Source organism: Aythya fuligula, chromosome 1, assembly GCF_009819795.1.
Source record: "Aythya fuligula isolate bAytFul2 chromosome 1, bAytFul2.pri, whole genome shotgun sequence".
Taxonomy (NCBI): Eukaryota; Metazoa; Chordata; class Aves; order Anseriformes; family Anatidae; genus Aythya; species Aythya fuligula.
In genome coordinates this window covers 137204603-137458577 of record NC_045559.1, presented here as the reverse complement: position 1 = coordinate 137458577, position 253975 = coordinate 137204603, and the positions used below count along the sequence as shown (strand labels likewise).

The window sequence follows — 253975 nt, the reverse complement described above, 5'->3', positions numbered from 1 at the left end:
AAGTATCTGTGAGTGAAACAGTGGACTGAAATATCTCTTTTGCTCTTTACCTACAACAATGGCATGCCAATTGTTCTTGGCAATTTATTCTTCATTATCATATAAGTAAGTACCTGTTGTCACATAAATAGGGAGATTACTGAGAGACATAGTCTGATAAGCACTCAACTTTAGCCATGTACAAAAAACTAAAAATCAGTATATTCTTTTTGCATTTCTGAAACTGAGACTGAGGCTCCACCACCTATTATGATACCTAAAGTCATTTGACATGCCTGTGAATATCCCATTTGGCTCCAACTGTAAAGCAGCCTGGGACCTAACCTCCAACTAACTCCATGTTCACCTATCCTAAGATAGATAGAATGGCATTAGACACATTTAGGCATCTGCATCCCATCAGCATTATTGTGTGTGTTGGTTTTTTTTTGTTTAGTTTTGTTTTTTAAGGGCCAGGCATGTGATCATACTCCCTTATAAAAGTAAGGGAAAAGAGGTGTCATTGCTTTCTCCTCCCTCCCTCCACAACAGCCCTGGAACCAACCTTGGCAACTCCAAGCCAGAAGCCATCATTCAAGTCCCCATTCTGTCTGACTAACAGCAAGCATTTCAGCACTCACAAAAGATATTTAGTTTATCAGTAAGTACAGTGTCTCCTGTTACACTTTCTGTAAATTGAATATTCATACAAACAGGGATTTAAAACTACATTTTTCAGTAAGGCCCTTAATTAACTTACCACTGAGATACTCTTCCTCTCTCTAGCTTGAAGAATATTTAGCAATGTGAAGTGAAACAGCCATAAGTGAAGAGCCTTATTTCACATCAACTTATAAATGTTTGTAAATGCTTCATTGTATTGGCTGAAAAAGAAATTCAATCAGTTGTACAGCTCAGATGTTACTGTTCTCTCAGTTTTGTTGTGGTCTTCTAAGGAAAAGGCAGTAACAGTTGCTGATTATGGAAAAGCCCTGCATATAACATTTCCAAAGCACTCAGTGTGCAGCTTTTCTATGAGGTGGTGCACCCAGTATCCCTATAAAATCATGAGAGGTGTATTAGGGAGGAAAACTTATGCACCTAAACATTTATTCAGGTTTTAGTATTCTGTAGCAAAAGAAAGGTCAACAAACCCTTCTGTTCTTTTTTTATATCCTTTCCTGAATGAGACTTTTTTAATCACAGTTTTTGGCACAGATGTTCTGACTACCCAGTGCCAGTTGAAGATGTCAACTCAAGGAAATATTTCACTATGTTCAACAGGATTATCACATTCTGTGTACATCTTTCAAAATACACAAAACAGAGGGCCTGGACTAGCAAAAGAAGGCACGTTCAAGGGGTATATTTAACACCCTGGGTACAGGTTCTCCAGTCTAAAATATTTTGTGTTTCTTTGAGTGAGTCTGCATTGGTGTCTCACTGAAAGCACAATTTTAAAGCAAATTTTATTCTCATGCATCGTATGGTGTGACCTTGGTTCACATCACTGGAGTGACATTAGAGTGCTCAAAGTTACTCTTGGATTAAAGCAAACTAGAAGATTCATGCCAGGAGCACACCTAAAGCTCTCCAGCTCCTATTGGGCATGCAGTGAGCAAGAGCAAACCAGCTCTAATCCAAAATAAATTTCCCTGAAATGCGGCTTTCAGGTCTTCACAACCTCCTTCTTTGGTCTCCAGACCTGCTCTTATTCACTTATTCTATTAACTGCACAGACATAGCCTCCTGTGCCTTACATATGAAAAGGTTCATCCTTACTCTGGAAGGAGCAGTCCCAGTGGTGAGGATAGACAAGCTGCATATTTGGGCAAAGGGTAATCAGTGTCACAGGGTGGGAAGAGTTGACAACTGTCTTCTGTCTTTAGGAGGAATGTCAGAATGCCTTGCACACAAGTCAAGTGCTTCCACAACTGCGAACGCTCACCACACATTCAAGGGACCACCAGGTATGTCTTAGTCAGGAACTGGCCACTCTTCACAGGCTTCAGGGTAGGCTGAGATGGTAGGAATGCACTGCCCACCTCACTGGTAGGTATTCAGATGATTTAGGGACCAGCAAGAAAGGCTGATCTGGGGTCTGCCACAGTAGAAGTATTTGGTCAAAGGTTCTGCAAACGTCCCTCAGAGTAATATCAGCCCTGAAAGGTCTGGAGGACATGGCTGGAAGGCTTGCAAAGGCTTCCTTGAAAAGGCCAATGTCCTGTCTTGTTGTCACTGGTCTCCTTCCCATCCCTCACACCAGCCTCCCATCCCACCCAGCTAAATGGTTCTGTGCCCACATCAGATACTTCTCTTTTCAGCCCTCATCCAGAACAGCCCCACCATGAAGTCTAAACACAACATTGTTCATGAAGTCTGAAGTTTAAGACATATGGATTTATGGATGATGTAGTTGATGCAGGTATTCTATTCTTGATGTTTCCGTATCTTCTGTTTCAAGGTACATGAAAGATAAAAAGGTCATCCAAGACAGCCAGCATGGCTTCACCAAGAACAAATCATGACTGACCAGTCTGGTGGCTTTCTACAACAGAGTGACTGCATCACTGGACAAGGGAAGACCGAATGATGTCATCTACCTGGAATCCTGTAAGGCCTTTGACACAGAAGAAGATGTTCAGCCTACAGAAAAGAAGGCTCCAGGGTGACCTCATTGTGGCCTTTAAGGACTTAAAGGGGATTTATAAAAAAGATGGAGAGTGACTCTTTGCTCAATCAAATAATGACAGGACAAAGGGGAATAGTTTTATATTAAAAAAGTATAAATTTAAATTTATATTAAAATAAATGTTAGAAGGAAATTCTTCACTTAGAGGGTGGTGAGACACTGGAACAGGTTTCCCAGAGAAGCTGTAGATGACCCATCCCTGGAGGTGTTCAAGACCAGGTTACATGAGGCCCTGGGCAACCTGATCTGGTGGATGGCAACCCTGCCTATGGCAGGGGGGTTAGAGCCAGGTGATGTTTAAGGTCCCTTCCAACCCAAGACAATGATTCATTCCATGATTCATTCAGATAGCATTTCAGCTTTGCAGAGCATCACTTTCTCATGTTCCCACAGCTTAGGCAAGCCAAGGGCAAGCTGAATACCTGCTCTTAGAAACTCAGTTAATCATCTCCTGTATTTCTGCTTTCTAAATATCTGTTAATTCTTTAATTTGAACCTAAACTGAAAGGACCAAAAGACTGGCTCTGCTTTCTTTTCCCTATATGAAGCTACAGCGGCAGGTTCTTGCCAGACACATCAGCCAAGAGCAATCCTCTTTTTAAAAGCAACTTTTTCTGCACACAGTCACTTGCCTGAGTTTAATGCTGAAGATGGAGACAAACACTTTTTAAAACACTTCCCATACTTACTGCCTTCTGTTTGGACCAAGGAGGGGAAGCAGAAAAGCATTAGCATGCTGTAGGATGCTAATCTTAAACTACATTGCAGGTTTTCCTCTTTCTTCCTTCATAAATGAGGTTGGTTTCCCAGAGATGCCTGCAGCTTCTCTGATAAAGAAAGTCATGTATTTAATTTATTGTGTAGTATACATTAACTTTGAACAAATGCCTCATCTTTACTGGCAATAGATAAAATCGGATATCTTTATTGCTTCTGTTTATAAGGGTTCCTCTTCTCAGCTGAAAGAAGCGTACTGCTCCAATGAGCATTTTTTTTTCTCATTATGTTAATTGTCTGCCAAATAGCAACTGCTTGTTGATGGGCAATTTAGGTGTAGGAAAAATCTTTATTTAGATGTAGGAAAGTCTCAAAGTAGGAGGACAGTACATAACTATCCAAATACTTTAGCTAAATAGAAGACTTCTGAAATAGCTGGCATCAATATTTTTAGCTGTTAACAGGAATTCAGTAGGTTGAAAAATCTGTCCAGCAATAAATTTCTTCTATAAACCAAAAAGCAATCTTTCAAAGAGCTGTTGTGGAATTGAAAAAAGTTATGTCTGATCACATTTTTCTGATGTTCTGGGAAATTAAAGCATACACCTACAGAAAACCATACAAAATATATGCATCCTCATTACACACGACTTCAACAAAACTGGGTAAGTTAAGCACTAGTTTTTTTGTTTTGTTTTGTTTTGTTTGTTTTTCTTTTAATTTAATGTATACATTAATTAATTAACAAACAAAAGAATAGGACTAAGCAGCAAAATCTCTCGGCTCTTTCTAATCAGTCTCCGGTTGCATGGTGCCAATTGCATGGTGTTAGTTGCAATCTGCCACTGACAGATGCAAGCAGGTTTGGAAGCTTTTACTTAACCTAGAGGCAGTGACAGTGTCTGGATAATTCTGATGTTATCCTGAGAGGATTAGGATACAAACACAAATTTAAACTCTTCTCCAATGCATATTTGAAGATGATGTACATTTGCAGGGATCTGGCTGACACAGAACTAATTTGGCCTATGTTTTTTATTTGAACATATGTGGTTTCTAAAAGGAAATGTATTGTAGGCAGAGATGAAAGCAATTCAGTGCCTCTGATCTCTGGGATGTCATTTCCAAATGAGATCACCTTAACTGCACATTTTCCTTTTCTAGCAGCCATCTGGGGATATGTAGAGAACTACAAACATGCTCTTTTATTTTCAGAGTTTTAAAAAATTAGACCAGATACTCATTCATTTCTTTTTCTTCTACATATAATGAATGTCATAGAAGCAATCTGGGGCTTTGTTGTTCTGAGGCTAATATAATTTCCTGAGAAGTTAAATTAATGGTACTTTCTGAAGACAGAAAAAAAGATACCACCAAAAAGCTTCTCTGTTTCCTCCTCAAATTCTCAAAAAATATAAAATACATTTGGAAGACTTTTGAATTTCCTTTACTGTCACCAGAGAAAAGTAGCAATGCAAGGAAACTATTCTTCAAGCAGTAAGAGCATACTGCTTTTCAGAGGTCAAATGTAAAAGATTTGTATTTGTATACACAGTACATCATGAAATCCTTACACAGTGAAAGCAGTGAATCCGAGATCAAGTTTTTCTACATCAGAAAAGTCAAAAAACCTACTGCTGCTCTTATTAGAGAAGACAAAATTGTAGTTTTCTATTTCAATTTACATTTGTAGGTGCATTTTAATGAGAACTATCACATTAAGATCCACCTTTAAAAAGGCAAACTGAGAATGTAAATATCATCTCTGATGCTATATTAGAATTTCAGTAAGTATCTTATTTGTTAAGTGTTTGACTTCCTACAACAAGTAAATGTAATGTGATAGATTTTCATACATCTGATCTTCCCAGATTATCAAGGGGGAAGGGAGAAATGTACTTTTAAAAAGAAGATAAAAAATAAATAAATAAAATAAAGATATGGTATTAAGCATCTTTGGTGGAGCATTGTTACTTCCCTCTCAGTTATAGAAATTAATATTTACTACTTATAGACATATTGCACAATAAAATTCTTAATTAATAACTAAGCATTTCCAGCATTCCAGATCATGGATAAAAGTTTTAGAAAACAGGGAGTTTACTAGAATGACAGTTTTTCTCAATGATGAACTTACAGACCCACATGGTTTTCAATTTTATTTTTAATAATTTACTCATTTTCCAGATAAAAGAAAGAGAGAGCATTTATTAGAAGCATTTGCTATAGAATACAGATTTTCTAAAAAGAAATGTATGAGCACACAGTATCTAACCTACATACTGTGCCTCCAAGTTGAATCATTATCTACCACTAGCCATTGGGCTAAAATAAAAAATAAAAAATTCCTAAATATTTGTAGAAACACGAATAATAGCTTGAGTGTAAGGAGCTGTTTACTGAGCTTTGAAAATGCTCTGGTTTTACCAGTGTGTATTCTGCCTTCAAATGTTATTTCTGTATGTTGGGCGCAGACACTGCTTTTATAGTTCCTCAGAGGACTGTGAGTACAGAATGGCAAACTGAAAATGAGAGAGGATTTGGGTCCTAGGCCCAAATGGTCTTAAATGAATTATGAAAGCAACTACTTTATTTCCTTCCTCAGCACTCATGCTTTATTTCCAGATGACATAAACTGTTATTTTTACATCTCAGTGTAAGGTTCTTTTCATAACTTTTGAATTGCTTGTCCTTGGAGTCTACTGCAATTTTTAATAATAATTTACACTAAAAATGTGTTATATTGCCTCTCTACAACACTCTTGTGGCTATCCAGATTTCATACATTATGCCATGGAAACACACTGAATGAGATGTGTAAAAATAACAACATTTAAAAAAAAAAAACTTTTTTTTTTTTTTCCTTTTATTCTTCTTCAAGTTGCCACAGGTCTGGCATTTTTGAGTTTCTTTCTGCAATGCTGAAAATTGAAAAAATGAAAACCAAGATTCAGGGGCTTTGAGACCAACACCAAGTATCAGGAAAGTTAGCAACATCTCTTCCAAGGACACAGGAAGAGATTCACACGGAGGACCTTTTGATTTGTGCAGGTTACCTTTGAATTTACAAGGACATTATTACACCTGCTAAGAGTCTGCTGAGGTTGATAGGCTCCTGTTCAGATAGAAGACTTCATGCTTATACATCATTTGCAGAATTACATTAGTACTGTCATTCTGAGCCTGTAGGACAGTGTGTGAGGAATATTTCTGCTGGTATACTGAGATTAAAACATGACTAGAAAACACTTACTAAATTTCACTATTGTAATGCTGATTTTTAGAGAGTTTGCCTTTAAACCAGTTAGCTATTCTAATGAAAATTTTGCCTCCTAGCATTGCCCAAAGACAAAATCTACCCTTTCAAAGAAGTAAAATTTGCAGAGGAGTGAAGGAGTTTTATGTAAAGGGTGGTGCAGTAGTAGGAACATATTCATCATAGGTTATGTGATAAAAGTTTGTCAGCACACCTCAAAGGAGCACCAGAGGAAAGCCAACATCACACCCTGCCCCAGCTGTTCCTAGGCTCATCAAAGGCACTGTTAGCCCATCAAATACCTACCTTCACAAGCCCAGAGAAGCACAGGGACACAAAAGCAAACCCAAATTAAAGACTTACTTGGAGGAAGGGACAACTTGTCTGGGTTCTTCTCAGGGCTGTCCCAGAACAGCTTCAGCCCCATGACCCAGACATGAAACCCATCAAGATGAATCAAGTCTGAAGAATGTTTTGGGCCAAGAAGTTGTCTAGGTGCATGGGACACCTTACAGAGGAAGAGCATCTGGGGATTGCACAAAGCTGACTATGGGATGTTAAGGAAGGATGCTTTATGGGATGTGTTAGGGAAGGAACCAACTGGAAGGGATCCGTGGCCTCAGGGACTCATATGTTCAGGGGCCAACAACTGGGGAGACTGGGATCCAGGGATAGATACTGGGCAGAGTGAGTGTTTGAGCCCAGCTGCTGGAGGGATCCACACTGTAATTGTCTACATATGTATATTATGTATGTTCACACCAGTGGATCTCCATCCTGCTCAGCTGGGGTAGAGACAGAACAAGACCATCTGTGCTGTTTGTGTGTATGTGAGTGCTCTCTCTGTCTGTGATCTGTGTGGCCAGACATGTATACAGGCATATATGCACATACATATGCAAATAAGTATGTATGTGGTATATATATGTGCTCTATGAACCTACTGAAAATTCATTTTCAGCTCCACTACTGATTGGACCTGGGGCATAGAGCTACTACAGCTTCACCTCTCTCAGGCTGTCAGATTCGGTGTGTTATAGTTGTTTGTGTGTGTGTGTGTGTTTTCTTTTTCCTATTATTTATGTACCATTGAATACAGGCATAAAAATCAAGCCCATTCTCCCTTAATTACTAGCCAGACAAAAATTAGACTAATTAAAAAATGGAAATTAAAACTTAATTTTCAATTGTGTTTTTTCAAAACACAAAAAATTGGAAAAATCCAATGATTTTTCTTTCTGTGGATAGCATCAGATGAAACTTTTACAGTTCATATGTGAAAATTAAATGTTATACTAGTAAAAGGAAATTTGCTGAAGGACACAATCAGTCTTTATAAAAAAAAAACATACCCAGAACCTCTGTAATACATGCCAGGGCTGCTTGCAGCCTCAGTGCATCTCTCCCCTCCCTGGGTTTGTCTGCTACCAGGTGACTGGTGGCATCACAAAAGTCAGCTCACCACCTTCAAAACTTCCTGTGTAACCAGCGTGATTTCTCAAATCTTTTTCAGCTCAAGTCCTCGTGTAGTGTGTGCCAACAAGTGTCCAAAGGAAAGATTTTCCCTGTTTCATCCCAGCAGCATTTAATGGTTGCATTCCAGGTGCCCATAAAGTCTTTGCCAAAGGTAAAAGAGAATAGAAGCAAGTGGGAGACACCAACTTCTGTTGGTGGTAGTTGAGGGGAGTCTGTATTAGCAAAGCATTATCCCAACATTCTAAATTATCACTTGAGAAACTAAAAAAAATATTCAAAATTCTCTATTCAAGAGTTAGCAAAAGAAAAAGAAAACTTGCATGGGGCTTCTTCTCCATCACAGGAGCAATGTGGACATACTGAAAAGAGCCCAACATAGGGCCACAAAGATTTTTTAGGGACTGGAACCCTTCTCCTATGAGCAGGCTGAGAGAGCTGAGTTTGTTCAGCCTGGAGAAGAGGAGGTTCAGGGGGATCTCACCAATGCCTATAAACAACTGAAGGGAAGGTGCAACGAAGAAATACCCAGGCTCTTTTCAGTGGTTCCTAGTGCCTGGACAAGAGGCACTGGGCACAAACAATCATCCAGGAGGCTCCCTCTGAGCACCAGGCAGCACTTCTGTGCTCTGCGGGTGAGGAGCCCTGCACAGGCTGCCCAGAGGGGCTGTGGGGTCTCCTCCTTGGAGGCCTTCCAAAGCTGCCTGGAGATGGGCCCAGGCAGCCTGAGGTGGGTGGTCCTGCTGGAGCAGGGCTTGAAACAGGTGGGCTCCAGAATTCCCTTCCAATCTCAACCATTCTGGAATTCTGGGATTCTCATTCACCCATATAAGAGCACTGTAGGAATTAGTAGTATAACTCCAATTTTACAGGTGCAGAAAGTGAGGTAAACAGTCATTAGGTAGTTTCCTTGTAACTACAAGAAGACAAAAGCAAGAGGAACAAAAGGAAATCCCACCCATATTATTAATCACAGATAATTGTACAAAGACCTAAGATTCATTTCTAATGCAAAATATATTTTTAATTATTTTGATTCAGGCCAAAACCAGATACTACCTGATTAAATGAATTATTTCAGTGCTTTGCATTCTTAACCACTGTTTGTGTCTTTTGACATTTTGGATGGAAATGAAGGTTTTTAACAATGAAGGAGTTTTATGAAAATTCCTTTTAAAATGTTTTAATTAATGTGGGGTCATTTTGCAATGAGATACCATACAATATGATGTAGCATGGTAGGTGACGCACCAATATATGGGAAAAAAATTAAGGGAAAACAGTATTTAATTATATTAATCTCCTAAATATAATCATTGCATTGCTGAGAATTTAAAATATGTGCTATTCCAATGAAGACAATAAAATTACATTTATGCACAGCTGACAGTATGCACAAATGGCTATGTGAAGATTAAAGATGCCTGAGTCAGGAGAAGCATGCAAAAGGCAATTCCCTCATACTTTTTTTTTTTTCCTTTTGAAAGCAGTCGGTTCAAATTTTCCATAAATCCAGGCACAGTTCTTGCTTAGATTCTGCCTGATACTCCATTTTGTTGAGTCTTTGAGTCATTAAAAATAAATAAAACAAAACTCACTGCCTTTTCAGAATGCCTTTCCTTGAAATGCAGGATATGAGGAGTCTTGTTTGTCCATGGAGCTGAACAGCATGTTATAGCTGTATGCCTAAAATTTTGAAATTGATGTTTTGATACTGCTATAACATGCAGGTGGATAGCGGGATGATAGCCCATTGGAGTATCAGAATACATTTCAGATCTTAATGTACTCCTTGTCATTTGGACAATTCTTTAACTAATTCAGTGATCTTGCAACATTTTCAAAATCTTTACTGAGTCTGGCTCTGCTTTTAACTGTCTGCTAGTGTGACAGGATCTGTTGTTTCATCAGCAATAGTGCATGTCATTTTCCAGAAGTCTGAGAAATATCACTTGTCATTTCAAAAGCTGTGATTTGCAGCATGAGCTTGTCTCCACAATTTTTCAGCAACTTTGAAATATCAACATCATAATCTGCTCAGATTTAAAGGCAGCTGAATAAATGGGCAAATAATATTTCTAGTTATTTTCATTATATCTATTATGATGGCCTTGTACTAAAACCCTGTTCAGCAAGATCACAGAACCATAAAATCATAGAATCATATAGTGGTTTGGGTTGGAGGGAACCTTAAATATCATCTAATTGATGATCTGGCCATGGGCAGGAACACCTCTCACCAAACCGGGTTGTCCAAAGCCCCATCCATCCTGGCCTTAAACACTTCCAAGTGTGGGGCATCCACAGCTTCTCTGAGAAACCTGTTCTAGGGCCTCATCAACCTCTGCATAAACAATTTATTCCTATTATCTAATATAAATCTACCCTTTTTTAGTTTAAAACCAGTAATCCTTGTCCTGGGGAGTCCCTTCCCAACATTTCTGTAGGCCCCCTTTAGGTACTGGAAGGCCACTGTAAGGTCTCCCTGAAGCCTTCTCTTCTCCAGGCTAAACCCCAACTCCCTCAGCCTGTCTTTACATGAGAGGTGCTTCAGCCCCTTGAGCATCTATGTGGCCCTCCTCTGGACTTGTTCTAATACATCCATGTTCTTCTTGTGCTGGGTTCCCCAGAGCTGAACGCAGTGCTCCAAGTGGGGTCTCACAAGGGCAGAGCAGAGGGGGGAGAATCACCTCTCTCAACCTACTGGCCACGCTGCTTTTGATGCAGCCCAGGATATGGTTGGCTTACAAGTTCTCAATCCATTCTCTACCCAACCTGTAATTGTGTTCAGGATTGCCCCAGCCCAGGTGCACTTGGCCTTTTTGAATGTCACGAGTTTCACACAAGCCCACTTCTCAAGCCTTTCTGGGTCCCTCTGGATGGCATCTCTCCAGTGTGTCAACCACACCACACAGCTTGGTGTCACTGGCAAACTTGCTGAAGGTGCGCTCAATCCCATTGTCCACATCACTAACAAAGTTGTTAAACAGCACCAGTCCCAATACTGACCCCTGCAGAACACCGCTTATTACTGATCTCCACTTGTAAATTGAGTTGACCACAACTCCTTGAGTGCAACCTTCAAGGAATAAATTATTTTCTTACTTAGCATTTTTAACAGGTTCAGGCTTCTTTCGTCATGAGGTTACTGGAAATTTGAAGATCAGTTTGTTTAGATTTTGAGTGTTAGTTCCTGTCTCAAGAATTTTTTATTTTTTATTTTTCATATATGCCCAGCTAGACACAGCTTGTCCCTAAATGTGGTATGGTACTAAAACAGCTCATTGTCACTGATACCAGAATGATGGAACCACTGAAACTGCTGAACCTGGATGAACAGAAGGGACATATTCACTTCCCAAAGTGATTTACATGGAAAGGAATGGCATGCTTGGTGAAACAGTGGGAGGCAGAAAAGTTAACTTACTTGCTGGGAAACAACAACAACAAAATCTGTTTATTATTATTGTTGTTTTTGTTGTTATTTTCCTTCAACCTCTCTTCCCCCCACCCCCCCCCACCCCCCCCCCCCCCACCCTTCCTTTTCTTTTTTCTTTCCCAGATCTTTTTAGAACATACAAATAAGGAATAGTCTAGACTGAATCACTGGGAAGAGATGAAGCAGCATAAGCATAATGCAGTGATTATTCAGGATAACCTTTGTTTTCACTATTCTTCTAGGTGAATCCTCTGTCAAAAGATGCTCTAACAAAGAAATGGTTGAAGTTTGACTAACAGGCATGACAGGCAAGTCAGAGACATCCCAGGCTTCAGGTATGCAACAGTGCCTTGTTTCTCTTCTCTTCATGAAAGAACAAACCACAGTCAGATGGGGGTGGAAGGAAGGAATAACTTAGAAAAGTCAGTGGGGAGACCTAGAGTCAGTCTCAGAGAAATGGCAAGGCAATCTCAGATGGTCTCAGATAGGAGAGCACTGCCACACAGAGTGATGAAAACAAGTAGCAAGATTTATGGAAGAAGGGAAGAAACAGTTAGCTATGCTTCAGAAAGACCTGTGAAAAATAGAGAGAGAATACAGAACAGAGACAAATGAGACTCTTGGGGAGTAAATTTGCAGCAAGGGAGGGAAGTAAGCAGGTTCCCTGGCAGACCAGTCTTCAGCTCTGTCAGTGGCAGCCCGGAGCCGATCGTTCCTGTGGGTGCCCCACAGGGCATCATCTCTTCCACCAGAGTTAGAAAGCTTAAAAAGTGGGTCCTTTTCATATCTCCCCTCCTGTTTCACAGAGTTAGTAAAAAGAGGGAGGGAGGCTGTGGTTCTGCTACACAGAGTCCTTCCCTTGCATCAATTTTCCTGTTACTGCAGAGGTGATGGTGCTGTATTATCTACAAAACACTGCTCATGCATGTGCTAAAAGGCCACTTTTATTGTGCTCATATGTGTCTTGTGCTTATAACTGCCTCTTTTTCCTTGATTTCTTAAACTGTTTCAGTTTCTTCTACAGTTTTGGTAAGGCCTTTAAAAGACCTAAATGTTGATGTCACAAGATTACCCAGCTATTTGACCAAAGGAAATCAGACGATGTAAACTTTCTGGATTTCAATAAAGTTTCTGATACTGTCTCTCACGGTATCCTTCTGGACAAAATGACCAGAATACAGTTAGATAAAAGCATAATAAGGTGAAGATTGTCTGAGGTGTCAGGAGTAAGTTAGATAAAAGCATAATAAGGTGAAGATTGTCTGAGGTGTCAGGGCAAGATATATGAGGAGCAGCTGAGATCCCTTGTTTTGTTCAGCTCAAGGAAGAGGAGACTGAGGAGAAGTGTCATCATGGTCTACAGCTTCCTGACGAGGGAGAGCGGAGGGGCAAGTGCTGATCTCTGCTTTCTGGTGACCAGTGATAGGACCCGAGGGAACAGCTTGAAGCTGTGACATGGGACAGTTAGAATGGATACCAGGAAATAGTTCTTCACCAAGAGGGTGGTTGAGCACTAGGACAGGCTCCCCAGGGAAGTGGTCATGGCACCAAGCCTTCAGGAATTCAAAAAGTGTTTGGACAATGCTCTCAAATACATGGTCTGAATTTTTGGGTGGTTCTGTGTGGACCCAGGAATTGGACTCGATGATCCTTGTGGGTTCCTTTCAACTAGGATATTCTATGATTCTATGATCACCCATGTGAATAATAGATTTCTCCGGCTAAAGGGAGTTGAATAAGGGGACATAGCTGCTAATTATACTAACAAGTAAAGAGAAGAAATCCATTAGTCCTTGAAAAATTGTACACATGATGGAAAAAGGCAAAAAGTCAGATTTTTTCTTTGCAGTCCACCATTAAAATATTTCAGCTACAGATTGTGCTTGATCTCCAGCTGCTCTCTTGACATGTCATGGAACAGTTACTTGTAATTCATCTGTCCTTAGAGGCAATCATGATTTTTTCCTAAAAAACATAGGCCTCCCTTGTGGGAATGTCTCTATGGCATTATCCACTGTATGACAGGTCTGCAATTATCATTTTTGCAAATTATTATTTAAAAAGCTCCAGCTTGCTCCTGAAGCTCTTCAAGGGTATGAATTATAGGACCTGCAGCAAGAGTGAGCCAAAGAACATTTCTGTCAATATGCAGACAATTGTGAATCATGTTTCAGCTCACTGAAAATGCTCAGACATTGCACCGCAGTCCAAAGATGTGTTTCTTTCTTGATTTACAAATTCCTACTAGGAAATTTCCTACCAGGAAATGATTTGTCTTCTCCAACCAGTTTTGCCTTTAAAATTATAACCTGACAATAACCTAGAAGAAATCAGGACAACAGAATACAAAGAAATACTTATGACTTTCATTTTTTCTTGTGAGGGATACAGAAAGACAAAGGATAATGGCTACAATCCATGAAAACTTAGTTCAAGGGAGATGTTGTAAAAGAAGAAGAGATTCTCTTTGAGAAGAGAAAGTGAAAACTAACTTTCAGGTACGGAGTATATTTATAATATTATATTCACTCTGTATTATATATTTATAATATAATATCCAATCTAGGACACAGCTCTGCTGCTAATATTTAGAATTCTCCCAGGACGGCTTATGTTGTGCAGAAAACTGCCAAGGTAAAAAAGCAATTACTTGGCATGAAGAGATACAGAAAACAAGGAGAATATTGAAGAATAGTAATATCAACAAAGGCTTGTTGCAATAAAAATTGAGCACAAATTCTTGACGACTTTGAGAAGAGGTAGAAGAGTCATCAAAGAGCAAACAGCACTTGAAGCTGCCTGGATTCAGAAGACTGGGTTGCCCATCACTTTTCTGTTCTTTTCCTTCCATATACTAGGCTTATCAATCACACTGTTGACACAAAGACCAAAGAGTGTCCCCTTAGTAAATTCAGATTTGCTGTTGCTGAAAGAAAGGTAGCTGCACCCATCAGAAGCTCAAGAACTCAGATGTCCAAAGGCCTTGGTCCTCGAGAACACATCTAGGATTACTCCAAAGAGGCAGTTGAAAGCTTTATAGGTGGGTTTACAGAAGACCCCATAAACCTTTTTGCTTTTATCCCAAAATGATTCCCTAAAACTTAGCTTAAAATAAGGATGGAACTGTGTGTAACTAAAACATGCAGAAGGAAAAATGACTTCCTTCTGTAATGCCCAGTTACACAAAGAAGATGAATAACCAAGCAGCGCTCAGGCAGATACACGGCTGTAAAGCAGGAGCTGAAAAGATCTATTGACCCCATCTGACACGCTTTGCAAAGCACGACTCCAGCTGAGCAGAGTGGTGCCATTCAAAGGCAGCTGATAAGAGGTAGCACAGTGTCCTGAGGGGACCACACTTTGTGAACACAGACAGTGATTATGCTGAAATAATTAACACCTCTAATCAAGCAGAGAAGATGCAAGGTTCAAAACACTGATTTTGTTCCTTTTATTTAAGAGTAAGAAGCTGTTCTTTTATCCTAAACACTGTATCAGCCCTATGTTCACACTGCTACAAGTTGCAAAGCTCTTAGTTTTTACAATCCTCTCTGAACACACCAAACTGTGCACAGCGTGAGCTGATAAAGCTTGACTTGAACATTTTTTTCTGAATGCAAATTGCTGTAGGCTTTAAAGGATTCCAGATCTCCCTGGGGTAGGTACAAACTATTTTTAAAATGGATTTGATATGAAGTCTGTTTTAAAAGTCAATTTGAAACAGAATATGTCTGTGTGCTAATGGGAGTAAATGGGATTGTGAAACATATGCTGCAGGCCTTTTTTCTTCTTCTTTATGTGAAGAATGCCAGAGAGTAAGCACACAAATAATAAAAGTAAAAACAAAAAATACCTACTGCATGTTCTAGTCAATCTCCATTCAGATACAAGTGTATTGACATCCGGACAGAGACATGACAGGAAGCTGTCTGTTACAGAAATGGTTGCTGAACTGCACACTAGCAACAGCCAGTGCAGGTCATTGGGAAACATGGAGACAGAGAGGGTTCCTGCATGCCAAGGTTACAAAAACTACTTTGTATACAGATATACACATATATATATATATACATACATACGAGTATGCACACACTTATTTTTGTCAAGATTTCCTGATATATTCACATCCTGATATGCCTCTTCTCTCCTTCACCTGAGGTCCCAGAGGGCACGTAGCATGCCCTAAGGCACACAGGTGCCTCTGGCAGTAAGGTATGACAGTGCAATAAGGATTTTTCTCATCCCAAAGGGAGGCAGCAACTGTCTGAAGGAACCCACTATATACAGAGGAGAAGAGCGCTAGGCCACCAGAGTGTCAATGCTAGGAGATGTTGTAGCAGTATCAATTTGCAAGATAAATATTTGGAAAAACATGCAAACAAAAAGAAAACATATCCATACATTTTTTCAATCTAGTGGCAGAACTTCCATTATTTTTAATGGAAACATAGAATTACTACTTTTTAAAAAAGCAACGTCTAAAGTTTTCTCCCACTTACTCTCTCAGCACAGTGGTAGAGGCAAGAGCAGCACCTTACCTGTATGAACCCTCTGCCCTTCTACAGGAACTAGGATGCATGGAGGTTGTAGTTATAGTAGATGGCTGCTTCCGCCTCTGATACTGTGCATGCATCCTTTCTCTGCCATCATCTGCAATAGTTGCAGTCTGCCAAACTCAATTGTCTCAAAAAAAAAAAAAAAAAAAAAAAATAGAAAAAATAATCAGACAGGAAAAGGGCACTCAAATATCTTTGAGAATTTAATTGTCCCATTTGCTCTGAGTCACTTATCTCTACCTGTACTCAACAGTTTGTTCTTTATCCTTTACACCACTTCTGCTACAGAACAATAGACTAAAATGAGTATTTCAGTCATGTTTTACAAAACTATGCAAAGAATTCAGTCCACTTTGGTAATCCCTGTGACAACACATATATATACATACATGTATACATATATATACATACACAGACAAACATTTTATATATATAAAATTAAATGTTTTAAATATCTACAATACTCATAGACCGAAAACTTATCTCTGTCCTCAGTGCTAGATTCTCATGACTGGAAGCCCTGCAACTCCTTAAACACTTCCCAGCTTTGGCTGGAAAATTCCTGGAGAACCTATTTTGTCTTGCTTATACATGTATCTCCTTTAGAAGTTCCTGTTGTATAGAAACTGGCATCTATTCCCCAGTCTAAACAATTATTGCAGCATAGGCTTTGATGATTATGGACCTGCATGTCATCCAGGTCTTTCACTAAAACATCAGAAGTGATCAGAGCTATAACTCTTGTGGTAGCAGAGACAGAATTTAAATGATATCAGGAGCATTTAAGTAAACATCCAGAGTCAACTTCCCTAATAATTTAAACCAAAACTTCAGTGCTAAAACTTTAATGTCACAGTGCCTGAACAAGTCTGAGGTCCACCACAAAGCATCACTGGAAAGGCAGTATAAAAGGCAATCAAAATTTCTCCACTCTGCAGCATAAGAGTCACTCGAGACTGGCAGCACCCCAAAATGTAGTCTAGTACCATGAGTTACCTATCCCTGTCAATAAAGGAGAATTATTAAAGAATCTAATCCCATCGGAACAGCCAGGTGGTTAGGAAATTGTGTGGTAAAACAGAAAAACATCCCTGTAGGCAAAGCTGTCAAGGTTACAAAAATCTGAAAGTAAAATGGGTATAAATAATTATCTGGAACCAATGAGGCAAAAAAGAAAGACAAATACTGTCAAGAGAGAATAAGACACAAATTTAAAATCCAAGCTACAGCAAGCGAGACATGAAAGCAACCATTGCTATAAAGTAAAAGATAAGAGGAACTGTGATGAGGTGATTCTGTTCCAGTAGAAGAATGGCAACTTAAAGACTATTAATCAAACTCAGAATATTCATAAATTGCTAGTTAAACTAACTTTATTTCTCAAGTGTTCCCGTTTTCCATTTTGAACACAACTAAAGATGAATATGTAGATTAATCTAATCCTGGAATTATTTTTCGTTGTAACTGCTGAATATTTGTACACAAATACCAAATTGCTGACATGCACCCTACAATTTTAATTTAATAATGAGAATCCATTTATGTCTCTTTGGACTTTATTAGCCAGTGTTTATCTCAGGAAATGTTAGAGAAAATTAAGCTTCATGATTTATGTGTCTAAGAAAAAGTGTTTTACTGGAAGAAAAGTGGAAACATTTGAAAGGGTTGCACTCTGACACCAAGAGCTGCACATAAATATTTCCAAAGGGAATGCAAGAACCACCAAGGTGAGGTTACTAGTGCTCCACATGCGTATTTTTCCTGGCTTACAAAACCCTTGCTGCAGCACAAGCCTTTGGGACTGTGGTTAACCACTACCTGACACATCTCCCAGGCTGACCTTTTCTTCCTCTGTCCTTCCTGCCCCATTAGGCTAAAGAAATATTCTCTCCCTCCCTTGCCAGAAAAAATACTACTCAATCAAGATAAATTTCCACGCTCACCTTTTTTTTCCTCTTCTCCTCTACCTGCTGTGAAGCCTTTTTGCCTAACTCCTGGATCCTTCTGCAGGTCCCAGCCAGTTGGTTCCGACAATCCTCTTGGCCAGCATCAGGCTCCTTCCAGCCCCACTTCAAGGATGTCCATTGGGCCTGAACCACTGAACAAGTAACATCCTGCCCACCAGAAGACTCCAAGTGCTCCCTTGCTGACCATCACATCCCCATGGCTGCTGATGTCCACAGGGGCTACCTTCTCCCTGTCCCATCTCAACAGTTGCTGTCCACGTGCTGGAAAGATTAAAAGCCCCCGGCCAGCTGGGCATCAAACAGTACACTTATCTTCATTGCTATACTCAAAACTGCCTGCACTGATAACTCTGAAAAAGAGATACTTATGGGGATCTGGGGACCATCCATTCAGATGAAATTCAGGAGTAACAGCAAATGAAGCAGAAAAAAGCTCTTCTTCCTTGCTGAGACCTCCCACATGTCACAGGCAAACAATGAGCATTTTCTCCTTCCTGTACATCTGCAAGACGTTGCTAAAGGGTTTTGACTTCTGAGAAGAACCAAGTTTGGAGGTGTAAGAAGATAATGGAGGTTACAGAGGTATTTCTCATCTCCCCAGGAACACCAGCCCTACCAAGAGAGAGCAAGTCCTGCTCTCAGCTGGTTTGGTCAGTGCAACAACGTACCTCAGTGGTGCTTGTGTTGCCTTCAACTCTGAGGCACAGAACCCATTCAGATCAACCTCTCTTACAGTGTGATGCACTACATTGCAACTGTGCATGTAGGTATATGCATACAGATCCATTAGGTTGTTATGATGGGAATGTTTAAGAGATGGACAAATTAGGCCAGGGTTAAACTTTAAAACAAACCGTTACCAAGTTTGCTTACAACATGTTCCTGCTAATGCTATTTTGCCTAAAACTTGGCAATCTATGTTCCTGTTTACATGTTTTCCCAAGTCTCCTACCTGTGGCTACACAAATCTTTTGTTGTTTCTTTGGTCACACTTGCAAACCTTTGTAAAATGCTTAAGCATTGCGTTACAATGTTAAATGCCTCCACAGTGTTACAAAATGCTTATTTGCTTATTTCAGAGGTTGGACTCGATGATCTTGAGGTCTCTTCCAACCTAGAAAATTCTGTGATTCTGTGATTCTGTGCTGTTGCAGGTGGCACTGTTTTAGTGCACTTATAATTGGGCTCAAAGGAAGCTAGTACTAATTATATTCGAAGTGGTGCATTTATAATTTACGGATGTCTCAGATCTCTTTTTGGGGCTGCAGTTGTATTGTTTGAATATTCTCAAAACCTTTTTTTTCCTGACAGGTCTTTGATTTTGTGCTATTGTGATGCACAAAAGCTCTTTTATTTAAAGCATCATTAGGATCATTTCTGGCTTAAAAGTACTGCAACATGTGTTGTTTACACCATATATACCCTGCCACAGACAGATTTTATGGGTTTTTTTAAGCCCCTCTTTGGAGGAAGGTGGCAGTCATATGAAAATAGTAGTGTGAGGAACACTTTCATAGAGAGGATTCTGATCTATGCTGCTATAAACACACCTGCCACCACTCAACAGACCAAATGTGGCATCCTGGCTAGTAAGCTGTAACAGACTCATTTTCCTATCTGGGATTTCTTATACAGAAATATGTGCCATGCCTGTACCACACATACAATGTAGAATTTAAAGGATCATCTTATACAAGTAGCCAAAATCTTTTACCACAATTTTAGGAGAAAAATAGAAAAACTGACAGGGTGATAGATGACTTGGAAAAGCAGTAGCATCTTTTTTCTTCCCTCCCTCAAAAGAACATAGAGACATCAAATATGAATATCTTTTTACAAAATTAACCTTTGGTAGATACCTGAAATGTCAGAAAGTTGAGGAGTGAGCAAATAACAAAATGGTCCAATTTCTGCTCTCAAGAAGCCTGTAAATATTTGGAAGAAGAGAAGAACTGCCAGAAAGAGAATACAAGGCAATAGATGGGAAAAAAAAAAAAAAAAAAAAAAAAAAAAGGAAAAAAAAAAAAAGTGGAACCAGTTGAAGTTAAGTAAAAAAAAAAAAAAAGAAAAGAAAGAAAAAAAGTAAAAAAAAAAAAAAAAAGAAAGAGATTAAACGAGGAGAAAAAATAGAAAAATTAAAGACAGAAACATTTAATGTACACATCTGAAAAGGGAAAATAAAACAGAGATGTAATAGGAGAAAAAGTAGGAAAATTCTAGTGAGACTGAATGAAAGTGTATCTGAGACAAAACAGCCACAGGGAAAGAATAAGGACACAAAATGTCATATAAAACTCTAATCATGTTATGTAGTTACACTAGTAAAACCTCCTGAGCATAGACTCAGCAGTATAGATCTAAATGTGTTTGTATCAGTGGAGCATATTCATAAAAGAGATGGAAAATCTGCGAGGCAGGAATATAGCTAATAGCAGTGAAGACAAAGCAACAGTCAAGTTGGAAAGAGAGATAAGAAATTGCACATTCTGCTCAGCAGTAGCAACAGAGCAGCATTTTAATGGTGCCTTTTAAATTTGATAGCAGAAAGGTTTCACTTCTACAATCAAACAATAAACTCAGCTTCCAAAGTGTTCAAAATATGCTTCCCTCCCTCACCAAGTTACTTCAGACACAGACCTGGCCTGCATACTTTCTGATATATTTTCTTCAGCTTAGGCAATTGTATTTGCCCCTTGCATGCACACTTAAGGTTCTGGGGGCAGACTTGGAACTCTGGGCTTCTAGCTTCAGTCCTCTTCTGCACATATGTTCAAGGCCAAATGTAGGTGGCAGGAATACCCATACACTGTGCTGGGATTTGCTGCAATCAGTGCTGGACTCCAGGGAGGTAGCCTGGTGTTTAAATATTTTGAACACATTTTCCAATGCAGTTAAGAATCACATCAAAGAGAGCAAGATTGCTGTACAAACTAATCCCCTTTTCTCTTGAGTTTCAGAGCAATTACACTGCATTTGAGGCACTGTGGATTTCAGCTGAATGAACCAGTGCCTGGGCAACAAGGGCGTCTTGGTAGATGTGATAAGCCAGATAACTCAAGCACAGCTGATCAGCACTTACAGCTATGCTTGTCCCTTTTTACCATTAACATTTTTTTCAGTTGGTTTGCTTTCTTAGATAGAAGATAATAAAGATTCACATGATACAGGCCAGGGTCTCTATTATCAGTATGCAAAAGCAACCTTTGTTAATGTCTACTGACAGCATGACTACTTAAGTGATTCAGGCTGGTGTCCTTTAGTCACATCCTCTTGAGGGCTAAAGCTTTCTATATAGCAGCAGGGACCACTTCCTCACTAAACACTGATGCTCGTTTAATCCAAGCTCTAATTAATTGGTTTTCTTTTACTGTGTATTCATGTCTAAAAGGGTTTTCTCTATCAATTTATCACTTTTAACAAACCAGGTCGAAGCAGAGTTGGAGCTGCTGTAATTTTTATATTCAGTTTCACACCAAGTGAATACAGAGCACCTATTTTAATTCTAGTGTGAGCAGGTACATCACCACAGAAGCTCATCTTGATGCAAGGATCCAAAGTGAGGTCCTGGGTAGGTCAGCCTTAAAGGTGACATGGCCCCATCTCACTACTCTGCATTTTAATAAACCCAGTCCTACAACAATAGAGACATCCCTATATTACAGACATTTCCATAATGAAGTATAATCAGTGAAGTTAAGCTCATTAATAACATAGCTAAGTGTATGTTAACACACTAACACATAACCTAATAATTATTAGAGAAAAAGATATTGATAGAGAGGCGGATTTATGTCTCTATCAGACCACTGAACAACAGTTGTTTCAGATGTATGGGAAGGTTAGATCTCATTCTCCTTTCATCAGAAAGACAGGTGCTTTATAACAGAGGTGCAATGAATTTGCCAGATCGGGTTTCTTTGGGTAAAAAACATAGGCTTATCTGACTGCATTTTGAGTCACAAAAAAGTTACCATCAGGTGTGACAAAGGTAACAGCCAGGTAGACCTTTGTGTGTCAGTTTTCTCTGACCTCTTGTGTAAGTTGCCTATAGATAGATGTATGTGTAGTCAGTCATTTTATGCTAGTATTCTGACTTGTGTATCTCATCAGAAGAGCTACTATTTTTCCACATATAAGTGAAATTTCAGTTCCTGTTGATGGCTTAGGCTTCCGAGTATAGTTTCCTTTGACAATGACACAAATCCACAATATTTCCAAAGCTAGTTGGTCATTTATTTAGGAGTCATTAAAGTACCCTTTTGTACTGTAGAGGTGAACAAGCTGCAGGAAGACTTGGGAGAACTCCTCAGAAATAAACAAGAGGAATCAAAAAGCATGGGGAAGAAATGAGCATTTAGCATAAATTTGCAACAAGATCACTTCAGGGCTTCAGGTACTTAGCTGAGGCAGGTTTAAAAGGTCAGGACATCTATTTTGATCAGAAGAAGCAGTATTAGAATTAATGGGGACTAAAACATCTCCTAAACAGAGAATTCCACTGAGGTATGAATTGAACTAAGCTCTGCACGTGTTAATTTATTGCCTCAAAACTATTTATCCAACTCATAGTGTTTGTATCATACTTGCTAAGCTTATTTCCAGGCTGGAGACAGGCACAGGTATGAGCCACCCTTGCACCAGAAGAATCATTTTTTTTCCTTCACAGTTCCTTGGCCCATCCCTAGATGCATCCACAAAAAAAAAAAAATAAAAAAATAAAAAAATAAAAAAGTCAACCTGCATAGGATACAAGATTTTATGGGTGCCAAGTGATTTAAATGGCTTCTCCTCCATTGCACAATCATTTGCTCCTGCACAAAATCAGAAATAAAACACACCTAACACCTGCCCTGGAAACATTTGAAAAACATTTGAAATTACATAAATGACTAGATAACTGCTAGGATACCTTGCAGGCTTTTTGGTCATGGTTTGGTTACCCTCTCACTCCCATATTAGTTGTGGCATGAGATATTGCTGTAGGAGACACTATTGGTTGGCAGTTGCTTACAGCCATGAAGCCTCATCCCATGTTCTACAGCCTTTGTGACTACACCAGAAAAGGAGAGCAGGCACTTCCAGTAGGCTGTGGGGTTCAAATCATTTCTTTCTTAGAAGAAGAGCCATGCAGCCATGATTTTGTTTGTGTTTGTTGGGGGGGGGGGGGGGGGTTTCTTGTTTGTTTTTTGTTTTCATTGGTCTTCTCTGGGGAGTTTGTTTAACGTTTGCTGCCTTTTGCTTTTGGTTCTGTGATGGTCCCTTGGCTGTACTAAGCAGCTGTTTTGAGTTGTCATTGGATGTAATGACAAACAATATAGCTTCCACAAAACAGAGCAACTCAGCATGAAATGAAGCTGCTGTCAGGAGCTGTTGGGAGCTGTGACCAGCTGGATAGTTTGGGGTGGAGGTAGTAAGGGGTTATTTTCATGCTACCAGTCAGAACTGGTTCCTGAGCACACCAGAAGCAAAATCTTACTTCTTGCTCCATTGCAGCCTGGGAGAATCCACTACAGAGTCCTAAATTAGATCTGTGAGGGGGAGCTGCAAAGCCCACCAAGATGCAAACATGTCTGATGTCAGAATCGATGGCTCCATCCCAAGGGTTAGTCTGGCTCATAAGCAGGGCTAAGGTTATCCTCTTTCCTTTCATTGTCACCCCTGAGCTCTGTAATCCTTCAGTTACCAAAGCAAATGTCACTGCTGTGCAGTTTGAAGTAGCTTTGATTAATTCATCTCCCCAATGTAATGATGATAAAGCGAATAGAAGTGAAAAGCTTACAACAAGATGCTAGGCACTGGATAACTAAAACTGCAGAAAATAGAACAGGTCTGACTCCAACTGTATTGTTAAATGGCATGGAGAATTCAAATTGAACATACATTTTCCATTTGCTGCATCAGACCTCTTGCCATCATTTTCCTCTATCATTCCCTGAATTGTAATGAGACACAGTGCCTTCACTGTTGCTTACCTCCTGCAATTATGAGACATTTTCCTCTTAAACACATCGAGAAACTAAATGCGTATTTATGGTATGCAAGATATTTTGCTCAGCTTTATAGAGAATAAATCTGTATGAATCCCTTTATCTTCTATCCCTAGGATGTGTTTATCATTTCACAATCAAATGTAATGCAAGTTGGCATCAATTTTACTAAGAATAATAAGACAAAATGTAATATGAATACATAAAAAGTGTTGTTGACAGCTTGTTTACAAAATCCAGGACTTTAATGCAGATTTTGTTTTAGCACAAAACCTATTAACATAATAAGAATGCTGTCTGCTTCAAACAACCTGTTCTCCTCGGCTGCTCTTTTTTGGAGAAGCCATACTTTCTCAGACACCCTGAATTTGTGCTCACACACAGTGCTCACTGTCTTTTGTCCCATGGATTTCTGGAGGATTATGAAGTGTTCTCTATGCATTGATATGGCTAGTCTTCCAAATTCTTAGGCCAGATAGGTTTATTCTATTAAAGGCTTGCAATATGGGGACATATTATTTAGTAACCCTCCAAATTCAGTGTTGCATGTACAAATGGGGTAACTAGATACAGCACATTTTCAGTGACAAATTCAGTCCCTTTCTCCTAGTGCAGAGGGTCAAAACAGTACCAAGATAAATAATCTTAAATATTCAATCTAAGCCCCAGTGCAGGAAAGCAATTAAGCAAGTTTCACCATTAAAGAAGAGCACAGATGCTTTCTTTTCAAAACAAAACAAAACAAAACAAAAAGTACACTTTAATATTTAATCAAAGGTCTAACTTAAATGTCTCTGTGCTAATATACATAGCATGGGGAATAAACAAGAGGAGTTAGAGATGTATGCACACCCACAGGTATGACCTCACTGGCATTAGAGATAATAGTGGGATGGCTCCCATGGCAAGCATGTAGGAATGGAGGGATAGAGGGACTTGAGGAAGGACAGACAGGGGAGACAAGGGGGTTGTGCTACAAGCCACCCAACCATGAAGACTGAGCAGATGAGGCCCTCTACAGACAGACAGGAGCACCCTGAGATTCACAAGCCCTGGTCCTCATGGGGGACTTCAACCCTGATGTTTGTTGGAGGGACAACACAGAAGCGCATATGCAATCCACAAGACTCCTGGAATGTATTGATGATACCTGCATTCTCCAAGTGGTAGAGGAGCCAACTAGGAAAGGTGCTATGATGGACCTCATTCTCACCAACAAGGATGGGCTGGTGGGGAATGGGAAACTCGAGAGCAGCCTTGGCTGCTGTGACCAGGAAATGTGGAGTTTAGGCTCCTGAAGGCAAAGAGAAAGGAGCACTGCAGGCTCACTATACTGGATTTTGGAAGAGCAGACTTTGGCCTCTTCAAGGATCTGCTTGGTAGAGTATGATGGGACAAAGTCCTGGGGGGAACAGGGGCCCAATAAAGCTGGCTCAAGGATCACCTTGATCATCAGATTAAGGCTGATTCAAGGATCACCTCCTTCAAACTCTGGGGTGATGCATCCCAACAAATAAGAAGTCAGACAAAAACGCCAGAAGGCCTGCATGGATGAACAAGGAGTTTCTGGTCAAACTCAAGCAGAAAAAAAGGAGGCCTCCAGAGGGTGGAAACAAGGATAGGTAGCCTAGGAGGAATACAGAGAAATTGTTCAAGCAGCCATGTTAAGAAAGCTAAAGCAGGATGTTTCATCGCAATATGAGGAAGAACTTTACAGTTCAGGTGACAGAGCACTAGAACAGGCTGCCCAGAGAGGTTGTAGAGTCTTCTTCTTTATAGATAATACCACCTGGATGCTATCCTGTGTAACATATGCTAGGTGATCCTGCTTGAGCAGGGGGGTTGGACTAGATCTCTGGAGGTCCCTTCCAACCTCAACCATTCTGTGAGTCTGTAATTAAGGCCTTTCTCTGAAGAACATCTGCTTTACAAATGGTCTTGAGCTTTGTGTGAGATCCACATTTTTCTAGTACCTTTACTATTCATTTTAACAGAAAATATAACCCACATATCTGAAATATGAGTGCTGCAGGCAACACTACACAAAAAGAATAAATGCAGTCATCTATTACAAAGGTGGTATACAGGGCACTGCTTCAACTGTTAAGCACAGAGAAACAAATGTAAGCTTGTGTGCATAGCTTTTATTTAGGTGTACTCCAACTCCAAAGTGCTTGTCTGCAAATTCCTTCATTGTTTGTGGATGTAACAAGTATACTCATATCAACAGGAAAATGTTTTGAGTGGTTGATTCTTAAATTCGTTCCATTCATGAAGAGGTGCCAAGTCAAATTTGAGAAATCTTTTACAAGAGTAAATATAGCCCATAGAAAAGTCATGTAAAATCTGATTGCTTTAAGAGGTATTTAATTTAAAAGAGTGTAAGAAAACATAGCAAATGCTATTCTTTTATCTGCCTATATGCATAATATATAACATATTTTCAGTATTTTTTAATTATCTAAAATATAGAGCAAGTGATGCACAAAAATATTTCCAAACTGTGTTTAACTTGTAGAAAATTTGTATTAATTTTAAGTCCTTAGTTTTAAACAAATTTCCAGATCTAACCTCTACTGTATCAAATCTGAAAATCTATCCACCTACAATTTTTTCCAGTCTTACAGTGGAAATAAGATTATAGCAAATATTTCATTACATACAGTAACTAACATGAAAGAATTTACAATGACTGTGGAGTGAAGAAATATCAAATCAAATGTTTTACATTCAAGCTTAAGGCAGCTCCTTTATTCATTTACTTTAGCACACAGTTTTCACTTCCTTGATTACATAATTTTTTTCAAAAAAAAAAAAATACAGCCACTTTTATTTGACAAGTGTTAGGAATCTCTCTTTGGCATGTTACTTCACATCAGTTCACAATGCAGCCACACATTATTCACATTCACTGAATACCATTCAAGATCTTTTTTTTTTTTTTCAAAACAGAATTACAGATTTCCTTACAGACATCGTTGGAGTGTTCCATAAGCCTCACTCAATTTATTGTCACAAGAACTCTTCAGCAGGATATCTGGTGAGACCAAGTTTAAGAGCAAAAACTTTTTGCTAATTTGGAGTTTGTGACTGTGACTAATCAACACTTCAGAAAAATCAGGTAGTGAATTTTCAGGTGAAAATCTTGATCAGTCTCCAGAAGCTCCCAACTCCAGAGTACTTACTGCTCATACCCTTTCAGGGCTTTTAACTGCAGGGTAAGAAGCATGTAAGATTTTTCAAAGGCATATGCCACAGTCTGCTTGGAGAATTTTTCTTATAGGACACTTCAAACTATGTCCATGGCAATGTATGAGTCTCTGACAAATTTCAACCCCTGAAATTTGTCTCTGATACATGAGAGCATAAAAGCTTTTCAACAGAAAAGATGGTATGATTGTTTTTAATATTCCTGTAACCATAATCATGTTCTTAATAAATACCTTGAAGTGTTAAGTGTTACTGGAAGCATTGAAAACTATGCCTATAAAGCCAATGTTTATTATTTGCAGTGTCAGAATTTTGCTGACTATCACTGTACACACCTATACCTGTATGCAGTACACATAAAAGTATTGTATGTGGTAGTTTAACAGCAGTCTTTGAGTTCAAGCAAGTTATATTTAGACAATTTACTGACTTCAGCTGGTAAAGTCAAAAAAATATGTTATTCATATTTGCATTCAGTCTCATAATAATACTTTTTTCCCATTTTCACACAGTGAAGATTTAGAAAAACGTATTCCTGACATAAATTTTACCCAGTCAAGTAGCACTGATTGAGTCCAGAGCTGGTGGAACTACAAGAAAAGGGGAAAACTGAACCCTTTTTACTGCTCAGATTATATGCCCAGATTAACCCCCAAAACTGATTTTCCAGACAGCTCTTAAAAATAGTCTGAACTGTATCCTGAGACCACAGATCGATCTTTGCCTGTGGCACAGGCAAAATGTATATACTTTTAAGACATAGACCACCAGAAATCTAGATCAGAATCAAATAAACTACATGTTATAATCCAACTAATAGCAGAAAGCTTGGTACATTTTCAAGTAGCAGTATATATTTTGTATACATAAAACAAAACAAAAATAGATATTGTACTTTGAAGATTTCATTTTCTCAGACATTCTGGGAGCTTAATAACTGAATTCAGTGGTGATAATTTGTAGGAGTCTGAGCTCAAAAGTGAAAGGAAAAACAATGAAAAAAAAAAAAAAAAAAAAAAAAAAAAAAAAAAAAAGAAAAAAAATCCTGAAACATTAACACTTCTGAGTCAATTTGAGGGATTTTTCAATTTATCTTCATGAGCACTGTCAGACTGGTTGGGATTTTTAGTTCAAATCAGTGTCTCTAGCTCTTTTAATGGTCAATATATAAAATGTACATGAGAAATTATAGTTTAGAAAATGCAAAAGATTAATATATTAAATAGAAGGATGAAATTAAACAAAGGATACTGCACTGCCAACCATGCACACCACTGATTAGGAAATTAAAAACAAAACAAAACAAAACAAAAAACAACAACAACAACAAAACCATAACCTTCTCCCAGGCTCTCCTTAACATTGTTAAGTAACAGTTATTTTCCCCTATTTTCATTGACATTGTTGAGTGAGTGTAGACACAGATCATCTGGAGAAAAGGGCTGGAGACAAAGCAAATGAGTTAGCATTTTGTTTGGCAACTGATGGATGGGAGGAACAGAGTGTGAATCAAGAAGAAGTGAAGACTGCAGGTTCAAAACAGCAGATATCTATACAGGGAAAATATCTGGTGGACAAAGAATTGGAGAGGAAAGGGGCAAGGAGCATAGAAGGAAACAGGAAAAAAAAAAAAAAAGTCTTTATGTCCCCACTACTGTGCTTCACTCTTTTATAGCACTCTGCAGCAACCTTACTCTTGTTAACTTGTACAGTTAGGGCTGCTCATACATCACAGACAAGCCAAAACATGTTGAATTTCTTAAAAGTAGCAGTGGGTCTCTTACTCCAGCCAGGATAATAGTAATGATGGCCAAGACTACATCTTGAGAGGGTTTTTTTTTCCATTACTGATTCATTAGGCAAAGCACTAATTGAAACTACTGCTAATAAATCACTGCTGTCTATCAAAGTTGCAATAGAACCCTGAAAAAAAAAAAAAGAAAAAAAAAAAAAGAAAAAAAAAAAAAAAATAAAAACATTATGTGATCAACTTTAAATGTACTGTAAAAATCCTTTTGCTGCTTATTATTTTGAGTAGAACTAGGATACTGCCAATCTTATAATATTTTCCACTAATAAGTGTGCAAAAAAGTTCTCTCATCCTTTCCCTCTAGAGTGTCTATGGAAGAAGATTTTAATCCTCCCTTCAATAAATCTCCATCACTTGTTGATTTCCTTTTGCCCTTAATAAATCATTCAGATTTTCATATGCTGACTTCATCTGCACTGGTTAGCACTTATTCTGAATTGCTAGAATTTTCTATTGTAAATTCACTTCAGAAGTATTAATTTAATGCTTCAGCTATTTCATTATATTTTCTGGCTTTGTTCCCAACTATTTTCTTAGCATCCCATTACAGCAAACATGGAAGCTCATGCTTAGCATTTTTATTTTGGGTCTATTTCAGGTGCCACTGATTTTCTGCCATTTGGAACCTATGAATTTTTTTTTATGGGGGTTAATGTAGGGAGTAACCATCTGATAGCTGTTAAGCTGAAATGTTTCCATACTTTTTATTAGTGTCTTTAAAATAATAGATGATGTTTGCAGATAACTCTAATTCTCTGCTATTTGATCAACAGTATTTTTTGTATTTTTCTCCTTCAAAGCCCAAAGCATCTGTACAAAAAAAATGTAAATTTTTAAAGCACTTCAGAAAGTTGGGTAAAATCAAGAAACAGATACATAAACAAATCAAACAAATCAGTTGACTATGAAAAGTTACACAGAAAGCTAAAGCACAGCAGGAAAGAGAAGCCTTGTATTTCTGTGCCTATTCCCATATATTACATATAAAATTATTCTGATTCACTGAATGAAGTCTGCAGTGCAATTTGCACAAATATTTGCAAATAGCATCTGATTTCTCAAATAAGACCTTCTTTTTTCTGGGTGGTCACACAATTTGCATTTCCAACTCTACATTTAAAAATTGTTTTCTTAGAAATGACACCCTTTATTTTAACTTTTGTTAAGAAAACTAGAATTTCTGTCATGAACTAGACTTGGTGGTAACCAAGATATGGTACAAGAAGTTTTAGAATGGTCTAAAATAAGCTTTTCTGAACAGCTATTGAACAACCCATTCAACAAGGCAAGCCTCCTTTTACATATATGTACTAGAGTTCCCTGAGGAATAAGTCATCATATATTTCCCAGGACAAATCCTTTTTTTTTTTTTTTTTCCCCTAAATCCAACAGTTTAATTCAAATACCATCATATAAATGAGAGGTATTTTTTCAGTCATATCTCAGCAATATCCAGTAGCAAGATAGTCCCAAAGCTCACTCTGTCGAATGGGAAAATATTTCAATTTTTAAAAAAAATTTTGATTTGATCTTATCTACAATCAAGACAAAGGGTAGATACATCCAGTCCAACAGCTCTTAAGAAAATTAAGCTAACAAGAATAAGGGGTATGATCCATGAATGCCACTCTAGAGGGAGTTGGTCTGGCTGGTGATAGTTCCACATACTTGTAAATGGCCCAGCTTCTGAGGTAAAAAGTTAAATGTGAATGTTTGTGTGTTATTAAGGGTAGCAAACATGGTGCTTACCAGTAGAGAATTAAATAAAAACTTTACAAGAGCAAGTAGCTAGGAAAAAAAAAAAAAAAAAAAAAAAAAAAAAAAAAGGCTAACCTTTACCCTGGACAGCTGAAAAGTAATGTAAGAGCAGGAACAAAATAATCCTAACTTTACACATTAAACAATGTAAGGTAGTAATTATCACTCAGGAAATGTACCTTGTAATTTCAAGAGGCTCTTCTATAAAAATGTATAGCAAAACCTCTCAGTTTATTTGCCAGCAAGAATTCAAGAATTGAATCAGATCTCAACAATTATTAGGAAAAGAATAAAAAGGCAGAAAAAAATGGGGGGCATTTGTGTCTTGGCTTTGTTTATGTCTGATACTTTTGACTCAGATAGGCTATGGTGAAATTTCAGAAGGTGCAAAAAGTGATGAATAAAGGTAGGAGAGCATTTCCACATCAGAAATGAGCAAACAGACTGTGATCTCCAGACTGGAAATTGGCCTATAAAATCATGATTTAGAAAAAGGAAGCAGGGGATGACTATTCATTATCCCTTCCTAAACAAAAGGCTTAGGAAAAGTACTGGGCAAGAAGTGCCACAGAAATGAAATTAGCACAGGGTAAATTCAAACCAAACAACTGGATTATTTTTTTTTTCCCACAGTGTACAGCTTATCTGTGAAACTCCTTGAGACAGATGTTGAGTTTATATAGGTTCAGCTAGGGGCTGACTAAGTTTGTGGAAGGACAATTCAGCAGGTAAAATTCAGTACAGAGATGCTACTCCTCATGCAAGAAGTCTGAATCACATAAATCTCTGAAATCTGGGACAATATTTGGGGGAAAAAGCATTTTATGTTTGCCCCACTCCTGGGTTCTTCACAGGCATCCACTGTGTGCCACCATCAGAGACAGGTGCTGGGCTGGGAAGACCTTGGGCTATTGCTATGCTATGGTTCTTTAGATAAGGTCACCGTTTCATGAAGGTCTAATATATCCCTGTTTCTTTCCTTGCTTCCAGTGACTGCCCTACTTAAGATGAGATGGTTTCTTTAAGTAGTCTTTGTTTACCTTGCACTGCAGTGATATAATTCCTATATTTCTATCTTACTGCATTTTACACCATTCAGAACACATAAATGCATCTTAGAATAGGCATACATTTATATTTACTCTACTGTTTACAACAAACACCTGTGAATAGCCTAAAAGGATGTCAATGACAATGACAGTCTTCTGAGATAAACACCAAAGCTGCTAAAGATGATACACTTTGACTTAATTTATCACTTAATATTTTTTTCAACATTTTAGAGAGAATTCCACGTCAAAAATTAATTCCGCCCACTCTACAAATTCACTCCATTTCTATGGGATTCTATGCACTAGTTTCTTCACAAATATAGTCACTGTAACTTGTGCCCTTCTGATGTGCAGATTGCATTGATAACTATAATGGAAGTCAATGAAAAATATACTTCATTACCCTGAAATGATCTGAAGTACCTGGGTAATTTTCATTTTAGCAGATTGTCTACTAATGTGAGAAACAAAAGCAAGAGGCCACAAAAACATGTTTATCACTGTTATTTCTCTGGTTATTGACGATTAGATTACACTTACATAAAGGCTTGTGCAAACAAACCATTTTATCTTCTTTTTACCATTTGCATTGTCATATAAGCTCTCAGTGAGCTCTTTCCTGTGCAAACGAAGCAGAAAGGATGTTTCAGGAAGGAAAGCCAGTTTATCTTGAGGAAATCCTCATGAAAACATTAAACCATAACAAAAAATTCCTAGAAGCAGAATGAATTTAACGTAAAAGCATGAGCATTATGATTTTGTACTCCATGTACCCTGCTTCCCTTCTCTTCACAGGACAAGTAATGTAAGAGAAATAAAATCTTATTCAAGTCTTGTTGATGTTTCACTTCTGAAGTGAGCAAGATCTCCCCTGCACTGAAGTGTTCCAGAACATTTGCTAAGATGAGTGAATGGAAATGAATTGCCGCAATTCCATCTTCCTCCTTCCAGCAAACTGTAAATGCAGACATACATTTTCATGTCAGCTAGTGTGATTGCATTATTAGCATGAGTTGGAGCAGGATTAGGGTTTTCATTTGGTTGGTTTTGTTTTGGTTTTGTTTTGTTTTTTTTACTCCTTAAAAAATAAATAAAGAAAGAAAGAAAGAAAGAATTTGTAAGTTGTGTTGTGGGGCCGGCCACAGTCTCATTTTGATACTCCTATGTACTGACAGTGTTTTAATGGAATAGAAAAACAAATAAATCCTTAAATCTGGTGAGTGGGGAAAAAAAATAGTAATAATAACAGACAAGAACAAATTGTTTCAACTGAGTCCCGATCTTGCATTCTCTGAGGCTTAATACAGCAGATCGTGCATAGCCAGTGACTGCACCAAGATTGTTCCAATGTGAGAAATGGTGATAGCTATAAATTTTTTTTGATTATTTTTAACCAGGGACCAACGTTAAGCTGATTAGCATAAATGTTTATTTAATTGCAGCAGAATTCCAGTAACTGCGGAGTAAACTGCTCTTACAAAAATAATAATAACAACAACAACATCCATACTGAGAAGGAGACAGGCCAAATTCAATTTCAAGTTGTCTGAAGGAGTGAGTTTTAGGGTCTTTTATTTGTTTTTATTTCACTTTGATTCAGACACTTCACAATTTTGTTTCTTTTTCTCTGGTTAAGGGTGTTTGTTTTTCAAGGGATTGGGAGAGTTATTGTTGGTGTTTTTTGTTGTTGTTGTTGTTGTTGTTTCTTTAACATATAAAACAAAACAGAGGTTATGCTGATCTTTTTACAGATCTTGTGATCTACAGCTATTCACTATTAGAGCAGCCTCAAGGTTTCTCAACAGCCCAGCCAGAGCAGACTTCACCCCAGAGTGCTCAAGTGTGGATGGGGCTGGAAGTCTCAGTGAAAGGTTTGGGAGCAATGGAAAAAGCTTTTCTCCTTCTGCTCCACATGGTCCCTCTACCACTGCTGAATCTACCAGGAGGGGTGGGAGCCAGCATTTCTTTGAATGAGTGCTGTGACTTATTCCAGTCACTCACTTAATATGATATTGCAGGCTTAAAACATGTAGGTAAGGGATACAACCTAGGTATGAGTAAAATGAGATATCTGATTAACTTCATACCCTCTGTGGGAGAGAGATTGTTTCTCTCTCACTTACCAGGCTATGTCAAAGACTAAGTGCAGGTAAAAGCTGTATTTGCTCATTTCTACTGGCTTCTTGTAGTTCAGCTCTGTTCACTTGGGTTGCACCCAGAAGGTCGCCAATTTCTCCTACTCAAGATAAATCAGAACTGCCTCTAATTTAGGCCAAACCCACAAAGGTATAGGAAGCTGCAGACTGAAATCTTGAATCCCTCACAGGACTTAATATTCATAATGAGAAATTTGACCTGTTCTGGCATTCAATTATACAAAACAATATATATAGTTTAACACATTATTATCAGAGAGAAGGAAACCAAAGCCAAAGTATGATCTCATTCTTCCATATACTGTATTAACCTATTTAAAGACTTAGAATACTCCACCACAGAAGTGACTTAATAATTAAATGGAAAATGTCTGGTGCTTTATCACACTTTATGTCTCTGCTTTGGTAAAGTGAGGGGCATTTGCTTATTTTAAGAAAAAAAATAAAACAGTTTAACACTGATGAGGAGCTTTAGAATGAAAAACAAAGCCTCCATAGAATGTAATTTCATATCCAAAATAATAATTCCTTCCACAGCACATTTTCAGGAGCTGTGTTTATTTTTAAACATAGATAATGATACATCCTCCATAGTGCACAGACTGCTTCACTGTCTATTACAACTTGAATATTAGTTACTTTAATACAAATAGCTAAATACATTGACAAAGACGAATGAAGACCTAAAAAGAAATTAACGAACATCTGCTATTATGAATGAGTTTTTCATCTGTGACTACTCAGATTGTGTCGATACAAATTTTTAGGCACAACATATTCACTGGCGATGGTGCCTTTTCATCCGCACAGTAACTTTTTTCACAATTAAATATAAGTATTCTTTCAGTTTTGAATGTCTAGTCCTGCAAATTGTTCACAGAACAGAAGAAGAATGACCAAACCTGACAAGACAGTCATCTTGATTTATACCACTCGTGGGTTTTATTTTGGTTGGTTGGTACGTTGGTTTTTACCACCTTTTTCCTTTTATGTATCTTCTTTGTATTCTGACATACAAACTAAACGAAACAGAAAGCTTTTTTTGAGTCTTGAAAGTATAAATTATTATGAGTTCCAACCTACTACAACATGAGCAACAAGAAGATAGCACATCCCGATGGTACAGGACACAATCATCATGGGGAAACCTAACCTGAAACAACAAGAAAACAAAAGAAATATCAATAACATTACAATATTTTGTTCTCCAAGTACATAATGAAAAGGAAGTTTAAGTTATCCTGCACATTCCAAGCCTGGAATATGCTTATGCAGTGCCAAAAGCATGGTTATACTGTGAGATCATGACAAGGTCAAGGAATCTAATATTCAATTTCACATTTCTTCTGCTGGCCTGTTTAAAAGATAGGTGGACAAAATCAACATAATTTCATTGATTTCAGTTCATCTCTTCCAATTTACTTTGTCTCAGAATCTGGCATGCCCAGTTGTTTCTTTTTCTTTTTACATTTTTCTCCCCCCCCCCAACAATAAGCAATTATACAGGTAAAATAACAATTCTTAGAAGTTAGGTAATGTTGGAATAGATCGTTCAGTAAGTATCACATCAGTATGGTGCTTTATTACAATCTTTGGCTCAAACTCCTTATATCGTTTCCCTGTTGAGCTGTAGTCACATACAGATGGTATTCCTCTCACCAGGTTTAACGGATTTTAATATTAAATCCCAGACAGCTGTAAAAGTGCTAAAACATTGCTGTTGTATTGAGAACGGCTATTTGCTTTTCATCACAGATTAAGCTTTTCACACCACACCCATCATTTTTATAGCTTTCTTTAGCCTGGCAAACACAAGCAGCAGAAATGGACAACTAGAAAGGGTGTTGTGGGGTTGTCTGAGTCCTGCTCACAGGACTCTTCCACATCTGTGAAAATAAGTGAGTTTTCTGAAACTTAAAAATGTTGTTGTATGGCTCTGAAAGACTATGAAGTACCACTTTTTTGATCACACTTTTTTTTTTTTGTTGTTGTTACTAAAATTATAAGAATTGAGATGAGAAAATGATTTTGTGACAAACAACTCTCCTTATGTAATACCTTTTGTCAAGTTCAGTCATGAATTTCCATAAACCTCATCAGAGCATGGTAATGTTCTCTGAAGTGCAGCATTTCATTTATTCTCTTCCTTGAAGTAAGACCTGCTTATTACATATGGGTATATTACTTGTGCCTTTTTGCCTTGCTTGTTAGGCATCCTTGGTAAGGTTCCAGGAGCATATTTGTTGATGATAGGAGAACATTCTTGAGCTTGAGTGGATGAATAGCTCCTTGCCTTAAGAAGCTACAGCTAAAAGGGACTTCTTGGTGCATTAAATCTGGCCACCACTTCCTCAGTATATGAAACCACTCACATAAAATTAAAATTAAACTTCTCAATGGATCACTGCAGCCTGATCACCTTTCCTCTTTCTACCTGCAGCTCCAATGTTATTCTAAACCTTGTGATTTTCAGAAGTCATGTTTTTTTTCACTGCTTTTTTGCTGAAAAACAGACTGAAAGAAGCATAGCTGTGACCAACAGAATACAGGAGCTCTCACCTTAACAGTCATTCAAGCTACAGACAATAGAATTTGTTCAGGAAACAGGGTCACAGCCAGCATACACACACTGACCTATAAAGCTGACAGAACAATTAGGAAACTAGTAAAATTCAAACACTATAAAGAAAATGTTGGAATTATTTAGTGAAGAACAATCTTGCCCATAATGATGGCTATGTGGCTGTTCTTGACCTCCTATCAAAGTGAAGCCATCCCAAGTAATGGTAGAAATAGAGGCAAACCAAGAAAATAAAAATACCTGCAAGGCTGGAAATGTATAAGGGCTAACAGATCATCTCATTTCTGTCTCCTTGAAAGAAGAAGAACCTGGCATTGCCCCATGTCCATGACCAAATATTGCCTGTACCAAAAGGACAGTTCCAATGCCTGGCTCTAGTGTCTCTGCCTCTCCAGGATTTAGGACCTGGTGTGCCAGCCACTTCTGCCATTCATGTAAGAGTCATTATTATTGGTATTCTAGCTTCAAATGTGTTAACATGAAGTTGGTATTTGGAATTGGAAAAGAAGAATGACAGGGTTTGTTCAAGTGCTGAAAAGTATGAAGAATTGTTAGAAAGGATCATAGGATTTTCACAGCATTCAAATCATTAGAAGTCTGCAATACTTTTGGAAGTGCTCATTTATTTTTCTTTTTTTGTTGTTCAGATGAATATGCGTAACTATACTGCAGGTGTTATTTCAAATTCAAATGGTTAGATCCTTGTTTTTGAACAACTCTTTACTAGAAAGAGCTGAGTCAGTAATCAGCTCTTTATCGTTATATTTTCTTATTCAGTATTCACTAAATGGTCAAGTTGATAATAAATGATCAAGCTGAAAATATTACAAAGCAGGAGAAAAAGCTAAATCCATTGGAAATATTTTAGAAAAAAAAAAAAAAAAAAAAAAAGTAAAATTAATTTGATGTCTAGATAATTGCTCGGAGTCCTTCCTTCCTTCTCTCAGCATATCTGACCTCCAGACCTCCCTAATTTCACTAACATAAAAGTATCGAGATAGGACAAAAAAAGCAAAACCAGCTATGGCTGTGGGAATAAAATAGCATGGCTATAAAATCCTCTTACATCCTTTAGTATATCTCATGAACATTCCCCTGCAGCTGTATCCACATGGCAGGCTGGTGAACCAGAGATTTCTACAACTCTCATAAGAAAACAGGTTGTTATTTGACAGAAAACAGAATTTTATTGACCTCACAGTTAGCAAACAAAGAACCGGTACTGGGAGGAGAGGGGATAGTGCAGATCTTAATCTGTACTAATACAACCTAACAAACCTCCGTGGGGAAAGCACAGCAGCTCAGCAGTGACTGGCAACAAAATGCCTTTGTAAAGACTGGCAAGGGTAGGGGAGAATCCAAACAGATTTAGTGGCTCTTGGACCATGAAAAAGAGAACAGAAAAACTAACCCCAGGTCGGGGGTAGGGGGTGGGTTCATGTGAGAAAATGGATGAATTATATGGGACCACATATAAATATGCAGGCATTTTAATTATGCCCGACTTAGAGTGGGAGTCAAAGCAAGTAGCCAGAGCCACACACAGCCTGGGGAGGTACCTCACTTCATTTAGCCTGGATGTTTGCACAGGGCCCAGGTATAAAGCCATTACTCTCATTGCATGGACAATTAGCCCTCAACTTGAGGCCTGAATCTTAGGCCCACTGGCCTGAGCACAAATGTAATTGTATCAAATTCACCGTGGAATCTGTGCACCAGGGAGAGAGGAGATGAAGCCTGCTCAGTGAGTATTAGGTATTGGAGAGTTAGTTGATTACCCAAATCAGTTTAGTGCCCTATTGTGCTATTGCATGACATCAAAGATACAACTCCTGTCCCAGCCTATGCACAACATAACGTTTAGCCACCTACATTTTCACAGAATCACAGAATCGTCTAGGTTGGAAGAGACCTTCAAGATCACCTAGTCCAACCTCTGTCCTAACACTAACCAGTCCTCCACTAAACCATATCACCGAACTCTACATCTAAACGCCTTTTAAAGACCTCCAGGGATGGTGACTCAACCACTTCCCTGGGCTGCCATATCTTTCCAATGCCTGATAACAATCTCCTTTAGTTACATCAAATAAGAACACGCTTTAAACAATGTGAAAATTCCTTTCCATAAATGCTCATTTGCTGCATACATGTGGGTCAAAAAGCAACATGTCAGTTGTTCCTGCCCAGGAAAAACAAACAGCAGGGCTTAGAAGTTCTAAAAACTTCTGAAGTTTTAGTTCAAGAGATTAGTAAGAAACACTAATTAGCCTCTGTCATAAAAACTCATTTTTCCATGACCCTGTAACAGCAGCACATCTGATATGACATTTCTATGTACCAACTAAGGAAAGAGGACAGATGTACCCTGCGTTGGGCAGCCTTTCATCCCTCATGCCCACTGCACACAGGGAGAAACACAAGTGCTGCACGGCCCTGACTCTCCACAGCTCATGGAGACTGCACTGAGTTTTCACTGCTTCAGAGATGAAGAACAAGGAAGGGACAGATGACAGAATCATTCACCCTAGACTTCCCTCCTCTTCTTCTTAACAGAAGTTTACATATAAAACTGTAATCTAAATGAAATCATGCAGCTTAAATATACACAACATGCAGATGTTAGTTCAGTGTGAGATACCGAGAACAGTTCCAGCAGAAGCCCTAGGGATTTGTCTTAGACAAAGTTTTGCTTATTAATAACTTCAATGATCCACTGGTGAAGAGCTTGCAAATCACCTCAGTGCAGGAGAGATGTCAGACTCTGGAGAACAGAATTCAGCATGTTCTTAACAAATTAAAATGAGAATTTGAAACGTACAAGACAAAACTCTGTAAAGATAGCTGTGAAGTATGCATTAGGAGAAGTCAAACCATGGGCACAAAAAAAAGCAAGGAAAGAGAAGCTTTTTACTTTTAATGACCTAGTTATTTTTGATCCTGCCTCACTGCAAGATGTCTGGCCCTGTGCATACTTAGAGGAAAAGGAAACTGTTGTATAATTATTCTGGGGATAAATCCCATTTTAATGAGTACCTATTGATGTGAATATTACAGTTTTCTTAGCTTATATGTTTATTTAATTGTATTTGCTAAATACTAATAGTGAAGCCTTTAGGGTCTGAATTGCATTTTTCTGAACAAACTGATCTCTTACAGTACCTTGAAGCTCTGGTCTGTCATGCTTCAAGAGCCAGCAGGACCAGGGATGTACAAGACCCAGGTTCAGTGACTTGTTCTGCCTGACTTGGGACATGACATGACTCTTATCTGTAAAACCATACCTACAGGCACCACCTTCCTGACATTTCTGAGCCAGTAAATTATGCAGCCTGTGCATCCTCAGGGGGATCTGTGGAAGAACAACACATCCAAGGAAATGAGGAACCTTCAGCTGCTCCTCATTGGGAAAGCAACAGCATAAAAATCCCAGACAAAACCACTGGCAATGAAAGAAAACTGGTAGTTTTCTTTCCTTTTTTACCAGGGGTAAGAGTTAGTGCTAAAAACTTCTGCTCCTGCTTTCACTCACAATTTAATGCACAGTTCACGTTATACTGGTGGAGTTTGCATCAGGCTTAAAATTTTGCTTTTCTCACTTCATATCTGTTTCACCAAAGGTTCTGTAGAAGGTATAACCTTCCCACCCACCCACTTGTTCCTCCATTATTCAGCACAGGGTACAAAAGCATCATCTGCACATCTAAAGATTGCCATGCCATCTGAAAATATTTAACAAAAGAAAGATAGTGGGTAATTCACCTCATTCTTGGACACTTACTATGCAGTGCCTTGCTCTGGAAGTTGGACAAACACAAGCTCATTTTTAAAAGCATATCTAAATGTCTACAAAAGCAGCCTCAAAAATGAGACTCAGATAAGGTACATTTTTAAGATACATAAAGTTATTTCTGAATGAAAGAAAAGTTACACCTATTGATGTAATTTCACAATTCAATTTGCAAAGTAACTCATCTATATTTCATCTAAACAATAAGGTAAAACTGCAATATTCATGGATCTTAATTAAAAGAAAATCATAACCTTCATGAATCAAACAATACCGGTTGTTCTCTGGATACCCAGTACCCTGAGCTGGTGGAAGGGGATGGGGAGCAGGATGTGGCCCGCACTATCCATGAAGAACTGGTTGGTGACCTGCTACAGCACTTGGAAGTGCACAAGTCAATGGGGCCGGATGGGATCCACTCAAGGGTACTGAGAGAACTGGCAGAGGAGCTGGCCAAGCCACTGTCCATCATTTATCAGATGTCCTGGCGATTGGGGGAGGTCCCAGTTGACTGGCGGCTAGCAAATGTGACGCCCATCTACAAGAAGGGCCGGAGGGCAGACCCGAGAAACTACAGGCCTGTCAGTTTGACCTCAGTGCCAGGGAAGCTCATGGAGCAGATCCTCCTGAGAGTCATCACGCAGCACTTGCAGGGCAAGCAGGCAATCAGGCCCAGTCAGCATGGGTTTATGAAAGGCAGATCCTGCTTGACGAACCTGATCTCCTTCTATGACAAAGTGACGCGCTGGGTGGACGAGGGAAAGGCTGTGGATGTGGTCTACCTTGACTTCAGCAAGGCTTTTGACACCGTCTCCCACAGCATTCTCCTCAAGAAACTGGCTGCTCTTGGCTTGGACTGGCGCACGCTTCGTTGGGTTAGAAACTGGCTGGATAGCTGGGCCCAAAGAGTCGTGGTGAATGGAGTCAAGTCCAGTTGGAGGCCAGTCACTAGGGCATCCCCCAGGGCTCGGAGCTGGGGCCGGTCCTCTTTAATATCTTCATCGATGATCTGGACAAGGGCATCGAGTGCACCCTCAGTAACTTTGCAGATGACACCAAGTTAGATGCGTGTGTTGATCTGCTTGAGGGTAGGAAAGCTCTGCAGGAGGATCTGGATAGGCTGCACCGATGGGCTGAGGTCAACTGCATGAAGTTCAACAAGGCCAATGCCGGGTCCTGCACCTGGGGCGCAATAACCCCAAGCTGAGCTACAGGCTGGGAGATGAGTGGTTGGAGAGCTGCCAGGCAGAGAAGGACCTGGGAGTGATGGTGGATAGTCGGCTGAATATGAGCCAGCAGTGTGCTCAGGTGGCCAAGAAGGCCAACAGCATCCTGGCTTGTATCAGAAACAGTGTGACCAGCAGGGCTAGGGAGGTGATCGTCCCCCTGTACTCAGTTCTGGTGAGGCCGCACCTCAAGTACTGTGTTCAGTTTTGGGCCCCTCACTACAAGAAGGACATGGAGGTGCTTGAGCGGGTGCAGAGAAGGGCGACGAAGCTGGTGAGGGGCCTGGAGAACAAGTCCTACGAGGAGTGGCTGAGGGAGCTGGGCTTGTTCAGCCTGGAGAAAAGGAGGCTCAGGGGTGACCTTATCGCTCTCTATAGGTACCTCAAGGGAGGCTGTAGCGAGGTGGGGGTTGGTCTGTTCTCCCACGTGCCTAGTGACAGGACGAGGGCGAATGGGCTTAAGTTGCGCCAGGGGAGTTTTAGGTTGGATCTTAGGAAGAACTTCTTCACCGAAAGGGTTGTTAGACATTGGAAGAGGCTGCTCAGGGAAGTGGTGGAGTCACCATCCCTGGAAGTCTTTAAAAGACGTTTAGATGTAGAGCTTAGGGATATGGTTTAGTGGGGACTGCTAGCGTTAGGTCAGAGGTTGGACTCGATGATCTTGAGGTCTCTTCCAACCTAGAAATTCTGTGATTCTGTGAAATCAGCTAGTTAACAAAACTTATATAGGTCTATGTAAGTCATAGTTCACACAGTACAGCTCAGTGAGCAAATTCTTTTTCTATACACCAGCTAAGATTAAATAGCATAGGGAAATATTGGGGTGAGGAGGGGAAGAAAATGAGACACAACATTACCATTATAGATTTATTATTATTTTATTTCTATTAACATTCTTAGATATATAGATCATTTTCATTGTGATTACTTTCTGTCGCATTCTGCTACAAAGAGATTTTCTGGAAAGATTATGTTGACTTTTCATACTAATTGTTAAAAAAAAAATGCTCAATTTTTTGAAAAAAAAATCCATTTTTATTAACTCTATTGATTAATTCTTTACTTTTTTTTCCACCTTTGGCTTTGTGAAGGAGTAGAAACTGAAAGGAAAGATTTTAAATTTCTTGTCTGCTTTACTCTCAAAGCCACTGACAATTCCACTCTTCACTAATTTCTCTGTTTTTATCATATTTATGATCACTGTCTTGTCATCCTATTTCTTCACTGCCTTTCTTTCAATGCAGACTGCATGTCCTGTCAGTTTGGTTGTGTCAACCTTGCCATCATTTCAAGTCTTTGACATACCGATCCAGTTTACCTGAAAGGTAAGTACAGGCTTAACTATACTTTCCTATACTTAAAGAAAACCCCTAAAAAATATTTATAACATGCCCATGACCTCTTCAAATCTAACACCTGTTGTACCTCAGAAAACAGGTGGCTAAAACTGCCAGTGAGCATTAATGCAACATTAAATTGCTGTGAATTTCATATAGTCTAGAATTACATAAAAATTACAGTGTAGTCACCTACTAGTTACCATACACAGGTGTTACTGTGTAATTGAAATCACAGAACAAAACCTATAATCCCATTTTCTTCTGATTGCCAATTTTTTTTTTTTTTTTTTTTGTGATATTCTATCTGTTTTGAGTCTATGCCAAGATTTTCCATACAGTCACTAACAGGACTAAAACTGAGATTAGGAAAATCAGTGAGGAAATCTAAAGGTGTTAAGTTTTGCCTCCTACAGTCTGGAATATCTGGAAACATTCACTGTAAACCTCTGATCTTATGTGCAGAACAAGTAATAGGCTTTTCCTTGACCTTCCAAACTTCTGAGTATCTAAATAAAAAAGTTCATTCATTGCAAAAGAGCACTTAGTCTGGCAGCTCCACCTGGCAGACTCAAATGACCATTGATAGAATATTTGTTGCAATATCTGTTTGTGTCTCTGTGGTACAAATGAGATAAAATACAAGACTGTCAGAACAAGAGACTCTGATAACTATGGGAAAAAAAAAAAAAAAAAAGGAAAACATGTCAAATTCTACTTTAAAAAAAATAAAATGTTGTAATTGATTATTTAAAGAAGAAAGACACCACTTGTTAGATGATAAACAACATCTGGCCTTTCTGTTAGAACCAAACATGCACCCATGCACCTCCAATAGGAAATGATGAAATTCAGGAGACACCCAAGAAACTAAAGCTCAAATACAGAAACAATCCTGAAAATACAGAACTAGCAGTGACATTTTACTGGGGAGGAGCAACATATCACCAATAAATATGTGAAAGTTGTTTTATTTTTTCTTGTTCTTCTAATATCCTTTTAAGTTAATAAATCAGTATGACTAATTTACTAACACGCATGAGGTGTCCAGAACCTCATATATATCTGACAACAGGGAAAAAACAGTAACTTTCCACATTTAGCTTTACGGGCCCCATGACCAACATAAATACCCCACATTTAAATGAGAAAAAGAACGACTTTGAACAAGCTCATTGGAGTCACAGCATGTAAAGGAAGCTAGACTAAGACCTCTATGTGTGTCAGAATGTTTTATTAAAGCTATAGAGCATACAAAACCAGATTACCTTGCTCTATAAATTAGGCCATAGTAGGATGATATTATAGAGATATACGCAAGCCAATAGCTGAAAAATCTCTTAAGCTTACATCAGAGGAATAATGCCATAAAGTAGAAAACAAAATGAAGTGTTGTGCTCGATCAGGAGTCAAATAGACAATCAAGTGACCCCCATGTAAATCATCTGCAGAGTTTCTTCTGGAAGATGACCAAAAGCAGGAAAGCCAGCATAACAGTAGGACACTGTGGATTCCCCTGTTTTCCCAGCTTTGCTGTACCTGTGGGAGTTCTAACTTTTCTTCATCTAAATGCCCTATGGCATAAAATACCCCTCAGAGTCTCCAACAGCAGTTGGAGTTTCAGCTTTAGTTGTAGCTTCAAGTAAAGATTTAGTTACTCTTGACATTAATGATACAGTAACCCAAAGCAACTCAGATTTTCCAAAGTTTAACACTGATAGCTTTCTAATTAACAATACCTACAGTGAACCAACCATGTTTGAACACTCCAGTCACATCCTTTCTTCAAGAAAGCTTGCAGCAACCTTCAGCCAAGGTGAGAGCCAGAAACACAGAGAGCAGAGGAAGCTCTTGCATTAAGGATGGCCAGCTGAGACTGCTCCCAGCACTTTCCTTTTCCTGAGACTTGTATAACTATTAATTACATAAGAGAAAGTTGCAGGTGGCCATAACACACTCACTTTACACAGCTGAAACTCTATCACGTGCTATTCTCGTTTTACATGAAGTGGGCTAATCTTTTATTAGTTTCCAGAAGAGCGTGATCTCCTACACAGTTGTGCAACATTTTGACACCCAGAGGGGCTGGACAAACCCACACTTTTATAAAGAGAAAGCAGCCTTTACAAAGTCAAGACTATGACTATAAGACTTAATTCACATAAGAAAATTTTACATTCAGACCTTGTATACCATTACAGCTTTAAACAACTAATTTGAGCACTTGAATTTTTGCTAGATCTCCTGAGTCTTAATAATAACAATAATAATAAATAAAAAATAAATCACGTATCTTTCATCTTGTTTTTTAAAAAATGGGCAAGCACTTTGTGCTAGTAACTTAAACAATATTTGTATATAGCTCAGAGCACCAGTATTGTATCACAACATTGAGAAACAATTGAGAAAATAAATGTTGCCAATACAACAAGGCCAATACTAACACTAACTAATTACAATTAAAAAAAAAAAAAAATCTTAGATTACACTAGATGCTTTCCAAAATCCAGTAAAAAAACTGGGCAGAGTGAAATAATCTGGAAGCATCTTTCCTCTTTTTTGTTCAGATTTTTCCATTCAAATATAATGCAAGTTTAGTTTTCCTGTTTTACCTTATTTTATTTCTAAGCCCCCATGAAAAACAGAAGATACAGCAGAGTAAAACTAACTGTGTGCCATTATAGTCATCATATTTTCTATCATATATAGTCTCTTTAGAGATACAAAGGTCCTTCAAGCAATTTTATTAGACAGCTTTGTATGTAAGCAGCTTTCCTGAAGTTTTAATACTACAAAAATCTACAAGTCCCTTGAAAATCTAAATTGCTTTGTATTTCCTTCTTCTCAGTAATTCAGTCTCTATATACATGTACATTCCATTTAAAAGGATGTATTTTCTCTTTTCCATCAAGAGATACTCCCAAGAAACATGCAATACACATTGTTAAAGCTCCAAAGCAAGCTGTCTAAACTATGAAAGTTTATAGTCAAATAACTCTATTCTCTGCCAAGAAGTGTTATGACTATTAGAAAGCACGTGATATTATACATCATATGTTGGCAAAAGGGAGCATGCCTCACATTGAATTTCAGTTCCATCCTCAGTCAGATTTTTCTTATTTTTACAATGTAACATACTTGTTCTTGTTTCTGACATTTGTGTTTCAAAGAGACCGAAGAATTACAAACACAGTATGTGTCTGTGAGATAATGGTATGGCAAAAATTAATGGTGATTTATTTCAGTTCCAAAATGTTTCAAAATTAAAAGACTCTGCATTGTGTTGCTTTTCCTTGGTGAGGATTCAGGAATAGAAGTTGCCTGAATGTCATTTCCATGAATGTGATTAATCCCAACCCTCACAAACAGTATTGTGGAACACTTTTCTTAGTCTCTCTCTCTCTCTCTCTCTCTCTCTCTCTCTCTCTCTTTATTTCATTGTGCTCTTTTATTTTCATTAAAGCACAAGATAAAAGGAAAACTTCAGTTTTCCAGTAGAGATTAATCATTTAATTCTTTAATAATATCAACAGGGCATTCTGAACTGTTATAAAAGTCATGGAGCTCAATAAAAAGCCAGATGCTACATAAGAAAAAACATGATCTGTTTCATTCCCCTCTTCTCCTTCTACTTGCTTTGAGACTCCTAGTTGTGTGCCACATAATGTGATGACAGAGAATTCATGTAGAGCAGTTTGCCAGGACAAAGGAGCAAAGTAACTGCATGATATAACTGCATGATATAATTATTATTGTTAAATAATAATTAAGAATATATTTTAAAACCATATCTTTAATTTAAAATAGAAGCATGCCTCTAGTTTAGCAAGATTATTTTTCATTAAAAACTCAGAAGATGCCTTCTGATAAAAATTTATTGTTTTTATAAGGCCAGTAAACTTTCTACCACAAACCCTATGCTTTAGGAGTCCTCAGACCCAGTCTAGGGTAGGAGCAGAAAGTGAGATATTTTCTTTCCAGCAGTGTGAACTGGAATACTTCTCTCCAGCCATGAAATGCCAGTCAGAAGGAAATAAGGGACCAGCAGGAACCTGGTCTTACCACAGGTCTGATTTTAAGTACACTAGCAAACTAAGGTGAAGCCTAAAGTGAATCCAGTTCTAAGTCCATCTGTTCCTTCAGAAGTTAAAGCTCTGGTGTACAAAGCACCAGAAAAATGCATTCTGTATAAATATATGTCCACAGACTATCACAAGTATATACCAATATTTCTTATGAAATGGAAAAGACCTAACAGATAGGCAAGATAGGAAAAGCGTAGCATAGAGATGCAGGTAAGTATTGCTAGCAGGTTGATTTAATATGGACTAGCTACATGACCAGTTCACAGACACTGCAAGTCAAAAAGAAGCATCAAAAGGAGTTGGCTGCCAAATTATTATGGATGGCGCATAACCCCTAAGTTGCTCCAAGTTGAAAGGTCAGAGCCTGAGAAACTTCAGTTCTCTACTCCTAGAAAAGCATATGCTAAATTTTCAGAGGTCATCTAAACTGCACCATCAAGAGTGTTATTCAGGCCCACATTAGAAACAAGGATAAGAGAGTGACTGCAATGAAGGAAATACAGGAATGAAATTATTAGGCTTTTAAGTTTTATAAAGATATTTTACTAAGTTCACATTTTCAACAAACACATGAAAATTAACCCAGCTGTTTGACTAATTTCTGCCTCCTTCCTCCTGTCTCCATCTCTGCAGTGGAAAAGATGGATTGCTCTCCGGCAATGCAAGCATCTACCAGCAGTTGAGTTATGCAGATGGTCTGGCCGAGCTATTTATACAAAGGCTGCATGTACCACAGTCTTCCTTCTTTATTATTTTAGATGTTTTATTTTCATTTGAACGGTTTGAACAATCAAGTGGTTGGTTTAAATGTCATCAAGTGATTCTGAACCATTCCTAAGTCCCACCAAAACATCATCTTATTATCTTTCTAAAATATCAGGATCATTGTTTCAGGTATGTTATGACATTTTTCATTTTAGTTTATTTCTCTGAATTTGGTCTTTTTTTTTTTGCCAAGGTCAATAGACTTTTGAATTTCTTGTCTTAGAAACAGATGGTGCAGTGATGTATTTTAATGAAATTCAGCTGTACAATTATGGAACAAAATCTTAAGTAAATGCTTGTCATTAATATCCTTAAAATGCTAGAAACAGAATCTGGATATTTCTTGACTGGCTGGAATAATCTAGTTTCTCTTTTTACTTTGGAAAATCTATTCATTAGATTGTTTTCCTACTACTACAGAAACTATTTACATGTATAGTTGACACTTAGTTTGAACTTCTCTCATTTTTTTATTCAGCCTTCATTATCAGTGGATAGAAAAGGCTTAATGAACAACAACGAATTTGAAAACTAATATTTTAGTAGTATATGTTACATACTATTACAAGAGAAAACAAAAATAAACAACAATGACAACAAAAAAAGAATCAAAACAAAACAACAATAAAACAGAATTCCATTTCAAACTGTCCTAGGATGATTTCTTCCCTTTTCCTTACTAGACTTTTCAAGGCATATAGAATGAAATGAATCCCTAAAAAACAACAACAAAATAAAAAATTTTAAAAATATTCAAAACATTATCTCTCTTTCAGGAAAAGGTCCTATATTATCCCAAAGAGCAGCTCTTAGTCATTATCGGTTTAAAACTGAAATCATTAAATAACCATTACCCTTTTTGCCTATTTAACTGATACATGTGATCTTCAAACTTGAATCTCGTTATTTAAGTAACTCTCACTGAAGCTGAACAACTGCAAATATTGACCTAGGAAGTTATTATTCAAGTGATTTAAAAATGTAATACTGTTTAAAATAATATAATACCCCTGAGTGCAAGTATTATCAGGAAAATAATAATTTTAAGAGGTTATCAAAATTCATTGCTAAGTTCAAGCAGTAAACAGAAATATAGTAATTGCAACCATATTTTTTATGTGAGAAACAATGGCCAGCTTACACAAGAAAATAAAAATCTACTTACTCTTTCATGTAAAAGAGCTAGTTGCTTTGAGTAGTTCTTGTTTCAAATGCATTATAATGAAGATAATGTAACCATTAAATCCTCCTTTCTTCTGATTGTCTTGGTGTATGTGTATGTCTGACACCTTATTTAGTAACAGAGGGGAACACACCTTTCTATTCCTATTAAAATTTTTCTGAGGAAATGAAATACTACATAAAATATGATTCTGATGTAATTTTCAATGTCTATATGTTTTGGCAAGCAAATATGAAGCATGGGATAATGTAAATTCAAGCTGAGGAGAATTAATATATTCTCTCTGAACAAGGCTTATTAGTCAGGGTTCATAGACAAATACAAGTTCAAACATCCAATATTCTCTGGTTCCAAGACTTCGTGTCTCTTCCTGCTATGTAAACTACCTTTGTATTTGGAACTCATGCTGTTTTGCAAAACAATGTTACAAGATACAAAATTTATCTGAGCAAATATTTTCAATACAGCACTTTCTGACTAAATTCTGTTAATTACCAAAGTACCCTATTTACGTAGAAAATCACTTTCTAATTTTGATATTCTTTGAATAAGACTCTTGTTCAGTAACGATACTGTCTAATCAAATTGAGCATATTCTAATTAACTGTACACTTGGCACTTGATGTAACTACATGAAATAACTATATGAAGCTGAAAAAAGTAGTGATGTCTTGGGTAACAAAAACTATTTATACCATCACATACAATATGCAAGGGTTCAAATATGCCTTGTTTGATACCAAAAATATATAAAAAATTTATGTCAACTCCCAGTTGGAATGAAAATAGAAGCTAACTCAAGACCGTTTGATTTTGCATGTCACCAAGTCAAATTAGAAAATGCATGAAAATGAGCAAATATTTCACTAATTCTCTTCTTGCAATCACCCCTACGTGACTCAACTTATACCCTGTCCAAACTCTCCTTTTTCCACTAACTCATCTCCAGCTTAAGACACACAATTTTTCAGAACAGGACTTTTTCCACTCTGCTCTTCATGAGCTCATAACCCCTTCCTGGGCATACAGCTCATACTTTTTGACCATTACTGAGGACAGTGTTGGCCCCACAACTCCCCATAAAATTCTTAGGCTACCAGTAGTCAAAAAGTGACAGTAATAATCAGCCAGGAACACCCAAGAAGATTTGGAGATATGCTTCTCCAGTGAGAGATCAACCAGACTGAAGAAAGGAGATTTTCAGTTCAGTCTCAAAATCATGAGTCACACCTGGAATCACAATACAGCACTCTCATTCCAGGGAGTACAGTGACTGATCAGCTAGTTGTTTCTTTAAAATCCAGACACAAATGATCAATGTATGTTTAACTCCAATGAACTATGAGCAGATGAACAAAACACTGTAGCCAAATCATCTTACCCTCACTATGATTACATCAGTTTCTTTATATAGAAACTCTTGGCCACAGTTCCTCCCTGCATCTCGCTGAAGTTGAGTGCCACCTTTGCCTGCCATTACCCAATATTTTTGTTTTGCTTTATGACTCGATCTTTAAAACAGACCACACCGCAGGCTTTCATATCTGTTTAACGGCAGTTATCCTTAAAAAGGCACCAAATGAACATGTGGAAAAAGATTATTTGTTGTGGTACACATCTGTAAAAGACTAAATCTGAGTGACTGGCCTTTCTAGGACACAATTTGTTTGACTTCTATTAGATGCATACATTGGGACGAAAAGAATCATTATCCAAAACTTATTTCTTTCCGTTGACTATAATGAGAGCCATCAATGACTAGTTGAAATAAAGATATCAACAATGTCTAATGGAAAAGTGAGATGAGATCTATCTTACCTTTACTGACAAGCAGCTCTGTGAACACTGGGAAGTAATGAAGCCTTATTTCCTACCAATTTGTGTCTTAAGTTTGATTGACTTTCTGTCTAAGTAGAAAGCTCCAACTGAACCTTTCTTCTATAACTTATATTGATGTTCTCCTGGATGTTTTTTCAGCATGTGAGGACATATGGGCTCAGACTGTACATTCCCTTGCTGGAATACTAATAAGAGTTTCTATTTCTCTTTCCAGCCACCAAATTTGATGACATTTCAGGGATTTTAATTATATTTGAGAAATTAAGCCCCTTTTCCCCATCCTCTCCTCTGTCAAATGTGTTTGAAGTTGATAAGCACTTCAGAAGTTATTAGGTGGGAGACACACAGACACATTCACAGCAGTATGATTGCACAGGAAACCAGATAAAAAGTTAGGCTTTGATGGAAAGAAAGGAACAAAGAGCTTTTCTAAAGCTTTTTTTTTTTTTTTTTTTTTTTGAAACATACTTGTAACAAATAGCTAACTGATATAGCTAACTGAAACACTTACTATGACATAACTCAAGAATGACTAAAGAAAGAGATCTACCTTTGCATGTGCTTACATTATGTAGTTCTAGTTTCCAACTTATTATCAGAATGCTTGTAGGCGTGGGAAGGTAATGGGGAAGAGAAAGAAATGTGAAGTTAAAAGTCAGCATGAATTAGCATATATTTTGATTTGAAATTTCATACAATCCCTAAGGAATTAAGTTAAACATAAAAACTAAAATTCACTTATTAAGCTATAAGAAATAAAAATTATCACAATTAAATTGTAAATCTCAAGGCAATCTTGACTAGAGTGATTCTGCTGATACTCCTGCAGTATATAGCTCAGAATTTAATATAAAATAGAAAAGTGAAGTGCCATTTACCAAAATATTTTAAAGCAGCTCTGTGATCTGATAAATGATCTCTAACAAAGTCCAAATAAAAGAAGCATTTTAATCAGTCTATTACTTAGATGTATACATGAAAACATTGCTGGACTAAGAAATAATTTATCATTATTACTCCAAGTGATAATACTTCTGCATGCACTTTGCATTCAGAATATATAACTATTCTGAACAATATTCAGAATTCTCACAAAACCAAACATTAATATTCTAGCAGCATACCTCATATCTGAAAAGTCTATGTATTCTTACAATGAAGAATAATATCTGACAAAATACAAAGAACAATTGAACTGCTTGTATTTCTTGGTTAAAATCATTAAAATATGAAATATGTATTTGAAGTTGTTTTTCCAAATGTGACTACATCCTTAGTTTGCACCAATATACCATGCTCTGCTAGTTACAATGGAAATAAACAACTTGTACCAGTGTCACTGGAGTAATTTATTTAATTATAAGCTTCAGCACGTATTTAGTATTTCAAAGTCTTCTATGCATTGACATACTAATTGCTAGCACTTCAGAATATATACTGACTAAATATATTTTGTGTCAGAAGAATACACTCACCAGATTTTCTGTACAATATTCAAAACGTGATAATCTTAGTAACCATTTAAGTGAGGAGATCTTTATTCTGAAGTCTGACTAGTACAATGCCAGAACACCACAGTCCATGTAAATAGGCGAAGTGACTGCAGATTTAACTTTGTCTTTTTGAATGTCAGTATATCAGACATAAAACTTTTCCTTGGTATGCATACGCATGCATTTTTTGGCAGGGAAAGGAAATGAGTTAACCCTGTAAGCCAAAAAGCCTTGCAATGGCAATGTGAAAGATATATATCTCTTGTTGCTTACTTCTCCTTGTGGGGAGCATACATCTTGTGCACTATTCACAGCATCTGGTGTCTAATTCATGTTAATATATGTACATGTTTCAAAAACTATGATTTTCCTCAATTAAGCCATGATGTAAACTACTACAGTCAAATACAGATATAATTTCAGGCCTTAGCTTGATCCCCAGCCTGTTTCTTTTTTTCTCTTCAGTCAGTGACAGAAACTAAAATTACTTTGTTTTACTAAAACATTTTATTTTACTGACAAGAAAATCACTCTCACCAAAGTCCATTCTACTGACCTCTCAAGAGAAACTAGCAGCAATGTTCCTTACTCATCCTCCCAGAGAGTCACTGCTTTTGACATGGCTGCCTATACTATTCTTGGGTTTGGAGGCTGATTCATCTTCCAGCTCTCTGATCTCTCTTCATATGTGCTTCAACTGATCCTTCACTGTATTTTCTCTTGCTGAAGAGATGTTGTTCTTGATCTTCTTCTCCTTCTTTCTCTGTCACTCATCTCTGCGAAATTTCACCACAGATGACGTGTAATTCAACAGCATTCCCTGTGCTAAAAATTCACTTGATTTCATCCCCTCCAATTAAACTAACCTTACTTTTTCCAAATCAAATGTTAGTGCAGTCTTTTGCCAGGCTTTTATTAATCTCTAGCTATGAGTTTACTCTCAACACCATCCCAGCACCGTTCTAATTTTTTTCCCTGCAAATATTCTCCTTCATTTCCTTTCTTCACAGTACTGTAATCGTACTCCTTACCTTCACATATCATTTTAGTCAGTTTGGATTTACGTCTCTCTTCTCACATCCAACCTACATTTAAAATTCTTGAAGATTGCCTCTGCATAAGTCTTCTTTCCTGCTTATTCATGTAATGAAAATGCTAACCTAGGACTCTCTCATCTCAGTTTCTTAACATCCTTTTCTTTGGCCTCAAGAAATACAAAGGGTTAATTTCCAATATCAACAGTACAATCCTTTCAAGACCCTCGTTGCATTCTCCCATTTGTTTCCTTTTGCACAAAGCAGAAGCTTTTTTCAATTTATATACACTATCAAGGCCTACACCACCTCATTAATTATCTGCTTATTCACAGCAAAATGTTTACAGCTGCATCACAGTGCCAGCCCTCATCAACACTTGTCATATTTTCTACCTGTACCTTACCCCCACAATACTTCCCAGCGTTGGTAGGAATCCCCTACAACTGGTTATAAAGCTACCTTACCAGTATGCCTCTATTCCATTTTGCCCTGATACAATGATATTACTTACCTATATATTAGACCCTTCCTCACCTTTGGTAGAGCAAAGCATTACTCTTCTGTTTGTCATTTGCCGAGTTTTGCTAACACAGCTCCATAACCATTTCTAGGGTGCTATCTCTTACTATATAATTGGACTAAATTAATTAGAATTCTAAGGAGTAATGCGGGCTCACAAGAGTTTTTTGCTCCAGCTTTCCCATATGACGAAGTAACTGTCACGTTAGTGCTAAGCCAAAGTGCATGCAAACACAATATGAAATCAATGATAATATTCTGTTTATATTGACCACAAAGAATATACACGGCAAGGTGAATACCTCACTTTAGTAGTCTAAATAAGGTGAGATGAATCCTACTGTTTGTATCCATTACTATTGGACAAGTTTGCATTCAGTTTATAGACTGGCTGCACAGATAGCATGTTTTTGATCATTTTAGAGTGCACTCCTTTTTTATTGTGCTGGGCTTTGACAAGAGCTTGTAGTAACAGGAAATTCAAGAATCAGCACAACCAACCTAAGTGGAATAGACAGCCCTGGGTTGAGGACACACATATGAATGCTATCCTCTTGAAACTGCCTACACAATAAACCCACCTTGCGCTATTGCAGCATAAATCAGAAGTGCAATGTGTTTCTAAGGCAAGACAAAAGAAATGCTTACTAGAAGAAACACAGTGATCTCCTCAAATTGGGTTGATATCAAATGAACCATGAAAATTCTGTGATAACAAAATATTTTGCCTTGACTGTCTCAGTTCACAGTCCTGACACCACACATTGTGGTAACCTTAGGGGATACATAACTCCTATAGACTAGGGAACTGAAATTCTGTTACATTAATTTATATACCTGCATCTTCTTTGGGATTGTACTTTTCCATGAATTACATTTAAATTAACAAACACAGAAAGAAAGAAAAAAAAAAAAAAAAGTGGTATCAGCAACAAGCAGATGCAGGTACTAGATTAACCAAACAATTCGGGTCCCAAGGCAAGGCAAATGGCTCAAGAGTCATTTAGTATTTTATAAGCAGACTTGTAATCATCTATCAGCAAGGTACAGCTCCATCTGGCAGAAGAAAATTTCTTGCATTACATTTCTTGTATCGCCTCCTGGGTTACACCACATTACTGAACTATCTCATAAACCTGTATATAATCCAACAGCGCCTACAATGACAGCACACAGTCTAAATGTTTGGATGAAGACAAAAAAATTCTTTCACAGCAGTAGGTAAAACAAATGTACAAGAGAAAATCTAAATATCATTAAACTGCAAGTAAAAAATATTTTTCTGGTTCAAGGCTATCATTAGCAGGACTAGTATTTGTTCCATCAATGTCTAAAACTTAAGGAGGCATGAGCAACAGTGGAGTTTTTCAATAGGGCATGGTCTGGCCTCATTCTGCCCTCCTCCAAACTCACTGGATAATGTCCATTAGCTTCAATTAAGGCATTATTAGGCCAACAATGTATACATTCAGCAGAGTCCTCGCTGTTTTGTTTTTAAAAAATGATCAGCCTTGGCAAAGAGCAATAAAAGAAAAACAGTTCAGCCTTTTATTTTTCCATCTGTCTCAGAAACAAGGTTAAGAGCAATCGTGTGTGACATGGACCTCAGTACAGTGAATGAAATGGATGTCCCTCATTGAGAGGGGAACTCTCTGCATCTCTAACATGCACATTTAGAGCCAGAGGCATACTGGACAGTGGTAACAGCTGTTGCCTTAAAATATCAAATCCAACCATCCCATGCACAAAGAGCTCCTGAAAAAATAAATAAATAAATAATAAAAAAGAAACAGGTATTGTACCAGTCTAAGGATTCTGTTCCATTTTCTCATAAGTACTTGCAGAATGTGGGCAGACAGATTTTGGTTTTCCCAGTGTTTGGCTGCAGGGTACTTATTCCTGGATGTACACTAGTTGAGACATGTGCCCTTATCTAAAATGAATCAGATCATTTATTTTGCGAGAAAACACAACTTGCTGGTTTTCCACATTCTACTGTCTGCTATTAAGAGAAGATTATTTATTTATTTAATAGTAAGATGGCTTGCTTGGGATGTATGGCATCACAGTTATAGCAAAGATCTCAGTACTTTGGAAACAACATGAAAAGGGCTGAGCTAGCATTTCATTTGCAAGTAAAGGTACCAGCCACAGTCTAATCCCAGCAGTAGGCTGTTCAGAATTTTCTGCTTTTCAAGTGCTCCTGCAGCTGGACTGTGATTACACTGATACAGCTGATTAAGGCCTGAAAGGTGCCTTGTGTTTAGACATTTATGTGAGATGCGGCTGAGTTCTCACCGCAGCCTGTGGAAACCTAGCAAACAGAAACTGCAGAAGTGTTTACCTGATCCTGCTTTGACACCTGGATTTTGTAAATGAGAAACTTTTTACAGATAGACAAAACTCTTGAGGAGAAAGAAATTTTTGTTTTTAACTATTTAAATAGACTGACAAACGTAAACTAAAAAGTATTTATGTCAACCGTTCCTGTTTTTCTATGTTTAAACATGTCTTTTTTCCACTAAGAGTTTACATAAAGATGCACAAAGCACAGATTCTCTCTGTAAAAAGCTGCTTGTGATGGCAATGAAATCAAAAGATAAACCAGACTACCTTATTCTTTCCCACTGTCACCATATCAAAATGCCCCCACTGTCTAAGACTTACTTGCAACACAATTCACTGTTCATCCCAAGAGTGATAAATAAATATTTTAATGGTATAAGATCAGGAATCTTATACAGACCAAAATTATTTGTAAATTCCAAAGTTTTGTAATTTCCTGTTGATTTCCAAAAGGAGAGCCAACAGACACCAGCAGAAATAACATATGTTCTGTAGAAAACTTTATTAGATATTATTAATATTATTAGGGCTTGTAAGATTTAGGACATCCCAGAAGCCTAAGTTCTCCAAGTTTTTATTATAAGAAGTGTTTTTACCATATGTCCTGTTACCTTCTCTCTGATGCCAGTCAGCATTTAACAAAAAGGCAACAATCAAAGTTTCTCTCTAACTTATTGTCATGTCATTCAGACAGCATTTTATTTTCTTTGGCCTGCTTAATCATGTAAAAATACCTATGGTATTGTACAGTTCTTAATTCATGAGTTATATGAAGTCTGACCTTGTTTATATTCTGTCAGTTGTGGTCCTTCAGTAGAACACAAATAGGAAATAAAAATAAGTAAATCATTTGAAACGTCTATTTCCAAAATGAAGTCAACCCTGTTGAGTTTCTGACATTCAAGTAATCCAATTCTCTCCTCCCATAATTTCATGTAACAAAAGTCTAAAGCCAACTCTTTTTTCAGACCTCTCTCTTAACTTGGATGTTTAGGTTTCTTCTAAAGGAGAGATACCTTCATTTTGTAACTTTATAATTCAGGGATTTTCTTGTGTTTACTGTGAACTACATACATCCTGATTTCCTGATATGGAGCACATAAAGTACTACAGGACCAAAGATTTTCCAGCAGATCTTCACTGGGCTGCTAAAGTAACTGTATATTCACATAAAGTAGCAGTTGCTTGACTAATTCAAATAGGCATGTATGTATATGTTGGAACAATTTTTTTTAATGTACTGTTAAATGGAAAGCTCATTACAACCTTAGCCACTTTTGTATTTAACTTTCTGCAAAAGAATGTTGATGAAAAATAAAAACAAACACTTTTATTTAAGGTAAACCCTGACCCATAGTACTAAAGAAAAATTTTAAAATATACATTATTAATTATTTGCTAGTAAAATAGTCTAGCTAATTATTATTTTATTGATTTATTTATTAATTATTATTTATTTATTTATTTCTAGCTAATGAATTGTAAGTATGTCTAATAGACTTGTAAATAATTAGATAAAATGTTTTGAGAAATGAGATGACAAGCTGAAAAATAAAACAAAGTTGATCTATGGATATACTAAGAGTACACCCTGCTTCAAAGCTGATGAGGTAAACATAGGTTATTATTTGAGGTTCTAGAAACAACAGAAGTTTTCATTCCAGATTACCATTTTCAGAACCCGAAAGTGCACAACACCTAGATAGCAAAATATATTTTTTGGATACCAGCATGGAAAACCTTCCCAACTAAATTTAATTTAAAAATAAATAAAATAAAACAGAACTGGATGAATAGACAAACATTATATTACATGCTAAATCACAAATTTAAGATTTAGTTGATTAGGTTGGCACTAGCAACTGCAACAATGATATAGAAGGAAACAACTACATAAGAAAAAGAAAGGCTAACAATAGCATTGTTCCTGTAGAAAAAATTAGGAGGCCATTCAAGAAGGTCACAAAGATAAAATGTTACTGAATGAATAAATAGACAGTTTTTTATGCAAAACCAACCAAGCAAAATATTTCTTTGATGTAGCTAGTGAATCCTGTAGCCAAAAATACTTATAAAATTCCACGTAATTTCCGATTTTTATTTTTGGCCTTTGTCCAGCAAAATACTTAAACCACAAGTATCCTTTTGGTTTAAATAGACTCTTTCCGTGCTTAAAATTAGGTATATTATTGGGCAGCCATGAGAACTGGAACTTTTCTTATTTTTGTTCATCAACATGAATTTGAATTATGAAAAAAAAATCATGAAACTGAATTATGAAAACAAAGATCGTGCAATCTATGTGACTACACCCATGAGGACAGAAGGAAAGGCCTATCCTAGTTATAGATATCACAGATAACTAGTGATACGACTAGAGGGAATGGCCTCAAGTTGCACCAGGGGAGATTTAGGTTGGAGATTAGGAGATATTTCGTCTCAGAAATAGTAGTCAGGCATTGGAATGGGTTGCCCAGAGACGTGGTGGAGTCCCTGTCCCTGGGGGTGTTTAAGGAAAAGTTGGTTGTGGTGCTTGGGGACATGGCTTAGTGGGTGATATAGGTGGTAGAGTGATGGTTGGACCAGATGATCTTGGAGGTCTTTTTGAACCTTAATGATTCTATGATTAGTTTCAGGTTTACCTTTGACTTTCAGCAGAGTTTGTCCTGAGCATACCTGCTCTTAATTTAAAATTATTCTAATTTGTGCTTCAGTCATTGTTTTCGCTGGTTTTGAAAATCATATGGAAATATTTCTAATTATCCTCAGTTTAATAAAGGAATCTACTTTGTGGTCACAACATAGTTCAGGATCACAACAGTCTTTCTATCTGTAACAAGTCTTGGCAATGGGAAATGTACAGAAAAAAAAAATGTAGTTTATGCCATGAAGGCCCTGGGCAATAACCAGATGGTGTTTGATTTACTGTTCTTGCACCAGGAAGGCTTTGATTATTTTGATGTTAAATGGCAATGCAATTAATTAAATCCTTAACAGCTTTGCCATTGGAATGCATATTTGTATGTGTATAAAGACAGAATGTGTTCCCCTCTGAACAAACATCATGCTTCTTTGAATTATGTGATTTATGACAAGTATCAGCACCTACCAATGAGAATACTTTAATTCCAGACTACTGTATCATTTTCAGCAGGAACTTATTTCTGATAGATAGCTGCTTTCAATGAAATAATTTATACACAAATAATCACAGTTAATGTTGAAATTTGCAAAAATTCTATTCATATCACGGGTTTAACTAACTCCTTTTTCAAAATTATCCCTAGATGGTCATCATCTAAGGAAAAATCATAAATCACTTATTTAGAAACATAGCAAAGGATGTAGGAAGCCAGGCAAAAAAAAACGTTAAAAAAGAAACCTGAGTAAAAGTTGTAAGACGATTATGAGTTTGATAGAGAATAATTATTATGGGACCACAGGTGTTTCTATGATCTAAAAACATAAATGGCTAATTTTGTATTTCTTGTGCAGCAAAAATTCCAACTAGCCACTTTAGCATTAAGGTTCCTATCAAATGCATGATCAGACTCAAAAATTATACCTGTGTCTATACACAAAACACAATTCTTACAGAAGTAATTCTCATAAATCTGATAAACTCAAATGAAATTAAAAATATAGCACATGACAACAGAAGCATAAAAAATATTTTCACAGGGATGAGAACTTTAAGATGAAGCAAACATAGCAAAAGTGTTATTTTTAACATATTATATGACTGGCTGGTAAAGAACTTTAGGTTGTTAGCTAAATATACTCTTCTCAGTTGGAAAAACAAAAACAAGTCAGTTTCCTTTCCTTTTTACCTTCTGAATACTCTGGACAAATGATGTCTGCTTGCTGCGTGCGTATTTTTTATGAAAGGTGAAATACAATTATTGTGACTAGTTGCCCAAGCATTCATGCACAATATTCAATAAGACTGAGATGTTCAGGGAAAGCCACTCAGACTTTCCTAGGATACATCTGAATGTATTATCCATATGCTTCATTCTCATGAAAGCATGGCCCCTTAGGCCTAACTTATACTACATGAAAGTAACAATATGGTCATTGCAGTGTTTGGAGATAAAGTCTACGTGAAGAAAAGTAGTAGAATGGGAGGAGAGCTGCCCAGCCATGCTGAAGTCAAAGCCCCAGGCTGTCCTAAGCCTAAGGTTCTAGGGACAACACCTTCCCCAGTGTCCTCAGGGCCTTTTACCTGTCCTCTGCTCACAACCAGGCCCAGGGAAACAGACTTTTAAATATGAAAATCAGAACAAGACCCTCAACAGCCCCAAAACAGCAGGTAGTTAGCTAAAGAAGGTGTTTATCATTTAAAGTCCTTTCCATTTATTTAGCCAGATGAAGAATAGTTTTGAACTCAACTCAGAAAGGTCCCAATGTGAAGACGTGACCACTCACCTAACAGTTGTTCAGAAGCTTTTACTTTTGAAGTATTAGGTCTTTTTCTCTGCCTTTCTCATTAGAATCATAGAATCATTAAGGTTGGAAAAGGCCTTCAAGATCATCTGGCCAACCATCACCCTACTACCAATGTCATCCACTGAACCATGTCCCTAAGCACCACATCCAACCTTTCCTTAACATTCCCAGGGACAGGGACTCTGCCACTTCCTCGGCAACCCATTCCAATGCCTAACCACTCTTTCTGAGATGAAATGTCTCCTAATCTCCAACCTAAACCTCCCCTGGTGCAACTTGAGGCCATTCCCTCTAGTTCTATCACTAGTTATCTGCAAGACCAACCCCCAGCTCCCCACATCTTCCTTTCAGGTAGTTGTAGAGAGCAATAAGGTCTCCCTTGAGCATCCTCTTATTCTTGCATATCTCTATGGGAGGAAAAAAAAATTCTACATGCTACTGGGCAGGAAATAACAAAGAAAGAGATATGAATAGATGGAAAAAGCAGACCAACATTAGGGGACAAAGAGAAGAAAGAGTAGAGAGTTAAAAAGAAAAATGAACATAGATGAACATGTTGCACCCCTTCCTAAAGTTCATTATAATATTGAGATTCAAGATATTTTTGTTATATGAACATAGCAGAATATAAATTGTTATAACAGTACATTTATTCAATTTTTATTCAACACTTCTCTTGGATAAAATTAGCCTGGGAAATTTACTGCTTTCATTGGTCAATAATGTCTGAAGATTGCATTAGAATGGTTAGAAGTCTTAATTATTTTTAAATTGATGTTGTTTTAATTTGCTTGTTTTTAAGTAGAATTGTTAATTATCCACTAAAATTATCCACTAAATTAATTATCCACTAAAAATTGTCAAGAATGAATGGTTTCACCATTTAGCTCTCATGAATCAGGAAGTAGTAAAAATAATGTCATATATCAATATATTTATATATATGCTATACTAAAGTCTTTACCTAAGAGCTGTTAAAAAAATCAACTATACTTATGGTTTACCAAATATATGATTTGTATTATTTAGCTTTAGGACACAGGAGTAGGTGGTTATTTTTAGTCAGATATGAGAATGGGGCTTCCATAAAGTAATTCTTCCCATCTCACATATCCCTTTAAGATGTCAGGACAAGTCTTTCCCTTTTCCTCTCCACTGACTGCAGAAGGAACACAAATGAATAGCTTGAATTAAAGGGATGAACTCAGGTGTGATGAGGTGCATTTCAACACAAGTTGAACAATACTTCAAAACATTTTTATGTGGTCTTGTTCTCTGAAAGGAAAAAGCAGAATATCCTGGAGTAACATGACCATAGGGAAAATGTTTAACTTCTGTGAGGTGAAGGTTGACCCAGAAAGGCCACTAACCACACTAAACTTCTTCTAAAATAATATATAAAACTATAGAAATTCACACTTCTTAATGCACAGGTTTTTGTGCTGTGCCTTATTGCTATATGCACACCAGACAGAATAGCCTGCAGACACTGTTCATGTTGGTCAAGTTACACTTCATCAGATTTTCAGTTGCATTACCATAGCCCCAAGGGTCCTCACTGACCACACTGCCCGTGCGCATACCCCCTCAAAGCTCCACCCCATCCATCTCATGGGCCAGGACCTCATTCAAGGTTCCTCAGGTGCTCCTCCATTCAGATGTTCTTAATGTCAGAAAACCATGCTGTACCTCCAACAGCAGTGCGCTTTAGCACATTCTTCTTTTTTTTTTTTTTTTTTTTTTTAACAGCAATCTGCATTAAAACAAAAATGTTTTCTATGCTATAATTTGCCAGAATAGTTCAGAAATTAGTTGTTAATTAATAATAGTTCTTAAAGTATTTTTTGAATTTCCACAGAATCAGAAATATTAAATATTTCCAAGCCTGATACTACTCTATCTGCAACTGTAATTACAACAAGCCCTGGCTTATTATGTTTTTCTTAATTATTTCAGTAATGGTTGTTGATTTGTTTTATTAATAGAGTCATATTCACTGTCTCAAAGCTTACAGAAAAGCTGACCATTCATTTTGAATATGTTTCTATCAAATAGTCATAGAATTAATATTTTTTATGGCAGTTTATTCTGTGCATACAAAAGTGTCAATTTTTTTTAACCTCTAAACTCAGAGAAGGCACATTGTCACTGAACTTTTGAGTCTGACATCAATCAAAGTTCTCCCATTAAAAAGAAGTTATTAGAGCAACACGAAGTCACACAATCAATCTGTCAAAAGCGATATTCCTGTAAAACCTTAAAAAAAAAAAAAAAAAAAAAAAAAAAAAAAACAACTATCTGTGCCTGAGAGGCAAAATTTATAGATGGCAAATTTAACTTCAAAATTAAAGCCCAGAGATCTCCGGACCCCTACTTTGCTCCCATGCTCATGGCAAATAGGAGCATTTTTTTTAATATTACTACATTTAAGTAATAAAATGTGATAGACTATGTATTGTATATAAATACTGCCATGTTTCTAACAAGATTACTTATTAGGCCAAATAACCCATACAGTGACAGTTCTAAAATGAGACCATTTAGGTTGCCTTTATTCTCACACAGTTTATATATGTAAGCATATATAATATTAAAATATACTACATTCCAGTATATTAATAAAGCAATGGCCACCTGCTATCTGTACGTCAATGAAAATAATGGATAGGAATATCACAGTCAACAATTTAATCCAAAGTCTTTGGAATTTAACAGAGACCATTGATTTTAATGAGTTCCCAATGAAGCAATGAAAGCAAAGGACTCCATAAGTCATAAACCTGTATTTCACTCTTTTCCCAGTCACTGTAAATAGCCTTTACTATAAACAGCCTTCACCAATATATCATATATAAGAAACACGACAGATTTTGATATATTTTTTTTAATTTTGCTGATTTCAGCTTTTGGTCTTTTGGAATGGCCTCAATTTTATTCTCTCTCTCCTTGTTTTCATTATTCATAGCCATATTGCTCAAATTCTTTTTTTTTTTTTTTTTTTTTTTTTTTTAAACATTTCATTTATCAGCATTACTATACGTAGACCTCCTGCTCTGGCTAAGATCACACTTTTAAGATTTTAAAACCTCCTCATTACAGTGGGAGAAGTAAGAATGGAATTCAGCGTGCTTCAGAGTGAATTCTCTTAAAGACATATGAAGTTTCAGTCACAAAGAAACAAATTAGTAAAGAAAGTTCACATTAATAGTGTATATGGCACATGAAGAGAAATCAAATGATTTTTTTCATTCTGGCCAACACCTGGGTAAGGCAAATATTCACAGTTTTTTAACAAATTGAAATAACAGTGTTTCAGTACAGATTCCAAATTTGCTTTTTAAAAGGCAAGAACTTAGCCAAAAGGCAACAATGTAGAACCTTTCCAGAAGACACACTATGAGAATAATTAAAAAAAATAAATACATAAAAAACTTGCAAGATCAAGAGAAACCTATGCAGTAGCTGCTGTCTTTCAGACAGAAAAATAGGAAGAGAGATTAAAGCACATGGCTGTGAAACTGAAATAAAAGACAGAAATGTTTCCAATAAATCCTATACACAAGTTCTATACAAAAGTCTATAAAAATGATCTGGAAATACTTAGCAGGATTATTGTTAGTTCACTTCTTCATATGTGTGCTATTTACGCTGTCCTGAAGGGCCATAACAAATGGCTACGGAAAGGCAGGATTTGTTCTGACCACCTGAAAGGCAGAAAACCCAGCTGAGGGAGATGAGTGAGAGAGTGGCTTGGTGGGTAACTGGCAGCCATCCAAGGTTAACCCACATTTCAAAAATAATCTGTTCGTTTCAGGATAAAAAATAAAATAAAATAAAATAAAATAAAATAAAATAAAATAAAATAAAATAAAATAAAATAAAATAAAATAAAATAAATACAAAATGAGGTAAAGATTAACAATTTGCATTATTATATTTTTCCCTTTGTATAACATACAGCTTTTTCAGCACTATACAGCACACAGGCTAACTAGGAGCCACATCTATCAAAAGTAGGCCCTTGCCTTTTCCTTGTGCTATATGAACTGAGATGGTAACAAGAAGAAATTCAGTCCAGCTTCTACTTTCAAGACATGATGAGGGAAAGTATCAAAGGCTATTTAAATCCTGCTTCTCTTCTTGACAGAAATATTCCTCTAATCTTAGTAAAAAAGCAGGCAATATGAGGCTAGGAATGATTATCAGTGAGTGGTGTAACTAGAAAGAGAATGAAGATGCTCTCCCCTCTCTTCTTACGTGGACCTACTCACAGCATGTAAAGTACTGGCACAGTTTTCATTTAGTTATCTACTAAACAAGCACTAGACCACAATGGCAGTAGAGATGTGGATAGAATAATACTTGACACGTGTCCCACATCTTCATTAACACTACTGACATTGATGAATTTTCTCAGAAAATAATGCACTGACCTCTTAACTACAGAAAATCTCTCTGAATGAACAGTCTCCATGTTTGCTCTTTTATTATTATCTTATTTTTCAACCACAGTCATGAAAAGCCTAACAACATAATGGTACATATGAACTTCACTTTGTGCATTTTAGCTTTTAAAAAAAAGCATATGCACCTCAACAGAAAGTATAAACTACAGCACAAGGCTCCAGATTAGTTCCTGCTTTGATACTGTAGAAGTTTAATCACTTAGAGAGCCTGTTTTCACTCCACATGCTCCTAAAACTGGGTAACACATTTTAATTATAAGACCTTATATCTAAACATGAAATGCTGTACATTCAGATACAGTACCACTCAAAATAGTTTGAGTATCTGGTAGAAATCAAATTCAGTGAAATGAAAAATGTGGTAATTTACTTGCCTTTTAAAAGCCTGCTAGAAAGGTGAATAGTCTCAACTGATCTCAGCCAATGTTAGTAGTGTTAAAATATGAACCCTCATGGTCAGACAAAAGGACTTTTATTTAAACTCCACCACCTACCAGTGAAAAATTGTTCAATGCAGATTTTTCTAGCATTTCATTCTTCAAGTTTTTACATGACTGCTATTTAAAGAGACACTGAAGAAGCACTGAATTGTTCTTTGGAGCAGATATTCTGATTTTCAAATACACTTTTCAGCACAAGTTAGTCTGCAACTAAAAACCTGGGCCAGACAATTCATGTGCAATTGTCATAGGGAAAATATCATTTATAAAAACTTCAGCATTAAACTAGAGTGTAAAGAAATAAGAAAAGATTTTAAGTCTTTCACAAATACTGAGCTAAGGTGATAGTGAACTTCTCTTTCACAGATAGTGGTTAAAACCACCATATTAGAGTGATTCATTTATTTATTTATTTATTTATTATTTTTGGACTGCCCTATTGTAAAGGCAAAAAAATGCAATAGAAGAAATCACAATTTTTGTCTTTGTGTTAGCTACAAGCATCACTCCATTCTGACACATATTTGATTTTACTTGTGCTTCAGTGTTCATCTTTATGTCAAAACACATTAAATTTCACAGTTCAACACCATGGCAGTAGAGAAGAGGGCTAAGACAAATACAGGTGAAGTATAGGAAGCTAGGAGTAAAAGTGAGACATTTTGCTTGCTGTTAATAGCAGCATGAGAAACCTTGCACCAGAACATGAGCAGTCTCTAAGTAAGCTGTATTCTAGCTATGTACCAGCTCCAATCTGAAGTGAGACCTGGGCACACAAAGGCATCTCTTATCCATTTTTTTCCCTCCCCACCTCTTCTCCCATTACCTTCTCCCCTTTGGTTTCTACAGGAAGGAAAGAGAAATAGAAATGCTAGACTGGAGATACAGTACATTTGAACTCATATGTCAAAATGGAAGACTTATGGTCAAGGACAAAGTGAAGGACCATGATACTTCATATCTGCTCCTTGCATTGTTAAGTCCCTTTAACTCATTGGATACTGCTTTGTGAGAATAACCCACGATAGCAAAGTGGCATGTACGTTCCTGGAGAATCAATGCTTCCTATAGAGCCCAATGAAGAAAATGAATGATTGCAATTGTTTTCTAGAAGCTCTTTTTCAGATTTTTGAAAATGGTATGTTTCATTTCATAGTCTTCAAAATATAAAACAATAAAAATAGAATTAAAAAAAATGAATAACAGAATCTTATGCAGCTTAAACTAAGATTAATTAGTTAGATTTCATCTATCTTTTGTGAAAAGTGATTTGCAAATCCAGAAGACTTCACAGCAAAAAGAGAAGGAAAAACAATGCTTGTATGCCCACAGGCCAAATAATTCAAAGATACTGACTTTAGTTAGAAGATATACGTTTGTTAAACTCCACATAAAACTTCACATGGTACAGAAAACTCCTATTTCAAGTTTGAAAATGAAATATCTCCACATTTAAGGGCTCAAAATAGTCTTTTTCCTTTTTTCTTTTTTTTTCTTCCAAAAAATATGACAAAACACAATAGTTCATCTTTCCATTTATGGTAGTTCTTATTCTTAAATAAAAATCAAAAGACACATTCATAAACGCTTATAACTCATGAATTATTCTTAAAATGGTTTGTACTACACTGTTGCAAGAATACTTCAGTTCATGGAGTATACAACTATTTAAAATAAGCAAAGTTCACCTTAATCAATTGAAATGGATGTTAATGTGGCATTTGCTTATTTAAGAGTACTCATTTGGCCAGTGCTGACAATTTAAAATCTTGCAATGGTTATTCTTGGATAGCTGAAAGAAAACTGGCATTCTTCTTAACAAGCCCAGCCTAGAATCTAACACTGAAAAATTTACTACCTTTCTACCTCAGTGAAAGATCAGCTGAAAAATCAACAGATAGTCTAAAGCTTTGCCCTTCCTAATACAATAGTGAATAGGATGTTAAAGTCCAGAGTATATTTTTTAAACTCATTTCCCTAAGTGTATTAATGAATAGAGCATTTTCATGTATAAATGTATTTTAAGTTTATGGTTAAAATAAGGTATTTCTAATAAACCTTCTAATGTTTTCCATACATAAGCAAAGAAGCCAAGATAAAGACAAAAAAGATGATGCAATATACCTAAAAAAAAAAAAAAAAAAAAAAGCAAACATGGATTTTCAAAGACAAGTTTAATGAGGCATTAGTTGTAAAACAAAAACTTGCACAGATTGAACTAATGTCTTTGTTGAAGTGTTGTGTTTATACTTATCTGTGCAGAAGTCTGTTATCGTGTCATATATCAGCATTTAACCCATGACCCATTTAACCCGTTACTCTTCTTTACTCATCATAAAAGTTGTGGGAAATGAGATGAGGCTAACCTGTGTGTCTTTCTCATTAACCATTCCACAGCAGTTCATTGAATCATTGAACTTTAAGCATCCTGAAAACGTATGTTCTGGAGTTTCACAGCTGATAGAAAGCCCAGAGGTGAATTGTATTCAGGCGTTTGAATGCCACATTGCTCAGCTGAAGTCTCCACCACTGAAGTTCACATCCAAGGTAACAGGGCGGGTTTTATTCTGAACAGAATCAGCCTTAAACTACCAACAGTGTTTAGCATAGAGTGGTGTTAATAACAAGGAAAGAAGAAAAAATGACACTAATTGAACTGGAATGAACAGGACTACTAATATCTAACACATAATCAAGCCATTTATATGGCTTTACAGAGCCTAATGTTGGGTTTGTTTGTTTGTTTGTTTTTTAAGTATTTTTTTTTAAATCATGTAAATAGGATACACAGGAGTAGGAAAGGAAACCACATTTGTCCTCCCGTGTGCATGAATGATAATTTCCACCGGAAGCACTGTTTCACAGTCATTATGGATGATCACCAGAGAAGTTGTGGATGCCCCATCCCTGAAGGTGTTCAAAGCCAGGTTGAATGGGGCCTTGGCCAACCTGATCAAGTGCAATCAAACCTGATCAACCTGATCAAGGGTGGCATCCCTGCCTATGGCATGGGGGTTGGAACTAAGTGATCTTTAAGTAATCTTCCAAGCCAAGCCATTCAGTGATTTTATGATTGTTCTCATGCTGGGATAAAGGGATACAAGCAGGGATATCCTACTGTAAATATTTTTGCTGTGAATAACTCCCAAGATAAATCCTATGTTGAGAACATTTTTTAGTAAGCTATTATCAGAAACCAATATTTTTTGACACTTCCAAATAATTGTTACTACCAGTGAAGACAGAATATTAATTCAGATCTTCAGATACCATACGAAGGAAAAGTAACAGAAAAATGCAAAACCTGAAAATATGCACAACACTTGCAGGATCATGCCCAGCTAACTTTAACACTGTTATCTAAATTAGGTCCCTTGGGCTCATACCGTGTTCTTCCAGGCAGATTGAATTCCTCATGTATCAAATCATCTCTCCCATATACTCATCCTAATACATAGTTATACAATCCATTCCTCTTTTGCCTATATATTCCACGTCATGATATATTCACAGTCAGACAAAAATTACATTAAATAAAATTAGAGCATTTCCCATAATCCTTTCTTCCAGGAGAAGACTTTCTTCTCCTGTCATATAGCTCAAGCATTTATCTGTTTTTTGTTATTTTTTCTAAATCACATTATATATCAAAGACACACAGTGGTGATTGGTATTGTACTGAAGAAAGATGATGGAACATTACTTATTTTATGTTTGAAATACCACGTACATTTAAAAGGTTATACATGCATTTCTTAAAGAGAAGATTAAAACTCAAGCCAGCAATTTTATTAGCATGTAGAAACAGATAATTACAGACCCTACAGCAATGAGCACTTCTTATGCTATGAAAGTTGGAAGCAAATTTTTCATTGGTAACAAAAATATTTCTGTGGGTCATTTTCATAATCCATAGGGCAGATTGACCTAGTGTGATGCTATATGAAAAACAAACTCAGAGATAGATTAGCAAAAATTTAAAGCTAACAAAAAATGCAGTACCTCAGTTAGAAGAGACATCTTCAATGCTCTCTGTCTTCTCAAGAAAAACAAAATTTTCTACACCCTTGATAGATATAAAATTTCTATGTTGACCTCTGGAAATCATTCAGGCAAGAAGACTATACTGTCTTTATTTGATCATTTGCTAAAAGAAATAGTATCAGTATTACACAGGCAGCCCTCCTTTATGTCAATTGTCTTGTTTATGATTGCAAGTTTCTTTGATAGCCAGACTAAAAATCATACTATGCATATTATCTTTCCCTGCCTTCTGCTTACTTATATATGCTGTCACTCAGTAATTACCTTCACATCAAAAAAGAAAAGAGAAAGCTAAAGAGAAAGCTCCAGGGTGAACTCATTGAGGCTTTTCAGTACTTAAAGGGGACTTATAAAAAAGATGGAGAGCGACTCCTTGCTCAACCAGATAATGGCATGACAAGGGGGGATGGTTTTAGCTAAAAGAGGGAAGATTTAGATTAGAGGTTAGAAGGAAATTCTTCACTCAGAGGGATGTGAGTCAATGGAACAGGTTGCCCAGAGAGGTTGTGAATGCCCCATCCCTGGAGGTGTTTTGAGACACTGGTAGAAGCTCTACAGAAGACCTTGAATCAGAGGTGTGAAACCTAATGAGGGACCCTGGGAAAACAAGGAAGAAATGCAGAAAAGAATCACTCTGTTCTTTGAGGAAACCTTCATGAATAAAAGTACGCAAGATCAAAATCTTCAAGATACACATAATACCTTTTAACACCAGGGGAAGCCTCTGAGTATATTGAATCAGGGTACATTTGACTAAAATAAATCTTTTCCTAAGGCAAGTTAGGGAAGAACTCATGAACTGCCTGCTCAGGGAATGAGAAGCTAGTAAAAGTGGCCTTTTATGTTCTTTCTGCTAATTAATATCCAACACTACCTTCCTGTGACTGTTCTGGATTCAGTTGTCCCATCTTTCCTCACAATTACCACAGCTTTCCTCAGTAACTATTTCCACTGAAAGCATACATAAAGAAGGTAACTTCAGAACGTCTGAATATCATCTTCAGTTTTTCCAAAGAGTAAATTCCAGTGAATAATGCTGAAAGGACTGGTTACACTTTAAACATCTTTGTATCTGCTTACCCTAAGCCTGTGAAGACTTGATTTAGAGACTCTCGGTGAAGAACCTTTTCCTAATATTCAGCCTGAACTTCCCCCAACAGAACTTCATGTTGTTCCCTTGTTGTTATTAAACAATTATTAATTAATAATTAAACCAGTATTAAACAACAACTTGAGCTGCTACTGACCATTGATTTCATTTTCACTTAGAGCTGCTGAGCAGGTGGCCAAAAAAAATAGTAATTGCCTTTAGATAAATCAGTTTACTTAAGGGGATTGTGAAGTTCTACTCAGTCTGAACTGGGGCATCCCACCTTCTCCCAGGGTTTCAATGTAATCACAACACCTTTATACACTCTATCCACACTACATAAAAATTACATGAGCAGCCTTTTGCTGGCATTTCAGTTCCCAAAAACAAATTAGGAACACAGAGTCACAGCATGGCTAAGGTTAGAAGGGACCTCTGGAGATCATCTGGTCCAAGCCCGCTACCAAGCAGGGTCACCTAACGCATGTTGCACAGAATCACATCCAGGTAGGTTTTGAATATCTCCAAAGAAGGAGACACCATAACCCCAGTGCTCTGTCACCCTTACAGTAAAGAAACAAATCTATTTTATAGACCTATTCAATAGATTTTCTCATTGGAGGATCCACTGTGTGTCTAAGAAAAAAAAAAAAAAAAAGACACATTTAAAGAAAGAAGTTTAAAATTTACCTGAAAAACTCCATGAAAGAGAAGCCGTAACCATGCTGTTCAGCAATTCCTGCACAAACAACATTTGCAGATGCTCCAATCAATGTCCCGTTACCTGCAGTTCAGAAAACAAATACTGGTTTATAGTCATGCTCTGTTTCTCACCTTTCTTGTGTTTATTCTGTCCTAAAGTCCTTAGATGTACCAGTTAGAAAAAATAAATTAAAAAAAAAAAAAAATCAATTTGTGTTGTATAGACTTGAAAAGAAACATACAGACAGTATTTCTACATCCTATAAATAGTTCCTTGCTTTCAGAGATAAGCCTGGTATCATTCTCTAACTCTACATAAGCCAGGAAAATAGGGAAGGAACATAACACCAATCTAACAGTCATCAAAGTGACACCAGAGACTTGCATTCAGATAAACTTGCTGATTTTTTTGTTCCTTATACAATAAGATGCCATCAGATGAGCTGAAAACAAAGGATGAGATAGCACAGGGAAGAAAACAGAATTTTGCAGCAATATCTTCAACTAACATTTGAGGATGTTAAGAAAAATGGATGCTTTTTTTCCCTTCACAGGCTTGACATTGACAAATTAATGTCTTTTATATATATATATGATAACTAATTGCTGGTTGGGTTTTGTGTTGCTTTTTTAATAAATAGAAAAGTCAGACAATGGAAGAGACTAGATCTGTTTCACATGTATTTACTGAAGTCAAAAGGATCGCCATAGTTATAAAGTTTGTTTGCCAAACCATAATGTTTCTTTATTAAATGGAAGAAAATACCTTTATTTACTGAACTTCAACAAATTACATTATACAGGTCCCCTTACGAGAGGAAAATGCAAAGGCAAAAAATGCCTTTGTGTACATGTTTATAAATGTCTATAAATGTGCATGTTTATAAAGCACATCTATCTTCTTGAGAGAACTGCATATCTCTTTTTTCTTTATCTCTTTCTGCTCCCTCAAGAGCTATGCTAGGTGAGCTGCCTCCTACTTGCTGTTTTTAAGGCTTTGACCTTCCAAGGCAACTGAGCTTGTTTCCCTTGTCCTGTCTTTGACTAAAAGTGTATTTTAGTTACTTTAATACTTCAGAGATATTAAATTGAACTTAGAACACCAGAATTCCTGGTAGGCTTTCGCATAACAAAGGCAAAACACAAAGCATGTGACTTAATACAAAAACAGAGCAAGTTAATACAGCTGAAGTTATTAGAGAAGTCAGGCAGGAACACTTAAATAATTTTCAATTCCAAAGCTAATCACTAGTCTTCAGCCTCCAAACATTTCATAAGAGGTTTCTGCTCTACATGTAGTGCAATTAGACATCACCATCAGAATAATATTACTATAGACAAGGAATATATCTCTGGTTTCAAATTAAGGAAACAGGAATGAAACTATACGTGTCCCATGACTGTGACAAGATACAGCCAAGATCTCCAAACAGCACACTCTCTTCAATACTGTACATGTGTTACAGTAATGCCTTCAAATAATGAGGTATTATGGAAAGAGTTTCTGGTTCAGCATTGAATTGATTTCCCTGAGTAGATTTCACTTGAGGAGAAATCATCACCTTAAATGTTATCTGAAAGAAGTGGTATTTCTTTTTCATTCGTTCAGAATGTGTGTACAGTTTAATTAGGTATTGGCTCAGCAGGCTTCAAAGAACCGCACTGAAATTAACAACCAAAGCAAACTTTTGTTTCCCCTCCAAGGAACATCCATCTCAATGGCAGGCATTTAACTGAGCAGTGAAATAATGAAACCATGACCTCTGAATCACAGATAAGTCAAGTCTAGATACATGTACATGGGAACCTATACACATTAAATTTGTTCAAATTGATGCAAATGAAGAATAAGTATTTTCTAGGCTTTCACAGAATCTTCAACTCATCATCACTTCATCTTCAATCTTAAGAATAATTAATCTAAAAAAACATAGCAAAGAATCCTATTTGCTTGTATGCTCAAGCTGTAATAGCACATTGGTCAACTGTATCAAAGTACAACACCGTAATAACCAGTATATCAGTTTTGATGACTACCGTAACTCATCCTTTATCACAGAGCATATAGTTATCAAGAAACTATATTCATTACAATGAATTAAATGCAATATTTCTAATGTCCATAGTAGGTGATATGTTTGAGGTAAACCATAAATATTATCTTTCATACCTATTCTGCCTTTTTTTCTTGGTATACTGCAGTCATTATTGTCAATGCTAATTATGCTTAAGAATTCATAACCATGAAATCAAGAAAATATTTTTTCTTAATGCAAAAAATATATACATATATATTCACTTTGATGTGTGATCATAGAAAGATTCAGACATGTCAGTTAAAGTGCCAATGCTATGCAGGCTATATAGAAGAAAATAATGAAGGAATCCTTATGGATCATTGATCATTTTTCTATGGACATGCCCTAGCTTTTCACAATTATTTCAGAAGCACAGTAGAAGGTCTTTGAACATTTCTGTCTAGAAAAGGTGACATAAAAATATCTTTTCTCACAGCAAATTACTTTGAATATATTTAGGGAATGCAAAATCAAGTATAAGAAAGTATTCAACAGTTGTAGTTTAAAATAAATTCATTTATAAAATATCCAAAACCAAAACCTACTTATTTAAACATGTCTTTCTATATCAATCCAGCTTAGAGAAACAAGTGGGAAGATGTTGAGAGAGTTTGGTAAGTCTGATTTGATACATGCAGTATCTAACAGACCAGCTTCTTCCAGCCTTTTACTTCCATTTGCACTACTTCCTCTCAACACAGTGTTCACAGTTATTACACTCTGATATAGCCCTGTAGAGACTACTAAATTCAAGCCTAGAACTGGTATACCATATCTAATGCACCTCCCTGGCTCAGCAGGCCTCTGCCTTGGTAAACAAAGTTCCTCCACATGGCTACAATCTGCAATGCACTGAAAAATACTTTGGGGAGAACTGATTAATCTTACCAAAGGAAGGAGCTGGGAAACTGGGGAAGAACCATAATAAGCAAAGGGAGAGACAGTTTACATCAGTAATGTTTCCTCTCACTTTAAACCTCATTCTCAGCTGTTGGTTTTACTTGGTAGCAGCACATCTATTACATCCAAGTACCATCAGTTCTTAGGAGTCTTTGGTATTGCCCTTGAAGAAAAACCTAACCCTTGGGTCTGCTGCACTCTTAATATGTTTGCCTGGAGAATCACCCTCAAAGTGTCTGGCAGAATCTGTGTTTCTTATTCAAAGCACCAAGAAATCAAAGGGAAGGGATTATCACCAATAAAGCTATTTCACCTGGCATGAACAGCCTTCATAAAAATGGTTTCTCAGAATATAAAGGAGATAGTACCTTGTGCAACAGCAAGTTTAAAAGAGGATTGCTCTTTTCTGAGAAAAAAAAAAAAAAAAGTCTTGTTTTTTTCTGTGCTTAACACACCACTTCTCCACATGGCCTAACAGCAGATAGCAAGCTACACATGGACTTAACCAACAGACTTTCTGCATTTTCTCTTCCCTATATCTCTGGCTAGCTAATGCAGAAGCAAAAAGACTACACTGCTTTCATAACAACTGCTGAGCTAAGGCTATTATTTAGCCATGTGCCAGTAGAGAAAAGTGTTTATTATTTTTCTGTAATCCAATTATTTCAATGGCAAAGCTAAAAATCACTGTCCTGTAGCCACAGTAAAAGACATATGCAGCACTCAACATAAGCCATGAAAGCAGATTTACCCTTAGCCTTGGACAAACATCTACGCAAGGCACAGTTTTGCACAGGCACAGTTCTGTGTACTGCTTTGTCCCAGGCAAATATTCTTACTTTGAAGCCAGGAGTTCACCACAGAATCATGAATAATTTCAGGATGAGGTTTCTCAGACCTGCTTTTTGCTGTAAACAATCTCATTATAGTGTCTACACAAAACCTACTGAAGGAAGCCAGCTCCTTGTTTTCCATACGTTTTCAAAACTATGCAGTCTTCCATGCACTTAATTCAGTTAAGAATAAGCAGACTGAAGTGTGTGGCTTTCTTTCCATAGCATGTCATTTCTATACTCAAAGCACATCCCGAGCAAATGTGACAAACCTGGTTACAGAACTGAACACTGAACAGTTATAATTTTGATTACCCTTATAGGTGACAACCTTCACAGCTTTCACTAATTTTCTGTTTCACGCTAATCTAATCCAGATTTGCCTCATTAAACAGAGCCACTTATATTCATGTCTTAAGGGTGTACAACTCTTGAATATCTTTTAATATTGTTTATGAGTAAAAATAAACAAGCCCTGGATAATCAAATTTGCAATCAATAAAGAGATAAAGAATTAAAGCCATGTAAACTGTTACCAATCCTTACAATAACCAGAATCCTCAGCTCATAAGCAGTAAGGAGAAAAGGCCTGCGTGAACTCATTGAACATAGTTATATGTCACAGACTTCAATTATACAATATTTATTTATTTACTTATTTTAATTTTACCTGTTTGGAAACATGTTGAATTGGACATTTCTGTCCAATTGCCTAGATGTGAAATTTACAGGGAAAACACTGAAGGTGAATCACAGTTTTGAGTTAATTTTTCCAAAGGCTTCATTGACCTAACCATTCAATTCAACATCTTGAATCATGTGAACTTTGTCCTACTTTACTACTACTACTGTTCTGCCAGCTGTAAAGCTGCTGTAACTATTACTTTATTCAGTGCTCATTGTTTTCTTTTTCTTTCTTCTATGACAGTAAAAGTTAAAATTTTCCTGGGCACACAAATCCCAGGTTACACTTTTTTTTCTCTCTCTAATTTTTAGATACTGACATTTAAATTGTCTGCTCAATTTCACAGCTTCTCCACATATGGCACCACTAGGGACCAAATGTTGAAAAATAGTTCCATAGGAATATCAAAATAAAAGTATATTATTCAACTTTATACTTCAGAGGTGAGCAGAACAATGTAATATTATTCAAAACTAAATGTCCCTCCATTAAGTTATTTTAGAATGTTCAGTGCTTAAAATTCAGATTCCAACTTTACACAAATTGACTTTCAATTGGAGCTTAGCTGTTACGCTTTGCTACGGTTCAAGTGCCTTGCTTAAAAAGAGTTCACAACTCCTGCTCATTGCCCTTATTTGTTTTAGGTGTATTAACTGCAATTGTGCTGCAGATATTAATATATATATAGGTAATAAGGGTACCAGTATAACTTTCTTTAGTGTCACACAGAGTGTCTGATTGATTATCTGATTCATCACTATAAATCAATTATATCAGAGACAGAGATATTATTTTCCTTTTGCACCACTCAACACTGCTGCAAGCAGCACGTTATTTATTTTCCAGAAAAAAAAGAAAAAAAAAAAGAAAAAAACAAAAGGTGTGTTGTCTGGAAAGTGCCTGCAGTGAGAGTGGAAGGAGGAGAGGAGAAAGAGAAGGAGAGGCCAGTATTATCTTCTACGCTTAGAGTTTCAAAGCTTGCTATAGCTTCCTTTTCTTGTTATGTCTGATAGCCCAAATGCTACCTTCTAACTGAATATACCTCTTCTGCTGACAGCTGTGTAGAGTCTGTATTCTCATATTGCAGTGACTCAGTAATACAAAATAATGAGTTTAAATATTCTATATTATTCTAAAAATAGAAATGGTCAAGGCTTCTAAGAACCCTTCATAATTTATGATAGATAAATGCACAAAGCAAGGAAATAAAATTAAACAAAACTCTGCTTTGCAGGAGTCTTCGATGTCATCTCTGCTGTCACCACTGATCGTTAACCTTTCTCTAATTTGCAGAACTCTTTAGCAAGCAATTATTTTACACAGATTGAAAACAATACGATCATTTCAAATTCATCAGCAATGTAAGCATTTTTATGAAGTGAGCTTATGTTTGGTGCAAATTCTTTTGAAAAATTACTTTTGAATACTACTGAATTCTGTATATTACATACATATTCTTCTCCTTTCCATTTTAAAATCTAAGATTTACCATCTGAACTATAAATCCTCATCAGTACAGATGACATGAAATAGCATGTCCTCTACCCCATATACTTCATATTTTACCCTTAATAACATGCATACATAGATATATATATATATGTGTCTGCCAAGATAACTCTTTTCAAGCTTAGAAAAATGGCCTTGCTAAGAAAAACTGACTGGGTTCAATATGTTTTTTGATTCCATATTAACTCAATGTCTTAAAGCCAAGCAGGCCTCTGATATTTCCTTAATACAGACATCGATATGTCCATCAAATGTACACATTGAGGTTTAGCTGTTTTTACATTTTACACTCACAGCTTTATTCTCTATTTCTTCCATGTCACAGAGGATTATCTTCAGTAATCTTAAAGATTAGAGAATCTCCTCTAGCTGCAGGTACATTGGTAATGAGCCTGGCTCTCACATCACAGACTTTAAAGCATTGCTGGCCTTTAAGCAGAACTTCATACCGAAAAAGTGTGAAGATGCCCCAGAGTTTGAATGTCATGAAAAAGCTAAGAAAAACAGCACTTGGATTTTTATAGAAGGTTGAATGTCTTGTCTGTTTCATAAAACAGCATGAGATTAGTTTGGACACTTGAATACTGATGCAGAGAAAAGATTTCTTGTGCTCATATCTGATGATACTGCTCTTAGGGCTACAACAAAAATGAAACATTCAGTTAATACCTGAAGAGAGATCTTCATTAAGAAAAAGCAAACAGTACTACCATTTACTGGAGTCATTGTTTAAAGTCCAAATTACTTCTTTCCATTACAGCAAACACTACAGAAACAATGTAAAGTATATTCAGAAAGGAAATTAGATATTAGGATAAGATATATAAAACACCTGCTGTATTTGCTTCTTGATATGTAAAATTTAAAGGTATAATACTGCTAAACACCACACAGATCTTTAAAACTGAGACACTTCCTGAATTTCCTCATTTGTCTTGCCTGCCTTTTAAAATCAAGAGCAGTAGCAGCCTTTTCCTTTTGAAAGATCCCATATTACTTTCATTGATTCCCTATGGTCCTAGTTTTTATTTGGATTATAAATTGTATAACAAGCGACAAAAAAATTAACCAAGTCAGAGGTGTCTCACCCACAGACATAGAACTGAACCTCAGGATTTCAGATTCTCAAAAGACTCCATTGACCTTTAGAAACAACCGAAACTTGCAATATCAGCATCCTGGCTAAATTCAAGCTTAGGTAAATATATTCTCTCAACAGATTATTTTTTCCTACAGTTTCAATTACATTCCATTGTATACAACAATTAATTTTGTAGTAGTACTCCTACTAGCAGTTGGTGAGTACTCAACTAGTAGTTGCTGAGTAGTACGCCTCAACTGCTATGTTTTCACTTTGGATTTTGGCATACTTTTTGAACATTTCAAATTGAAAAGCCTTAAACAAATGTGATCTGTTGCAACTATAATCGAACTTCAAAAGGATCTACAGAGGTGCTATTTTCATAATATTAATTAAGAATTATATATTTTAATGTTTTATTGAAGGCTTTTACTTTTCCCTCATATTGCAAAGAAGCAGGGTTGATTTAGTAATATAAACAATATTTCTAGATTTATAGCTTCACCGTGCCTGAAGCTTTACAGCTAGTTTAGGATTTTACTGAGCAGAATCAGTGCGAATAATAAATGAGTAAGTCTCCACTGTGCATGGTCCAATCTGCATCAGGCATGTAAAGAGGCTTGCCAAGAGACAGAACAGCTACAGTATTGAACCACCAAGAGAAATCCAACTTTTTTAGTTGCAGTGTGGGTTTCAGTCTTTTAATAGCTGTAATTGTCCTGTGGATAATGGATATTAGTCACACCTGGGTTTTGACCCTGTAAGGTTAGAAGAAAAATGCTCTTTTCGCCTCCTTTCTCAAAGTACAACCAAGCTTGCAAGAACAATACAGCTGTATGCATCCTAGAGCTTGCCTCTGTCAGCAGAATTATGACAAAGATAACTTTCAGGTGTTGTCCTCCAGGAAAATACACTGAGAAGAAAAATAGCACAATACTATAAGCCACAGAAAATGCTCCCTTTAGACTACTGGAGTACTTACTGTAGCAGATATATACTTTTCTTACACTAGCAACAGAGAACTCAAATGCTAGTGACTTTCAAGTATGATTTCAGTTAACTTTTAACTCAAGCTTTTTTTTTCTTCTTTTTGCAAACGTACGTTTTATGAATCAAGAAAAAAAAAAAAAAAAAAGAGAGAGAGAGAGATAAAAAGACAAATAAATGCCAGCTGTACAAATGTCAAATGTACAAAATCCTTTCAAGCAATGTCTTAGCTATAACCTCTTCAGCTCACTAAAGAATCTAGTCCTACACAATTGAACAGTCTTAACAGGTGCATTTCTGACTGTGCACTTACTCAAATTGAGTTGAATCCATATTTCTTGTTATTTTACAACTTATAAATCAATAAAATCTACACGATTAAAGCTCCTCCTGTTCTGAAATTGCTGGAACTAGCAATCTTCATTTATGCTCCAAAATTTCAGAGCAGCATTCTCTACACACTGTTGGAAGGCCTATGTACATCTCAGTCTCAAGAGATACCATAATTTCATCACGTACTAGAATAGGAAGCATTAATGAATAAAGCTTTATTCAATGTCATCTCCTGAAAAAGAAATATGAATATATTTGTCAGAACACCAGAACACCGCAGAAAATGACTGAAGCTATTTCCTTGTTTGTTTCCTTCAGTTTATTTTAAACTTATTGTTGTCTTTCCCTCATAGTCAAAGCACAATTGAAATACTGGCAGATAATACATTAAAAAAAAAAAAAAAAAGTAAGCAATACAATTTTTCAATCTATTGCATAGACATCCTGACCATTAATGACCAGACAGACATGAGCTAATAGGGCTACTCAGCGTTCAGAAAAATTGACAAACCAGGAGGCCCTGAGGCCAGAATTCATTTGACTTATCTTTGGATATCCCTCTGAGCTCCTGAATTTCTGTACGTTAAGGGCTCCTACATACTCTGCAGAGAATGTCTCACATTTTCAGTGGATGAGTAAACACCTGCCTCTTGGAAATGCCAGTCTCCCCAGCACAAAACAAGGAGCCCAGGGCAGCAAGACTCCTAATTTACAACTTCATATAAATTCTTAAAGATAATTGTGTTATCTTTAATATCTTAGAGATAATCTAGCTCTAAATTTCCAGAACTAGATCTCCTGGCAATTTACTATGTTTACTTTTTAACTGCATAAGATTAACCTGACCTGACCAAGAAAATTTCTGCCAGAATGGAGCTGCAAATTCTGTGGAAGACCGAAAGGTTTCAAAATTGTGGTCACCTCACCAGGAACTGCCAATGGCCACCAGTCTTGTTGGCTTTCTTTATTAAGAGACAGGACTTTTTAATTCCTTCTCACTTCCAGATACACATTTTACAGAACAAGGATCATCTGTGCTATTTTCAGTTACTCCTTATCTCTGAACCCAATGCCATGAAAGACAGAAATTTAATAGCAGCAGCTTTCTTTTGGGAGACACTGGTGAAGATGACAACAATATGGTAGTTATACTGGCAAAGGTCTCTCTGTCTTGCTTGAGATTGATTCAATCCTTTCATTTCCAGGACAACAGCTAAAGCAATGAAAGAAAATTACAGTCTTTTCTCATCCCATCATCTTCCAAAACAGTAGGTGGCTGTGCAGTTTGTGACAGTAGAAAAATTGTACCCACTGGAAATTTTCCAGGACAACATATTGCACAGTATTTCCAACATGAGCACAAATGATAATGTTCCCTTCATGGTCACGTAAGCATACGGCAGTGTTTACCCTGAACCCAAGAAACACCATCCAATTACAAGTACAGAAGCTGTGTATTATGTAGTAAACAACAACCTCTGAAATCTATGCCTTTAATGTATTATTTAATCAGGCACTTTTACAAAATGTCTTGTTTGTCAAACTCCTTTGGTTGCATAAGGAACAATAAGATAAAATCTTTTGCCTTAGGCATCAGACAATAATGATATAATTTTCAGTTTCCTATTACAAAATGAGATTAGATCCTGAGGATTCTTTCATATCACTTCGGTGCTGATAAGCCTTTATTTTGGAAATAATTTTAAAGGCCATATGAATTTTTTGTTTTGGTATGTGTTTTTTGTTGTTGTTGTTGTTGTGGTTGGTTGGTTGGCTGGTTGGTTGGGTTTTGTTTGGTTGGTTTGGGTTTTGTTTGCTTTTAAAAAGCTCCTTCTCTTCCACTTTTTGAGGGTTTATGAGATTTTTCAAAGTAAAATATTTTCTTAAGAATAAACTGCCATCCATTAGCTTCTGGTTTTGAAAAGGGAAAGTCAGGACTATATTAACCTTCAGACTAACATTCTCATGAGACCTTTGCCAGTATAAGTCATAATTCACTCAGCTTTATCCTAATAGAGTACTATTTGGAGTATTTAAGCTTTCACAAACAATGATAATGCTCTAACTTTTTATCAGAGTACTTATATGTAGTCTATTTTAATACGTGAGAACTTCCTATGTACATGTATCTCTACTACCTTGAATTCAAACAATGCTTATGGTACTGCTTATATTGTTATTGTTGTTTCATATGGCATAGACACAGAAGTCTGTGTTAAAATCCCAGCAGCCCTTCAAAAATCAAATTAAAGGTATTTGGGTTAATACAATAACTGATACTTTAGGAATATCAACTGATGTTTCTAAAGATGAAAGATAATACAGTAAAGGCTCCAAGGCTGGTGAAGTGCTTCCCACTCAGAATATGTCAGTGTAATCAGGCCAACTTTACATACCTTATGCTTTTTTTTTTTTTTTTTTTTTTAAATATCTGAAAGTTTAATGAAATCAGTATCTTTGATGATTAGCAAATTGAGAAGAAAGATGATATTTTATGGCAAACATCTATATAAAGACATGCTGATTATTCAAATCACTGGTTTTAAAGAGGAACAGATTTGCCGATTAAAGTCACAATATAACGAGTAATGATGAGTACAAAAAGACATTCCTAAAATGAATAACTCTTGTTTGGTATAAATTGTCCTGTCTTTGCAACACGCTCTTAAAATTCAATCTGTAAATTACATCATTATAATCTTTGTTAGGTATTAAGGTCACTTGTACTAGCAATCACTTAGCTAAATAAACAAACCAGAACTTGTATTAAACACAAAACTGGTTTTGGTTTTAATCTCCATAAAGTAAAGGAAACTATTTGGAGGATTTCAGAGGTAGGAAGGGGTGGATTCATTGCAGAATACTATCCATTTTAATGTTATTTAACCTAACTGTCTAAATATTTATGGATCAGAACACAGACCAATACAATGTAATTAGCATTAAATCTCTCACTAGTTAAAAACAATGCTAACTCTACTTCTCATTAAAAGCTTATACATTTCAATTGTACTTAGTACACTTGCTGTTTGCGTCAAAACACTTTCATAAGCTATTAGTAGAACATAGAGTAATCCAGTATAAACATTAATTTAAAAACTACCGGATTGCTATTCTTCTTTGTTGTTATAACAAATAGAGTGGAAATCTTGGACCTACTGTGGAAACATGATAGATTTTTAACTAAAAATAAATAAATAAATGAAGTCATGAAGCCATCTGCTTGTTTTATGGTAGTGTACTGACAAATACAAGAAATCCCAAGTTAACACCAATATGGGTATTAGAAGAATGGCTATTAGCTTTCTTTATTTGAGGTAAATTTCCCAAATATTTCAGTGACATCTTCCACAGAGTAAGGAGTGCTAAATAGGCCAGCAAATGGATAATCAACCCAGTTCTGTAAGCAAGCCAGAAAACCTCCCAGTGACTTCAATAGACCCTGAATCAAGCCTTCAGATCTCAGCTATTATACATTTTATGTACCTTTTCAATGAACAATGATGGGCCTCTGCTCTGGAAGCTAAACGTATCTTTGTATTTTCTCTCTCAAAAGGTCAGAACCCCAGAAGCACCATCTGGACTGCTGCTTTGTGTGTTTGTACTTTATGCAGATACCATCTTCAAACACAGACTGCAAAAATCCTATTGTAGTTTATGCAGCAGACAGTGGCTGGGATCCTTATCCAGGAGTCCTTTGAAGTCAAAAGGAGCTGCACGAGGCCCTCTCTATGTTTTGCATAACAAAATCATTGGACGTATTTGAACTAGTTAATACATATCATAATTTCAAAGTTATTGCCTCATGTTAGCTTTCTTGCATAGGCTCTTACCTCCAAGGCATGCACCCATGGCCAACGAGAAGATTAATGGCTTCATAGGCAAGTTAACATCAGGATCCTTACTCAGGTTGAGAAGCACAGGAATCTATGGTTAAAGAAAAGGAGAGAGTGAAATTCAGGAGACATTACCCAACCATCAGTACGTTATAAATAAAATCAATTTAAGTCAAAAACTGAAAACACAAGCAAGTCTAAAGTATAACTGTTTTTCAATGAGCATCTTTGCCTAATATTCTTGTTTTCTGCTCAGTTTTTCCCACTAATTGTGCTGGTCCTGCAGTTCAAGAGAAGTTACTGGCAATGTCAAGCCAACCCTGGCACTGGTTGACTGCTTACAAAACCAGAGATCCCTTAAGGTTGTGATTGCCTCCCATTGAGCCTTCTATTTCAACTGGGAACTGTCAGTGACTATAAGCAATTCCCCTTCCACTTCCCATAACCTGAAGGACAGATCTATCTCTTCTTCCTGGAAACAGCTGTGAGAGATGTCCAGACCTCGACCTGGTTGTATACCATGCATCAATAACTAAAATATTCCTGAGTTCTTTTTATAATTAAATGTGTCTGATCTGTTAGGGAGACACTGAGAAAGAAGATCAATGCAGCTGGCTTCTGAATTCACAAGTAGAGCTGAATTATTCTGCTTTTTAGTCTAATATTACATTTACCAGAAAATGTATATTTGTTCTCCTGGGAAATATTTGCAAATTTTTATTAATTTCATTTAATATTTTTAGCAAATAAAATAAATTATTTAAAAAAACACACACAACTTGTAAGTCAAATGAGGTTTGTAAGGAAACATAAAAGATTTCATTAGGCAACTGGTGTAGAGCCAAAAAGTACAGCAGGCAAGCTTTCTAGTAACACCAAATCTTAGTCAGTAGCAACCTTCAAAGCTACGCAACTTGAGTTTTGATTGGGGAAAACTGTTTATACTTCCACTTTATTGTATAACTGCTTCTTTTGAAAGAAAGGCATGATTAATACCTGTAGAGAAAGAGTTATTAGCAAGGTGAGAGTTGATAATGCTATTGATCTGCTTTTAACATGTCTGTGGGACCAAAGGACAGAGAAAGAATAAGCAAACATGGAACACTAAGAAACCAAGAGGCAAGGGATGTACGTAAATAACTGTAATTTGCCTAAAGCTGAATGCTTTCTCAGAATTCGGGATCTTCAGTAGTGATTAGAGTTATGACTTTTAATCCTCTGATTTGTCATTTGGACGTATTTCAAAGGTCCCCCTCAAGGGCTGTGATCTCAGAGATGGACCAGCCACTTCCTGAAAAATGTTCTCAATTTGATGACTGAATAATGCTCCCCTTTACTGACTGGATCAATATATCGGCTTTATGAAGAATTACAATCCTTTCTTTCTCCCTCTCTCCTGCCATTGGTGCTAATCATTCCTCTTAAATCCTCTAATTGGTTAACATAGATAAGGTAATGTTTAGGTAATTATTCCTGAACTGTACATTGCCTGAAGATGGGTACTTCTATTTCAGGCCTAAAGAAGAGTCAGCATGCCCAGTATCTTGTCTGTTGTTTTTGCTGGATTTTTTTTTGTTTGTTTTTGTTGTTGATATTCTTTTTTTTTTCACAAGACAGTAATAAAAAAAATCATTTCCCCCCATAAACTTTGTTTCTCTCAAACCACTGCTGCCAGAACATGATACGCAATTCAAACCACAATTATATTTATGTTTCAACATAAAATGAAATAAATTTAAACAAAAATACTGAAATCCCAGAATAAGCCATCTTGCTCAATCTAGATAAAGCATTTCTTCCTGCTGTGTAATTTTGTAAGAACCAAAGCCAATTATTAGCTTCTTTGGAATTATTTGCAAGCATCCTGTTATACTACATTAACTCTCTTGTTGTAGGACACAACCCTGAACCATGCAGGACTTTTTAAAACACTTTTTAAACCAGATGACCTTGTGCCATCCACTGCCCTGCAGACATGGTGGAGGTGCATTAAGATGACAATCCTATTTTCTTGCTTTTGAGGTCAATCCTAAAACTGTTGCTAGCAGGATCCTAAGTGCAGACCGAGTAATGCTATTTTCATACCTCACTGATGAGAACTGTGTGGAAAGCAGAGCCCTGTGGCCCTCCAGGGGCTCTTCCCTATATAAAGCACTGTGAAGGATGTGAGAAGCAAGAAGTGGAATGTAGATACCAGGCAGAAAGTCATTCAGGTAACTCTCCACTTAGTATTTGCAGCTAGACATGCACAAGACTCCCATCAGAAAGTTTGGTTCTCTCTGTTTACTGAAGGAGCTCCGCTCTGTGAGCTCTAAGTGATTCATAAATCCCTACTGGTTGAAGACACTGAAACTATTTAGAAGAAAGTCTCTAATCAAAGGTTTGAAATTCATGGTTTGAAATTCACTCTATCTTCTTTAAAACACAAAGATGCATTGCAATGCATAAAGAGAAGGTGAAATTTTTAAACCCAAGAAAATATTTCAGGAGTGCAAATACAAACTTGACCCCTCTGGTTTTATTGGTATCTCCTTGACATAATATTGCTTCCCTTCCACTTGATTTTAAAAAAAAAAAAATCTTCATAAAAATTAATTATCTATGTTAAAATTATCATCAGTGATGTCATGCTTCTAAGTACATTAACTGGCAGCAGGCTAGATCAATGATCTCTGCTCCCATAAATGTCTGCTTTTTCAGCAAGAGACAAGTACTGAAACATGCCTTAGGAATATATATTTATGTACAGTTAAATTTGGGTGTTTCCCTTATTTAAAGGAATTCATGTCTACCAACGTATAGCAGTTATGGTTATAAAGAGAATGGAAGATCTATAGATCTCCATCATATGCTTGAATTTAGATCTAGCATGCATGTAACCTCTGTAAAGAAGAGATATTTCTAACAAGGAATGCCACCTCATAAGTTTCAGTTTTAAATAATCAGATGAAAAATGAATGCAAAACATTCAGTTAATTTTCTAGTGATTCAGATAAAAATATTTAGTTATCCATAGAGTGCACCAAGTTTTTGCAAACATTATGGAATATTCTGGCAACTACACGTCACAAAGGCTCCAAAAGTCACTAGCATCATTTTTTTGTTATATAAAAGTAAGTATAATACAAATAGTGTTCTAATTTCCATCTTCAGAACATTCATGACCCAAAAGCAATGAAGAATTAGGAAATTTGATCACCAGCAAGAGCTTTTAAATAGATATTGCAAAGCAATTAAAGCCAATAACATCTCTTAGTGCTTGAGCAATTGCCTTTTAAACAGATAAGGGTCATAAACAGGCTGTTACAAAGGGAACCTCTGCTTCCCATAAAATCACCTTAGATATATATTTTTTTCATATTCATTCATGCAATTACATATTGGGCAACACTTTTGCACTACAAATACCTCAAACTTCAGCTTTATTTACTGTTATATTTAACCCAAGTGACAAAAAAAATGCAGACTATGAAAGAGTTAGAAAAAAATACACAACATATACAACAGCATCAAAAGCAAACCATGCTAGGATAGTTTGCAAGCTGGAACATAGCTTGCTGCAATACATATTGTACAAATACATTTGTCGATTAATTTAAATGGAATGCAGCCTTTTTCATAGTTTTTCTAAGTGCTGCCCCTAAAAAGATACAAAAAAAAAATAAAGCTTAAAAAACTCATGTTTCCATTATTATTCCATCTTTAGATTACATAAACAGCATCTTTATCAATATTGGAATGAAAATTGTAATGTCTTTTCAGGAAGATAGCATTAATTTCTTATAGCCTTTATTTCAACAGTCTTAGCAAGAGAAATCTTAGCAAAAAAAGTCTGGAAAATTTGATATTGAACCACATTTCACCCTACATTACTGCTTGATTGGCAGAATTTAAATAAAATGAGTGACATAGCTCAAGACAGCAGAGCCAAATCACCCCCCTTACCCATTCTATATGACTCACTATCTCATCTCACTATCTATATGACTTCAGCCTGAAGAAGAGAAGACTGAGGGGAGACCTCATCGTGGTCTACATCTTCCTCACAAGGTGGGGCAGGTGTTGATCTCCTCTCTCTGGTGATCAGTGATAGGACCTGAGAAAAAGGCTTGAAGCTGAGAAAGAGGTGGTTCAGGCTTTGTCTTAGGAAAAGGTTCTTCACTGAGAGGATGGCTGAGCACTGGAACAAGTTCCCCAGGGCAATGGTCACAGCACTGAGCCTGCTGTGTTCAAGTGTTTGGACAATGCTCTCAGACACATGGTCTGATTTCTTGGGTGGTCCTTTTGGGACCCAGGAGTTGGACTTGTGGATCTCTTCCAACTTGGGATATTCTGTGATTCTATGATTCTGTGTCTCCGAGTACTAAAACATCAAAACATAACTATAAGAAATAATAAGCGTACCTGGAAAAAGGAGGGTGTCCTCAAAGACTTGATATAGAGAGGTACTAGTCATTAATCTCTATTGTATACAGGACATTAAATTTGTTATAGAAAGAGAATAAAAGCTGATGCACAAACAACACAACTATTTAATGATGCTGGCACATTTGTCTATATAGTTATCCTAGTCAAAAACAACCCTTGTGAACAAAATTTTTTTTTACTGTATACATTTTGGAAATACATAGTGTGTGTTACAAACATTAAAAGACCAAAAATGCAAATGTATATATATTCTAATATTTCATGCTCATTTTAATCTTGAATAGTTCTGAAAGCTTTTAAAAAATGAGTTGGGCTTTATTACTCTTATACAATTGCCCACCTTCCCTAGAAAATATACCATGTATTAACAATTAATAATATTAGGAATATATTGAATCCAAATATATAATTCTGCAGGACAGCATATTTCTTCTCATTCCTCTCTGCTCTTCATCATCCTGAAAATTTAAGCAAGATTTAAGCAACCACAAATAGAGGAAGCTTAATTTTTACTTTAAATTAATGCTTTGGAAAATAGAAAACTGGAAGATTTTAGACTAGAATTATATATGTAAATTACTACCAAGCTAAATTTTATAAAATACTGTAATTTTTCTCAATAGAGTCCTTGCATTTATATTGTGGTAAGCAATCCCTTTTTTTGAAAGAGAGTATTGGGGGTCAGAATTGAATGTCTCAATTCTGTTTTTCAGAGGGGATCTATTCAACCCCTCACAAGCCTTTTTCCTTCCAGTTTTCCTGGGATGAAAGTGGAACAGAGGGCCTCCAGCATTTTGCTTTCACATTTATTTTGATACATAAACTTTGGAAGCAAATGTGTGACCAAACAGTTAACATTTTCACACCTTGCTGCTACAGACTCTTTTCCATGACTCCTAATTACCAAAGAGCAAGTTGAATCAAGACCTTTATTCTATCAACCTATTTTTATGACAAAGCTTGCTCATGAGCGTGACATTTAACTAGTCAAGATCAAGAAGTAAGAGCTCTTTTGAACCTTTGAAGACTCTCTTCTGAAATACAAGCAGAGATGATGATTTAGCTTAACTAGCTGAACCCTAGATATGTAGAGAGGAAACTGAAGAGGAGAGACAGTGCTGCTCTGTCAGTGAGAGATGCCTCTTGGGGTGGAAGAAGATTCATAAGCAACAGCAGGGTAAGCCCCCTCTGCTTTCCAAAAATATTTGTAAAAGTAATCACGCATCCCCATCATGCAAGCAGGGTAACTTAGCCGCTCATTCATGTTTTTCCCATATTTATGCAGCACAAGAGAAGTCATCAGGTCATATTGCCCATCTTGTCTATTTGTGCAACATGACAGTAAAGCAGCAATTTACATCTTTATTTTAGGAATTCATTGCTGTTCTACAATATGGGGTTTCACAGCACACACTTTGCTAAGAACCGCATGTGGTAAAGATATTTTCTATGAAAACTGCAGAGAATGTACATTAATAGAATAAAAGCTATTTCTAGTTTCCCAAACTGTTGATGATTGGTCTGTCTCTGCAGACTGTGAGGGTACAGTCTTACACATTAGTTGAACATTGAAATGAAGAACATAGAAAACTCCAGTAGGGCAGAAGAGAAAGAAGATCCAAAAATAAAAGTGGCACTAAGAACATGAGTTACTGATGAAATATTCAGTAGTGCAAATGAAGACTGATAGTTTTAGGGGTAAGAAGTAGTTGGCCAAAATTTATCTGATTTCTAACAAAGACCTGTCAGAGACTAAGTCACCTTGCCAGCCAGGTGGCTAATGGAAATTGCTTGTTACAATGTATTGAGGAAATAGTATTTAGACTCAGCTAAAACAAAGATTTACTATGGCTATATTTTTAGTTCCGATAATAAAAGAAAAACATAAACAGATGGCTCCAGCATATGCAGCTGATAAAACATGTCAATTAAATTAAAGAGCGTGCTGGTAATAAAATCATGTCACCTAACATTCTAAGGGCAGAAATGCATGGCTATTTAAATGACAATACTAGGAAAATACAGGTCTTAAAAATGAGTAAGACTACCTATTAAGGAACGTCATTGTGAGTTTAGTCTGTTCAAAAGGGAAGAAAAATATCAGCGGATTAATAGAATGACACACAGAGCATCACTACGTGATTCACCACATTTGTTCTTCAGACAAAGAAAGCTGGATATCCAACATGAAAAAAATAAAAATAAAAATCCTCTCCATTCTGGAAAATAAAATGCACAAGACTTAATAACTAAGCTCCTGCTTTTTTAAGTCTTTATGGACAGACTTTTGTGGGTTGTTTTTAAGCAATTCACAGATAAGTTTACATCTAGTAGGTTTGAAACTGGCAACATAGACCTTTGCATAGAGTTCATGGATTTTCCCACAAAGTACATATTGAATTCAAAATATTTTGCCAGGGTAGATTTTTTTAAATATTGACAAAAAAAAAATATTGATTTTAATATGTGTGGGCAGCTATCACAGGTGCCAGGCATGTTTATGCAACTAAATACAATAAACAGTCACCCTGATAAACATTTTAATTAGGGAGCTGGGCCTTCACTTTCCAATGCATTAAAAGTAGGGAAAAATCTTCTGGTTACAGTTCAACTCAGTTTCAATCTCTTCATCTTGTTCTGGGGCAGTTCATGACCTTTGCATTCATGGCAAATTATATGAAACAAGCAAATGGAATATGGTCTGAATACTGCTGCTTTATCTTTCTGTGGGTGCAAAGATTTATTTTAGTTTAGCACAGAATTTCACCAAAACATAAACAGTTAAGAGTAATCAAACTATGATGAGCTAAGTCACTTCAGAAACCCAGTCCACTCTTTCAAGTACACAATTAACTTCCTAAAGCGTCCTCTCTAGTATGAAATCTTCCTCACCAACAACAAGGGGCAGTGGGGAAAGTAAAGCTAAATGACAATTAAATGGCAAAGTTTGTAAGCCTGAAGGCAGCAAGGAAGGAGCACAGCAAGCTCACTACTCTGGACTTGAGGAGAGCAGACTTCAGCCTCTTCAGGGATCTGCTTGGTAGAGTACCATGGGACAAAGCCCTGGCGAGAAGAGGGGACCAAGAAAGCTGGTTACTATTCAAGGATCACCTCCTCCAAGCTCAGGAGTGATGCATCCCAACAAGAGGAAGTCAGGCAAAAACTCCAGGAGGCCTGCATGGATGAACAAGAAGCTCCTTAAACTCAAGCAGAAAAAAGGGTGGAAGGGCGGTCAGAGCTCAGAACATAGCAGAGGGTGGAAGAAAGGACAGGTAGCCTGGGAGAAATACAGAGAAATCATCTGAGCAGCCAGGGATCAGGTTAGGAAAGCTAAAGCCCTATTAGAATTACATTTGTACAGGGACATCAAGAGCAACAAGAAAAGTTTCCATATGTTGGTGGTAAAAGGAAGACTAGGGAAATTGTGGGCCCTGTCCAGAAGGAAAGAGGAGACCTGGTTACCTGGGACACAGAGAAGGCCAAGGTACTCAATGACTTATCCGCATCAGTCTTCACCAAGTGTTCTAGACAAATAGCCCATGTCACAGAAGGCAAAGGCAGGGACTGGGAGAATGAAAATCCATCTACTGTAGGAGAAGATCAGGTCTGAGACCATCTAAGGAATCTAAAGGTGCACAAGCCCATTGGACCAGAGAAGATGCATCTGCAGGTCCTAAGGGAATTGGTGGATGAAGTTAAGTCAAAGCCCATCATGTTTGAGAAGTTGTGGCAATCCAGTGAAGTTCCAGATGACTGGAAGAGGGGAAACATAACCCCATTTTTAAAAAGGGAAAAAAGGAAAATGTTGGAAAATAAGGAGGAGACTGGTGACAGCCAACATGGTTTCACTAAGGGCAGATCATGCCTGACAAATATGGTGGCCTTCAACGATGGAGTTACAGCACTGGTGGATAGAGAAAGAGCAACTGATGCAATCTACCTGGACTTATGCAAAGCATTTGACACTGTCCCCCATGATATCCTTTTCTCTAAATTGGAGACATAGGTTCGACATATGGAACACTCACTAGGTAAAGAATTGGCTGAATGGTTGCACTCAAAGAGTTGCAGTCAGCATCTCTTGTGGAGATCAGTGACGAGTGGTGTTCCTTGAGGGTCAGTATTGGGACCAGCACTTTTTAACATCTTTGTCAGTGACATGGACAGTAGGATTTAGCACACCCTCTGAATGTTTGCCAGTTACACCAGGATGTGTAGAGTGGTCAACACACTGGAGAGAAGGGATGCCATCTAGAGGGACCTGCACAGGCTTGAGAGGTGGGCCTGTGCAAACCTGATGGAGTACAACAAGGCCAAGTGCAAGGTCCTGCATCTGGGCTGGGGCAATCCCAAGCACAAATACAGGCTGGGTGAAGAATGGGTTGAGAACCGCCCTGAGGAGAAGGACCTGGGGGTGTTAATTGATGAGAAGCTTGACGTGAGCTGGCAGTGTGCTCTTGCCACCCAGAAAGCCAATTGTATCCTGAGGTGTATCAAAACATGCATGACCAGCAGATCAAGGGAAGTGGTTTTCCCCCCTTGCATTGCAGACCCCACCTGGAGTACTGCATTCAGCTCTGGGGCACCCAATGTAGGAAGGACATGGACCTATTAGAGCATGTCCAGAGGAGGGCCACAAGGATAATCAGAGGTCTGGAGCACCTCTCCTACACAGACTGGCTGAGAGAGCTGGGGTCATTCAGCCTGGGAAGACAAGGCCCTGGGGAGACCTTATAGTGGCCTTCCAGTACCTAAAGAGGGCCTATAGGAAAGGTGGGAAGTATAGTGACAGGACAAGGTGTAATGGCTTTAAAATAAAAGTGAGTAGATTTGAATTACATGTAAAGAAGAAATTCTTTACTATGAGGGTGATGAGGCACTAGAATAGGTTGCTCAGAGAGACTGTAGATGCCCAATCCCTGGAGGTGTTCAAGACCAGGTTGCGTGGGATTTTGAGCAACATGGCCTAGTGGGAGGTGTCCTTGCCCATGGCAGGATGGGGTGGAATTAAATGGTCTTTAAGGTCCCTTCCAATCCAAACCGTTCTGTAATTCTATGATTCTATGATAAAATACTTGCTATGTTCTGAGCTCTGTACAGAATACAGTTTCACTGCCTCTATATCGTTGGGTTAGAAACTGGCTGGATAGCTGGGCCCAAAGAGTCGTGGTAAATGGAGTCAAATCCAGTTGGAGGCCAGTCACTAGTGGCGTCCCCCAGGGCTCGGAGCTGGGGCCGGTCCTCTTTAATATCTTCATCGATGATCTGGATGAGGGCATTGAGTGCACCCTCAGTAAGTTTGCAGATGACACCAAGTTAGGTGCCTGTATCGATCTGCTCGAGGGTAGCAAGGCTGTGCAGGAGGATCTGGATAGGCTGGACTGATGGGCTGAGGTCAACTGCATGAAGTTCAATAAGGCCAAGTGCCGGGTCCTGCACCTGGGGCGCAATAACCCCAAGCAGAGCTACAGGCTGGGAGATGAGTGGTTGGAGAGCTCCCAGGCAGAGAAGGACCTGGGAGTGATGGTGGATAGTCAGCTGAATATGAGCCAGCAGTGTGCTCAGGTGGCCAAGAAGGCCAACAGCATCCTGGCTTGTATAAGAAACAGTGTGGCCAGCAGGGCTAGGGAGGTGATCGTCCCCCTGTACTCGGCTCTGGTGAGGCCGCACCTCAAGTACTATGTTCAGTTTTGGGCCCCTCGCTACAAGAAGGACATCGAGGTGCTTGAGCGAGTCCAGAGAAGGGTGACGAAGCTGGTGAGGGGCCTGGAGAACAAGTCCTACGAGGAGTGGCTGAGGGAGCTGGGCTTGTTCAGCCTGGAGAAAAGGAGGCTCAGGGGCGACCTTATCGCTCTCTACAGGTACCTTAAAGGAGGTTGTAGAGAGGTGGGGGTTGGTCTATTCTCCCACGTGCCTGGTGACAGGACGAGGGGGAATGGGCTTAAGTTGCGCCAGGGGAGTTTTAGGTTGGATGTTAGGAAGAACTTCTTTACCGAAAGGGTTGTTAGACATTGGAACAGGCTGCCCAGGGAAGTGGTGGAGTCACCATCCCTGGAGGTCTTTAAAAGACATTTAGATGTAGAGCTTAGGGATATGGTTTTGTGGGGACTGCTAGTGTTAGGTCAGAGGTTGGACTCGATGATCTTGAGGTCTCTTCCAACCTAGAAATTCCATGATTCTGTGATATATATGAATTCCATGCGGTATGACAATTTTGAAGGGGATGTTGGACCAGATTTACTATTGTCTAGAGCAAAGAAGAATTTGAACAGTTTTGCCCTGTTGCACTGAAAAAATAGGGTAAGATACATCAGGATAAGACACTTCAAATAATAAACTAATTCTGTTTCTATTTTTTGGGGATTTTTTTTATAGAGCAGAATGCTAGAGAGGTGCTGAAAAATATCAACATGTAATAGATGCTTAAATACATTAATATTTTGCACCATACAACATTTCTATCTTAAAACTAAAAAAAATAGATTTTATTCTTAAGATTGCAGATAATTTATTGTGCTTATGTTTTAGGAGAAACAGGAATCCTAACTTCTCTACATAGATAATTAACAAGCCTTGAAAATGCTTACATTTTCTTATAGGAAACAATTTTTGAAATCTGTTTTCATTACTTCAATTCATAAAACAGGTTGTTTCCTTGAATTCTTAGTTGTGCTGTCTCAGATACATTCATGTTTTAATTAGTTATTTTCAGTAATGATCAACAGTTTCCACATTTCACATCCTATTAAGGTAATAAACGGACAGCTATAAAATTTAATACTGTGAAATTTGACACTTAAAATGGACCAGTCAGCTTTATCCAAAATCAGACAAAATGAATTTTTTCATCTATGTTTCCATTCATTAGCCATTCAGAGTTTTTTCATTTTTCTTTACACAAAGCAAGTCATTATAAATCTAATTATCCCACTGTACAAACAAAAAAGCTGAAGTGAAAATCTGGACTGCCACACTTCAAAGTTTTTTATTTGGTTGGTTGGTTGCTTGCTTGTTTTTTACTGAAACAGCATCATATTTACAGACCTCTCTGTATTTTTTTCTCTTTTTGTTTAACACAACTATGCCCCTTAGAAGTCAAGCTGCAGGCCTTCTTACATGCTACATGTAGAGTGGAATTCTTCCATTTCTCAGGCACATCTGTTGCCAAAACACTTTACGTAACAACTTCTATATTAGCAAGTAATGCATGTAATAGGAGAAGGTCAGGAGACTGAAAGAGCTGGAGCTGAGACTACTCTCATCTACATTGCCTCCAGTCTATGGGGGCTTTCTCTGAATTAGATATATAGTCTGAATTTACAGTATGGCACAGGGCTAAATGCATCCTGTGAGTATATGGTTTCAAATTTTCTGCAGGAAAAGTAACACATAAACACATCTGCGTCTATAGGGCCTTCTAAAAATCACCACAGTATCTTTCTGTGTCTTACACAAATGATGTTAAGATGCCACTTCCCCATCACAGTCACCGCACATTGGAGACCCTTACTCCTGTCTGTTTTCACACCATGTCTGAGTTGCTGTACAAGAGTCTGTAGCCCATCTTACCCCTCTGCTCCAAGTCTGGACAGCACATGCTACACCGTGTTGTGGGGGGTGAGTGGAAGACCTCATACAACAGCTGCAGAGGCAGTGTTGGGGACATTTCATGGATGAACTGATGCTTGTCTCCTTGCACCTCCTCACCCATGAAGAAAAGCAGGTTTGTGACTTTTTGGGTGCCCTTGCCATTGCAATGGTTGTGCCCACAGTCAGCTAGAGGTTTGTGGCCAGAAGAGCTGAGACTGTAAGACTGTCATCCATGGAATATAGAAAACAAGCACTGGATACACTCCTTTTGAATACAGAAGAGATAGAGCTGGGGCCCTTAACTGTGAACTGTCACCAAGCCTTTCACTGTCTTTGAATGATATTTCAGGAATCTTTATCCATGTACAAGTCAAACAGCCTGTCACCCCATGAGCCCGGTTTCCCCTTACTCCTACTGGTCAGTTGCTAATCAGTTTGGGATGGGTAAATTCAATACTGGAAGAGACCTCTGATGCCATCCTCCAAATACTCTTTGCTCAGTCAGTCCACACAGCTGATATTTATGAAAACCACACAGATATACAGATTTTGGGCATCTGTAGGTTCAAAAAACTGGAGGAAATTGATGGCCCCTCATTCCTACCCATTATAAGGTCCATTAAGGCTATGACTGCAAAATTCACAAGACTAATTTCCCCATTGTCTTGCAGATACATTGTTCACCACTGAAGGAGATTTATGGACGTCTTGGAGGGCTTCACTGGAGAGAGTCAGTTTTTCTGTGTCTTTTATATTCTCTGTCATCTACCTGGACTTGTCATCTACCTGGAATTCTGTAAGGCCTTTGGCAAGGTCCCACATGATATCCTGGTCTCCAGATTGGAGAGAGAGGGTGGACCATTCAGTAGATAAGGAGTAGGCTTGAAGGTCACACCCAGAGAGTGGTGGTCGATGGCTCTATGTCCAAGTGGAGGCTGGTGACAAGTGGTGTACCTCAGGGGTCTGTCTTGGGACCAGAACTGTTTAATACCTTTATCAGTGACATAGACAATGTATCGAGTGCACCATCAGCAAATTTACGGATGACATGAAGCTAAGTGATGAGGTTGATAAAACAGAAGGAAGGCATGCCATACAAAGGGTCCCACTCAAGCTTGAGAAGTGGGCCCATGTGAAACTAATGAGGTTCAACAAGTCAAAGTGCAAGGTGCTGCACCAGGGCTGGGGCAATCCCAGAAATGAGTAAAGACTGGGTAAAGGACTCATTGAGAGCAGCCCTGCAGAGAAGGACTTGAAGTTTCTGGTGGACAAAAGGCTTGACATGAGCTAGCAGTGTATGCTTGCAGCCCAGAAGGCCAACTGTATCCTGGGCTGCATCACCAGAGGAGTGTCTAGCAGGGCGAGTGAGGGGATTGTGCCCCTCTGCTCTGCCCTTGTGAGGCCCCACTTGGAGTCCTGCATCCAAGTCTGGAGTCCCCAGCACATGAAGGATGTGGGGCTGTTAGAGTAGGTCCAGAGGAGGGCCATTAATATGATCAGAGGTCTAGAGCACCTCTCCTATGAAGAAAGGCTGAGAGAGCTGGGGCTGTTCAGCCTATAGAAAAGAAAGCTCTGAGGTGACCTCTTTACAACATTTCAGGACTTACAGGAGACTAATAAAAAAGATGAAGATTGACTCTGCTCTGTCAGATAATAACAGGATGAGAAGGAATGGTTTTAAACTAAAAGAGGGGAGATTTTGATTTGAGGTTAGAAGGAAATTATTCATTCAGAAAGTAGTGAGGTTGCCCAGAGAAGCTGTGGATGCCCCATCCCTGGAGGTGTTCAAGACCAGGTTGGATGAGGCCCTGGGCAACCTGACCTAGGGGGTTGCATTGCTCAGGAGGCATGGAACTAGATGATCTATGACGTCTCTTCCAACCCAAGCCATTCTATGATTCTGACTATAAAGGTTTGGACTCAGCCATGAAGCTGACAGCTTTTGCCAGAAGAGGGCAGGATCATTCAAGGTTATACCATAGCAGACGTTCCATATTCCTATATTCTACAGTAGGTGAAACCAAACTTATATCCATGCATATGCCAATATGATCCTCTGGTTCTGAGGGTCAACTTGGGGTTGACCTCCAAGCTTTTATTCCCCCTGGGTAACAGTGTGAAAGTGTGAATGAACTATGTGGCTGAATGACTGAATTAGCTGTGTGGAAGACTACCTGCTCTTCATAGTTGCAGGTTGATTCTGTAAATAAACAAGTCAATAAATAAAAGGTCTTCTGAGAAATACTGGTTGCACTGTGTATACTACATGCACACACACACTGTACCCATTTAAATAAAAGATAATCTACAAAGGATATGGGTTCAAAACATGTAATACTCCACATCTGGAGTTTATAACTTTGACATGAGTGCTGTTAAATATCCTTCCAAAAGCAATTATTGTTGTTTCATCAGTAGGAACTAAGTGCCAAAGAGACAAAAAAAAATAATATTAACTGAAAACACGTACAATCTTACATAAAAAAAAAAAAAAAAAAAAAAAAAACTGTGACTTAGTTTTTCAGGAATTTTGTGATGAAGAATAACAAAGACCAAAGTCCTAGTTCATTCTTTGAGCTAGCCAATGCTAGGTCTTGGCTTCAGTCTGCCATATACAGGAATTTCATAACACCTCAGCTGTTGACAGCTTTTGCATAGATGAAAATATACCTGCATTTTTCTTCCTTCCTTCCTTCCCTCTCCACCTATTTTCCAAGAAAATAGGTTGCAACAGCCTTAGGTTTGGCCCAGAATAGAATGGAAAAGATATGTATTTGAAATTTCTAAAATGTTGCCAGGAATCGTTTCTTGTCTGCCTGTATTTACATCCCTCAAAGATTCAAAAGCCATGGTCTACAACCCAAAAGATTCCTGTGTTTCAGTACCATTCCACAAAACACACAGTCTTTAAAAGAGGTTTGCTATCAAAATCTCTAAAAGTCCTTTTGGTCTATGTGCATAGAGATGCTTTTTGTTATTATTCAAAACCAGTTTTTATAGACTAGCTGGATATGAGGTAAAACCTTCTAAGTTAAGATTTTTGCATTATTGCTTAATTGTCCTTAAGTGTTTGCTGGGAGGTGATTCATCCTGAACCAGCCTTTGCCTTCTACATATTGCTTGCAGTCTGTTGTTAAATCAATATTATTCCACAGGAAACACCATGGTGATCAAACCAAAATACCATATTAGCATATAATTATAGAATAGTTGCAAATCCATCCAACCTGTCATATGCCCTGTAGGAAGCGTCTTAACTCTTGACTCAAGCTAAGGGTGCACATGGCCACCCAATGACAATGGCAGAAAAAAAAGCACCAAAAAATTCTGAATTTTTGTTACATGCTGTAACAGTGAATCATTCCTATGGCATAATTAAGGAATTACTGCACTTTAAATACAGGTCTTGATTGAATAAATCTATCTGACCATGCCCTAATTTGTTATAATTTGATACTTTTCTGATATTTAGGATTAGCTGCTGAAAACAATTTTTATATTTAATATTATTTGCTGTTTTTTGAATTAATAACTTATGGAAGTTATAAAAGGTTATAAAAGTATTTTAAAAAATTGCATAACTACATGGCAAATAGAGGGAAAACACCGACAGAAGTAGACGGATAATGACAGTTTTCATCCAAAAAGATTATTTTACTTTTCAGCTATCTATTTTGATATAACAAGGAAAGTGCAAAAATGCAGCTAAAACAGTGCACTAGTTCAATAGACGACTACAAATGCAACTACTAGTTCAACAGACAACTGCAGCAATGGCCAGCCAGACATCTAAAGAACATGAGTAAGTTTGTAATAATGATGGAGTCTCAGGTAATAAAGTAAATTACAACATAGCAGAGGTCAAAAAAAAGCAAATTGTAACCAGCAGGCTCAGCTCCCTTCCCAGCACCAGGAGGAGGAAACGTCAAACCTGTATCGACTCCTACCATCGTAGCTGTGAACGGAATATTGTCAATCACGGATGAGGCCAAAGCAGACACCCAGAGCACTAAAATGATGGCTACCACCAAGCGCTGATCTTCAGGAACAACCTGGAATTGAAAGAGTTACAACTTTGATGAGATCAGTATTGCTCTGTCCCCCTAACGGCACAATCACACAGGGTCTTCATGGTTTTAGTTTATCAACATCTTTTATTTCTTCAGGCTCTCAGATAGAATAATAATATACTCAAATATAAGATATATAATATAAAGATAGAATAATAAATACTCAAATTAACTGTGTAACTGCAATTTTTCCCCTTTTACTCTTTATATTTGTTTGCACCTTGGGATTTTTTGTTTATTAGGCTGTAAAAAAAAAAGGCTTCCTTTTGCAGTTATAGCAACATTTCTTCTGCCCATAGATACACACTGAATATCATCCACCCAAAAGTATGACATACCTTCTCAGTATTACTGATGTAGAAATATAATATTTAACATAAAATTCCAAAATAAAAATATTATTTAGCATTTTATTAGCATACCACTGTTTTCCTTACCTGAAAAACACTGTCAATGTTTTAAACATACCTTTATTAACAAAGCTGTCTGCTCCCCTATGTAGTCTATTAAATGCAAATGAGCCAAAGCCTAAAAAAAGACAAAGATATCAGCTAGTGAAGCCACATTTTTTCAGTAGATGTAAGCATACACAATTCATTTCTATTCACAAGATCTTGAAATTCATCTCTTGCAGCTTTTACAGCAACTTTGCAGTTGGTGGAAAGAACAGACACAGAAATGGTAGCTGTATTTGCAGAAGTGGGCTGGTTGTAGTGGATAGACTAGTGGGATTGCTTCAAGAGCCTGGGGCAAAGGCATCAGAGAATGGCTGAAATGTCAAGATTACATTCTTCAGTGAACAAGTTTTCCTGAATACCTGAGGACAACTGACTTTTATTCAGTGGCCCCAAAACCTTGGACATAACCACAATGTAGACCGAAGTGTATCATATTTAAAAAGGTCAGGCATCTTGTGCTCAGGCCTATGTGAAGGAAAATAGAAAACAAAATATATTTTTCTGTTAAATAGCTGCATCGCACCTGTAAAAACTAACACTACCCATCTGCTAAAACCAGGCCAGAGGCTTTGGGTGAATGAAAATTGGCACAGAGGCAGCAGAACCTATAAGACAGGAAAAGCAGCTCCCCAATGCCCACATCAAGCATCCAGCCTGAGAAGGAGAGCCTTGTAACCACTGGGCCAGGGGACAACCTGCTCCACAGTGCCCTGTCCTCCCTGTGGGAACTATTCCCATTTGTGCGGGATACCTGGGTAGTACCCCAGACAGCCATGGTTACTACCAGGCATGAAAAGACATAGCAAGACTCCAGCCCAGTGGTTCTGGTTCTGTTCTCTCCTTGGGCAGATAGGAGTGAAAGGCAAACTGAGTCCTCACACCAGAAGTATGATCTATTCCTTCAAAACACAAGGTAAGGGGGTAAATTTATCTCAGAAGGGACTTTAATTTACATTGATTTTGTTTTACTTTCTTACAAGCGTTCGTAATGAAGCACTATTTCCAGGCTGAATGAGGTATATCTATTTTTTTGACTTTTCAGTATCTCGGGGCAGAAAATTGCATCATTTTTGGTGCAGCCCAGACCAAGGTGGTTAGTCTACTTTCCATTTTCCTGCCATGACAATGAATCAGTTAGATGCAACACTGTGCAGCCTGAGAGCATCACCACACAGAGATGCAGAAGTCAGCATTCACATGGCATGATGCTGTGCAACCTGCACAGCGGGCAGTCAGACAGAGCTCTTCAGAGACATCACTGCGGGGAAAAAAACAGCATTGAACTCACACACTGTCAAATCCCATGACAGAGACAGACAAAGATCCTAATAGGTACCGAGTAGTATGGCACAGTAGACATAGTAATGACAGAGTGACAGCGGGGCTGTCATTGAGACCAGCAATTCCTCAGCTGGGCAGCAGTGTGTAATTGTTTGGGTACCACCAGCAGCACAGGGCAGCAGCACCCACATGCTGCAGGAGCACCAATACCATGGCTGGGCTGGTAGTTTTCCACTCGCCACATGAGTAAAAGATGCATAGGTAAAGGCAGGTAAGCTGTATCTCATAAAAGACAGGATGTCTCACTCAGAAGTTCTAAGTGAACACCATCCCATTGAGAAGGAAAACAAGGAGGAGAGCAGAGCCATTAGTGCCACATATTAAATATGACCCAGAGACTGTATTTACTTTTAACAACTCGTCTCATGGGAAGGTACATCTACATTTAAAAATGCTGCATTCAGAAAACAGATGATAAAGCTTTAAGATGCATACACATACCCTTTACATTAAAAAATAAGGACATTTTTCATGGCTTTAACAAATAATTTTTTATATTCTTAAGTTACTATTTTGATTCTAAGCTACCTGTGTCACCCCTTAGATCAGATTGTCCAGAGCCTCATCCAGCCTGGTCTTGAACACCTCCAGGGATGGGGCATCCACAGCTTCTCTGAGCAACCCGTTTCAGTGCCTCACTTCCCCCTAACATCTAATCTAAATTTCCCCTCTTTTTATCTTAATACTATTCCCCCTTGTCTTATCATTGCCTGCCTGATCAAAAAGTTACTCTCCATTTTTTTTGTAAGACCCCTTTAAAAATCTAAAGGCTGCAGTTAGGTCACCTTCAGCCTTCTCTTCTCCAGGCTGAACAGCCCCAGCTCTCTCAGCCTTTCTCCATAGGAGAGGTGCTTCAGACCTCTGGTCATATGCGTGGCCTCTTCCGGACCCTTTCTAACAGCCCCACATCCTTCTTGTGCTGGGGGCCCCAGACCTGGATGCAGCACTCCAAGTGGGGCCTCACAAGGGCAGCAGAGGGGCACAATCCCCTCACTCGCCCTGCTAGACACTCCTCTGGTGATGCAGCCCAGGATACAGTTGGCCTTCTGGGCTGCAAGTGTGCACTGCTGGCTCATGTCAAGCTTTTTGTCTAGCAGAACCCTCAAGTCCTTCTCTGCAGGGTTGCTCTCAATGAGTTCTCCACCCATATTAACTCAATATTTATCAAAGTGATTTTTAAAATGTATGTAAAAGCAGTAATATTGTCTTTTTTTTTTCTTTTCTGCAATTGTTTTGTGTTCACACCTTAAAATAAACTTCTCACATAGTTGTCAGCAAGCAGTGCTAAGTGTTACATTTGGTTAGCAGTGCTGCCTTGTTATTTAATTATCCATCAACATTTCTTTTTCCATCAATATTTCTTTTCAGTATCACCCAAAATTTCTTCTGGAATCCAGACATGGTACTACAGAAGACATGTTCAGGAAAGAGGGAAGTGAGTAAAGGATGGGAATGAGGGAAGTGAATAACAGACATGCACATTGCTCCTTCAAGAGAGTCAGTCTGCAGGTAGCTCATCATGTTGGATATGATGACAGTGTTAATCACGCAACCAACTTTAAGATGTCTATAATATCCAGACTTATTGCCTGCAAGCATGTAACTGAAAGGCAGCAATTAGTACCATGCCACTGGCTTCCCCAGGATGTAAACTGCACAGAGGGTCTCCTGGATCTTCCTGTGCCCTGAGAGGAATGAGCATTACTGCACTAATTGGTGCCTTCCAGCATATGATTTCCAGTTTGACAGCTCAAGATTAGAGCTTTACTGCAGAAAAAAAAAAAAAATCATGTAACATTTTAGACTGAACTTTATGCACACAAATTTGCATCAAACCCTTTTATGGGCAGTATGTCATGATGACTGCTGTCAATATACTGTCTCCCACTTTTTCTCTTGACTCCCAGGATAAGTTCCTTTCATGACTATAAATTGCTGTTATACTAAAGAGCCAGGAAATTTTTTCTTTCATTAGCAAACTATTCACTGGTGACCTGAGAAACCATAAAAGTGAAGAACTGAAATTCAGTGAATTATAGCAGTCATATCTGAAGTCTGGCAGTAAATGGCAAATAACTTCCTGTGTGTTTTACTATGTTATTGTACAGTCAGACTGCACTCAAATCAAAACTGTTCAATTCAAGCTAAAACAATAAATACGTCAGGGAATGCAACTAATAGACTGTTACAGCAGCAGCTAACAAAATAAAAATGGCTTCAGTATGGATTCCCTATGAGAGCTAGAAAACACAAGGATATATAGAACCTGATAACACAGAACTAAAAATTGCCTGTGCTAATAAGTGTGCAATACATCAGTATTTCCTTGATGAATTTTAGACCTACTAGGTCTCAAACAAGCTTCCTAATGATAATCAGAGTGCCTATTCATCTTTTCAGAGGTGACCAGATTTTAACTTCCAGTTTGGAATTAATTAGATTTAGTTGAGTTATTCAATGCTTGTATTTGCTTCAAATTTATTCCCTTTTTTTTTTTTTTTCTTAATAAATTGTTTTTTTATAGATCCCAATTTACAAAGTCTGTGTTTTTTCCAATACTGGAGTGTATAGTAGGGGGAAAGCTGTGCAAGATAATTTGTTATTCCAGGCTTTTCCCAGACTGCTCACAAAGACAATTCACTACCCAGTGATTATTCTTGTTTTATCAATCATGTTTCTACAACTTAACAACATCATTTAAATGGAAAAAGTAACAACTAAGAAATACCAAGTATTTTAGGAAATGCACAGACACCTTATTGACATACAAATATGGATATTCATGCAAAGATTTCTCCAAACATTTGGAGTAAAACTAAATCCACTAAATCAAATACATCAAACAGTAAAACAAAGAATCAAAAACATCAACTGGTAAATATAAATATATTGTATTATATTATTGTATTGTATTATTTTATTAATTTAAATTTATATAATGTAATGTAAAAATATAAAAATTAAAAATAATATTAAATATAAATATTAAAAAAGGAGTATAAAACATGGATGGATCAAAAAGACTATTAGAACAGACAAACACACAAAAATGACACAATGAGATATCCAGAAAACTCAAGTAAAAAATCTTTTGCAATTACAACTGGAAACTGAAACTCAGTGATATTATCCCTTCAAACCATCCTCCCATGAAAGCTCTCAGGCCATTTGGTAACCAGCATGTAGCTGACAGTATTAGAAGCAGTTTTCAGCTATGGTCTATTCTTGCTCTTTTATTTTTTTCTATTGCTTGTCTAAAGAATTTCAAAATAAATACATAAATATATATATAAACTACCTGAATGAATGGAGCAGAGACAAACCTGGAAACAAAAATTCCACTTATGGAAAATGATTGTGTTGGATGTGCACAGAAAATGCAGCAGAAGGAGAGTAGGACCAAGCTTACAGTGAAAAATTAGTCAAAAATATCTGGCTTCTACCACTCCACCGTTTCACTCCATACTACTGTGACTGCATTCAATTTTCATTTTGTTAGCAGAATTGAATCTGCAAGACATCTTTGGCTGGCAACATACATGTCCTCAAAATTCACGTTTTAAGTTGGTTCTATCTGCTCAGGCTTTAGAAATCACAAAATCTTACCTCCATGAGAACAAACAATGCTGCAAAGAAAAGAAGGGTTGCCCATTCCACTCGGTTTAATATCATCTCAAAGTCATGGATGTCTGCTAGCACTAGCAGCCAAATGGCTCCCAAAATGGCAATCCAGCCTGCATTAGAAAAAGAGAGAGCACATTGGGAAAAGAGAGAACAACACTTCACACTTCACACATTATGTACTAGTAATGTGAAAGTTATGGTATTACATTTTTCAGTTAAAGGTTTTTGCCACACTTTCACTCTGACTCTTTAAAAGGAGAAATTCAAAAGTACTCCAGGAAGAATGTTTTGTGCTTTCTAATTTATATCTATATCTATATCTAATCTATATCTATACATACACATAGGAAAAAAAAATTCCATATGAGGGCCAGGCTGCTAGCAGCTTTCTACTAGGGCCAGAAAGGAGAAAGAAAGACAAGAGTCTGCAAGCATAATTAAGAAAGGAAAGAAGGTGTGTCTGGGTTACCCAAAAATAAACAAAAAAGCAAACAAACAAACAAAAACACAAACAAAGCAAAACAAAAATAGTGACTTTTAATCACAAAGAAAATTTTATGTGGTTAGGAGATGGTTGGAAGGACTCTGCAGCCCCCTGAAAGGCTGGCTGCAGCCACAGGGCATTGAAGACTCACAGGCTAAATGTGCTAGCAGATAATCTCAGGATGTGTAATGATCTTTGAAACAGGAGAACATCTTTAAACAGCAAAATAGACTCTCTGCAAACAGGATCCCTCTATACACCATGATGTTTTAAGACACATTTTGGTAGATGACTGAGAGAAAATGCAGATGAAATGCACAGTCAGACAGAGAATATAAGCAGTGAATCTCTTGTCCAAGCAAGACTCGCTTTTGCCCTGCACAGCTGAAGGTCTTTCTGAAGCTGTTTAATTCTTCTGGCACATTTATCTTTAACAGTAGAATGGGATTTCAGACCAAAAAAAAAAAAAAAAAACACACAGATTTTGTTGGCATTTTTTTCCTCAGGATGATGTTCTCTTTTCTTTCTTCTTCTCTACTTTTTCTTAAATAGCAGATTTTTTTTTTTTTTTTAATGCATAGAACTGAAATACATAATTTAGGATTTTTTAATGGCACGGAAATAAAGCATCCCACCTCTTCAAGTAATTTCTCTCTTTGTTGTGATTCTTTCAGATACCTAATGCTATCTCATATATTCACTGTAGAAAAATGACAGATTCAAAAAAACTGCAGAACAAGTGAGGAAGAAAGAAGAATAACAATCTTGACTGGGAAAAAAAAAAAAAAAAAAAAAAAAAAAAACCTTTAAATCACAAAGTTATAATCAAAGACCAAATGTGAATAGGCCCCTGCTGCAAAGCAGGTAGATGAATAAAGTGAGCCTTCAAGAACCACAGCTGTAAGAAAATTCAAGAATAGAAGACATTCATAAAAGTTTAGGCCATTTGACTTGCAGCTTATGCACATGGGTTTGTTTTTCTCTTAGGTTAAAGAAAGAAAGGGATCCAAAATCATTCAACAGATTAAAACTAAGATCAACCAATATTCTATTTAAATTCCATGTAAATACAAAAGAATAAAGAGACCAAAGGTTCTGCCTCATCACAAAGCTGTAAACATTATTTTTTAAATTTTTTTCCTCCAAGTGCCACTTTCTCCTCTGTGCAGCTCTACTCTTGATTTCCCTAAAGTGGCTTCTGACCTCAGCATGACCAAAAACATGCTTTCCAGCATTATGAACAATTTTTCCTTTCCCCAGCTTCTCCCCATGATCCTTCTTGACACCACTGATCACTTTGGTTCTGCTGATTCCTTGATAAGCAACTCTCATGAGAACTTTTCTTAGCCTGGTGTGAAGCTAATCTAGAGCAAAATGAAGGGAAATCCTTGTAAGGAAACAGATATAAGGACTACGAAATCTAATGGTTTACCAGCAGAAAGACCTCCATACAAACAAAGCCAAAACTAAATAAGGCTGAAAACTCTGAAGGAAGTTTATATCTGGAATTTTGTAGCTTCAGCTCCTATATTGTTTCCTGATAGAGATTTTGAGTAAAATCTCAACTGAGTGCCTCACTGGTCCCAAAAAACATGTCTCACAACTATCTCTGCTCATCACCAGTGCTACCATGCTGGAAACTGAGCAAATCTAGTCCCTGCATTGCTCACAGTGATCTAAGTCATCCTCAGTCAAAAGTAGCTCATACATGAACATTATACTGCAAGAGAGGAGGAGAGCAAAAACCAGCACAAAAGAGAGCAGGGTGGGGACAGCCCAGATGATCCATCTCAGAAGTCTCTTAGCTGTGAAGTCAACCCACACTCAGGGCATGCAGGCTCTAAAAGCAAACTCTCATTTGGCCATCCTCTACCCTACTGAGTATGAAACATGGCACAGGCAGGGTCAAATCCACCCCACATCATTGACGCAGGCAGATAGATACCAAGTGGTAGAAAAGGTCTGGTTCATCTGTATCAGGAGGAAAGCTGGATGTGGCGTACTGGGGTAAAGGATACATAACATGCCTTTGCATTTGATAAAGTCTTTATCTTCACAAAGGCTGGTGGGGTGTTTGGTTGGGTTTTTTTAGCAATGAAAAAAGTACTGTGTCATAATCATCTCAGCCATCCAAATTTTACAAGGGGCTTATCAGCCACATTCCTGATTTGTGTAAAAGACCCTGTTTCGTAGCTCCAGGTACCCACAATCTTGCTTTTCTTCTTTCTGCAAATTCATTGTGCTCTGCTAAGCAGCTAGCAAATTTTCTCGTGAAGAATGGAATTTTTACCAACTGTTGGGAAGAGGCTCCTGGACTGACCTAGGAGTGGTAATACTCTGTACTGCTCAAGGTAAATGCTGGATTGTGGCATAAGCTGAAAATGGGTACAGCTTTTTTGCTCTCCTGGCCCTGGATATGCACATAGCCTGAATACTGAAATGGTGAAGCTCATACAGAAGATCTTCCAGGAAAATATTTTGAAAATCTTAGATAGTCTTATTCTTACCAAAGGCAAATCAGACTGAAGAAACAGTTATAAATTGCTTTAGGAGTTTCCAAAATAGCAAAAGAAAGTAAGTAGGGAACTGTCAGTTCCTGACATCTACCACATTTTTTGCTATCGTTATTGAATTGCTTTCTGCCTTTCCCTAAAGCAAGGTGAATCTATCCATGCAAATGTAATAGTTATTTTCTCTGAGCACAAAGAAAATGGTATGGACTTGGACTGGCTAATTTCAAATCTTATCTATTCTCCAAATTCCAGCAAAAAACACTGGGCCTTAAATGCAGATTATTGCAATTTGTATTAGAGGGACACTTCAATGGAAGCAGATGGGTACAGATCTGGAGCTTAAAAGCAGAATTTTACTGCTATTTTGTACAGCTGTAAGTGACAACATTAGGTACAATGAAGTGAAGGATTAAAGAACAGAGACTTCTATGCAATTCTGGAATAATCTGTGATAAAAACTGGGATTATTTCTACACCCCTACCAAAAACAAATCAGTTTGAGCATGGTAGATGGAGATAATCACTTGCTAAAACTAATGAAATATGAGTTGCACAAGAGGTGGACCGAGCCAAGCATTTTGTTGCAACATGGGTTTTAGCAGCATGCATTAGCTCTATGCACACAGCTTGGCATGAGAACAGTGCCCTTCCTTATGATAGTGTTCACAGGGAATACAAATGGGTAGGGGATGTGTCCTCCTGCAGTACTCCAGCAAGTACAGATCTCGAGAATTGAAGATGTCACCTACTTATTGCAGTCTACTTGCACAGTCTTTACAGAGTGTATTTGTTGTTGTTTTTTTTTTGTTGTTGTAACTGCAAAGAGAAGAGATAGCTACCCATCTCTCAGAGGATGAACACAGGTTGGGAGCAAAGAAAAGGGGAGAGGAAGGAGGGAGTCTCTCAAGAAGTTTTGGAGGACTTCCTGTAAGATCTTGAGGTTTGACTTCAAGCACCCTGCAACTGGGCAAGAGTAACATCTTCTAGTGCCTGAAGACCACAGTAGTCAGTATGGGCTGTAACTGCTTGATTGATTGTTCTCTGCCACGCTGCTTGTCAAAGTCAACTACATCTGTACAGATATTACGTAGCCACTTGCCTCTCTAAATGGGCAGGTTTCCTGAGTCTTTTCTAAGTAATGTTCTTGCTAATGACATTCATGACAGCGTTCTATATATTTGGGTGTCTTTGCATTTGCTCTGGATTCAATTTGAAACATTCCTTCATTTTCAAAGAACTGAAAGTCCCAGGGTGCATTAAAGACTGTCATCTCTGTTTCTTTATTTTCTAGCTTACTGGGCCACAAAAGATAGCCAGGAAGAAGAAAAATATAAATAATTTCAAAAAATAACTTCTCATTACTACAGTGAAAGCAAAGCCCACTTGTATTTCCCAAAACCACTTCTTTTACTGCCTTTCAGTGCTTCTGTTTCACAACAATTGGTGTTCTGGAAATATAATGTTGAGAGAAACTGAATCTAAATTCCATTTCTGCACTCACACAGCACCTGTTGAAGACAGAGACAGTTTCTATTTATTTTAGGGAAAATAAAATGATTTTTTATTATAAAATGCACTTTGCAAATTTATAATGCATTCTTCACAGAAAAGATTCCTGTGTCTTGTCAGAAACCAGGAAAATGGCACAGGAGAAATAGCTTGAGTGCTTTGCTTTTCTGATTCACTTTACCCAGTAGGGAAAACCACATTTGGAACAATAAATAGCTTATGATGAGCAGAATACAACTGCAATCCATCTTAAAAAAATAAAATAAATAAATAAAAAATACAAAAATAAAAACTTATTTTGAAATAATCAAGCAGAAGAAGTAGAGAACAGAAAACAATCTAATAGAATCCAAAAGAAGACTAGGATATGTGGGAGGAAGATAGGTGAAAGAGAAAGAAATGAAAGGATGAAAATACTGTGTAATCTACAGGCTTTTCAAATGCTCATTAAGCAAAATTTGTATTCCTTAGTAAAGGTAATTTTGTCTGACCTACTAGCAGTTGAAAAGCATAATAAGCTTCCTCATAACAATGTGAACATGTAGATACTGTATGTTTCCTTTACGTGCATAGAATTTGAAATAATTTACTTCTATATGAAGACTGATAATGCATTCTCTCTTCTGGAAACTGAAATGGCGCTTGAGATGTTTACCCAGAAAGCCGAAGCCAGGATAACCCTACACCACCTCAGTACTGGCCTGGACAAAACAGAGGGCTGCTCAAGAAAGACAGGTGCAAGGTACTACAATTAGGCAGGAAGATTTTAAACTACACAAATCCAAGCTGGGAAGCACCTGAGTACCTAACAGTCCTGCAGAAAAGACTCAAGAAATACAGTGGATCACAACAGAACCTAATGGCCTCCTGAAATCCAGGGTCAGGATAAAAAACAGCAAATCCTGTGAAGCAGCCTTTTCTCTCTTCATCACCAGTAAACCCAGAAAATGTGTACTGTCAGATGCCTACCCATTAGAAAACAAGGGCAGAGAAGTATGGTTAACAGTCTGAAAACTTTAATTTTGATGAAAAATTAAAAGATTCTGGGATGTTTAGTTAAAAGATAAGAAGATTTAATTGCAAGTCTTCAGGCAAATACCAGGCTTCTTCAGAGGGGAGAGAGCAATCTGTTTACTGTGGCAGTAATGGATAGGACAAAAGGGAGTGAGGAGGCATAATAGCAGTGAGAAAGACTCAAGCTACACAGTATGCAGAATCACATACATGCTGAGAAGTAAAGAGGGATTTTTAAGAATCAGCCAGACCAGCATCTACTAGATCAAAGTATAATTCTCCTTTCTGGAAACAGTGGAATGGATACATGGATTTTTTTGTAACTGAGCAAAGCAGGATATTCTTTTGCTTTGATGTTACCAATTTTCTACTTGTCAAAATGGCCACAGCAACTTTTTGTGAATTGCATTAAAACACTCCTAGCCCACAACATCCATAACAGGCTAGAACGTATTTGTCTCTTACCTTTGAATCATGGTTTACATAGCATGTAATTGAATATATGAGGAAGTAAAGTTCATCATTGTGTCCCAACAGCTTAATCAGAAGTCCAGATACCTCCATAACCCTTCACAACTTAACCTAAAGATACATGTCAGTCCTTCATACTCTATGCTACAGTTGTAATGTTATGTATAAGCATTCATTCAATTATACTCTTACGTACTTTTATAGAAATATTTCCATGAAACAATTAAACCAAAGACATTTACCATAGTGCTCACTCTACTTATGTAATGCATTTCATCAGTACTACTGGATGTGAATTAAAATGCCCTATATTTAGGTTTTTGTCAATTCCTCTTTTTAATTTTATCAGTCATGAAATTGTACATTCTAAAGTCATACCGAATAAGCAACAGTTGTCAATTCATAAGCACTGTTTTATCTTTAATATAGATATTATTTTAAATATATATATAATGACAATCTTAAAAACAACCTGCTGGTCTTTTGAACAGTCTCTTTTCATTGGCATAGCTTCATAGAAATCATTTGTACCTGTTCTGTGCTATTTTTAGAACCAAGCTTAAGGCTGTTTCTTGGGGACAGAACTATGATAGTGACAGTTCAGAACAGTTTACACTGCAACAGAAAATGCTTTGTAGAATACAAGATAGAAAGGAATGTGAAAGAAGTTGATGGAAACTATAAATCTATGAAAGGCAGACAAAACAGAAACCTACACTGATAGAAGGAAATTTTTAAAGTTAAAAGCAAGAAGTGTATCATAAAACAAAGAAGCAGAGGACTAGCTGTTCTGTAATCACAGATCAGACTCTGTATAGGGGCGGGATGGGCTGGACTTTACTGCAGAGCTGTAGTATTGTCAGGTCAGAATGGAGAAATCACATTCACCGTTGTGTGGCAATGTCAACACCCAACTTTTTTAATTCTCCTGAACAATCTAAAATGGCATCCGAGCTAGAATGCTGTAAGCAAGAAACCTTGGTTGGAGATTGCTATAGCAAGGTGTTACATCTAACAGAGAAGATAAGTTGACACATATAGCTGTGTATATTGTACCAATCTGTCTTTAAAAAATGATAATATTATCTCAGTAAAGGTCACTGAAAAAAAAAAAAAAACCACTATTGCTGTAGCCTCATTGGCTCTTGGAAAATAAAAATTATTTAAGAAGATGCAAATATCAAGATAAAGTGAAGCTCAACTTTTCTAGAAAAAAAAAACTAAAGAACTAAAATGCAAAAGGTTCACTAGCAGATACAACTGCTGCTGATTCCTGTTTTTTCTCACATTGTACACATGTACATGTACATGTGTACATGTACATGAGTTGCCTCACATGTACAGGCAACTGCAAGGACAGATAATAATTTCTATGTTTAATTACATGTTCTTAAAGATGACTGGGCAATTTCAAGGGTGTAATTTTTTTGAAGACTAGCCTCAGAGAAATAAAAACTGCAAGGACCACAGAAAACAGATTTCTCTTATTTTCAGAAAGAATGTGTTATGCTGAGAAAAAAGAATAACTAAGATCTGAACAGGACTATCTGAGTCATAGTCAATGCTGACTGCATCAATTTAGCTCCACTCCAACATTCTGAGTACTACAAAATAATTGTCAAATTTATTTTTAACTCATATTCATACACACTTGACCAGGATTTTTTTCAACATCAGTATGAATCAAACATATATTAACCTTGTAAATACAATTATGTTTATTATCATCTTAAAGCAATGTGCACCTTCATGGCACAATCAAATCTCCATGCTACATACTCAGAGACCAGAAGGTCAGTCATGTACAGTACTCTTCTTGATCTCAAGTAAAAATACAGAGCAATTTAAGCGAATGCTACTACATGCCAGAACAAAAAACAGAACAAATGAATGAAGCAAAAGCAGAGAGGAAAAGAGTACTAAATGAGGCCAAATGATCCAGACTCCATTGACACCTTTGACAGTAGTAGTTGATATCACCTGAAAAAAAAAAGGGCTGAAAGCACAGCTTCAGGAAGCTGGAAGGAACTCCAGAAAGGGTTGGGTGCTTTCAAAGAGGAGAAGAGCGCCTAAAAGCTAAGGTATCTTACTACAGTAGGCTGGATACTCTTGTCGGATGCTATAATTTGTTGTTCTGTTTACCATTACAAGGTCAGGATTTAAAGAATCTAAAGCAAAAAGAAACAATTAGTTATCCAATCAGTCTTGTTCTGCTCTGGTGAGGCTGCACCTTGAGTACAGTGTTCAGTTTTGGGCCCCTCAGTAAAAGAAGGACATCAAGGCCCTGGACAGTTTCCAGAGAAGGTCTACAGAGCTGGTGAAGGGCTGGAACACCAGTCCTATGAGGAGCGTCTGAGGGAAGAGGGAACAGGGGTTGTTTGGTCTGGAGAAGAGGAGGCTCAAACTTTATTGCTCTCTACAACTACCTGAAAGGAAGGTGTGGGGAGCTGGGGATCAGTCTCTTCTTTAAGGTGGTAGGGCTAGAGGGAATGACCACAAGTTGCACCAGGGGAGGTTCAGGTTGGAAATCAGGAGACATTTCTTCTCAGAAAGAGCAGTCAGGCATTGGAACAGGTTGCACCAGGGAAGTGGTGGAGTCACCACCCCTGGGGGTGTTTAAGGAAAGGTTGGACCTGGCACTTAGGGACGTGGTTTATTGGGTGATAGTGGTGGTAGGGGGATAGCTGGACCAGATGATCTTGGAGGTCTTCTGCAACCTTAATGATTCTCTGAAATTCTATATTCTATATTTCTATGAAAGATGATACAAAAATATCCAAAACCTAAAATCAGAAAACATACCGAATTCTGTTTTTGTTTTTTATTTTATTTTTTTATTATATATTTATGCTTTTTATTTTTATTTTATGCTTATTTTATTTTTATGCTTATTTTTATGCTATATATATTTATGCTTTTTTTTATTTTGTATAATTGTGTGGCTTCATGCATATTGGTATCAGTTCCTGTATAGCTAGGAATTACAATTTTTGATGCTGTGTATAATGAGCTACTTATGACCTGAACCTAATAACACAGCATAAAGGAGTATAGGTGTGAAGTGATAGGAAAGGTCTTGAAAGTGAGGGCATAAGATGATAGTAAGTACTTTAGGACTATCAGCAACTCAGCAGCCAGTAGTAAGGGATAATAATGCAAACTTAGACATGAGTCAAAAACTATTTTTGAAGTTAAAAAAAAAAAAAAAGGACAAGGAATAAGTATGTAACATACAACACTGTATCTGACAAAATTGAACTTAATGCAGAATTGAAGACAAGATTTAAAAAAGCAAGGCATGAAGTTTCAAAAAATGGATAAAATTGAGCTCAAGTCGACTCAAGCACAAGAAGGAAGAAACCATCAGCATTATACATCTTCTGGTAAAGAGGAGAAAGAAACCCTTGTAATGCTACCCCAAGCAAAGACCTGAAGGTATCAACTCGTCATGTCTCTACTCAGCCTAAAACTGTAAACTTTTGCACCCCACATTGCATCAAAGGGTAACCATAACATTAGTATAGAAGGGGAAGATACTAGGAATATGTTTTTTTATTATTTTTATTTATTTATTTATTAGCAACAGCTTTAATTGTTAATGAGTTTGCTTTTGTATTCATTAAGTAACTCAATGTGTTAGAGTTATCATAAGTACACAAACAATAACTGTTTGTTTTGTTTTGCTTAAACTGATAACAGTTTTAATTAGACTAACAATAAATTCATAGTTCCAGATATAATGAGGTTCTCTTTTTTGCCCACAATATCATGAGCATGACACCATCACAGATACGTTGAAAGCTGGAGCCTATTGCTCTATGCAAAGAAGGCATCCCTAATCCAAATGTTTTGGGGACCAAAACAATCTACCTCACTGAAATGTGTGAAGGAGTTTCCAGGCAACCACAGATTATTTGGATGATATTTTTAGCTGTTTAGAAAAGGTCCATAAACATTGGTTCCCAAGCTTTGCATCTGGTTCTTTATCTCATCAAACCAGGTTGGAAAGCTTTACAAAAAATACAGGAGAAAAAATATTGTCTCTAACAGATTTAAATATAGTTGATAATTTAGTCTTATATGAGAAGTTACTTAGCAGTCAATGCCAATAAGCTCTCCTCAGTTAAAACCAGATAATATGTCAGCTCCTAGTTAGCCTGGAGATAAATGTTAGATTCAGTAACAAAATGGTGCAAGATGTGCTAACCTTAACAATATAGCCTTTGGCATTAAGCCTATGCTCTCCTAAATATATGTCATTCACCAATTTTTATAGCTTAATGGCTGTTTGTCTCACCAGGATTTTTGTTGTTCTTAAGCACTAAACCACTAAACAATTATACAGTGGTTTCTTAAATTGATCTTGTGTGAAGTGGTTTGGGTTTTTGTTTGTTTGTTTTTCAAACATTTTATGAAATAATAACTCTTCAGTAAGTTGAATAGTTCTATGACAGACCTTTCACAAGATTTGCACAAATTATCCTGAAAGCAAGCATCTCCAAAATATAAACACTTTTCCTTACCCTTCCTATGGGTACAAACACATTTTGAAAACATAATTTGTTTCATTTTGCATATATGATTGTATTGTTTGTAAACAGTGTAGATTTATATAACTCCACCATTATACCGAAGAATAGCATAAGATGGTTTAAGCGATTTACCACCAATGGTAGATGAGAAAAATGTTCCAGAATAACAGTTCAAAGAGCTGTTTAAAATTCTTAGAGTTCTTCTTACACAGCTTTCTGAGTTAAACATTCAGAATAAAACTGCACAGACTACATTTATTTCACCCGTGTGATATTAAACAATTAGAATTAAACAGAATTAAACAATTTAGTCAAAGATCTCAAAGCTTATGGTTTCTGGCATTAGTCAAACATTGCTAAATCTCTTACACATACTGGCAGTCTGTCTCAAAGTTTTTAAGGAAGAATCATTGCTACAGAAAAGTTCTTGTACCACTTATTGAAAATAATGTAGAATAGAAAATTGATTAAGTTAGTTATTAAAACGCACTAATGGAGAACTAGATTTGGTGTTTCTAAGCCAAGTAAATATCAGTACAGAACTTCTGACATTCTGTGATTCAATACCAAATTCAAGTAAATTTGAGAAGTTCTTTAGGGTAATGAAGGACTTTCTTCATCAGGAAAGTATCACTCAGTCTCTAATCTATTCTGAATTATTGGTTCACCTATGTAAACTACAGTGTTAACTGAAAATTGCGCATATCCACTTAAACAAAAGCAGGTTGAAAACCAAGAGAAATTATATGGAAGGAATTTCAGAGCCACTCCACTTCCCTGAAGTTGAGGTGTCACTCCTCTGCAGGTTAAGACAAACTTTTTGCTATAATTTGCATAACATTCTCTGTAGAAATCATTTGTTGTGAGTTGTGTTTTGTTGTTGTTGTTGGTTTGGTTTGGTTTGGTTTGGTTTGTGTTTTTTTTTTTTTTGTTCTGCTGATGTGTTTATCCAATTAAGGTATTTAATTTCTCCTGTGAATTTCAACAAATTTTCTGTAAATTACAGAAATTAGTCAGAAAATATGACAACTGGCATCCAAAGGAGTGACAGGATAACAGGAGACTTTTGTATCTACAGCTACTGAACGCATTTCTCCTTGCATGTACTGGCCATAAAATAAAAAGGAGCTCTGCACAATATGGCCATCCAAACAAAAAGTTATTTTAAATTAAATGAAAAGAACATTTTCCCTCCTTTTCCACTGTTTCAATCACAGATTTTAAAATTTTCAATGCAGCAAGATACAACTATTCAAAGCAAATTGAAAGGAGACAGATTCTCAAAGGTATCTGCAGCAGAATTTGCTGTGCAACCTCACAGTCAGAAGTAAAACCATAGTGGATATAGAAGACAGGGAAGAGTTTTCCAGGAGAAACTAGATTTAACTACATAAATGAGTTCTCAGCAAACAAGATAACCGTTGTATATAAATATTGAGGAACTTTAGCTTTAGAGAAAGGACAACAGGGAAAATTTATGTCTAGGAGGTTTTCTTGAAAGAAGTGATGCAGCATGTTGACTTATAGAACTTGTCCAAGTACCCAGAAAGTTCATGGTAACCGTGATTGTTAAATTAATACAATCATATTTTTTTTTAGAAGTTCATATGTTTAGGTTCTTTACTAACACTGTTTTGTTTAGTAATACTACATCTGTTTTTAGTTAATACTGAAATTCCCCAAAAATGAATAACCAAACCAAAAGTCCATCTACCTGTTATGGTTTTGTTCTTATCTGTAACTGAAACTCAGTATAAATTGAGAAGAGACCCTCTGGCACATGAAGAGTGAAATAACGTAGAGTAAGGTGACTCTTTTCATGAATTACCCCTCTAAAGCAGGTCAGGCAAATCACAGTGGTTAATCACCTCCATTGAGTATTGATCTCCTGCACAGATTATTTTAAGGGCAGCTGAAGATAATTAGCTTCAACATTGGTTGAAGTGTTGTTCTTGTGCATTGGTTGTTCGTTGTGCATTGGCTGAAGTGCTTGTGATCCTTCAGATCACAAGCATCCACAGCACGAAAGGAACCAGAATGAGATCAGGCAATGGTGTGAAGACAAAACCACTCAACAGAAACACAAAAAGACATGATTGCTCCCTCAGAGTTTATGATTTATTGGCATCATGGAGATGTGGTGGGATAGCTCCTATGTCTGGAGTGTTGGAGAAGTAGGATGCAGGCTCTTTGGAAAGAACAGGCTGGGGAGAAGAGCAGAGTGTGCTGCACTCTATGACTGCTGGAGTACATGGAGCTCTACCAGAGGATGGATGAGGACCTGACTGAGATTCCCTAGGTAGAGAATCTAAACTCAGGAGGTGTGAGTGACACACGAGAGGGCTGTGCAGCCATCCAAAGTGTATTTGTCAGGCTGAAGAGGTGGACTTACAGAAATCTCATGAAGGTCAGCACAGAGAAGTGCAAAAAGCTGCACCTGGTGAGAAATAACCCAAGGTACCAGTACATGTCGGGGGCCATCCAGCTGGGAAGCAGCTCTGCAGAAAAGGACTTTGGAGTCCTGGGAGACACCAGATTGAACATGAATCAGCAGTGTACCCTTGCTTCTAAAGCTAATTGTATTTGTGGCTGCATTAGATGAAGCATTGCCAGCAGGACAAGAGGGTCAAGAGAAGTGATCCTCACCTCCTACTCAGCATTGGTGAGACCACAGCTGGAGTGTTGAGTTCAGTTCTGGGCACCCTGTAAAAGAGAGACATGAACATGCTGGAAAGAGTCCAACAGAGGTCCAGCAAGATGATCAAGTGACTGGAGCACCACTCCTATGAGGAGGCTGAGAGAGCTGGGACTGTTTAGTATGGAGGAGTCTCACAGAGGAATCTCATCAATGTTTACAAATACCTGAAGGAAGAATGCAATGAAGATGGAGCCCAGTGGTGCCCAGTGCCAGGACAAGAGGCAATGGGCACAAACTGGAACACAGGAGGCACTTCTTTACTGTGTAGCTGACATAGCACTGGCACAGGTTTCCTGCAGATGAGACCAAAAGAACCATAAAATCATAGAATATCCCGAGTCAGAAGGGACCCATAAGGATCATCGAATCATCTGTTGCAACCCTTTAAAAGGAGGAGAGGACCTTCCACTGTCTCAGAAATGACTGAACCTTGCCCTAAGAAGAGAGGGTTCAGAGGTGGAAGGAAGAATGATTGTAAGGGGTCTGCAAGGAATGAGGTACTTCCACTGCATGCAGAGGTCGCTGAGGGAGGCAGACAACAGCAGAGCAACAGCGGTGATGGATACTCAAAGGAACTGCACAGAGATCACAGTAGCTCAGCAAATCACTGAAATGAGTGAAACCAAACCAAAGAGAAAGGACCTACCCCAAAGGAAGTAGCTTATAAATTGATTTTGTCTATTCTGTCTGAACTGGTCAATCTGAGCATCCCTTAACATAAATAAACAAACATTCTAGATTCTATTCCAATAAAATTTTTTCTTATTTTACTTTAAAAAAAAAAAATCTTTTGTCTCTGTAGGGGAAACTCATTATAGTTCAAAGCTCTAGACATGCCTGCCTAAAACTTGAAGTCAAAATAGGAGCCAAGTAGAAACATCAAAGGGGCTTTATTTTCCTCTCTTGTTATCTTTTCTGAGATGCTTTACCAATGATTTATCAACAAAGTAATATCCCATAGGAACAGAATGAAAGTACTGTAGAAGTCTAAAGTTTGCCATATTTGTTTAAAGTCTCCGTATTAATCTTTCATATTTCATAGAATTATACTAAACAAACTGATGAACAGGTAAAAGAAAGCTGAATAGGAAAGTGTTCTGCATTTTAAAAGAGAGTTAAGTACTCAAACTTTATAATTTAAATTAAAACATCAGTTCCCTCAAATTATATCAATGATTCCAAGTTCATAATGGAAAAATTGTATCAAGGCTGGGGACAGATAAAGAATTATATAATCTTTCTAATTCACTCTTCCAAATGCAATTAAAAGTTATTAGATTTCTAACACATAAGCTTCTATATAAAACATTATTCTGTTAGGAAATTAAACACTGAACTACAATCTCCTTTCATTTTTATGCAAAAAATTTATTGAACAAATTTAACCAAACCACCAGAGTGCAAGTGCTGTATTTTAGGAAATTTATTTGCATGCACTGGAGGACTAAAATTCATAGAAACTCATAGCAGCACTATCTTCAGTAATGATAAATAAGTGGCAGCAAGCATCAAGACAGTGGAATTCAGGAGTCAACAATGAGACCTTGGTATAAGTCTGTAGGTTCCGTTAAATGTTATTAGAAATTATGCATATGATTTAATAATACTTTTCCATTAATCTGACAGGCTTGTTGTGAATACAGAACAGGGGGAAGCTACACAGAACACATACAGTCCATGTTTACTCTCAAGGTTACAGCTGAAGATCAACTAGTGAATAAAAGAAACCTGAGCTGCCAACCATGTCATGTTTTTCATTTATTTTACTGACATGAAGTAGGACAAAAAAACAGTCATCATTTATTAGGTTTCTTCTAGTACTCGAACTACTCTGAAGTTTTGAAAGAATACCTTACCAGGGGCATACGCAACCAGCGCTATATGGCCTTTACTGACTGACTGTGGGTTTTCAAAAACACTTTTAGATGATGGGTTTACTTCAGAAAATCCTACATGGTTCAGTGTCTACTTATCTGAGGCAGAAAAGTAAGGGTGAAAATTGATTTCTTAAATTGCTGATGTGAGCTCCTTCCTTACATTCTTAGCCACACTGACTTCAAATGCCTTCAAGTGTCTTCAATTCCGGCTTCTTCCTACACTTTAGTAAAGTTGCAGTTTTGTGCTTATAATGCATCAGTACAGCTTAGAACTTCTTAGCAGCCAATATTATTTATTGGATTAAATCACCCATCATGATTTGTCCATCACGACAAATACTCTGGAACAAGGAAGTTGACAAAGCAGCCATGCCACTAGTGTCACTGTTTGACACCCTTTCCTCAACCTGATTGCCACTGTACAGCTAAAACTAGCCCTATGATGCATAATAAAAATCCATAGTATAGTTCAATCAATGTTTTATTCATTATGAGTTATTCTTCTTCAAGACTGTTGCATCTTTCAGTCACTGGATGTACACAGTGGGGGATTCAGAAATTGTAAGTGCTCAGCAGCCAAAAATATATTTTTAATTTTCATAGGCCAATGCACAGGCAGGTTTTATGACTGCCCTTTAGTTATATGTGAATTTTAATTTGGTTCTATTGTTAGGACATGTAGAACATGTCCACACATAGATATACACATAACTGTATAAAAATCCACACATATAAGTCTAGGCTTAGAAAGTATACACGTTATTTTTATTTCACACATATACAGTGTCTTCCTTTTTTTAGTTTGGGAAATTATTTATTCTGGTGATAATGCAATGATGACTGGAAGTCACGTAAAGAGGTATATATACTGAAGAAATAATGCCAGACTACTTTGTTCCTTACTTGGGAACAATTTCTGATCTCCGGGATGAATTTTTGTCATTTATTCATATCTACAGTGAGATCATGCTAAGGTCAAATTTGCACATTCTGTAATGTTTACCCACCTAGCTAATACTGGGAAGTCAGAAAAATCAAGTCATGAGCTCTACCTGCTACTCCTCCTGGGGTGACTAAGACGTGACTGCATTTCAAAAACCTGTTCTGAGAAGCTGCTGTTTTGATTAATCTGGTGAAATTGTGAGGCAAGGAACATAAAGAAAAGAGCTTTCCGAACTGACACAGACTCAGAAAAATCTTACAATTTGGCTGGCTTTGTTGTTGTTGTTGTTTTGATTTATTTTATTTATTTATTTATTTCAACTAAATAGAACAAAACTATGAAACTTACCAAGATCTAGGTAGACACCGGGAACAAATGAGTTGAGAAAAAACATAAGAATAACACATCCCAGCACAGTCAGGCATTTGATAAGAAGGATTTTGTCTGTTATTCTGTGCTGTAAAGAGGAAAAAGAATTGAGTAACTGTATTAAAGAAGGAGCTATCTATTATGCATTAAGTTCAAAAGAGCATGTGTGAAGTACAAACTACTGTTCCTGTATTGTATATCCTTCTTCAGCATAAAAGACATAAATATTTAAGTTGAAGCATTTCATGTACACTATATTTTGAATATGTAGGAACAAAGGCCCAATGTGAAGCTAACAAACGCAAGCAGCTAACTGCTGAATACACCTAGATGTGTCCATCTAATCTTACCACAACATCATTACGTAATTATATGGTTGAAACAGTTTCTACTATAGACAGAACTTCAGGTGCTCTGTGGTTTCACAACCCTGGACAAAATCACCCTTTGTTGCAATTATTTTCTGAAAACCTATAATCCAACCTAGAGGCCAGATCCATATACTTCCTGCGGAACATTCAAGGACATGCCAATCCCTAATCCCTATGCAGCTCCTGTTCCCCTGTGCCCAGAGCTCCTCATACTCTCACCCTCAGACCCAGCCACTTTCCACTGTGCCCGATTCTGTACTCTAATCTCACTTTTACCACCAACCCAGGGAATCACCTTCTCCCAGCCTCAGTATCTCTCATTTCCAGTCTCTTCCACACAGTTTAAAGCTCTACAGAAATACAATTAAATCTCTGTTCTTTAAGAAGTTTGTCATTTATGCAATGCTTTGGAAAAAAAAAAAAAAAGTGTAAAAACTAATCAGATAGTCCTGTTGACCTTGTTCTGTTTTGGTATGACATATAGGACAGAGAGGTACCAACCAAGGACATGAGTTCCCAAGCACAGGCCAGTACTCATTAGTGCTAATGAGATGGAGAGGATGTGACATTTAGACATTTACATTTAGTTGAAATTAATCCCACTACAGAGTACATGTCTTGTCAGACTCAGCTTTGGCATATAAGACATAAGCAGTGTTAATGTGTGCACAACAAAGAAAAAAGAATTCCTGAAAGTGGTTTATCTATACTTGAATAATAAAGCAGGCTTGTCACAGACAATGTAGTAAATTAGAATTGGTATTAGGTACATCAGCAGGAGTATACTCTACCATCATGCATCATGGTTATAAACAACCTATTGACACCTCCTGGGTCTCTCTGGCCATAGATTAAAATTTTAAGAAAACACTGCTGAATCATTTATTGATCCTTTAAGCAACCTATTTCTAAGGAACATAAGTATAAAACCTGACAAATACTCGCAACGTGGTTCAGTAACCCTGTTCAACTGAGGCCAGCCAGCCTGCCTGCCAGCTTTTCTGCTATCATGAGAGTTATTAAATTTGCATTGGGTTCAAAAGACTCTCTCCATACAAAGGCATAGGTCCACTTACACTGGAACTGAGAAGAACTGCCATCTACTTACTTTTTTCTGAAGTTCCTGAATATTTGTTTCCCAGTTTTTATCTTCTTGTGAAATTTGCCTGAAAGAAAATGACACCTGCTTTTTTCCAGTGTGAAATTAGAGCTCTGCCAAAATTATTGGACTAAATCCCTCTCATCACAACCAGATCATCCTTTTACCCATAAGGAGCATCTCATACCAGAAAGGAACTGTGTGCAACATGGTCAGTAGCAAAATTCCAGTGACAGGTCACTTAAGACCCCACTTTTGTAACAAGCGCTACTAGTACATACACAGTTAAGTTCATGAAGAGTGCCACAGGCTTGGAAGGAGCAAGCATCCAGAGTATGAACGCTTGTATAGGAGCTGGCTACATGCAATATGTAGTTCCCTTAATAGTTTCAGAAGGTGATGTGTGCCCATCTGCGATAAAACAAGGGTCATGTGCTAACAAGTCAGAACACATATGTGTTACATTTGCATTTTATAATGAAGTTTTTACAATCTGAATAACTTATTAAACTTATAAAATAGTTGTGTTATCAGCATAGTCAGCCTTCCAGCAAAAGGCTGCAGGGGTTGCAGTTTGGGAGCTCTGTTGTTAATACTAATGAATTTTTACATTGCTATAAATGTACTTGTGCTGGAGAAATCCTGATTTTCAAATTAAATGTACAATTTTCATGTATACTTCAGAAAACTCCCCTTTGAGTATTGTAAACTCAACGTTATTTTTTTTTTTTAATTGAAGTAACAGACTTGTTTGTCACTCTGTTCAAAATGCACAATATAAGCAAAAATTATTAAGTAAAAAAATAAGTAAATTATTAAGTAAAAATTATTACTGGAATGGTTTAAGAAATATTATTTACATTCCCTTGTTCATACTGTGTATTTAATTAGCATGTTTATTAATTAAAAAAAAAAAATAAAGCTATTTCATTTTCACTTTAGTCTAGAGTCAATTCAAGTTAAGAAAATTTATCACCACCATTCTCAGACATCAAATTCCATTGCATAACAGCTAGTTTTGCTGGAACCTAAACAAAATAGGGTTAGCATCTTGTTAGTCCCGGTTTATAAAAACTACTTTTCTATACATAAATGGTTAATTATGCCTATGCTCAGGTCAACACTGATGGCTTGATTACAAAACAATTTTAAAATGCAGTAAATCACTAGTGGTATGTTTCTCAAACTCAACAGTTCACTGAAGAACACTTGAATTTTTCAGCAGAAAAGAATTTGCAGCATTTTACTACACTGTAGTCACTACTGCAAAGAAAAGCATAATGAAGTATTTATGATCTTTTTAAAACAAAAGTCATATGAAATTTCTAGGCCTTTATGTTTGGATCCTATTGACATATATTTTCCAAACTCTACACATTAGGGTTTTTTCCAAAAATACTGAGGCTGAGGGTGGCTCTTCGTACTTGCCCCAACACACATCTGATTAAAAGACAACTAAGAGTATAGGTCTCATCCCACTGAAGACATTAGCAAAGCCACAGTATCATTTCCAGCTGTTGTCTGAGATGAGCAGGAGCTCCATGTCAGTCCAACAAACCACCCATGTCTACAGCTCATCCTATCAAGAGTGGGAGCAAGGGAGGTGGCACACGCTGGCACCCACTCACTTGTGGAACGTCCTAAGCTTCTTCCTCAGCAGCATCTCCAGAGTCAGCACCTTCTGCATCAAGAGGCATTTCACAGCAGTCTCTTCCCTGCTGGCAGGGTTAATGCGCTGTGCAGTCAACCTCCAAACATAGATCTCATGTTTCAGCTCTAAAAATAAGCAAAATTGCTTATGTTAAAGCAGGTGCAATGCATATAAAACCGGAGACCTACAAAATATGTGTAAGGTGTTCTGGACTCAAGCTCTTAAAATAATTGGAATGGTTTCCCAACAATTTGCCACTTTGACAGCTGCTTTTACCATTCATTTTGCAGAGCTGAAGGGAATGGAAAATCAATATGAACATTTCAAAATTTTATATAAATTAATCTCAAAGTCATTAAAAAAATAAAAAGTACTGTCTACAAACACTTGCATATAACAGCCAGTATATATTAATATAATACTAAATGCAGACCTGAATGATATCTGGTCCTGTGTAAGTTTAAACAGACTTCTTAACACTTCAAATCAGCCTCCAAAGTGTTGTCAGGATTTTGAATGTTTTGGTTTATTTTTTCCAGTATTGTCAAGACCTTGGAGAATGACTGAAAAGTGTGTGCTCCTGTTGAGGACAGGCATTAGATTGGGTATGCAAAAAATATCCTTTGGGTTTTCCAGGAAATTCCTAAATAAATGAATGCTGAATATTCATTCAGAAACTGCGTGCACAAATACTTCTGGATGAAATAACAGGATACTTCCTCCCACTTCCTTTTTTTTTTTCCATCAAAATTTATATCATTGAAGAGAATGTGTCTAGAATTCATGGTTTTATATCTTAAGATCCCTGTTTAATGTGCAAATTGTTCTTATCTTAAGAAATGGACACCTTTGTGACCAAGTATTTATAGCTATGATATAGAGTGAATCATGTAAAGATTGACCGTAAGAGGAAATTAGACTTGACAGAACTCAAATATTTAAGAATAAAAGTAAGGGTGTCCAGAGCCATCATAACTTGCCTGAACAGCTGATGAACAGCAGATGACTCACATTTTCTATTGGTCACATCTCTAGATGAACACACAGTTTGCAAGCCATCAAAACAATTATCTTTGCCTTGGCTTTATGATGTAAGACTGAAAATGTAAATTCACACTATACAAAGCCAAATTTCGTATATGAAAAACCCATTTATATGTGGTTCATATCTGAACCACATATATCAGAGGTACAGAATCTACCACCTTGGTGATTGATTCTTGCCAGGATTATGCCAGGATACTACATTGATTAAAATCTGATACTACATTGTATTAAAACATGGATAGGTCCAAGTCTTATCAGAGGATCCACATGAGTTTGTGCAGATGCCCATTCTAGCCATCATTTACATTTCCATCAGCAGTTGTGATACCCACAAATATATCAGCAGTGATTTTCTGTTCTCTTCCAGAACATAAAGAAGAAAGAGACAGAGCTTTAAGCCACAGCTAATCTTCTGCTTCCAACCAAATATATAAATTTATTTGTTTGTTTGTTTTTGAGGATTAAGGTGGATCGGAGCCGTACAAAAAACATATTTTAAACCTTACGACTGGTGGATTTTTTTTCCTTTGAAAAACATTCCTAAGTTCTTCAGGGTGAAAAAGATATTTCTACCACCCTTCAAGCTTCCCTACACTAAATGAAATAGAAACATCTGTATTTAATTTAAGCATATGAAGGAGGAAAATCCCCCTCAACAGGTGAACGGTCCTTTTTGTTCTGTTCTCTCACAACATTTTAAGTCCAATAGACTGTGGCTTATAAACTCTTGCCATCAGTTCAAGAGAGAGAATGTGTTGGTTTTTTTTTTTGTTGTTGTTGTTGGTTGGTTGTTTTTTTTGTTTGTTTGTTTGTTGTTTGGTTGTTTTTTTGTTTGTTTTTTTCTCTGGCAAATGCTCATGAAGCATAATTATCCAGTTTGCTATTCTGCTTCTGACGGGCTGTCTTTGCTGCAACACCTTTTCAGATCATATGATCAAACAATGGTTTGGGTTGGGAGGCACCTTGAAGACCATCTAATTTCAGCCTGCCCTGCCATGGCTCTCACCAGATCAGGCTGCTAACAGCCCCATCCAGCCTGGCTTTGAACACCTCCAGGGATGGGGCTTACACATATCTGTGCAGCCAGTTCCAGTGCCTCACCACCCTCGTAATGAAGAATTTCTTCTGAACATCTGCTCCAAATCTGTCCTGTTTCAGTTTAAAAACCATTATCACTATCACTTGTCCCATAACTACTTGCCCTTGTAAAAATTCTCTCTCCATGTCTGTTCACAATTGTCTGTTCATCCTGCCACATTTCTCTTATCCTTTCCAACTGAAATGTCACCAAGGATTTTGCTGATGGAAAAAAGTTGAATCTTTCATCCTCTAAATGAGATGCAGATCCCCAGTGGGAATTTTCACAGAGTCTTTATCATCATTCTTTCGGAAAGGAACAGCTAACATCACTATAGCTGTGCCACAAACAAAACCACAGAGCAGAAAGCAGCTCAGCTGGGTTGCACATTCCTGCTCCATGTCTGAAATGCTGTGGGGCTAGTCTCCAGGCTCAGCAAAATCTCATCTGTGTTAAAAAATATGTGTTTTCACATGGCTTTGATCTTGCCTTTATATACAGCAAGTGCATGCTTTATTGTTCAGACTCTTTAGTTTTCTAAACATCCCAAGCATGCAAACATCTAAGCGGTTGTGAAATTCACTTCAGAGCAACATGACCTGCAAAAATCAGAAGAGTCGATACATCTTTTACACTGCTACTCCATTTATGCCAAGAATTTCTGAAGAGTTTTTCCAAGTTTTTAACAAAACCTTCTAACAGAAAGTTCTTCCTTTTTCAGTTCCAGGCACATTTTTATTGTAAATGTGTTTTATGGCGCCAGGTGCTGTATGTATGTGTATATATATGCATGTGTTAGCAGTAGTTTTTGCTGTGAAGGAAATATAATGCAATACCCTTGATTTCATTGAGAACACTGAACCCAACCAGAAACCTTTGGGCCTTTATCTAGTCCTACCATCTCAGGTCTGCAAACCCACTTGGGTATCAACCTGTACAGTTTGGGAATAACTGATCTTTTAACTGTATTAAACACAAGTGACAAGAGTTTATGAAGCTTCAGGTTCTTATCAATTACTTTGAAACTATAGCTAAAGCAGTAGGACAGCATTTGGCTGGCCCTGAGCGAGAAAGTCTTATACCTCATTTCCACATTTCCATAAGTTTCCGTTCCCTACTCAGATGGGAGGTGATGGTCAGGGCACACTGACTCCACTCACTCATCCAGGAAAACCCAGTCTGCAGGTTTTTTGCAAGGTTAACCTTACTGTGTCTCAGCCTACATTTATTATCCCATTATATGATATCAAAAAATCTTTGTGAAAATGGTGCATTCATAAAGTCCACAAGGTACTATAGAAGAATACCTACCATTGTTTTTTCACAGACTTTTTTTTTTTTGCTAGAAAGTCCATTTCCAACAAGAAAATAATATTTTGTCATATCTCTTGGATTAAAAAAAGAAAAAAGAAAAAAAAAAAGGATCAGCAAATGTACAATCCCTATGCTGCTAATCTGTTTTGTCCATAGGATTCTAGAATGTTTTGCGTTGGAAGGGATCTTAAAGCTCATCCAGTTCCAAGCCCCCTACCATAGGCAGAGATGTCACCCACTAGATCAGATTGCCCAGGATCTCATCCAACCTGATCTTGAACACCGCTAGGGATGGGGCATCCACAGTTTCTCTGGGCAACCTGTTTCAGTGCCTCACCACCCTCTAAGTGAAGAATTTCCTCCTAACATCTAATCCAAATCTCCCCTCTTTTAGTTTAGAACCATTATCCCTTGCCCTATCATTATCTGCCTGAACAAAAAGCTGCTCTTTTTTTTTTTTTTTTTTAATAAGCCCTCTATAAGTATTGAAGTGAGGTCTCCCCAGAACCTTCTCTTCCATAGACTGAAATCCCCAGCTCTCTCAGCCTTTCTTCATAGCAGAGGCACTCTAGCCCTCTGATCATATGTGTGGCCCTCCTCTGGACCCACTTTAACAGATCAACATCATTCTTGTGCTGGGGGCCCCAGACCTGGATGCAGAACTCCAAGTGGTAGAGTAGGGGAGAACAATCACCTCCCTCACCCTGCTGACTGTTCCCCTGTTGATGCAGCCCAGGATGCAGTTGGTCTTCTGGGCTGCAAGCACACACTGCTGGCTCATGTTGAGCTTTTTGTCCACCAGAACCCCCAAGTCCTTCTCTGCAGGGCTGCTCTCAATGAGTTCTTCTCCCAGTCTGTGCTCATGTCTGGGGTTTCCCTGAGCCAGATGCAGCACCTTGCACTTAGACCTGTAAAACCTCATTAGGTTCTACACACTTTTCGTTGTTGTTGTTCTACATGCTTTTTCCCATTTCTCAACCTTGTCCAGGTCTCTTTGGATGGCATGCCTTCCTTCTGTTGTATTAACTGCACTACTCAGCTTGGTGTCATCTGCAAATTTCCTGAGGGTGCTCTCAGTCCCATTGTCTGTTGTTGACAAAGATCTTAAACGTTTCCAGTCCCAAGAGGGACCCCTGAGGGACACCACTCATCACCAGCCTTCACTTGGACATAGAGCCATTGACCATCACTCTGTGTGTGTGACCTTCACGCCAATTCCTTATCCACTGAAGGGTCCACCTTTCAAATCCATCTCTCCCCAAGTTGGAGACCAGGATGTCATGTGGGACTGTGTCAAAGGCCTTATAGAAGTCCAGGTAGATGACATTGGTAGCTCTCCCCTGTTAAGTGATGCAGTCACTCCATCATAGAAGGACACCAGATTCGTCAAGCACAATTTGCCCTTGGTGAAGGCATGCTGGTTGTCTCAGATCACCTGCTTGTCTTGCATGTGCCTTGACATTGCTTCCAGGAGGGCCTTTCCCATGGTCTTTCCAGGCACTGTGGTGGTTTTACCGTACTAGGCAGCTAAACGCCACAACCACTCTCTCACTCCCCCCCTCCTTAGATGAGGAGGGGAAGAAGCATAGTAAAGAACAACTCACAGGTTGAGATAAGGATAATTTAATTAAAGGAAAAAAAGTATTATTATTATTATTACAGAGAGATTATTATTAACTAAACAATTTAACTAAAGGGGAAAAAAAGAAAAAAAAGAAAGGGGAAAAGGGTGGGGGAAACAAAAAATATAAAAATAAATAAATAAATAAATAAAAATGAAGGCTATGTGGAAGTGCAGAGGAAAAAAATTACTGTCTACTTCCCACAGATGAGTGATGCTTGACCACATCCTTGAAGCAGGGCCTCAACACATACAGCCATTGTCCAGAAGGACAGACGTTTTCACAACAAGAGCCCACCCTCTTTGCTTACAGTGGGAGGGATTTGGGGTTTGGAACTAGATGATCTTTAAAGTCCCTTCCAACCCAAGCCATTCTATGATTCCATTCTATGACTTTGCTCCCCAGGCCCTCACCTACAGGTTCAGGAAAATGAGATGTGGGAAGCCTGACTGACAGTGAAGACTGAGGGAAAGAAGTTGTTGAGTACCTCAGCCTTCTACATGTCTGTTGTTACCAGTTCTCCCTTCTCCTTTATCAGAGGTGGAACACTCTCCTTGGCCTCTCTTTTCTGGCAAATGTACCTATAGATTCCCTTATTGTTATTTTTTACATCCCTTGCCAAGCTCAGTTCTACTTGTGTCTTGGCTTTCCTGAACCTGTCCCTGCATACCTGGGCAGCAGCCCTGTACAGCGCAGGCCACATGTCCTCCACTGTTATTGTCATTTAGCATATTTCACCATGGAAAGAGCCTTCGAAGTCCTGGACTCATTGAAATTAACAGAACATCAGCTACAGACCTGAGCTGTGACATTTTAGGTAAGATTTTCTACATTTTAGAAAACATTGTTTCACCAAAAATGCATATTCTTTCTGCAGTGCACCAATTAATAGTCAGACTGATTTTCACTTAATCATACCCTCCCTCCCACCTGACTGCCAATAACAAAGAAGACATTCTAAAAACTGAGTGTAATTAATTCCCAGTCTCAGAATCTGAAGAGGACAGTCTTGTTTATTGAAGATACTCAGAAGAGCATGACCAATCTTGATGAGATGATAAGAATTATCATAAAATGACAATTTTTAACCTGCAAGTGCACTAAATATATTATCTACCTTTTTGCAAGCAAGACAATTTGGGGCTGTGACTAACAAAATTCAAAGCATGTTCCTGTGAAAGCATTTTTTCTCCACATGATATTGTAGCTTAACTTTTTCCAGTGAAGCAGTTATTTTTCTTAGCTAACTTAGCTAACAAGGATACTTCTGTTTAAAAGTTAACTGAAAAGTAAATTAAGTACTATGAATTATAGCTTAATCTAGCAATATTAATACCTATAACTTTAAGTAAATTTTTAAATCCCTGATATAATGTAATTTATTTCCTCAGTATTATTAGAGTGTAAGTAAATGTCATCTCCATTTTAAAAGCTCAGAAACTAAGTTAGAAAGGTGAAGTCCAAGTGTGGAAAGAATTTGCCTTGAGGAATTTCCAGCTCAACAACTGACACCTCTTTCCTGGAAGCAGCACCCCTCAAGAGGAGATGAGCATAAACGCTAATTCTGGAAAGGAAAAAATAATAATTTTATATATATATATATATATATATATATATGAAATGTCCTTGTCTTTATTCTGTTGAGTAGGACAATTTATAAATCATGTGGATAGGGGTAAGCAGACGCAAAAATATTGCAGGGTCTTCAAAACTGCAACAAAACACACTTTGCCTGATTCAGCTAAATACTTGCAAAGGAATGCAAGAAATCTGCACAGTGCTGCATAAAGTGATACAGAAGATTTATATCAGCTTTCAGACTGTTGGAGCCCCATTTGGTCACTGAAGCACCTAGGACATATTCAGATGCTCTGCATGGGATTGCAGCCATGGCGTAAGAAGTACAAGAGACCCTTGTCCCTGCAATAAAGCAGCTGAAGCCCAGGCAGAAAACTGCATGGCATTTCAGATTGAGCCACACTTTTAAACCACCTCTGTAGAGTTTTCTTCTGGGCAAGCTAGGGCAGACAACAACAGCCACAGGAGCCAGGCTGTTAAAAAAGATGAAAAACAGCAAGCATCTTTCTTAAAAACTGAAATGTATTTTCCTCATTGTGATTTGGATTGTCCCCTGTAATTTTAACTACTAAAAGAAGCATGAGGAATTTCAGCAAAACACTACAAGATCACCGCTACATTTTATGAGAGAGTAGTCAATTCAATACCTTTATGATGGTCACATAACACTCAGATGGAGTGATCTGCAGATATTAAAGAAAGTTAGGTCTCTCACAGTGTTTCAAGGTGGTTGAAAAAGATATACATTACTCTCCAGCTGGTTTCTTACTGAATGAGAGATGGGGTCTCAGGAAATATATACTCTGTTCTCCGACTTAGAGATGCAACATTATTTCAGTCATTTTGGATTTGCCCCTTAATTTCCTGTGCTTTATTTCCCCATCCTTCAAAAGCAGAAGTATGAGTATATTTAGGCTCCATGTGTACCATAAGCACTTGCCCAATATTATCACAATAATCTCTTCTGCTTGAGAATAGCAAAGGGTCATAGGAAGTAAAGAATAAAGTATTTTCAGCCTAAAATTTATCTAAAATCCCAGTACAGTTTATTTCAGAAGAAAAGTCATCTGGTCTGAAATCTATGAAAATAATTCCTGTTTACTCTCTATCAAGACATTTTAACTCAGACTGCTAGACTTAGCAATTGAAAGCCAATGTTTTCCATTAAAGTACAACCACCTCATAATTAAAAAAAAAAAAAAATGTTCAACTCACTATCCTTTTTTTTAGAAGTGGACAGATAAACTCCAATCATAAAACATTTTGCAGTAAACCAAACAACTGTTGAGGTCATTTCAATACCAAGGAAAAAAGAAAGTGCTACAAGCAAAGACTGAAAGATGGTATTCCCCAAGTCCTATTAAGAGAAAAGAACCATGAAAAGATACAGCCTCAAGAGGATACCTCTCATAATCCAAAAGATAAAAAAGAAAATGCTTCATCTAAGGGCAAAATGAAGAGCAAAATAAGCTCATTTCAGAACTAGCATATCTTTTTGCTGCTGGTTTAAGTGTAAGAAATGGTTACTAATAAGTTCAGCTCATTCAGCTTTGATACATAAAAAATGGCAAAAATAATTTAAAAATGTCAAGATTATGCTTTTTTTGTGAACAGTCATCACAGTAAAAGCTCTTTGGAGCAAAATGATACAGGGCATGTACTAAATTAACATAATATGTAGCGCTGTATACCAGGAAGATTTTAGGAGCTTTAGCACCAAAAGAGCAAAGTGAAAACTTTGTCATAGTGTATCATAAAACACTGTTAAAGAATTCCCAGGCCTTCCTGGAAAATGTATATCCATACTATTGTTCTGCAGTTGTGGTATGCACACAAAAATCTAGGGGGACAAGTGCTATAAAAGAAACTGCAGGTATCGCTTCCTAAATTTTTACCTCCCATCAGAGATTTTTCCGTACTGAATCCTTCAATGAAAAATGTATATAATAAAATTGTGAAGTGCTGCTCTATTGATTCAAAATACCACTGTATTATACTTTCTTTCTGAATAAGGCAGGTAAAGTAATATTACTGCAACCTTCTTCTGACAACTGCATTATCAATACACTAGGCAAATAAAATGCAATTGTCATATTTCCCTTATTCTGCAATGTCAGAATATCATTTTTATGACTTAAAAAACAAGAAAAGACAGATCAACATTTTCCTCTTTCCACGGGAAATACTCCGTCAACTCTAAAGGAATGCAAAGGACACATACAAGGATTTTAAACATAAAATGTTTTGAAATCTTTAAAAAAATATAAAAATCTTGAATACATGTAAAGTAAATAACTACAATTATTTTTATTCCTGATTATAGAAGAGCTACTGAAAGTGAAAATAATAAGAGATTATTTTTCGTTACATTTTCAAACATAAAACCATGACCCCTGGTGGATAGAACTGTGCTGGCGAAACAAAAGTAGACAGGTCCACAGGGACCATAAGACTAGTTCCTTTGAAACTGAAAGTCTTACCATTGTTTAAAATAAAAGATGTAAAATGTACAATAAATATATGGTCTTAGATTCCAACATAATTTGTAAGAAAGCTACATCTTTTAGCTTAGCACACTATACACTACAGTAGGAAAGCTAAAATATTAACTATTCATTGTTAATATACACAACTGGATTGCAGAGAAGAAAAAAAAAAAAAATTTTCCTATTCCACACTGTTCTTCAAGATTTAAAAATGCTTTCCATACACTGGGATGAGAGAGAGAGTGTGAGCAAGCTCAAAATATGAGTATTACCTATAATGTCAAATAGGGCAAAGTTTGGAGTATTCATGTATCCTTCATATCAAATCACTCATTTTTTATTCTGAAGCTCAAGGGAACATGCTAATGTACACATAGGCAGGCTGATCTCTCTCTTCCGTGCTTTGATTTTAAGCAGAAAAATCAATTCTAGGGTTGAGAAACATTTCCTAATCTAATTTTAATCATAACTGATTGAAAAAGAAATTCACAAGAAGTTGTGATAGATTCCCTATCTTGGGTGAGGACAGTAGAGTGCAATGTATGTTGCAAAACTGCCAGCCAGATCTAGCTTGGAGTTGAGTGCTTGAAAGCATTTTAAAATATTCCTTTCTTTGGACATTATTCTCTGAATAATCTGACTGTTGAATATCTCACCTGAACCAGCTTCCAAGTAAGCCAGCCTACTGCTTTCAACAGCTATGCTGAAACACCAATAGTGCTTTACTGGCAGTTAGTACCTACATAGGTACAAACACACCAGAGGACAGAGATTTACTGATGTATTTAATCCAGCTCAGTACATGACTTACCTCTCAGTGATTCTAACATGAAATGGTCCCCACTGTTACAAGTACCTTACTAACTAAAATAGGACTAAAGATCTTTCTCTGGCCCTGAGGAAAAGCATTACACAAAGTTGCAATGATCCTCCATGACACCTTATACCCTGTGTCCCTGCAGTGGCCCTGTGGCCCTGGACATTATTTGTATTTTATGTGGGATTTTTTCATTTGAAAGTGTCTGAAACCAGCATTGGGATTGTCTTGCAAATCATCAGAGTAGTTCTTCACTAGCATTAAACCAAAAGGTTGTACACCACACTGCAGGCCAGGGCATGAAGGTACACAACAGTGCTAGAGGATGCAGAGGCAACCAGGGTAGCATTGGAGGACTGTGTGAGTATTCAGGGAGCCAAACCTGTCGTCTTGTAAAAAACATCTTTGGAAGTGGTCCCTAGACTGAACTGGGGTGATGACGGGGGGAGAGATCCTACAAGTGCCCCAAAACCAAGCAAAATACAAAATTTAAACACACATTTATTTGACACAACTGATGTGACTAAATCATTTTTTAAATATCCTGTTATCAGCACTTTTAAGTGCCTACTGACAAACTTTGACTGATAAGTTATGTCTCAAGGCCAGAAAGAAACTATGAATCTGTTTGAATGATTGTCACAAAAGAATTATAGCTTGAGTGTGCTTGACAGGCCTAGGACCAACCTGTGTCTACATGGAACCCCAGGCTAGCGTCACAGGCCATGAGAGCCTGGTACAGAGAGAGTACATGACTTCTTCCAGCAGCAGACAGGACATCTCATGCCATAATAAAACACAAAAGCTGTTAAACCACAGCCACATGCCCTGGGGTTTGTTCCCCGAGGCAAGCACCTCAGAACCACAGCAGGCAAGGGGGTTCACAATGACAACACTGGGTTATACCTTGGGGTTAGCTACAGTTACAGCCTATGCTACTATGGGACCCAGAGAAATTCGTCAGAATTTAAGTGCTGAACAGGTTTTTCAGTTCCATCTTCCCTTCTGTCTTGACTTTCTTTCTAGCTGTGTCATCCTTTGGATAGTTTCATGCGAAATGAGGCCTGATGTAAGCAACACACTCTACATCCAGGAACATCTGGACATCTTGTGTACACAGCCAGCACAGTCCTATATGTTGTACATCTGACAACCCTGTTATCGCTCCCCTATTCTTTTCTCTTTTTCCATTCTAAAGTTTCTACCTATTTTCTGCTAGTTTTGTGCCTGTTTTTGTTTGTTTTCTTTTTGATCGTTTGTTTGTTTGTTTCCTCCTCCTTTCTAAGTTCTTCCTTTATAGAAGCAGCTGCAAAGCTCCACATGGAAGAAACAGATTTGCTCACTCATCTGGTTACCACATTTCACGTTGAGGGAAACAGTGTCATGTTTTTTCACACATTAAGCGTTTCACACACGACTGTGATTAATTAGAAAATTCCTTCTGCTGTAGGTTTTGCATACTATCCTACTACCACAGCATTATTTTCCCAGATGCTGCAGACAGTGAACTACATAGAGAATAAACATGCTCCCCCCTCACTTATCATCACCCCTCCTGTTTCAATAGTGGGTCTCTCTTTTAACAAGCAAAACAATCAAGAACTGGAGCAAGCAACACAGAAGAAATTGGGAGCTGGTGCCAAATCAGTCATCACAGCAAGTGAATGTTCTTCTTCTTTGGCAAAGAATGTCAAGCATAATACTTGTCACCAAACTACATGTCAACCACTGTCCTGGGGAAAAGGATCTTCCCAAGCACTAAGGTCCACAGATCCACAGTCTCATAAGTGAAACATAACAGCATATTTTCATATTCATATATGTATCATTTCATATTTCATATATATATCATTTTCATGCTTCCCAGGGACTAAGTAACACTAGGTTAACCCTTAAGGGATGTAAAATCTTTGATTTCAAATAAGAAAATGTCTTGGGAGCGTGAAGGAGAGGGGACAGAACAGCTACATTAATTCCTCTGCCACTCATATACTGTTATTTTGCCTTATTTATTCTATTGTGAAAGAGTACATATACCTTTTAAAACTTCATAGCAGCCTACTCCAGTCCTAGCATCTTTTTCCACAACACAGAACAAGGTGCAGGTTTATCAGATGAAAGTCAAACTCAAAAAATTCCTTATGATATCCCTTCATTTTTCAGAAGAATTTATCTCTTCCATGGTTGAGTCCTTCAGATTCTTTTTTTATGTTGTAATATGCTACGCTTCAAGTAACTGCAGGTAAATGGTACTACTGGGGAAGAGATATGTGTTTTTCTTGCTGCACAAGTGCTACAGCTCAGTTCAAAGACAACAACTTAAAGACACTGGTAACACACTGCATTGAAATCAATCTGCCAATGTGTTATCAGAATAACAGCACTGTTTTTTCTTAAAATTAAGAAAATTAAATTCTTCAGTATAGGCCAAAACAACAGAAAAATCTTAAAGCACAAGGAAGACTAAAAAAAATAAAAATCTTAGGAGAATAATACAAGTGTCACATATCTTGCTTAATTGCTAATTGGGGGCAGAATGAGGGAAGGCAGAAATTTAGCTGATTAAAGCAGCTGCTTCAAACAAGCCATTTCAAGTTAACACAGAATCATTGCCATCTGAAATGCAAGGACCTCTGAAAACACCTTGGAACACATTGTGCTCCTTCTGCAAATCCAAATTGCTCCAGCTACCTATTAATAGAGCCTGTGTTTGTTGCTTTCTCTTCCCATTTCACTGAAAATTTCAATAGAAGAAGTACTGCTTTAGCATTTGTTCTAATTGAACGGCTACTGATTAGCTTTGCAGCAATGGAGGAGCTGCTGATTATGAGAAAAGATACATGGTATACTGATTATAAGGCTGCTATATCTGAACATACTAAGCTGCAAGTAGCAATAATTACTGGGAGATGAATTGAAATATGCTAGCTTCTGTACAGTGTTTCATTCACAAAAATGTTATGTAAGTGAATAGATTGTACTATTCAAGGTAACCCAACAGTTATTATGTGTACTTGGTTTCTAAAAAAAAAAAAATAAATAAAATAAATTTAAAAGCATGTTTTAAATTTTATGGATGAAAGAAAAATAATTGTATTTTCTAAAATGTGTATTCACAAAATAATGCTTTTATGCTAGGAGTAAAATTGCTCAGAGTTGATAAAATGAATTTTCTGACTTTGCAGATATTACTTATCTCAGGACACTTTTCAAGGTGGCATTTTTAAAGATAATTGAAGTATATAACTCTAGTTATTCATGAAAAGGTCCACAAAGCTATGATTTTTATTAGAAAATAAGAAATGAATAAAAGTAAATTAATTCTCTTTAAATAAGAAAGTTGGCAAGTTACAAAAAATGCTGAGTACCAAAGATTTTAATAATATACTTCCAAGCAACAAAGAAAAATAATCATTTTTTATAATGATGCATAATTACAAATGGCTTTATCTGGAAGGTTCAAGGGTTTCTTTTCTCCTTAACAAAAAGATAAGTCCTCTCCCAGAGATGATCTCATCTACAAAAGATTGTCATTCTTGAGTCCTGTGTAGAACAGGTGGGAACTTACACTTCAGCATTTTGGTACAGAAGAGAGTGAGCAATAGAAACATGAGCGAATTGCCTACATGTTCAGATTATGCATTATTTTCAGCAATAGTGTCTTCCCATAAGGCAAAACTCAACATTAAGTATTTCAAGGGGACAAATTTGAGGCATATCTGTGGCTAGGTGAGGAGAACATCCTCTTCTGCATGCTAGCACCACCAATTTTCATTGAGTTAGTCATTTCCTCTAAAGGTATTCCTGGCTCCCAAGATAAAAATTGAGCTTTTTGAATGTATACTGATGTAGTATATAAAGGTGAGCCAGAATTGTCTTATCATTTTGTCTACCAGCAAATAAAATATTTTCTCTCTTTGACCCAGAACTACATGGTCAATAGATTTATTTATCAGGTGAGGAAAACTTCTTGCAGTGCCCTCTTCAGTATGAGAAGTTAGGAAAATAAGATTCTCAATGGCATTTCTGAAAAAAAAAAAAAAAAAAAAAAAAAAAAATCTTGTTTTGTGGTGTGACAGATAAATATTTAGGCATTTTAGAGACTGACCTCATTGCTTTATTTCTCTTGCTCTCAGGATCAAATGTCTAAGGATGCAGAAAGCCTCATCTGTTGTACAATAGCACAGTAATGAATACGTGTATCTCATACCAAGAAAACAAACAGAAAGAAATTTATCTTTAATTTTCTTAGAAAACTGTTAGGCAGAACACCCCAAAAACTCTCTTCTTCTTAACATTGAGCAGGACTTTGACCCCTAGAGCTGTGAACAGATAGGCTGAGAGCACTTTGTGCTGAATGGGCACTGCAGTCACAGAATCCCAGAACGGTTGAGGTTGGAAGGGACCTCTGAAGATCATCTAGTTCAACACCCCTGTTGAGCAGGACAACCTAGAGCACATTGTACAGGATGGCATCCAAGCAGGTTTTGAATATCTCCAGAGAGGGAGACTCCACAACCTCTCTGGGCAACCTATGCCAGTGCTCTGTCACCCTCACAGCACAGAAGTGCCCTCTCATATTCAGTTGGAACTTCCTGTGCTTCAGTTTGTGGCCATTGCCCCTCAGTCCCTCAAAACCAGATATCTGCACAAAAGCCAACTTCCCAGGTGGTGAAATCTCTGTCCGAACTTTCTTACAGATGAGATTCAAAAGACAGGATACATCTGCTGAGGAGAGAGGACTGTTGTTTCTGTCTTTTTAATACTCCTAAAGCTAGTTTTCCTTGTGCCAAGGCAAGTCACTACTAGAGGTACTCATCTTGCCTAAATTAGGCATGTATTGTGAAAATCTCTACCACTCAATCACCTTAATCTCCCTTTAAACCCAAAGGAGAGTTATAAACTTTCTGGGATGTGATATATCTGTTCTATTGTAGACTGCTATATTAAGCTTTAGAAGGGCTTATCTTCTTCTGTGGGTTATAAAAGAAGCCAAGTTATATCAGCCATATCAAAATCTGTCCTCACCATACTAAACAGACCCCACATTCACGGTTCATTCACATGGTCTATGGTAGCCTGGATCCCGAGTCTACAACAAGCAAAAATGAAAAACCTTCACTCCTGGAGAAGAAACAGTTATACTCAGCTATCTTTGTAGTACAAAACCCATTAAGAAATTATGATTTGTGAATCATTTCTCACCTCATAAAGAAATTATAGACATTTGGGTGTTATTATTAAGTTTCACCACTCAAACAGAAGCCTGAGAACAATGACGAAAACTTCAAAACCACCAAATAGAAAGACATAAAAGCACAAAGACAAAAAGGGACTGACGTACTCAACAGCTATTGTAAAGGCCAGTGGAACAGCATTACCAAGACTTCTAGAAACTATGAAAGTATGCAATCTAAAAAAAAATACATTTAGATGTACTAAATTACAGAAATTATACACCAGAGAAAGCTAAGTTTGGAAAAGCCACAGAGGAAAGCTGGAAAAATTCTTCTAGCATTGAAGAAACATTCTTCACTGACTGCAGACCAGGAAAATATGGCTGAAAAAATCCAGTGGGAGAAACCAACAGTGAGGGAATATATTAGTGCATTCTCATAAGGGAAACCTGGCATATATCTAAAACAAAGCTGTGAACTGAGCACCTTGAGCAGATGGTAACTATTGTGATACAGAACACTCCGGTATTCAAGCCTTTGGCTATAAATGATGCAAGTTATCCCCATAAAATTTGAAAGATATTTAATTATTCATATCAATACCTCAAGCTTAGCATCAAGAAAAATATCTATTTCTAGAAGTCAGAAAATATCACAATTAAAAATCAAACCTTAAAATGTAATATTCAGAGACTGAAGGTGAATGGGCACATCCTCTGAGGACAACATTGTTGTAGGCACTAATCAGTCCCTACTTAACATATATTCCTATTAAAGTAGTGTTTATTACAATGTTTTCATGCTCACACTTACCAACAATTTCACTCGGCTCCTTATTGTAAAGTTTTTTGTTCCAGTAAAGAAGTCTGAGAAAAGGAAAGGAGACCAGAACAACAAGGCAGATACCAACAAACATATGTCCTGTGAAGGCTGCAAAATCCAATCCCTGGAAATAAAAATGAAAACATAAATTTAAAAAAAAAAAAAAAACATCAGTTATTTTCCTATAATACCTACAGGGAAAAGTATTCAATTATATGTACTTTAGCAATCAATAATAAATAGAAAGCAATAAAATCAGTTCCAAGTACAGTATATGCTGTATTTCATCTGTTTCAAGGAGACAAGCAACATTACAATTTAGTTCAGAGAACTCAAAAATAGTGTTAGGAGTTATTCTGAAATGCATTCAGTGTTCCTAAAACAGATTTTAAAAGAAAAAAAAAAATTACTTTCATCACTTTAACTTCATTTTAAAATCATACTGAATCACAGAAATAGGTGTTTTCAATGATCAACTTTGTTTTAAACTGAAGACGACATGGATTTTACAATAACCCTATCAGAGCCAGGATTTCATTTAAAGTAAGTAATGTTCTTCTACAATAAAATATACCTCAACAGTCTGATTATTTTTCTGCGTGCTTAATAAACACATATATTTCTTTATATTTTGCATAATGAACCCCTTTAATTAAGAAGTTCTTAAAATAGAAAGTGTAATATGTTAAAAAGCTGTTGCTTTAAACAATTAAAATTGATAGTGACCATTTTCCCTAATACTATGAAGTTGGCCATGCTTTGATTAGGACATAGGACTAGACAGCCTTCTGGACTAGACATTGGACTAGATAGCCTTTCAACTGAATTACTCTGTAATTCTGTATTATACAAGCTGTAGTGGACCAAGGTTAGCCTTTCAGCTGGGATATTCTGAACTAGTCAGGACCAACCTGTCCAAAACAAGTTACACACAAAGCTTCAAGGGGGATCATGTCCAAGCATTCAGGTAGCAAGGAACTGTCCCATATCCACAGGGCAGAGGTTGCCTGAAATGGCGATCCCTGCAGAGCAGCTCCTTGACTCTTGGGAGCACAGTAACTCTATGGGTAACTCAGACTGTCCAAACTGAACCTTCATAGTTTCTGCTGACTTTCCAATCTCTAGAAAGTCATGGGATCTCCCCATTCCACCCTATGTCTGTGCAACAGTGAGTGACTTGTCTTGTACCAAATATTTGTGTGCTACCTTCTGTAATGCCAATACAAATTAAAAACAGTTTCCCATGCAGCATTACCTCCTGTGTGTTAAGACTACTGAGGATTTACTAACTGAAATATGGGTTCTTGTGTATTGTCTCCTACTAAAACAATTTACATAAAAATGTTCTAGCTGAAATCACTTCAGTTTAAAAAAGGGGGGGAAATGTTTCCCCATTACATTTTTTTTAATAGCACAAGAAACTGATTAAAGTAATTAAGAATTTTCATAGACAGATAAAGATTAGTGGTCTTTAAAAAAAAAAAAAAAAAAAAAAAAATAATAAATAAATCCATAGTTTGCAGACAAGCACAATCAAGTAAATATGCAGACCTGGGTTTAGAATTTAGTCCTACTAAAAATACAGGATTCTGCTACATTAACTCAAGAAATTTATCATTAGTTACTATTTAGTAGTAGATTCTTTGCCTATTCTACAGACACTAAAAGGTAAAACTGCATGCATTGGCTTTTCATTATAACTCAGCTAGTTCCATATTTTTTATGACAAAAGAAAGAAGATTCTTCAGGAACTGGAACAAGATTTTTTTTTTTATTTTTTTTTTTTTTAAGAATCGGACAGAAAAACATGATACCACAATGGAAAATAATATACCTTCATTCAGTTTGCCTACCTATTAGTTCAGCCAGTTGAATGTCTGACACCGCTGCAAGATGCTCTTTACTACCAAACTTTTATTAATGCTCAGAAAGTTTGGCCTGTAGGCATCAAGTCAAGATTTCAGACTACAAGACATATTTCTATGAAGGATGAAATCAGCATTCATAGATCAGGAAATTTACAAATAGCAATGAAAGAAGAAAAAAAAGGATCAATATTTGTAAGACCTGTTCCCAAAGTATATAAGGTCCATATCCCCCACACTTTTTTCCTTAATTACAGACATTTGCCATGAGCAGTGAATCTAATTCTTATACAGGTTGTCTCTAAGATTATGGCCAAAATGAAAAATCAGAAAGTTTTGTCTGGACATTGAGAATCCTGAAAACCAAAGAGAACTGAATTTCTGTTCAGAAATTGCTCAGATATTGACAACATGCCATTTAAGAGTCTTGGAAGTATGGAAAATAAGTATTCAGTTTTAGGTGGTCTTTAAAACGATCTGAGAGTTAGGAACTTGAAAGGAGTTAAGCTGTAAAAACACTGTAGCTACACCAGACAAAACAGTAATGCCTAAATCTGCCTGAAAAGAAAAAAAAAAAAAAAAAAGAAAAAAAAAAAAAGTTATCCTCTGACTAACCAAATGGCTGGGAACCAGCTGGTTGAGGACCAATAAAGAAATGAAGTGTTAGCAGAATATACCTAACCCACAATTACCAGAACTAGGAAAATCACTTTTACATCCGACCTAGTGTCAATAAGCATAGTGGCCACAAAGCTTTCTTAGGCTGCCAACAACATGTTCTCATCCTGAAGGAGGGTGCCAGCTACCAGGTGGAGTATTCTCTGCAGAGATACTCAGGCATAAAGCTAATTGCTAGTGTAGGAGATAAAGAAATAAAATAGGAACCTGAAGAATCCCAGAAAACTAGAGTTTAAGCTGGTGATGGCCCCACCATATGTTAATAGAACTTAAGTGGCTCATGGCAAACAACTGCTAAGATTTACAAAGTCACCTCCTGGAAGTTTTGGATACCAAACACCAATTTTAAAGCAAAACAACTGTGCTTTATTATTGAAGTACTGCAATGCAGGAGCTTCTCAAACAAAAAATACAGCAAAAGAAATGTGCTCCCTGAAACCCATAAAACTAATTGCTCTATGAAAACGAAAGTCACATCAACCTGGAAGACAAACTAAAATACTGAGGTTAATAAGGAGGTCTCAGGACTGACAGAGATGAAAGGAATCAAAATGAGATATAGCTCACAATACTCTTAAAAATCAGGTTTAATATAGTTTCACAACATAAGAGCTGACACAGTCTGAAGAGTGATTTGCAGACATCATCAGAAGAGGGAAAAAAAATATCTACCTGATTTTTAGCATCCTACCTGGGAGCTTACTCAAACTTTTCAAAGAGCAGCTGGTTGAGATTCAGAATTTTGTTAAACTTCATAATATCACCCCATTGATCTCTCTTATATCTGAGATCCTTGGGGAAGAACAAAATGTGCTTCTCTGCTGTGACTGCAGAACAGCTTTCCAATTCAGCTGAAACAAATCATTTTCTGACATGGAGTGTGTTTATTTCAGGAAAGAGCTTGCACAATGATATTGCCCACAATAGTGCAAGGCTGGATTCAATTCTCCTCTCTTCGCTTGCTTCCAGCTTTTTCTCTTGTTTCCTCCTTACAGCAATCCGCAGCAGTCAGCATGTGAAAATGACACCTGATGATCAGTAGCACCTTGGATAACTTGTTGCCACTATGAGGAAGCTGAGGACTACAATGTGCAATCCCTCTTATTCCCAATATCAGAAGCACTGGTGGTGCAAATGAGTTTCCCGCCCACCCTGATGCTTTGGGCTGGGTGCTTAGTACCCACCTCTCCAGCACACAGAATATGCTCTCAGGGAAGGAGCAGGCAGATTTATTTCCCACCAGACATTCTCAGGTAACTAGTAGCCAACTGGCAGCTTCTGGAGAACTTTCAAAAACCATTTCTATTTTCTGAGAAGGAAATAGAAAAGAGGAAAGGGAACAGGATAAGGAGGAATGAGTTTGGCAAAACCAAGCTCTGACAATAGGGCAACATACTGATTTGTTAATTTAGCAGAGGAACGATCATGACAGAGATCCTCAGGTTTCCTGCTGCTCTGTTACAAAGAGTTTAGGTCACATCACAGATACCAATATCACAGCAGAGGATCGCAAGATGGTGGCACAGACAATTCACCCGTCGCTCCTGCTCCCTTGCCCACACTCTGGTAAGGGCATGCAACATCTACACAGAGCCTGTATTCATACTCTGTGTGCCTTTTATACCTCCTGAGTTCTCTGCAATGCTGGGACCAAGATTCAGCATTTAGAAAAACACATTAAAGCGTTCCACATGTCTGCTGCATACAACAAAATGTCTTTTTCATAAAGATTTTCTTTTTTCCTGCACAATAGACTGAAATAAAATTGACATGCACAAAAGGCAAGAAATACTTTTCTTCCAGGGGATTTCAATCCATCAGATAAATACAATACATGCCTCAAATGTCCCCTACTTGAGGCTATGCTGATTGTGTTAAATTTCTCCTGTTCCCCAGACAACAATGAAAATCTAAAGATTTTGTTTTACGGAGACAGCAGCCTAAAGGTTCCCTTGCCTACAGACTCAAAGCTGAAAGAGTGGGCATCTTTCTTTAGTTTATGGTTTTAAACATGAAGTCAAATATATCAATTTCGTATTAGGAGGAAGTGTCATACTGTTTTCCTGAAATGCTAGCTTTCCATCATCCTGACCTGTTTTGTTTGTTTGTTTATGGGGGAGAGGGGTTGACTGCTTTTGGAGCTGCGAAATTAAATTGTAGTATTTCAGACTTTTCCAGAAGAAAGCAGCCATTTTAAAGAAAAGAGAAAGCAAAAATTATAGCTAGATGCATGAATTCAGGGATCACCAAATGCTGTGCTTCTAGTCAGAGTGCCCTTCAATTATTTTTTTTAAGCTAATAAAATGAAGAAGAGCAAGAGTAATTTATTATTTCTACACTGGCTTAAACATCCCTTCAAGCTGAGTGACTGAGATGTATGTTGTGTCAGGAAGAACTGCTCATGATGTTGCTGAGAGACAAATCACTGATGGTCTAACAGCTACATAAAGATAATGCCTGAGACATTGATGAGAACCCTTTTTTGCCTTGCACTGTATTCTTTAATGATTACTACATGCAGAGATAGGGAAAAAAAAAAAATCTAAAATCAGCCATAAAACCACACATTTTATTTCATATACCTTACTTAGGGTTTCATTTTTCTTGAGGAAAGGAATCAATGAAACATTGACAGAATAAGCAGAAGATTTACAAACTGATTAAAAGTTTTACCAAGCTTGTATACAGCAACCTCAACAAAAATAGCCTACGAGCTATGGGAATCCATTTCACAGTCTGCCAGTGCTTGAAATAACTTAATAGATTTACATATAGGATTTTCTCTGTTCCATTGGTCAGAATTATCTACTTCTATTCATACATTTTTTGGCACCAAAATTTATCATACAATAAAACCAATTAATATAGCATTATGCTAAATTTCAGCATGAAAACTGAAAGCCTCTGAAATGTAAGTGTCCTGGTTTTGGCTAGAATAGAGTTAATTTTCCTCCCAGAAGCTGGTATGGTGCTGTGTTTGGGATTTAGGATGAGAATAATGTTGATACCACACTGATGTTTTAATTGTTGCAGAGCAGTGCTTACACTAAGCCGAGGACTTTTCAGCTTCTTGTTCTGTCCTGCCAGCAGGCAGGCTGGTCGTACAGCAGGAGCTGAGAGGGGACAGACCCAGGACAGCTGACCCCAACAGGCCAAAGGGGTATTCCATACCATATGGAGTCATGCTGAGCAATTAATATGGGGGGGCTGGCCAGGGTGGGGGAACCACTGCTCGGGATGGGATGGGCATCGGTCAGCGGGTGGTGAGCAATTGCCTTGTGCATCACTTGTTTGTACACATTAGTAGTAGTAGTACTGTTATCATTGTTGTTTTCATTTCTTTCCTAATAAACTGTCTTTAACTCATCACACAAACTTTCATTTTTTTCCTGATTCTCTCCCCCTTCCTACTTGGGGGGGTGTGGAGGGCGAGCAAAGAGCTGTGTGGCGCTTAGCTGCCGGCCGGGTTAAACCACAACAGCAGGACAGGAGATCCCTATGGCTGTTCATTTTCTGGGGAATTCCTGTCAAATTGCAAGAATAACTCTGAATGGGTTGCTGAATATCCAAAATCTTCAGCAAACATCAGATAAACAGTGCAAGCTTTATCACATACCAACACTGTAAATAAATGGGGACCCTCAAGAGGATATAATCCAGCAAAAGCTAGAACTGTCTTCACTCTTATCATTACCTCTTCTAGATAAAGCTCAATACACTAACATACGCTATGTTCACGCCATTTTGCACTGGAGACCTATTCGCCATCCCTTGTCCAAAGATCATGTAATCACAGCCTAAGCTTAGGGCCCAAACAACTTCAGATATCAAAGGCATGATTGCAGATACTTGGGAAATTCCCAAATACAGAGGACTTAACACTCAACCTTTCTGAAAGCAATGGCTGGTTTGAAACAGTTTGTGCCATACTATGTATATAAAACAGAGTTCCCAAATTCCAAAGCAAATACCTCTTCAAGACAAAAATATAATTTTGCTAACAATGGCCACTCAGTAGCAGTATTCTGAAGGTAATAAAATTTTTTGAAGTTTTGTATTCACTGAATGAGTTTCTTGCTTGCTCTTAATGAAATCTCTTTATTTTCATCATTTTCTTTTCCTAATATAGCAATATAAATGCTATTTTGTGAGACTTCTTCCAGCTTCATCCTAAGAAGAAGTAAGAGTACAACAAATCTTTATCTCCTATTATGCAAATGTTCCACTAATTCCAGACACGATGGTGCTATCATAAATTAACTGCTGCTATTAAAAAAAAAAAAAACAGAAAAAAAAAAAAAAACACCCTTAGGTATTCATTCATGCCTCAGGACAAATAAACAGACTTATCCTTACATTGTAATGAGTAAGGTTTAACATAATGCTTATTTATTCAAATATACTTCTCATAAAATATTTTTTATATGGCATGAGTTTTCCCTAGAACCTGGGTAAAAAGATCTCTTCAGCACTACAGTAAACAAAGAGTAAAACATTTCTAATGCTTTAACACAACAACAGCATCCAATGTAACAGGGCTGCACTTCATTTTGTATTTATTTAACAAATCAAGCTTTCCTAAGAAAGTGTGAACTTGTATAATGTCTCACTAGGCTGCTTTTAGAGGTAAAAGTACAACAGAAAAACTTCAGAAAGACTGGGAAAATTCTCATTCTTATCGCACCTTCTAAAATAGAAAAAACAATCCTCTTCACAGTGCAATGAGCTATCGGCCTCTTACAGGGGCAGTTATCCAAGTACTCCTGTATTACTAGAGTAAAAATAACACTGGAAAAGACGCATAAGAGAATGAAGAGAGACATTTCAATGAAAATTCTCCTTAACAGGAGAAAATTTTCATAGAATGGTAAAACCATGTTTGAGGACATGAAAAAGAAGGAAAAAAATACAGCTATTTTCTTTAGAAAACAAAGGAATAAATACTTCAAACAATATTGCAAGAAGTGCTGTTTCCAAAATGCCACTAAAATAAGTAATTGTATTCAAAAATTTGTACCTCTGAAACACCAAAAAATAAAAATAAAAAAATCACTTAGTACAAATGTAGCTGGCATTCCACGCATTTTGGTGGCGGACTTGAGTTTGATCCTATAAACTACCCTCTCAGCAGCTACTAGAACTAGCATCAGAAACAATGTCTACATTTCATCTTTGAATAAAAGAGAGCTTGCTAGAGTGGATGGACAAAATTAAGAATCTAGATATTAGTTCAACAGCATAGACTGTGGGATTCCAGATGGTCCAGGTCTCTCCATGCCCTTTCCCCTGGCTTTATCCCACTTCTCCTGCTATCACTCTTCTAGGCAGATCCCCTCCAGAGGGGCTGAGACCTAAACACCGAGAACACAAACAGTGAGGACAAAAGCCATGCCACCTCAGAGCCCAGGACGGGTCTTTGACCCTTTCTGATTTATATATATTGAGATATAACAGATGACAATGTAGGAAGGAAGAAGTACAAGTCACATGATCCTGTGCTGCATCTTATCTCTTTTCTTACATTCTTACTTCTTTGATCCAACAAAGGTATGAAAAAGCTCCAGAGTGAAAATGTTTGCAAAGTTTTTCTGCTTGTTTAAAATATAGAATTTGCGATAGTGTCACATCTTCTAGAGTCTGTATACATCTGAGTCCTCCTAAAATTATCAATATCTCATTCAAGAAAAATATAAAATTGTTTCCTTTCAATGTGATTGCTTAATTGCTTACTGTGTTTATAGCTCCTGCAAAAGGTTTTACAGAGATGATGAGTTTCTGAGTATTTAGGAAAATGACCTGTGTGGCAGGTGCTAATTATTCTCCTTTAGAAAAGGAGGTTGCAATAATTGCACAGATTTTATATTTTAAAATGTAAAATTTAGCAATCAAATCCTCAGCCAGGAATATTACAGAGTCTCCAAAGTCACCATTCAACCAAACTAATTGCAGCACATTTCAAATATTTTGAAAGTAAATGTTTAATTCATTAAACACTATTAACTTTCAAAGACATTTTCCAACCTGGACAGCACTTAATTAATTTGAGTGTATGCAGTTAATTAGAAGATAATTTTTTTTTAGTAGAACAGAAATGTAATTAACTCCAGATTTAAAAAAAAAAAAAAAAAAAAAGTTTTATACTAAAAATCTGTTATCCCACTTGCACAGATATTTTCACACTAGCCCATGTGTTACACTAAATCGCTTTAAATTCATATATGGCATTAGCGTCACAAAATAATATGGGGTTTATGACACCTAGAAAAAATAGAAAGCACATGGTTGGTGCCCTTACAGGACGGAGAGAAGATGGTGAGACCAGGACAGTCCCCCTGGCAGGGGTAGGAGTGTCCCACCCAACACCTGTCACCATAGCCTTCCCTTTGGCACCACTCATCTACCAAACTGAAAAGAGTTTTATCCATAAATAAAACAGACAAGTGCAGGAAGTTAAAATGCCTCATTGTAGCCTGAGGATATCAACAGGTTGGCAGGAGGTGGGAGCCAGCTGAGCCTGTGCAAGAGCCCCTGCTACCCTCACCCCCACTTCCCAAAGGGCTGCAGCTAGAGGACAAATCCACCACCTGCAGCAGGGTCACGTGTGACAGGTCTACAGGGGCTATGTGGTCTCTTGCGGTGTGCACAGGTGTGTTCAGACAGTTATTTCTTGTTTAAAAGTCCCAATAAGGCATCGAACAGTCTCAATATATTTAAAGTTTGGATTTTCATGCTCATTTTCATGTCCCTTTCTTATTTTATCCAACTTACTGCCTTTACAGCCCTCCATTGTTTTGATTCCTTCTTCACTTGGTCATTGACAAAGAAAACCCCCAAAATAAAAGGAAACCAGTATTCTCAGTCCATATCAAAAAGTCTGTTCTTCATCACAGTTGTTTTTTTTTGTTTTTTTTTTTTTTTTCCCAGAAGATCACTCTGTTCTGTCTGATTGCCCTACTAAGAAAGAAATAGCATGGCAGAACAAGCGGATTGTGTTCTGCTCATATGGCTGTCTGGGGGAAGAAAAAGTTCAACACAGCATAAATCAGCATCAGCACTTAATTTCAGTAGCAGAGTAGCTTACAGTACGTACCTCTTTCCTCAGCTCCTGCTTTGAAACAATAATCACATTTGGAGGATCCCCAACAGCTGTGGCAGCCCCCCCAATATTTGTGAAAATTACTTCTGCAATCAGGACATGCCTGGGATCAAGATTAAGTACTTCACAGAGCCTGCAGATGAAAGAAAATTGAATTAACCTTTTAAAACTATAATTATATTCCCTTGAATCTTAAAATCTATAAAATTTACAAAACAAAGTTCTTCAACTGAAAAATTTCAGGATGTGAAACATGATAAAAACTGTGTGTACAGTTGAAATTTTCATTTTATATATACTTTGGTAATTATAGCAGTATCAATGCAAAAAATATAGACATTTTACATTTACAATGCAATAGTTAATGGTAAATGAAACTGATGTGTTTAAAACAGAATTTCATTAGAAGTAATCAATTATTCCAAAAGTTGAACTACACGGAAAGTTTCAAATTTAAAACCCCATTCTAAGTGCTATACAGCTTTTTAAGCCATGGTTCCCAGGTGGCACTGACATATGGAGAATTATTCTGGGCAAACACAAGCTCTGTACTCAGCCCTAGTTATTGACTATCGTGTGGGGAGCAGAAGCAGAGGACAGGCCACCTATCAGCCATGAATCATCCATCTATCATCGACCTCCATTTTCAGCCAAAGTTTACCCATTTCTTTCTGCTCCTGGTTCTCCCCCTTCCCTATAGCTTAATAACAAGTAAGGATTGGTGTGATTCGGAAGCCTACATCTCAGGTACCCACTCCTGAGCACAGCACGGCAGCTGGGGTAAAAGCCCAGAGAGAAATTCCTCTGTTTTTCAAGGGGGCATGCTTAAACTATTGCCCCCTCTACCTAATACAGGATGTGGGAAAGCCTAGGCAGTGAGCATTCATCCTCAGGATTTCGTTCATTGTAGTGCTGTCAGTGATTTCCCTGAAGGAAGTTGAGCTTTACAGTTCAACCGAAGTCTATATTATTAAAACTTATATTTCAAAGAGAAAAGCATGTGTTACACAAAAGCTTACCTTGATACATTTACTCTGTCACCAACAGTATCAATTTAAAAATCAGAAAAAGCACTGTTAGCTTATACATATATCAGTACATAAAAAGTCCAGAACAAAGTAACTTTGCAAAAATGCATTATTTCCCAAACAGTGTAAAATTATGCAGTTAAAAGTGTACTCTGTAGTACAGATGGCCCAATTACACAAGTTGTGGCACAATACTACAATCATACTTTGAACTTCATCACTCCATTGTTTCCAGCATTTCTAAATAAAGTTAACATTTCATTAGTGTTTGGCTCGGTTTGGTGTTGATTTGTTTTGATGTGCCTCGTGGTAGCTTGAGGAATGAACAGCAGATGTACTCCAAGAAAGGCCAAGCCCAAAGTACAGAACAATTACAGTGTGTTAGCTGTACCATAGGACTGAACTTTCTCAGTACACTTACCCTAGTTATATAATTTCCCATGTGAACAACCATTAGCCTTTTCCAGTTCCCAATAACAAAGCATTTTGAAAATAAACCATAGCTAAGAATGGGTAGTTATTAATTTTTTATCAGCTTACTTCAAAATGCAGAGAGAAACAAATATCATGTTTTATGCCTTATTAATGGCAGTCTAAATCCTTATATTCACAGAATCAGTAGCATTTTCTGCAAGCTCTATCTCCATGGCAATGCAGCGCAGGGTGATGTAGTGAAGCTTTAGATGAGGGCTGAAGACAATGACAGTAAGATAAAAACAACAAATGACCCCCAGCATGATGTTTTTAGAAATAGGCTATTATTTGTTTCGATTAGAGCAAATTTTATTTTCACTTTGATAGTAATTCAAATACAAATGTTTCCTGCACACTGAATTTGCCCTTTTTCAGTGTTACAAACTCATTTGGTAAAAAAAGGAATAAATGCTACAGTAACTCTGCCTGTGAACTGTAGTTCATGATGCACTGACATCTGTGTTTCAATCCATTCCCAATTATAGTTAATACAAAATATTCTGCAACACAGCTAAAGAAAACTTGGTGTTTAATAATTCCAATGTTGCTTACTGTTAGAGGTGAAATTATTGACTGGAGTAAGGCAAAGTGATCTCTTTAAAATATAATCAGACAGAAGACAAATGGTGCTTTCACTCACCAGCTGTTTCCTAATCTAGAATAAATGCCACTTGCAAAATTGGTTTTTACTGCTTTACACTACCTTTTAAAATGGCAGCATATCTTAATATAATTTTGTGTATTCTAATGATGTGCTTTAATACTTTTTTTAATGATGTCATAATCATGGATGAAAAGCTCGACATGAGCCAGCAGTGCACACTTGCAGCCCAGAAGCCCAACTGCATCCTGGGTTGCATCAACAGAGTGGCCAGCAGGGTGAGGTGATTGTGCTCCTCTGCTTTGCCCTTGTGAGGCCCCACCTGGAGTGCTGTATCCAGGTCTGGAGTCCCCAGCACAAGAAAGACATGGTTCTATTAGAGAAAGTCCAGACAAAAACCACAAAGTTGATCAGAGGGCTGGAGCACCTCTCCTATGAAGAAAGGCTGAGAGAGCCAGGGATGTTCAGTCTGGAGAAGAAGATATTCTGGGGAGACCTTGTTGTAGCTCTTCAATACATAAAGGGATCTTATAAAAAAGATGGAGAGTGTCTTTTTACATGGACAGATAGAGATGGGACAAGGGATAATGGCTTTAAACTAAAAGAGGGAAGATTTAGATTAGAAATAAGGAATGTTTACTGTGATGCTGACGATACACCAGAAAAGGTCGCCCAGAGAAGCTGTGGATGCCCCATCCCTGGAATTGTTCAAGGCCAGGCTGGATGGGGCCCTGGGCAACCTGATCTAGTGGGTGCCATCCCTGCTTATGGAAGTGGGTCAGAACTGGGTGATCTTAAATGACCCTAAAGGTGCCTTTCACCCCAAGCCATTCTATTATTCTATGAATGACTGGAAGAATTACATCACTCCGGATTATTTTAAAACCACACTAGATCTTTCAGAAACTAAACTGGATTAACTAGACACTGGTTAAATTTAGGTTAAACAGCGATTTCTAGTCACACATTCATAGAAGTTGCAAATCATGTGTTAACTTACATAACCTGAAGTAATTAAAGTCACTGTTTTTAAAATTTCAAAGATTTAATCTCCAACTGCAGAATTGATCTGTGACTGTACCAATGTCATGATCACCATCAGGAAGAAAATTCAGAGTCTCATATCTCAAAGGAAGATTCTTACTTGAAATCTGGAAGCCTTTTAACAAGTATTAGAAGGGATAACACATGTGAAACATAGGTTACTAGACAAAATTGTATATAGCCCGTAAAGGACAAAACATTAATTAAAAAAAAAACCCCTGCTTATAGGATGAAAAGTCATCTTCTAGGGAGCATTTGGTGCAATATCCTATTGCAGTTCAGATATGGAGACAAACCAGGGTGGTTAACTCCCAAGGCGGTTAAACAGGCTTCAGATATATGTTCACCAAACAACACAAAAGGAAAACAACCACTGATCCCTTTGAAAACATCAGCTCTTTACCCTAATACAATAGGAGTATTTGAAGTTTTAATTTCCATTTAGACAATCAAAAAAGTCCAAACAAGCATTTATGCACACATGCCTGCTACTGATTGCTGGCTATAAAAGACTAAGTCCAAAACCATAACAGTAAAGTACCTTATGGTTACTGGTGTAAAGAGCAGCATAGTGGTAACGTTGTCCAAAAATGCAGAAAGAATTGCAGCAATAAGGCACAGAAGCGTAATCATGGCCCACACCTTGCCTCTAGAGAATCGATAAGCCTAATAAAAAACAAGCAAATAACAACAAAATTAAGGGACTACACCATTCCAGCTGAGCTGTCAAAAAATGACAGATAAACTACTTCACGAAAGATGAAACAACAGTGAGCTCAGAGCATTTACTACTCCATGCACGTCCATCACTGCCCTCTCCAGTATGAACACATTTAGCAACAAAACACATATTGGAAGCTGGCAAACATCTCCATCATACAGTTGTGAAGAGACCTCATAGTCCACTGCCAGGCATGGGTGGGGCCTGAGCACCCACCTTCTGCCTGCATGACAGGGTGGACTAACACAGTTCGGCCCTCCTGTCACCTTCACAAGCTGGGACACCTTCCTCATCCTCACAGCAGCACCACCAGGGCTACACAGTCTGGATATCTATCTAGACAAGTTTTTTGTCCATGTGCATTTTGCTTGGGTGTTCTGTGCTCAAAGCAGTCCCCTTTATTGCTTTTGTTTTATTTCTTTCCACAGTTCTCAGAAAAATTAAGCTTTGCAACAGGAGTCCCTCACTATAGGTAATACTTGCTTTACAGCCAATCCATCAGAATTACCCTTTTCATGTAATCTTTGCTACTGTACAAAGGTCTGTGGCCATTTATCATGTGTGACTGTAAAGCTAATGATTGTTCCCATATTTCCTCTCTCCTACTGCCAGACATAAATACAGATTTCAGCTACAGAGGAACTGCAGTCCTGGTCAAGTTAGTGGGATAATTCAACTTTATGTTGTCTACATGCTTGTGTATCCTACTGGGGGCCTTTGCCTTTCTCCTGTAGAAAGAGAATTGCCTTAAAGACTTCCTTTCATCCCTAAAAGATTTTCTTGCAAAACTACAAGTCACAATACTGCCATTTGTAGTGTGATAAATACACACTGCCCAAAGAAAAGTTCTATTGAAGTTCTTTGATGATCTTATTAAATGCTAACTTGATTAAACTAGAAATAATTAAGAGTACCAAAACAAGCCTACCTTTACCGCACAGTAGTCAAAGAATCCAGTTTCTGAAAATATGGCCACCAAAACCATCTACCAAAAGAAGGAAAAAAAAAAAAAAAAAAAAAAAAAAAAAAAAAGGATAGCTTGCAATTGAATTATGCAAAAACAGTGTCATATAGTTTGTGGCCCTAACAAAAGTCCCTTGTATCTGCCACCGTTTTGAGAATCTGATCGTTTTCATATCAGGATAACTACTACAACTGTTGGTTATCTCAGATATCATATGGTGAAATTTAGTTCTCAGCATTAGCAGTCTATAAATTAGTCTAGTTGAATTTTATTTGTAATGATGTCATACATTACATTGTAAAGGCGTCATACATTAAAGAATCAATGTGTCTCCCTTGCATCATTAATCAAGAGAAGCCAATAACTGTGTGCTTTCTGCAGTAATGCTCTACAGATTACAGAAAATATCAGCTCCAAGAATTACCTGCACTTTCCCACTTTTCTGGGTTGTTGCCTGTGATTCCATCTTTCCTCCCAAATGATTTTTTTTTTGCTTTCCTTTTTTGTGGGGAGGGCAGAGGGGCCCAGAGCATTGTCAGTAAATAAAAAAAAAAAAATCTCAGAATGGAAACAGAAAATGGTAATTTTTCCTGCATAAACTGCGTATTTTATATCAGCATTTAATCACACTTGGACAATACTTTTTATCATAAATAGCTCTGGGCAAAATAATATAGCATATTATTATAATCTAATCATATATTTCTCCTCCATTTCTGGTTTTCTCTTTTTGGCTCCAAACATGACATTAAGACAAAGAAAGCCAGTAGAGCATGTTTGAGGAAGTTTTTGAGTAAACAAAATTAACAAGATAAATGAGAGTGATAAAACTTGACACTTAAACAGGTTTTCTAATTTATAGACCTCGGTCATGTTTTTTGTGTGTTCTACAGATTAAAAAAAAAAAAAAAAAAAAAAAAGCAATATTTTCAAAGGCTCCTTCAAAGGTATGCTCATCATCCTTTTTGATAAATATCTTCCAATTTTTCATTAGAACACGTCCCAGTAAAGTGCAATTAACAAAACATTTTAAAAAGTAACATCTAGATATTGAATGTGATTATCTCAACACATTTAGAGCAAGAGATACATTTAATTACCATTCCAAACAGTAGCGCCAGTGTCTCATAATCAATCCACTCTACCACTTTGACCATACTTGGCCTCTGCAATCAAAAAATACAATTACCAGTAAATACCGCGGAACATCTAACTTGTGATTAGTTATGAAGTATAAACTCCACTTAACTGATGAGACATTTAAATAAACTCTGACAGAAGTTAATAAGTGTTCCTACAAGGCACACAAAAAGGACTCTTTTTTTATTACTCCATTATTATTATTGTTATTACTATTACTATCAATTTAAAGTACTGCAGGCATCCTAAGTGGGTCACTATCGAAAGCCTACATTAAGCTCTTCGTTTATCTACTTGTTCCTTATGTAGCTTTGAGTAATAAATTATAACAGAATTATATGGTACACCCCATTTTTCCTTTTCATAAGATAACAAAAGCATACAGCTTCACCTGTGAACACATCAGACGGAATTTAAAAGAACATAGCAATGATGTGGTGACTATTTATAAGAAAAAATGAAGAAAAAAAAATCAGACTTTTCACTAAATATCAACTAAGAGTAAGTGGGGGCAACGGGGGGAACAAAGGGATTGGAAAGTATAAGCAGGAGGTGTAAATATTTAGGGCAGCATAAGGCAGTGTATTTTCCATTTAGGTTTGATTGGTAACCTAACATTACTGAAAATAACAGTGCTAAAATAAATCTGAATTATGATAAAAACAGCTGTACTCAGCTTCCTGCAAATCATAACTAAATGCATCAACTGACTTTTTACTCCTCTTCTGTTCCATAGGCTCTCCTGCTTTCCCCATGGTGACACCCCATCCTAATATCTGTCCTACCATCTTGTTCTATTTAAAAAGGCTGCTGTCCCCTGTGTCCACTCACAACATGGCAACCCCTGGATTTTGTGATATCATAGACAGAATTGAAGTGAGGAAGTAAGCGCTTACAGTTTGATAACTTACCTCCCCCACAGCAGCTAATGCAGCTAAAGCTGCCAAAGAACCCAACATCGCTGCAAGGGTCCTGTGAACAATCTGCAAGAAAGTTTAAAAAGTGACCAAAGACTCCTTTTAACATCTCATTATTGTTAAAATAATAAAAAAATCTGTAGTTGAATCTTTTCTTGTTTTGTTGTTTTGTTTTGCTGTTTGTTTCTTTTTTCCCTTATTTGACCACACTATCCTCTCAATAACAAATAAATAAATAAATAAATAAAGCTTAGGAGAAAATGGCTGATTACTTTGACTCATTATAGGATTAAAAATAAATAAATAAATGCCACATCCGTGGGAACCCCGTAGGAAGTCTCAACTCTGATCTCAAGGCAGAGAAGGAACTTGGGCACACATTTCCTATATTTGCCACCTAGTGGCTTGAGTAGGAAAGCCATTAATCTTCCCAGTTTAAGAATCAAAAAGTCAGGCATCTCTGCCTGAGCTAGTCTTGCTGGTTTCCCTTCACAGCCCATGGGAAGAAGACACATGGCCAAGAGGTGGTCTACCTCATTCTTTCTAGGCACTTGTTTATATCCAATGAACTACAAAGATCTACAAATACAAAGCAATACCAAAGCACATAGCTCAGACCTGGGGCAGATGAATCTTACACAGACATACTACATTGAGTTTCTAGGTCCATTTTGTGGCCTGGGGCACCGATAGATCTTGCAAACTTGCATACTTGCTTTCGCACTCTCACACACTGTATTTGAACATGTCAGATCAGAGACAGCTCCAGACAGCTCCAAAAGGGACCCACTGCTCGCCAGAGCTGAGCCAGGGAGTGATGCTGGGTGGGCCTCTGGGAGAGCAGAGTTAAGGAAGCTGCACAACAGCAGCTGGGAGAAAGGAGTGAGAAAATGTGAGAGAAGCAGCCCTGCAGGCACCAAGGTCAGCACAGAAGAAGGGCACAAGGTGCTCCAGGCACACAGCAGCAGTTCCCCTGCAGCCCATGGAGGAGCCCCTGGTGGAGCAGGCTGTCCCCCTACAGCCCATTGGTCCCACATGGAGCAGATCTCCACGCTGCAGCCCCCCCCATGGGTGGAGGAGCCCCCGGTGGAGCAGGTGGATGTGGCCTGGAGGAGGCTGCAGCCCATGGAGAGCCCCCGCAGGAGCAGGCCCCGGGCCGGAGCTGCAGCCCGTGGAGAGGAGCCCACGCAGGAGCAGGGGGTCTGGGGGGAACTGCCGCCCACCCGTGGGGGACCCGTGCTGGAGCAGTTTGCTCCTGGGGGATGGACCCCATGGGATGGAGCCTTGTGGGAGCAGTGCTTGAAGAGCTGCTGCCTGTGGGCAGCCCCCGCAGGCTCAGTTCAGGAAGGACGGCATCCCATGGGAGGGACCCCACGGGGAGCAGGGGCAGGGAGTGACCATGAAGGAGCAGAGGAGACAGTGTTAGGGACTGACCGCAGCCTCCATTCCCCATTCACCTGTGACACGGGGGGGAATGACATAGAAGAGGGTGTTTTTAGTTTGACACTGCTCTGCACTGCTAGTGAAAGACAATAAATTGCATTACTCTCCCTATGTGGAGTCTGTTTGTCTGTGACAGCAATTGGTGAGTGATCTCCCCGTCCTTATCTCAACCCTTGAGCTCTTTTCCATAGTATTTTCTCTCAAAGGAACATCCTTTGCATGGCTGTGCTAGAGTTTAGCTGCATAGCAAGGTAAAACCACCACATCACAGAACATTATGCTTTCATAGTGTTTTTTTTTTACATCAGTGTTTTCTCTGAAAAAAAAAAAAAAAAATGTTTTGGCTTCAATAAAGCCATATACTTCAGCTAAAATCTACTGGACACCCTTGTCTCTTGTAGTCCTTCAAAAGTTTCTTCCACCAGTGTCTAGCCTAACCAGCCCTTGAACACTGCTTCTGCCCTTCTCTAATGTTTCTCTAGTATGTGAGCAATGCATCTGAAAATAGGATCCATACTTCGGACTGCAACACAACTTTTAGGAGATACTGTTTTAATACTTTAACAGTTCATACAACATACAGACATTTATCCATGTCTATATATCCAATAAACAAATTGCATTTAAAATTCTCAAAGAGAAAGTATGAAAGCAGACAAGCCCTGAAAAATGTGCTTTTTCCTCTTCCAAGTGCTCGTTTGTAATTATTTAATCCACCATGTCTGGAAGATCACAGATTGTGTAAAATAACTCAAAGTTAGAATGTAATTAATAAAAATCACACTACAAAAGACCAAATCTAATCAACAGCATTTACTATTAATGTGTTTAAATATTCAGACAGAAGCAAGAATTATATCTCAAAGAAATAAGACAGTCTAGAAATATTTCCTTTGCTGCTAATTTTATAAAAATTATTTTGCTGATAAGGAAAATAGGACATGGACATCTCAAGGCCCTCCCACCTGCTTATATAGGAAAAGAAAAAGAAAACATTTGGCTTTGATTTTTTCCTTGAACATAAAATTTTAACACTAATGCTAAACAACAAGGCAATTTACCAAATGACTAGAAAAATAAATATTTAATTGACTAATTTTAGGAGTCACATGAAAATCTGTCTCATTTTCCTGTTTTCATTCAAAATGCACTGAAGAATTACTTATTCATAGTAACAAATAACAAAGCAGGAGATTGGACCAACATTTCTATGTCCTAATGATGTAAAAGTGTGTAGCACAGATTACGTCTCCAACCAGCTCCCACAGAAGTGGGTGATAAGTCACCTTTTAATTTAGTTCTTTTGATTAGTTCTTTTGCAGTTCTCAGAAAAACATCATGGATTTTCCAAGATTTGATTGGTCTTAGATACTTTGTTTTGTTACTTTGGCATATTTCCACATAAGCATTTTTGTTATCATTAAACACTTAATTGAATATATTAGGTTGACAGCATTTTTAGTTTCCAAGAGGCACCTATGGATAAAATTTGCTTTTGTTTCTGCAGAAAGATGGGGACAAATGCACAAATGGAGTCATCCATCAGCTCCTTTACCCTGGTGATCTATACAAAAGTATATCCTAAAGAATGAAAAAAGACTGTTCAGGTACAAAGCTCTACTGCTAAAATCTTGTAAAATGTGCAACTCTTCACTCCAGCAAATTATTAAGTGGGAGTTGTACAGAAATATAAACACTAGAAAGCTCCAACAGATGTAGTTATCCAAAAGTTGAGGCGATCTGGGGGAGGTTTAGGAAAGAGTAGATTACTCTTTGATTTTCTTTTCACATAAATCAAACCCCAATCAAACAAAGTTTTTGTGGATGCATTTTAAAAACTTACAAATGGAGAAAATAAGAGATACAGTTTAAAAGCTATGATACTCTGAGCTATGGTTCTATCTAATATCTATATTGTGTATCTCTGGAAAATCTCACATATGGAGGATATCAAGTTGGGCAAAAATCCATTATTATTCTTTTGGAAAGCACTGTGGACCCAATCCAAACCCTTTTTGAAGTCTGAAAAGAAGATGAATATCATTTCAGGATGAATCTGAGTATATGCATAAGCAACAACCCAGGTACAGAATTGAAAGAGCTCAGAAATAAATTAACAGCCTTTTAGCCCCAGGAAAGCTGAGAGATTTGATGAACTTCTGAATCTAAAGAAATTTTGAAAGATAAAGTGAGAAATCATCCATATTAAATTGGTCTTTCTCATACTTGGGAAAGTGTATCTTTGTACATTCTTTTTTAAATAAAGACAATATGCTGAAAGAACCATGATTTATAAGGAATTTCTCTTTCAAACAGAAATTGCCTGTAATATCAAAAATTTGGATTGGCTGTCTACACCTGATTGGATGGAGTCTCCATTTTATAAGCTAAGAAAGTAAGTATAGGCAAATGACTGGCCTCTACTTTCTTTCAGTTACAAATGACAGGAAAAGTTGGGTGGTAATCCCAGGGTTATAGCACTAAACTCTGATCAGTCCAGCTGTTTTAAGTAGACTTCTGGTGTTGGAGATAACCAGTTATGGAGCAATCAGAGCAGCTCAAAGATTTACTTCTGGTTGCATTTGGTGGAGGAAGAGAAGACTCCTATATATACTCCTTCTATATACAGTATTGCCAGTGACACACTAGTTCTAGATAACTGAGAGGCACAATTTTGGATGCTTGGGCTGTAATACACATTTGCACAAGGCTCAGTGCAATGTGTCCTCATCAAATACACTGGTATAGTCAATAACTCTTATAGACCTTTCTATGGTACCTGAACCTTACTCTCTATTTCATCTCTCCTTTCCAAGAATCCATCTCCTGCACTCATAACCTCTTGACTGGACCACAGTTCAGCTACACAGTACTCATTATTCCTTTGACAAAAACAATTGCTAAAATACTTTCCATACTGCACACTGCATATCAGAGCACCTCTTCTCTTTTTCATTCTCTCTTCAACTTGCCTCTTGTACAAATTTCTGTTTCAAAAGTAATTACTCCTTATATCTTTTCTGATCCTCATTCTGTCAAAGGCACATACCAAAATGACATCTTATTTTCAAGACACTCATTTATTCCATCCCACAAATGGATCCCCACTGCAATTGCAATGATTTTAAGCCATTCTGTAAAATGCACTTCTTATAAAAGTTCCTTTCCTGATTTCCTGGGAAGTTTTCCAGAAAAAAAAAGTTTTTTTTTTTTTTTTTTTTTTTTTTTAAAAAAAAGGCCATTGAGAAGAAAAGGCAGAACAGATGCTAGAAGATGCAAAGCCTTTGGTCCATCAGTTTGCATGCTAGAGTTCCTCACCTTCCTTGTCTACAAGCCTTATAATCTCTTCTCAGAAGGGACATCTTCATCGTCACCATCACCTTTGTTTTTGTCTGAAGAACACCTAGCAGTGCTTACTTAATGAAACAGCGAAAGATGGCACTTGCATTTTACAAAGGGATAGTTATCTCAGTGGAAACTGCTTCTGAAAACAATGTATCCTTTACAATGCAAAGCTCAGACCTTAAGCTCACCTGCACAGAATAACACTTAGGCTGAGAGCTGAGAAAATAGAATGGTAATTTACAGCATATTATGTAAATAATGAAAACATACGAAGATGCAATAAAAAACTGGAGGCTATTAAAAAATAACATCAGCAATGTAGGTGTTGTGATAACAACATAGGATCATGCTATAAGGTCAGAATACAATGGGCAGATATTAGAAAAATTTCTGTAAGAGATTTGTTTTGTAATTATCTGAAGAAAGACTTTCTCATGACTGCCCGATGTGTGACAATGTGCCAAATGCTGACACTGTATGATAGTTTCCATACTCTTAATTCAGAAGTTAATTCTAACATTAGAAATCAAAACAACCCAAATAATTTATGACCCAAGTTTATTGTGCTTGATATTAATTAAAAATATACATTTCCACAGCTTTAATGCAAATTGGATTTAGGCAACTTAGACCTTCTTCAGATTTAAATTTCTTTATCCATCTGAACATGTTTTAAAATGTTTGCACTGAGTTCATCTTTTTTTTTTTTTTTTGGGGGGGGGGGGGAGGGGGTTGAGGAGGAGAAGGGAGGGGGCAGAGGGTGTTAGACTACAATAGCTTCATTATAAAAATGATCCAAAATTCCATAGACTTTATCCTGTAAAGCACACCAGGAGGTAAAAGAAAATTATTTAGGAGCCCAGTGAATGATGACCTGTATGCTATTTCAGAGCATATACTTCCTAGCTGAAATCTAGGGCGTGCATATTTCTAAAATGTGCTTCTGAAGATATTTGATAAATGATACATCATAACAAACATTTTATTTCCACAAGTCTTTCTTTGTAAGTGATAAATGGCAGTTGAAATATGACTGTCAGTGACTTTAATGTAAAGCTTCAAACACAGCCTCAATTCATTTCTTATCTTTTTTTTTTTTTTTTTTCCATTGAAGCCTGTTGCATTAAAATACTTCTTTTCCTGAAAAATTCATTTTCATATGATAGAATGGCAGCATTGCTACTTTCAGGAGGTGGTTATTCCAAGCCTATATTCACATATGGGTTTTATACATTTTCCACCCACCTTCAGAGTAGCTGAGACCTTGCTATAAAAATCAACTTCCAAATCCCTCTAAGACTTCACAAAGTCTCTAGTTCAATTATTTATTCTCAGGGGACAGGGAGAAAGAGAATGCAGATAAAATTTGCTCTAGGATAGTTTTTTTCTGACTTAATGTTTTATATCTTTTCCTTTTTATGTTTTAATAAGTCTTTATTTGGTTAAAAAAAAATATCCTCAGCAGTGAAGAGAATTTTTTGAAACATTTCTTTCTTTTTTTCTTTTTTTTTTTTTTTTTTTACCCAGAGAGGAACAGTTTGCTTTTTCTAAAGATAATCAAGACAGCATTACCTTGATTGCCTCTGGAAATGTATTCTTCAGATCCCTGCAATGGAGATTTCATGTACTTTATAAATTTTGGTACTCTGCACTGCCCTGGACTGGATTGGCTGTTTAAGAGTGCATTTAAATGTTTCCACTAAGTTCTCTTCTCCCCCCACCCCCCATCTTTTTCTTTTTTTTCTATTTTTTTTTTTTTTAATAACAAGATAGAGACAAAACTTCAGTCTTTCATGTCACACAAAATTAATCCATTTATGGTCTAGAAAAATTAACACCATATACTGAAACTGGCATCAGAAACTGAAATCAAAACTGACATTTCTAGAAAACCAACAGTAATTTAGCTAACCGACTTAGGTAATTTTTCTTTACTCTGTCAAGCAACATAATGGAAAATATGAGTTTATGTTAAAAAAAAAACAAGGGTCAAAAAAGCTTTGCAATAGCCTGCAGTAAACCCACTTCAAAGCTGAATGACATCAAATTCTCAGTACATGAAAATGTGCTTTACTTCTGACAAATTGCGCAATCTGGACACAACATAAACCAATAGACTAGAAATGCAGGATATAGTCAGGTACAGATGAGATCAGAGCAGAAGAAAAGGGGATTCAATGGAGCCAGTCATATTTATTTTATTTTCTTCATGCTCACCTATATTAAAGAAGCCATCTAGCCAGCACCAGCTATTGAAGGCATAGCAACATACCTTCCCTTTAGCTGGTGATGGCAGCTAATGCTTTATGTCCTCTTGTTTATTCCCCACAAGAGCTCTTCAGAAGCAGTTCTGCTGCTTCTTCAGCCCCAAAGCACTCTTCCCAGTGCCTGGGAACCCCATACAGGGGACCTGTCTCAACAGCTAGTGCAAAATGAATGATAACAGAAAATTAATTGCCTCAGAATTACATAGCTAAGCAGTAGAGAGTAAATTCTCCAGGGAGCCTAATGAGCCAAAAGGGAGCTGCTCAATACATTTTAGAAAGTATAACTTATACTGATGAAGTATTCAGGGAAGGACTAAAGCATCTCTTGAGGCAAACACGCAGGGTACAGCTGCTGAAAGATGATGTGTATCAAGGATCCCAAAGGGACTGGAAGCATCACCAAAAAAAAAAACTGACAGCAAGAACAGCTATTTATATCTTTGTCTGCAGATTAGGATACTATCTATATGTATTCTATACATGTGACTAGGCAAATCATAAAATAAGAATTTACACTAGGTTAAATTTTTAGAAAATCTTATTTTGGCTTACAAAAATAAGCTTAGTAATATCAAAACAACTGGACATAAGAATGCCTTGCTGGAAAAAAATAACTGAACAGATGGTTTACTTTTACAAGAATTCAATAGTGATTCAATATAGTATTGCCACATACATGAAATGTGTGCTTAGGTTCAGCTAAGAATATAGACAAGAATGCTGCGGACTTGTAAATATAAGCTACATATTTTAGAATTAACATGCATTCTAATTAATCATACGATAAACGGTTGATACCTATAACTCTGAAAATAATGTTCAACATACATTCAATAAGCAGTTTTTACAGGCACATTCCCAACCCAAAAAGGCTTTTTTTAATGCAAACAATACATTCTACAACAAACTGCATAAATCTTAAAGAACATCTACACAACCATGAGGTAAGAAAGCACCAATCTAAGCCATTCTGCTGTAAAAGATGTTTTCACTCAGATAGTGTGCCAAGTTACTTGTTCTAATTCAATGTCAGTGCAGAGAGTCATGGTTTAAACAACCCTGCCTTAAGGTAAAGGTATAAGTAAAAGTAAAGCAGTTGCACTTCCTCATGCAATTTTTCAAAATATTAGATAAATTCAAGGCCACAAATATCTTGGGAACTCTGTCTAGGCAAAATAGCCTCAAAATTCAGTGATTAAGTAAATAAATTAAGTTTCACCAACTGATATCAGTTCTTCCTACTTAAAAAAAAAATGCATTAAAAAAGAGGGCTGAGGGGAAAACTAAGGAAGTCAAATTATCTTAATAATCCATTCCCTTCTTCCATTAAACTGGAGAAAAGAAGGGAGAGCAACAGTACTCATACAAATGTTGACCTGGAGTCCTCTAGAAGAAGATTTGTTCCTATATCAAGAGGCTAAAATAACTGCTAAACTTCAAGGTTGAATATGTGTTTCAAATTAGCTCCCTGCTCAGGATATTGCTAAGAGCCAGAGTTGTTATAAAAAAAAAAAAAAAAAAAAAAAAAGTCTATCAGTCTGTCATACCAATATAATTACAGACATTGGTGGGTGTTTTCCAGCCTTTACCTGTTGAGATGACTGATAACAAAACTGTTTTCAGACCCCTCCAGGACTTACTGGATGTGGAAATCCAGTAACATCTGATGATTTGAGAGCCACACAAACTCAAATTTTAAAAGCACGTCTTTTTATTTGCTTTAAATTTGGGAGTTTTGTCTTAATGTGAAATTGGAGAGGCACACAGAGAGATGAATGAACTGAGGTTTTGTAAATCAAGGCCTTGAGTCAGGTCAGATGAATAGAAAGTAGAGCCCTGTGGAAAAACAGGATGATAATCATTTTATGTGCCAAGACATATTGTTCCTGTGATATTTTAGCTACAAAAACATTTGCTATATGACTGAAGCAGAGAGATCAGGTCCTGTGCCAGTAAAGGACTTAGTGTTGCTACCCAGAAGATGATAAACCAAACCACTACTGCAGACTGACATAACCAAAGCCATTGGATGTTGACAGGTTGGCCTGGCAACAAGTTTTCAGTCTTGCTAAAACCTTCGCAGCTGTGGAACATTTTCTTGAAACCAGAGATGGCAGCATCTGCATTTTCCCAGTTATCACAACATCATAAAGATTAACTACATTATAGTTTCTAATGTAAAGAAATTACACAGAGAAAACCACAAAACTAAAGTGTAAGTCTATTTTACTTTCCTGATGTGAATATTCATCCCTCTTCTTTAACAGCGGCATATTATGACCATACAGAATTGGAGCCATGCACTATGAACAGTATGGCTAACTGCAGCACCTGCCTTGCCTTTACAGGGAGCTGTCTGCTCCAGCTGGCTGTTTCTCTGGTGCATCTCTCATCTCTGGCATCTCCTCTCTTCCTCACTTCGTTTTTCTTCTCTGTATTTTTTTTCCTCTTTAGATTGTGCCATCAAATATGCTTTCAGTACCCCTCCACTGCCTTGTGTTTGTTTATTCCTTTTTTCCCTGCTCATGCTGAAGGAAGACATCATCTAAGGCCCCAGAAGAAGCCAAGTGGTTCTCATCCCCATTTGCGTGCATTAGAAGTGTATGTGCGTTTTAACACCTTGTTAAAATTTTAAGACTTAATGGCTCTCTGCCCCTCTGTTTGCCGTAGGTGGGGTAGAAGCTGAACAGCCACATTCAATTAAGCTAATTTAATGTTCTATTGCCCGTCTCAAAAAAAAATAAAAAAAAAAAAAAGCAACGTACGTAGTATGCAAGGCAGGCAAGACATTTATGCTTGACAGTCTCACAAATTGAACAAAATGCAGTTTGAAATTAATTTTAAAAAGCAATAGTGAATAGAAAATGGACACTTAGAAATTAGTTTTTACACAGCATTGGAAATATGACTCCTATTATTTCAGAAAAAAAAAAAAAATAGCATTCTGTGAAAAGTGGAGCCTGGGTTCCAGCATCTTTTAAAGCTAGCAGTAATGCCATCCCTTCCCTGGAATAGCAAGCAGCACCATCCTGTGGCAATTTCTTTTCTTTTTTTTTTTTGTATTAAGTTCTTAATTAAGGCCAATTTACACATTACAGAAGTACCATCATCTAAGATAGTATTCTTTAAAGCGCACACATGTAGACACACACACACACAGAGCAGAGACAGGCTTCTACCAAGATGGAGCTAACAATTAGGCAATAGTGGGTGTAAAATCAACAATCATATTGAATTAATAATACAAAACTATTTTTAGAACAGAGCAAACTGAGGGTTCTGCTTTCTGTTATACTGTATTTTTGTTTTAATTTAAACTTATCCTATCCTTGTCTTTAAGTACTCTGTGCTTCCTTTACTTAAATCATAAAATCACAGAATCATTAAGGTTGGAAAAGACCTCTAAGATCATCTAGTTTAACTCTCCACCTATTGATATTGCCCACTTTACACTTCCTTTGTTGCAGTTGTGGCAGGTAAAAATGGCTGTAGTTCATCTAACTGGTGTTAGATCTGTCCTATTGGAGGCAGTATCTCTGCTCTACCCAAGAGGTAGAAATCCCAGCACCTGGCCAGTACTGCTGCTCATAAGGAACAACTTGTCACATCATCCTCCTAAATTACAGGGAGGAAAAAAAAAAAAAAAAGAATTATCCTGACAGGCCACGTTGCTTAATTGCTAGCTCAGTCGCAAGTCTTGTTTGGGCCTCACAAACACTCTTGGAGAACATCCAGGGTAAAGTTTGAAGAAAAAATCCCTCAAGGGAACAGGAGAGATGGATCTGCCCTACATCTGGATCCCCTTGCTCAATCCAGTCCTCCATCTTAGCAAGCTTTGCTGCCTCCTGACACTCACTTCATAGGCCTCAACACCGTTCCCAGTGCATACCATCAGTTTTATGTCATGAAAGTACATTACTCCCAGACACAGCAAGACAGCCTCATTACTCACACATTTTCAGCTAGAAAAATAGAAAAAGGAGACATTTGAATGGCAATGATCTATCATGGTACTGTGGACTCCAAAGCAGACCTGCAACCACCTGCTGCCCAGGAAAGATGTAGCCAGCCAGCTCCGTAGAAAGCTAGGTTTTTCTACTGGGTTTTACATTTTAGATATCACCAAGGTGGATTCAGATTCCATGCAACTCACAGCATCATGACATTAATGATCTCTGCCTCCATCCAGCAAGTTCACTCTCTGTGCCCTAGCTCCTGGCTCCATTTCTACCTCACTGTAAAACAGTGCAGATGATCAAGACAGTCAAGAAATCTTTGCTCTCCAGCATGTTTGTGCTGCTGGAAGCTGGCTGGCACACCCAGCAGGCAATGGTTTACCAGCTCTGCCCCCAACTTGTGCTTTTTTTTCTTCCCAGTCCCAGACAGGAGGGCAGAAGAGGACAAATTTTATCTTGCCTTATGAGGTATGGTTCAGACTCTTCACCAAAAAAAAAGGATAGATGGTTTCTTCTTATCTGCCCTAATTTTCTGCCAACACCTACAGCAGTGTTTTAATACCTCTTCACAATTTTTGCATCCTAGCACAACTGGAAATAATACTAGCAGGAATTTATTTATTTCCCACTAAGGCCAGGGAGAGCAGGAGTTCCGATTTTCTTTTTTATGCTGCCTTTTCAAATAAAGACTATGGATTTTCTTCCGTCCCTGTACTAACAATCTTTTGGTAGGATATATGTGTAAGTGGGAAGACTCTAGTCCACTCTATTCGTTATCTATATTTAAGCACAGATCAATATGAGGATGGATGGGAAGTGAGAAACCGTGCTGAATAAGCTCATCTCCAGTTTCGGTGAATCTCCTCATCGGGAAAAAAATCTACCTTAAATTTAGTCTATTGCAATCTCTTTGTATTATGTTTTGTACACCAGTGAATATTTCTTCTCTTTTCCTATTCCCTCTCTAAAGTATAATTTCCCATGTGCAAATAAATAGCCTCTTACTGGAAATAAAAATTAAAAATAAAAAAAAAAATAAAAAAATATAAAAGAGGACTGCGTGAGCATAGACAGTAGTAATAAGAAACATGTTATTTCATTTGTAAAAGAGCTTTCTGACATTGGTTTAAGCAGCCCACAATGCTAGAAAAAAATGGTTGTACTAAACCACATACTAAAATGTAAAAAAATGTTATGTCTGCAGCTAGTTTCTACTGGTTAGATGCTATTAAAAAAAAAAAAAAAAAAAAAAAAAAAAAAAAAACACTATATTAAAGAAATTGAGCTTAAGGGACGTTCATTCATAATTTAAACCAGTTAATAATAGAAAAGTGATATGGAAAGAAACTGATACTCCATATTTCCATTAAATTGAAAATTGTGATTAATAGTCCATGCTTCACAAAACAAGAAGCTAGACATTTTAAAGCCAGATCTTGCACTTTCATGTATTTGCATTTTAAGGAGAAATACAGACTTGTAAATGTTATTCAAGATGCCAGATCACTAAAATACTATTTGAAAGATCCTGACAAGATCTTTCTTAGGGATACCTAGAGGACAGGATATGAAAATAAATGCTAGGTGCTGTGAGAATGCTAGGTCCAATGGAGGTTCTCACAGAATTTCAGGCACCTGACAGTATCACTTGTCTGCCATTTGAAGTACTAGAAGTACTTTCTTATTATTTAATAAAATGACTATTATTCTGCCTTTTATTCCTGACTAGATAAAATGCTTCATAAAATAGGTGTTTTTTTAATTTTATTTTTTATTGTTGTTTGTTTGTTTGTTTTTTAAGATTATTAAGTAAACCAGAAAATATGAAGTTAAGTATCATAAACAGTTAACACTCCATTTTAGCCCACAACATAAAATATGCAATTAATAGAAAACAGTGGACAAGTGTACATGATTAATAATTCATTCAAATTAACGATCTCTGTCCTTTAATAATAAATGTTACACATTCCTTCTTATATATTTCTAATTAATGCATGTTCAGCATAGCTACAATTATGCAATTTGTAATTACTATTAAGAACTTTATGAACTCAAGAAGCTTTTCTAAACACCAATAAAACTTTCTAATATTAACAAGTATTTTAAGATATGGATAGGCAGATAGATTTCTTTTCGAGGTCACCAGTGTATTATTCCATTATCTACATACACAAAAGGAGAGAAGTCAAAAATCAAAAGTATCTTACTGTATTGAAAAGGGAACCTATGAGATTTTTAACCATAAAACTAATTTAGCACAGCAACATCTATGTAAACTCCAGACATCTGGACTTTTCACCATATGATCCTGTAGAAAATGTCAAAACATACCTATAGCCCACCTGTTCCTCAGTAACCCTGAAGGATCAGATGTCAGACCTGACATCAAAACAGGTAGATCTGAACCTCCTGAAGTGTACCTTTGCTTTAATTTCCTGTGCAGTGTAGCCTTCCAGGAAGGAAATGAAATACTTCATTGTTTTCTACAACACTATACAATAGTATAGATTAGCTTAATTCAGAAATATCACAAGAGGCAGGTTTTTTTCTTTTTTCTCCTCTGGGAGAAGGGAAGGGAAGAGAAGACTGAAATGCAAAGAGGTAACTGTTCAATATTTGAAGAAAAATCAATTTCAAGAGAATGAATGTCTAGTTACTGAAGGAAAGAATGATTATGTGAAGAAAAATAAAAAAAATAAAAAAATAAAAAAATAAAGAAAGAAGAAAGAAAGAAGAAAGAAAAGAAAGAATGAAAGAAAGAAAGAAAGAAAGAAAGAAAGAAAGAAAGAAAGAAGAGAAAGAAAGAAGAAAGAAAGAAAGAAAGAAAAGAAAAAGGAACATACAGATTTCACAAAGGGAACGTAACTAAGAGATGTCCAGAGTTAAAGGGCAATATATGAAAGCTCCAAGGGGTAGAGTAGGGATGGTGAGTACAAAAATATTCATGTTTATGGCAAGCATATAGAAGAAATTATTAGAAATTGAAGATGAGAAAATGGAATCTTCCTTTACAAAAATGTATTAATATTTTTATGATCAAATAACACAATCAGTTTTAAAAGAAGTAGCACTTAAATAAATGCATGAAAAAACAGGTTCAGTGGCTTAACATGTCTCAGAATGTGCTGTCTTCAGAAGATGCTAGACCCCCTCTGACAAGGACTGGTTCTTGATATACTTTGAGGCTCCTACAAATTCAGTGCCAAAAAAGATGCAAACAGCTACTTCAGAGCAGAATTTTGCACATGTTTTTACACTGCTGCAAGTTTAGAGGAGACTGTTTACAGCAAATGCATTTCATTTTTCAGTCAGAATATGTTCCTCTGTATCTGTGGAAGGCAGAAGGCTCTTGCAGTCTGTTTCCTGTATACTCCCTGATGAATAAGGTAGCAAAGGGCAGGCTGAGAAGGGGAAGGAAGGATTAAGATGAGGACAGTGGGTTTGAGGAGGCTGGGGCACAAGATCTGGGGTTCCTGTATGGGGAAAAAGGGCTGTGGCAGGTGGAGGCAAAAGGCACACCTTTGGATAGCTCATGTGTTGTCACAGAAAAAGGCTTCCTCTTTCTTTAACATCACAAGAAAATATGTGAAGATATAGCTCTAAAACCTGTTTGGGTGTCTGCACTGCCTGAAGTTGAAACCTATATTGGCAATGATAATGAATAAAACACAGGAAAACTAGAATAAAAACAGATAAAAAAAAGGGGAGCAGCAACACAGAAAATGAAAATCCATGAGAGATCGCTCCTGCAGCAACACCAATTGATTTCTCTAACAGTGATAACTGCTAATGGATTAGAGTGCAATGTGTGAGAAAGCAGGACTTCAGGCACCAAAGTAATAAATATCAAATATAAGGTAAGCCACTATTCCGTATACTAAGAATATTAACATCCCACGTCTTGGAAGAGTTCCATGATGGAACCAAACAACAATCAAGTTTTATTTTATGTTAGTTATTGCCGCTTATAAATTCATAGTTTAAAATTTACTCTAGTCGCAGCATTTGTCATTCCTACAAAAATTATGGAGAAAGCAGCTAAAATTGTGATGCAATAGGTGACTTCCCACACTTTAATATTCAAAAAACGTTTACTTATAAAGATCTATTTCTGTCTTTGAATTTGCTGGAATAATTTTTCTGCCATCAACAGAAATTTTTCCATGATCATTTCACAGAAGCAATGAAACTAATGAGTAGTTTCAGAGCTTTTTCTTAGAAACAACAGGAAAATGCGTGCTTTTCTTAGTTTTGCTCTTCAGTTTATTTCCTGTGCACACATGAATTGTTCAAAAGTGACTTTCTAAAGATGAAACAAGAAATCTCAGCCATTGCATATTAAAAATAATAATAATAATAATAAAGTTTTGCAATTGTTAGAGGATTGCATAAGTTGTGTTTTTTTTAAAGCTGCATAAAGACCATAAAGCTTATTTTGCATTCCTACCTATGTATACATCAAGATCTAGTTCAAACCACCTTCACACTTAATACTAGGTCTCTTTGTTCACTTAGAAAATACATAGAACCAGTTTTAGCCTCATAAATAAATCACCAGTCTTGAATCACATAATCTAAGCATCTGAAGCATCTGTCATGTTACATGTGCCTATTGCTGATATTTGATAAGAAAGCATTTACCTATCTTTCTTACCATTCAGCAAGTAACAGGATGAAAAGCTTAAGGTACACAAGGGATGTGTATAAGTAGTGAGGCATGCCAGACATTACTAAGCACCGTATAGGACCTGATTCACTTCTCTGTTTCATACTAGTGGAACTCCTGGAAAATTCACAGAGAATGTATATACTCACAGGATCTTAAAAAAAAAAAAAAAAAAAAAAAGATGAAGAAGGTAGGCCTGTATTTCAAGATAATCAGACAGTTAATGATTTCAGTTCAAAGAAGTTTGTAGGAGCTGGAGCTCTTTCTGACATGTTTCTCATCCTTAGTGCTGATTTGAGGTATTTTCTTTGGTCTGGTAACTCAAGGCTTTGGAATTAAATTTACAATATATGTTTAAAGTTCCTCATCCCTTGACTTCTTCATGTTAACTTAAACTCTTTTTCTTTAAATACTACAGTAAAAGCATTTCTAAATGTCAGTGATATTAAAAGTGTGCTACAGTTTAACCTTTTAAAAGTAAGCAAAATATAGTTTGAGGTGCCTTAGAAAAAGGAATAACTGAAGTTTAAAAAAAAAAAAAAAAAAGTTAATTGCTTTTAACCTTTTTAAGATTTGATTTTCTGCATCTTTTATAAACCAAATTTATTTTTTAACTCTTATAGCCAAGTTGTATCCTGCTAAAATACTAAAACACTAAGAGGTGCTAGTAGAAGAACATGCAAGAAACCACTGTAATGTTGGTTATAGCTAGCCAGAATCAGTTGCAATTCAGAACAACTTCCTCACACACATACCTTGTTCATTCCACTAGCAACGATAATGATTCAGCAAGGATTCAGATACACTCTTAAAAGTATGTTACAGCTCAAGAATGAAACTCTTCCTCACATTCCATTTGCAATTTTTTTTTTGCAATTTGCAATTGCAAAAATAAAACCAAAGCACAAAACATGACTTACTTCCAGTATGATCAGCACATAGACACCAACTAAGATTATGGATGCAATTGTTACTTGTGCCTCTATATTAGCATGAAGGTATTGATGTTTTCATGGAGAGAGGAACACTTCCAGGCTCCTGCAGGAAAGCTTGAATGTTTATGAAGATGGTGCCCCTGGGGAAAGGAAAAAAAGTTTTGTTTTTATTCTGTAAATGAAAACTCATTCATTTTACTTAGCATTAATTTTATATTAAGAGAATCTATAAATATGTTATATTTTTGCAAATTACAAGAGACTTTTCAAATATTTTCACTCTATCCCTCTAGATAGCTTGGAAGATAAACTCAGCAAGCCACCCTTGGAAATGCATTTAGAAAGCAAAGGAGATGTCATGCTTTCCTGCCCCTCTGAAACAGTCAGTGACAGATTATTTTTAGAATGTTATCTTATTCTTGGGCAGTCAAGTCTATGTAAACTTCAATGGTTTGTTTCTTGAGTCTTTGTAGCCAACCTGTTTGGCATCTGAAAGGTTCTAGTTGTGATGATTTGCTGATTTCTTCTTGAACTTAAAGGTAGAGACCAGTTGTACACCACCTGCAAAAGGGTCAGATTTGGTGATATTAGGTAAGAATCAGTGAAATGTGATAAACCTCTGTTCTGCCTTTTATTCTTCATTCTATCTCCTTTGCAGCGTGGAGGATTTTTATGGACAGGAGATCAGACACACCACCCTAAATTCATTCCACCTTTGTTAGTTATGTTAACAGCCTTCAGCAAGTTTATCCTCATCCCCTCATTCTATGAGTGAAGCTGGAAACAACTCCAGGAGATGCTCTAGACGAGGGGAGACCACATCACACTTTCTGTTTTGGCTTTAGGGAACATCTAGGGCAGCTAGGCTCCCACCTAAGCATCTCAGCTAGGTGACACAACACAAGGCTACTGTGGGCATTTCCACACTGCAAGAGCCACAAATCCCAGGAGCAATCCCAAACTTCCAGACAATTGGTACAGAGTTTCTGAATTTTTGCACAGTCCTCTTTGACTCTTTAACCTGCAACACAAACTGCATGGTACTTAGGACAGGTGGTCCTCCAGACTCTGAGTGGTGCCCTTGTGGCCCAAGATATTTTTACTTAAATTCAAATGGCTTGGGAGAGGAAAAAAAAAAAAAAAAATAGGTAATTACAGACAGTCAGCGTGGTGCTTTTATATTATGATGCTAAAGATATTCTTTCTTGGCAGATTTAAGGTGGAGGGACCTGCCAGGAGAGCATTAGATGACTACATAAGGGAAAACAGCCAAAGTTGCTGAAGTGTCCATCGTCCTCCCACAGGCAATAGTGTCCCCTGGAGTGACCTGTCATCTAAGCCACAGAAGAGACAATGTGGTTTGCTCCTAAGACTGCCTAGGAAGAAAACTATCAGACATAAGGTACAGTGATGAGAAGCCCAACAGCAAGATGCTACCCCCAGACGTTATGAAGAATACATGCTAGAATTTCAGCAAACAGAAACAGAATTCCTTCCTTTGCTGATCTAGGAAGAGGAATGAGAGAAAGGAACAAGAGCAAAGAGAGTGAAAAGAGCCTCAGAAAATAAAAAACTGAAACTTTACCTACTAAAATACACTGATATACTGCAAACTTAGTCAAAAGTCATTACATACAGATACATAATTTTATTTTTTTTTAAGAAAATAAATGTAAATAAATGTAAGATTCAGTTAATTGTAGTGTAAATCCCTGAATCTGTCTGGACCCTATGTGCTACAAATTGCAGAAGAAAAACAAAAACAACAAGCAAACCAAAAAAAAAAAAAAAAAAAACAGCATAATCAGCCAACTTGGAACACCTGATGCAGAGAAATGCCTGAGGAGCACGCAGACGGGAAAGTCATTCTGAGTAGCATAATCTTGGTCATGTCAGGACCACCACTGGAGTGCCAGTGGGAGGTGGGCTGCTACAAACAAACTGTGCTCTGGCTACCTGCAGCAGTGCAAAGGCTCCTTGGGATCACTGTCCTTGGGTGATGCATTCTCCACATCAGGAGTTCAGTGGTTTAAGGCTGTAATTGCCATTATCGTATTATTTGGCACACCGAGGTACTGGGATTAATCTTTCTCTGTAGTATTGGGTGTAAGCGGGCATACTGTTGATGTTATTCAGCTAAATTATCACTGGTACAGGACACCACCTATACAGAATGAGAAGCAGCAGTTTGTATGCCAATACTATTTAATAAATGATGAAGCTTATTTTTATTTTTCAGTGATACACAATGACACCTCATAAAAGATCCTCCTTCACTGAGTTCTCAGGAAGGGAGCAGCAGGAAGTTGCTACAGACAACAGAAAGAGAAAAAAGCCAATAAGTGTGACAACTTGCCTGAAAAAATAATTTGCAACAAAATGTGAAAATGTATTTCAGTGAGTGCAAAAAGGCACTTTACACTTGTTTCTTCTTCCTAAGACAATTTTTGAAATGTTGCCAACTTTTAACACTTGAACTTTCATGCAAGATATCAGTCAAGAGATATCAGGTTTAGAAAATTTTGATTGGAAGTTAAAGAAAGTCTTGCAAAGGCTTAGTCTAATTATTTTTCTAATAATTTTTCCAATGCTGACCTTCACACAGGTTTTCCCACAGGGAAAAGCATGACCAACTAATGCACATACCAATGACGGAAATACAAAAGATAAAACACATCTCAGAAAAAGTGAAAGAAAATGCAAAGGCCATCACCTGCTGCTGGTGTCTCCTCCTTGAGACAGCATCTTCAGTCTGGCTGATTTGCACTAAAATGTATTCCTCTGTTTGCTCATCTTCTACATCTGCTACAAATGGACCTCCAAGGTCTAACCTCAACAGAGCAGAATCATGAAAATCTGTCAGATTCATAGCTGTTAATAAGGTTGTTAAGGTTTGAATTTCCAGTAAAAATGAGTATAAATTGTACCAACTCCAGAAGAAAAAATAGAAATTGGTCAAAAAAAAAAAAAAGAAAAAAAAAAAAAAAAAACAAGGCAACAAAACCACATTCACCTAAAATAATCAAGAAATTATGAAAAGAACAAAAAAAACATTTTCTTCTTCAGCAAGGAGCACTGTTTTGGCCAGGTTTCCTAAGGAAACAGAATTTACAGGATCACAATACTTCTGTCCTTTCCTAGCAACTTGTAAGATCAATCAGTTTCAGCTGACATTGCAGATCTACCAAAGCTCCAAAAGAGTGTATGGAAATATGCAGAGACTGAGAAAGCTCTTTAAGTGTTTGTATAGATGAAAGGCTGCATCATTAGCTCAGAAATTTAAACATCACAGAAATTGTACTGGGAAAAACACTGTGTAAGCTACAACCACATGGGAAACTAAATCAGAATCAATGCCCCATTCATGATGGAGAATTTGCTTTTTGGTCAAAACTTCATTCACAAGTTTGCTAACATCTAAAAACATATATTCAAGCTTCTGCCAGCATACTCATGGTCTCTTTCTCCTCCAGCTCCTTTTCTACTTTTTCTTTCTCAGGTATAGCATGAGGTGTGGTCAAACTACATTCCTAGTCTAATATAATTAAGAAATCAGCCAACAGTGAGAGACAAATCCATTAAATATATATATATTTATTTATTAAAATAAAAATTAAAAAGCCTAGCATTACTTATCCAGTACATCTAGGACTATTTAGACAGTATTGTTAGGAGTTCATTTTTGGCTTGAATGAGAAAGAATTATCCCTGGAGGCCTGGGGAAAAAGGAAAACCTGAGCTTTGAAAGCCCTCACAGACTTTAAAAAGACTACAACAGAGAGACAGTGGAATTGTTTTGCAGCTGTCTGTGATGAGGTAGAGAGCAAAAGCATCATCAATATACGTGTGTATATTTATGGATATATATGGGTATGATGAGAAAGAAGACACTTGACTTTACACATATATGCCCTGTTGAAATCACGCAACTCAGACACATGCTTGAGTATCCTAACAACCTTAACTTCTGACATTTAATATAATATACTACAAAAAAAATTAATCTAACGTAAAAAAATGTACAAGACTGTTTAACTACCAGAAGGATTTTTCCAGAAAGAGCTTCCATTACCCACAGAACTCAAAAATTTTAATAAACACAGAATAGTTAGAGGGTACCCAGTGCATTGCTATGCCCCACTTCCCAGTGAGCCCCAGTAATGCCATCTATAGAGGACCAGGCTCTTCCTACACTCTGATGGGGAAAGCCTGAGACCTTATGCAGAGTTCTTTCATCTTTAAAAGAAAGTTGTTGCCTGGACAAGAGATACCTCTCACACTCTGTAACCAAAAAAAATCCTAGCAGATCTAGTGGCAGTTGAACAGCCAGTGCATTGCAAGGTGATATAAATTTCATCCTGCTTAGTTGAACCACCTCTTGAACCACCTCTGTTCACACACTGTTCATCAAGAATGACCCACCCAGTCACCCCCAGACATCTATTTGCTTAAAGAAATTGCATAGGAAACCACAGAAAATAACCCCAGATGCAACAAACTTGGAAACTAATTCCAGTCAAGATAATTTACACGTGCAGCCCTTAGCAAACATAAATATAAATTAGTACAGTTCCTTCCATTTCTGAAGGTTTTAAGTGTGACTTGGCATAATAGTTTTTTGGTGTCCTAATATATGATATTAGTGTCCACTGGAACTATATGTATACCTTTAGCTAGAGACATTAATTATATTTTCTAAGAGGCCTGCTGACCTGAAGTCATTAACCCAATGATTTGGGACACCTCTTGACAGTCTGCTTTTTATTAGAAGTGTAGCCAGTAATTTATGTCTCAAAAAGCTTCAGGTGCATATAATTATGGCAGCTCCCTTTTAAGCAATACTTTTAAAATAAATCCTGTAATTACTCAGATGACACATTCAGAAGCTATTATAAAGGATGCTTGAAATTAAAGGGGGAAAAATGAAACCTTATTTCCAAGAAGAGTTCTTCCTTCCTTCTTTTCCTGTGAAGTTGGGGATACTTTAGATGTTTTTTCCATTCCTTTCTGTGCATTTATAAAACTATCCAAAAAAAAAAAAAAAAAAGGTTCTCCTTTGATTGCAAGTGGAACTGAACATCATTCACTGATCTGCAATGAGGCACTTAGAGCTGAAATCCCATCAAAGTTATCTTTCTCCAAAAAAAATATTTAGAGACTCTGTCATAATTCCATTGTTAGACTGCAGCAGATCACAGCCTTTATGAAAGGTAGAATCAAACTAACCTGGGAGAAAATTTCAGCCATGTTTTGATAAGTCAAAATGCACTTTTTTTTACCAGGCAGCTCCTCAGAATAGTTCTGCCTTATCTTGGTTTTATATTGCCCTTAAATTGCCAGAATGTGATCTCTTCTCCATTTCAATCATTCAGATGTGACTTCAACTTTTGGGAAAACTATCTTTTTATTTCTAGCATCCCCTCTTACTCTGCAATTTAACCATGCTGGTATTTTTTTTCTGTTCTTAACATTTTTGCAGCATTTGCCTTTAAAGAAAAAAAAAAATCCCTGACAAGATTTACAGCTGGAGTTGTTATTTTTTATTTCACTTCAGCTAAGCTGCCTCATTTTTCTGTAGTTCCATTCTTGAAATTATATTACTGCTGTGAATTGTCCTGTCAAGGGATTTTGGTTTGCATATGCTTTGTGCACCATTACACAGTGGCTCTCTGTATTTACATCTGGCACCAGCCTGGGTGCATCGCTCAAAGCTAAACCAAGAGTTGTTTTTTTCCATTCTTCGTTTTCTGACTAGCTGCTCAGAGAAGGTATTGAAGACAGTGTGAGAGTCACCTCAAGTCACTTTACTTTTTTGTAGCTTACATAAACAACATGATAGAACGGGATGCAGTGGCTAAATATTTAAATTATAATTCATTCACCACAGTTTCTACTTCTGTACTGATGATATCTGCATCTCAGCTGGTTACTCTGATTCCCTTAAAATCAGTGAAAAGAAAGTGCTTTGAGATGGAATTCATTGCCTTAATTTAGACCACCACATTAAGTTAAGAGGAATCACTCATTAGAAGCACCAGCTGCCTCTGTAAACTATAAAGAGAGCCCAGGATGACTAACTCAGGTGTAGCTGAGATGAGTCACACCCTAAGTAGAGTTCCTGCGTTACCTTACATCAAGCCATTTATTCAGTATGTACAGAATCAACCAAAAAGCTATGAATGACAGAGATTCTCTCTTATATTTGCATGCAGATGGCTGACTTTACACCTTCTTTAACATCTGTTTGTATCACCTACTCTGTCTACCGTAAAATGTAGCTTGACATTATTACAACTATTGATTATTTTTCTCCAAGTTTCTGATATGCATGTACATGTATGCTATTGATTCTGATTTATGACCACATTGCTCAGGCTGGTTTCTTTGGTTTTGCTGGTTTTAAAAGACATTTCTCCTGGACCTTACTACATTTTTACATGTTGCCCTGGGATTATTTCTGCATTTTTCAATTTTCTCTCTTGATGTAAAGCAGATTGCTGTAACTAGTTAGGGTGTTTTTACATCATCCCTTCAAAACGTAGCATGTAGAAACACAAGTTCGTCTATAACTGTTGGTTTCCCTATCTGAAGAATTCTCCATAACTCTTCAGAAGTTTTATGAGTTCTTAATAAACTATTTTTCATAACATTTTCTCAACCATACTTTGATATTCTGCTTCTTTGCCTGCCACTGTACGTGGTCCTCATCTTCATCCATCTACTTAGCAGCTTGAACACTGCCTGTGGGTCAAAATGCTTAGTTTGTTTCCAAGAGCAACAACAAACTTAAACCATTTTTAAATGTGTTCTGCAAGGAAAAAATTACCAAGGAGTGTCTGACAGTAGAGGGCTAAAGTAACAAACAAAATAAATTCAAAGAGAAAAAAGAATCAAAGGGATTTGAGAAGCTGTTTCATTCATTCATTCATTTAAATTATGTTTCTTGGAAAAAGAACCCTTTTTTTTTTTTTTTTTTAACTTCCATGGATGTTGAAAGTCTGATAAATTCTGTACATGCTCTTTGCCTCATAGTTGTTCTTTCTATAAATACCTCTGGTTCAAGGAGCAGAAAAGGTGATTTTCAGTGTCATTAATGGTCATGGCATGATTACAAGTTTACCTAGTGACCTTTTCTTGCTACTTGATTAATATATTTGACCCACCATTCAAACTCATGCAACCTAATAGAGGAATTTGATATTAAGGTCAGCATATCTTCGTCTTCTCTGTCTAAAGCCTCTCCTATCAATTTCCATATGTGGAATTTTTCTAAATGGTTCCACTGAATTCAAATAAAATAAGAAATCTAGCCTATGAAATATATTTCATATATATATTTCAGTAATATATTTCAATATATTACTGAGATACAGTTTCTACTTGAGAATTTGAGATCTTAACACTGGATGGGGCATGTTTAAATTGCTCAGAGCCACTGAGAATAGAGCTAAGCCAGATGAAATAGCTACTGACTAGTCAATTTGATATCTATAGTTTTTCGGATGACCAGAGACATGTTCAGTCACAACTTGAGAGTATTTTCTCTAACTTTTGTTTTGTGGTGATAATATTTCAGGAGCAAGTGAGTAAGGAACCCCTACTGTAGGTGCTGTGGAAATATATACCTTGCAAAGTGTCAGTTCTCACTCCAAAATTTTTAATGAGAAGATGTCAAGCATATAAAGCAAACAATTAGATCAGGACTGAAAGTATTTAAAATACATTCAAAAAAAAGAAAAATTTGGGGGCAGACTCAGAAAGAATTCAAAGTCCTCTCTCCAGTTATTATTAGTTTTCAGGTCCACAATAGCTGGACCCGAAGTAAGTTCTGACAAGAAATCTGAAAAGGGAAAATGGAATTGCTGCACCTAGACTAACCTAACTTTCCCTCACCTATAGCAGTAACTGGCACAAGTACAGATGTTCTTGAGAGGGAAGCAAACAAGATTGTAAATGAAATACTTGTCAGGGACAGAGTAAAGATGGAAATTCACAACTCTAAGAGGTAGGTGTGAGACCCATCACCCCAGTACTGCACTGGAAGATTTATCTTTTCTTGTAAAAAGCCAAAGTTTCTACTATTGAGAAGTGAAGAAATAGCAATAATTGTATCAGGTGCAGTGAAAGAAAAGAAGACAGTCCATTAGGGAGACAGACACTTCTTTAAATGACAGGTAGAGTTTGATTGCGTAATTCCTCAGTAACATCCACAAATCCCCATTACTTTTTAATTTCATAAAGCCTTGTTCAATTCTACAGGTTAATGCACAGCTCTGCTCCAGCTGTCTGTTCCCTACTGTTTGAGAAATATTTAAAATTTTACTTAGGTCAGGGCAGAATAGTTTAGAAGTGAAGGAATAAACACAGAGTATTGTAAGCATTTCAGAACATTCTTAAGACTGAAAACTTACATGGTTAGGAAAGAATTGTGGGAATAGTTCTCATTCTTTCTGTGGTCAACCAGCTAAGGTACCGAGGTTACTTCAAAGTTTGAATGGCAAAAGAGTTACAGAAAATAAATACGTTCATGTGTTAGAATAGGTATCTGTAACTAAACTAGGAAATATCTCTTCTATTTTTATTTATGTCCACTTTCCAAAGGTACATCATCTTATTAATTATTGATGTGTTCCATTTAACATACAGCCTTTCAGCAAAGGTCTGAAAATGCTGCATAGATATACATTAATAGAGGTATTGAATCTTACTTCCTGCAGAAGAGGGTCTTTCAACCTGGCTTTATACTAAACTTACTTCTCTCTGCTATTAAACAGTTTACTGTTAGAATTTATAAGCAAATAAATTCCGAGTGTTTTCAAAAAGGAACAATATTACCACTACTTTGAAAAATTATACTAAGTCAACTGAACTTGGATCTGGTGGCAATAGCGAAACCAGTATTAAAAAATATATTAAGTACTCAGAAAGCTTCTATTAATTCAGGGGAGGCAAGCTGCTGTGTTCAGAAACTGTAGCCAGCACTCCTCAGTGCTACGTGTCAGGTTTGTATCCATGGGGATGGACAAAGCAAAGGGCAATACAAGTAAGCTATTAGAAAAGACACAGAAGACAGTGAGGGGGAAAAAATAGAGTAAATCCAAGCAATAGATTAAACTACGGAAACATCAAAAAGGAACTAAAGCAATGGAAAAGGGCTACAGAGACATCACATTAAAAGCAGGTCACCCCCATGCCAGCAAGTCTCTCCCAACAGCCAGAGACTGAAAGTCCCACCAGGTCTGAGATCTAATGGCCATGACAGGAAAAGAAAAAAACAAACAAAAAAAACAACAACAACAAAAAAAAAAGTGGCACTAATGAATGAAGTCCAAAGGGACTACTCAGTTTGATTTTAAAAATATTTCCATCTTTGGCTTTAGATTTCATAGATTTTTCTAGTGTATGCAGACATTGTATACATGAGACTGTACATACTCAAAACAGAAATCAATTTACATGGGCTTTTCTGGAAAAGCATAGAAATTAAGGATTTTATTTTTTTAAAGCATAATGAGTATACGGCACTTAGTACCAATTTGACACTTTTTAACAGCTTTCTAAGAACTGAGCTACAAGAGGCAAAGTGTTCATTTGCATAATTTAGCATCATATGAGCTAGGACACTTCTTTCTCACCCAAGGCAGTCTTGTATAATAACCTCTGAGGGTTTTGTGACAAGGACAGTTGCAACACACCTGCCTGCCTACCATGAAATTCTTGTAGATGTTCAGAGAGTAGTGCTCAGTATCCACTGAGAATACTACAGTCTGTCAGCCAGAATAAATCGCATATTTGACATTTGTGTGTGAATGGTTAGCATTACTCAAGTCTAGCCAAAAAGGTGAAAACTTTCTTCACTGTGTGACCAAGTGGAGGACAAACACATGAGCTTACATCTGCATAAATGAAGACTAGCAGCAATGGTGAGATGACATTCAGAATTGCTCATGCCTTTTCAAAACCTCATTTAGGAATGAAATCTTCCTCCTTGACCCTTCTGCTTGAATTGCTGTGTCACCTTGAAAATGAAGCATAGCTTTCTTCTCACATATTTTCTCCTATCTCATTGACCTCAGGTAGGAATGCAAGGACAGAACATCCAGTTTTCAACACATATGACACAAACTAAGAAGATGCAGCTCCAGGTTTGTCAAGTAAAGAAGGGGGATGCTGTATTCTGTCTGACAGCTACTTGGCTAGAGCATCCTGACATGACAGGTAAAATGCGAAATCTGGGAATACTTGTTTTTGTCTTCATATCCCAGTCCCAACAGCATTTCCTGAAACAAGCAAAAAGTATAACTGGCTGCAGAATCAACAGGCACAATGCAGAAGCTATGGTTCTAACCCAACATCTGTGGAAAGACATCTAATCCTCAAGTTATGCTCTGAGAGCTGACTAAAATTTGAACTCAAAGACTTGCCACCAATGCACCCTGATTTGGCAGTCTCTGTCATTACAGCTCTGGTGCTGTTCAAGACCAAATGCATATGTAAATAGGACCTTTCAACAACAGTTTCAAAGAGGAAAAAAGTACCGGTGTGAACAAGATACTGATGGGAGTTTACCATTGAAGTTGTCACTGGTCCCACTGGTCCTACTCACTTGCACTCCTCCAAAAAACAATCTCCACTTCTAATTATAAATGGCCCTCAAGACATTTTCTTCCTCATTTACCCTAGCAGTCATGTAATATTGTGTCATTATTTGCAATAGTGAGAATGCTAAAAATCAAAGCTATTTAAAGTGGACTTTCCCTGCTCAAAGCTACAGACCTGCCCAGTTAAGCAGAAGAAATCACTCTTTTAAAATGTAATAATCACACTTTTTCAGAACAAGACACTTCCCAGGAGCCCATAAAGTATATCTGTAGCTTGAATCATCTTCTAACATTAGTGAAATAATAAACAAGTAAATTGTAGACCAAAGTGATAAAATTAGAAATATATTGAGAATAAGAAATGTGATTTTTGTGTTTACTAACTGAATGCTCATCCTTCAAAGACCTTTGACATTCAGGTCTGCATTCACCTGCAATGAATCATTTTTATTTTGGATTATTCTGTTGCTTGTTCTTTTGAAGAGTTTGTTGAAGATCTGTGGACTTAAATTCACTATTGAGCAATTTTACATGGAAAAAAAAAAAAAAAAAAGAAAAAGAAAAAAAAGAAAAGAAAAGAAAAGAAAAGAAAGATTCCACACCTCCACTGAAAAATACCTACAGATGCACAAAACTAAACATATGCCTGTGCTAAGCTGTTCTGGAAACAGGTCTGTGAATCACCTAGTTTGCTGCTTTTGAAGGAGTTCACTGAGTAGCATCATGGTCCAAGTACATTATACCCTACATGCTACAGATGACAGCATGGAGAGCATGGACAGCATCCAGAGCAAGTGGCCTGGAGAGCAGTTGCTACAGCCAGGGGCATGTGCTAGTCATGGTCAGAGCTATTTTCTGGGGCTTGATCCCACTAGGTCCCACTTACACACCTCAGGTTTCATACAAAGAGATGGAACTTAACTGGATGGGAACCACAAGACATCCCAGACAGGTGCTATACATTATAGCTCAAATGTGGAGCATGACTGTGCTTTGCATCAAGTAATGAGTCTAAGTGCAGCCCAGGCTCTGAGGACACTAAATCCTTCCTGGGCATAAGCAAGAAAACAGCCATTCAACCACTTTATCAATGAAACCAGTTCAGTTTTCTTCAATGAAAGAAGGATACAGAAGCTTTCCAGAGGCGAGACAGCCAACATTTGCCAGGACATACCTTGATCTGGATAAATGCCAAATAAAACCTAGGATGAGGATAAAAATCAAATATACATTAATAATACAAAAACTCAAAAAGACCTGTTAAGCTTATTTTAGAAACTTACAGAAGATTCTTTCAAACAGTACATTAAATCTTAAGATTGCTTTCCATATTTTCAGGTATGCTTCCCCCACAGCTGATAAGTGGCCCAGAGACACATATCAAGGACACATAATACTTACTGTCAAAGTTCAATATATGCCATCCAAGTGTTTCTTAGGACAAAGGAACTTAACCTCTTCAACTAGCTGTCTCACAGCATCACAGGATGGGTGAAATTAACAGCCAAAATGGTGATGAATTTACATGGAGAGGGAGGTACAATGAAGACTAAGAACAGCTCTAGTGGGAGAGGGAAGGAGAGGAAAACAGACTGAAAAGTGCTGGGAACAGGACAGGAAAACAAAATCTTGCCTGGAGTATATCAGCAAACAAAGCCAAGGAGAGAACATTTCTCATAGAATGACAAAGTCAACCAGAGGAAGAAGGAAGGAGAACAGAGTGGTGAAAAAGAGAGTCAGAAAAAAAGAACTGAGAACGGGAGAGGTTTTTTTAAAGACATGCTGGGGTCTCTGGTCTGCCTAGAGAGCACAGATCTTCTCTTGTATTTTTGTAGATTTTCCTTTCAACACTCATATTCTGGGGAGTTCCTGCCTACTCTTATTGACTGCTAGTGCTCACTGGTGGGAACTGCTCCCAGCTGCCCTTTTTCAGCAGCCACTCAGAAAAGCAGAGGACACAAAAATTTTTTATACATTTTAGTGGCTTCCATGAGAGAATGGCTGCTCAAAGGGCTATAGGAGGAGATACACATTTTTCTAGAGGAAAAACCTACCAACATTCCCCAAGTTTTAAGCAACATCTGAAGACCCGTCTTAAATTCAAGAAGGAAACACTGAGGACACACAAATTTAAGTTAAAACTGACTGCTCAAACCCAGCTACCTGCCCTACTACATTGTCCAGGGTGGTGGCTAGTGCACTGAGCAGTTGTCTGATTAGGCATAAGAACCTGCACAACATTTTTGTGTTTGTTGTTTTGTTTTTTTTTTTGCCATCTTCCTCCCACCCTTGATACAGTTTTTTATTACCAAAGACCAAATATCACAACTTGTTTTAAACTAATTGTAAGAAATTTAATAGAAAGAGGGGAAAGGATTGCCAATTCAATACTTACAGAGCAGACAACTACAAAGATAAAAAGACCTGAAACTTTCAGGAATTTTAGACAGCACCTGAAAAGTAAGAAACATGTATTTACTGTATGGTTATTAAAATAAAATAAAATAAAATAAAATAAAAATAAAAAGTATTCTTAATTGTTCTGCCATTTCAGAAATACCATGTTGAGCACTTAGAAGTGATATCACACCATGTCAGAGTGTGAACACAACTACACAGGGTCAGCAAAGGATTAGGAAGCCCTGGTGACTATAAGGGCTTTCTGTCCCCACTCTGCCACCAGACTGCTCTTAATGCATGGGAAGGAAGTTTTACCCTTCAGGAAAGCCAAGTGAATGCTGCAGCATGAGCTGGTGCTGGGACCTGGAGCCACTTCCCTGCTGCTACTGATGGCTCCCAAGAGACCCAAAGCACCTTTAATTCTCCCTGACCTCTCCCAGGGCTGCAAAGGAAACCATAGCCACTGCAGGAGGGTGACACATCTGAGCAGAAATGACAGATTGCTGCATAGAGGGGTACTGTCATGAACGAATTCCCCAAAACCAGACTTCCAATATGCATCCTGAAAGTTATTCATAGGATGCCCAATAGGCATCCTGAAAAGATAGTTTGAAGACAAGAGCAAGCTTTAATAATCTCCCAGTTTTAATAGTATATCTTCAAACCAAATATGCTGTGTGAGCATCTCTACATAAACCGTCTAGCAAAACTCAATTTTTTTTCCATAGCACATCTGTTCCTTTTGAGGGAATGCCCAGTTCTGGAGATTCAATGCCATAAAATCTTCTGAAGTGTCAGAGCTTACTACGGAGTGGGTTAAGCAAGAATAACTCTAAATTCAAATGTTGAAAAATTATGCTCTCAAGTAAGAAATCTTAAGATTTATCACTGTTAAATTACCAGCTCTTTTATCTTACCATAAGAGGCAACTCTTTAATTATTTTCTTGTTGCCCATCAGAATGTTACACAGATGTCTTAATTTACAGAACTCTTTTTGTTATTTGCCCTTATTACATCTCTTCACTAATTGAAGCCACTGATGTTCTCATCACATTTTTTCAAAAGTAAACGCTAAATCATTGCTTTTCTGAGAGAATGATAAATGCAAGGTTTGATTTAAGCCTGATGACAAGCAAGAAGAAAAACATTTCAAGTCACTAGGATAATTAGTTGAGAAGGGAACAGTGCAATAAATAGCTCTGTTGACAGATGCTATAGAACAAAATATTAAAGTGGAGTAATCTGGAGTCAGAAATAATTTTTAATCACAGTGGATATAAGTCCCTAAATTGAGTTCATTGACTGAAAGTAATATGAGTGACCGGAGACCCATTTTTTGAAAAAACTTTTTTCCTAAAAATTCCTTCCTCTAGAGTTTATAAAAAAAAAAAAAAAAAAGGTAGCTGATTAAAATATGATGCCACAGTCAAACTGGTACAAAGGGACTAAAACATCCTACAAAAAAAAAAAAAAAAAAAAAAAAAAAAAAGTGGTAGCAAGTTTATGCGAACTTTGCACAGGAGAAACATCAGAGAAAGCAAAGGAAGACAGGAAGCCAGCTAGGTGGCTTCTTCCAGAAGCACCAGAGAGCCCTGCTCTAACAAAAAACAAGGTAGGGTGGGAGAGAGTATAATAAAGATCTGAAAAGAGAAGAATGACAGCAAAAGTCATTATCAGCACCCCACATAATTCTGATAATTCTTTCAGCTGATGATTCTTTTAGTATTCTTTTGAGTATGATTTATGGAAAATACCTAGTGCTAGCTTTGTCATGTAGCCTCTCTCCTACTTGTCTAGTCTCCCTATCTTCACATCACAGCTGTTTCAGTATTTTTGAGAACTTATCATGTTATGAACTACTAAAGCCCAGTCCAGATTGGTTTAATTTTAATGTATTTAGTATTTTCTGTTTGCACTTCCAAATTATCATTCCAAATAATAATAATTCAAATTACTGTTGAACCAAGAAACAGTAATAACTAGATTTTAAAACATAAGAGAAATCAAAAAGCATTAATTAAGACTTCATAAATTTATAAACACTTGTCTGCAAATAACAGAAACTCATCTCAAGGAGCTGTCAAGATATAATAAAAAAAAAGCTTTTGGAAATGGTTATTTTATTAAATGTAGAATTTTAAAGCCTCTTTTCCTCCCATCTGTTTGTTTTCATAGCATTTTGTATTAAGGAAGCAGTGCTTTTAACAGCTTACAGTTGAGAAGCGACGAGCCTTTGACTCGTCCGTGTTTTGCAATCTGTCTCTTTCCAGAGTGCTAATCTGGCACGGTGATGCAAGCACAAACTGCATGCCAAACTCTGTGCTGATATATGCCTCCAGCGCAATCCTATTTGACTTCAGTTGGAAATGCATGAAGTATAAATCTATGAAGGATTTCACCCCCTGTTCTAAACCAAATGATTTTTAGTCTGATCTGCATGTGGTGTCAGGCAGTTTAGCTCCATTTATTATCTCAGCAGAGTTATGCTGAATTACGACAGCCAAGAAGCTGGCCCCATATGTACAACCAGCACTATAGCAATGAAAATATTTCACAGGAAGTTCTGCCAGAGAAATACACCACTCTCCAGATTATAAACGTATGCTATACTGGAAACAATTGATTCTGCTCTCCCGCTCGATGCCTTTGTTCCATGAAATACCAGGGAAAGCTACTGTGAGCGTGAAGAAAGACGCCTGCCAAACTTCTTCACATCTGCTCATATTGCACTAATTGCAGCCATTGAAATTCTCCTGCTCCATTTGTTTAGCAGCGGTGCAGGAGAGTGGCACTCCACACAGCACCATATGCACAATGAAAGAAGGAAAACAATTGTGAAGTGATGAACTAAGACAACATACAGATTGGGAAAAGAGGCATGGACATCTTGTCAAAAAAGCTCCATGGATCAATGATGAGGACATGCAGTACTGGGCTCTATGCAAATCTTTAGCACTATTAGCAGGGTCCAAACCAAAGTAGGTGAAAGTGCTGAAACTCCAGAAAAGACAGAGAGAATTAGTATCTGAGATTAAAGAGTTTGTTAGCTACAACCCCAGGTGAAAATATCCTGAGAAAATTTGAATTTAAGCTCTTACTATATTGACATGTTTTAATACATTAAAAGATTCAAGGTCATCGTCGCCTAAATGAGGCAAAAGATTACTTTGAGAGTAATCAAAGAGTGAAATATATAGATGTACCTAAAGACAAAAAAAAAAAGTTCTTGTTTATATTTTGCATTGTGTATTTGTGAAAAGCTACTGTCATGACTCCAGAAATCATTGTTAGTACCTAAAAATCTGTGTATGTATATATATATTTTAATTAAAGACAAATATTTGAGGCTTTTATGAAATGGCTTTCAAAATGTTAAAAGCAAAGACAGTATTTAATTTCAAATTTAGAATAGGAGTTGTGATTAATGCTTCTAAGAACAAGCGGCTATTGATCATTAGGCTGTAATCAATGTCATCAGGGTTTATTTATAAATTATCAATAGCAAAATATGGCCTAAATATGGAGTGTTACTTTATTCATTTGCAGAAAATATAACATTTTCTAGCCAGCTATACTTAAAAACTAAACTAATGAAAAAAAAATGCAAAAATATGTAACTGAAGATTTGAATTCAGACCTCATCTTTGATGAATTGAACTTGGCATGAAGGTTGTCCAAGATTTCATATTTCTCAGAAGAAGCAGATCTAGACAAACTGGTCATTTCACTTCCCAGTTGAAATCTTTGCTCAAATTCTGCAGAGCTGTTGTCCCATGAATCATCATCTGTGGTAAAATCTGGATTGTGAATAGCCATGCACAGCAACCTGTCACGCATTTTCAGTAAATAAAAAAATAAATAAAACAAAACAGTGGTTTATTTCAACAGATAGTATATGTAACTGATCTTACATATTCTTAGCTTCATTATGATGTATTTCAACGGAAAAACAAAAACATAGATTTACATGTATTCAGTACAGAGCTCCCCTTGGTGATACAGCTGGATAGACAGCAGATCAAAGATAAAGGCCTCATGATGCTTCAGGTGTACCTGAGAGAATCAGCATTTTGAAGTACCAGGCATACATGTTTCAGGATTTAGTGTGTAAAATCCTCATCAGAACTGGGCACATAGCTCTGCTGTATCTTGCAGTGCACCTGATGTAACACCACATGAAGCAAATGAGAGCAGCTGCCTGTCCTAAGGACTTTCTAATCACCCTGACCTCAGACCTTACATCATTCCCTGTCCCATTTATAGTCCCTTCTTTCCACTCAAGTTCCTCCAAAGTAATTCTCTGCTTGCAACCCCTGACATTCACTTTATTTCCCATCAGGTTTGCTGTCAGGATATAAGAAAGAACCATGCACAATTAAATAGAAGAGAACTTAGAAAAGAAAAAAAAAAAAAAAAAAAAAGTATTTTGAGTAAAATGAAAGTAACCAACCCATTGTCCTCTGAGGAGACCTTCAGCAGTGGTGTCTTCTCTGTAAAGCAAGTGTTTCTTGACCTTGAGCTGAATAATTTGGAAAAATTGAAGTGATACCTTTGGAGAGAGGGAAAAAAGAACAGTTAGTTTGCATTGCAACAATTCACTGCAATTCTACAGAATATTTTGGTACAAGAGCATCTAATTAGTTTAATTTAGGAATGGAGTTTGCCTAACTTATGGTTTTCACAAAGCTTGAACTAGTCATAGTAGTTACTCCCTTACAGTCATGGTGACCAAACGAGAAATTTACCTCATCTTAAAAGTGGTGTCTAAAATAGTCAATGAAATTCCCTCCAAATGCCAGATGAGCAATATACAAATAATCAACACTTGGATGCTTACATTTCACAGAGCTTAAATTTACAGTGGAACAATTGCACTGTAAAAAAAAAAAAAAAAAAAAAAAATCTTAAGGAAAATAATTACATATATTCATGTAAGTTGATGTAAGTATACCATAGAAAACAAAATAAAAGGATAATATTTGTTCCACATGTGTCCTTTGGGTCATACATGTAGATAACAGAAATCTAGTAAACTCTACAGCAACCATGCCTCCCTTTGCACAGGGAAGAAAGTTGTATCTGAAGTACATCATCCCTGCAGCACAACCACTTCCAAACAGTTTCTGTCAAGTCTTGGTACTGGTGCTGCAGATAATTAACCAAGATCGAGCTATGTCTTGCCATATTGCAGCTTAGCATTTTTACTTTTTTTTTGCTAAAATTTAAATCCTGAAGTTTAAGGGACAGCTGAAGAGAATCAAACACAATAAAGGGGGTCTGACTTTGGAGCAAGCATCTGGGAGAGATGAAATAATTGAACCATTTAGAGCAGCCTGCGCTGGATGGCCCTGCTGGGGCAGGCCTTGGTCCTGATGGCCTCCAGAGAGCCCTGCCAACCTCAGCCACTCTGTAACTCTGAAAATTCAGACTTAGTAAAATTAAAACCTCTGGTTAATGCTTCAGCTTTCTTGTTGAGTAGTTTTACCAATTCAGGAGCCATGCTAGTTGTGTAGAAAGTGGATATGGTTATTTTAGCCTTGAGTGGGCAAAGTACTTCTTCAAACTCTGCTTTAAGCACCATATTTGCAGTCTCAATAAGAGAGAACAAAGTGTTAGAGAGACTGAATTATCCAGTACATCAGGTCAAACTCTGGACAGATTAGAATTCAGGTGCTACATTGCACTGACACATCATCTGTGAAGAGATGATTGCATACTTTGAAACTATCAAAGTACTTCCTTTTTTAAATAGGAGAACATCATTCACACAAAATGTTTAAGTGGAGAAACTCTGATATTTTACAGCAAGTGCTATTTTAATCTTATCATAGCCTTAGATGTAAAAGATTACCTAGAGCTTTCACAGAATGGAATCCATAAGGAGAGTAAAAACATTATTAGGACTTTAAGCGTGTACTCAAAAGCAATACTGATATGCTTCTGGCTGATCCTGGCATTCCTTTACATTTGGAATTTGCATCCCAAGGTGACACATTTAATAAAAATTCTGATGGTAGGCCTTGAACTCGCACATTCAGAAATTTAACTGATGCAAAGACTGATTAGCTGTTTCCGATGTTAAAAAAAAAAAAAAAATGATGCCATTTGTTTCACACATGCACACACACACACACAAAAGAAAGAAAAAGATTCCAAAAAGTATTGTATGGTATGCTATTCTGCTCTAACCTTACATTGTACATACCACTAACCTTTCCACACTTACTTTACTTCTTTTCCTCGTAGGACAGGTGCAAAATCTAAGATCAGTAAACAGAAAACTTTCTACAAAAACATCCATTTTCTTCCATTTAATTGTTAGTGTATTACCTAAACTGCTTTGTGTTATCTTTCTGTGTGTATATATATATATATATAGAAATCTATAGAGATAGATAAACAATCCCCATCCTCAAGCACCAGTGAGGGCTGATGAGAGCGTGCTGCCACCACAAACCCACCATGTCCTGCCGCAGTGCCCAGGTCTGCATGGTGAGCAGGGCAGGGACTCGTAACACACCACTCCTCACATGCATGAAAAGGGAAGCGGAGAGTGGAACAGCTGATCATGCTGCCTCTATGTAAAGACTCTTGCATGGTAATCACATGTGAATTCAGAAAAACTAGTTCTGAAACTGCTTTTAACCCAGAAGCTTCCCAATACTGAGCTGAAGTACTGATAGCAGAACAGCTGGAGCAGCACAGAAACACTGGCCAGTTAAAAATTGGCACTTTGTGTAGACATCCTCAGGTAAGCATACGTTCAGCTTCATCACAGACATGTCAGAGTTGATATGTTCTGCTCTTTATCCCAGAGTGCACAGTAAGTCCACATCACTACCATGAATGAGTGACCACTGTGGAAACAGTGCTGCAAGGCAAAGCAACTTCAGCTACGGCGACCAGGCAGAGGCCCAAGATTTGGTGGAAGATTATTTAAATGACCAAACATGAAGTGAAGAATCCAGAAGGCTAGTTAAAGACATTACCCTCTCTTTATTCTGTGCATCTGTTATCCCCGCTGACTGGTATATGTCTTGCAATACTTAAATGGGACTACAGAGCTTCACAGATTGCCAAGAAGGGCCAATATAGTAAAATTGGGAAGGTTCTTCAGATAAAATGAAAGCCATTAGTACATGACAACATCAATTTGTAAAGAGTAAAAACACATGGACAAAAATAAGCAGCGGGAAACAGCCAGGCTTGACAAAACAAAAATAATTAGAGAAAAAGCAGGAGAGCTTCAACTCCCCCATGATGTGATTACCCTAATTAGAGTATGAGAGTAATATAAACAATAAAGCTAATTAGGGCATAAAAAATCTTGAAGGCTGAAAGCTCTAGAAAGAAATGTTGGGGGAAAAAATCATGAAAGAATAGCACAGATTATAAAATGAACATCATCCCAATGTAGAAAGCCTAACGCAAGCACCTTTGCACCTCTCACACTTCTGCAGAGACACTACAGCAGGATTTGATCATCAGCTTCAGATTTTCTGCAAACAAAATGTGGGAAGGCCTAAAGAGTCCTTGCTATTACGAAAGCAAGTCTGCAGTGCTCAAAAATGCTAGCAGCATCATTCTCAATGCTCTTTGGCCCTGCAAGTGGCTGACAATTATGACACTGTGTAAATAAAAGAAAGTAATCAGTGTGACGTATTTCAAAACCTGAGATCAGCTCATACTTTGAATGTTATCTTCACGATCGAAACAGATGGGAACTTTGATCATACCTATGCACTAGAATGGAGCGCAGTCTCTCTCTGGAGACTCCCACTCATGTGGGAGTCTCCAGCCATTCTCTCCGATGACCTGACAACTCTTCAGGTGTTATTCAGAGTCAGTGGCAAAAGAGTCTACAACAATTCATCAACATTACCAAGGAGCTAATCACTAGGTCAGCTGGTTAGCACATTATGAATAGATTTGCTCTTAAGATCTGAAGATGGGTCTGAATTTATACTATGTGCAGGTGAGGAGCTGGTAAGCAGGATAACACTTGTGCCCATTGTTTTTCTCTCATGATTCAGAGTCAAAAGTCATTAGCATGTTATACATCATGAGAAGAGGCATGAAAAAATTGCATTTACATATGTGTGAATTTATATGTACATACACATAGACCTTTGCACAAAAGATAAACATTCCCATTTCACTTTCCTTCCAAAGAGATGAGAAAAGTACTTGTGCAGAAACACTTTCATTCTTCTGAGACACCGTAACTTAAAATGGCAAAGCATCCAACCAACCAAAATCTTAGTAGAAAGTATTTGATGAGGATTCCTTCAAAGACTCATAAAGTAACATTCATGTGGAAAGATCCATATAGAACTGACATTATAAAAAGAAGAGTATGACCTGCCTCCTGTGTAACTACAGCTGTGGTCACATTCATTTTCACATTTGCTACAGCTGGGCTTTTTTTTTTTTTTTAATTAAAAGAAATCTTTCAAATAGAAGATTGTGTTCTTAACCACTTGGCTACTGCTGTGACAGCCTTATATACAGATTTTGGCTCTCTCCACAGGAGTATAGGTTTGTTCTGAGGAAGTGTGCATTTTCTGAGCTCGTTACTTGCAGTCAAAGTCATACTTTCCTATTGCTAATCTTTCAAGCAATTACAATTTCTGTCTCCATAGTAACCCAGAAGATGAACCAGAGCTGTAGGAGGTCTATCCCTGCCACAGATGATAGAGCAGGTCCTGCCAAGCCATGGTGTCCACAGATGAAGCTCCAGCTGTCTGACAGCAGATGGAGAAGGATCCCACCAACACATTAAAAATACAAGGGTCTGTATACAAGCCAGAGGTATCTATTGCAGAAGCCCCCACAATCTGTGGATGTACCACTGCTCCCAAGCAGTGGTAAGTTGTACTTCACTACAGCTGTAAGCGGAGATGTGACCTTCAATCTCCTACACTCATTTGGGCAGTGTAAGGAGAAGTAGGCTCCCCCTGACCTCCTGGACATGCAGAAGAGCACAAGGAGAGCTGCAGAGGAAAAGAAGAAATGTGGGAGTCTCCAGCCATTCCCTCCGATGACCTGACAACTCTTCAGGTGTTATTCAGAGTCAGTGGCAGAAGAGTCTACAACAAGCTACTGTTTTCCATTAACTGCAAATTATTACTTCTAAAGTCTTCAGGGGACTTGGGATGAAGTCCACAGAGAGAACTCCATTCCTGCACCTTGAACATGTGAGCACTGCCTTTTCAGACCTTTCTGATGTGTTTACACATGCCATTTTAAATGATTTTGTTAGGAACAATTTTTCAGCAATGAACAATCTTTCAATCCCAAATACACTGAAGTAGAGGATACCAAAAGGTACCTACAGGAACCTGAGGAAGAAAAAGACCACACTCATCCTAGTTAGCTGGCAAACATTTAAAATATTCACTAGGTTTGGTTAGAGCCTATTATTTAGCCTCATATTGAAAAGATCAATCACAACACACAATACATTAAGTTTACACTCCCTATAATAAAAAAGCATACATTTTAAACATCAGCAAATATAATGCTTCATATGTTAAGTCATGCACGCAAATATCAGTAAAAGAGCTATTTCTATGACAACAGAAAGCAATGATTCTCACTTATGGAGAAAGGATTGGGTCAGAAGAGGTGAATATGGAAGCATACATGTTGTGCAAGAACATCAGCAGTTTTGAACATAACTTATTGAGAATTTCACTACATAAAACATTAAAGCAGAATCTCTTCAGAAAAAAAAAAAAGAAAAAAAAGAAAGAAAAAAAAAGTAGCATACTTTCCTGAATTAATAGTCGCTAAAACATTGTGTGAGCTTTCCTCATAAACAAAAGACTAAAATTACTATAGAGACAAGAGATTATATCAAAGTTAATAAAAACTTAAGGAAAGTTTCCTAGAGAAGACTTGAGTAAGAACATGAGAGATAATTAATCATGCAGGAGTCTAGAAACAACTATAAGATTTTAATTTATCATTTCTACATTGTTGTAGGCTAAAGCCTAGTTTCAGAAGCACTCTCTTCCTTGATTAGAGAATATTTATCCTTACATTAAGTCATGTGTACTGAACTAATTACTCTTATCATAGCTGTAAACAAGCACATTGTAGAAATAAATTGAAAAACATTTTTTTATGAAAACAAAACAAAATAAATCAAACAACAAACAAAAGAAAAATACAAAAACACAAGCCTATACCAGTATTTGATCACATTTAACACACATTCTTCCACCAGATTTTGTATTTGTCAGTATCTAATCAAATCCACTTTTGGACAGTAGTTGTGTGGTACTAACTGTGCTGACCAAAATCCAAGTATTCAGCTTTTAAACACTGACTGTGGACTAAGCAGCAGTATGCATACATCCATCAACCTCATGATATGTAAGTGCCTACACAGAGACACAACCCTCCATCATGATTTGTCCTTAGTGGTAGCACGTCATGGAGGAACTGTTATGACTACCCACACCAAATGAAATATGGTCAACTGATATACTAATTGTCAAGGGAAGGATCGAAGACTCCACAGCTCACATCTCTAAACAGGCTCCAGACATTTCCCCATGACTGCTTTATGTAGCTTCAACTAAATCAGCCAATAACCTCTCAACCCTTTAAAAGCATGCACTATTAAAATGTCAGGGAAATTTAGCAATGAAAGCATTACTTAATCCAGGCTCATTTTCTCTTTGACTTTCCTAATTTTTTATTAGACAGGACTGTACAGGATTCCCCAGAGGACTGTGGTACTGGCACTACCTGACAGCAAGGCACTGCCAGAGGCAAAGCCAACTGGCAGGTCTCATGTTGAGAAGCACCTGCTGTGTGCCAAGTCCCCAGGCAAATAAAGAGCATGCTTAAGACAGATGTAGTGAAATGTGTGCTGAGCTTGTCCCAGACAAAAATGGTTCCTTATATAGGACTTAAGTAATGTGTTGAATTCATTCAGTTCTGCTGGATCTTGGGAGGTGGATATGTCCCACAAGATGTGGCAGTGGTGTCTTCTCCTCTATTTTTTCAATATTCTGCTACTTGAAGAATTAAGACAAATTTAAAGTTCAGAAATAGCTTGGAAAATATAACACTTCCGGTGTTTTTGTTTGTTTGTTTGTTTGAAATCCAATCAGTCTTTGTGGGGTTATTGCACTCCCCTGAAAAATACAATTTTCGGATACCTCCAGGACTTGACTGCTCCTTTTCCTCAAGAGCCTTTGCCTGCTTCTGCCAGGGGAAATCTCCATCAAGAAGACTTCAGGATATGGTTAACAACATACATCGACCAGGACTCCACTACACTGGGTGAAGCTAAAAGAAAATACTTAATCCTTAAACTGCCCCAATCCTTAAAATGCCCTGAAGCTCATCTGGTTCTACGTGAGAGGACTACGCTCTTCTCCGTGCATTTTCTGCTCCCATGTCATGATGCCACAGGGGCTGACTGCCCCATCAGGAGGAAGCCAGGAGCAGAGGGTGGCTATGGGGCTGGCAGTGCTGTGCCCTCCACAGCCAAGGCCCATCCCACAGCAAGCAGTGGAGGAATAAGGATGAGACTAGGACAGGAACCAGGGCCAGCCCAGAGCCTTGTGACCACCTAGCAGGAACACAGTGATGGGGCAGACACAAAAAGACCACCCTTTGAAAGACTAACAGGTTGTATTGAGAAAGCATAGCTGCTGTTTCTTCCTCTCCATTCTCTGCTTCAGCAAAGAAAATTGGAAAGCTACCAGGGGCAGCATACAAAAACTGTGGATAGTCTGAAGGAGAAAATACATTTCAGGAGCAGGTGCTGCCAAAACAGTTTAGCTGTTGGTGACTGCCAGCTAGCTACAAATCTGAAATAGGCAGCAGTAGCCAGGGTTGGTAGTGGTCCAAGTTCCAAAACCCAGTCTCTCTGTGGATTACATAGATAACCTGTTAAGAGGTATTATTCTCCAATACTGCAGAATATGCTGAAAAATGAATCTGCTACAAGGAGGCAATTTATCAGCAATTCTTTAAGCATGGCTGCATTCATAATACTTTAGTATATTCTGCAAGCCTGGCTTTTAAATGCCAGCTTTTCTCTTTGGCATTCGCTATGGGATTTTAGCTTAACCAACTCTGATGCTAACTGAATTTATGGCAAATAAAACAGGTGGAGAGGAGGGGCATAATTTTTCACAGTTTGTGAGACAATTCCAAGAATCTCAAAAGTTAAAAAAGTAGTCATAACTTTATGTTTTAACTTTCTATCTAACCAGGGTCTCTTAAAGATGCAATTAGAAGCACTGGGATGACAAAAACATGAGCAGAAAGACAGGTCTGAAAAGGAACTGGATGATGTGCCCAGAGAAGTTGTGGATGCCCAGAGAAGCCAGTGGATGCTCCATCCCTGGAGGTGTTCAAGGCCAGGCTGGATGGGGCCTTGGCCAACCTGATCTAGTGGGTGGCATCCCTGCCAATGGCAGGGGTGTTGGAACTGGGCAATCCTTAAGGTACCTTCCAACCCAAGTCATTCTACGATTCCACAATGTGACCATAGAGAAAGTTATTCTCCAAGCACTACATTGGTGAAATGTTGTACTCTCAAAGGTTTGGGACATGTATGTTGAAGAATGAAGATTCACTATCAGACTGGATCAATTTAAGGACAATAAAAGAAAATTAAGTACTGTTAGAAGACCATTGACCATATCCAAAATTAGGGAACACTTTCCTACAGAATGATGAGAAAGGATTTTTTTTATATAATTTTCATTAATCCAAGTGATGTACCGACAAACTGTCACATGTAATTATGCTTTTGGCCTTGCATACTCAAAATTTGGTTTTGTATGCTATTCACCCCAGCTTTGGAGATTGAAAAGAGTAATTTGTAAGCTATACTTAGAGATGAAATCATAAAGAAGCCATTTTTCTTCTTTTTTAAATTGTTGCTCTGTTATGTTTTATTTCAGGAATTAGGAGATAACACTATTCATACCTGCAACTTTTAAAGAAAAAAAAAATTAACTTTGTAATGAAAAACAAAGTATTCTCATTGCTTAGAGTTTAAAAAGGAAAAGAAAAGGAAAAAGGTAGAGGAAGGGGAAGGGGAATAAAAAGAAGATGAAAAGAAGGAAGGAAGGAAGGAAAAGGCCTGGCAGATGACAGATATAGGAAAAAAAAAAAATCATTAACAACATGAAAAAAGTATGATTGGTTTCTGTGCCTGGAGAGATGTTGGAGAGAGGAGGCAAAGGCAAACAACAGACCACCCCATAGATTATAAAATTCAAGATCTCATCAAATTAAACATTATTTTAAAAAACACATGCTGGATCCCAACTAATGTAACCTTGCTGGGACTTGTATTTTGTCCTTTGTCCACTATAAAATGAAACAAGGCAAGTTCAAGAGCTCAGACACATATCTGGTAAATGATTAGGTCCTCCTAAGACATTACGCTGTAACTCATTTGGCCTTTATCTAGACCTTGATCTCAGTGGATTTGACCCAGCAAAAAAATGTTAAAATTCTCTCCAAATCTAGGACACAATACTCAGAGTAGGCAGAAACATGAGGAAATTTTTAAGATTAAAAAATCATTTGTAGGAGCGATATAGCTATTATATATTGAAATAGCACTATTAAGTTGATAAAATAATGTTGTTGTTTTTTTTTCACTAGAATGGAAGTTCTTCCATTATATTTAATCTTTTCATTATTTTGGTTACAATGGAGGTATTAAAATTTCTTTTTCAGCTTTTGGCTGAGCATAAGACACTGAAATTATTCATATAACTTTTGCCATCTAAAGGTCTGGTCTAGGATAGTTACAGTCACTGGCAAGGGACAGAACTCCTGAAATCATTTCCCTCCACCCATCCCTCATATTGACTATACAATCAACCTGACAAATTTACTTCCCTCAGTAAGTTTGCAGACGACTCCAGGTTAGGCACGAGTGTTGATCTGCTCCAGTGTAAAAGCGCTCTGCAGGGGACTCTGGATAGGCTGGACTGAAGGGCTGAAACCAGCTGGATGAGGTTCCACAAGGTTAAGGGCTGGGTCCTGCACTTGGGGCACAACAACTCCATGCAGCACTACAGGCTGGGGGAAGAGTGGCTGGAAAGCTGCCTTGTGGAAAGGGACCTGGGGGTATTGGTTAATAGGTGGTAGAATGTGAGCCACCTGTGTGCTCAGGTGGCCAAAAAGGCCAACATCAATCCTGGTTTGTATCAGAAATAGCATGGCCAGCAGGACTAGGGAAGTGACTACCCCCCTCTACTTGGCTCTGGTGAGGCCATACTTCAAGAACTGTGTTCAGTTTTGGGCCCCTCGCTACAAGAAGGACAACAAGGTGCTGGAGCATGACCAAAGAAGGGCAACAAAGCTGGTGAAGTCTTATGAGGAGCAGCTGAGGGAGCTGGGGTTGTTTAGCCTGGAGAAAAGGAGGCTCAGGAAGACCTTATTGTACTTTACAATTGCCTTGAAGGAGGTTGTAGAGAGGTGTGGATCAGGCTTTTCTCCCAAACACCAAGTGATAAGATGAGAAATGGCCTCCAGTTGCACCAGGGAGGTTTATGTTGGACATTAGGGAAAATTTCTTCGCTGAAAGGGTTGTGTAGCATTGGAATAGGCTGCCCAGGGAAGTGGTTGAGTCACCATCCCTGGAGGTCTTCAAGAAATGTGTAGATGTAGAGCTTAGTAGCATGGTTTAATGGTGGACTTGTAAGTATTAGGTTAAAGGCTGGACTAGATGATCTTAGAGGTCTTTTCCAACATGAATGATTCTATGATTCTATGAACTTTGAGTGAGTTTACTCATTAAAAAAAATATATAAGCCTCACACAAACAATGTTTATATTAGCCTCCAGATTTTCATGCTTCTTTTTCATGTATTTTTTTAAAACACTGAAAATCCCAGAGGAACAAATTAAAGAAACGAGGCAGAATATAAAGGTAGCTGATAATAATACACTATTTACTGTCAACATTTGCAGAATATTGATTGAAACGATACAAGAATAAATGCAGTTTATTTCTCACAAAGATTACGCTTTTCCCTGTAGCAGCCCTTCACTAAGAGCATTGTAACATGTAAACACATACAGTTTCTGAGCCTCAGGAAACTCGTTCCACAGTGTTGGGTTCTGTTTTGCCACCAGATATCTTTTTTCTGCCCTTAAAGGCTGATATCTGTAGGGACCTCAAGGCTACAGTGTCAGAAAGGAGCTATCTAATTTATGTTAACAAGAAGCTTTAAAACATAGGTTTTTGATTCAGTGGAATGGAATATGACTTTGAAACATAAGATCTGAGTCTGCAAACACAGTAAATATAGGTTTTCACAAATAAAAATAATAATAATAAACTATTATAAATTATGCATTCCAAGAAATTCTGAGAATTTCCTTGTCTCATTCTGACTAGCATGAAAATTATATCTGCAAGTCTCACCCCAAAGGGTGAAACTTATCAGAAAAACTAAAGAATAATGATGCCATTTCAGCTTCCTTTCCTCCTGATTTAAGCTGTTATCATTCTCCAGCTAACAACATCATCCCGTGCACTGAAAAAGTCAACAAAACAAAATCAGGTCTTTCAGGGTTCAGAAGGAAATTCCTTTTCCTACTTGTCAGGTGGCTTTGTTCCAGCAACACGGTTTAACTGTACATCATACTTCTTGATAGCAACGATGCAGTACTTCCCTCCCTATCACACAGATGCCAGATTCTCTCTTCTCAGACACTGCATTCCTTCTGGACCTCTACAGAGTGACACTTTGATTACTCCATAATCTCACAGAGGTGATTTCTTTCCATCTTGCTCCTGACCTAGCATATTCTTGATGAGAAATGTCACGACATTTGCTATGCATGTTCTAAAAATCAGTGGCCTCCCAAAGCTAAACAAGACCTGTATATTGATCACCATAAAAAGATAGGATTCTGCTCAGTAGGCATATGGATAATAAGTCTGCATCCACATAAAAATTTCTGACTATCCAGACAGGAGGTTACATAAATAAAACCTCATTCTGTGCTCCCAAACAAAAAAAAAGAGAAAAGGGAGAGAGTCAATGCTGCTGGCTACAAAAAGATAATTCTCCAGCAAGACAGTATCTGCAGAAAAGGGGAAACCCCATGCTGACAGAGCAGCCCATTGCCCTCAGCTTCTTTCTGTCTTCTTCCTCTCATTAAGGCAGAAGGCTCCAAGTTGCTACACAAAGAGAGATGAAAAACCAGCAGGTCCTTACAAATGAATACCACTAAAGAAGCAAGACAAATGACTGTTTCCAAAAGCAGAAGAATTGAGACAAAGAATCTCTCTTATTGGTCCCGTCCTGGCAGAAGTGCCATGGAGCACGGCTAATTCAGACAGTTAAAGATAGAAGAAAGTTTATAAGTGTTTTGTTTCTTGAAGAAGGTTACTGCTTGAATAATCTATTAATTTTCAATAAAAAACACCCGTTAGCATTTTGAAAAGCATGAACTAACAGGCTTTTCATCAGAAAAATAAAAAAATTAAAAATTAAAAATAATAATAATTAAAAAAAAGCAAAGCCTGTCCTTTGCTATGCACTGGACCAGTTACACAGCTGTTTGGTTATAAAATCAAACATATCAAAAAGGTTTAGTGCTCTTAAATTAACAGCATCTCCAAATAAGAGAAGTCTGACAGGCACATCAGATGCCTGAAAGCTGGATAAAGTGTAATGCCAACAAAACACAGCTTCTCACATGTATCTTTTGAATAAAACAACTGAAGAAACTGTTGCAAAGATAAACAGCCACTGCACTAACAAATGTCTTTTTAATATAGTCTGCACAAGCAGTTTGCAGAAAAGAAATTATCAATAGGGCATGGTATAGCATGAAATCTGAAGGGCACTCTGACAATACGAAAACACAAAGGAAAAAGAAAGGTAAGCAGATACACTAGGCAGAGGAGCAATGAAGTGGGGGGAAAAAGAGAGAAAACAAGACAAAGAGAGACAATAAAATGACTGCTACCATAGAATCATAGAATCATAGAATATCCTGAGTTGGAAGGGACCCATAAGGATCATCAAGTCCAACTCCTGGCACCCCACAGGTCTACACAAAATTTTAGACCATGTGACTAACTGCACAGTCCAATAGCTTCTTAGTCATTGCTCTTAAAAGTTGTAATGTATAGGTAGCTCTTTTACACCTCCATAATCAGTATGTAACAATGGTTGTTCCTCTACACAAACAGAACAACTTTAAAGCCCAGATAATGGCATTGCACTTGACTCATGTCACTTAAAAGTAGATTGCAATTTATAGAATTATAGAACTTGGGTTGGAAGGGACCTTAAAGATTGCCCAGTTCCAGCCCCCTGCCATGGGCAGGGACACCTCCCACCAGACCGCATTGCTCAAAGCCCCATCCAACATGGCCTTGAACATTTCCTGGGATGGGGCAGCCACAGCTTCTCTGAGAAACGTGTTCCAGTGACCCACTGCCCTATGAGTGAAGAATTTCCTCTTAATATCTCATCTAAATCTCCCCTCTTTTAGTTTAAAACCACTATTCCTGGTCCTATTATTATCTTCCCAAGTGAAAAGTCACCCTGCATCCTTTTTGTAAGACCCCATTGAATACTAAAAAGCTGCAACGAGGTCTCCCGGGAGCCTTCTCTTCTCCAGGCTGAACATCCCCAGCTCTCTCAGCCTTTCTTCATAGGAGAAGTGCTCCAGCCCTCTGATCATCTTTGTTGCCCTCCCTTGGACCTGCTCTAACAGATCAACATCCTTTTTGTGCTGGGGGCCCCAGACCTGGATGCAGCACTCCAAGTGGGGCCACACAAGAGCAGAGCAGAGGGGACACAATCACCTCCCTCGCCCTGCTGGACACTCCCCTGTTGATGCAGCCCAGGATGCAGTTGGCCTTCTGGGCTGCAAGCACTGCTGGCTCATGTGAAGCTTTTCATCCACCAATTTCAAATAAATGTTTTAAAAAACAAACCAAAAATGAAATGCATGAGAAGCAGAAGTATGTTTTATACTACTTTAAGGTTATGTAATCTGAAAATTAATCAGAATAGTGAAAGAACTAAAGCTACAGGAATTATCTCCCCTGGAAGCATTAGGTAGAATTGTGGGCTAGATAGGAGAAATATCATTACTCATGGTGGAGATAAAAAAGTAAAATTTAACTTAAGCCAAAAATGTATAGACATTAAATTTTTAAAATGCTATAAATTTAGAAAGGAAGGATAGATTCCATCAACATTCCTTCTTCATTGCTATAAGTATGGTTAAAATCTCAACCCTGTAGTGTTACGGCAGTTTATATATTAACTTAACTTTGGTGAATAACACTGAAACCTCAACAGGACAGGTTATGATGTCACTAAGATCATCCTTCTTGACAACAAAGACCAAATGTGATGTAGACCATGATACTATGAAGATCTTGTCCATGAAGAAATGCATAGACAGCAGGGGCAGGAACCTGATAACTAATTCTGCATACAAGTAAATAAATACCTTTACATATAAGGAAGCTGGTGTCAATACTTTATTTGGATGACCTCAAGGCATTATTTGTATGACCTAAATCTCCCTAGATTTATACAGTGCTTGACAAGTACGAAGACCAGAATTTTCTTTTCTCTGTCTCGCCTGTTTGAGCCTCTAAAACATTTGTTGGATTGACACAAGAAAATTCAGTCCTACTCTAAATTGTATATAAATTGGTACATTTGTTAACTGCTTGTGATGTGGAACTCGTGTTCTGCCTCACAAACATCATATTTCCAGCTGAAGAAAAGCATGACAGGTCCAGTGACATTAATGGAGCTCTTTCAACTGCTGTTGACAGACCTACAGGTTCAAAGCTGCGACTAGTACTATATCCAAACACACAAATACTTATGACAATCTATCTTTCTTTTCTGCCAATGACAGTCTGTCTTCTGCAAAAATAGGCTAGTTGAAATATTTCTGGCCCTATAATCCTCTTCAGTACTGTTATACAACTATGAACAGATTTGCAATGGGTGTATGTTGTTATTTAATTTGTGGTCAAAAACAATAGCTTTCCACAAGCTGACGTTTAATTTTTTTACTCTGAAACATCCCTATTACTTACAGCTCTGGCTTAGCTCATATCTGGGGACAGTCCATTGTGCCACAACGCATTGAGAGTTTGGTCGTCTTGACCTGCACAAACAAGCAGTGGGAGCTACTCTGTACAGTAGACAAAGAAGTGTACTGTGCAGCCACTCTGTACAGCTCGACAAAGAAGCCATGTGCTACCAATAGATGTTATAAAACTGTGTATTTATGTAATATTATGACATATCCCTGCTGTTTAGGTTACACAATTAAAGATGCATCAGACAAAAACAGAGTGTATTCTCTGTTACCCTCCCTTCTGGGTTTACAGTTCCTTTTATCAGACTAAATTCAGGTTCATGCTTTTCACTCTAAGAGGTTTACATGCTGTACCAGCTGTCAATACACTCCTAAAGAGGATTGCAGCTCACATGTCATTGACATGGCTGAGGAGGTAGAGTTGCTCGTATCACTACTAGAAAGATTGGAGACAAAAGAATATTTCAAGCTGCTTTTACTTTTTTATTTTATAAGGAGAGAAAATCAATTGCATAAGACCACAAGAGTGGGTAGAAAAGTCACTGAGAAATATTTACCTACCTCATTAAAGGAAGCACTGCATTAGGTAAGGATTAGACTAACAATAATTTTATCAATAATATAGCGCTTCCTTCTCAAACAGCAAATGCAGCAAATGTTTTGCCACACATACCAGTTCAATATAACTGCCAGCATGGCTGTCTGAGACAAATGCTTTCATACTCCATCATTGCCAGAGCTTCACTTCAGGCAGGGGAGCCCTTATAAAAACTCTCCTGGATGACACCAGGAAGTGACTGGCAGATGGACTGTGTTTACTGTCCCTACTAACTGGCAGAGAAAAAGGGAATTGCTCAGAAAGTGTGAGCAAAACCCTCAGCCCTTCACAGCTGCTTCTGAATGATGCTAATTCACAGGCAGTACTGAGTCAGTATCTTCTGCTGCATTTATGAAAACTGTGAGTTTCTGTAAGTGCCAATCTATCTATTTTCTATTTCACCCTGCCTGAAAGAAATATAAAATGTGCAAAGGAAAAAAAAAATGATCAAGTACATTAATTCTGAACCTACCCACTTTTGGCAGGACCTGGCTCCAGCTCATTATTCTGTCCCTGACTTAGCTCTGACCTGCTGTGGACAGAGCTCTGTGTGGTCTCTGACTTCTGCTGGTCCATTAGCACAATTATTCCAGGTTGCCCATGAAGTCCCATTAGTACCTATCAAGCAGAGAATTGCTTGCTTGGTCACTGTAAGCATTTCGGTGACTCATTTATCAGCTTTTGCTGTATTTCAGAGTAAATCACTTGAGCTCCTTATGAATAACAGTTTTGGGGAGAAAAAAAAAAAAAATGATTTGCCAGACTACAGACTCTGATCCTTTTTTTTTTTTTTTTAATTCACTGGCTAACTCTTGCCATCTCCACTTATCTATTTTTCCATCAAGTACATTCAATTTAACATGAACTTCAGCTCTTAAATGTATGACTGCCACCATTCTGGAAACTTTTGCTGTAGCTGAGGAATGATTTCCAGTGCTTCTAATGCAAAAGGACAAACCAATCTGATGCTAATTAATTCTAATGGAGAGACATTTAAAGTGTTGGGCAGACTGAAACACATCTCTACCACCAAGCAGAACTGTGCCCTAAAACAGTAAACTATGGGTAAAAAAAAAAAAAAAAAAAAAAAAAAAAAAAGAGAGAAAGAAAGAAAGAAAGGAACCAAATGTATATTTTTGTAGGACTGTTTAGTGTGGGTGGAGCTGTTTGTTGTTTGTTTGTTTGTTTTTTGAGGGATCATGGACTTCCATGTTATTTTGCTAACACTTCTAATCTTTTGTTGGAAGATGGAGTTGTAAATACTCACTAGTGCAAGGTATTCAGAGGAAACAAGGAGTGCCATTGGGTCTGCTGGCTCGTTTCAAGGTTTGGGACTGACAGTTTAACTGCAGCTTTGGGAATGTTAGGATGTTTTATCTTAACTGGGGACTGGTCACATTAAAGCCTGGCTTACAACCATGGCATTTACTTCCTTTTATCTGTCTCATTCCACAGTTCACCACATCCTGGTCTCACTCTACTTCACACCATTTTGGCTTTGCCCAGTGTCTTTCTGTAGCCACATACAAGGGCTTGCATTCATCCTCCTCAATATTGCTACTGCCTGCATTTTCATGATATCTCTCCTGCCAGATACTTCTCCATCCACCTGTGTCCCAGAGCCCCCTCTGTGCTCAGCAGCAATTCTCCAGGAGCCAGTCCCAGGCAGAGGCTGTGGCAATATTTTTTGGCAAACACTCAGTATGAACTAAGATATCCCAGCTCTCACCTAGCTACCCTAACTACTGGGAGCAACAGTATCCTGCAAACCCTTCATCTCTCCCTTGAGACCCTTTTATCTTCAACAAAATAATCACTGGAAGAAGGAACAAGAGAAAGAGATAAAACAATGCTGATTATCAGATTTACTTAGAAACTAGAATACCTACCTTACAGTTCCTCCTTCAATGGATGTTTCATGATTTAGAGAGATAAAAGCATACAGAACAAGGCATACAGAACAGTTTTTCAAAGAAAAGGCTTCACTGAGGTATACTGAGTGACTGAGTTATTTGCTTCATCTTACACTGATAGCTCCTCACATCAGCTATTTAAGCCCCATGCATGCCCTCCTGCTCAGCTGTGATTGCCTCTATGCAACACATTTCTTCTCAAAGTCTGGATGTCTTGTTGGCTTAACCCTTCAACCTTATAATGTAAAAAGAAAAAAAGAAAATGAAAAAGGGGAAAAAAAAATGCATAGCTGACATTAAAAGCCTTCCCTCCTCTTGAAAAAGAGGTTTACATGAGGAAACAGCTGTCAGACCCCAAAGAGGACTGAAGCTTGTAGGCTACTGGCATCTTTCCACAATCGGTCTCAGAGGTCTAACTAAGAAGAACCCAACACCCATCATAACCATGTTATTAACCATTAGAAAGAGAGCAGCTGCTTGCAAAAATTGTTGTTTTTTTTTTTTGCAATGTCACAGGAAGTCAGTTGTAATATTTGATCTCTGTAGGTTGGTACACTGTACATTTTTCACTTAGTGCTGAATTCAGTTTTTAGCTTGACAGTGGAAAAAGTGTGAAGCAGTTAATTAGTGCTTCTTAATTAGTGCCTCCTAATTCCTTCAACAAAGCACTGAGAAACAAAAATTAATATTGGTGGATTTTTGCTTACAAAAATGTCCTGTCAGAATCAAAAAGCAGTTGAGTGTCTACAGGGGACTGCTAGGGTTTTAGTCTGCTGATGACAGAACAGAAATAGTAATACATGACTAATTTGAAACATTGTAAATAATTATAACAAATAAGCACTGAGATGAAAAATAGTACACAGAAACAGAAGAACTAAAGAACTCTGAACACAGGAAAATTCATCATGAGTGAGGTTTCTGTCTGTGTATTTCATTAACAGAAAAGAAAAAAAAAAGTTAAAATCAGTCTTATGTGTGACATGCATATTTTGTTCAAGTGAAACCCAACATTGCCCTTAAGTTATGTCATACAACCACGTTTCTGCCATCCTTCTGCTACCACTCTCAGAAGCTCTTTTCCAGGAACTGGGGAACATCTAGTTAGAAGGGGGCAGCAGAACTTTCCAATAATCTATTTTCCTATTTTGCATAACATTGTCTTTCTGTTATACTTCCTATCTTTCAAGCTAAAAGTTTGCTAGAAGTGCTGACTGCTTCTTTCGAGGTACAGCTTCCGTTTTTGAGGGGGATTTTGTGATGCAGTTGGGGCAGCAACAGAGAACTGTAATCGGAACTGACAGAGTCTCTGCAGTCCTGTGCACCCACACAGTGTGCTCACAGCAAGCTGTGTTGTGGCCACATGCCTCCATATTAGCAATGAACACTTGAGAGCATATTCAGCATCAAATGAACCACATTAGATCAATTAGCGAAGACGTGACTTTAAAATTTCTTCAATATTACTTGTTCACTGCAGTGTCACATCATTTCAGGATCCTCACAGGAAATTCAAAACTCAGAAACATTCACTACTGATAAGAAATGAAAAGAAAGACAAAAGTGTCACCAGTCAAGCAGTGAGCAATATCACTAGAAGCTACACGAGAATGATGTATGTGTCAGTTTGCTGTGAAGCCACTTATCTGTCCTGGACTACTTCTCTAATGTTTGCATGATTGACATGAAAAATCAGAATGGTTCCTACATAAACATGCAATTATAATGTGAAAACAACTGCTTTCCCTGTGTGGCTGTTGAATAGAAGAAGATCCCACTTTATTCTAATAGCCAACGATCAAAATTAGTCTTAGGACACATAAAGAATGTTTTGAATGTTTTTGAGCTATTTTTTCCTCAGTCATTTTCCCCTGTCTGAAGAAGCTTTTAAATTGTCACATAAATTTTACTTATTTAGACAGTAACCATGTCTTCTTTTGACATCAAATTCTAACTCACATAAATGTCCTTTAAATTAGCAATATGTCATCATAATTATAAATCAAAACTAAGATTTATAATCCCTCACTCCTAAAGGCATAATTTCACTTTCTTACAGTACAGTAAAATAGCTTATCCTCTCCCAGCTTCTCGAACTAACAGGAAATGCAATTGCAATCTTTCTGTTGTATTGGTGCAAACCAAGAATTCAATAGAGATTTTTAACTCACTGACCTTCTCACTGCAAACCAATCATTTCCCTACTGATCCTGGGACCACAGATTCAGGGTAAAGGAAGAGATGAATTTGGTTGATTGTTTTTACCTTTCCTTACAGAAATGAGCATTACGTAAGTGAAACTGAAAGACAGGAGAAATACTGAGAGAAATAGTTTTGCCTGATGAAACACAAATTCAAGCATATTCAAAAAAAAAAAAAAAATGTTATTTTTTATCATGGGGATCTATCTTCTTAATGAGGCATTAAAGTTAAAGAAGATATTTCCAAGGACTATCTTATTAAATAACCAACAAATTCCAGGGCCAAATTCATCTAAATGTAACTAAAGTGGAGTTATTCTAGGGCTTGGTTTCATCACCTTCTTTTCACTGTCTAATTTCTCATGAAAAGTTCACAAATATACTCAGTGCACAACTGCCATCATTTTTTAATTTTATTTTAATAATATAAAAATATTATCTGACCACCTAAAAGAGGTACAGCCAGAAATTAAATAAAAAAAAAAAAAAAAAAAAAAAAAGGGGACCAAAAGGACAACATGAAATGAATGCAACAGGGTCTGGTTACTTTATTACCCACTCTTCCACCACTTTTGTATTCCAAAGAAGAACTTTCTTTTTTCAGTAACATAGTTTTTAATAGCATCAGAAAGTAATTGGTTAAAAGGGATTACTATTCATCTTATTTCTATAGAAAAATTTATTTCTATGGTGGCCTTTGAAGCTCACTAACTCCTAGGCTGAAAACAGTTGACATCACCCCCTTCCAGTGGATCAAAAAGGAGGATTTCAGATTTGGTTGACACAAAGATATGTTTGGCTTCTCCTGTGGAAGCAGCACTGCTGCTGTTGACACCAAGAAGACTGAAGAGCCTTTCTCTGTGGACATAGCTTGTACATGCATAGACAAGATGGAAGAAAATAGCCTGTGCTTTTGGAAATGTCAGGGCTAACCTAAAAAGCATGGCCAGAGAGCAGTGTCAAACCTTCCTGCAAGGTAAGGGACTCGGGAAGGTGTCATGGCACGGTGCCTATGAGCTGAAAGGCATTTTCATGTACCAAGATGATAATAAGATATTAATGAAAAAGAGCCTGATCAACCCATTACGCAAAGGCTGAGGAGAATGAATGAAGTTCAAAATCAAAATCCAAACTTCAATAGTGTTTTGCACTATGTTAAAACCTGTATTTCTAGTAGACCACTATATACCACACAGTGCAGTTCAGTGTAAATAAACACCTCAGACAGATGCAGTCCCACTGAACACCACTAGACCTCATTTGCTGTGCAGTTCAGAGGAACATGCCTGTGTTTCCTATAGTGAGGAGTACTGGAGGAAGTCTGACTCTTATTTCAGTGTGAAGGATGTTCTGTGCATGGTTCAGGACCACTGTGGATGGTCCAGTCTTCATACAGAGCCCAGAGAACCTAATGCAATGTAACAAAAGCTGGAGGGTATTGTTCTTCAATATGTGATGGAAATTAGAAAGCATTTTGACAGGTAGGCAGCTCAAGACAACACACACACTAACCATAAAATACCTAGAGGATTATGCTGCAGTCAAATGAAAATGTTCAGTCCAAAATAGGGTGGATATCTACTTCCCTAAAAAAAAGGACCTCAGTTAATTCAAGAACACCTTCTTAAAGGTAATTTTTGCAACTGAGATAAATCCTCTGTTCTGTTAAATGGTTTTTTTAGAAAGTCTTGTCTCAGTTCACATTTGAACAATTCAGAAAGCCTTGGAATCTTATCCCTGAAAGATAATTCAGCAATTTAAGTTAAGTAGATGCATTAAAACAAACCATAAAGACATGCCAGTTTAGTGAACCTTTATATGGAGAAAAAAAAAAAAAAAAAAAAAAAAAAAAAAAGATTTACTCTCCTTTCTCCTCCTCTTTTAATGGTTAGTACTCTTCTTTGCAAGCAAAAGAACAATTGACATTAAAAGTTAATACTTATTCTACTGAAACTCGTCAAAAAACTTGTGAACCTGCAAAAGTTTATCCATGGTTTTATCTGCATTCTGTTGAGTAGTCACATTGATTAAAGGGTAATTACTCATAATAGAGGGGTCACATAGATAACATTAGTATTTTAATTGCAACTGACATACATTGGCTAAAATATACACTACAAGCCAGACAAGATTCATCTCCACATAAATATATATATATATATAAAATATGTACATATATATTTTGCAGGAGCAAGAGAGGTAAAAATTAAACAAGGAGAAACTTCAGGAGATTCTTTCCCGATCCCTAATATATTACTATAAAACATCAGATATACATTTGTCTGTAAGACAGCATAGAGAGGTTTCTTTAATTTTACGCCTATTCCTGAGTCACTCACAGTGACTACATTTTACTCAACAGGAAAAGTGTTATCAGAAGGCCTGGAGCTACTGCCTGCCTTTGCAGGAAGGTGGGTGCAGCTTTCTGAAAAAGATGGGGGCTGAGGCCTGAAGACTGCTTTATCCCTGTATGTTTTATGTCACTTTGTGACACCAAGCAAGGAAGGAAAACCACATGTCTAATCTTGAAAAGAGCAAAATGGGCCCATAGCTGCTATTAAAGCTGAGATTAGTTCAGAAATCCACCACCCTCCTAAGGCAATTAAGACTGCTCTGATGTCCCATTAAGCTTTCTGTTCACTTTGTGGGAGAAAAAACATTTTCTTATTGACAATACATATCTTCTTTGCAAGGAAGTAAAAATGAATTTGAATTAGAAGAAAAATATTCTGCTTGTCCTGATTCTTACCTTCCCTGTATGGGAACTTGAGTGAAATCCTTCCCCAAAGCAACACAGTCATCCTCCCCTATTGCTCTGTTTTCACAAAGCATCTGTGGCTCTCCAAGACTAGCTACCATGCCATGATATTCTCTTAATAGTCGCAGCTCATTGCAACTTCTCGTCCCCGGTTTGGATGCCACTGTTGCAGATAAACCAGTTTCATGTGAAGGGGTCTGATTCAGCTCCATCTCTTGTTGTCTAGAAATTGTACTGTCATCTTTGTTATCCAAGTACATCTGTCCCTGGGGGGTGTTCTCCTAAAGAAAGTGAAAACAAATATATTAGGACTAAATTGAATTGACTCAATGTTTACTTCAGTACAAGCGTGTTAAAAATGCCAAGCAGTAGATTTTTTTGTGCACCTTTGGATATCTCTCTTGTTGGTTTATTTCCACCAGGAATAAATCCAAAGTTTTAAACCTCTTTGTAACTTCAAAATTAGTCATTATAAAAAAGCACAGAAATATATAAAGAGACCTTTTCCATGTCTGCCATGATTTTCTCCCACAAATTTTCCAGGAACTTGCACTGACCTGTCCCACAAAATAAGCCATAATCACTTATGGATCAGTGTGGGCTGGCATTGTGGCTGGTTAATGAGAAACAAATGCAGCCACAGTGCTATCAGTGAGCTTTGGGCTTTACTTCAGAAGCACAAAAATACCAATTCTTCAAGATCTGTGTGCGTGGAAATCCAGCTTATGCCAGGAAGAATTAACTCAGATTTACAGACCTCTTAACATTGGGAAAGTGGGACTGGAAACAAAATTCTGGCCAAATTTTAAGGGGAGATTTATCTGTTGATAAATCAGATATGAAGACAGAACATCAGATATGAAGACAGTGAGACCCAAGCTCCTGTTGGATGCAGCAACTGCACGTGCCAGCTCTTCTGCCACCCAGCACCTGGGCACAGGCCTGGGCCAACAGGGACTGGCGCAGAGGCCACAGACTCAGAAAGGCTCCCCCTGCAGAATACTTGGGGTTGTGTTAATGCCATTTCACCACATCATATGGCTTTTACCTTGACCACAGCAGTGGCCATGGCCCTACTGAAACCACTGCTCCCTTCCCGGCCCACAAGCTCCCTCTGAAAGCCATTGTCAGGCTGAAGTGCTGCCACAGGCAGCAGCCCTTCGTTAAGCAGATCAGATATTCAAGGTTTCTGAAGACAAAATGCCATTTCACCAGCTGCCAGCGGCACTTATGAAATGTGAATCCAACCTTGATGAAAATTAGGTTCTATTATATGATTATTAACAGTGATTATAATAAAACTTAGTGCGTAACAGTCAAAAAGCTTTTATACTTTGATCATTAAAATTCGATGTGAAAAGTTACAAAAAAAAAAAGCACTTCAGAATACCACAAAGTGCCCAAATCAGACACAGAGACCGAGTTAGAGAGCAGCCCTTCTTGAACACATGCTGAGGAACCTAATTATGGGTCTATTTAAGTGCAAAGTGGCAAAGCCACCACAGAGGACAGCAAGAGCCTGGGACACAGGCCTGCCAGCCTTGTGTGTCCGAAAGGCAGGGGACAGCAGCCATTTTGGAGCATGTCCCCACTCCTCCCTTCAGGGACCTCAGCAAAGGACAGGCAGGTAGACCTGCAGGGCCATGGGGCAGAAATAGCACAGTAATAGGGAATAGGCCCAGCAGGAGAAATCACTGGAAATGGAAATAACAGAAAGTCAATTGTGGCTTCGTGCAGCTTTGAGCTCTCCCAGTCGCACAGCTCAAAAAGGATAGAGGACCCTGAAAGGAATGACTGAAATAGTAATAGAAACACAGATCTTGGCTCCAAGCAAAGATGGGCTTGCAAGACAAATCTAAATCAGAATTTCCCCAGGTGGCATATCCTTCTCTAGTGCTTTCTATTCCCAGTATCCTTCGTTCTCATATCCTAATCTTCTTCGCCTGACTTTATAAGGACCTGCACTTAGATTGTCTAATTTGACTCTTGCCATCATTAGCAGCCTGGAAAACATCAGCACAAATAAGCCTTTGTTTACTTGGCCTTTCTTTGTTTTCTTGAAAGAGAGGAGAAAGGAAGGGAAGGCAGTAGGGAGAGTGTGCTGAATTGCTGGAAGAAGTCAGCAAAGCTACTCCCTTCACAGGGATCCCACTTTGGGCATGACTGGCACGCATCACAAAACACTAATTAACTTTTGAAGGATACAAGTCCCCCTTTGTCACCCAGTATAAGGAGCAGAAGCATGGCTGATGTAGTACCAACTACACCATCAGTGAGCTGGTCCAGGCATTTTCTACTGTCTGGAAAGCACTGAATATTGGTGACCCGTGACAAAATCCTGAGTAAAAGTCCAGGAAAGCTGGGCTTGTTGCATTGTACCTTGAGATGAAAGGCTGGTGGTGTGGGGCAGGCCAACTCACAGCACATGGAGGCCAACACCACCCCATCAACACCCTTATGCCACCTCTGGTAAGCTGCTGCCCTACAAGGCAGCCACTTGCTGCCTGTGCTAAAATCACAACCTTCCTTCCACTCTAATAGATAAGTTTGGAATGCAAATATTTCAAACTGCACATGGAAAATATAATAGTTCTTGTCTTCAATCTCACTATATATATTTACATACTGGTTTTATTAAGACTGTAAATTATAATTGAGCTATCTTCCCACTTGTTACATTTTTCATAACATTTGGTTTGTCTGAGCACCTGCTGTGAAAGTATACAGACCTTCAAGTGATGTCAGGCTGTGGAAACATGAGCTCCATCTGTACTAGTTTTTTTTAAAGACAAGAACCTGAACACAACCTCTAAAATTGATCCCGTGTCACCCCCAAAAAATGGGAGTTTTATCTTGAGTTGAGTAAGGACTAAATCAGTTAGGGTCTTATAAGTACAGAGCCTTAGCCTGAAAGAAATTTATTTTAAGAACTAACATCAATGAAAAATAAAAGAATGCCAAGGACAAAAAGCTTGAGAGAAAACCTGATGCCTGGATACCAAATCATAAACCACATTATTGCACATTCACAAAAGCTTTGCAAAAAAAAAATAAAATAATACAGCATCATTTTGCCACAAGAGACAGGTTTGATTGTGATTACCCACGTAGCTAAAACATTGCTAAGGCAACTATCACCATGGTATCTAAGCTTCTAAGACATCGGTGCATTTACCATTCAAGAAAATCTCAAATGACTGCACTTCTCTGTAGTTACAGAACTTTTTTTCACTTTTATTTCTTCTTCCTTTTTCTTATCTTACAATGCCTCCATTAGCAATGAGACATAGGTGAGATGTTACCATGTGAAGGTGAGGAGAGATTTTAGCCAAGGAAAGTTCATTTGGGGTTCATCTGTCTGGAGCCACACACCAGCAAGAGGTTTTTAGCCACAGCTAGAAATTGATCCAGCAACCACCCATCTGGACTTTGCCTATGAATACAGTATTTAAGCAATATTTGTTATCCTTTTTTATCCTTTTCATCCCAGTCCAAGCAGTTGAACATCTGTTTTTAAAGTACTAGTACAGAATTTCTTTTTTTGTTAAGTTTTCAGATGTTAATAAGATCAACAGACTATCTGAATTATTTTATTTAAGAGGGTTTGTGTAGCATGTATTTTAGTTGCAAAACGTAACGCTGGAGGCAAATGATGTAGCTGGTAATATATCATTTAAAACATTATTTTCCTGAGTATCACTAAGCACAAGGTAGCATCTCTGCAATCAAAAATGAAGAAGAATTTAATCTTAGAGCCCATGAGGCTACAAAATATGACATCTTCTTGAGAGAATATCCATAGCAGTATGTTTTCTGTCTTGTGCATCTCATGATCCATCAAAGCCTTTCTCCCACCAAGACTGGAAAAAATATTACCTTTACACTCAGTCACCTTTGCATTACCAGGCAGAAAGCCAAATTCTAAAAAATATATACTGGAAGAGGGAATGTGTGGTGCTGCCCAGCAGGATATGCCACCATGCCTGCCTGGCTCAGGCAAAGGAGAGCATGGCTTTTTAAGCAACAGTCATGTTCACCGCCCCAGGGCTCAGATGTGCCAGGAGCCTCTCTCCCAAGGCAAATTAAAGCCAGATATCACCTGCCTGGGAAGGCTCTCTACATCACCCGAGCCTAAATAAACCTCTCTCCCACCAAATCCTCTCTCAGCCTGCCCCTGTGCCAGAAGCAGAGGCCAGAGGTACAAACTGCTGAGAAGGAGCTCACAAAGTGCTCACAGAACACCCCAAGGCAGATGTGCCACCAAGGCAGCTTTCTATATATGCATCTCCCTCTGGGTATGCATCTCATGACAGCTTCGCCACAAGTCAGACAGGTAATACTGTACTGGCCTCCTGTGGCAAAGATGCCTAAAAATTTTCTCAGCTGCAGGGAGGAAAGTAACAACTCCTAATCTATGGCCCTGAGAAACAGCAGGGCTTCAGCACTACAGCTGAGAAGTCCTCCCATGGCAGGGTTGTTCCTACAAGGCCATTGCCCTGCATAACCCTGACCCTGCTGCCCAAAGGACAGGCGAGAACCGTTCCCAACACTGGGTAAAATTCTTTACCCTAGACTGCAGCCAAAAAAAGACACCACACACACAAAAGCTCCCACACCAGCACTGCCAAAATATGCTTATTTATACTTATTTACTTTACTTGAAGAAAAGGTGCTGGGGTGTCTAACACTATGATGTGCAAGCAAGAATTCCCAGTGTTTCTTATTTGGTAGGTTTTGTCTTATAAACAGAAAGTGTTTCTAACTGTAGGAAGCAGGTGAGACTGGTTTGGGCTTAGAGGGTGTAACAAATCATTTTGACATACATGATTTGACAGTATATCCCACTGCTGCTATTTTCCACAGAAGCTGTGCCTATCCTACTTAAAGGATCTCCTTTATCCCATAGGGTGGCATTAGTGATTGCATGGAATAATGCTGCACAGAGCAGTCCTCCCTTGTGTGTCTGAGTGGGAAGACTACAGAGCAGGGCTGGCCACAATGGATTGTCACTACTTTTCCTTCAATGACTTTGGGGTCTTCTTTTCTTTGGAGGTGAGACAGCATGGAGCCATTTGCTGTGGCCTCACACTTTATGTTGTCACTCAGGGATGGGCCCACATGTGTCCAGGAAAGTGAGGAAGGGCTCCACCCACAGTGCCTTGCAAGAATTCAGCAGAGGCCCCAAAATCTCACTGCTGCAAGATAGTGGCTGCCCTTTTGGTGGCTTCCTGCATTTGGGAGGCAGCCCTTGATGGATCACAGACTTCACAGTCTTACAGACTTCCCAGCTCAGCAAAAGCCCTGACACCTTGCTTCTCAGACCTTTCACACATGGGACCATGACCTTGTTGGTGCCTTGCCTCCTTTGGACTGGCATCCCATATGTGACCACAGAGCTCAGGGAAGATACGGGAGCAATGGCCTGGCAGGATGGATGTCCCTCGCTGCAGAGGGGTGATGGCCAGGCTAGGAGGTCCTCAGATGGGGCAAGGTGGACTGGACAATCAGAGTGAGTAAATGGGAAGTCTGCTTCAGGACGAGGAGTGAGGGAAGTTGTGGGGGGTCTGGGCATGGCTGGTGACAGAGTACGAGGAGGAAGATTTTGGGCTGGTCATGATGGTGATGGTCATGATGGAGAGGGCTGCACAGTGGGCAAGCTTATTGTGTAGTCCTGATTCAAATAACTAACCAGATAGCACCATTTGCAGGCTATGAGACCATAGACAAGTAACTCAGGGGAGAAACCACTTTCAGGCCACCAGACAAAAGAAAAAGACTTGGTGCTATTTTTGTTTTTAGAGTGCAGTCACACAGACAACTGCACCAGTGGCAGCAAACCACAGCAGAGGAGCAACACCAAGCAGCCCAGGTGGCAACTCCTTTACAGAACGAAGATGTCTAATTGCATCCCAAGAAAGCGTAAAACCACTGGGCTGGCTAAGAAAAGTAGCTGAAAAGCGAGTGGGGAAAGCCACGGCACCGCCACCGCGGCAGCACTGCGGGTACGCGGGCAGACGCTGACCCCTGCTGGCAGCCTCGCCGCCTGCCAGAAAAGGGTTTTCCCCAGAAAAACAAATAAATAAATGCATATATACACAGGAACACACGTTTTTAAAGCAGGGTGTCCCCCAAGCCACACGCGGGTCCACTGGTGGGGTGAGGGGTGATCGCAGAGCAAGTATTTGCACACTTAGGGTGTGCAGAGGAGAGTCTGGCCGTCATTGAGTCTCCCCCCGCTGCAGGATTCACCTGGTTGTTCATGGATAAAATATCTATAAATAGCTGGGAGACAGTGTTTCTGGGTAGGCAGCAATGATCTCATAGGGCTTTTGTACACAGCTGAGGCAGGTAATGTTTGTAATGTATTTTGAGATATTGATTAGCAGTGGTCAGCTGGATTTTAAGGATCAGTAAAATAAAAAAGTTAAACTGTTTAGGGGGGTCTCATTCAGTCAAGTCAAAGATGCCATTGACACAGAGAGTCCTGTCAACATCAGGACAGCAACTGAGCATCCTGTCTGAGAGCTTCAGATACCCCAGAAATTAGGCTTTTTTTTTTTTTTAAGAAAAAAAAATGTCCCTGCATATCTGCATCACAATGCCCTACTCTTGCTTTATCTAAATAGTCAGTTTGAGGAGCCCTTTAGGAGGAGTTCTTGATGAAGGAATGATTTTAAATGAAGAGCTATCAGCTTGGTCATTAGGAGCAGGGTGCACCATAGAGCCCGTGGAAAGGGACAAGCCCTGGCCACCAGCCTCACCTGGGCACCTGAGACAGGGCAAATGCATCATACTCCAGAAGTTCCTGCATCTCCCACTGACCACCAAGGGACCTGGGGTGAGGGACACGTGTACTGTACCACAAAGCAATGCTGTACAGTTACTGAGGCCAACATCAGTGCTTGGCCATTTGAAGATGTGCCTAATGCTGTCACATCTCTGAAACAGTAGAGTTGTTGAAGCAGATTTCTTGCTGGTAAGCTGAGCAGGTAAAGGGAGAGGGAGAATGAAAGTCAGTATTAATACAAGTCACTGGACAACTTAGTCAGGCAACACTATTCAAGAACTATAGATGCATCATCAGCACACAGGACCTGTGAAGCACCCTCACTGGAGACAAAATGGCTCCCACCTTGTGGAGGGAATGGGAGGGAGAAGCACCGTTCCTGATGAGCCTGGAGATGCAGGGTGCTGTGTTAGAAGGAGGCTATATCAGAAGGAAGATGATACAACTTTCAAATAGATTCTTTTGGATTTAGGGCTTGGGCTTACTTTAGGGAAAAAAATAAAAAGAAAAAGAAAAAATACTCTAGAAGAGACTTGTAAAATGTAGCTCAAAACTATTCAGGAAATGCATTTTGCTTTAGTTGAGACATACTGAGAAACCAGGCAGGTTCGAAAGGAAAAACAGTCTCTTTCCTGTCGTGACCCATATGCAAACCCAGAGAGAGTTTTCTTCTCTCCTTCAGCTATGAAAGTTCTTTTTATGCCATAAAGTTAATGCTACTCTTTTAAAAATGCATTCTGTATTCTTTTAAAAATGAGATCAATAGCAAATACCATGTTACAGGAAAGCTACCTAGCCTGCTGAGATGCCGAAGGCCTTTCATGAAGCCTCTGTGCAAGAATATGAAATGATTGACACTGATGAGGAAAACTCCAGCACTATAGCCTTGCTAGAGGACTTTTGAGAGTCTTTTTGACTTCTCTCTGGCACTTTCATAACCCATCATTACATATTCATTGTAAAGCAACAAGATCTCATGTGCTCAGATCACCCTGAAGCACATCTGTGGGTAACCCCTGAGGTCCCAAGGCAGAGGCTGACAAGGAACACCTGGCTCCACAGCCCTTGCCAGGTCCTTGTGCCTCTCCAGCTGCTGCAGGCAAAGGCAGCACAGGGTGACCACAGGTGAGGCAGGAAAGGCTGTTGGAGAAGAGTATTCTGAAATCTGAAATGACTTCTAATAGGCCTTTATTGGTGATTGCAGATTGCTGGTATTGTTTTTACTTTGGGTTCCTTATCCTTCAGACACGTCACAGTTTGTAGCAGTGCTCTAGTCTCATATTGGGTGTGTATAAAGGTCTTTATATCTTTAAATATTATTTGCATAGTTTTTTAAGTAAAAAGCAAGACTGTAGGAAGGGGTTGATTAATTGACACTATACTTTTAAATCATTAAAATAACCCTGGCTAGTTTCAGTGGTGTTTTAGAGAAAAGAAAACTCAGGTTGCCAAGTTGAAAACGAATAATATTAGGGACATTTTTATATTACTTTTATGCCCATAGTCTGCTAATAAATGTTACAAGTTCTTAACAATTATTCTACAGACTTTCAAGCTGAACACCAAACTCCCTAAAACAAAGTGCAGAAAAATGTGTTATTGCCCCCGGAATGACATGTCTAGATGATTGTTATTCCCACAGTGTCAATCTTTCTTATGTCTAACTTGATAAACTGCAGGTGCTCGAAATTGCTGCAGCAGCTAGAATACTGAGAGGCAATAAGTGTTCATGTCACATTTCTCCTGTCCGCTGTTAGCCTAAATTTACTTCATAGAAAAGATGATGATAAGGAGTCTCTTTGCACAAAGGAATTAGAGCATCCATATGCCTTGGCAGCTGTACCATGGAAAAATAAAATACCAACAGGTGCAGAAGAGCAGAGTTCATGGTACTGATGGTTTCTCCTATATTCTAAATATACAGCAAAGCAGAATAAAATACATCTCTTTCATACAGAACCCCAGCGCAAATAGAGGTAGCGGTGACATAGACACAGTTTTAGCACACCTCTTTGTCCTAGTATCTATCAGACTGGAATTTGTTTGTGAAATGTCCTTTGGCACAGCTACTATTTCAACTACAAACAAAGCAGCATACTAGGTATGATTATATTTTACAAAGTGAATGTAAATATTTCATACACTGTTAATGTGGCTGGAATTTTTACTTCCCTGTGGGTAAAAATAACTGACCCTCATTTATTGACACTGGCTATAATATACTCAAGATAATTAAACCAAGAGGGAACATTAAGGGAGCTAGTTAAGTATTTTGTATATATCTATTTCTATGTTCTATGATAAAAAAAAAAAAAGTTTACTTTCTACAAATAATTTGTTGGAGTTATTAATATTTTTTTTCCTTCCTGTACTAACAGGTTTCATGGCTATATTCAGAAATTAATCATCACCACAGGACAAAACTATAGTGGAATGAATGCTAAATAATATTTTTCTGAGACAGGCCATGGCAAATAGCAAAACATTCTAGAAAACCAGAAAATGACCACTGTAAATGGACATATCTGTACTGATTGCAAGCATCATTAGTACTTATTCTTCTTTCCAGATAGCCAAAGGGATTTGATTCACTCTGTATGAACATTATGCTTTGATTTCAGCTGGGAGAGGGTAAGACCTGACTGAGCTAATAAACTTCAGTTTCAGCTAGAAATTTCAGTGTTATTCTAACAACCTGTTCTTGTGTGAATTAAAAAAAAAAAAAAAAAAAAAAAATCAATCAAACACTAAACAAACAAGGGAAAAAAAAAAAAAAAAAAAAAAAAAAAAAAAGTAAAGAGCATATTTAGCACTTACTTTTATGGAATTTGGGTGTTCCATTAGCACCCTACTGCTGTACACAGCTTTTTGCCTTTCTTGTGTTGCAACTGAGCCTGCTTTTATATACCATTTCTACTTCTTTCAAATGATCATGCACTAAAAGAAGCACAGCTTCATTGATAAAACTAGTGTGCCCATACTGTTGATGGCACTGGTTCATGTTACAGTCCTGACAAATTCATTAATTTCTCCCTCAGCTTTAAAACTTCTTACAAAACCAAGAAGCTTGAAAGCACATGCTATGAGATGTAGATTTGAGAAGCTGGCAGCTTTCTGGCGTGCTAAAGCTTATGAAAATCCCAAATCCAAGGTAAAATGTGTGGAATGTGAGCCTTGGGGCTTTATCCAAAATACATGGAGGCTAGTGAGAGTCCTTCCACTGTCTTCACTCGACTTTGGATCAAGCCCTTCAAAGATGTAAAACAGAGGCTTAAAATGCAAGCTTGCAAGAGATACTTGGTTACAGATAGAGTTGCCAGGATCATGCACAGGGGAAATACAGGAAGGGAGGGATGTCAGACCATCCCCTCCGGGTCCACAGCATTTCTCCTCTCATGGCAGACAATCATTTCATGTTGATGGGAATTGGGTCGTGAATTATTTTATTTAGGTATCCCTGGGAAGAAGATATTTCAAATACAGCACAGAAGCAGAGCTTTCCTACCAAAATAAAGAGCAGTAAAATCTCAAACTAATCAAGCGACTTCATTGTTTCAGCAACTAGGAATTGCTTTAAGTGCTTGGGGAGTGAAACCACAGCCAAGCAGCTGCCACCAACCTGGAGATGAGGAATTGGGATTGCTGTTCCCTGCTTTGCCGTCGTCTGTCTTGGGGCAAAGATGTGCCTTGTCTGCTAAGTAACTTTCATCCAGCAGGTTCGCTCAGCAAAGCTGTAAATTGGTTTTGAAGTTCTCAGGCAGAAGGCACTGGGAAGTGCATTGTAATATCAATAGTAACTGCATTTTCTCAGCAAAATGTTTGCACTCTACATGAGAGTACGTTTCATGGAAGGGGGAACAAGAGTGGCCTCTCATTCAGATTATCTTAACCAACCACCTCTGACAAGTGCTTATGTTCCTTGGCATTCACTTCAGATGGTGCATTCCTAGGCAGAAAGTCATTGCACAGAAGATTCATTAGCAAGTCCTTCTGTGAATCCCAATAACACTGTGCCCTCCAAGTCTCCAGAAGGTCTGAAAGCAAGCATGCATTTCTGAACTAGCTGCTTAAAGATCTGAGGGAAACTTGGCTGGAGGAATAGCCACATGATCCTCCATCCCCTTTAGAATTTTTGGCTTTCAAACACTAAGTCCAACGTGACTTGACAGCCTTATACAATCAAAAACTCACCATAGACCAACCGAGCATGCAATACTGGAAGGTTAACCAGAAGAGGGAGGGAGATGAGTATCCAAATTCCCTTTCTTTCTGTCTCCTCATTTGAAGATTTACCTTATAACTACTCAAACAGAAGTGAAAACTTCCCACGGGGAATCTGGCTGTTGGGCAGTGCAGCATTACTGGCTGACAAAAGGCAAGATCCTTTTCCTGACCATGCAGAGCAATCCACACAGGGCTTGTGTGAGCACAGCACTAATGTGAATCAGGGCAGACCCCACTGCAAGGACAGCTCTGAGCTTTTGAGATGTTGGGATGAGTGTGCATACTTTGGGTCCAGAAAGAAGGATCTTGGGAGTCCACGAGCAGAGCTTTCAGTGCTTTTTTTAATCTCTAGTCCTTCATCATCATACTCTCTTTTTTAAGAATCCCTATTGAAAAATAACCCTTAGAAAAATACAATTTGCTGGTCATAGACCTCAACAGGGTGCTGGAAGAAACTAATATCTTGACTGGATCCACTGTGCTCCTAGTACCTGTCCCTATATTCAGGAGGTGACACCTCATTCCCACTGTGGGTCACGGGAACTAATGCAAAAGGAAAAGGAGACAAAACTGTTGGGTCTGACATTCACACTAATTACTCTTCTCCCTACGCTAAAACCAGTGAGAGATGTGTTTGCACTTACTCTAAATCCTCTTTTCACAGTCAAAGCAGTGTAAATGAATGCTGGGATTGGTGAAATAAGGACTGCTATCTTCAAAGTGATTGTTTGACCTACCTAAACTTTGCAGCAATTCCCCTGTAATATTTTTTTATTTTTTACCCTGACACATTGTGGAAATCTCACACTAGCAGTCATGAGAAAGTGGAAGACAATGACTAGATAATTTGGTGCATCCCAAAGTCTTTAATTTAATCATGGATTGTACTTCGGGAGATGTGTTATTTAAAGATATGTATGAATTTCATATCAGACTGCAGACATTTGTTTCTTTTACTTCATGAAAGATAATTGCTGGATTATGAATAATTGTTAGATGAAATACTCTTTTCACTTATCAGAGTTCACAAAAGTTACCTCATAGCAGAAATAGTTCTGAGTTAACTCAGCAATGAAGAATTCTAAATTATTAACTTCCTCTGACATCCAAGTAGTCTGCATTTTAAAGCTAAATATCATTTATCTGGAAGTAAATCAAGTCTCTCTGGTGCTCAGAGTTGTAGTTCAACTATTTATTCCTTAGCAAAGTCCAGAAATTGTTGTGTTTACTACATTCAACTTTTTTTGAAAGTGTTCATGAAATGTGTTAGATTTAATATGTTAAGCATTTTTTTTCTGGTTTATGGGACTTTACAGCAGTCTGTGGGTAGATGCAGAAAAATCTTTTTGCCAAAAGATTGGTTTCTCTTCTGTATCATTAAAGACAGATAAATTGAACTCTAGTTTGATTTCTAGAACAGTAAATAAATGGCTAAAGAAAACCAATTTGCATGAAGAGGGAAAAGGTGTCTATAGTCCATGAATGATTGATAAACATAGGTAAAACATTTCAAAAGGAATGCAAAAGTTTGTTCTTTTCTAAATGTAAGGAGAAATGGTAACAGCTGTTTAACTGGAAGTCCTGCATTGGCCACAGCTGTTGTGAAAAGTATCCCTGTGGGAATACAGACCTTTAGCTTCAGTTTATATGCCCTGATATTAATGAGATACACTTTTTTTAATGGATAGCCTTGCAGTTTGAATTTTGTATTATTACAGCCTGTTTTAAGGCAGCCATCTGGGCCCAGTCAGACCAAGGATCTCTGCATACAGACCTGGGCACATAATAGGTCGAGGACCAAAGAGTGCAGCCTATTTACAGACAGTGAAGCTATGTAGCAAGGAGCAGTGGCCCTGCAAGGTGCTCCAGCATTTAACAAAGAACTCAGCCTGCATCCTCCTGCACCATGGAGCAAAAAGGACAAATGTAATCCCTGAAGGCTTAAGGCCAAATAGCACACAGGTATTGAGGTTTGATCTCTTGCCATGTTAGAATTTGTTTCCTACCAAGTACTAGGGCTCTCCTTTTGGAAAGGAATTTGGAAGAAGGGAGGCAGTGCAGAAAACTCACAATGCAAATAATTCAAGGGCTTGAGAAATGCCTTACTGCAAAGTCCCATTAAAAAAAAAAAAAAAAAAATGGAGCGATGACTCAGTTATTAGGCCACCTCCACAGAGAGCAAATATCTGGTACTAATGCATACTTTAACTTAGTGGAAAAGGCAAGATAAAAACTGATGTCTGCAAGATGAAGCCAGATAAATCCAAACAGGAAATACAACAATTTTTTATGACGTTTTTAAGTGGTCACATAGATTAACTGCTGAAACATGAAACAAGCTACTGAGGACAGCAGACTGGCAATATCTTCCCATCTAGACTTATCACTGGGACACTACTCAATCCAAGACTTGGGAAAACTGTATAAAATGTGAAAATGTGTGATACAAGAGTGCAAGTTAGAGATGAGAGTCCCCTTTAAACCCAAGCTATGTGAAAGTCTGGCTTTACACATTTCCTTTCATCTCACTATCATTTAGGGTTCATTTTCCAGAATTGTATTAATGAGTGTCAGTATCAACTGAAATTTGTTTTTTAGACCGTAGCTTTGCAGATCTTTGGGGGAAAAAAAAAAAAAAAAAAAAAAAAAGGAAAAACAGATACCGTTATCACAGTAGAAGAAGTTATTTCAAAAATCCTTACAGTAATCTATTCCTTTTGGACCTATAAAACCTTTAGGATGCTTAGGGAAAAAAAAAAAATCTAGTTACTGAGATTTTTTTTGTGCATTTCATGCTTAAAAAGCAATGCTTTGGCTGGCAATTTTCATTGAACACTGCTATTTATAGAGCCACTTCAGCAATGAAATAGGAAGCTGTAATCGCACTCTACATGCTTTGGCAGCTCTTGACATGGGCAGGATGTCTGAAAGGTACTGTATTCAGACTCTTCTTTTCCTTTCTTAATAAAAATCTGTCTTCAGAACTTCCATATAAAAGGGGAGAACTCATTAGCTGAGAGGCACACAAAATGCAAAGAGCTCATTATGCTTTTGGGATAAAGATAGCAAGTTTAGCCAGATATTGTATTTTAATTGGATTTCCCAGCAATAAGAGAAAAACACTCTCAAAATGAACCCTCCAAGGGAGGAGAAGGCAGGACTCTGCTCTTTCTCTGCAGTCCCTGTAGCTGGTGGGACTTATGCAGATCTTTCCTCCTTGTGACTCCGGTACCAGTGGAGCACCTCACCCACTCTGCAGAGGAAGAAACCACACTGATAAGTGCTGCTGTCTGCAGCCTCCCTCCCTTGCCCTGAGGCACTGAACCTGCAGAAATTCTTCTAATAAACAAAAAGATGGCTGGTTATGTGCTCCTCATGTCAACCCACCTCTTGTTTCAAACCTGAAATATCTTGACCTTGCTTCTCCTTGGGAAGCTGCTAAAACAGACCCTTTTGACAAAGGGGATGGCATGGGGTCACTGGCACTCATGGGCACTTATGCTTAGCAGATGAACTGCCAGGAAGACAGCACTGCCTGTCCCGGCACCCACACAGGTATGTGCTGCTCTTCCTGCATACAGCACGAGCACAGTCTGTCCAACAGCCCTGCAGAGGATGTCTCTGACCAACACTGTGTTTTTACACAGGCACCTAAAACAGAGGCGACTGGGCTGCCCATCCAACAGCAGCCCTGCTCCGACTCTTCAAAAACCAAGAGATTTTGTGTGTGGTGTCAGCTTTGTGCTGTCAAAGGGTTGTGTAGGAGATATCTTCATAGCTGACTGGGGAGAGAAACTTCCAGGAAAAAGGTTTACTGGTGGCAATAGCAGTCCCTCTGTGCTGTTTTCCATGAGAAATGAAGCATCTCCACAAATTTTTTGCCCAAACCAAGAATTTTGCACAAACCACAACAGCTACCAGCTAAGGGCTGCCTCCTGACCTGCTAGTACCTGAAAGAAATGATGGTCTTTGGATGTGAACACAAAAGCAAGTTGTCTCTGCAAACCTGCAAGCAAGGTCAGGGTGTGCTGGCTCTCTCCCCAGAGTTTTCCCTCTGATGGTTCTCAGTGGGGCCTCCATGCCAATCCTGGAGATGGCAACCCCAAATACCTCAAGGTCCCGCCTCACAAAACACCAGTCTTGTTCAGTGTTGAACATTAGCCTTCCTTGGACAACTTTTTGGGGTATTCATATCCTAACGTTGCTTTAGAAAAATGGTTTGGATGAAACCTTGGTGCCCTTGAAATTCATCCTTATTGAAGTCAATGGCAAAGACTTTCTCCTTTGCACCCCTGGCAAAACAGAAAAATACACACTTCTGAAATCAAAATGAAGGTGGCTGCAGCTTCATAGATTGAGCAAGGCTGGAAAATCTCAGCTTCACTGCTGTTCTTACATGCATGCAAATGAACTGCTTTACTATTTAATTTAGAGCACTTGAGTTACTGAAGGTGAAGCATGCATGTTGTGACAGATTTGAGACTTCAGCCTGCTGCTGAAGTTTGCCACAGCCACGCCATAAACAATTAGATAAGAAAGAGATGCAAAAAAATGGTAACAGTGAGAGGGAAGGTACAAACACAGTCACTGGTTTAATCCTTGGTCATACAATCTTTGATGCATGCTGAGAGGAATTTCATCAGGATCTGGGGCATGTCATCTAGGATCGTTTCCTTACAGAGACTTACCCAAATGCACTGGGTCCCAGCACTCAAACAGCCTGTATGTCCAAGACAAGAAAAGGACTATGTAATGAAAACATGATACACAGAAAAAATTAGCAGAATGTGGTATTCCTGAAGCACTATAGTTGTGCAGCCTTTGTAAAGATATACAGTCTGAAGTAATAACCCTCATATTTGGCATGTATTGGTGCTAGACTGTGCATACACAACACCAATATATCCCATGCTGGCCAAAGACAAGCTATCATGTGACACACTGCATCAATTAGAACATGCTTGCTGAGAAATTCCTTGAAAACAGGAAAAAAAGAGTGTATGAGAATTGTCCCTTCACGCATCAGGTCCCTGCTCAACCCCAGGCCAAGTTAGGCGTGATTTTGTGTGAAGCTACTCCAGATTTGTTATGGCCAGTTACCATTCAGATTATTGAGAAGGACATTTTCTAGGCTCAAGCTAAAGCACAGTCTTCCCAGTGAGGCATTTCATAGAAGTTGAAGCATCCACTGCATTTGAGTGTGTCACATACAGACAGTCTAAAAGGGAAGGCAAAGGAGCAGACAACATGGCTAAGAGACACTGAGAGAGGTTTAGAGAACTGACCTAATAAAGAGAGAAGCACAGTGTTAAGGAAAGGTAAGGCACAGCTCGGTGAATCTGCTTGTAGATATCCCAGGGCAGCTCAGAGCTGCCCTCCTTCACCCTGAATCTCATGTCCTGCCTTCCCCAGTCCCCAGGGTTTTGCGGCTCCTGAACTGGTGATGGTAGCTTTGTTCTCCATGGCCCTTGTAGGATTTGACAAGAAGCTCAACATGAGCCAGCAATGTGCAGCAATGTGAGCCCAGAAAGCCAACGGCATCCTGGGCTGCATCAAAAGCAGCGTGGCCATCAGGGAAAGGGTGGCAATTCTCCCCCTCTGCTCTGCTCTCATGAGACCCCACCTGGAGCCCTGCATTCAGCTCTGGGGCTCCTAGCACAAGAAAGATGTGGACCTACTAGAACGGGTCCAGAGGAGGGCCACAAAGATGATCAGAGGGCTGGAGACCCTCTCCTATGAAGACAGGCTGAGGGAGTTGGGGTTGTTCAGCCTGGAGAAGAGAAGGCTCTGGTGAGACCTTACAGTGTCCTTCCAGTACCTAAAGGGGGCCTATAGGAAAGCTGTCAGGGAGTGTAGTGATAGGACAAGGGGTAATAGCGTTAAACTAAAAAAAATAGTAGGTTTAGATTAGATATTAGAAAGAAATTCTTTACTCTGAGAGTGGTGAGGCACTGGCACAGGTTGTCCAGGGATGCCCCATCCCTGGAGGTGTTCAAGGCCAGGCTGGATGGGGCTTTGGACAACCTGGTCTGGTGGGAGGTGTCCCTGCCATGGGCAGGGAGTTGGAATTAGATGGGCTTTAAGGTCTCTTCCAACCCAAACCATTCTGTGGTTCTATGATTCTGTCCATTTCTGTGGCATGAATTTGACCAGCCCACTTTCTGAATGCAGAAAAAAAATGCCAAATATTCATAACTTCCTCTTGCAAAGTGCTTCTGGCCCATGGCAATTCACTGCAAGTGATGCTTTATTAATAGAAGGGTTTTCCTGGAAAGCTGCAAACATTCTGGTTAAAGCAAACCAAAAGACAGACCCTAAAACATTAAAAGACCAAGCGGTTACTGCAAATACAGCAGAGTTGGATTAAAATCTCTGTTCAGTCCAAAGCTCAGTTTTTATCTGATCGTCCCTCCAGCACGGCATGTGACATGACTCCAGGTATTCTGCTGCTGCCATCTACCAGTACAAGCTGCTGGAGCTGTACCAGTTTCTGCAGAGGAGTTGTCTGTACAAGTTTCTGCGTATCTCTTGGGCTGGTGCAAAGGAGAATTGGCAGCCTGTGGTCAGGGCATTCATTTCCTGTGTGGATGATGCAGCTTGAGATTTCTTACATCCCCAAAAGATTTAAAGCCATCTGAAGCCCCACAATGAAGGGGGACACAGAACAAAATACAATTCACCCTGCGAGGGACCTCTGGAAGTCGTCTGCCTCTTATTCCCAAATTCTTTATTTCTTCTCAGAACCAATGGGAAAGCTTTGGAAATGTTACAGTTTCTGAGGACCACAAGCTTGATTTCAGTTCTGGAAGGGCTCAGGCAGAACTGGGTATCTCCCTATCAACCCATAAGGTTGTTTTTCAAAACTGATAGAAGTTATTTTATTTTATCAACACTTTCTGAAAAGTTTATCCTCCATCTCCTCCTTGCAAGGCCTCAGCTGAAACTACACCATACACCAGGCCCCCATTCACCTAGAAGCACATGAAACCAAGACCACAAAGCTTGCAGCAAGCCATACCAGGCGAGGGCCAGGCAACACACAACAGCAGCGAGAGCACTTGGCTGACATTCATTCCTCAGCTGACCGGCCTGACCCTGAGGTAAAATTCCTCAGCCAGCAGAGAAGTGTTCCTGGTAAAACACAGACAGCCTGAGGAGCAGCTGAGTATGAACCCACGGTGTGAGGAGGCCACATTTCCCTGCACACTGACAGCAGGCCCCTGAGACCCTGCTCTACCAGAGGCTTGAGCTGTCACATGAGGAGCCATCACAACCCAGCTCCAGCTCAGATGACAGATAATTGTCCACTGCTGACTATGATGAAACATATTTTTTCTCCTGCACTGCTCGGCTTCCTAGTGCAATGCACCAGGAAAAGTGGTTTCAGCAGGAAATTGTATCTCCGGGGTGAAGGAACAGCTTATAAATTAAATTAGCCTCATTCAGCCTGCTATGAAATTTTAAAGCAAATCAGGCAAGGGTATATCAACACAAGACTGTGGATCTTGGGGAAAAAATAAATAGTAGATCTAAAATCAAATATTAAACACTATGTCATGGCTTAACCCAAGCAGGCAGCTATGTGCCACACAGCCACTTGCCCAGGTGGGATGGGGGAGACAATTGGAAAGGTAAAAGTGAGAGAATTCATGGGTTAAGACAATGACAATTTACTAGGTCAGGCAAAAGCAACATGTGGCATGGACAGCCACAGTCACTTTGAGGTGCTCATGGCTGCTCTGATGCAGCCTTTTCCATCAGCCACAGAGGTGCCTTCAGAGGTGTCTTCAGACATTTCTGCTGTGTTGTGGTCTTACCCATGGCCGCAGACACTTTGAGGTATTCTGGTGTGGCCTTACCTGCGGCCACAGACACTGCAAGGTGTGCTTGCTGCAGCATGGACTTCTCCCTGGCCATAGATGCTTCGAGGTGTGCTTGCTCTGGAGTGGACTTACCCATGGCCAGAGACATTTTGGGATGTACATGCTCTACATGGGCTCATCCACAGGTCCCAGTCCCTCTGGCACGAGTTCATTCTGGAGTTCCAGCCTGTCCCGAGCAGCAGCACAGGAACAGCAGCAATGCCCTGGCCACCAGCCAGCCCAGGTGGATGACCACAGCTCTTATCAAAGCGTTCCCAGGCACAGCAAAGCAAGATGACGAGGAATAGAGCAAATGGCAGAAGCAAAAGCAGCCACTAACAAGCATTGGACTCTAACATACAGTAAGGCAAGCAAGCCCCGTGACAAGCACAAAAGCCTGCCTATTAGCAGCTAAACAGCTATAACATCTATAAATTCAGTCTAGCACACTCCATACCCCAAGCAAATCTATCCTCTTCTCAAACCTTCTGTGCCCCATGTTGGGGCACAAAACCAGATTGCCAGAGCTACAAAACAGGTAGAAACTGTTCTTGCTTTAAAAACAGCCTTCTTAACCAGAAATGTTCCTGCATATGTTCCTAAATACAAATGGAAAGTATTCAAAATGCTATATGGTATGGAGAGTACAGATGATAAATAGATACCACTTAGGCAAATATTTCTGTCTGCAGAACACAGCTTAGCTTGATTAAGACAAATCTCTAAATTAGCCATCAGTCATGATATCTCCACAGTGTTGTGAAATTTGCAGCAGCTCCTATAGAATAACGCCTGCCTGGCACTAAAAAATTCAGCATTCTTGCAAAGAACCACAATGACTGAAATTACCAGACACCAGTTTTAAGACAAATAACTAGGGATAGACGTGCAAACAATGGAATGGCTCATTCAGAAGCACAGAACATTTGGCTCTGCAGACAAAGAGATGCCCCAGCTATACATATGCCTACAGGTTATGAATAATGTCTTGCATAGCAGAGCCTGTGGTTTAAGAGCAGTAGTAGTTTGACAGAGGTCTGTCATGCTGGATGCTGAACATTTGCAATGCCTCCCCAGTTTTACTTGTAGTTGCTTTGGGTACTTTTTCCCTTGATCACCGCCCTGGCCCCAAGAAAATGTTACAAAATTCCTACATATTTAGGGTGCTTGTGTTATGACTTAAATATAGTGTTCAAGAAGCATTTTCACCGATTGTGCTGTTCTGCTAAAAATAAAAAATAAAAATAAAAAATAAAAGAAATAACAAACCTGTAAGCTAACAAAGCCATAACTAAATTGGATTTTTGTGACAAGCAATTACAAAGTGCTGGACCTCACTGCAATAGAAAGGGAACCTCTTTCAGAGGAAAAATCACCCATAAATGCCCTTTGGGGGGTGTTCAAGGAACAGGAACTGCTGCACTTGCATTTCTGCTTTGATTTTGCCAGCTTCCAGCCAGCTTCTCTGCTGAAGCAATGGGGCAGAGCCAGCCCCTGCCCCAGGCAGAGAGAAGAGTGGCTTCACGGCGCTCGCCCTGCTGCTCCTGGCAGGACACAAAGTGCAGCCCAGCTGTGCAGCTGTCTTGAGGGATGGCCGCTTCCCTGCACTGTGCTTAACAGATCCACGCTAATCCGTCACCAGAAAGCCAACAAAAGTCATGTAAATGGCTCTATGACTGGGAGGAAAATGTATGCTGCAAGTCCTCCTAGGTTGATGACAGGTAAAGAAAATGAGCTTTTAACAAATCAGCCCATGAATGATGGAAAAGAAAATACTGCACAGGTCAAAGCAATGTTATATTTGACTTAAAATTTCTGAGGGTGCAGTTGTTTCACCCAGTGAAAAGCAATGATCCCAACACCATTCCTCCAGGAAGAGAGCTCTGTACAGGGCATCCCTGTCAGGCTGCTGGGGCATGAATGAGGCCCCAGCTCATTCCTGCATGCTGCAGGACCACAGCAATGGTATTAGCAGAAGGCAGTCCTGTTGGGCCTGGGCAGAATTCAATAGCTGGGAACTAGCACAAAAAAACAACCACAACAACAGCAACAAGAACAAAAGTGCTGTTCCTTTGTGTGAAACAACAGAGATCACAGCCTGGTCAACTAAAAAAAGAATCATCAATGCTGCTTTCAATTTTGAAATTACAAGGTTATAAGGCTTATCATGCCAGGAATCTTTATTTGATTAAACCAGAAATGTAGCAGAAACAGAAATGTAGCAGATGGGTTTTCTATGTTAAATTAAATAATTGTAATGATATATGTAAAAGAGATGAAGTTCTCTGCTATCTACAGGTTGCATCAGTGAAGGGAAATGGTCACAAGAGACCACAAGTGTAGCATCCACAGGGTATGCTGGTATTTCTGCAGATCAAGAAAGCACAACAGTAATAAGCCTTCCCAAGAGAGTAAAAGTCATGTGTTTATGCAAACCAATGAAAGGCAATGAGCATCAAATAAGATGGCTACAGTGCTGAGCTGGGTGACACAGCAAACCTCTGACATGTGACACATATGGCCGTGGAAGAAGATAAGGGTATCTTATCTGCTGCTGATGGAGAGCGAGGCTGGCAAAGCACAAGAAAAATCTGTGCACGACAGACCCCTCCATGCCACATAGCTAAAGGGTCTTATGACACTGCAATAGATCCTGGATCAGGTACTTTTGTAGGGAGGCTCCATTTTAAAAAACGTCTTCTCTGAGAGATACGTCCAGGGCTTCACTATTCCCTGCTGTGGCCAAAGCTGCCAATTATCTCGGTCCCCTCTCCAATACTTTCTTTGCTCTTTTTTGTAGGTTCCTGAAATACCACAGACCGGGTACCTAAACCCATTGATAGCTGCAGGAGGATTTCTGCCGGCTTAGCTTTACTCTCAATAGGTGCTGTGCAGATGACTTAAAAATTAAATGAATTTTTTTTTTTTTTAAAAAAAAAAAAAAAGGTCACTAGTCAACCAGAAGATGCTGTACCCTGCTGTAACCTGCCCTTTTTGAAGGAAAACACTGGGTGCAGTCATATTCCTGCAGGGATTAAGAATTCCAGTGTTTTCAGTGAGATCACAGGTCTAGGATCAGAGGTAAGGCGTGGAAATGCGAGGGACATGAAAGTCCGAAGGTTGATTTATGAGTGAATATGTTTATGTTCCACACATCTTCAAGTGAATGAATGGTTTTGGCAGCACTCTGCAGCTCTTCTAGTGAACACAGAATGTTTTCTTTCTTCTCTCGGGCAAATTAAAATGTCAGTAGGCTCATTCCTCTTTCTTGTTTGATCTGTTCCTAGCTGGACATAGAGATTTGAAAGCCTGTGATGATCCTATAGTGACCACATTAAAAATGCAAACATCTGCCAACCATTACCACACAGCGGTTTCTGAAATAATGCTCCATTTGTCCCTGCTCAGAGCAGAGACACACACAGCGTGCAATCCCTAACCATAACAGCTGGTGCCTGTCAGAAAATACTAGGGTTTTTGCAGTGGCTTGTTTGCCCAAAAATCACAGGAAGGGTCATCCAACCTTTGGCACACAGACTTCAGTAGCTTTCTTTCGTAAGTATGACGGGCTGACATGGTTTTGTAAAGTTCTCGAAAAAGAAACTGAGTCATTGCTGTATCAATAGGCAAACTTTATTGCAGTACTAACAACATCCTGTAAAAATAATTTACTGAAGCCACGGCAGTTTAATCTATTCTGTGAGAGAGAAAATGGCCAAGTCTTAACGGTGAGAACCTAAAGGCTTTCTGCTGTAACAGGATTTAGCAATAACTTTTAATTGGCAGTTCAAAGTTAATCCTCAGGGGAAAATGTGATCTGGCAAAAGCACCCAGTCACAAAGAAAAGGAAAAATCATTAGACTGTGGATTTTTATTTTTTTTTTTTTGTCTCAGTATTTCTCCAGCTATTGTTACTGGGAAAAATTAGAGAATTAATTGTTGCATTGTCTTGGCCTAACAAGGCTCTTCAGAGGTGACACGTTTTTACCCCTTCTGTATTTAATTTCCCTACCAGTGAAAAAAAAAGGGCAAAAGTTTAAGTGTGTCAGTGCTCCTAGTGGGTTTTACCTTTATTTAACACACCTTCTGGAGGGAAAACCATAGGCAAATCCCCTAGACTAATACTCCACTCTTCCTTTGTCTCTCAACATTATTTTCACAGAGTCACAGTCCCAAATTTTTCATCCATTTTTACTTAAACAGCATCTCCCAAAGGCTTGCAGTGAGGAACCATTTCTCCTCCTGGATTTAGCTGCAGGAAAAGCCCATCACCCAGACAAATCTTCTCATTATGTCACCAGGATCTGTTCAGCAGTTCTGTCATCCATGATTTCCTTGCTTTGTTCCAGTGACATTTAAAACTAACTTATGGTGACCTGCTTAACCCAGAAGAAAGTTTATGGATGTTTCAACAGAGAACAGATGAGGTCCAAATTAGCCTCCTACTGACAGAACAAAGCCTGCAGTGAAAGCTGAGTTGTCAATAAAAACTCTGGAGCTGCCCTCATGTAACAACCACAAACTCTGACAGGAAGATGTGAAAACACCTTATCTGAGATTTCAGGTAGCAAATATGTCCACCTGTGACCATATTGAGAAATATGAAGAGTTTCCTATGCATCAGCCAAACCAGGTTTCTTGAAAGGTGCAGCTCTTTAGTCTCTGTTTTATATGAGTACTAGATTCTGTTCTTGAAAGAAATACATTATACAAATATTCCCCATTAAAATTATGTAGCTATCTTTAACTGATTAATCCGCTGATCTCTTGCCTTAAGTTTCATTGAAATCCAAATGCTCATATCTTTGTAAAATCTCAAACTCTTGGGAAGGAGGGCAGCTTTGCCCTTGTCCTCTTGCAAAATATGCAGCGCTGAACAGAACAGCGCATTGTTGGTCAGACAGACTGCTCTCTTTCTGCTCAAGACTACTCAAGCAAGACAACTAGAAAAATCACAAGAGCTTGTTACAAGTACAATCAACATGAGTAAAATGCATGAAAAGGAATGTTTCTGAAAAGTAATAGTAGTATTCTATGAACTACTTCATTCATTTTTATTAAATCATTTTACTTTAGAGATGCATTCACTCTACAACATCTGTGTGTCACCTCAATATGCAGACCTAAATATATTTTTAAGTGTGTCTATGTTTTACAGAATACCCAGCCCAAATAGTAAGTCTGATCTACTTCTCTTACACATAAATGCAATAGGAAGAGCAAAAAAATAAATGTCATAAGTTAAGTGAAATTTGAGTTCCCAAAGGATCTACAATCTAAGCTAAGTTAAAAGAATTTTTTAAATATTTAATATTCTGGGAAAGGTAAATGCAGAGGTAAAAGGAAATGCAGCTGAAAGAAGCACTGAATTTTATAACATATACTTGACATGTTTCATTAATGTTCTAAAATGCTGAATGCTCAGGTACATATAAATGTTATACAGAAAACTCTGTGCTGTTTGCAAAGTTAGAGTAACTTTTAATATGTATTATTTTATCGTGCATATTAAAACTTCTCTCAAAATAACAGAATTGCATTAAACTATCCTAGAAAAAAAAAAATGTCTTGTAGAAAGATTGCATTTTACCTGCGTTTTGGAAGAAGTCCCAAAGTGGTCCTTTTGTTTGAGAATAAGATCTCCAAAAGGAAGAAAAAAAACAAGGTGCACAGAAGTGAGAAATAAAACACTTGGTTCAGCTGAAGGAGCTGCAAGATGCCTGTTTTTTTTCTGAATAGAAAGTTTGTTTGGATGAATGGCTTTGTTGGTGTGCAGTGCAGCTCAGCTCTTTGTAGTAAGCATCTCTAGATGAGAAGAGAGTGACATTTCATCCTGTGCACTCTCATAAATGAAGCAGGAATTCCCAGATTTGCCATCACGTGATTTCAGTGAGGAACTAGCATTCATTTCACTCCCAGCACCCGTTACTCCCTGCCCAAACAAAGCTCTTCCAAAGCCTGAGATGGTTGTAACAAGTGGCAAAGACTGAAAGGGTAAACAGATTGCTATGAGCTTCACTGATCAGACGCTTAACACGCTGCCTCGAGTTCAGGCCAGAAGCAGGAAAAAATGTCCTGAGGAGGACAGAGCAAATGTACCCTTGTTAAAGTGCCACAGAAGTTATAAAAGAGCAGATTTATCCGTTTTCTCTAGGAAAAACAGCCAGCATTTGAAAGGGAAGAAAAGTAACTTCTGCTTTTCTGCCATAAGGGAGTACTAAAAAGATTATCCTGACAAATACTCATTCTCATTCTTTATACTGGAATTTCAAAGATCTACACATTCCACTGCAGCACGCAATGCAAGGTTAATTAAGCACTGTACCAGCCAAGCTCTTTTTGCCCTTATCAAATATAAATTGGCAGAACAACAATGTTGTAGTCCTGTCTGTCTACAGTCCCAGTCCCAATACGGTATATGCCAACAGAAAGAACAGATGCTACATTAATATGATAGCTTTGAGCAGAATAGAGAAAAGGAAAAATAATATAAAATTAATTCTTCACAAAGAAAATGACACTATTGACATTTTGCTTTATTAAGTAGAAATGATGGTTTCTGCTAGCTGAGCCTTCCTAAAGAAGCAATTTTTCATGAAAGATACGCAGCTATTTTTGACCTTCTAAGACTCAAGGCAGAGATGAACACTTCCAGCTCGACTCATGGTTATCCATAAGGTCATCAATAGGTATCTCCAGCACTCTCATTTGATGCACATCCATGTTGTACATCCAAGACCTGTTTTCTCTCTTGCTGCTGGAGAGGTGCTTGCTGCATGAGTCTGGTGAGAAAATGTGATAATATGGACCATTGCACAATTTGTATTATGATATTCCATCTGTGCTGTTACTGGAGGTCCTTAACTGTTCCAAAGTGTGCTTTTCAGTGTTTTTTTGTTTGTCTGTTTGTTTTTTCATGGTTGTTGTTGCTGCTGTTTTGTGGTTTGTTTGTGTGTGTTGGGTTTTTTGGGGTGGTAGAGTACAAGTAATGTCTGCTCTTTTGATGTAAAATAGGTTCCAACTTAGTCTAATCGTCTACAAACATCAAGGTGATAATAGCCTAGGCTTGAGGAAGTCATTGACAGCTCTGTAACTCAGGCAGCCCAATCATGTTTTGTGAATGCAAATCTATTTATACCTACAACCAATATCACAGGAGGGCTACTTGCTGACTTCCTCAAGGTACAGTGACACATACTTTTTTTCACCACCATAAACATAATTGTCATGAAAATATTAGTTTATGGAGAGCTTACAAACAAACAGGTGTCATTCCATCCAATTTCATGGAGAAAAGCTTTACTGGTTTTCACTGTAATGGAGATTTTTTTTTTTAATTTTTTTTTTTTTTTTTTTTTTTGCACAGCAGCTTGTATGGTGTTGGTTTGGATTTGTGACCAAATAGTGCTGATAACACACCATTGCTGCTGAGCACTGCACACACAGCCTCGGGACCTTCTCCATTTCTTGCACTGCCCCATCAGCGGATGAGGGTGCATCCAGGACAGCTGACCCCACCTGACCAAAGGGATATCCCATAACTTAGGGTGTCCTGCTAAGCAATAAAACTGGGGAAGGGAGAAGGAAGGAGTCCCATTCAGAGTTACAGCGTGTGCCTTCCCAAGTAACACTAACACATGATACAGCCCTGCTTTCCTGGAAATGACTGAATATCTGCCTGCTGACAGGAAGCAGTGAATAAATTCCTTATTTTGCTTTGCTTCTGCAGGCAGCTTTGGCTTTACTAATTAAACTGTCTTTGTCTCAATCCACGAGTTTTCTCATTTTTTCCCTTCTTGATTCTCTTCCCCATTCCACTGAGAGGGGTTAAGCGAGAGCCTCTGTGGAGCTTAGCAGCCAACTGGAGTTAAACCACTGCATGTGGATCCAGTACTCCTTTTAAAGATTATTCTGATACACACACACAAAATCCCTTTATTAAGGTAAATTATTCAGCCCTCCAACTCTGCCACCATTTATTTGTGTTTCTATTGCTTAGATGCTCCAGCTGTGGCTAAGGACCCCAAAGCAGGAGATGCTGCACAAACAGAAAAAGATGAAGTTTTCATCTCTACAGATGAGATGCAACACAGAAGTCAGCAAGCAGGGCAAGAAGTGACTAAGACAACACTGATCAGTATAGTGATATACAAGTAGTATTTTAGGAAGGCATAGACCTAAGGGATGCACACTGTTCAGTTTGCCAAGGGAACAGCATGAAGCTGCATTAGCAGAGATTCATTTTGGATATTAGGAAAAAGTTCTTCACTGAGATGGTGGCAGGAGTTCAAGAAGTGTTTGGATAACACTCAGACATATATTTTGATTTTGGGGTGATTCTGTATGGAGGCAGGAGTTGGACATGATGACCCTTGTGAGTCTCTTTTACCTTGGGATATTCTGTGATTATATGGTTCTGTGATTAACAGTGGACAGCCAGGCAGAAATTCCAGGAATCAAAAGAAATGTTTCTGACGTTTATATGTTTGTGGTGGGTTGATGTTTTCTGGCTGCCAGATGCCCACCAAGCTGCTCTGTCACTCCCCACCCTCAGAAAAACAAGAGAAGAAAATAAAATGAAAAAGTTTGTGTATCAGGATAAGGATGGGGAGACCACTCACCAGTTATTGTGATGCGCAAAACAGACTTGACATGGAGAAGATCAATTTATTTTATTGCCAATTAAAAACAGAGTAGGATAGTGAGAAACAAACAAACAAACCCATGTATTCCCTCCCACCATCACTTCTTCCCAGGCTCAACTTCACTCCTTAATTTCCAGCTCTTCTACCTTCTCCCCCCAGGCAGTGCAGGTGAACAGGGAATGGGGGCTGCGGTCAGTCCCTGATGCTTCGTCTCTACCACTCCTTCATGGTCACTCCCTGCCCCTGCTCCCCATGGGGTCCCTCCCATGGGATGCCGTCCTTCCCCAGCTGAGCCTGCAGGGGCTGCCCACAGGCAGCAGCTCTTCAAGCACTGTTCCCACACGGCTCCGTCCCACAGGGTCCATCCATCCCCCAGGAGCAAACTGCTCCAGCACGTGTCCCCCACGGGTGGGCGGCAGCTCCCCCCAGACCCCCTGCTCCTGCGTGGGCTCCTCTCCACCGGCTGCAGCTCCGGCCCGGGGTCTGCTCCTGCGGGGGCTCTCCATGGGCCGCAGCCTCCTCCAGGCCACATCCACCTGCTCCACGTGGGCTCCTCCACCCATGGGAGGGCTGCAGCGTGGAGATCTGCTCCATGTGGGACCCATGGGCTGCAGGGGGACAGCCTGCTCCACCAGGGGCCTCTCCACAGGCCGCAGGGGAACAGCTGCTGTGTGCCTGGAGCACCTCCTGCCCTCCTGCTGCACTGACCTTGGCTGTTTCTCTGTACACTTTCTCACTCACTTTACCAGCTGCTTTCATACAGCAGTTTTTTCCCTTTCTGAAATATGATTTCACAGTGGTGCCACCAGCTGATGGGCTCAGCTCTGCCCAGTAGTGGGTTTCTTTTGGAGCCATCTCGAACCTGCTGTGTCCTACATGGGGGCAGCCCCTGGTCTCTTTTCATGCAAGACATCCCTGCAGCACCAACCTACCTCCACACCCCTCTACTACCAAAACCTCACCATGGGAAAACAATACAATGTTAAAGAAGAAAGTTCATGCACTCTAGTGGAATGGGAAATTCAAGCTATGCATTTGCATGTTTCCTATACATCTTTAACTGTCAATCTAGCTGTAGAAATGAGGGCATTCCCTGGCAAATGTAGAACTAATCTAAAATCCATATATAAATTTGTGGTAATTTGGAGGCCACTGTGCACAGGGAAATGAGTTGCAGCATTTCTCTCCCAGGTTATGAGTCTGAAAGAGTCAAGTCTACCCAGACAAGAGTACTGAAGTGATTAAGTCAGTTAACTACTCCTCACCAATCTGCAAGAACAGAAGATAGCTGTCCAGCAGCACAGATAGGAGCTAATATATCCTTAGGGAAAATAGATAATGGCAAAGTAAATACACTGAACATGTTTGGGACAAAATAAAAATAGGAAGCAGATGAGTACCTGATGGTAGAAAGGGGTTTCAGAAGTCAGTTAGCTGCCAATCCTGTGGAAACCTGGGCAGACCTGAAAGACTCCATGATTCAGGAGAAGATAATAGGTGCACTTCAGTACCCTGAGTGATGTCCTGAGAAACCGGAGCTGATGTCTGAGCATGGTGAGAAATGGGACAGAAATGCATCAAGGATTTATTATTGTTTTAGTAGATCCATAAAGCAAGGGAAATAGGAACTTCAACAAAATTGCACAAAACCAAGCTTTCCCTTCTGCCAGTCACTGACTCGTAGCAGGGACTGCCCATGTAGCCTGGGTGTGTGGGGACATCTCACTGAGGCAGACAGAGGGCAGATGGGGACAGGAGGATGGGTCCCACCTTGGGGCAGGCAGGCAGCTCATCCCCTGGAGCCTTGGAGAGCAGCTATACAGCTTGTGTTCAGGCAGGTCTTGACCAAAGCTGTGACACAAACACTAAGTATGGGAATGACTCTGTGGGTTATGGAAAAGCAGGCATCAATGCAGAGGCTGGAGTACAAAGTCAGCAGAGGTCAGAAAGGTCTGAATCCATAATATGAGACCACTCAATTGTTTATAAAGTCTGTTCCTAGCACGACAATCAAAGGATGACTGAGGAGAAGAGGTGGAGAGGAAAATATAACCAGCAAGCAGTTGGGGCAGACAAGCTTAGAAATAAACAAAAAGAAAGAAAGAAGAGAGCTCAAACACCTCCAGGGATGGGGCATCCACAACCTCTCTGGGCAACCTGTTCCAGTGCCTCACCATCTGAGGTGAGTGAGGCACTGGAAAAATTTTGAGTGAAGAATTTCCTCCTAACATCTAAGCTAAATATCCCCTCTTTTAGTTTAAAACCATTCCCCCTCATCCTGTCATTATCTGATTGAGCAAAGAGTTGCTCTCCATCTTTTTTATAAGTTCCCTTCAAGTGTCCTCATTCATTCCAGGAATACATTGGGTGCAAGAAGTATGAAAGCTGAGGATGCTGTTTTGTTGGATTCATTTATGTTGCAGGTAAAAAATATTTTCCTTCCCTAATTCTCTTATTAAGTTTAAGAAAAAACTGCATAGCATCATCACATAATTGCACTAGAGAAAGTGGCACTTTCATGTCTCATGTCCCTAAAAATGTGTTCAGCACATAGCTGAGATACTATGTGGAACGTCACACAATGGGAACAAAAAGATAACAAATAATACTGCTAAATTATGAAATCATGTCCACAGAAGACTGCAAAGAGAAAGCTGCGATGTTGCTCAGTTCAATTTAGGATTTCATGTCCATAAGGCTGTACAGTATAACAGGAGCTAGCTGGGGTCTGGATTCAAACCGATCATTTTTCTAATACTGAGCTTGGAAACTGCTCGGTTTCCATGGATTAGAACTGAACAGAGCTGGGAAGGAAACCAAGCATGTTTTTAGTTTCATTATCTATATTTTCAGAGCAAAAAACAGGGTTCCCAATGCCTTCCATAAATTCTTTTATGGAGAAAATTTCCATGTAGTTCTGTTTTTCGAGTTAGGATAGATAAATAAATAGATAACTAAACAAGATCATCGCCCACGTGATTGCAGCAAGTCCCAGCTGTAGCCCCAGAGCAAACATCAGTTTCTCGGTAGGGAACAGCAAGCCTGTGAACAGGCCGGCCGTTGTGTGGACGTGGCATTGCTCAGACTAGCGGAGAGGGGCTCAGACTAGCAAAGAGGGGGTTTTGCATTCCTGACAGACTTTCCTGCCATGCCAGGGCTGTTCCCTCAACACTGAGGCCTGGGGGAGGCAGGGAATAGTGCTGGGCCTGCCTGTCCACCATGACAGGACAGTGCCTGACAGAGGGCACGGGCAGGGAAGAGCAGTGTCAGGGCTCACACCAAATGAAGCTAGTTCTGGGGAACTTGTGGTGTGTTTTTTAGGAATCCCACATCTTCCTTCGGGATTTAGGAAAAACACACACACACAAAGGCCAAGCCAGTGATATGTGGAGTTTATATTACTTTTGTTTTTGACCAGTGCAGGCCCACATTCAAGAAAACACTTGAGGCCACAACTTCCATTAAATCTGTTTAAAATCTGGGTGTCTAGTCTAACCAGTCTCCAACACTTAATACAGATACAGACACCTCTAATGGATAAAATCATCGCACCATAAGGTAGGAGGGATTTGTGCTGGCAAACTTAAGGTGTCTACATGAAAACTGCAGGTCTAAACTCCCTCTTCTAATCCTTGGAGATGCAAAGTCCATGCAGTCTGAGAAACGATGCCCCAGCCCCATCTGGGTGTCCACCTCAGGGTGAGATTAAAAATTCTCAAGACTGTCTTGACTGTATTGATTAATCATTCACATCCCAAAACAGGGAGAATAGACATGAAGTTCACACATGGACACTTTCACCATAGACACCTACATTTTTAAGGCCTTGGGTGATTCAGCTGAGTAGTCCTCTGGAGGGAAATGCCTGTATTTCCCTCCTGCACAGTGAACGGGGAGAGAGAGATGACTTTTCATGGGGTCTTCCTAACTGGGAACAGTGTGGTCCACCTCAGGCAGGTGTCCTGTAGCTGCAGACTTGTTTGCCCGTGTTTTCTGGAGCTGCCCCAAGTAAATGCACGCCAGGCTCTGACAAGCCCAAGTCCAGCAGTGGCTGGGCTCTTTACTAGGCTTTGTTCCTTTCTCCTCAACTTTCTTCCTGGCTATTCCTCTTGTCTGCTGTCCCTGTGAGGGCCTGTCTGCAACAGAGAGGAGATTGGAGAGGAGACGGATGATAAGAGTAGTGGGAGCTAGCAGATGTGGTGAAAACACAGTTGCATAAATCTGCTTGGCACCAACCTGAAATAGCATAATTTTTTCTCAGAGGGAAGAGTAGACAGGTAACAGACATGGCAGAAGAAATGCCTAGTCTAGTTTATACCTGCAAAGTGGCCAGACATAATGTGTGACAACAGGCTGGCTTCCTCTGCACTGGTAGTGAGCAGAAAAAAATAGAGTTTTCCAGCAACAGTGTATGCTCAGTGGCAAGTTAGAAGTTAGGTGTTGATTTGCCACCTTGAGCTGACAGTCTAAGTCTGTGCTGTGTTGGAACCAAACAAAAGAAATTAAATTATCCAGTGAACTTAAATGAAAGATTCACTTTCTGGTGAACAAATTGTTCAATCCAGGCAAGGCTGCAGCACAGAAAATCAGAGGAAATCCACCCCTGGTAGCCAACCTCATGCTCTTTTTCTTTCAGGGTGAGGCTAAGACAGTACTGGTAATCACATCATTCAGTCCCCGCTGGTATTAGACAAACCTACCCCTGATGGCTACTGTTGGAGGTCTCCAAGTGCTTCATGTCAAGGTTTTCATCACACCAGTCAGCCTAGCACTGAGTATGCCTGGCCAGCAGTGGGGAGGCCTCCAAGGAAGAGCTGAGTGCTCATGAACTTTAAGTCCTTGCACATTGCTGGCAAGGAGACAGGGACACATCCCAGCCCTCCCATCTGTGCCTGGATGCACTGTGTAAGGCTCTGCACACCAGGTCATGAGATGTGGTCAGGGAGAGACACAGATAACAATGATAGCCTTTCAGTTCCAGGCCCTGAAAGGTGGCATTCACTGCCTATCTGACGCTGCTCTGGCTCCAGCCACAGCCCCCGGCCACCGCAGCGGCCCCACATGCTGAGCACTTGCCTGTCTTCACAGGCCAGGGAGCTGCTGTGTGGCTATGGCTTGTTTCAGGGACACAAGGAGAGGAGAGGAGAGCAGCCAGAAGGGCTGTTAGGACCTTTAAGTGACTATCCAAGAAGTAATTACAAGACTGAACACCCTTTTATGCATGAGCACATACATCAGAAAAAGCATGAGATGGTACTTGTTGTATAAGAGGAGCTTCATTTTCAAAAGTCATCCCATATCCTTTGGGTTAATCATAACTCAGCTGAGGCAATTACAAACATCATTTGTGTCAATACCTTATCTCCATTGAGAAAGAACTGCTCCGTAGCTCCACACCCCTGTCTCTCTGCGCCTATGCCAATCTCCACTTATAGTCCAGAATAACAGCGTGTGCCTCCTCTCCAGTTCCCCACCCAGAGATGATCTGCAGTAGAGCAAGAGACATAATTACTCCAGGAGAGTGGACTCAGTTCAACAGGGCTATGCTGTCATTATTTATGTGTGCAAGGCAGAGCGTAGGTTTTTGTCTACAGCAGATGTGAAACTAGTTTGCTTAAACTGGGAAATTTTCTGAAATTTTGTAAAAGAAGGCATTTCTCAATGAAGTATAAAAGTGGTTGACAAGGTTTCTTCTTCCCATCAAAGTTACATATTCTCTCCTGTTATTATTTTTTCCATAAATACATATGATTTATACAAACATTATATATGATTCTGCTAGGAAAGTTATAACATTACACATAGCCTGTCATCTTCCTTTTCACAGAATCCATCATGCTAACCTGGTTGAGCAGAAACATCTCCAGCCCCTGCAGGGTTTAACACAACATTTGCCAGACTGGTGAAAAGAATTTTCTTTCCAGCGTCCTTAATGCATAGCTGAGTACCATGAACTTTCCTATAAGAACACCTCACCTTCATCCACACATCAAACCTGAAGAGGAGTGGATTTCACAAGTCATTCTTTCAATTCAGTTCACAGTTTTTTGTTTCTGACTCTACCTGGGAAAGGAGCACCCTTATCTTTGGGAATGGAACCAAGCTGTTAAAAGTTCCAGATGCAGCAGTGCCCACTGGTTATTTTTGGCTTCTCTTCCTTTTCTATCTTCTATATTGTTTGCATTTATTTATTTTTTTTTCTTTGTGCTAGTTACAGACTGTCAAGTCTCTTCAAGGGCTAATTCATCATGGTTGACATGGGTTATTCACTTCTTTGAGGATCCAGTATCCTATGACAGAAAACTGCAGGGCTATAATGACTGTTGAAAAATTTAGTAAAAATCCTACTTGCCTATGTAAATCTATCAAATCAAATGCCATGCCAAAAGATAACCAGCTCTGCATCACTTGAAGGAGTATTCTCTCTGGACGATAGCCAACCTCACATTTCTGAGTTGTGTGAAAATGCTCATCTCTGAAGAACGCATTTCTTCACACAGGGTGCTAAGACCTTCCCAACATTGGCAAACCAAAGTCCATTTCAGTGGTAGGAAAACATCATTTCACTTCAGGACAATTCATAACTCTCTAGATAAAAGTCCTCTGCCATGCAAAAATCCCAGATGCACTTGGGACCTCATCTTCTGGAGATTGTCTACTCGATACACAATTATGGGAAAAAAAAAAATCAGAAAATTTCAAAATCACAGAACAGATGAGGTTGGAGGGGATGTCTAGAGGTTACCTGGTCCAATGGCCTGAAGAAGCAGGGCCATCTAAAGCAGGTTGCCCAGGACCTTCATCCAACAGCAAGTAGTTTTGCCAACTGAGACCAGTTAGTATTGAATGTGGCTGTTTGGAAGGCAAGGACATGGGTTTTTTAAGCTTTTGCAAGACCAAGGGGACATACTTTTCATCTATTCCCATTGCTTTTTTTAACACAGTCCTGCAAAAATATAAATAAATAATTAAACAGATAAATAAAAATTAAAAGCCATGAGTAAGCTATATGTACATCATCACATTCACTGCTTAAAAATGTCAGCTGCAATTTGTGGCAGGATCTTCGTGGAGGACACCAGTGAGCTCAGTGGCTACATCTTGCTCTAACCTAAACAAGGAGACTCAGGTGAGGTCAAAGTGTTAAAAGCCCTCAAATCTACCTCAAATTTGTCCTTCATTCTTGCACTATCTCTTTTGTCCCGTTTTCTTCGCTGTCCTTAGAATTATTTGTCTCATTATTATGGCCACATTTTGTCCACCCCCACACATAGGTATAGCCCCTTCTCGGAGCAGTCAGTCATCTCCAAGCTGGCTCTTCAAGCAAGGTGATGTTTAACCCAGAGCAGATACCTTGCAATCCCTCCCAGCACAGCAGTACCATAAATGTGATGTTATTAGTAGAATCTGACATCTTCTTCATGCAAGACAAGTTACTGAAATCTCAGGAAAATGACCCCAAAACCAGCCATGTCAGTAAACGAGTGCTCAGTAGCTGCAAACTACATCTTTCCTAAAAGCAGATGGGATGCTGGATCTAGGCTCTGATGTGTAGAGGGGGCCCTGAGTACTGCTGCAAACACTACTGTCTCAGAATAGCTTTGAGACTACAAAATATCCTGAATTTCCCAGAGGTGCCACAAGGCAGTTGTTTTACCACCTCCAGTAAGGCCTTGGCAGCAATTGTCACTATTCTGTAAGAGTTAAGAAGATGATAACAAGGTTTGTACCACTCCCAAATGGAAAGAAGCAGATTGTACAGCTATCTTTCAAATTAAACAGCCCATAAGCAAATTCTAGTTAGGGATTTTGTCCTCCCCGCTTCCGTCTTTAAAGCCCTGCATAAAACAGACAGATATCCCAAAGCACATTTTGAGCTTGTGAGCTATTTCTGTAGCCTGTTACTGTACAAAAATATTTTCTCAAACCGTTTTCCATTGGCAAACAATACCCCAACATTCATTTGTTTCAAAACATACAAGGGCAGTGCCACTGCATTTCCTGCCTGCGGGTATGCTGACCACATCCTTCCCAGCTCTCGTGACACAATGTGACCCAAGCAATCGCAGCCATCACTGCCCTTTCCTCTGCCCACTCCGTGCTCACCACTCGAAGCCACCTTCATGGCCATGGCAACGTACGTTTTACCAGAGCAGTGAGGACCGGCGGCGCCCGTCCTTGCTCCCTGTTCTGATCAGCAGCCTTCTGTAGGTGGGACGAGCCAGTTTTCCACCATGCACTGGCTGGTGGGAACAATTCCTCGGCCCCATCAAAGAAGTGTGTGTAGCACTCCTATGAGATCACTCCTATCAATGCAGCCTATGTGTTGAAATAGCATTTCTGTACAATGGGGGGACTTTGATCTCCTGACTCCCGGTCCTGTGCCTTAACCACAGAGGAAGCTTGAAAACCTCCTGAAGACTTCTTTGCTGGTCATGATCATACAAAGTTTTCTTAACACCATTGCAAACTGCCTGCAATCAAAGCAAGGCCATCTTGAAAGCAGACATCAGGATTGTTTTGACATCCTATGGCATGCAGGCACTTCTAGTTGTAGAACCAAGACTGAGAGGTGAGCCCAGTCTTGGAGCCAAGTACCTGGAGCCAAGACCAATGTCATCTGGAGCCATACCTGCCTTTTTATGTAGAATTTTATAATAAATGTGTTTCTTACAGGGCCTTTCTAACATATACAACGCATTATATTTAAATCTTCTTACAGCGCACACACATGGTTAAATAGATTACTGCCATCCAAAGTAGCCACCATTTTCACAGCAGTTAATTTGGATTTGTGCATAACAAACTAGAAAGACAAACTACCTGGCCACAGGATTGCATTTTCCCACTGAAATTGTCAATATTGTCACAATAAAAAATTTAGATCAGCTTCATACAGACTCCAGGAAAGCCAGTAACTAACCTCAAGCTGGGTTTAACAATATTTGCTTTTCCCACTGTAATCATTTGAGCAAGTCACTCTTAGTTAAATGAGTTTACACAACTTCTCGTTATCCATACCATGGGGCAGTGCCATTTCTGCTCCGACAGCAGAAGCCTTGAAGCTGGGCTTTCCAGCCCCCTGCCCCAATCACGCATGGTTGTCCCATGGAGCCTAGAGGAGGGCAAACATTTTGGATGATACCTACAGTCTCAGAGGGTTGTTAAAGAGGAATGATAGGGAGGACTTGAGGGCAGGGATGTTTCAGAGGTACTTGCTCTCCCCTGCTGCTTGTTCTTCCCCCTTCCCATCCCACTGGACCAGTGCAATTGGTTGCGGGGCCAACTTCAACAGAAGAAGGAAATGATCCCATCAAAAAACAACCAGCAGCAACCTTGGGGCAGAGGATTTTAGTGCAGAAGTGTTTCTTGAGAAACAAAATACAAATGTGATGGCTTAACTCAGCTGCTACTTCCCAAGCTGCTTGGAAGACTGCCATGTGCTGCTGCTTTGTTGCTCCACCATTTATTTTCTCCCCCAAGGCTGACAGGTGTATCTACACTGCTGTATTAAACAGAGCTGGCAGCAGAGGGTTAGCAGCTGATTTAGGTGAGAGCAGCTGTGCTGTACGTCCATAAACCAAAAAACCACTGCAGGAAGGCACCGGGGGACTCCTGCAGCACTGAGCTGCAGTGCATCTTTATCTAACTCCACAGGATAAATCACCAAGCCCTGATGGAGTTGGGGAGAGCTGCGTGAGCAGCAGAATTAGCATCTGGTTAAGGTGTTACTGAAGAAGAAAAGATCCTGTTGAGCCAATGCAGGTCCACAATGGAAAAGCTGAAAAGTTTCAGTGTCTTCGCTTAATCCTGATGGGATTTAAAGGGTTTTGTCTGCAGTAAGTTTGGATGTCTCAAGGCACCTTGGTTAGAACATGATGAAGAGGGTATAATTGCTGAGTCTATCCTACCTACCAGAAACACATTTTGGAGATAAAGAACAAAGCATTGCAGGAATAACAAATAAGCTGAAAGGACTCAACAGAATGGTTTGGACAGCTGCCTGGCTGAGAGTAGATCAATAATTGTCGGATCATCACCAAGAGATGTCTAACAAGATTTTTAAAACCTGTATTATTAACTCAAATTCTTGACCTGCCTAGACGGATGATTATGGTGGCAAATTGTCTTTACAGTTACAAATCGTGGTGGTGGGTGGGTGTCAAGTATTGCTACTGTTTCTTCTAAACTTGCTTTGGATAACCACAGACAATCAATCATTTCCTCCTTAATCCCAATGTTCTTTGAGAAGATGCAGGCCACAGCTTCATTTACCTACATCCCGTATCTATAAAAAAACAGTATTCAGTCTGGGAGCGTGAATTGCCAGAGTAGCCCGCTCCCCAGACAGAAAATCTGGTCCACATCTGCAGATGGAGACCTCTGGAAACAGTTCAAAGCCTGTCAGACCACTGACTGCAGGCCAGACCCTCCCCAAACGCACAGGCAGGCAGTTAGCCGCCTTCTGCCTCTCTACACATCTTCCACTTGTCTACTTAGTCGTGGTGAGACACACATCAGCACTCTGAAATTGCTCTTGAAGAGAGTATTTCACTCTATAGGGTATAAATGTGCTTCTTTACTTGCTTGTCATCATCATTGACATTTTGACGTCCAACTTGTCCATGCCTCAGTAATCATCTCCAGACAGGGTGCCACACAGCTGATTCCTCAGCAGCACAACCCAACAATAAATCATGTCTGGCCACACTTGTAAGGTGTGGAAGGACAGTGTCAGCTCCTCTACAGGCAGCTCGCCCAGGGAGCGATTACAGGAACACACAAACATGGCCAACACACAAAAGGGGAGGTTGTGATGAGAATATTAGAAGACAGAACACGTCCAGACCGCACCAGCCAGGCCACCGGTGTAGTGCAGTTTTCTTCCTCTCAGACTTGTACATCCATCCCCTCATCTCCTTCCTGGTTTTGTCTAGACAGTTGTCCCCCAGAAATATCCCTTCCTCTACAGGAGCATGGAGAAAAAGCAACTCACCCAGGCCAGCCCAAATCCCACCTGCCCCCACCCCCAGCTATTTCATATTTTTAATTTCTTCTTTCAGACAACCCTTCACCTATCAGCTTCATTTTGGGCATGGAGCCTGTTCTCCAGTTTACTTTTAGGGATGACTCTAAGTCAATGTGATGAACTTGATTTAAAAAAAAAAAAAAAAAAAGACACTTGCAAGATTCTTACTTGAAAAGTTTTTCAAGGTTCAGATGGAACATAACACGTGGATGCAATTTTACCTCCACCTCATTTGAGAGACTTTAGTCTCCTTACAAAAGTAACGAAGAGAGAAGTTACCAAAAGCCATAATGAAGTGAACCTGCCTTATCTGTTAACTAATGGGCCAGTCCTACTGGCGAAGCGGTGTTAGAACAGTTTCATAATTTGTGGTTCACAAATCACATGCTCATGCCACAAATGCCAGACGTATCAGAACAAATGTCAGAAAAAAATATCACTTCGAAATTATGGGAAGAACTTGCTCAAAACAGATCCGTTTCCGAAGCTAAGTAGCATATTTTCCTCCAAATAGCAGTGAAAAACTTAACAGAGAGAAATTAATTAAAAGTCTGTCTCCTAGGAAGACAAGTCACAGCCTTCTCTATTTGGTCATCCTTGTGTTTCTCACTTTCAGACCAATGGCACACTGGTTTCAGAAGTATTAACTGGCATGTTTTGGCCCCAGGTCAAACATTTCACAAGAGTGAGAAGGAAGAGCAGCCTGCTCTAGTCACAAGCATCCTAATTTTGTGCTTTTTTGGCTGCTAAACAGGAAAACGAACTCTGAGATGCCACTGAGACCAATCCATGCTGGTGCTTTTTGCCCACACGCCGATAAAGTCATTACAGTTGAATAAGAAAGGCCCAAGATAGGATTATACTTTATTTTCCAGAAGTGTTGCAGCCCCTCGTTATATAGGCTTGCCATCAGTAGTGAGTGTATCCAGTTGCCCAGTGTGAACAGTTTCTCACCAGAGATCTGGTCAGGGATTACCAGAGTCAGGAAACAACTGAAACAATTATATTCTGTGTTTCTGTGAAGTCCTTGCACTGTATTGCTCCCTGGCCATCAGAAGACTAAATGCAGAACTGATGAACTTGCAGACCTGCCATCAGGATTTGCATTTGAACCAAAGAGGTAAATCATCAGACCCTTTTACAAGTATTTGAGCAGTTTGTGTCACATTCCGAGTTGCTTTTACTGCAGTTTTCACTTCAAGTAAGGATATGACTGGATAATTGAATAACTTGGCCACCAATTTTACACTCTCAAGCCCCAGTTGAGTGTAAGTTGAGCCCAGCTGAGCCCCATTCCAGCACCATGCTGCAATGTTTTACTTAAAATCTTACTTTTTAATTACAAGATTTAATTGAAGGCTAACCTTGAAAGGCAACTTCTGCAGGAAGTAGGATCTTCTACAGGATCTTCTACAGAATCTTCCACAGGATCTACACACCTGAACATTTTCCTTAAACGATGTATTTGAAAATAGAAGGCATTTTATCAATAAGATCATTGAATTTTATCATTAAGATCATTGAAAGCTCCTGCTTCCCTTTCTCCTAGAAGAGTGCTGCACAGTTTAGTTTTGCACAGGAAAAAGATGCTTTCAGGGGAGACAGGTACCTACAAACACTGGCCTGAAAATTTCTTTGACTAACACGATGTTTAGCAACAAATACCATGGTTATAAAAGTTATAGAGAGCATGTCCTCTACACTCCGCGAGGGGCCCAATGACCTCCTGTCCATATTGTCAAGCTGTTCAGCAGCCATTAAGGAGCTTTAGAGGAGTGGGGAATTCGCTCAGAAAACAAAGTAATTTTGAACATGGGATTTTTCTTTTATTATCCTGCAATTTCACAATTGTAAAGCTTTATTATAAAAGTCAAACCACCATCTGGTCCTTTGCTTTTAAAGGGATCTAACACATGAACTCATTTGTAAGGCTGAGTCCTTTTCCTTCTCAAGAACCTACATCTGAAAGCTAAATAAGAGCAATTCCCATTTTTTCAACACTCAAACAATGATTTATTAAAGAAAAACAACTGGCTACTCAGAACTATTTTAAGA

General features: G+C 38.3%; 1 protein-coding gene across 1 annotated transcript; it reads right to left on the bottom strand.

Annotated features, from left to right (window-relative positions):
• Positions 1-35117: 35117 nt before the first annotated feature.
• OCA2 (OCA2 melanosomal transmembrane protein) lies at positions 35118-213648 on the bottom strand. The gene is given in 24 exon segments (XM_032204674.1): positions 35118-35205; positions 71433-71526; positions 83684-83777; positions 99652-99756; positions 100243-100302; positions 105180-105307; positions 121587-121695; positions 123087-123144; positions 124706-124853; positions 140661-140793; positions 150303-150441; positions 153997-154121; positions 155105-155161; positions 156241-156306; positions 157192-157263; positions 173798-173887; positions 173889-173952; positions 174291-174373; positions 176526-176683; positions 185543-185615; positions 186809-186866; positions 190452-190640; positions 191265-191363; positions 213365-213648. Coding segments are annotated over 24 exon segments (2559 nt in total). The 5' UTR covers positions 213634-213648.
• Positions 213649-253975: the final 40327 nt, after the last annotated feature.